At 41.9% G+C, this 288,358-nt stretch overlaps 1 protein-coding gene and 1 long non-coding RNA gene across 4 annotated transcripts; both read right to left on the bottom strand.

Annotated features, from left to right (window-relative positions):
- Positions 1 to 96,379: 96,379 nt before the first annotated feature.
- Positions 96,380 to 96,674, bottom strand: LOC114573946 (uncharacterized). Its single transcript, XR_003694998.1, has 2 exons — positions 96,621 to 96,674; positions 96,380 to 96,513 (listed from the first exon to the last, which is right to left on the bottom strand). It is a non-coding gene; the product is annotated as an uncharacterized LOC114573946 (long non-coding RNA).
- Positions 96,675 to 120,441: 23,767 nt separating this feature from the next.
- On the bottom strand, positions 120,442 to 227,224 carry pcdh7b (protocadherin 7b). Of its 3 annotated transcripts, none has more exons than XM_028564183.1 (4): positions 223,274 to 227,224; positions 174,588 to 174,807; positions 121,975 to 122,446; positions 120,442 to 121,400 (listed from the first exon to the last, which is right to left on the bottom strand). In XM_028564183.1, the coding sequence occupies exons 1-4, from the start codon at positions 226,346 to 226,348 to the stop codon at positions 121,307 to 121,309; spliced, it is 3,861 nt and encodes a 1,286-aa protein (XP_028419984.1). In that variant the 5' UTR covers positions 226,349 to 227,224; the 3' UTR covers positions 120,442 to 121,306. The 3 variants fall into 3 exon arrangements, with proteins under 3 accessions (XP_028419984.1, XP_028419986.1, XP_028419985.1); XM_028564184.1 differs by lacking the exon at positions 120,442 to 121,400 and adding an exon at positions 123,719 to 123,737 and having other exon boundaries at positions 122,367 to 122,446; XM_028564185.1 differs by lacking the exons at positions 120,442 to 121,400; positions 174,588 to 174,807 and having other exon boundaries at positions 122,325 to 122,446.
- Positions 227,225 to 288,358: the final 61,134 nt, after the last annotated feature.

The following is a 288,358-nucleotide window of genomic DNA, read 5'->3' as shown; positions in this document are numbered from 1 at the left end:
CCAGTGCGCCTGCCGATCTGCCATGTGCTTCCAAGGCAGGGACTGCCAGCGCCGCGCAGCGCCGCGCACCGGCACTAGTCATTTTCGCCCCCTCCACCTGCCAAGTGTGTCGGGACCACGGGAATAAATGAAACCTTGTGGATAAACAAACACGCCTGATGAGCACTTAAGGAACATTAGAGACCAGAGCTTCCTTGCTTGCTTCATTTGCATAGGTAGGGTTAGTGAAACCAGTGTTTACTCTGCAGTCATTCTACACTGTCAAACGGCTACTTCTACATGCTAAACCAAAACACACATATGCAAGCAAATACACAAAATTGTACACATTTTGCTCTCACACCCACAACTCCACCTTCCTTCCCTCTCTCTCTCGTGCCCTGGCTACTGGCTGCCATGGCTACCCATTCACATCCACCCACACGCGCACCACCCAACCGCTGCAGTTTATCCCATTTGTAACACATGGCTGACCATCGTACAGCTATGACCAAAGGGAATGCAATGGAGCCAGGCAGAGAGAAAGGGGTGTCGGGGGTTGCGGCGGCCGGATGGAGGGGCGGCTGGTGGACTGAAGCAGTGTTTGGCTCGGTCTGTTTGACTGTAATTGGTGTCCACTCTTCCAGAAGCCCTGCAGTGATGGCCGACAGGATGACTCTCTCCGCATTTTCCCTGCCATCCATAGTGTGTGTGTGTGTACATGAGTGAATGGAGGCACACATATTTAGGGGGCATACAAATGGTGACAGAGACACTGACAATGTCCATAGGGGCTGTGTGAGTGGGCAGCCAAGGGGTAAGTGTTATGATAAGTGAATGTAGCATTTCATTTGATCACATTATAACATTTATCTTGCACTTACATTATCTTATGCTTCGTTGTATCCCTTGCAACCTTTGTTTACAATATGAACAGGTGACGATTTATTTCAGGGTCAAGGTTGAAATGGCATTGAATTCCCCTAAAAAAAAGCCTACTTTTTAATAGAATTGAAAGAAACAAAGCTTTTGATCTTTGACTGTTGCACTTTAAGTTTGCTTACGTTAACCACACCATCATGTTGTGACCATGTTTTAACCTATTTTGAAGATTTTAAATACAGGAAAAAAAATCTGGTATTCTGGGACGGGAAAGCATGGTAAAAATGCATTGGTATAGATATAGACAGGAAATAATGTGAGCGAAGGTAAAGGGTATTACATGTAACAAATGCTCCAGTCAGAAGATTGCAGATACATGGTATGTCCAAGGCGTTGTTTATCTTGATGCTGTCTCAGTTAGCCTTTTTAATGTTGTTGCGCACACATGAATCACGCTAAAGGCAAATAAAATATCAAGTTATTTGTCTATGAAATCATCAGTTTCCTTAACTTTCTTTACCTTGATGTCAAATAACCCGAAACAACCATGTCTGTTGCTTATGTAGATCAATGTTTATTGAACAATAGCACTGATAATGTTACATTGCACTTGCAAACAAATACATTGCATTTTCATAACAAAGCCTTCCCCTGGTTCTAAATAAAAGACATGTATGACATGACCAGAAATAAATCAGTCCCGTATGCTTAGAAATTAGCAAGTTTTCTATAAATTTCGTTATGGTTTTATATCACAAATAGAGTGCCCTTGCTCAACAAGACAGCCTGGTAATATTTGCATATTATAATAAAACATGTGTGTCTCATTGACATCACCCATCTAGATGTTATAAGAACAAGTGATTGGTCACAGGCTTGCTTCACTTGTTTCACAGAACTGTAGTGTTATGGTTGAGGATAGTGTATATATGTTTCATTTTAAAATTAATTTTTAACTTATTAATTTTTCCAAACAACCAACAATCAACCCACATCATTTGGACTCGGCCTGTGCTACATCACCAAGCAGTACACAGTGTTTACCATCTCCAGATGGAGAGCATAATCTTCAATTCATAGACCTTTGATAATTAGATTTAAGAACAGCAGTCATCACTTTTTCTATAAGAAAACTGCTATTAAGTAAATTTACGCTTTAGTGTGCTTTTTTTTATCCTAGCGTCTCCTGCTCTTACTCACTCCCACTCATTATCTCTGTGTCTTCACAGAGATGTGTTATCCTTGTTTGACAACTCCCCTATGAGTGAGAGAAAGAGAGCGAGAGCTGGAATCAAAGACTGGAGACTAAGTGGAATGAATGCCAAGAGGGATGAGGTGAACCCTTTTGGCCTGACAAAGCTTAGAGGGCTCGGGAGGGATCTAATCATCACCTGTTACAAGCCTATAGTGACTTGAATGGCCGTATAAAAGAAATATTACAATTTGGACCCTTATAGTTATCATGAGGAAGAAAAAAGGTAATTTGTGCTCCAAAATCAATATTTTGTTTACACCAATTAACAGAACATACTGACTGAAGTATGTGTCTGAAAACAAAATGAACCCAAGCTGCTTATTCAGATTAGATTGTCCATGCCAATTGAAAGTATTTATTTTGCACTGCATTAGTTAGGATATACCTGATAGCAGCTAAAGCGGGATAGTGTAGAAACCATGAGCCTACAGTACATTACAATACAGTTGTAAAACACTTTACAACTGTATAAATAAAATGTAATATTGTAGTCTTTTTCAGTAAGAGGACGGCAAGACATTACCTGGTTTCGCTGACAATTTATAAGCTAACCGCACGCAGTCTATTGTGGGCCATAGCGTGCACCAAACAACAAACTATTGAATGTACTGCTAGCTATGAACTAGACTCTCACAATTAGACTTAGTCCCACTTAATATGTTTCCCAGTCCCAGCACATTAATTCAATATTAGTAAGCATCTCAATACCAAAACACAGTTGCTAGCCTGCAACTAGCACTAAATGTAAAGTAGCACTAAATGATGCTCTGGCAACTCTGGTCAATTAGGAAGGATTACACAGGTTCTTAGTGCCTACAAATTAAATCATTTAAGATTATGAATTACTTATTTTGTGTGTGAATTGCTGAAAACCTGCTGGGCTCTGTTGATATGCATAGTGCAAGTGTGATGGCATACAAGCACACGCACATACATGAATTCCATCAAAAACCGTATAATGATATTTTCAATTAATTACTGGTCTTGATCAAGCTTTCCCGCCTTTCTCCTCTGCCTTTTTGAGATTTTAACCCCCAGGCAAACTATTAGCATGGCAACTGAAAAGAAATTCCAATTATTTCTTACGTCTGAGGAAATGAAAATGGCAAATTAAACATAACAATCAATGTACCTTGTGATTAGTGTTCGCACATTTCTGTGTCACACATGACCACGCTGTACAGTGCAGATTTGAGGCCACCAGTCAGTTACCCACATTTAATGTTTTGTGAAAACCTCCTAGTCAAATACAACATTGTTTGAGGTGAAAGCTGAGATATAGCCTCAATATCTTCTTCAAAAACCTTTCTCTAGCATTAACTGTCTGTGATAATAAGGGTGATATAATTCTATGGGGTGCTATTATGTGATTAATCAGGCCTTTATAGACTCTACAGTAATGCAGGGGGCATTTCAGATGCCTTGATGCAACACAGGCTTTTGTTTCCTTCAGTCACTTGTTTATGGCCGAGTTTAAAGCATGACTGGTCATAAATAATACATCTATCACAGATGGATAACATCTCATATATCCAATGGGAAGATATCTTAATAGCAGGAAGTTATATAAATTGTGTTCAAGTGTTGTACCCAAGGGCAATTGCCCCAGTCTTTCTTGGAACTGTGGAATGAATGCTGTGAATGTCAATAAGGGTAATAACATGTAGGGATGCTGGGACTCAGGTTGACAGGGAACCATTTGATTGTCATTATAAAGCTTGCTTGGACTGGCACTATCTGTGAGAGAATACTTTATAAGGTTGCAGCACCTAGGAAGGGACGTTTCTTTAAAACATTTTAAGTGTGTTGTTTAAGTGAAAATGCTTAAATTCCCATTATCATGATGCTGTATCATTGAATGGCTACTACAGTAGCCTATGTCTAATATGAAAGGGTTTTGCTTGTTGATTAACCTGAAAATTATCGCCCAGCTCTGCAGCCTCGTTTAGCTTATTGTTTGGTTTTATGGCACCCTCATTTACTGTAAGGTTTAGTCTCACTGCTCTTATCAAACTTGTTTTAGCAGCAGGAAGCCATTTTTTCAGCAAACATTGTCTGATAAATACACTGTATGCTACCTGCCCAGCACCCAATGGAAGAGAGACAAAGTTAGCAACCTGCTGCTAAAGGAAGTCAAACACTTGTCAGTTGAAGAGCAAGCAATTTTTTTCATTAATTAGCAGAGAATAAACCAAAGAGTGAATACTGGACTTACATTTTCAGGTGGCCAAAAACACAACACCAATGGGATAATATGTTTTTTTTTGTGGGCTGGATGTTTAAGTAGCAACTGTTTGCTAGCATGTTAGCCATACCAACTTCTGTAAATTTGTTTTGTTCTTTATTTTTTCTGTCCTCTAGATGCAAAAAATCCATACGTGAACATGAATCCCCTGTTTCTCATGTGCAACTTTTGTTTTGGCTGTAAGAAACATGTCAGGGGAGAAGTAAGTGAGAGTAACGCATGTTATTTTTTCCTCTGCATATCCTCCATACCCTGAAGCCAAATGCCAGCCTGAGAGGTAATCTATAAACCATTCCCAAGATCTAAACAACACAGAATACCAATATCAATCTTCATAATATCACCTTTCTTTTCTTTTTTCAACACGCGTAGACATCTGGTGCATGCATGCAACTGGCCCTAGACCAAAACTGAGTCCAAACTTAGTGGAAATCTAGATTAGCTGGACCCAATAATGCTGACCAGGGATTAGCCAGGGAAACATCACTGAACAGCCAACAAATTAGATGTTCTCCCCCTGGGTCTTATTAAATCTTTAGAGAGGATACATTTAGTGCTTATGAGACTCAGCAGGTAATCCGTTGTGGGGCACAAAAGGTCCCGTTTGGATGGAACTGGCCAGATCTACCCACTGGTTTGGGGATCTCTGGAGCTTTGGCTTTCCTAAGAGGGGATTGAAAAGGAGACTCAGTGGCCGCAAAGCCTCTCCCCAGCTGGCCTTGCACGGCCTCTCTCTGGAGATTACTGGGCCAGTGAAAGTGTCTTAGCTTTGGATCAGTATTTTTTTTGGCTAAATGGAACCAAAGAAAATTATAGTTAATCAACAACGTATGTAGGAGAGTCCATAGTGCGCGACTCTGTGCTTGTTTGTATGGGAATGCACACGTGTGCTCAGTTGCATGCCTGCCCTCACTGACGTTAACTTCTCATGTCTCGTTTGTCTGTGTGTGTGTGACAGACGAGTAAGCAAGAGGCCGTGCCCTTGCCTAAAATAGAAGAAAAATAATCTCATTCCTGCCTCTATCTTTCTCTTGACGCTGTGTGCCCTGTGAGATTTGGGTCAGTTTAGATCTATTGACCCTACAGGCTCAGTCTCAGTAAGCCTGAGGGCTACTATGACAGATGTTGTCTAGTGGCAAACTGAAATGAACAGTGTTTTTTTGCCTGTCAAAAATAAAATAAAAGGATAGACAGAGAAGTTGAGAAGAAAGTGTGTCTGAAAATTGATCAGTTGAGTTATCGCTCTCCTTTGCTATGGTAAAATGCGAATGTACATCTGAAAATGCAGATACTGCACATAAAGTAATAGAGAGAATAAAGGGCTGGTCACACCAGGTTTTATAACAATATTTTTTGCGTTGAGTTTAACTTTGATGGACTTTGACCTGCAAATTTGCGCCACTGACCAAAATGGAGGAAAAATGTCACTGTGTTTCACTATTTTCTTTTATTAAACCTCCTGTGAGTATTTATTGTTCCACAAAAGAGCAATGGCAGTAGACAGGAGTCAATGATACATATACTGTACATATTTTGAATAAACTGTCTGAACTTATTGTTCTCTTGTTGGCTAACAACGAGTTGGCTAACTGACAATTAGCAAGCTTTTAAGCTTTGAGAGCTTTACTTTTCCTCTTCAGTAGTGTTGTTATTTGATACAATGGTGAACAAAATGTCAGTGGGAATAAACAGGCTAATAGAGAGAAAAAGGGAGTATCTCTAAGAGTTGCCAAGCTGCTAGACCAAATATTTTGCAAAGACAGACAGACTAATTTCATCATACCACGTTCTAAAGTGATCAGGGGTCTCATTTATAAACGTACGCCACTTCCCACGCAAAGGTTGTGATTTATAAAAAACAAACTTGAGGGGAGAATGTGCGGCCCTCTGCGCAAACTCTGACCCATGCATACACACATTTTGGAGACAAAATGGGAATTGGCGACACAGATGGTGATGTGGTGAACTGAAGTCAGACTGCAGAGAGTAAATGGGAATAAGATTACTCGTAATATTTTCTAGTATTGATTCTTTCTTCATTATTTCACTCCATATCATCCACATTACCATGAAGATGAAATCCAGCAGTATTATTTGTGCTTGTACTGAGTGATACTTGTTCCATAAACACCTCTAACTCAAATCTTGAATAAAAATGTGTTCTTAATATTTAATCGGCGCTGTCTCGCCGTTACATTGTCCGCTACAGAAGCGCAGGAGGAGGAGATGGCCCGACTGCATGGAATACAGGATAGCATCAAATACCCTAGCATTGGATAGCTGCAGAAAACAGTGTAAATAACTAAATATCTGTCTTTAAAACGTGCATATATCATCAAATGTCAAAGTCTGAAAATACAGCCGTTAAGCTCTCGCGCTATCGTTACACTTAATGTCCTCGTTATCAGTCTGAACTTTAATACTGTTTGTGACAAAACCTGCATGAAGAAAAGTGTGTTTGCCTATTACACTTTATTTCATCTTCAAATTGTATCTAGGGGGGACGGATACCACTAGTTGATGCTGTGTTGGCAAGGTGTTAACAATCACAAATTGTTGTAAACATATAAACACTGCGGTGACCCCCGTGCGTAATGCTGCATGATGGCACTGCTGGCCCTGCAATCTCTGATTTATAAAGGGAACATTACTTACAGGTGTGCATACACACGGTTTTATAAATCAGACTTTTTTTTGGCGTACGTCCAGCTGGGAGGAGGCCTCGGGGAAGACCCAGGACTAAGTGGAGGGATTATATCTCCAACCTGGCCTGGGAACGCCTCGGGATCCTCCAGTCGGAGCTGGTTGACGTTGCTCGGGAAAGGGCTTTTGGTGCTTGCTGGTCGCCATTTCTGGATTGAATTATGTAGGATGAAGGCGGCGGCAGAGGGATCTCACTCTTGCCCAGCATGGTCTGAGACTCAAATGCAGAGATGCCAAAGTCTGGAAACAAGGAGTCGGAGCTCGGAGTAGAGCCGCTGCTCCTTTGCGTCAAAAGGAGCCAGTTGAGGTGGTTCAGGCATCTGGTAAGGATGCCCCCTGGGAGCCTCCCTAGGGAGGTGTTCCAGGCACGTCCAGCTGGGAGGAGGCCTCGGGGAAGACCCAGGACTAGGTGGAGGGATTATATCTCCAACCTGGCCTGGGATAAGCGGACGAAGATGGATGGATGGATGGATATTTTGGGCTTTTGGGCGTACGTACACTTATAGTAAGGTTCCTACGCACAGTTTTATAAATGAGACACCTGGCCTTAAGAAATATCCCTAGCTGGAGAGTATAAAGCAATACCTTCTACATGCCAAAGGGCGGAAGGTTGCTATTTGCATTCTGTATGCTGGCAAAGTCTATTTTACCAACTAACTCAGAAAGGGAAAACAATTAATCAAATTGTAAGAGTAAAGCTGACATGTAACGCTGTTAGATAGGCAAAGGTAAAACACCTTCATTCAGTTTCAAAATGTTTAATAATTTGACATTTTCATCAAAAAAGTGTGGAAGATTTTAAGTCCAAATGCAAAACTAATTTCTTATTGGAACTATAATGCTACAGACCTTGACCACAACTTTGATGTGATGAACAGTATTATTGTGTTAATGCATAACGGTTGTGGGGAGCCTAAGACATGGATTCAGGAAAGTGTTGTTTCTTTCACATGTCTCTCTCAAAATGTCTAGGCAATACAATAATGCAGGTGCTGTCCATCTCTTGTGGTCACATTTGGCAATTTTTCTCTTGTGTGTGTATTTGTGTGTGTCAAGAGTAGAGTTGGGTACCGAAACGCCAATAGCGCGCCGGTTTCGACGTAAACGGTAGTAACGAGACCGAATAAGAAAGAAAATTTCGGTGCCTTATTTCAGTGCCTGATTTTTAATTTATTTTTTTCAGAAGTATCGCTGCACGGGACGCTAAGTTACCGTTAGCTAGTAGCTGGATTAAACACAATGGTTAAAATGCTGACAGCTCATGTTAAACGGTGTAAAGTGTGACCATATTTCCCTGTAGAGGATTCCAACACCGGGACGTAACAGTCTGACGGCAGCAACCTCAGTTATACGGAAAAACAACACAGACGGTGCGTTCACTTGAAACTCACCAGCCTTGTGGTGCATTTTAAGTAATTTTAAAATACCCTTTTCCCATCTGGTGCTTGTTTTTGTTGTTTACCAGCAATTTACTGGTGAAATAAGTAATTGTTATAAGTTATTGTTATTACATTATTAATCGATCATTTAATTTTGACTATATGGCCTTAGCAATAAACAAGCCGTTCTTTAATGTCGCCAACTGTCGTTTTGTGTTCCTTTTTTATGCTATATACATTTTAAATATATTATATATATTTCGATTCAGGCACCGGTCCAGGCACAGGTTAGGCAACGGCACTTTTTTAAAAGTATCGTTTTAGCACCGGTATCCAAACAATACCCAACCCTAGTCAAGAGTCAATGTCTTTGTGCGCCCCATGTACAGAGGCTCTGTCCTTGCTGCACCGACCGCGGGTCCGATTCCAACCTGCATGCTGCTGTTCTATCAAATAAAGGCCGAAAAATGCCCCACAAATAGTCTTTAATAATTATTATTTTTTTTATAAAAGAGTCAATGTCTTGCTGTAAATGCCCAACTCAGATTGAGACTCCTGCAGGCTGAAGTCCTGGGGTCCTTCGCCATGACCAATGTTCCAGGGAGATGTACAGCATTTATTTGTCTGGCAGTAATGAGGAGAGGGATGCTCGGGTTGTTGTGAGACGTGTCCTGATTCGCACCACTCTAACACACGCATAAAAACACAAACTACCAATGCCACCAACCCAAGCAAAGCTGCCATTCGTAAATCTCAGCAAGAGTAAATCTCAGAAAACTTCAAAAAAGGCTAGACATTAGAGAAAAGGTGCAGTCACTCTTGGCTGGGTGTGAGCTTGTGACAAACACAGGTGGGGATTGTTCCCAGACATTCAGATGTAAAAGTAGCTCATGTGTACTGCGAGCTATAGTTTATGCTTGTGTTTATCTTGTATTAAAAGTTTCAGTGTCATTGTGGTTTTGCCCTTCTCTCTAACACATTGATGCTTGCGAATCCTATTGTTATTGCTCGGTAGAGTTGTGTACGAGGACGCTGAATGAAGTGAGCGAATGCATGCCTGGTGGGTCTCTGCACTGTTAATTCAGTTATATGGCTTCTCTGCAAAAGCAATGGGACTTAATTAAATGTCTCACCTAGAGCAGTGGAGGATCATGTTGCCACTAAATCCGGTTTGAGGTAATGCCGCACTTTATTGTGACGATCAGTGCTTCCCCAGGGGTTCAATTACAGCTGAATCTAATTGAAGGGGAACCATGCAACAATGCTGCCCCCCCCCCACCTGTCCCTTTCCCTTTTTGTTCTTCATAATCAAAGTCTCCGGCATTTTAACTAAGTCGGATTACCTTGGGAAGTCTTACGAAACTCTTTTGTAGACCGGAGACGAACAGCTGGTGGCAGAGGTCCACAAACTCATTACCTGAGTTTAAAGCAGAATTGCCTTTACAAAAGAGTGTAATATCCCCCATTAATTGTCCTTGTATGTAGTCAATTAATTAAGTTAAGCTGTAATAGACTGAGTTCTTTTTTTGCTGAGTTGAATAAGTCTTGCACTAACACAGGGGCTTCATTTATGAAAAAAAAAGACACTGCCCAGTATTTATCAGTTATTTACTTAAGAATGTGCTGAAGAAAAATTGAGTGATTAAACCTGATGATATATTATGATTATATATTATGTTACACTAGACTAGAGTAAAAAAGGTGTGGTTGGTTTCTGTACTCAACACCTGTACAGCTACTTAATGTATTGGCTTTTTGGCTTATATACAGTACAGTACATTTACTCAAGTAAAAAGTACCTGAAACTGTACATAAGTACAGTTTCAGGTACACTTTACTTGAGTATTTCTATTTGATGCTACTTTATACTTTTATTCCATTTCAAAGGAAAATTGTATTGTACTTTTTACTTCACTACATTTATATGGCAGCTAACTTTGCTTTTTACATACAAAACCTGTGATAAGTTTATAACATATATGATGCATCATTATAGATCACCCTACCCCAACAGTAATGCCAGATTAACCCCATAGGGGGCGCAGGCTGTGGGCCCCATCCAACAAGTCCTCCAAACCATAAAATAATATAAGACCCATAGGAGCGTTTCAAGAATTAGTGCTTCTAGCGGTGGCAAGAAATATGACCTACAGGAGCATTTTCCGTCCTCTTAACTAAACCAGAGAAACTAAAGGTTGTGTTTTAAACAAGTTAGCGTTGTGAATCGGTCGCAGTTTGCTTACGTTTAGGCAAAAAAATGACTTAAGTTTAGAAAAAGATTTGGTTTAAAATCAGTACATTTGTTACGTTACTCCACTACCAAAAAGTGAAGTAGTTCCTTTTGTTCTGTATAGTTTAAACAAAATTGCCATTTAGTTTTTTTGTACTTTTTTAAAACAGGACATGACCCCAGGTCTCCTAGGTCAAAGTCCTGTGTCTGTTCCACCCGTCCACCCCCCTTACCTGCCTCCCCTATGTCATCTTTGGCGCTTGTCGCTTCATCACCTTACTTCCTGCTTTGCTCCAGTTGCAATTACTATGGCCACTAGAGGGCGTGTCACTATAAACGTAAATATGCATCTTAATTACTGCTTGAGCAAAAGACTTATGGTGGCGTTTTTCAGGGGAGGCCAGCCTCTTGTTATCAGACCTCCCAACCCCCCTGTACGCTTGGTTATAATTTAATTAAATACTGAATTATTTAGCCTTTTTGTCCAATGAGGGTTTGGGTACGGTTGCCCACATTGCTCAATTGGTAATCTTTGCAAACAGTATACAAAGTAAAGTTAAAATTCAGCTTGCATTTACCAAGCCACAACATTAAAATGCTGCACAGACAGTTATGAAACCCATTAATATAGTATATGAGAATATAACCCTTACACAAGCCATTCTGGATTATTACTTTTACTTTTCATGCTTTAAATGCATTTTTGCTGATAAGTAACATTTTAAATGTAGGACTTGGTATTGCTACATTAACTTAGGCAAAGCATCTGAATACCTTTCAGTAATAGACAGTCAAGATTTTCTTAGTTGCCTAGGGAAACACAACCTTTACTTGGCTCTTTAAGTGACTCCATCCACAGTTAATATACCAGCATATTGTACACAATATGTTAGTCTATTGTAAAATATAAGGCTAAAACTGTCTTTCCAAAAACGTCCCCCTCATTCCTGAACTTGTCAATAAATCTCCAACCCATTCTGTTGTTTCCCACGGGGAGAAGCTTATTTATATGTTCACTGCAAGGATTCCAGTCATTTCAGTTTCAATTCATCAAGCTTAATAGGTATACTTGAAGGGGCCGGGGATCCGACTGCATTAGTTCTGACCATTTCTTCTTCTAAGTTACCTAGCTTGCAGTAAAAGTGCGCAATATATTTTTCAGATAATTGCATCTATGTACCAAAAGAATACTTCAAGGTTATTAGAAACCGTAACGGAAACGTAACCGGGAAGAAATGGGACATTTGTTTGTCACCAGAGGGCTTTTTTGGTTCTATACACAGAAGGACACTCTAAATGGCTCAATTCTGGTTTTAGGTGAGCATTCGTTGCTATTTAATGACTATATTGTAAAAAGTCTAAACCATGACGAATTGGATTGGACTCTGGATTGGATTGTATGTGCACACTCATCCAAATAGAGAAATAATTAGCCATGTTTAAAAGGACTTATTCCAAGTGGGTATAGGGAGTTAAAGAAACAGAGTCCCCTGAGTTTTCTCCCTCTTTGTCTGTCTGTGCCTGCCTCGCTGTAGCGCTATAATCAAAATTGACAGATCCTGCTTTGCAAATCCCTCCACTCAAGCATGCATTCTCATCTTCACATTACCTCCATTGTCGACCATATCAAGTTAAATAAATAAACATTTAATACTGCGCTTGAATAGATAGGAGAGGGGAAACGTAATGAGACAAAGCATTGAGATCGTAACATCTCTCTCCCTGGAGGATGATATGAAATTGAACGCAATTAATAAAAGGCCTTAAATTAATTGGCGTCTTCAATGTTCGGCTCAGAGTTGAAACTGTGATGTGATTTAAAAGAAAACAAAAGGTGCAGAAGAAAAAGCAAACAGAGATCCTTCTCTTTTGATTGAGGGATGAGATGTAATCCTTTATTTTTGCAAGACAGAAGTTGGGATTTTTTGTGTTATTAATATGTTTTCAACTATCATTGGATTACTTTGATACTGAAAAAAAAAAAAATCAAAGTAGGAAAGGATCATTTTCAAGCCAGATCTGAAGTTACTGGTACCAAACACTCCACTTGTGGATGCTGCGTAGGTTCATCAAAAGCCCAGTCACATAGTTTCTGGTTATCTCCCCCCAGGCTCATCTACAAGACACAAGAGAATAAACTGTATGCAGAATAACAATAAAGAATTAATGGTGTTCAGAGGCTGGTCTTTCCTTGTCTCTCTCGACAGCTCACCTACCACTTGGATGGATGCTGGATGGCGGTTTCCAGGTCACGATTTGTGAGCAATTCACCAGGTTTAGCTGCAAGGTGAATAATGCCGTCTGTTCTTTCACAAATCATGTGTTAGCTTGTAATTTGCACGACAGACTCTGCAGAGCAAATCTGCACACAAAAATGAAATAATAAAAAGCAGAACATTCATTAACAAATCCTCTTCAGCCAAATCACGTAGTAACTCCAGTAACCTATTTTAACTAAGGAAGTCCATCTGTCTAACACAAGATGTGTTCAGTTTGGTTTGTACTCTATATGAACTTGTGGCATAGTGAGAGGTCCTTGTGTGGGTTGGGAAGGCAGACGCAAGGACACTCAGCAGATGGACCCCACTTCAGCGCAGCAACAGGGTGACTGGTGGGGGAAATAGGAGGTCCAGCAGGCTTGAGGACCCCACAAGTATATGGCATTGGCCGTCATCTCACATGCCCAACCCACGCGCACTCGCAATCCCTTGTCTTAGTGACAAAAGTGAGAAACTTCACACTAGATCTCAGCGGATGCGGGACAGGTGGTGAGGAGGATGGAGGGAGGTGAGAAGAGAAAGGAGGAAAAAAGAGGCAAGAAGTGAAGGAGATGCTTGCATGCAGAACCATCTTGGCAGTGATATAAAGTTGGCCGTGTGTAACTGTTCTCTGGCCTAACGACAGTTTGGCTGATCGACTCGCTGGCAAAAGCTCAACTCGCTCCCTAAAGGTGACAGCAGACGCTCAAGCCAGGTGGAGCAGTGACATTGGTGTCAGACAACCCACTTGGAATTCAAGTTAGGAGGGACATTCTGTATTTATTCTCTTGCTGGCTGACACACAGTTTCAACACCGCATTCTTCAGTTCTGGGTGACTGTTACCTGTTGGACTTGGTTTTGGTGGTTCAGCCTCAATTGATGAGAGAGTGCTTAATTGTTCCATGGTACCCAGGGGGTACAAGGTGAGATCCTATAGCTCAAATAATATACTTTTTTTTTTTTTTTTTTTTTTTTCAAAGTAACCGAGTGCATGGACATTTGTGAGCAAGTAAGCAGAGAGGTTTAAACTGTCAACTCAAAACAATGCATAATTGTATGAAATACCTTACATTATCAAAAGTAATGGGTAAACAGAGAAAGTAAAGTAATGAGTTGTATTTAACAGTTTAAATATTTAGCAAAAAAAGTAATGGTGAAATGGAACTACGGTAACTACAGACCTCCGTCACAGCTCGTCGTATCAGCAGCAGTAGGTAGATGTGTTTAGCCGCTACAGAGCTCGAAATAACTTGTAAAGTTTAGGAAAAAAGTTGTGGTTTGTATTAAAACACTCCCAAGAAACATGTATTTCCTGGGTGAAAATCTTTTGTTTTCCCCAGGAAGTGAACCTGGCTTGAAAGTCCTGTGTGTTAACACCTACCCTTCACCCTGACCACATCCATATGCAGCCAGCCGCCATCTTATACAGCAGCAGCACAAATAAAATGTGGAAATCATACGAATTACAGTGCTTATCTTTTTGTAGCTTTCTGAATGTATGGTTCATGAGAACAGGTTGAATCTGCTGCCGTGATTTGCTTTCCTTTCCCTCAATCAAACAACTTGTATTTGACACTCAATTTCTCATCTGGGAGACGACACAACAGTGTAATTCTCCTTACCTCCGGCCAGGTTCTCAAATCCAATAAACACAGTTCCCCATTACCTTTTGAAGATGGGATTCCCTATTTAGCACAGCCAGAAATTGGCTTTGTGTGGCGTGCTAAAACCTAACAATGGCAAACACAATGAAGGTGTAATTGACAAATTTCGAGGATGGTTGAAACCATGGGCATCAAAGGCCGAGCATCTACTGATCACACACCTTACAAACAACCACTTATCATCTTCCCACATTACTAGTGCATTTATCTGCTTGCTGAGTAATCCTTGCTGAGTTGTAGCCACTGTTTCTGACCTAACAGGTAGAGGAATAGAAACATTTTCAAGACAACTAACAAGAAAAATAATGTAGTTTGCTCCAGTAACAGGTGCCCCTCCTTCCTTCGCCTTTCCACCCACCATGAGCAACATTACCACCACCAGCCCAAGGTGAAACCCTGATAATTGGTCATATGGGATGGGGGCTGATATTGCTCTGGCAAAGCCACTTGGTGTGTCGCTGAACAGGCCAATGATGAAGCCTCTGCCATCTGCCCTGCTTTTCCACTCTTCAGCACATTTCGACAAAGATTATCATCACCTCTAATTTATGACATACTATTTTAGTGTCTGTGTGTAGTGTCAGTGTTAAAATTGCATGTGAACTAATCACTCACTGATTGCACTGCGCCTTTTAGTACCAAGAATTGCATCTATGATTTATAAATGATTGGAAATTAATGTTGTTTCGTTGATTTATAAAAGGGTAATTGTGAGTCTTTCTCTGCTGTGATTTTTTTTTTTATTTTTATTTTATTCCAGACTGCTTGTTTAGTGTTCCTCCCAGGTTTCTCCCTGTCATTCTTTGTTCTGTGAGTTATGGGGTTCAACAGGCTACCATATGGACAGTAAATGTGGTTTCTGTCACTGCAAAACTCTTTTACACTTTACTAGTGCTTTGCTTTCTTAATCATGAGTGCCATTATCATTATCGTTGATGTAGCATTTTGTTTTGGTCGTTAGACTCAGGGCTTTGCATGATTAAAAATAAAATATATGGCACGGTGCAATCTGCGGCGTCTGTTGTGCCTGCCGAACCAGCAGTTCTGCCTGCATTGTTATTGCTCTCATCAAACCCTACAAATGTATATTTCAGACATTATGCCTCCACTGCAAGATCGCAGTCACATGGCAGTTTTATCATCCGGTTGGTGAACCGCATATAAATATTTTATATCCCTTAAGTCAACAGTATTTGTTGCACCTTAGTAGAAAGTTGGATTTATAGCAACAATGACGTTGCTTGTGTTTTCATGTGCCCACCTATCGATCACATCCAAGATGCTCAGTTGATGATGTGCTGATATTTGCCCTGCTATGACACAAGAAGCAGCTGAACGCCCGGCTGCTGCATGGATACTGCACTGCAGTCATGTGTCACCTGTGCTCTATTCTGCCTTAGACAACATCCTCTTTGTTGGGGTATTTTCAGCCATTGCATCAAACCTTTCTTTTTTCCTTCGCTATCTCCCCTTCCCACAATTTATCTGAAGGGTTCTTTGTGGTGGGCTGTATGGACAGACTTTTTGCTCCATAAATCCAAGCAAAGAGTAAATTAAAATATCAACTCAAACAGAGCGACCAAAGTGACAGGATTTATGGCACAGAAAGTCCACTTGCGGATGAAGGAAATTGAACACTGAAAAAGGGCAGAGGAGAAAGCCACATATTCTCTTGGCAGAAGCCGCCTTATTGCATGAAAAAGCAGGTTATAATAGAAATAGCAGTGCCTTACTACCTTCAATCCACTGTCTTCACCGTTCCCACGCATTGAAATAGAAAGCTGTGAAATGTTGCGGCATTTCTTTACAGCATATTAGTTAATTGGTTGGGATAAGATGTCAGCACAGTGTGTGGCAAAATGATTGTCTCCCTAAGTAGTAATGCGTTTCACATTTCATGACAATTATTGACAATAAGAAAAGTTAAGCTGAATTCACATGGCGGCACTAATGAGATGTCATCGCCATCCCAGCCGCTGTGGAAACAACTGTGGGCATGATGGTGAGACAGAAACCTTAGCAAGCACTCTGATTTTTCTCACTCTTCACAAAACTGGTTAATGGCTCAAGTGCAGAACCCAAATGAAGCAAGGAAAACAAGGGACAACACTGATCGGCTGTATTCATAATGTCTGAACACTCAATGCTTTTCTTTAGCATGCAGCACACGCCCTTAATATTTCTGCATTTATCAGTGGAGACCACTCTACTCAGAAAGACAAGAGGATATGCAAACGACCCTTGACAGAAGGCATTTGATATGCTAAGGGATCCCCATAAATGGTATTAACTTGGCCAGGTGCTTTTCAGCATATGAATAAAAAGGGATTTGAGAGAACAACAATATTCAGTAACTGAGAGAAAAGGTGAAAGGAGCCGAGACTTGCATGGGAATTGTATAAGGCCTAATGCAACTAAGGAAAAGCCACAAAAATATCAGCACTTCATGTCTTAGGTATCTACATGTTGGAGTCAGGAGCTGCTCCACCACAGTCTGCATACAAATGTGAAATTGCATTTCCCCAGACTATAGAAACCAGAGCCAGCAAAGCATGTTCTCAACACACTAACAAGTTCCTATGAATGCCCTTTGGATCTTAATATTTATGCTCTGACCATGTGTTGGGGGAGTTAATGAAACAAATCTAAGACTGCCTGTTTCTTCTGTGTAACCTAATACACACCAAAAAGGTTTTCCTTGAGTTAAATTACATTGTAGCCCAGCTGAGAGCGCCATTTCGTCACCTTTTGTTCCTTCCAGAAATTGAGTGCCCTTTCTGATCTCAAACGTTACATGCCTTCGTGGCCCCACCACCCCACACCAGGTCCCTGTCAATAGAAAATTACCATCTAACACTTGCTGCTTTTGTCTGATTTAAGCGGAGGTTGGGAAGCCAGGGCGATTGATCCAAAGCATATATCAATAGCACAACCTCGAGATACTCAGCACTTTTCGGAAGGCTGCACTTCCGTTTTAATGTGTGGTCTTGAAAACTGAGAGGGAGCATTTGGATTCCGGCATTGGGGCGTTCGGATTCCCCCTCAGCTATTTAGCGATGCATGAAAACATGTATCAGTTTTACATCCATGTCTTAAGAGACAATGCACTTTGCTGTTTGTGCAATAGCTGGACATTTTGAGATCAATGGCTTCCCTCCTGCTGATCAAGGTGATTGGTGAAAGGGAGATGCGAGACCACACATTGACCATGTTATCCTTTGCAATTCAATCTATGAACATATGTTCATACCAATGGCCAAGCAACATTGATCAGAACATCCTTGGAGTTTAGGACTATGACCTATGAACACGTAAATAAGCATTGAAGATGTCGCAATGATGTGACACACAAGGTGACCGTGCCTTTAAAGCGGTGGCTTTGACACTGTGAAACGGGCTTCCTATTGTCATAAATTCTGTGGTCTCGGTTGCCGCTTTTAAAAAGCAGCTGGAGACTCACCTATTTGAACTGGCCTTTGTCTCATGTTTGTAAATTTTGTGTTTTTAAGTTTCATTTTACTGTTTTTTTTTCTATTATTTCTTCTTCGTTATTGCTAGTTCTTTTTACTGTTTTTTGGACTTATGTTTAGCAATTTTTGTGACTTGAATGAATGAATTAAATCTTTATTTCGAACGAATGAATGATTAAAACAAACGTTCTGTAAAAGGTGCTATATTAAATAAACCTATTTTTATCAGAATATATTCATATTCTATTGCCTTCCAAGGCATACACTGTTTCACATACTTTTTCTGTTTCACAAACAAACAATGCAACAAATACTGCAAACAAGTATCACATCAGACATTATGAAGAATAGCTGCATTTTAAATGATCACTTTTACATTCAGTGCTTAGTGTACACTAAGGCCTTCTTAGAACCCACACTCTGTGTGCGCGCTTCAAATGAGCTCAGTCTCCTATAGAAGTAAATGGATTGTTGTGCCTTGCTACAGATATAATCTTTATTTGCACTCCAACATAAAGCAGTATCCATAGATGCCTTAATGTTTATAAGAGGAAACTTGTTCAATCTGTACTTGAACTGAACTCGTTCTAAGGTTTCATCACAATAGAGGTTAAGGCTAGAGGATGATGATCGCTGAATAATTTAGACATGCCTTCTTTGGAAGAGGTATTATATGTGATCTCATTTCAGCGTCTATAGAACACTGAAAAATAAGTTGCCACACAGGCGCAAGCTACTTGTTTCTTACCGAGTGAACCCAATTTGAAGAATTTTTTTTAAATGTATGAATTGACACAAGTTTCCAGTGTGTTATCACTGATTTCCCATGTTGTGCTAATTATCCTCTGCTGCACACCTATTGTATCTGTAAGGGTAATGCAGTGTAGTTATCCATGAGCATTTTAAAGCTGAAGGGCCCCAGCTGTGGCCCCAGCACATTTTGCTTTGAACAGGGGAAAGAACAACCATCTGTATACCTCAGGCTAGGGGTCCACTTCATTGATCTGATGCACAATTGGGGGTCACGGATCACAGGATCCATGTTTTCTTGCAGACCTGCTGGTGCTGAAGATAGTATGGCTGGCCCATCCCTAGCAGTGGCATGTGGCACAGTATAGGCATGAGGGGTTGCCCCCCCCATGTGCTTTGGGAGCCTATGGCCTTATTAATTCCATCACCCACTGGGTGAATCTGCACCATTATAGCCAGGGATTTGGGCCCCTTTTAGATCTCATATCTTTATTTAGACATTCTAACTTAGAATCCAACCTTCACACTGCTGAGCAGTTACTCTTGTGTTAATAAATTAATACATTATTGTGTCTGTGTGTGTGTGTGTCATTTGATACATTTGTAAACTGATTGAAGTGGTGAACTACAGATCTGCAGTTAATGTGATGTGTTGGCTGAAGAAACTGGTGCTGTATTACAGAAAGTTCCAAACCCTAAAATCCAGTCTTGTCTGTTTGGTAACCATAGTTGTGTAATTTTGATTTAGAAACTCACAGATAGACCACAGCTAGACATAATGACAATGCCATTTTGCCCAAAAGATCTTCTGCCTGAAATAATGTGAACCAAATCCACCCTAAACACATTGATCTATACAAATCTAATTAAATAGTACTAAGTAAAAGTAAATTTTAGAAGAAGAAACATCAGTTAGACCTGTCTGTCAGATATTGCATGTTATAATAGAAATGGTGTCCAACAACAAAATCAATTGAAGAGGCAAATTTGCAATCCATTCATTGATTTTAATGAAGCATTTGTTAGCTTTATAAAGCCGGAGATGACTGCTGTAATGATGACAGAAATCCCTGATGGGATCTATAAATTACAAAAGACATAATCGTATTGCATTTTAGTAATTTGGCTCAGTCCACGAAAAATGAATATAAATTACCCCCAGTTTCCACTTCAACAACATTCTGTGACAGACACATCTGTGCATGCACACACACACACGCACGCACACACACATGCACACGCACACACACACTCTTACTTTCCTCAAGGGCATGAACAATAGCACACAGGAGAGAGGGGTGTGAGAAGTGGTGTGGCATATTGCTGGGACTAATTTACCAGCGGCTAGGGGAAGTGCTGAGTGGACACAGCTCGGCAGCTGATTCGGGGCTAGGGCTGGGCCCCTAGGCGACAGACAGACACCGCCAAGGAGCTGAGGCAGCGTAAAAGTCCACCTCACACAAACACTAAAACACACATTCACACATACTCTCTTTGGCTTTCACACTCTTGTCATTCACTTCCTTATCAAAGAAAGGCGGGTGTATGTCAAGGATATGCCACCCCCGGGTGCCAGCTGCAGCTCCTGTCAATACAACGTGTACTTTTCTTTTGTATTTGTTTTTTTTCTTCCTTTTTTGGCATCTGTCGTCTTGCTCCTTGTGCACGTCCATGCTGTTTCCCCCCTTAATGACAAGGGCATCCCATAGCGCCAGATGGACCTCCCACCTAGCCAACCTACATTCCCTTCACAAAAGTTGATCTTGTCACAGTTTTGAAAAACAAATGGCATTTTCCCCTAAGAACTTTGCACAAACGCATTCTGGTCATGCTGTGAGTTTTCCAGTGCAGGTAATCGGTGACAATTTTAAAACTCCCAAACTCTCACTCTACAAACTAAGCTTGATGTATATGACTTGTATTCTCATACCATTTCATAATTGATATGTAACCTAAAGAATATACCTTTTTACATTATAAGGATGCAGATGAAAATGGATGGATGGTTTACAAAGGATAGTCAATAATCTGCCCACTAACCTCTAAAGGGAGTAACCGCTAAATGAGGGTATATAACTTTTACATGACAGAGATTCAGCACCATGAACAGCAACAGTAGATAGTCAGCCAGGGCTCCAAGAAATCACAGAAATGACTTACTATACAAATTAGTACATTGTTTTTTTTGTTTGTTGTTGCTTTTTGAGCATCCAAACTCTGAAGTATATTGTACTCTCAAAAATTAAAACAAAAATGGCCAGACCTATCTGAGAAGTTCACTTCCCGGGGAAAACAAAAGACTTTCACCCAGGAAATGCCTGTTACTTGGGAGTGTTTTAATACAAACCATGACCTTTTTCCTAAACTTAACTAGTCGTCTTGGTGCCTAAAACTTAACTTTACGTCGCCACATAAAAAAAAACTTTTCTTGCCTAAAATTAACCATAATTTTCACCGACATGACCGGCAGCTCGCGATGCTCCATTCCCAGCTCAGTCACCTATTCTGGGGTAACTGAACCACCTACTTACTATGAAGGCCTGTGATATTTGTGTTATTTTATATAGACATGGTAACCGCCACTTAGCTGGAACTAATTGCCAATTTGTCAAATTTGGTTATTTCAACATGAAAAGATGTTATTGTTGTTTAACCCATGCCAACATGATTCAATTGAATGACTGAATGGATGGAAATGTTGCTAGTTTGTGTTAAATCAAGATAATAGTGTGAGGCCTTTGTTCAAATCACTTACCTCTGCTTTCATGTTTCTGCTCTCTGGTGCAAAATGGTAAAAGTAGTGATTAGTTGATGGGCGTTTAGACGTTCAGATGTTCTATGTGATGTGTAAAGTAACTTAAGGTAATACTTGATGTTCAAAGTGTGAGTGTACTGTAGATGTTTATGTATTTGTGTTTTTGTAGCTTTGATTTAAAGTTTTCAGACTTTTCAGGGTTGAGGTCAATGCTAGTTTGTGAATAAAGACATAAAGTAATGCCCCTAGCAAGACAGGCTACACTGACCATAACTCCCCCTGGCTCTGTTCCACCTCTCTGACTCCACACCTCTCGGAAAATCACAATGAAACCACCCCAGTTTTTACCTTACTCCTCCCACTGCACACAGTATTGCTTGGTGCATGGCAGGATAAATGGCAGAGGCTCAAGACTGTCATGTGGATATTTTAAAAGTAATTTTCCTTTACACACCATATTGAAACATAGCTTACTACATATTTACTTTACACCAACTTCAATATGTGTACTACAAGTATGTGGTAATTGGTTTAGAGAACAGAACAGCATGTGTAAAGTATATTTAGTTCTTTTATACTTGATAAAAACAGCAAAAAGACGGCTTCATAAGACTTCAACATGCACAGCATTCTTCTCTATGACTCACTGTCAACCCTGTAGACAAGTAGTTCAAAAAACAAAATTATGAAAATGAAATAATGACTACAAATACTTGGGACCCTATTTTAACAATCTAAGCACACGGTGTGAAGCGCATGGCGCAGGTGTGTTTAGGGCGTGTCCAAATCCACTTTTGCTAGTTTGAAAGCAGAAAAAAAGGATCCAGGCGCATGGTTCAAAAGGGTTGTACTTAGTGTCTTCATTAATTCATAGGTGTGTTTTGGGCGTAACATGCAATAAACCAATCAGTGTCATCTCCCATTCCCTTTAAAAGCCAGGCACGTTTGTACCTTGGCGCATTGCTATTATGATGGCGGATTTGCACCGTAATATTTTTATTTGTAATCTTTTGCACGTTTGTGTTCTGCTGCGCTTCCCTGTGTGTATGTGTAACAAGCATAGTGTGCACGCACTGTGCATAAGCCTAGGCACATTTTACTAATTTGCTGTTAAAATAACAATGAAATGCTGCGCTATTGACTTTAGACCAGGTTTTTGTTTGTCAATGGCACGATCACTTCCCGCTGCCTCAAGATAGCAATACGCCAAGAATTCACCTGAACACACCTCCCTGTAAGACCAGCATGCACATGGGCGCAAAGATGGGCGCAGGTGCATTTGCTATTTAAACGACGCGGGCACTGGATGGGAAATTGACAACTGCGTCAGTCTTAAACTAGCAAAGACACTTGCGTCAGGCTTTGCACTGCGCCAAGTGCAAGATGGAGCCCTTGGAGTGGAAGTCAGGGCCTAAATCCCAGACTTGCATCTAACATAAGCCAACTTGTTTCCAGATTTCATTTTGAAGCAGATGTGGTGACCCAACTCTTTATTTCGCTGTTTGTCACTCATCAAACAAAAGAAAAGGGGCAATAAGTTCTTTACTGATAGCAAATAATGAGAATTACCCCCAATTTCCACCGTAACTGCTGCGGAACGGCTACGGAGCGGCAGCATTAAAGTCAATGTGTGTATTTCCACTGACTGCAGAACGGCTGCGTTCCGACTCCGGCACAGCTCCGGCAATCCGCAGCCCTCCGGAGCAGATACGCAGAGCTTCTATTTTTGCCGGACACCGGAGAGCTCCGCAGCAATTCAGCACACGGCAGATAGTGTGGGACAGGAAGTCGAGCACAGAAACCAAATAAAACATCCGGTTAATTTTCAAAATAAAATACACTGTGCTCACGGCGGATCATATTTCCTTGCACTACACCTTGAAAACACAGCACAGAGTTGTTTCCCCTCTACTCCTCTGGATGGAAACAAACTGTTGTTGGTTTTGTGGTTCTATTAACGTGAATTTGCAAGAACTTGTGGATCCTCGTGACTACAGCTGTCAGTCATGGCACCGGACCTAGTGGGTATTGACGGACGGCGGAGCACGCAGCCAACACGCAGCGGAGCCGGTCCCCGGACGTTCTGCATTCAGTGGATATCCGGGGTTACGCTCTCAGCTGACATTGTTTGGATAATTTACACAAATTACTAAACTTTGCTTATTTCAACACTAATTTGTCCGAGTGCAACAATGACTCGGCAAAATGATTAAAATTCTGTATGAAGTGATTGTCAGGTAGTGATAGAAAACTATACATCTCTGGCATATTTCAAAGAATTACCATATCATAATTATAAGCGTAATAAAAGACCACAATGCACTGCTTAATACAGAGGTTTCTATGTTAATGTCATTAAGTGCCTGCATGATGATTTTACATGTAAACAGTGATGTAACCCTGCCATGGCATCACATCAGCGCGTCTGATTTCCTGTCTTTATCTTCGCAGCGTGTTGTCGTACTTCATGCTGAGCCTGTAATAGCCGCCGATCCTTGACCCTGAATGCCAAACAGTTCTTTAAACTGTGATGGCACATGTTGCTTTTTTGCATTTTAAGTCATGTATCCATTAATTGTTGAATATTCCTCCCCGCTGTGTGCCAGCGCTCGCTGAATTCGAGGAAGTAGATCCCTGCTGTCATTGTGATGATGAAGTGCAGTAAAAAAAACAACATAAAAGAGACTGTACTGGGAGATTAGAATAAATGCAGCTTTAATTAGTTTCCGTGAAACAGATAGTGTCAGGTCGGAGTTTACTGTACGGCTTCCCAGTAGGGGTCTCGGTATTTTACTTCAGTAAGGTGTGCAGTATAGATCCTAGCAGCATGAGGAAGGTTGAAAATGGGTGTCAAGGGCCTGCCGCAAGCTTTGCTGGTCCAGAGGCAGCCAGCACCCTCTTCCTTTCTGATCTTTGAGCTTCAACTTGTACGGACCAGCGGCAAATTGCTCTCCAGGGCAAGGAGATAAAAGACATGTAACCTTTTTCTCAGTCTCCTCGGATTCTGTCTGATCAACTAGGTTCGGGTAAGGAGATTGGCAGTAGCACTAAAGCACGAGAGCAATAGATCCCCCAGCCCACATAACACACAACACAGAATGTAGTATAAATGAATAATATATTCAAATATTCAGTTTTTTTCCAAATATAAAATGTTCAGCCTTACACTTGTTAAATTAAATGCAGTTCTTTCCATATAAATGAAATGCACAGTATGAAATAAAATTAGCTGACCTATGTAAGATTTAGGAAAAAATAAAAAATAAATGTGTTCTTTTCCTCCCTTAATGGGTTTAATAGTCTTTATTCTTCCCTGTTTTCCGTTGTCTGTCTCAGTTTATTGTCTCCCAGGATCCTCCCAGGAGGAGACCGTTTTTAGGTTCCTTTGTCAGTTTGGTTTTAGCGAAAAAAAAGTAAAATAAAAATAATCCGTAGATGAATCAAGAGCCTCCATGTGGCAATGGCGGTGATACAGGTGGCAGTTGAATCAAAAGCCTCCACATGGCAATGGCGGTGATACAGGCCGTAGTTGAATCAAGAGCCTCCATGTGGCAATGGCGGTGATACAGGTCGCAGTTGAATCAGAGAACTCGTCCCTCGAAAAAAAAACAGCCTGCATAATATGCAGCGTAATTGTACATTAACCATGCAGCTTCATTACACGGAATATAAACAAGTGAACTACAGGAAATATGAAACATATCAGTTTGGCATCTCAGCTACAGCTATGTAGCTGTGCTTGGCCTCATTACCAGGCCGCAGCTAAGCTAACAGCTCTGAAAATTGCTAACAGCTCTGAAAATTGCTAACCGTTCGTCACGGTAACACACAATAACAATCACAAAAACATGTCTCAGTAACATTTAACATGTATCGACTATTCTGACTGGCTTTTTTTTTACTCATATACACTGAACCAGAAGGATACTGCTAATGAAGCTAACGGTGCAGCTAACTCAACAGAATAGTTCAGAAAAGCTTGAGAAAACGCGCCGTCGGAGTCGCTCCCGTGATTAATTTCACTTCCACAAGTAAATATCCCTTCAGTCACTTTTTAACAACCCTTATATCACAATGTTCACAAAATATCATCTGTACGTCGCCGAACGAGGACACTTTGCTCCGCGGCTGCACAACGTTCTTTTTTCCTCAATTTTTTTCCTTCTCACGCACCGAGAGCTACAGGTGATGCATTCAGGTAAGCTCGGAAGTTCCACTACTAGACGGAAACAACATGCATTCAAAGGTTTCTGTAAATTACAGTACCATAAAACTAACCAGGGTTGCAGACACATATGCAGAGATTCTTTCTTTTTCTTGGTGGACCACGTAGCTGAACCAATACATGCCACTGTCCTCTTCTTCCATCTCCTACATAGGTCCCACTGTTGGGTACACAATTCCTGGGAATATATGTATATATATGGCTGGCTGCAGCTATTGATTCTTAGTAAGTAATTATTCCATCTCTCCAGCCCATGGGCCCACCACCTGTGGGAGGAACCGTTGGGGTCGGGTGCGATGCCACATGGGTGGCAGTGAAGGTCAGGGGCCTCGACGGACCAGACCCGGGCGGCAGGCGCTGGCTCTGGGGACGTGGGCGTCACCTCTCTGTGGGGGAAGGAGCCGGAACTGGTGCGGGAGGTGGGCGCTACCGGTTAGATCTGGTGGGGCTTACCTCTCACGCACAGTCTCGGTTCTGGAACCATACTCCTGGATAGGGGTTGGACTCTTTTCTTCTCGGAGTTGCCCAGGGTGTGAGGCGCCGGGCGGGTGTGGGGATACTCACAAGCCCCGGCTGAGCGCCCGCTGTGTTGGAGTTTACCCCGGTGGACGAGGGTCGCCTCCCCACGCCTGCGGGTTGTGGGGGAAAACTCTGACTGTTGTTTGTGCATATGCACCAAACAGGAGTTCGGAGTATTCGGCCTTCTTGGAGACCTTGACTGGAGTCCTGCATGGGGCTCCAGTGGGGGACTCCATTGTTCTGCTGGGGGACTTCAACGCACACGTGGGCAATGATGGAGACACCTGGAGGCGTGATTGGGAGGAACGGCCTCCTGATCTAAACCAGAGTGGTTGTTTGTTGTTGGACTTCTGTGCTAGTCATGGATTGTCTATAACGAACACCATGTTCGAACATAGGGATGCTCATAAGTGTACCTGGTACCAGAGCACCCTAGGCCGAAGGTCAATGATCGATTTCATAATCGTTTCATCTGATCTGAGGCCGTATGTTTTGGACACTCGGGTGAAGAGAGGGGCAGAGCTGTCAACCGATCACCATCTGGTGGTGAGTTGGGTCAGGGGTGGGGAAGACTCTGGACAGACCTGGTAAGCCCAAACGTGTAGTGCGGGTAAATTGGGAACGTCTGGAGGAGGCCCCTGTCCGACAGACTTTCAACTCACACCTCCGGCGGAGCTTTTTTCGTGCATCCCTGTGGAGGCTGGGGGCATTGAACCCGAGTGGACAATGTTCAAAGTTTCCATTGCTGAAGCTGCGGCGAGGAGCTGTGGTCTTAGGATCTTAGGTGCCTCAAGGGGCGGTAACCCACGAACACCGTGGTGGACACCAGTGGTCAGGGGAAGCCGTCCGACTGAAGAAGGAGTCCTTCCGGGATATGTTATCTCGGAGGACTCCGGAGGCAGTTGCAGGGTACCGAAGGGCCCGAAGGGCTGCAGCCTCTGCCGTGAAAGAGGCAAAGCAGCGGGTGTGGGAGAAGTTTGGAGAAGACATGGAGAAGGACTTTCGGTCGGCACCAAAGTGTTTCTGGAAAACTGTTCGCCACCTCAGGAGGGGGCGGGGAACCATCCAAGCTGTGTACAGTAAGGATGGGACACTGTTGACCTCCACTGAGGAGGTAATAGGGGTGGTGGAGGGAGCACTTTGAGGAACTCCTGAATCCGACTAATACGCCCTCTATGTTAGAGGCAGAGCTGGAGGATAACGGGGATTGTCGTCGATTTCCCAGGCGGAAGTCACTGATGTAGTCAAACAACTACACAGTGGCAAAGCCCCGGGATTGATGAGATCCGTCCAGAAATGCTCAAGGCTCTGGGTGTGGAGGGGCTGTCCTGGTTGACACGCCTCTTCAACATTGCGTGGAAGTCTGGGACGGTGCCAAAGGAGTGGCAGACTGGGGTGGTGGTTCCTCTTTTTAAAAAGGGGGACCAGAGGGTGTGTGCCAATTATAGGGGTATCACACTTCTCAGCCTCCCTGGTAAAGTCTACTCCAAGGTGCTGGAAAGGAGGGTTCGGCCGATAGTCGAACCTCGGGTTGAGGAGGAACAATGCGGATTCCGTCCTGGTCGTGGAACAACGGACCAGCTCTTCACTCGCAAGGATCCTGGAGGGAGCCTGGGAGTATGCCCAACCGGTCTACATGTGTTTTGTGGATTTGGAGAAGGCGTATGACCGGGTCCCCGGGAGATACTGTGGGAGGTGCTGCGGGAGTATGGGGTGAGGGGTCTCTACTCAGGGCCATCCAATCTCTGTATGACCAAAGTGAGAGCTGTGTCCGGGTTCTCGGTAGTAAGTCGGACTCGTTTCAGGTGAGGGTTGGCCTCCGCCAGGGCTGCGCTTTGTCACCAATCCTGTTTGTAATATTTATGGACAGGATATCGAGGCGTAGTGGGGGGTGGGGGGGGTTGCAGTTTGGTGGGCTGGGGATCTCATCGCTGCTCTTTGCAGATGATGTGGTCCTGATGGCATCATCGGCCCTGCGACCTTCAGCACTCACTGGATCGGTTCGCAACCGAGTGTGAAGCGGTTGGGATGAGGATCAGCACCTCTAAATCGGAGGCCATGGTTCTCAGCAGGAAACCGATGGAATGCCTTCTCCAGGTAGGGAATGAGTCCTTACCCCAAGTGAAGGAGTTCAAGTACCTTGGGGTTTTGTTCGCGAGTGAGGGGACAATGGGCGGGAGATTGGTCGGAGAATCGGCGCAGCGGGTGCGGTATTGCATTCAATCTATCGCACCGTTGTGACGAAAAGAGAGCTGAGCCAGAAGGCAAAGCTCTCGATCTACCGGTCAGTTTTCGTTCCTACCCTCACCTATGGTCATGAAGGCTGGGTCATGACCGAAAGAACGAGATCCAGGGTACAAGCGGCGAAATGGGTTTCCTCAGGAGGGTGGCTGGCGTCTCCCTTAGAGATAGGGTGAGAAGCTCAGTCATCCGTGAGGAGCTCGGAGTAGAGCCGCTGCTCCTTTGCGTCGAAAGGAGCCAGTTGAGGTGGTTCGGGCATCTGGTAAGGATGCCCCCTGGGCGCCTCCCTAGGGAGGTGTTCCAGGCACGTCCAGCTGGGAGGAGGCCTCGGGGAAGACCCAGGACTAGGTGGAGGGATTATATCTCCAACCTGGCCTGGGAACGCCTCGGGATCCCCCAGTCGGAGCTGGTTAATGTTGCTCGGGAAAGGGAAGTTTGGGGTCCCCTGCTGGAGCTGCTCCCCCCGCGACCCGACACCGGATAAGCGGACGAAGATGGATGGATATTCCATTGAATCGAGTAATCGGATAAGAAATACTTTTGCTTTATAATAAAAAGCAATAGTAAATATACAAAAGAGAGGTTTCCTTTTTAGAAAAAGCAACATTTGTATTGCTTAAATTGCATACTATAACAGGGACAGATGCTAATGTTTTTAAGCAATTGCCGCATGGGCGAAAAAGCCCCTTATTCTGTTGGCAAAAGTACAGTTTTGGTGGCCCAAATGTAAATCTTTTTCACCCCCTTACCCTTTACGCCTCTGGCTCTTTCTGTCGTTTTATCTAGCCTGTCTCTTCTCTTAGCCCATGCACTGTCAGTCTTATGTCCACAGAAGTGTCAGTCCGTTATGCGCTAGTAATAATCATACGTGCTGAAACTCAGTGAGTGATACAAAATTAGCTACATTGATTAAACGAAGCTTCAAGCCTAAGAATTTTGCATCGAGAATTTTTAGTAATCGAATTATTCAATTATCCTCATTACTTGAGGAATCGTTTCAGACCTAATATTTACTTAGACTATATATACACATATAAACGATGCAACACTAACTTCACACTTCTTTGTATGGCTTAATAGGACGTCTATAGTTTCACTGATCCTCTGGCATCCCTTTTCTTATTTTGTTATTGTTATATTACATTTTGGCAATTTCAAACAAGCAAAAGCATGATATCCAACACTGGGCATGACTACTGTTCGTTCCGGGACATTAAGAAGCAACAAACAAATCCAAGGATAAAATAAGTTCTGATTTGGGCAGGAGATCTCTCCACAGAGAAGGAAGATGTGGGATAATCTACTGTTAAAATCGAACATAAAAACTATTAATTATTCATTCTTCTTTTCCTTTGGCAAATTGAAACAAATGTACTGTTTATGGTTTTGTTTGTGACACATAAAGCTTGTTACTTTGTTCCTGTAAATCCTGAGGTATGCTCCCTGATTAGAATACATTCTCCTCCTCTATTTATGGTTATGTCATTTTGATTTTGCACAGAAGATCAGAATAGAAGCAGCAAGGCTGCTATGAATAAAGCCAAGTGGCCCGGCTGGGAACTTACACATGACCCTTTGGAAATAAAACTTATAAAAGATCACAAGATAATTTCACAACAGCCCAGACATTATTTTGATAAATGGACACTAAGTCTGTCTTTAGCTGGTCATACAAGACAGATTCACATCATTATCAGGCGCAATCATTGGTTAACAGTCCATAGACGCACACATTGATCAAACGGCACAAAGCAGCAGCTCCGCTTGTTAGTCACAAACTGTCACCCCGGGGATCTGCCTTTGGGAATCCACAGCCCTGAGGGCGAGACACTCAGCAACATTTGGCACAGCACATTTTTGCCCTGACACATACACACAATGTGGCAGTTTGCGTGAGCCACTGCTGTCTACAATCAAGATCAGTAGAGTTGTTTGCTTGCATCTAAAACTAATTGATTCACATTTACACAATGACCTACTGGCAAAGTGGCCTTGTCAGCTAGTTTCAGCTGTGTCCTCCCCCTGTGGTACTTTATTGTGGTGGAAGCATGGGAGGCATCTTGCCCAAAACCCTCAAACACAGCATCTTAACCTTTTTCCTCTGAGGAACAGGCTGCTGCTGAATGCACAAAAGTGGCTTGACATTAAGGAAACTGAAACTGCTGGCATCGGAGGGTGCTAGGTGACGTGGTATGAAGACCTTTCACAGAGGATTGCGTCAGCAGAAGTTCTTAAGTGTATAGCCCAGACCTTAGAGGTCGGGATAATTCCACTGCTCCGACACGGTCTTTTTTCACACTAGATAAAAAGGTTAGATACCAACTGTGAGAGTGCAGGTGGCTGCGAGCAGTACACAGCTGCATTAGTACTATACTGTATATAGCTGTTGGCAAATAAAACATACTGTAAATAACATTGGGTTAGGTTGTGATGAACGCATCACTTCAAAGTACCGTGGATGAGGATATCATAAAGGGAGGTCAAATGTTGAGCATGTGATTGTAAAGGATAGGAATCACTTATTCATTGTCACATTTGCTCAGTTAGACTTAAAATTATACTTTACCTTTTAAAATAGGGGTTATGTTTAGTCTAGGATGCACAACAGGTTGTTTAATTTCAAGGAGAAGCCACTGTTCTTACTGCTGAAGAAGGGAGATTACTCTAGCACACATTGTAAGAAACCTGTTCTCACTCCCAACTCGTGGAATACGGACGCGTGGTCAGTGGCTGTCAGCATCAGATACAACACAATAAACAGCATTAGTATTAAGAGCAACAACGGTAGCGAGTAGTATGAAAGGCCAAAATTCCACAGAGGGAGGCTGGTTGGGGTGGTGGATGAGTCAAATAACACAGGACTTTCACCTCAGAGACCAGGGTTTGTGTCCCGCTTGTCACTGAAACGTTAATTTTACAACCCCACCCACGATCTTTTCCTAAACCAGCTGTCCCGTTCTTGTCCCGCGTGTCGCGTAAACGTAGCTTTTATAAGCCCACCCACAATCTGTTTCTTAACCTAACTACATCAAAATGCATTTAGATAAAGGGCACCTGACCAAGAGTCCGTATTTTACGCGATGGGAGTGAGAATGGATTGGTGTAAGACATCAATAGCCAAATTCGGCTTTGTCAGTCATCAAGGAATTTTACGCTACAATGATTCATTTTGAAAACTGACTTGTACTTCTGATTTTTCTTTGTCAGTAGGATTTGTTTTTTTATATATAGTATATAGTCTTGTATAACTGCCCCTCTACTTTAAGTTTAAAGTTTACTATTGAGTTTCCTGAAATGTGCCTTTGCTGATGACAAATGTCAAATTATTAGTGACCGTGTGATCAGTGGTCAACAGCGCAATCACCTGCTGAAACAATTAATTCAACCATTGATACATTCACTATGGAACAAGATTCCCTTAATATGCCATAGATTGCACCTTCATTTAACATAGTTTAGGATGGTAGTCCTTGAGATCCCTTTATTTGTCCATTAATCTCAAAATGCAAAACCCAAAGCCTATAAAATTGAATCCACAATGATGCCTGACATTAAAACCAAATTGAAAGCTGTTTCATGTTTAATGTTTTCTGAATAAATGTTAGAATTTCAGTCATGACTGACACTTGATCAATACAGTTTCACACATTATCCAAAAGGGTGCCAAGGATAGAACTTTAGTTGATATTTAGAGAAAAAAAAATACACTAATTAACTACAAGAACCCAGACCTTTTCATGACATTTTCATTTATATAACATTTGTCCAACATATTTGTCTCTACATGTAAATAACATTTAAGAAAACATTTGCTTCCATGACATACCATTTCTTGCAGGTTGTGGACCATAAGGTGAAATGCATTGCAGGCGAAGACATTTTAAACCGCTCTTAACAACAACAAAATTGTGAAACATGTATTTGTACCTAAAAGTCACTTACCGATATTATGTTCCCCCCAGTCTCAAAGGAGGTGTCAGCACACAGCTTTAATTGTAGAAACGGCTAATGTGAATCGGGAAAAGAAACCCACAGAAAGTTTCCCTCTAATCTACTGAATAGATTGCTTTGAAATGTCTTTTTTTTTAAGAATTCATTGTCACTAAAGGACTTAAAAGTCAAAATACCCAGATAAATATTTTATGTTCTATTGGATTTTTTAGGTTAGCATATAGGTAAAATTATAAACTCTGTATTTAAACTCTTAAAACTCTTATTTAGGGATCTGAGTTCTTCTCTTCTTCCCTCTGGATAATTTGTGCATTTCCCATCCACTCACTAAGGGAGGTTAGTCTCAAGTGGTGCAACTGCAGTAGCTAATTTATGTGTGCAAAATAAATGCTAACAAATTAGTTTTAGTTTCAACCACAATGAGCTGGCAAAGCAATGTTGGGTTACAGATATGGAACTCCAGAAATGCTTAAAAAACAGTTTAGTAAACAGGTAGCTACCATATGCTATTGTTCTGAAATACAGCATAGAGTTCCCTCTTGGTGAGGTGAATTGTGTAATTATTCTGGGCTGTAATGACTCCAACAGTTGCATTCATAACTTAGTGCCAAGGGACAGTACAGCATCTGGACTTCCTTTTTAGTACCTCGGTCAGCTCCTCTTCGAATGCCGGTCAGCTATTTCGGTAGCCTTTCAAGCACTTTTTTACTAATTAGAAGCTAATCCACCATGTGCTTTAAAAACACAAAACCATTCTGTGAGGCTACTTGTTCTAATACATTAAAATCACACACACGTGTGCCAATACATGCAAAGGCACTCTCACACACACACACACACACACACACACACACACACACACACACACACACACACACACACCCCGTACATTGCTCACACAGGAGTGTGCTCAGTGGAACACTTTGAACCAGTACAGCATCATTAGCGTGCTAGGTTGCCAGAGGCTATGGGAAAGGGCTACCGCACACAGCTCAGGCTGCTCACAGTGTCTTCCGCAAAGCCCATGAGGTTCATTACAGAGACGCAAGCTCCAGCAGCCAGCACACTGTGAACCAGAGGAAAGTTATCATGGCAATGATTCAACTGTCTGTATCTTTCACTCAAAAAGGATTTCCTTGCCTTCCTTAGGCTCATTTAACAAATGGCAGGGGAGATTCTCAAGGCACTTTGTCATTATCTTAAAGGGAAAGGTACCATTGGAAATAAGCTAAATCGACACTCTAACCACTGAATTGGTATGTACCCTGAAGCAGAATGTGTTTGTTGGCACATACACACAGACACTGGCACAGAGGTGGATATTAGCACACATACAAACACCTACACTCCAAAACACACCCAGGCAGTTTGGTCCAAACATCCACAGTGTACTTTGGGTCCTCATCTATTAACGCTGACGGCTGGCTTTAACACACAGGTAAAATTACAGTGGAATATCATTATCTGAAGGCATCTGCTGACCTTGACGGCCATGAAGTACAGCTTCTCTCCTCTCCTCCTCTGAACAGGAGAACAGAGCAGTGAGAATAAACACGTTGCCTAATCCATGCTGAAGTCAGCGCTCTCGAGAGATGAAATGCAAAAGCAATGTGTCCTCCCCCAATCTGTTCTCCCTCTCATTCTCCTTTCCTATTTTCTCCCCTCTCTCGCCGCCCTCCCATCTCAAGAACGGTGTCACTTTCACTACTCTCACTGAAAAGTGCTGTCAGCGCTTGTCTCAAAGTGCTGAGAAATTTCAGAAAGTCTCTCGAAGTAACCATCGGCTTGTCAACTCTAAGTGGTACATATCCGGTACATAGCAGCCTTAGGAAGTCTAAAAGCTACCACTAATGGGGCTTCTGCAGAATGTGTACTGTCCGACATCCAAAAACTGTAATGTAAAATGAGACATACTTTATGGCTTAGAATTAGAATTCCTTAGTTAAATCTAGTGGTGAAGACTTTGTTTTTGCATTTTTACTTTGCAGTAGCTAACTCTGATGTAGCATTGACAATAATTAATTTTGTTTCTTTTTCAGTCACTAGCAATGCTGATTTCTTAGACGCATTTTTCTGGAAGTCAACAGTTATTCTTCATATTCTATTTCCAAAATAATTTTTAAATTGTTTTAAACAAGCCCACACAGTGTTAGCTAACAACCATTAGTGATTTAAACTCTTTTTAAAACTCTCAACAAGCACCCTCTGTACCCAACCTAACACCGTTGAGTTTGTGTTTCACTCTGAAAGTGGAAGCTAGCTGACATTGCTCATTCTTTCAAGACCTTTTCTTTTCGTTGATGGTATTTCAAAACCTTCTCAGCTTTTGCACACACACTGTTGTGTTCATCCCACATTAGACAGGTGGGAAAAACCAGACTGTCAAGACTTACAGCAGCAGGTACCTCAGCAATCTGTATGTTACAACTTTAATCGAAACTGGACACAACGTAACAGACGGATCTGCAGCGTGACGTAGGGAGTTTTCAAATTACAAATGCAACCTAGCAGCGGCTAACAACGTTAGCCCCCAGCTGGTTTACTGCCTGTGTAGCCATTGAAATTGAGATATAACTACAGGAAAAAACCTTTTGGTAATTACAATTTTGTCCAAATAAGTACAAAAGTCAAAACGAATGCTGAGGATACATTGACTTAATTATAATAATAATATAATTATAATTGATTAAAAATTAATTTCTTTTATTTAGATTGTAAAATACTTAACACTAACATTCCTAATACTAATGTGTTGTATTTTCTATTTGGGGATAAGTAATTGTACGTCTCAGGGGTCGCTTGAAAACCACACACCTGTAAAATGCATGTGTCACCCCGCCTTTGGAAGACTTCCTGTACACGCCAGCAACTGTCACACCATAATGAGTGAAGGATGACTGGCTGAACTCGCTGCTTTTATAAATCTGCTCCTGTTTTGGCTATGTTTCAATCTCCTAATTAATTCCCGTCTCTAAATGAAATTAAATGGGTTTTAGCACTCCTACACCATCTATATACTTTTCATTACCCCACAGTCTTTCATAATCATTAATTAGTTTGAGTGTTTTATGTATTTACTGTGATTTTGATGAAATGCCAGCGAGCAAATAAGTAGGGATAAAGGGGAGGGAGGAAAGGGGGAAGAGAAAAAAAAGTGTGTATTTGTCAATTATGTGCTAGCATGGTGTCTTGGGCAAGAGATGCCAAGCTTGTATATTATTTATCGAAGCTAACAGACGTAGTTCTAATGCAGTGAGGAGATGAGTAATCATGGCCCTGGGCATCTACAGTACAGTAGATCCCAGACATGCCAGGGTGCCATTCGTGCCACAGTAAATTTTCTTCTCTATTTTGATATTAATCATTGCTTGCATTACTAATGCATATTTCTCTTTTTTTTTTTTTTTTTTCTCCGGCCCACCACTATCAGTTCTGCCTCTCACTTTCTCTCCTTTTTCTTCTCTCAGTATGTCTGACTTTTTTACGCTTCACTCTTTCTTTGACACCTCAAATGTGTAGACAGACAGTCACAAGCCTGTCAAAACCAAATGTTACAACAGAGCGAGGATTAATGAAGTGAAAGAACATCAAACACCTGCTTCATTTTTTGCTTTTATTCATCTATAAATGTGCGACTATTTTTATCTTAGCAGAAATACTAATTAAAAACGAGATGGAAAGGTCGTAGCAGTACCTCAGGCAAATGTCAGAGTAAACAGCAGAAAGCCACATTCTCGCATGCTATCTTTTTCCCATTGCTTACTTACAGCACACACATACAATTATTTTTGCCTGCTAACCTGTTCCCACTCTCATAAATGACCTGCCGCCCACTCTTTCGTTCACATATACAATACACACATCTCTACACACACTCTAACCCTGCTACAATTCTCTCATGTGATAGTGTGTTCCACTCCCTGAGCACCTTTCCCTAAAATGGCCCACTGAATAATGTTCAGAGCCTCTTGAGCTTCTGTAATACCACTTCTTTAGCTCCCAGCCACATAAAGGGGAGATGACTATTTAAAGACCCGCCAGCTGTAGCAAGAGGAAGGTCTGAATGGCATATACCCCATGGACAGCCTCTTTCATTGGCTGTAGGTTCCCATCTCCATGTTCCCCAGACATCTGTCTCCTCCCAGCCGCCTTCCACGCTCTGATATTTCACCATTTCTAGACGCCACATTAGAGGAAGCACCGTTGTTCGCCCTGCTAGCAACACATGCCCTCATCTCTGGGAGATAGGAGAGGGAGGGAGGGAGGGAGGGAGAAAAGATGAGAGAGGAGTCAAATGATCCATAACATATTATTCTGTCATTTGAAAATGGCGTTATAAGGCGAGTCGCCTCACCAGCACCTAATGCTCTGCCTTCCCTGAGGGCCCTTAGGTGGCATTTTCTGCATATTGTGTTCTCCGATGATTCATTATTTAGTTAGAAAACAAAAACTATTAATTAATGGTTTTATACGTGACAAGCACACTAACAAAAGCATGTAAATCTTAAAAAAAAAAAAAATGGATTTGTGCTTTTTGATACGTACCAGTGAGTCATTGTTTGCACCCTCTAACAGCAGCTACTGTAGGTGTCTTACTCAAGGACACTGTCACGGATGGACACTCACTTGGTGCCGATCGATCGTGTGACCTTATGGTTAAGGAAAAAAGCTCTCTCGCCACCTGCCACCCGACAACTGCCTTGTACTTTTTTCCTCACACATTCATAAACGGCTGAGGAGGTGAACTTAAATGGCATCTAATACCTTTACGTGATCCTATTACTCCGCCACATAACATTGGCTTCCGCAAATGTGTGCGAGCTGTAGTTTCAGTGATCCCATTTGCACCAAGAATATGGTGAAATCTTCCAATGTAATCCTCTTAAAGGCATCCTCTTCATGTGGCAGAAATGCACAGTCTGATCTTTCACATTCAGCCAATCAATGCGTGTTTCCCCACCCATCTCTACAAAATAAAAGCCTGAGCTTTGAACGTATGAATCTTCCCATTGACAACACATACACGATAAAGTTCAAAGAAAAACTCCAATACGCTGATGGATTCCTTTGTTGTTCCTCTCCTGCTCTCAAGTAGATCTTTCCATCTCAACAGCCTGTATCCAATCATTGGTATGCGGCGGTTGAGTTTTTGCTAGGCTTCATCCGACACTGATCGATGGAAACGCTAAGAGTGCGAATGAGCCAGGATTTCTTGTCACTCTGCAAATTAGACCCTCCGTCAGCAACTTTGCCTGTTTCATCTCCGAGCTTATGTTTGGACAAGGCAAAAAAATAAATAATCTGTGGGGGTTGGTAAAACATACCATTTCAAGGCAGACAGGTTCCCCATTGAAGTTTTTCACCTACACATTTAGTATACCTAGACGGTGAAAGTAGACGAGTGGTGAGGCGTAGAAAATAGAGGAGACAGTGTTTACAGTTGCCTTGTGAAAAGGCTTGAATATGAATGTCAGCCAAGGTCATCAATTTATTTATCTATCCTGTTAGGCAGGTGGATGAGGAGTCAGGGTGGGTTTTTGCATGGTTAATTATTCTCAGTTGTCCCAGTTAATCCTTGAGCACTGAGGTACAGGCAGATGCAGCCACTGCCAAAAAAAACACATCTGTGCTGCAGAAGAGAAAAAAAAGACATGGAGGGAAAGAGAGGATATTCATTGCTGTGCACACAGTTTTCCTAGGTAGATAGATGTTTCTTGGCACTAGCAGGTGTAATTTAGAGGGGGTATATTACAGATTGCATATTACAGAGTCTTGGATTTGGATTGGTTTGTGGAAAGTAAGCAGAAGAACTTTAGAGATGCTACTTATTAAGATTTGAATGAGACATACGTGTTTCAAGGCAAAAAGAGCTTTGTTTGGAGCCTCACTTTTGAACTACTAAGTAGAGAATAGGCATAATACTTATAGCGTTCATGCTTTTTATTATATACATTTTTAAAGGGCTGATTTCTCAAGAGAAAACCACAAATGTGTGTAAACCATTTCTTATGAATTGTGCAATTAAGGCAGAAAAATCTGCTCTAATCTTGCCTCTCCTCCGCTGCAGCAATTTTTCTTCATTAGGGCGTGTTTCATTTTTGAAGTTTATGACTTATCATTACAAACAAATAATTTCAGTATAACCCACTAGGGATTGCACACATTTTAATCAGTGCTAACCTCAAGCCTTGACATGTAAAACTCATCTTGCTGCATTTATTTCTTCAGAGATGAATGCATATTCAATATTCATTTGCGTTATTGTCTTTACCCCCGCAACGAATGATAAACAGCACCGTTGGAAGGAAGTCGAGGAGCCGAGACGTATGCACACAATGGCTTATTCATAAATTAATACTGAATGTCATTTCTTTATGCACTGCGGTGCCAACAGTTGGGGCATTTGTGGTCAGAAACCAAGTTGTCTAATGTTTATAATCTGTGTACACACTTGTTTCGAAGAAGAGCTAGCCAAGTGCAGAAATAGCATGATTCGACAACACTAAAAATTATTGTGTGTGATGTGATAAAAACTACAAAGCAACAGAAAACTGTAATAAAACGCAATGAAGAAATAAAAATACCACAATGGAGACAATAATCAGAAAGCTTGTATTACCAGGCAATTTTGAAAAATGTATTTAATTAAATGCTAGTTTAAGCTCCTCAGGCAAGGTGTTCTAATCCAAGGAAAGCAAATGTTGTCCTGGTGGTCTTCTGTCCATATGGCCTGAAATTCATAATGTCTCTGCCTGAGAATGACAGGCACCCAAGACAATTTATTTGCCAGCTAACATTTAATTCACATAACCAATGCAGTGATAGCTGCAAAACAGATGTGTGGAGTAAACAAGACACTGTTGAAATGCTTTTAAAAATGTAATTATTTTCAGTTCTCAGAGATGGATATCTAAAAAACGTGGACAAATAAACTAAACTATCTGCACGGCTACATACATACAGTCTTTTTTTTGATTTGGGTGAAATGACCCTTTAACTCAACTCACTGCTGACATATACATTAAGAACACCAGTGGCTCTCATCAGCCCATCTGTGGCTACCAGAGCAGCAAATAGCAGGCACTCAAATTTTTTTCAATGTGTTAGTTCAGCTTTAATTGCAAGGATGCTGAGGGACAAAGGCATTCGAATATGCTGGAAAGTCGGTCACTAGTAGGCCCTCTCACCCCAGCTGTGTGAGCACATATTCACACAGGTGGAAAGTGTAGTCCCTCACGTACCTTTTGACGCCATGAGTTTTGCCCATCCGTGCCTGATGCCATCAGTGTACGCTAGAGAGAGCTGTGAGCATTTTGTCCTGCACTCTGTTTGCCACAACTCTCCCCGGGTGCAGCCTATTGACCCGTCCCTTTTGCTCTGTCACCTGGAGATGGGGTGGCCCTCTCATGTGACATCACTCTGCCCCAGCCACAGAAGTACCATGCCACTTACTGATAAGAGAGGACACAGGAACAGAGAACAATATTGTTCAGAAAGCATCAACTCAGGCGTAAAAATGCACAATACATAATAATATGTATAGAAAGAATACAAACAAACATACATACATAAAGAATACATACATATATAGAAATATGTAGAAAGAAGTACTAGCATCTTGCTAGCATGTTAGTGTGCAAGATACAGTCATTTACCCACTAATCCCAATTTTACCAGGCTTCTAGAACCAAATACTTTGCGAAGATGCTGAGGTTAATTTGGTGTGCCGTTTTCTGATCTGACCAGACCTTTATTCCATTTCCAGGGTGGTTTAAATACACTTACCCTCCTAAAGTGTGTTTTCTTGCTATGTCAACATGTTATACATTTGTTTGGAGTAATTTTAACAAACCAAAAAGTCTAAGAAATCTCTTTTTTTGTACATTTTACCGCATTAAAAAATATACATCATGTACAAATATGAATCGAGGACTTCATTTTTGACTCCTTTCTCCCACTGACTCCTCTCCTTCTTCCTTTCCTCTCCATTTCACTCCCATCCTTTCCTCTCTTATCTCCCTGCTCTCCTCTCCCGACTACAGTTGCACAGTGACCTGGCCTGTCATTGGTGTCAGCTGTAACTCTCAAAATTTTAAAAGCGCTCGCCGAGCTGCACACAGTGACAGGATGATTACCCTTTTCATCATAACTGTGAGGTCTTAACATGAGCTGATTCCTCCCCCCTGACAGAACTGCATGAAGCCGGAGAGAGTGAGAGACGGGGGGACAGAGCCAGAGAGAGAGAAGCAATCTGACTATAGGCATGCTAATGCCAGGATGCAGATAGACAGCACTGTATATATAAGTGAGAACAAATGTTTAAATATATTGACCTATGTTCTGGCTCATTATGCATCTTTTGTAATTTTCTCCATAGAAATGCCTGGGCCTTTACAACAACAGCTTTTTGAAGCACATTCAAAGTGTAACCGTGGTTTAAGTTTATCATTATATAATATATCAAGGTGGTGGTTAGAGCAATCCAATTACATTGAATCACTTTCATACAGAAGGTGTAAGCCAACAAAATATAAACATGAAAATTAGGTGTTAAATATTTAACACCTAAACTGTCAAAAAGACAAATAATTATGTATAATATGTTTTTGAGGTACTTTTAATTAGTTGGTGCTTAACTTGAACTACTGCCTGTCTAGGGATGGTGGTTTTTGTTTCATGGTGAGCTTTAATTTAACTTTTAGGTCATGATCAGAAGTTAAAACTAATCAGGAGACCGGTGTTTGTAACTGTTATCAGCTGCTTCTTTACACTTGAAGTCCTTATTATAGTGTGTTAGCTGAGGCTAATGGGAATTTCAATAAATATAATGATAACAAAGTGATAAAAGCGCATCCCCTGGGGACCATAAATGTTCTGGGAAATCCAAGTAATTGTTGCAATTTTAAAAAATAAACCAAAAATGTCAACTTCTTGGTGGTGCTAGAGAAACAGTCAGGGGGTCACCAAAGTAGGATTCATTATCTGGGTAATGGTAACAAATGTGTGTATCAAATTTCATGGCAATCTATATCCTAGTTTTACTGAACTAAAAATGTCAACCAGCTGTTGGCGCTGGAGAAAAAGAGCAGGAGACCATCATTAGGATACATTTTCTGAGAACCATAAATGTCTGGGCCAATCCGTTTGTCAAGATATAAAACGGAATAGGTTTGACTTGCTGTTAACACTGGAGGATCACCAAAGTCATTAGAATGTATCCACTAGGGGCCCTGAATATCTGTTGCAAATTTATTGGCAATCCAGCAGTGGTTGAGATATTTCTGTCTGGACACAAGTGGTGGACTGACCAACCGACCAAGGGATTGCCATTTATTTAACCACATTCTAAAAGAGACACCCTGGGTGGTATGAAAACTTGTGAAGACCTAGTGCTCTCACCAAGATTAACAAAGTGGAAGTAAAGATTTTCGCTGTTGACACTTCCTCTCAATGACAGAGTAAGCATCCTCTGCTCTGTTTGTCTTGCTTTGTGGATTGGGAGCATCATTAGCCGAGATTCCATCAGTGTCACTACATTTTGTCGGCTGCCATCTGCTTCACTCAGTTACAGTAGGGATTAATGGCCAGGGGTGAAACGCAAACCCAAACCCTCCCTTGCTACCCATCACTGCTGATCTACAGCCTCCCCCTAATCCTCACCCACCACCTCGCATCTCTTCGATCTGATAAGTCCTTGTTTATGCATGCAACTTTTAAGGAAAACACAATTTCCGGACTCAATTAGTTTGGACATATTGAGCTCAGGAAAGGAAAGAATTGAATTGTCTCTTGGAAGACAAGCTTGTAAAAACAGGAAAGAAGAGCTAAACTAATTTGCAATTCCGCTCACATTTTATCATTGCAGGAATAACCACAGATTTCTGCTGGCATCCTAAATAATTTGAAATGAATGGCTTTCAGCTCCAGAAAAAACACATTTCTGATCTGTAATGAATACACTTGAATGTACATTGTAATATCTGCTTGGTAAAGTCAGTGTAATAGATCTAGTGCATGTAGCAGCTGACACTGAACCCAATAGTGCGCTTTAGCCACACTGATAATTAAAAGAGGCATTGATCTCTTTTCCCATTGCATTGGACCCTCCCCTTCAAGATCCAGTTCCTATATCCTGCAAGATTCATTATCACCCACAATGCCACTGGGGTGCTATCATTCACAGCGTAAAGAGGGGAGAGAGCTTTAGAAACAAGTAGCGAGAACAGAGGAAATGGTGCTCTTTGTGCTCCTGCGTCAGCATACAGATGGATGGGCCATTAGTGGACATGGGAGCACGATTCAAACCTTGTTATTAACACAGGTGAGAGAGAGTGCATCTCTCGAATTCCGGATGAGGTCTAATTTTCCCAAGGAAACTAGCTCGCTAGTAAAATTCTGCACTTAATTTGCATTATGGCAAATTATTTACGGCATATTATCAAAAATTTGTGCAGTAATTGAAATTCTTCAGAATACATGGGACATGAAATTACCCTCACCTCATGTGGCTATCACTACTCATATATGACTGGAGCTATCGTATTTACAGATAATTCTTAATTTCCTTAAGCCGATGTTGTTGGAAAAGTCAATTAGCATGTGAAGCAGGGAAGAAACCTAAATGTCAGTTAGGTGGCTTGTAGTTGCATTCACCAGGTACAGAAGTCCGTGTTGGATACAGCCTCAATATCGTTTACAATAGTTATAAATTGATTGTGTTGGCTTGTTTTGCGGCACATTACTCAGCTGACAGAAACCTTGGCTTGCTGGTTTACAATTCATCAATCTACAACCCGTTCTCACTCCAAACTCGTAAAATACGGACGCTTGGGCAGTGGCTGTCAGTTTCAGATACGACACAAAAAGCACCCTTCAGGGTGTGTGTAGAACACACTGGGCAGAGCAGCAGAGCAGCAGCTACGCAGCGCGTGAGGATGACATAGTATTAAGAGCGACAACAGTAGTAATAGTAATGTGGTATTAAAGCCCAAAATTCCACGTAGGGAGTTTGGTTGGGGTGGCGGATGGGTCAATCAACACAGGACATTCTCCCCAGAGACCGGGGTTTGTTTCCCGCGTGTCAGGTTTCCTTAACCCAACTGTCCTGTTCTTCTTAACCTAAACACAACTGTCCCATTCTTGTCCCGTTCTTCTTTTCCTAAACCCAACTATCCCTTATGTTACAGAAACTTACCTTTTATGAGCCCACCCACGGTCAACCAAGTGACGACCAAGCACGTTTAGATAAAGCGTGTTTAGATATGACGCTAAAGGAGACTTTCAGCGTCAATGACAATGCCAAAGACACCTGACCAAGCATCCGTATTTTACACCATGGGAGTGAGAATGTGTTGCAATCCATCCATATTCGACTCAGTTATGCTGGCCATGGTTGCTGAAGATCATCCCAGGATCAAGTGGATGATAGGTGGGGTACACCGTGGACAGGTTACTAGTTTGTCACAGGGTTAACAAACTATTGTGGTCAATACAAAAACGGCGTTTATGAGAAAAAAAAATATATTTTAATGGAAATAGGGCAATTTGTTCTTCATCAGAGGTTTGCCAAACCCCTTTACAACTGATAACATGTATCAGAATTGGTTTGAGCTCAATCTACAAAGACACATCTCTACATCTCTTGCTATGACGGTCACAATTTCTGACTACTGACTATTGAGTACATGGACGCAGCCTGAAAGCATGTTGCATTGTTAAGACAACTGTAGCTGTCAGCTGTCATGTCATAACTGCAAAACATATCGCTTATTTCTGGTTTTCAATTGTTTAAAAGATGCTAAATATATTATAGTTATTCTAAATGTTACCTTGTTGGATATTGGAAATTAACACATTTTGAGGCACCTTTGACCCATCCTTGATTAACTCCAAGGTGCCACGGCAACCACCTTGAGAACAACTGGTCTTAAATTGAATTAACGTGATTGCATGCAAGTTATGTTAATTTGACTGGGATTGTTTCTCAAGATGTTGTTGTAGATTTGAGTGATGTGCTAAAATGTTGTGTACAGTTGGGTTTTTATTCATATTTACCTTATAATATTGTATAATCATTTAATTAATATGGCATGTATTACAATATTTAGGTCATGATAAATGTATATATTTGTGATCTGCTTCAAGTTTTTCTTTTTTGTGGTCCATAACATGACAGATATCAAAGGCAAATTCACAAAATGGCCTTGCCAACGGGTATGAGAGAAAACCAGGCTAAGGACATTTCTCCTTTTCATGTCTTTTTAACTCTAAACCCACTCACCTTTTTATTCATTTGTGGTCAGATCAATGGTGCACAGGGATACATTGGCACTTTGGCCTTGGGAAATTAATTGGGTGAATTTATAACAAAATAAGATTGAGAATATTGTAATTGTTAAACAATTTACAAATCTGATTCTATTTGCCAAATAAATTTGTGAAGACACATTTCTTCAAAGTAAATTAACCCAAAAGACACCGCAGAATCTCTGTTTCGTAACGTGAAGGTTTAGTTATTCATTAGCTCATTACCGTGTGGAAGGCTGCTTAACCCTGCATGCAACTTCAAGCTTGTTATGAGCAGAGTGAAGTGCGTGCATTAAAACCAAGTCGAGGTATGAAATGGGCTTTTGATAGTGTTCACTCTACTTCACAAAAAAATGACTTCAGCTATAAAAATGGGCCAATTTTGGAACATACACTTCATAATAGCATTTGTAACACTATGTCTACATAGAGAGAGGCAAACATGCAAAATGTGAATGAAAATGACTTGGATTAAAATGTTCATAACTATATATGTATTATTGTATAAGGCACTGCAACTGTAATCACAAGAAGCTGCATCTAGATTTATATAATGCCTAACACCATAGGCTCCTCCACTAAACAAAATAGCAGCACATACACAATGCAGTGGCAGTACAATAGAAATGGTAAAGTGTGTCAAACATAGAATCAATAAAGTGTAAATATAGGAACACATGCATGAATGCACAATGGCCAAATGCATCTATACATGCAATTACACACGAGCTGCAATTATGTTAATGCAATGGTAATCAGATGTTAAAGTGATGGTTCGGAGTAATTTCACCCTAGGGTCCTTTGCACCATGACCTCGAGCCAAACACACCCCCCAGAAGCTTTTTTCACCTGGGTCGAACATTGGGAGAGTTAGCATAGAGTAGCATTATCAGCTGAATAGCTTAGCGCAGGGGCTAATGGATCCAGTGATGTATCTCGTAAATGACCCCACTAATAATGCCCAAAATGATACCAAACTTCTACACTAGTACAAATAGTTTATTTACTCATAAGACGATGGATTGGAAAGTTTGTAAGTACACCAGAAGTGTATGTAAATAACACTTGCCTGTTGGCTTCTCGTCTCTGCTGCTGCTACCTAACGGGCAGTAAGCGTGCTTAGGGCCGTCTACAAATTATAACACCGAAAAGAGATGCAACAAAAATATTTATTAATTTAACTTTTTTTTAAAGTAAGTGCTGTACTATTACTAGCAGGAAACAAGTTATAATTGAGGTAAGTTTGGAGACATTACCTTATTTAATTATTATCTCATTACCTCATTAAATTAATAAATATTTTTGTTGCATCTCTTTTCAGTATTGTAATTTGTAGACTGCCCTAAGCACTCGTCTAACTGCCGGCAGCAGCAACAACAACAACAGCAGAGACCAGAAGCCAGCAGGCAAGTGTTATTTACATACACTCCTGGTCTACTTACAAACTTTCCAATCCATCGTTTTATGAGTGCATAACCTATTTGTACTAGTGTAGAAGTTTGGTATAATTTCGGGCATTATTAGTGGGGTCATTTACGAGATACATCACTGGATCCATTAGCCCCTGTGCTAAGCTATTCAGCTGATAACACTACTCTACGCTAACTCTCCTAATGTTCGACCCAGGTGAAAAAAGCTTCTGGGGCGTGTTTGGCTCGAGGTCATGGTGCAAAGGACCCTAGGGTGAAATTATTCCGAACCATCACTTTAATTAAAATCAATTCAGTGCCTTTTCCAGTTATTATTCAATATACTTTATTGGTCGTAAGGATTTTTAAATATGTCCTGTTAGGCTAAAAATAAAAAAATAGTTTTAAAATGGATGACTGATTATTAAAGCAGTTAATGCAAACATATGTAGTTATTATTACTTATCTGTTCTTCTTTACACAAACATTGCTATTTAACAGGTCTCCTTTAAGTGTACTGTCAGATTTTTATGTTTTAAGTAATTTCCGTCAAGATAAACTTTTCCCAGGTGAGTCTAAAAACATAACTTTTATTAAAAATCTATAATAAATTTTGTATTAATTGTATTATAGTTTTTCCAATAAGCATCATGTACCCTTTATATTTTGATACACTGGAAGTGTAAGTTTTGAGAATGTGCATATAGCATTTTAATAGATACATATTAATAATGTTACTACAGCTTGTTATTGAACATTTGATTATTTGTGCATGCTGGATAATGCAGAGCGAAACTATATGCATGGAGCATTGCCTGCAAACACTCTCCATCATATAACTTTGAAAAGGCAAAAGTGACCCTTCCACCATGAATTGTTGAGCACTCAGTGCTAGGGGTATACAGCTTCTTTCATGCTACAACAGCTAGTTTATTCTTAAAGTATATCTACCCAGTTTCAAGCCAAGTGCTTTAGCACATTTCAGCATGATGGGCATCAGCCACAATGGTTGAGCACACACACCAATTCAGGGCTGATGAGCACTGGCTCTCTGGAGACAGCTTGGTGAGAACAGCGAGGTGGAATATTCATGCCACTGAGCAAGGGCTTGGAATCACTTGAAATGCAGTGAGTGGTGTTGTCAAGTCATAATGGTAACAATTACCAAACTGAGGAGGCTCGCTTTTGAAATAAGGTCTGCTGCACCATCCAATTAACGCTAGGATGCTCTCACCAAATTCCCAGTGTTACCACGGCTGAAAGGTTATCCGCGCAGTTAGGCCCGATGCCCGTGCAATATCTAATGCTACTGCCACTTTCAGAGCCCAGTCGTTCGCTGACATGGAGAAGGATCTTGATGCAAGCCAGATGAAATGCGCGTTATGCAGAGAGAGCCGTTTCTGAATGGAGATTGAATTACCCAGGAGCCCTTATAGGGGGTTCATTACAGTCAGGGTATCCAAGATCTCCTGATTCATAGCTCTCTCGCTCTCTTTTCCCTGTGTGTTTGTGCGCCAGTGATGCCTGCATTAGCAGACTGATGCAGTAAACAGTCCTGAGTGTCATCAGGGTGAGCCATGCTGAATTCATTTATATTATTTTAGTTTAAAGGTATGATATGACTGAACCTTTTTTTTTAAAGCAGTATTTTACCCCTACACATCTCTGTTCTCTCTATTGTGTTTGGTAGACTGGTCCATGTATGATCTCATATATATACTGAATTTTGGCCATACAGCAATAGGATATCACATTGTCAATAATATAACATTGAGACTATTTAAATTGGGGTTGTACATTAAATATAAATGTATTTATAATGTATTGGTTTATTCATCCGTTGTGCTTCATTAGATTGGGGCAGAAAAAATAATGAAGTAAAGGTTTAAGGGATTGCTATTAAGTGTACTGTACACTATATATTAGAGAGAGAGAGAGAGAGAGAGAGAGAGAGAGATATAGATATACACATATGAAGTAGAAAATACTTACACTTGCAACTCACATATGTGCATTTCCGTGAGAAGCACTCATCAACTCTTTCCCCCCTGGAGAAAACGGGCATAGTGCTGGAGGACCCTCAGCTGTCACACACAGAATGTGACTTTTTAGTTATGGGATGCTTTCTCTCCCTGTCTACTGTTTTAGCTGCGCCTGTGAGTTTCAGAAACATTTATCCAAGATATTAATTGGCCATGCGCCAATATTATATTATTAAGTCTTCCCTTGCAGACATTTCCCCAGCATGAAGGCAGCCAATTTCACCATATGGCAAATAGGTAAGACGCTGATTTAGGCTATGGAAGGCACAGATAAAAAGTCTGAACTCTCAAAAGCTCAGTGCAGAGCGACCTGCACAGAGCAGAGCAATCAGGGACAGTAGTCGACTGAACACCACTACAAACTAGCCTTTTCCAACCATTCCTGCCATTAGCGCTAGCTCTATCAGTGCTATTTATAGGGGGCTAACCTTTTGATCCTGGGCCTCCATCCAAGCACTCTCTCTTTCTGTCACTGAGTGGCCTCCAGATCGCCACATCCCTTCCAGTCTGGAATTGGAAGTGATAATTATGCCGACTCTTCACTTCAGAATCCCCCATTGTTAACTCTTGGGGGCCACATATTACTACTAAATTCTAGCTTTGAAAGTGAATAACATTTCATCATATGTTTCATGGTTAGCTAGATCAGCAACAGCAGCCATGTAATAGAAACTGGTGCATCATTTTATGGTGCCAATAATAAAAAAAGAAAGCTTGCCACATCAATTTGATAATTGTTTTGCAATGGGACTGAAGGACTTTATAAATATTTTTTTGTTTTTATCATTTATTGTGGTGTTAATGGTAATGGTTATATGGAAAGAAATCCACAGAAAATGAAAGTTACTTAGCTTTGAGTATTGCACAGATCTTTAAAATCGAACATGGAAGTTAGCCAGAAACCATTTCTGATGTTCTGAGCAAAGTCCTGGTGATGCAGCAATTTTCCCTGGCTTGCTCTGAGTCCAGATGCTTTTGCCTCATACAGTAACAGCTGCACTCGTGGATGATCCATTTAACTAATAGACCAGTATTTAAATGCATCTGTTCAGAGGAAGCAGTTGTGTTCCAAACAAACACATTTTGAACCTATGACATTTGCACTGGAACAGTAAGCAGACAATGTAAAAAGTAGGATTATTGAACCACCAAGCTAAGGAAGATGCTTACTGATCTTTAATCATTTGCAAACCTAATGACAACACTTCACCATACCACAAAAACAGTAAAGTACAGTTGCAGTTGCCTGCATATGTTTTAAGGTCAATCAGGGCATTATGCAGTGCAGGAGTGTATGTTTCCATCCCCTGTGTGTGTAATAGGTTTTACCATAGACTGTATAATATTAATGGACAAAGCATCCGATTCGGCGAAGTACTGCAAATCCGGAAGTGCCTTAAACCTGCATTCTATCAGAATTCCAGCAGGGGGCATCACGTGCGGTTGCAAAAAAAGTTGGTTTCTGTAGAAGTCTATGAGAAAGTGACCCACTTCTCACTTGATTTATTACCTCAGTAAACATTTTCATAATGGGTTTATGGTCTCAATCGCTAGTTTTAAGTCTTCTGCAATACAGAATTATGTATTTTTTTAAATTATGGTCTCGTTGATTTTAAAATCGACGATAAAGCAGGGGGTGTTTTAGGGCGTGGCTATGATGTGATTGCCGCAGCGTTGCCAAGCTCCTCTCTCACTCCTCCCTCACTCCTCCCTCACTCCTCCCTCACTCCTCCCTCTCATCTAAAATCGTCACATCCGAAACCAGGATGGCTGCACCCGTAACTGCAAACTCAACGACTCAACCCAGGCAACATAGAAATTAGTGAAAATGACAGGTTGTGAAATATACACATTGTATACAATACAAGTGTTCACAATCTACAGTAACCTATGTGCTTATTTTCACACATACATATGTACAGGAATACAACATGTATTAAAGTGCCTAACAGGTTCATGCACATTCATGTCACACCTAATACACAAACAAGCACATTCTTATTTTCTTATTTTGAGCCAATATTTCCACATTGGCTCAATTGCATTTGCCATGACTAGATTTCCCTATTTTGCCCAAGTACTACTACTGTGTTGTGTTTATGCTATTTCTGGTATTTCCTACCCATCATCCACTTCATCACCTCTCCGCCATTTCTAAGTGCTGTGTTTTACCACTCTTATTACCATTTTGGGAGGGGGTGAGGAAAGGGAGAAAAAAAAAACAATAGCACAGTGAAAGGAAGTACAGCCAATACAACAAATCAGCGTTACTTGGTATGCATGGAACAGCCGATGCTATGGTGTTATAAATTGGCATGTGGCAGCAGGCCAGCAGTGCATTGCATTAGTCAGATGCCCTCTGTGTAATAAAATGCAGTAGAAGGAAAGAATGGAAAAAAAAAGTTGGCATTTTCTGCAGATTAAGATCTTAAAAAGGGAGCTGCTGAACAATATCTGGGCGGAAGCTCAGGCCAGCTGAGAAGATCGAAGCTGCGGCTGCAGGATTATGCTGGACTAAATGACATGACATTCACTATGACAAATGATTTCCTCCTGTTGTGTGCATAAAAAAGGAGGGATTATTTCAAACTGGAAAACCTGAATTTTTACAAATGAGAGAAAATGTAAAACTATAATCAGCCCTTTGTGTAATCCCTTACAGATGTGCAGAGAACAATATATATATTACTCAGAATGTAAAGTTTATTTTTCTGTAGACATTTTTTTCCTGTATATGTGTTTTAAACGTGGTGTTTCTATCATATTTGTAGAGTGGTGACACTGTTGATGCATAAAAGTAGCATATTGTGGGCGTAGCAAGGTGTGGTTGAGTGAAAGAGACAAATTAGTGATGTTGGATTTGATCAGAGCAGACACGTGTTGGCGAGAAATTAACAGTAAAGTTGTCAAGTGGTAATAAATGTTGAGTGAAAGTTTCAGTTTGTCCATTGAATAAATGCTGCAGGAACCCTGTGCAGAAAAGTTTTCCATAAAACCAACATTTGAGGTTGTGGGCATGCTCAAAATTGTCATGGGAAGCAACTTAGGTCTGGTCTCTTTTACAAAGTAACATGAAATACAGAATAACACTTAAGGTGAGTAATTCAGAACAACAAATTGTTGAAAATAGCATTATTTCATTGTTGAAACTATTCAATTAATGCAGTCCTCTATTATTTGTCTCAAAGTAGCTTAACCATTCACCTTGTACTTTCAGTACACTTTCAGGAACAAATATTACTGGGACCACTACAGAAAATTGCAGATGAACATTTAATATCCAGGAATTGACATTACAGACACTACTGCTTACTATCCCTGTAACAATTTGGCCACAATTTAGCACATTGACCATACTCGTTCCAGCCTTTGCTTTCACAAAGTGTTGTTGGTAATACATTTGGGCTCTGTCAGCTTATTTCTTTGCACTGGAGAAGATGTCTGATATATAATGAATTCACTTTGTCGGAGTGAATCTTGATTTACAGTCACAGTACTGTGTCCACTCCAAAAGAAACGCAGGGGCGATTCCAGGATGTTTTTTATTTTTTTAACTGGCGTGGCACAGGAAGGACCAATAGTCGGGGAGGGGGAGGGTGGGGGATTTAATCAGAATACAGCATAGACAATCTGCTTAGAAATATAGGAAATATTGGATAGGATAGAACAACACAATGCAATTTTGCTAAATAAAACACATCACATTCATTATTATTAAATAATTGTGTATCCAAATATAATACACATTTTCTATGGGCTCTTATATAGTCATAGAAACATTAATTGGTCATGTGACAAGGGCTGGGAAGATTTTTTTTCACAGAACTGTATAAAAATAAAGTGCAATACACTTACAATAAACTTGCCTTAAACTTCAACAAAGAAAACCTTGCTGTACACAGTTTTCCGATAACAGGGAACAGAAATAAAGTGCAATACACAATTTATTTTTTACAGCAACAATTGCTGTACGAGTTCAATATGTTTCTACTTCTAAACTGGCTTCAAAATTTCAAACTACACAGTTGCCATATAATGTGTGTTAAAAGTATGTATCCGTTTCCCAAATGGAAACGCAGCGATTGGCACAACAGGCAGCAAAGTGACAGACTCTGATCCAAAGGAAATCAAATTTGTCAGATTGACAGCACTTTAGCCCAATGGATTGGGGGGCGCCAGGGGGGAGCATATTTCAGTGGGGGTGGGTGGCACCCTGGGCCCCACCTCTAGACCCGCCCCTGAAGGAATGTGTCAATAGAACAAGCAGAAACGCTAACCATGCTAGTTAATTGGCATGCTGACACATTTTTCTCGCGAAATCAGAAGTCCATTCACTGATAGCATGACAAATACAAATAATGAGTTCTACCCTCCCCTGACCTGATGCTGCATAATTATGTAGATGGCAGCAGAGAAAATAGGAGACAGGAAAGGTGTGATGGTTCACAGGATGATTTTATGGAGATAAGAGCACATAAATTATTATAAAGAACCCAGTTGGGTGTTAAAGTTCAAAATAATATTGTATATGTTCTATCTCCTGGTAATAATAATCACCAGAGCAGCTGCAGGCTGTATATCAGCTAAATCACTGATTAGACATGTTCTGCCTAGTCTCTTTTAAGAGAAGGATGTTCATAAATATCTGACTATAGGAATGAATTAGCCCATTAAAAGTATCACATTCAGATTTAATACTGGTGAAATTTCCCTAAGTAGGCAGGGAACATGTGTGGAAAGCGATGTGTGTGGCAAGCAATTCTTGTCTGCTTAGTGTGCGCTCATTTAAGGTCCTCAGTTGAGTCATGAAAGCCAAGCTAAGTGGCCAGCGAGGTAGCATTAAATACTATATGAACTTTGACTTTTTAGCCCTTGTAACGTTAGGTGACGTTTAATTCAAGTATAATAAATATATATCACTGTATGGTTTATATGGAAAACCAAGGTGGGAGTATTTTTTATTTCACCCATGTTTAAATGTCTAAAGTGCTGTCTCTTACACTTGTAGTATCTTACCTTAAACAATATCTCCATCATTCAATTAAGTTGTGAGTTTCTAGTCTTATTCTTCTCTTGTTGACTGCGTTTGTGCCACAAGTGCATTATGCAATGGACTATATTAGCATGTGTTGTATACTGTAATTTAAAAATGCCTTTAAACATCGCATATATACATACTGTACATTATGCACACAGTTGTTGACAACAACATACTGCAAATGTAAGGAACACGCCAACTTTAGAACACAATAATATTTCAATCTCTGCAGAAATTGTCTTGGGAAGGTATGTATACTTCAGCATTTCATTAGTAAATCCATTGTGTGGCCACAAATGATTGCCTTTCTTCATATTTAAAGCATCGGCTGGCGGCATTCGATGTATACTGAAGGAGTTGATTAGAAACATCTGAGAAAAAAAGAGCTGCACTAACATAGTTGCTAAAGGCAATATTTCTCTGGCTGGTGTTAAATGGGATATTAAAGTAATATACACTTGATGTTTTTCATTATTTTGAAAATGATTTACTTTCTTTCATTTTTAATTATTTTTAATTTTTTTTTATGCATCTGGGAATTAAATGCATTTCTTGATCAGTGGCGTATGATGAAAGTAATCACTTCAGTGCTGGCAGTAAACATAACACAACTATGGGATGCATTGCAATCAACATAAACTAGCATTCTCATGAATGGCTGACATCAATATTATATACAATGCACAATGTGATCTGGCTCGACTTACATTAACAGACTAAAACCTTTGCTGCTGTTAAATTGCATTCTATGTTGTGTGTGACCATACAGTACTTTTCTCTGTGTCAGTTTGACCAATGTTTTGTTAGAGAGCTCAAACAACAATGTTTTGTGACAGTGGGGCAGTTATAGCCTTTTGCACCAACTGTTGGGTCTTTAAAAATAATACAAGAGAAAGTCATCATTATACATGTCATTAAATGCTTATACTTATTTTACCAACATTGTGCTATAGCCTCTTTGGCTCCTGGCTCCTAAACTGTAAATCTTCTTGTGGTATATTGTGAACTAGTGGTCAGCAGGAAACATGGTCTCATTGTACAGTATGTGCCATGGCAGTGGAAGATATATAGTTTAATTTGGACAGCGACAGTATAATAGTTATTTAACACTATAGCATTTCAACACGGTCTCACGGCAGTTCGTGAAATGGTCACGTTATTTTTAATCTATTGATTCGTGTTCACGGGGACGTTTTTTTCCGTGTTGGCCAGCACGAAATGGTCTATACGGAGATTAACGGGGAAAGCAAACGCCACACCCTGGGGGGAGGACACCTCATATGCAGGGACATGACAGTAACGGGATGGCGGAGGTTGGGTTAAGGAAAAAAACAACGGGGAAAGGACACCTCACACGCCGGGACACAGCTGCGGGGGAGGACGCCTCACACGCCAGGACCCGGCCGCGCGACAATAACGCAATGGTGGAGGTTGGGTTAAAGAAAAAAACAAAGGGGAAAGGACGCCTCACACGCCGGAAGACGGCCGCAGGGAACGCGCGACAATAACGGGACGGTTAACGGGGAAACCGTCCGGGGGATGCGATCCCCGGCCTCCGGGGTGAATGTCCGGAATTGTTTGACCCATCCACCACCCCAACCAACCTCCTTATGTGGATTTTTGGCATTTAATACTACTCGCTACCGTAGTCGTGCTGTGACCACAACATATGCTTCCCATTTAAATACATTAGTTGACATTTCCGTGCTGGCCACCACGAAAAAAATGACAATGTATTTTGTAGAAGAAGTCCATATAACACATCTATCCATCCATCCTCGTCCGCTTATCCAGTGTCGGGTCGCGGGGGGAGCAGCTCCAGCAGGGGACCCCAAACTTCCATTTCCCGAGCAACATTAACCAGCTCCGACTGGGGGATCCCGAGGCGTTCCCAGGCCAGGTTGGAGATATAATCCCTCCACCTAGTCCTGGGTCTTCCCCGAGGCCTCCTCCCAGCTGGACGTGCCTGGAACACCTCCCTAGGGGGAGGCGCCCAGGGGCATCCTTACCAGATGCCCGAACCACCTCAACTGGCTCCTTTCGACGCGCAAAGGAGCAGCGGCTCTACTCCGAGCTCCTCACGGATGACTGAGCTTCTCACCCTATCTCTAAGGGAGACACCAGCCACCCTCCTGAGGAAACCAATTTCAGCCGCTTGTACCCTGGATCTCGTTCTTTCGGTCATGACCCAGCCTTCATGACCATAGGTGAGGGTAGGAACGAAAACTGACCGGTAGATCGAGAGCTTTGCCTTCTGGCTAAGCTCTCTTTTTCGTCCACAACGGTTCGATAGATTGAATGCAATACCGCACCCGCTGCGCCCGATTCTCCGACCAATCTCCCGCTCCATTGTCCCTCACTCGCGAACACAACCCCAAGGTACTTGAACTCCTTCACTTGGGGTAAGGACTCATTCCCTACCTGGAGAAGGCATTCCATCGGTTTCCTGCTGAGAACCATGGCCTCCGATTTAGAGGTGCTGATCCTCATCCCAACCGCTTCACACTCGGTTGCGAACCGATCCAGTGAGTGCTGAAGGTCGCAGGCCGATGATGCCATCAGGACCACATCATCTGCAAAGAGCAGCGATGAGATCCCCAGCCCACCAAACTGCAACCCCTCCCCACCCCGACTACGCCTCGATATCCTGTCCATAAATACTACAAACAGGATTGGTGACAAAGTGCAGCCCTGGCGGAGGCCAACCCTCACCTGAAACGAGTCCGACTTACTACCGAGAACCCGGACACAGCTCTCGCTTTGGTTGTACAGAGATTGGATGGCCCTGAGAAAGACCCCCTCACCCCATACTCCCCGCAGCACCTCCCACAGTATCTCCCGGGGGACCCGGTCATACGCCTTCTCCAAATCCACAAAACACATGTAGACCGGTTGGGCATACTCCCAGGCTCCCTCCAGGATCCTTGCAAGAGTGAAGAGCTGGTCCGTTGTTCCACGACCAGGACGGAATCCGCATTGTTCCTCCTCAACCCGAGGTTCGACTATCGGCCGAACCCTCCTTTCCAGCACCTTGGAGTAGACTTTACCAGGGAGGCTGAGAAGTGTGATACCCCTATAATTGGCACACACCCTCTGGTCCCCCTTTTTAAAAAGGGGAACCACCACCCCAGTCTGCCACTCCTTTGGCACCGTCCCAGACTTCCACGCAATGTTGAAAAGGCGTGTCAACCAGGACAGCCCCTCCACACCCAGAGCCTTGAGCATTTCTGGACGGATCTTATCAATCCCCGGGGCTTTGCCACTGTGTAGTTGTTTGACTACATCAGTGACTTCCGCCTGGGAAATCGGCGACAATCCCCCATTATCCTCCAGCTCTGCCTCTAACATAGAGGGCGATTAGTCGGATTCAGGAGTTCCTCAAAGTGCTCCTTCCAACGCCCTATTACCTCCTCAGTTGAGGTCAACAGTGTCCCATCCTTACTGTACACAGCTTGGATGGTTCCCTTCCCCCTCCTGAGGTGGCGAACAGTTTTCCAGAAGCACTTTGGTGCCGACCGAAAGTCCTTCTCCATGTCTTCTCCAAACTTCTCCCACACCCGCTGCTTTGCCTCTTTCACGGCAGAGGTTGCAGCCCTTCGGCCCTTCGGTACCCTGCAACTGCCTCCGGAGTCCTCCGGGATAACATATCCCGGAAAGACTCCTTCTTCAGTCGGACGGCTTCCCTGACCACCGGTGTCCACCACGGTGTTCGTGGGTTACCGCCCCTTGAGGCACCTAAGACCCTAAGACCACAGCTCCTCGTCGCAGCTTCAGCAATGGAAACTTTGAACATTGTCCACTCGGGTTCAATGCCCCAGCCTCCACAGGGATGCACGAAAAGCTCCGCCCGGAGGTGTGAGTTGAAAGTCTGTTGGACAGGGGCCTCCTCCAGGCGTTCCCAATTTACCCGCACTACACGTTTGGGCTTACCAGGTCTGTCCAGAGTCTTCCCCCACCCTCTGACCCAACTCACCACCAGATGGTGATCGGTTGACAGCTCTGCCCCTCTCTTCACCCGAGTGTCCAAAACACACGGCCTCAGATTAGATGAAACGATTATGAAATCGATCATTGACCTTCGGCCCTAGGGTGCTCTGGTACCAGGTACACTTATGAGCATCCCTATGTTCGAACATGGTGTTCGTTATAGACAATCCATGACTAGCACAGAAGTCCAACAACAAACAACCACTCTGGTTTAGATCAGGGAGGCCGTTCCTCCCAATCACGCCTCTCCAGGTGTCTCCATCATTGCCCACGTGCGTTGAAGTCCCCCAGCAGAACAATGGAGTCCCCACTGGAGCCCCATGCAGGACTCCAGTCAAGGTCTCCAAGAAGGCCGAATACTCCGAACTCCTGTTTGGTGCATATGCACAAACAACAGTCAGAGTTTTCCCCCACAACCCGCAGGCGTGGGAGGCGACCCTCTCGTCCACCGGGGTAAACTCCAACACAGCGGCGCTCAGCCGGGGGCTTGTGAGTATCCCCACACCCGCCCGGCGCCTCACACCCTGGGCAACTCCGGAGAAGAAAAGAGTCCAACCCCTATCCAGGAGTATGGTTCCAGAACCAAGACTGTGCGTAGAGGTAAGCCCCACCAGATCTAACCGGTAGCGCTCCACCTCCTGCACCAGTTCCGGCTCCTTCCCCCACAGAGAGGTGACGTTCCACGTCCCCAGAGTCAGCGTCTGCCGCCCGGGTCTGGTCCGTCGAGGCCCCTGACCTTCACTGCCACCCATGTGGCATTGCACCCGACCCCAACGGTTCCTCCCACAGGTGGTGGGCCCATGGGATATATAACACATCTAGTGCTATTAAATTTCATGATACACACACACACACACAACCTGGATTTTAGTGTAGCAGTGCTTACATTTTAAAGATGCTCTAAAAATACGTTGAATTTATATCTCTCTTCACATTAGAATTTGAAATATACAGTTTAAAGTGCCAAAGATTAATGCACATAAAAGGGTCATTATGAAAATCTTATATATATATATATATATATATATATATATATATATATATATATATATATATTATTATATATAATTAAATGCATTCTTCATTTGTATGCTGTATTTTGTCCTGCTCTTAGCTGACGATTTAGTTTTGTACCACCTAATTAATATCACAAAGTTGATTAGAAATAGGGAAATCCATGTGTGAATGTGCAATGTGACATAGTAAATACAAATTATTATTAATTGGGTTCATTTTTCTGTGGAGCTCTTTAGTGGCAGTTGAATACACAACCCTCGCAGGCCACTTATTCTAAGTTGCTGCTGGATCAGCAACTCCAGAAAGCTTTCACTTTTGTCCAGCTTCACTTCTGTGATTGCACGGCTTCCTGATGTACCTATATATTGTGCAAGCTAAGCAGGCTCAACAAACTTTTGACTCTCCTGAGGAATCCGAGTGAATGCAACCTAATTCTGATACCTGTCACTTTGTATTTTGTATTTTCATCCCATTACCTGGAATGTCTCCATTTAATGAATGAGGAAACACAGTTCCAAACACAATCCTTCAGCTCTTGCCCTGGTGGGACTGCTGGCCTTGTTCCATGTCAGCATAGATTTGGGAACTTGGCAGAGGTTTCAGTGTCAGATGGGTAACTGTCCGGATTTGAAAATGTAATCCAATCTAAAAAAATAAATAAAAATGCAATAAATTATGGCCATGGGCATATTAAAAATTAAATGAAGTTGACTTGTAATTTTCCAAGAGGCATTTGATATGAGTTGTGAAATATGAGCCCAGCTCAGAATGCTGAAGCTTCATATTAGTTCATCAACTTTGGAATGTATTTTTGCACATAAAGAGGGCTTTGCCCCCCCGTCACTTACATTGAAAGCACATTTTGAAGCAACCATTTATAGCAAGTATTAATTGCTTCACCTGAAGTAGTCTCCTTTTAAGACAGACTTTAAAAATGCCTATCCTTTAACAAGTATTATAAACCATATTAGGGATAATTAAGAAACCTACAGCACACAAACCCCCTCAGCCTCAGACTGTAACAGTCTCAGAAAGTTTCAGAGATGCGTACACACACAAACACACACACACACACACACTTGCACATACACACAGGCTTGCACATACACACTCACTTGTTTACCGGATGAGCAATATTGAGGCGCATTAGATTGGTCGTGCAGTCTGCTCCACAGTTATGGATTAATGCTTCATCACCATTGCATCTCTTTTAGCGTTGATTATAATTCCCCAGAAGCCCTTAATTAAACTGTGTTCAGCAAAGGCCTTTTTTTTTTTTTTTTTTTTTTTTTTATTATTATTAGAATGAGAGTGAAGCGCTCAGGTTTTCTGACCAAGTCTCCCAGTGCAGTGGAGAGCACCAACAGGCCAAGTACCCATAAATCGCTCAGCCCACCAAACGATTTGCTCTAAGTGGAGTCTGCTCATGAGGCACATTTTCTTTTCGCTTTTTATTGAATACTCTCCCCTGCTTAATCACTGTGTGAGAGGTGTATATTCACAAGACTTTGATGGCTTTCTTTGGTATTTTGTTCAGGCCACAGCTATGTGTTTTAACCTCTTTTCAGGGGGAGATATGAGATGCCCCTCAGTGTGTATTCAGCAGATGTAATTTGGCTTTTAAAATATCGAGGAAGCTTGTTGTTTTAATTACACTACATTTCAGTGTCAACTGGGGTGTTTAAATGGCCATAAAGTAACAAGATAAATTATTGGTTAGTACAAATTATTTTATAAACATCTAAAATGCCATTAGTGTTACAACTACACATTTCTTTTTCAAATTAAATATATATATTTTTTTTAATTTTATTTAGAAACATATCTTGATTTATTTAAAGCTTTGGCTAAATTTGCAAATAAACAAACTGTAAAGATGTTGAGCTTTCGAATTTTCAGTCACACAGCACCTTTTTGAGGGTTGATATTTCACATAATCTGGTAGGTATCGATTCAGCAAATAATGTGAGCTGTGCTGATCCTCTCGTCTCTTACTCTGCTGACTGCTCTAACCACACTGACTGACTTTCTGGAAGAGTATGCACTTTTCACTTTCCAGTATGTATTTAAAATTACCTCACACATGTACAATTGCGACCGCTAATTTTGTGCCTTGGGTCCATGATGTGAAACATGCACTCGTTCTGTGAGTGATATCTGACCTAGCAAGCTGTTGCATGTCAAAGAGATTGGTTGGTTTTCGGGAATCACTGCAGAAGACACTGACGCCTAACAACGTGTCCTTGACTAATATATGTAATGCCCCAAAACGAAATTAGGTGCACTTTGCATTACAAATTTCCTACCTTTTAAACTTTGCTTTATATGCTTCTCTTCATGTCACCAGATTCATTTATCATATAATCAATAATATAGTGAGAGTAGAGTGAGGCAGGCCAGTACAGCCCGATCCGGTTGGGGAGAGTTCTAGCCCGACCAGGCACCTCTCCTTAACCTGCCTCTCTTAGTTATGCTGTTATAATTCTAGACTGCCGGGGAAGTTCCTTCCTTCCTATGACACACTGAGCTGCTCTCTCCTCTCTCTTTTCATTTGTTTCCTTTTGTGTGCGTCCTTGTCCCAGAAATGCTTGTTACTAACCTAGCTCTGGGGAGTTCACTCCCCGGAGTCCTTATGTTTCTTTTTCGCCCAGAATATTGCCTTGGATTAGGGTGCCACCAAGATCTGGGTCTTGGGTGCAGCTGTCACTGTGGACCTGCTAAACCCTGCTACGCTCTGCGATTCCCTGCAATGTCCGGCTGCGTCCTGCCGCATCCACTGCGTCCACCCATGCTCTGCTGTGCCACGCTACATCCCGTAACGCCTTGCTGTGCCCTAGCCTCGTGAGACAGTCGCAGATCAGTCTGGCATCTTGAGATAGAGAAAATTTGGAGCCGTTAGCCAAACGACCGGGCCAATCAACACTGGTTTTGAGGTGGGTTAAGTGGTGATAGACAGATGGTATATCCAATCAGCTAACCAGTATTTTCAGACAACGGTAGCCCTAATTCTGTTAGCCACTCGCTAATGCTTTTTTTCTCTTGGATCCTTCTATTGGAATATGGTCCAGGAACCTGAAATGGTGCCTCTTATTCCTGAATTCTCGTTACAAAAACGGCAAATATCCTTTATCGACATGTTGCTTGCTTGCAGGAGCTAACGAGCTATGCTTTGCCTGCAGCAGCAGGGGCGGGCTTGTGGTTGTATTTTCATACGCTTCGTGGATCTGATTGGTTGATTTGGCCCGTCTATCACCAACATAGGTGATAAACAGATGGTTCATCCAATCAGCTAACCAGTATTTTCGCCCCTTCCCAAAAGTTCTCCAACGGAAAGTTCCCAGATGGATATGCCGAGCAAATGCGAAGCAATCCATCTGGCGGAGTCAGGTTAGCTGTGCCCTGCTATGACATGAACTACTACGACTACCATTGTAGTCACTGTTCCATTATCTTTATTATGACTATTATTGCCACAGTTCATCACACCCCCAACCGGCACCGTCAGACACCGCCTACCAAGAGTTTGGGTCTGCCGAGGTTTCTCCCTAAAAGGGAGTTTTTCTTCGCCACTGTCGCAATAGCCACTGCTAATGCATGCTCTTGGGGGAATTACTGGAATTGTTGGGGCTTTGGAAATTATAGAGTGTGATCTAGACTTACTCTATCTGTAAAGTGTCTCGAGATAACTCTTGTTATGATTTGATACTATAAATAAAATTGAATTTAATTGAATTTATAATCCTACACACAGGGCTTCACCATAAACTAAGCTGTAGACTGAAAGTTTGATATGTGATAAAACAGAAGCCTCAGCTAAAGTGCAGCTAACTGAATATAGCTATTTATTCAACTCAAATCAGCTGAGTTTGTATTCATAGCTCTGCATTAATTGTTTTACTAGCCTGCTAACAGCACTGCATCAGCACCTCCTGGCCTTTTAGTATGTTACTAATAATGCTTTCAACATTTGATGCAAATGTGGAGAGCGAAGAGTGTCCCGGAAAAAAAGTGCCTAACCTTTCCATTAAGTTACTTAGGAAGTATAGAGTGATTGAAACGCATTAACCGCAGACATGCTGCAATAGATTGAAGCTGAGCCACTGATATCAGCACACTTTGATCCTCAGTGACGACTGCATGTACTCCTTTCTATTGCTTATTGATTTGAATTACCGTAGAGGGCTGCGTTTCCTCTCTAACTACACATGCACAGTTTTCCCTCGCATTTCCCAAAAGTAAAACTGATAAGAACAAGGCCACTCATGCATCTTTAAAAGCCCTTTTAAGTTGTGCCTTAAAAAAACAACGATGTGCATTGGTGCACACCCTGAGGGAGAGCATTCCAGAGGTTAGGGTCAGCCACACTGAAGGCCCTGTCACCCATAGTGCAGTGCCTGTAAAAGGGGGAGTGGGGAGTAGATCGGTATCAAAGGTACGAGCATGACATTGGCTCTCATTTTCAATTCAGCTGGGTGAGCCACTGTAACATTCACTACCTTGGTTTTACAGCTAAAATTTAAGTTTTGACCCAAAATACACGGACCCTTATGACGCATATCCACTGGCATTCAAAGTTAGTGTGTAAGTTATGGCCACATCCGTTTGGCTGCAGAGAAGCATGAAGTAAAAGGTAATTTTCTGCATTTGTGGAGTTATTCACATAACTCATGTGATACATACATTCCAGGAGTTATGCTCCACTCCTACTGGGACTTGGGTAACAAATCTCTAGCATAACAGAAAATACCATTGTGGATAGCAGGTCACAACATTGTTCTATAGTTGACATTCTGGTGTAGTCTTTTTATGAGTGTAGGATGCACTTCATCCTACACTGTACCTTGCGTAAACTATGAGGCATTGCACGTTTTGGTGTAAAAGGCACGTCACTTTGAATTGCTGGTATGTTGAACACAGAACCATCTGAGAAGCCATCATTTGAAACTGTTTGGGAAAGGGCAGGCGCTTTCACAAAATACCTGACAGGTGAGTGGATGAACCATCTGTCTATCACGTCCGCCATTGTTGTTTTGAACAAACAGTCGCGGCAGCATAATAATAATACGAATAGCTGCATTTTAACTGATCACTTTTACATTCAGAGCTTAATTTACACTAAGGCCTTCTTAGAACCTAAACTCTGATTTAACAGTTTGACAGACCAAGGAACAAAAGACTGGGTCTGTTCGCTATAGCCTCTGGGACTCTAAATCTTTTGTTTGATGGTAAAAGCTGAGATTCCTCAAATAAAATATGAGAGTGGTCTAATATAATACAACCAGCCAGAGACAACATTCTTTTAGTAGTCGCAGTTTAAAACTCAAGCATTTAACCCACAGTATTTGAGCACATACTGTACAGTCTAGTAAGTGTAGTTTTAAGCTAAACAGAGAAACCTCTGCAGCATACACCAATTCCATACTGATTGTACCAATTTTATAGATTGGCAAAATAATAACAGGATGTGTGTGTGTGTGTGTGTGCTTCAAATGACCTCAGTCTCCTATAGAAGTAAATGCATTGTTACAGATATAATCTTAATTTGCGATAAAGCAGTATCCACATAGATGCCTTAATATTTATAAGAAGAAACTTGTTCAATCTGTACTTCAACTGAATTCGTTCTAAGGTTTCATCACAATAGAGGTTAAGGCTAGAGGATGATGATCGCTGAGTAATTTAGACATGCCTTCTTTAGAAGAGGTATTATATGTGACCTCATTTCAGTGTCTATAGAACACTGAAAAATAAGTTGCCGCACAGGCGCAAGCTACTTGTTTCTTACCGAGTGAACACAATTTGAAGAATGTGAAGTTTTTAAATGTATGAAATGACACAAGTTTCCAGTGTGTTATCACTGATTTTCAGGCATGGATTGGCCATAGGGAGTACCGGGAGATTTATTTTTGATTGGCCCATAGAGAGAAGAGAAGTCACATGATTGGCCCACTTGTGTGTCTTTCATGTGTACTTGAGTTCCACAACTAACATTACTTAAGTTATTCAGACTTTGTTCTCTCTCACCCAGCGCTGTCTCTCTTAACAGCACTGCTCCCACCGAAAGGACTTGATGTGTGTGTAGCAGGCAATGGACCAAACCACTGAAGCAAGGAAGGGGGGGCTTAAGATGTTTCTACACTTAAAACCTTGTTGTATGCTGTCTGTGCTTGAAAAGCATTTTTTGCTCCATTTGTATTGCATTTGTATTTTAATTATATATTATTACATTATTTACAATACACAGTGTGTTTTGTAATGATGTGTTGGGGGGGGAAGCCTCAGATGCGGTAGGTCCTGACCCCCTGCGATTTCCGCCTATGGATCAAATTGCATGTTCTTGTAATGGTGCTGAACTCTGCTGCATTCTGTGTTAATTATACTAACCCACCAAGCCCATGATGCATACTGTACTGCTAAATCTATTCTGTAGTCATACCCTTAAATACTACTTCCTGCCAAATGAACATCACATCTCAGCTTTGGCATTTAGTTTGTAATGACTCTTCTCTATCCTTATTTGCCATAGATGTTCATCTAACCATCATCATGGTAATATTATTCATGATACACAAACACAATCACCAATAATTATAATATTTGCAGCTTCTGCTCCATGCTTGTTATTGTCTCATCACAGGACATTACTAAGGCACACCACAGAATCTGATATGATGGATCAATTTATTTCCAGTATTGTGCAGTCAACAGAACAAAATCAGACACAGGTGCAGTATCGGATGAAGAGTTATTATCATATACACATCAATGGAAAGTGTAATGAGAAATTTAAGCCCTGATCCAACAGCATGAATTGAGACTAGCTGCGTAAATGTTTAGGCAGCCCCAATGTAAATACAGAAACTGATTATGGGCATCATCCCCAGAAGCAAACAAACACGAGAGGCATGTTCATGTTAACACCTAGAAACAAAATCAGAATTCTATAAATTCGTATGGTGATTTTGCTTTATACTTTTTGTTCTGCTGTGATATCACCATCATGTGTTCAAGGGGACATCACAAGGGGGGAACATGCAGCTTACAAGAGGTGACAGCATTCAGGACATGGCACACAGGCCATAGTGTCAGGTTGCATCAATGATTGTGCCTGTGAAGCTGTTCTGTTATACAGACCGCTCAAAACAATACACCAAAGCCATTGTGATGAACATGTACATCTGTGCTGTCTGCTATAGAGAGTGACCAGGTACAATTGGGCTGAGAGGTCTAAAGCTTTGCAAATATAACAAACAATGTATTTGCCATTAAGTGAAATAAACTCAAAAGTTCCCTGATGGATTATAATGAGGTCACAAAAACAATATACCCTCGAGGTTCAGTGATTCACTTTTGAAGAGTAAACCAATCTCCAGTTGAATTAGTTTAGTGAGGTTAAGAAAAAAGTAGTGGTGTATTCCCATTTGTCCATATTGTACCAAAACAGCAAATAACCTGTCACTTACAATCAGAAGAACTTGTTAAATAGCCAGAGCTTGTATACTGAGGAATCCTCTAGCTTCCGAGTGACCAAAAGAGATGAAGAAATGTAATTTGAGATGGAAATCTTCCTCAGCTGGGGCAATCTAGAAGGTTAATCTTACTGAGAGTGCATGCAGTGGTACTGTGTATAGATAGAGAATGGAAGCAAGGAGGCAGACAGTTTGTATTGGAGAAAATATAATTATGTATAGGCATTACACTTTTGTATGTAAGCAAAGATGTTTAGTAATGAACTGTAATGTTGGTCTGTCAGTTGGTCAGTTGCTCCACAAATTTGGTCCAGATATCTAAACAATTATTGGATGGGTTGCCAGAAAAGAATGTGTTGCCCGGAGGATGAAAACTAAAAACTTAAAACCTAAAGCAGCTTAATTTCACAGAGAAAGAGAGAAAGGACCCAAAATGGAGGGACTGTGCTTTGTTGCTGCAGGAAAGAGTCAGCTGTTACACAAACTCCTGGTCAGTAAAGTGCTTGTGTTTAGTTTTTTTACCCTTATAGTGGTTTAAAACTTTCTTGTGGCAGCGATAGACAGTGGTGTTTCCTGTTTACTGTACGGGACTCTCACACCGCCTAAAAATGCCAAGTCTGATCGCTGGTTACATGATTGGCCACCGAGTTGCATTTCTCCAAAAGTTGAATCTGTCTCAACTTTTCACCGCAGGCCTGCTTTTTTTTTCAGCTCCCACCTGTGGTTGCTATCGTGGCAGCCTAAACGCACTACCCCCAGTCAAAATGAATGGGAAGAACTGCATTTTCGCCGCACCGTCTAATGGACTGACACAGTTACTGTGAATCCAAGCTTAAGGTATAGCAGCACCCTGTCTCACGAACACGCTCCCAATCAGTTCTTATGGCCCTATGACATATGCCCTGCCAGAAACATATAATCCAAAAATGACAAAATCTCAACAAACTTTATTGACAATATTTGCTCCCCTAGCACACACAAGCCACATATTTAATATACCAGTCCTGAAATGGACTTGTCAAAGCCTATTGTCAAAATAGATAGGATTCAGGGGACTAGGCCTGCTCCATTCTGTTTATTTTGTGTCTGAATGCATGTATACTTGTACTGTGTGTATGTGTGTGTTTGTGTGTGTGTGTGTGTGTGTGTGTGAGAGAGACCTCAGAAGTGAGTTCATGCGGGGGAGTCTTCAAACTAAATTCACCATGGCCCTGGTGGAGGTTAATGTTGGCCATCCCATCTGCTGTTTTCTAATCATCCCCTGTTATCTATGAAAAAGGAGAATGGAAGAATAAGGTCGTAGCTTGCAACAGCCATCTTTTTTCATTTACCCCTTTGCTCTCCTGGCCATTTCACCATCATTTGTGAAATCAGCTGTAGCAGCGGGAGGAGAGTTTGCACAAAATGTACTTCCTGGAGTGTCTATTTCATGCCGAGGGGAGAGGAGACGGCAGCGGCAGCTGAGGAGAATAAGTGAGAGAGGGAAAGGTAATGAATAGAACAGTTGGAAAGCTAGCTGGAGATGGCCCCTGAACATTTGTCACTCCAATAGGAGTTGTCTCTGTTGTGAGATTGGATTTTGGTTTATTATTGTTGTTTTGCAAAATGGGGGTGTCACTCTGCGCCTGAATGCCAGCAGAGCTGCATATAAGTGGCTGGGTGCAATGCTCTTGATGGGAAAAGAGGCCGGGTTCTCACCTCACACTGTATCCTCTGGGATTCCAACAATAATATGCGAGTCCTGCCCTTTTCTTGCCTCATGAGCACAGAATGAAAGCAATCTCATTGGGCCAATTCTGTGGGGGACCATGGTGAAGTCACACTACCTTATTGTTCCTATGGGAACAGAAATAGGCAAGCGGTGGCTGTTGACACATCAAGTCACAGCGCATCAATACATTGTGACTGGCCGATACACAACAATACACATAAAAAAACTGCAAAATATCATGCCAATAATAGGCCAGTTCTGTGTCAATTGTGCACATACTTTGCTCCTGAACTATTTGCTGACCTTGATTCTGTTCTTTTTTTTTTTATGTCATGTCACTTTCAATAATTTCTTAAAAATGTCCTCACACCAACTCTGCAGGAAAAAATAGTTCCTGTACTTAATTCTGATTGGCATTTTTTGTGTGAAAATGACTTAATAAGACTACTGCTTCTGTACATTATATCCCTCCAATGTATCTTTCTCCCTGCAGCACTTTTTTAATCACGCTCTCTATTTTGCCTTCTGTCTATTTTTCCCTCCACCCTCCGTTCTCTGACTTCCCCCGTTTCCTCTTGTCCTCTCTCTGGAGAAGCCCTTGGCTTGAAGCACTCTTGAGAAAATGAAGGGGGCAAATATACATGTGTGATGTTCAGAACTGGATAATGGTGCACTTGTTCAATGTAATTGGCCTGGAAAAGCACTGTAATTTGTGACTCGAGAACCCTGACTTGACTTGAGAAAAATGTAAATGTGCAGCCGAGGAGCCCCTTGGTTAATCAGTTCCCACAAAGAGAATACGTTAAGTTCATTAGTGTGACATTTGCATATTTGCCCTCATAAAGGAAGAGTTAATCCCAAATGAAATAGCATGTTTCTATCATAAAAATGGGCTCATTTCATATTTCCCCCTGTTGCCCCAAATAAAATGTTTGTGTGTGATCACAGTAAAACATAATGTCTCTCCATAAATAGTCATCTTTCTTTCATGTATTATGTTGTAATAAAATTGCATGTACCTTTTTATACACTATACAATAATAGGTCTACTAGATGATATTTCTTAGAATATTAAGGCCTTTAAACATTTCAAACTTGTTCTGAATTGTTGCTTGTTGAGCAAGGCCATGTCTACAACTTAAACAGCAACTATCACACAAAAAGAGAGAATTAGCTCAAGACCGAAGCATGAGTTATCAGCAATAATAATATTGCACAAAAAATAGCACAAAATGACAAAGAGTCTATATAGAGTGAACAAAAGGAGCATGTCCATGAGGATTAACGCTGAACAAAAAATGCTAATTTGCCAGCTGATAATGGCCATCTACTTGCTAGATTGGGGGCTTGAAGGCTATTGGCAAAGAGGCTTTGGACAAAGGGGTTAGAAATAATAGCGAAATAAAGAAAAACATAATTAATGAAGGTTACATTTTGCATGTATTGTTTTTAAGGCAATCAAGACAGACACCTATTTAACTAGTAGCTCTATAATGCTGCAGTCCTTCTTGGTTGGGTACAACTAATGGCTAAAATTAGCTAAATTTGGCTAGACATTACTGTGTAACTGACATTAGTGATTCAGCTTGCAGAGTTAAGGTGGAGTAAAACCACAAAATAAGCCACGTTGCCTAATGATTCATTAAAGTTTCTGATTTAAGAGACTTGAAAACTCATAATCTCACCTTAGTGTAATGACTCACTAAAATGATGGCGATCTCAAATGACTCATACAGTCAATCCATAAACCTGAAATAACATATTTTACGGCCACGTGGGGCAGCGGAAACAAACACAAAATTGAAAAGTTATTACCGTATAAAGTTGATGTGGTGAACTTATTAGCAGAACGTTTCCTTGACTCATCCAGCAGCAAATACAAAGTAACATGTTTTACTGTGTTTCTGTCCAGTTGAGGAGTATTCACTGTTCCGTTTTTTATTTCAGCTTTTTATCTCTATTGCTTCCTGGGAAAAATATCTGGCTCCTTAGCAGCTAAATGCTCCACTTTTTTTTTCACCAGCTGCTGTTTCCCATGTGGAGCCAGGTGGGTATCAAAAACTTTTCTTGACCCTTTTCACAGAAAACAGCTGGTTGCTGCACCTGTAAAACTACACTGATGAATCAAAACAATTTAGTTGCAGGTCATAAATCTAAAACAATGAGCTGTGGACTGTGGAGATCTATTTCACTTAAAAGTAGTCACATACTGTTAATTTTGAAATATTTACTATAACCGTATAACTATCCCATTACACCTATTAATTCATAAGATTTTTGTACTAGTAATTATTTAATAATGACAAAAAATTGCAGATACATCTATGGATTGAGACCTTTTAGAATCATCTTAAACTAAATTGTGTAGCTCCAGTGACAACACCATCCCATCATAGTTTTTCTTCCCTGTTTGAGGGCCAGTGTGAGGTTGGTCTCAATTTGGCTTGGCAGTGCTGGCGGTCTCCCAAAACATCTCTTTGGGCTCGTCAGCCCTGGATTCCTGGATGTTACCCACACTGCAGGAGGAAGTGATGCGATGGTGGAGGAAAAAGGGGTTGAGAGAGTTGAAAACAAAGCCATCAATGTGATTGGTTGTCTGGACAGAGGCCAAAGCTAGGACAGAAGGGGAGAGAGAGAGAGAGAGAGAGAGAGAGAAGATCAAAAAGAGGGAGGGGGAGATTGTCTTCAAGCCTTTTAAGTGCCCTCGGGAGGGGTCAAGAGGATGCCAAATCTGTGGGGCGTCTCTGTACTGGCTCCCAGCATGTGTGTGAGTATCCTTCTGTATACCTGTCTGTGCCGATCTGTCTATGTGTCCTATGTTTGTACCTACACTGTACATGTGTGTTTGGAGGAGTGCATAATTGCCCCCAAGGGTATGAATGCACATACCAATCTATGTCATGTGTGGAATGTGCCAGTGTATAGTACGTGTGTGTGTGTGTGTGTGTGTGAGAATTTTCATGTACTTACGTGTGATGTCCGCCACTTGATCTTGTCCGCCAGTGAGAGCAATTATTGCAGCAAATGGTTGATTGGCTCACACGTTTTAGTTGGAGATTCAATTATGCCATTAAGAGTATATGAAGAGCTCGCATCCAAATGGATGTGGAGAGGGCCAGAAAAGCCAGTCAGTAGATGGCCTTCAGTGCCCTAATTTGTATTTTTTTTTTTATTTTTTTTTAAAGTCCGTCCGAAACCTTGGTAGACCAATCAGCTTGCAAGCGCCCACTGAGATAGCGTGCTAAGGTATGTACAGTATGCGGTTACCAACACAAGTGGAAACATCATGGGTAGGGTCAGTTCTCTTTGACATCAATCAAATCCAAACAATTCATTTCATTTTCATTAGTGACAGTATGTGCACAAATTTATTTAAAATTAGGCATATTGACCTTTTAGGAGAACAAGTTTTCCAATAAAAATCCTCAAAATGAATAGTTTAATTTGGTGTCAATTGACAGCAAGCATGCTTCACCTTATAGTACTCATTCTCACACAGAGCTTACTTTTCATCTAATGGAGTTAGTGTTGCACAAGGATCCCTTCTTTTATACACAAAAAAAAAATAATAATAAAGGAAACCAAAAATTCGAGGCCAGCTCTCACCTTTGACATTTCTTTTGAGACAATTATGTAGTTGAGATGCGAGTATAGGATTTATCCTGTTAATAACATGTAAAGTTCCCGGGAGAGAAGAGCAGGAAAAACATGGCAAAATGTCGTGTTGTTTACATGAGGCCAATGATTGTGATGTTAAAATATGTTCATATTTTCCTCATGATGACTTCTCACAACTCTATTTCTATTTTATATTTATTAACACATAGGGGGCATACATATGGTAAATGCAACACCTACATTGCATCAGAATACATCCACAATGGAATAGCCTCTACAATAAAAATACCAATTCTATTGTGTGAACTTTTGAACCCTGGTTCTCTCCGTATGATGCTAAGTTGTTGTGTTTATCACATTCACCATTTTTACTAAGCATCTTACCATGCAATCATTGGCTAATTAGCACAACATTAAAACACAAATTACAGCTGAGGCTGATGGGAATGTCATTACTTTTACACATATTTGGTGTTGTACAAGGTTGGACAAATTTAAATTTTGACTGCTGAAATGTTAAGGAATCACCAAATTATTACAATCCATCCTGAGGGGGGCATGACTGTCTTAACCCAATTTTCATGTTAATCAATCCAATGGGCTAGTTGTTGAGACATTTCACTCTAAACCATACATTACAACCTGCACTTGAATTGCAGTCAGGGGGATCAACAAGGTCAACAGGCGTCATCCTCTGGGGAACTTAAATATCTGTACCCAATTTTATAGCAATCCACCCAATAGTTGTTGAGATATTTCATGGTGGACCAAAGTGGTGGACTGATCAAGACATCCCTAAAGCCGTGCTGCTAGCGAAGCTAAAAACAAAATGTATTATTCAAATAGCAAATATGTAGAACACGTACCCATCCAGTATAAGTCTTTTTATTGTGAACAAATAAGAGCACATGAACTACAACTATTGCTCAAAAAAGATGTTTCCTGATAAAAATATAAATACATATGTGATCAACAAAACAAAAAACAAATTTGGCCAAAATGTGAACAGCAAAACTAACCAAAATTACAGCAAACACTGCTTTTGTGCAATGCATGATGCATGTGCTTTCTGGCTTTTAATTCAGTACAAAATCTGGTCATTTCAGAAGAAATGTACCTTAAAAACTAAGTAAAACTAAACAGAAACAAACAACGATCTAAAAGGGAATTAGCATAAAACTGAAAGTACTTAAAATGAGTAACCATACACAGATAGACGGACAGTATATTTCTCTTTCGTAGTCTGTGTCCTCTCTACACAAGTTAACTTACTCGCATCATGATACTTGGCTCGCTGTAGCAACTAGTCCATATGTGCTGTTTCACCATAGAGCTCTGACATCTCCTGTCATAAGGTTTGTCACCATAAACCCCATCATGCTACTGTCCCTGCCTGATGTCATGCCAAACAAAAGTGGCGATTCACAGCCAAAATGGGTTTGTGCTCACACTATGCATGTCCTTTCAGCCATTTTCACCTTCTCTCGTAATTTTTTTTCCCACTCTCGCTCCTTCTGTTTGTGCTTCTGCCAGTCTCTCTCTCTTTCTACGTTCTAGCATTATTCCATATTAATCATGATTTCCTTTTCCTTGCTGTTTTCTCAGCTTTTTAAAACTTGATTTTCATGCATCCCGGATACTACCATGTGATTGACCACGGTGCACATTTGAAACTGAAAATGAAGTCAATGCCAATCCATTCTACTCTAATCAGAATTCATTACATTACATTAGGCAGAGGCACCGTTCAGCCATCCATTTGTCATTTTCTGAGAAATGACTACAATAGGCAAAAGAAGAGGGGAATAAAATCAGTATTCACACCAAATTAGTTTAGCTACAGTGAATAGTGGCTATTTCCATCAAGGGTATTGTAATAAAGAAATGGTTATGAAGCGGCAATGATTCAGAGGTGTTTCAAGAATGGTTGGAATAAGAGGAAAGAGCAAAAAGATTAAAAAAAAGAAAGAAATACACACAAACATTAGTGAGACAGATGTGGGCTGCCACGCGCGGCCTCCAACTGTTCATAATGAAGGGCATTCACCGTTCTGTTCCGGCTCTCCCACTGTCAACACAATTCTTTCACACTGGGCCTCCTTCCCTCCCCCTTGTGCCCTCCCGTCTATCCGTCCCTCGCTACATTTCTTTCTCAATCAAGTTTGGGGCAAAAGAGGACGGTGTGTAGAAGACATAGAGTGAGAAAGAGAGCTAAAAAGTAAATTGAGGGAGCAGATCTGCGGGACAGCTTGGAGACCAGCGTGGGGCCGTGCTTGTCACTTCTTCTTCCACCCGTCCCGTCTACTGGCAGGGGCTTATGTGCACAAGAGCCCTAACTGTACCTGGGCATCTGCGGAGCTCCACTGGGTGGGTGAAGGGAGGGTGGGAGCACCACAGGCCTCAGCACCTCTTTAACAGCCAGGCAATCTGCTCTGTGAGCCCCGTTCTGCCTGTTGGACTGTGGAGGACACACACACAACGCGCCCGCCCACCCACTGAGGAGCATGGTCAGAGCTGAGGCAAGATGGTAGATGAGGCACAACAAACACATGCGCTGATGCAGCCTATACTCACTGATGTACTTGTGATACGCAACAGGGGCTGTGTGGAGATATGGTGGAGTAGTTCAACTTATTAAAAATCTAGAAGTTGTAACTTGATTAAAAACCATTTCTGTGTTTACAGTAGGAGGAATATTAACATTGAATTGGGATTATAAAATGGAAATGGAACCACTAAGCTACCAGCTTAGTACTGTAGGTTGACTGCAGAGTATGCACCGCCGCGAAGTAACTCTTCACCTCCAGTCATTTCAATGAAGGGAGAACAGCAGAGGGGAAGCGGTTTCGATCATGGCGGTACGGGTACGAAGTGGTTTTTGACCACAAGAAGGTGTAATGATTTTGCTCTGCCGCACTGCTTTGTTCGCCGTACCAAACTTCTGGTGGTAACCACCTGTCTTTGGCCAGCCGCTTTCAAAAACGCTTTGCTTTTGTTCAATCTTGCAGGTATAGGCGATTGTCAGGGCGGTGTGAAAGCGGCTATAGCCGCTTTCCGACCGTAGGGATTTTTGCAGTTCCTAGAACATGACATTCCTAGAACCCTTTTTTTCTCATGTTCTGACTGGACCAATTTGGGGATTAAGTTCCTCTGGCCACAGTTCCTGTAACTCTTTCAGCTCCTCAGGGCAGGGTCTTTTCCCTTTTTTCCGCATAGTGGTGGTTATATGGCTGTGTTATAATAACAAATGGTCAGTTCCTATGGCCACTTGGACAGTGTGAATGCAAATGGAAAAACCGGTTTTGTGGGAGAGTAGTTAGTAGAACTGTTTAGAAGTGGACTGTTCCTATAACTACATTCCTGTAACTACTTGGTCGGAAAGAGGCTTATGTTCTGCCAAAGAGTAATGGTCAAACTAACATTTGAAATAATTAGCCAAAAGTAATAGTTAAACTGTTGAAATAGTTACTTCAAAAAACCTATGAAATAATTAGCCAAATAATGAAGTTGATACATAGCTAGATTTGAAAGTAATGAATATTTGGTTGAAACAGCTAGCTAAAAGTAATGGATAAACCTAATAGTTAGCTAAAAAATAATGGAAAAACAGTTGAAATAGCTAAAGGTCATGAATACACTTTTGAAATAGATAGCTAAAAGTAATGGATAAACTTAATAGGCAGCTAAAAGCAAAGGATAACAAATTTAAATAGCTAAAGTAATGGATAAACAACTAGCTAAAAGTAATGGGTAAACTGTTGAAATAGCTTGAAGTAATAGATGAACAGCTGAAAATAATTAATACACAGTTTAACTAGCTAAAAGTAATAATTAAAAGGTTGGAACATGCAGCTTCTGCCACTACAAGTGATTGTAGTAGGAATCCCAACTTGACCGAACCAACCTAAACACTGACAATTCAACTATACAGTATGAAAGAAACCAATATCCACTTGTATGTACTGTTATGTACTTAAAATCCACTTTAAAAGAAATGAACACATTTTGGAATATGGCGGGTGCTGTTGATGAAGTAGGCTTCTGTGAGCTCATCTGATCGGGATGTTGGGGTACTTCAGACAAAAATAGTTGAGAATCACTCTACACAATCATGCAGTCAAATGAATCATCATCTAAAACAAACATCCTGCAAATTAACAATTCAGTGCGGGAGTAACATGGATTACTTTTTTTGTCGCAACTGCTATTCAGGCCATAGCAATTTCTGTGAGAGTCAGAAACAAAACAGCCCAAAATGTGTAGCTAACTAGCAGTTGACATCCTCGTATGCGTTGAGGTCACTTCCTCCCACGCCTCCAGAATGCATTCTCCAGATAGGCACGAGGCCCCCCAACACCATCTACCCCCCGTCCCACTTCCCATTGCTCAGTGGAAGTGCTCAGGGCGTCTGAAGTAAGGAGTGAACAGCTGTTTGAATTAAATCTGCAAGACTAAGTCTAGACGGGGCCAAGTTTATTGAAGCGATGTCGACTGTCAGATTGATGGAAGACAAGGGGGAGATGACTCGGCTTGTTACAGGCAAAGCCAAACTTGATTCTCTCGCTGTAAGCTGCTGTAAATCGTGTCCGTTTGAAAGGGAGATTAGTTGTAATTCTAAAGACATAAGTACAGTGTTAGCTTAGAAGTGAAGCTGGCCAGAAACATGAACATAAGCATATCCCAAACACAAACTTGTTATTTTTTTTAAGGCAAAATCTTTATTTCATGAGCATTAAGAAAAAAACAATTCTGATATCCATTCAACATCCAACAATAAAAGCAAAGATACTTTTATTCACCCAGCTGTGTCAAATGGTCAAAAGCAGTCCAGAAAAAAATAAATAGTAATAATTTGTATCTTTTCCATACATAACAGATACATTTTCTATACATAAATATAATAGATATTGTTGAGATAATGAGATACTACACTTGTTGGCATTGATGTTTGGTTATTTTTTCACAAGTAATCAGTTGATTAGTAACAAACTAGATCACATGAATCATTAAAATGTAATCTGGTCAATCTAATTACAATATGTCTTTGAAGATCTCACTAATACATAGGCTATGTATTGTACAATGAACAGACGGGTCAATTCTCTGAATTTAAATCAGAATTTAGAAATATCGATGCAATTTTGTTTAGTTCATGAATTAACCAGGAACAAATTTGAGGACATTTTTATTTAATTAGTGTGAAAAGAACATGGCTCAGTAAGCTAATACTTTACAAAGACAGAAAACGGGATAAACTCATAGAACCTAGGTATTTTACTACAGTTGGTCAACGCACATTCACTCAATTTAATGCAGTCTATAAATAGAACCTCTTTCCAGAAAGATTTAGTCGTTTAGTTTTCCTACGACTCCCTCATAAGTTTGACGGACATTGTCATGTGAAATTACATAAATATATAACACACACAAACCATAGTTGCATCGCACATTTGCCGCAGTATACATTATGTCTTTGTGTGTGCGGCATCCTGTTACAGCTTGCATTTCAACTGCATTTGTGTAGTAGCATCTGCAGCAGTGTGCACAGTCAGTGTGTATGCGTGCATGAGTGTGTATGCGCAAGAGGTGTGCACACCGATCGTGTCTCACCGACTCTTTTGAAAGTGACTCTGACAGTTTGGATAACAGTGCTACCCTGCTTCCTCACTGCCCACACACATAAAGACACACAGACACATCACCACAGTCACATTGCTTTCAGTTGGCGGGCTTCTCAGACGCCAAGTGTTAGGGGCCAGCTTATAATTAACTTGCCTGCCAAGTGGTATTATATATCATCAAGGGCCTGATATTGGCCTAGAGGAAGTCCAAAAAAGTGCTATTGTTCACTGTCTAATAAGGTCAACACAGTGGCATGGTGAATTACAGTTATTTCTACCATTTAGACAACAAATGTCATTAGACGTCAACTCCTGCTTCTCACATGGAACATTCTGGGGCTGAAGGAGGAGGCAACCTGGTATTTGCTGAGCAGAGTCAGAGTGCATGTGTCACAGCAAAAAAATACTGTTCAATTATGATTTTCTCAAGGAAAAGACAGAAATACATGGAGATACGAGAGAGAAGGAGTACTAGTGACTTTCAAGCCAAACAATGTCAATTAATGTTGTTGTTTATCAGCTCGAGGCAGAGTATTCCTCTTTTTCAATTAACTCAGTGTGAGCACACTCCTGTGGTTTGATGAGAGCCTTATCCATCTAAGTGGACACACTTACTGTACACATGCACTGCACTGTCTCCCCTTGCTTATGTCTGTCTACCCCTCCAAAACCACACCGCATTCTGTAAACTATATAATAAGTCTTTATAATATGTTGTTTTGGCAGTTAGTATACAAGAGCTGAATGTAGTTTACAATTTTGTCCAAACAGGGAATTATACAAAAGCTGCACAATCAAACAGTGACTTTGGCAAACAAAATTGTGTAAAATGTGCATAAATTTGACCTTTTTCCAATGTGATCACATTACATACTGAAGATCTTGTTAGAATTAGTAGTTTACTTTTGAGAAGATCACGGCACTCACAGCAGTATGCTGTTTTGCGCCAATAACTTGATATATAGAGAACGAAAGGCTCTGTACACTTATGTCAAATGCAAGTATGCATTGATAAAGCCAAGCTTTCAGTCACAAGACGAATATGGTCACTATTATGTGTTTTTTCTGGCCCCGTGGTTCCACACCTGTCCACTAGGTGTCCTCAGAGTTGGCCAGCTCTGAACATCACCTGACTGTTTGTGTGACCTGTGTCCAACTACCCAATTGTTAAAGCAAAAGTTCAACTGCCAAGAAAGATAAAAAATTGTTGTTGATGCACTTCAGTTTTTCTATGAATTAAGCAAACAAGATAGAACAAATGAATAAGTGGGCTTTAGAGGTGCTCAAAGAGTTTTTGTTTTACCTTTAGATAGAGCTAGCTATGTTTCCATGTTTCCGATCTTTGTGCAAAGCTAAAGTAATGGGCTACTGGCTGTGGCCTTATATTTAAGACAGATATGACAGTACTAATGAAATTCTCATCAAACTTTCCACCAAAATGAGAATAACCATATTTTCCAACATATTGGACTATTCCTTTAAGATTGTCCCTTACATTTAGGCCTTCCGTTCCACCGTGCCTGCTGTCTGTAAACTGTTCTTGATTGCCAATCTTATTCTGTTTTCTTTACATGGTCTCAACTGCCCCTTTAGCGTGATTATGGAGTAAACAGCTTTTTAACTCTACCTGTCTTGCTCATTAAGTTTACTTTTCGGTTTGGGTCCTACCGAGACACTACAAAGCCATCTCCGGGGTCCACACATTACAGCTCAACACCAGCACTTACAGTAGCATGGGGGTTGGTTTAATTCAAATGTGTACACTGTGGGCAAAGCTGTGTCTGCATAGTTTCGGGGAATTTGTGCTGATGAAGTCAAAGACAAAAAAAAAAGATTTGTGTGATTGACATATACAGTAGTTGATGGATTGCATTGGACCTCATTTTGAGATCAGGTGTGTCATTTCCTCATAAATCGGAGGCAGGATGTTGCATTACAATAAATTGAAGAGATTCTAAGAGGCACTAAGCTGTGTAAAGTTGGTCAGAAGGAGGCTACAGTTGTCCTCACTGCCTCCCTTCTGTCTCTCTCCTCGTTCATTTGGATGGTGTAATAGGGTTGAGGCGATTGATTGATTCCCACCGACAGATGGCATGTACCCAAGACTGGCATTTCTGCCTCTATCCAATAATGCGGTGAGTTTTCCTGCTCTATCTAATTATATTACATTTTTTAGTGTGTTGCCCCTGTTATGGCTAAAGTTGTCTGTCTTTCAATAAAAGAAAAAAGTCAAATATGAGTGTGCTGCTGCCGAAAAGTGTGTGCATAGCAGAATGCATGCACACCAGCCTTCTCTATCAAGGTGGTACATGTATTCCATCTGGAGTCCTTAACTCTTTTTAATCTTGGGAGTTAAGACATTAAGGGTAATAGGAATCTAAATTCCTTCCAGCTAATATTACCGTTGCATACCATAATTACACACAATGGATTAAACAAATCATTTAAGTTGGGGTAGCTGTTCAAGTTGAATGCCACCTCAGAAGGTGTCACTCCCTTAAAGTCCACCATTGATTGAAATGTTATATTACCTCCAGTAGGTATATGGCCCCACTGTGACTTTACATACACCTTTGCTTGAATACACACCTTTGTGTGATGGATGCTCAAGGCACACTTAAGTTGTAAGGATATTTATATGGTGAAGAGGGAGACTTTAAGCCAATTGGAACAAAATGAGTTGAGTGGGTATTGCAGAGTCTAACCTTTCTCCTTCTCAATTAGAGTGTGAACACAAATTCCTCTGTCTCAGTCACTGTTTCTGTCTCTTATAGCTATACCCCCCCTAACATTACTCTATTCTAGAATTACAATAAACTAATTCCTGCCGGTTTCGCACAGACTATGAATAATGGGAGTGACAAAAAGGGTCGCTCAGCAGCAATAGTCGTACAGGCTCTAAGCACTGTTTTGTTAGGCTTGACTAGCTTTTGTAATTATGTTTTCCCCGCAACCTCCCCTGACCATGTATAGCCCAAAACGGCAGAATTCAAATTACTGAAGTATAAAATGCATTCCACTTTGCAAAATAATCACAACCAAGTATATTTAAATGGTAGGAGACTTTGTTTCATTTCATGCACAGACCATTTATGTAGGTAAAAATGGGTTATTTTTTAATCAACAAATTGACTGCATTGATTGCATTGCACAGCGGATCCTTTAAATCCATGTGACTTGCTGAATGTAAGTCAATGCGATGTCCTGTCAAAGAAAATGGTAAAGACTAATCACACTTGAAATGCACTTTTGTTAACTATGCTATATTATTCTCCAGTCATGGTATATTCTTATCCTTGACTTCAGGCATATTAATTTGCTTATTACAAATTCATACATTGTCCAATTACATAGGCTGTTCCTTTCATGCTATTGAAAGGAGATATGTCGCCTGACTTAGAAGTCTCTAAGCTAGCTGTGTAACATCTTCTTACTCTAGGCCTTTGTGCTTTGCACCAAGGCATAATTACCGTTAATGGTTATTTCACATGGTGGTATCTTCACAACAGAAATGTGAGAAAGATTTCACCAAATCCTGATAAACTTATCTAACAGGCCCTAATTACCTCAGCTTAATGAGTTACAATCAACAGATCTTGCCAGCAATCTCCTAGTGGCATCCTGGAACCCGTTTGGTTCAAAGGGTGGAGGTGGGGGAGCGCTGTTCCTTAATGAATCGCAGCATGGAGTCCCCAAAAAACAGAACACAGTGATTAGAAGCTTACACAAACAGAAAACGCTGCAAACAATGATTAGTATGTAATTGTAATCCTGTAAAGGAAAAGGGATCTCTGTCGTCCAATCCGTAATGGAAGGGGTTAATTAAGAACAAAGAAACACACAGAGAAAACATGGAGGGTTACGCAATGGTCATGAAAGTAAAAGAAATATTCAATATTCGTTAATACTCATTTTAGTTGCTGGAAATAATTCTCACCTAAATCACAACTGACTGTTTACAGACACGTTTCCCTGCCTGAATATCAATAGAGGATATGCTAAATGAAGAAAAAGTTAAAAAAAATAAGGATAGCCTTGAACAAATGATGTCATTCAGATTGTCTCCCTTCTCTCTGCTCCTATCTTCATTGTCAAAGTCCATTCTGGGGTCAACAGATTCTCTCTGCATGTGCTCAATCAGGGTTGGTCACTGCTGACTGGGTCGACGCTGGGTCTCTTGCCCTCTAACAGGGAGAGCCGCCCACTCCGCAGCCTCATTGGCCGAACTGTTTCATCCCCCCATTTCTATCAAACTGGAATGGCGGGGTTGAGTCGAAAGCAGTCCGAGCAGAACATCTAATGATGACAAGGGCTTCCTCCGAGGCTCATTAAGAATATCATCTGGAGGAGACTCCCTTAAAAGCACATAAAAGCCACTGTCTGGATGTACAAGCAGCTGAAGCATGTTCTCACCGGGATTACGGGCCAATTTACCAAGTGTGAACTAGAGCAGCTCATGCACAGGCCCTTGAATCCCTAACCCCTCTGCTTCACACAGTGGTTTCAAGAACTAAGAGCTGTAGACAGACAGCACTGATATAAGAGTAAAATGTTGGCGTCTCATGCAAATGGAACGCTTGAACAAAGCAGCGGAGTGTCGTGACTTTGGCCATCCTGTCAGCATAACAAGACTGTTGCCCCTGACCCCCAACACGCCCGCTAGCTTCCTCCATCCCTCGCTGTCTACCTCTCTCACTCCCCTTCTCCTTCTGCTCTTGTCGGCTGAGAGTCAAAGTTCTCCCTTAATCAGCACAATGCTCTCAGTGGCAGGTGTTAGTGAGCTTTTTTTTTTTTTTTTTTTTGCCATCTTGATCACCCCTCGGGGATCGCGCCGGCCTCCGATGCTGGGAGCACAGCAGGAGATGTCATCGGGAGGAGGGCCACCCACGGTGACGACAGAATCAGGCAAATTGCTCTCTCCACAGCGAGAGGGAAAGGTTAGGGCCACGGGATTAATCCAAGCTGCAAGTCAGCGCACAGAATTACAGTAGGAGGTTAGCCAGACGCATGTAGCTCACCGATAGCAGCTTGCATAAATATGACTCAGCACTAACAATGTGGCCCACAAACGGGAGGAGGATGTTTGTGTAAGAAAATTGATGTTTTAAGTACCCCCATTGTATTATGGGAATCTGTCCTCATTGGTGTAAAGTACATTTACAAGTACCAAACTTAAGCACAATTTTGAGGTACTTGTTTGTTACTTGGGTATTACTTATTTATGATACTCTATACTTCTATTCCACTACATTTATTTGACAGCTGTAGTATACCTTTCAGAATAACATTTTAAATAAAATGTTGTCAGACACTTAGAATATTAATCTGAGCCCGTCAGTGGCAAACGAGCACTTTTGTGAAGGTAAATACAAGCTAGACAATTGCCCTATTAACTTACATTGTAGCTTGTTTCTCCACTGCCGACTGCAGAGTTTTTTGTTTAATACTGGACCAATTTTAAAGGTTGTTGTTCCCATCAGTCACTTAGACAAAAAAAACATAGGAAAATAGGGTCCGGGTTGAAAAAAACGGTAATTACCCTTGAAGTAAACAATGCTGATGAGCTAGTATAGATCTACTGTATATCTAAATTTCAAATGAGGGGAATCTAACCTGAAGTATCATAATAACTCTACTATGGATTGAATAAATATTAAAATATCTTTAAAATGCTAAATTAAGCAGTCATTGGAGCGATCATCTTTTGAGTTATAACACATTGTGCAGATGCATCTTCACCTCACTTAATATACCCACATCTGCTTCCCTCCACTCACATTTTTCTGCTCATGTTGACGTATATGCTCGCACCTTGAAGTTTTGCTCCACGTTCTGCCTCAACCCAGCTTCAGATGGCACTGCTAATTGGATGACTGCTTCATACATATTGTATGTATGAAGCAGAAAAGCTTTAAGACTGTTTTCACCTGAGCAGTTTTGTTAATGACTATTGCCATAAATTAAAGTCAGAAAATTACATTACGCAGGTGATGTTAATACACCAAATATAGTCCCACTGTTTTAGCAGTTAATTTCACAGTACTGACCACCAGTGATTGCCAAATGGCAATGGCAAAAAGTTAGCTGTGACAGATCCCAGTACATTACTTTTCAGAATAATCTAACTTTTTTGGTTTTAATTAAATTGTTGCAACATTGTAGTTACATTCTTGGCTTTAACATCTGTCAAGTGCAAAATATGTAATGCTATTTGTATGCTTTTTATATACCTTAACTTTATAACCCAGACTGTATAGCATCTCTGCATATCTACATAAAAAATACTCAGCTGCTGACTCAGAGAAGCATTGTCAAAAGGGAAATGGCTCAATTTGCAGAGTACCGAGTACAGGTCGGCCTATCGGAGCTTGAAATGTAAGCCGCCCAGGATGGTGTCTCTAAGATTGTATGATGCTGCGGTGCAGGCTCTGCAGAACACCCTTGCGTAGTGCTGTTCTGCTTACAAGGTAAATTGTTGAGCATTTAAAAGTGTTATGAGGAGAAAGAAGCTGATTTTGGGGAGCTCCTGCAGCTTCTGCTGGAGAGGGCTCTGTCATATTCAACTATCAAAGTGTATGCGTCAGCAATCTCTGCTTGTCATGAGGGCTTTGGGAGAGATTGGTTTTTAACATCCTCTCCTGAAATATTTCCAACAAGGCGCGAGGCAGAAATGTGTGGTGATGCGTTCCTCCGCTCCTCCGTGTGAACGGAACCAGGTTCTGTCAAATGCCCTTTGACAGAGGAGTCGTTTAGGCCCGATGGGCAGATCCCTCTCAGGTTGTTGTCTATTAAGACAGCATTGCTGCTGTGCTTGAGTTTTTGTATGTGCTTTTGGTCCACTTGCGCTGCATGCTTCTCAGGAGGGACACTCACAACCAGACCTTAATACGTAGCAGCACTTCAGCTTGAGGCATTCAATCCTCCATCCCACAGAGGAGAGAAGGAAAAGACGATCCATGATATGTCTTCTGTGTGCTGACATGCTTTGACATGTCATTGCGAAACTCATGGCTACAGTATATACAGCAGCTTGCTTACGTGGAGAGGGTATTCTCTGCCACTCATCTGTGATAGCATGTGACGATTGTCTACGTTCGCATGGAGCGACCCTGCCTTTGTTGCTCAAGTGGAGTATAGAGCATGAAGGGGATTTGTGTAAAGGTGTCATGGTCGAAACCCTGATCAGTCTTTTTTTTTTTCTTCTCCTGCTATAAGAGAGATTATGTATGTAATGAATAGTTACTCATTTCAAACCGGAGTTAGCTAGGCAGAGTGGTGCTTTGAGCTAAATGCTAATGTCAGCTTTGCAAAATGCTTGCATTGACATCAGTCGTGTTTCCATTTACAAATTTGTATGCGTATTTTGAACTATTGCCTTAGAATAGATAAATAAAAACAGCAAAATTCAGAAAAAAACGTTTTTTACGCGGTGGTTCTTGCCTTTGTCGAAAAAGAGTTGACTCACTAAATGGGATATGGAAATGCCTTTGCAGAATAAGTTCTGACAAAGCTAACATTTAACTCACATGACTGATCAGCAGTCTTCCCAGATATTCCCGTAACGTGTCTTTGTCTACTGACAGCTTGAAAACGGGGCCAATACTCATGAACATGAAAGAACAATTAAAACTTAACTAAACTGAACCAAATTCCATAAGACCTCTCTCCATTTTTCTCTTGTAGATGGGTTAGATGGCCGAGGCGACTTGTTTTGTTCGCTACTGGTTAGCAACCTCTACTTCTTGCGTAATTTATTTGCTTCAAAACAGTTGATGGAAACGCACCTTATTCACATTTTTTCGGCAATATTTCAAATGTTTGCTTAAAATTCACTCGACGATTGATTGAATGACTTTACAAGATTTTTTAGGAATCCATCTACAGCTCAAAAACCCAATTTCCAAATTTGCCTCCAAGGGCTACCATCTGCACAGCCTACAACACCCTCCTTAGTTATTTTCAGTGGTAGTTATTATTAATATGTTGTATTTCAGTCTGGGCCAAAGTGGTGGACTGACTGACCAACCAACATCACCATAAGCCACACCACTAGCATTATTTATTAGACTTTTGGTTTGATGGTGTGAGCAGTTTAGAATTGGGGGGTGATGGACAAACTAAATATACTAAATATCAAAAACATCAAGGCACAAGACAGGAGCAGACCTATACTCTTTACTTACTTTTCTCTCATCTGTTGCCTTGTGGCTTCACAGATTTATTTGAGTGGGTTTAAAGAAAATGTGGGTCGTGTATTACTGGCCAAAACAAATCTGGAGCTCTATCTTGGGTCTTCCACTCTCTGCCCTCGCTCTTTCCCCTCATCTGCTCTCTCTTTCTAATTAGCTCCTACAGCGAGTGCAGACTGGACAGGGGCCTATAATGGAGCCAGATGTTCGAGGAGATTTTACCCCGCAGGGGAATGTTTTGTTTACTACAAGATGAAAACAGCTTTCTTGCCTTCACTTTCCTTTTGGGGTTGTTTATGTGCAAAACCACATTTCCCCTTCTGCTCTGGTTGAGTTTCAGATGCCAACAACCAGTTGATATTTCATTTTTAAGTTAGTTCATTGAAAACCTGTCACACTAAAGTGCCATTTTTTTTCCTTTTTTTACTTTGAAACATCAAAAAATGCATTGCCTTAATCTTTTAGATAAATAAAACAGTTCACAATCCATACCATTGAAATCTATGATGGTTGCATCGGCAGTAAAAAGCCATCCCTTACCTTCTCTGTTTTCCCCTCATCCAACATAGCGTGACAACCATTATCCAGCTCAACACTTATCACCACAAAATTGACATGTAACCCATTTATGGGATGATTTATTTAGCTTTGGTGTGACCTACCGGAGGATCAGTCTTAATCAGCAGAGAGAGAGCAAGGGAGAGAGAGCCCGGGTCTGCATGTCAGCCACTGCAGAAAAACAAATGAAGACACTTGGAATCAACTCCATCTGCATCTCAGACTGATTCTTGGAGCAGGATTAGTAGGTCGGGTCGATGCAGAGTGTCAGTGCCGGGTGTGTGATTGGACAGTAATACCCTCACACTTGTCAGCATCTTCAGATCCACTGAGGTTGTAATTGGGTAGTGCTCTCAAGACTCAAACAACTGATAAGGTTGATTACTCCAATAGCATAGGAGGGCAGTGGAGGGCTTTATAAGAATCCGGCATCGATGAGATGAAGTCCACAAGAGGATCTTAAGTTAATTGTGACACTGAAAAACTCAAAATCAGCATTATGACTATGAATCTAAGCCAACTAGGCACTTTGAATCAGTTAAGCAAGGACAAAAAAAGTGATCAAATGCAATGAGTCTACCTAAGAATAAACTAGATGAGCGAGTTTGGTAACAACACGCAGATCTTTTTTTTAATCATTTGAACAACAACATCTTGCATGTAGGCATTGTATTTAAATAAGAGGGAGAAAGTTGTTGAGCTTTTTGGATAAGTTTTTTTGTGTGAAAACATCTGTTCTCAAGAGGAAAAAAAAACTCTTTTAAACTCTTTCAGCACAAACCATATGCCTTTGCTTTCTTTAGAACCTCAACCACCTCATTCTGGTCTCTGGGAGAGAAATCACGTTAGCATGATGTCAAATCTGCCTTTTGTGACATGCCAATCCAATTAGCACGTTCTCGTTTAGCTCCCTCTTCCTGAATCGAGGCTTTTGCATCTTTCCTCTGGGACTATTCAAGCTAGGTGGCAAATGAAACAGATCCATAAAAACAGCAGGGAGCCGCGAGGGAGGCCATGTGGAACACAAGCACAGAGTGTCATGGGGTCTCCTGGGAAGGGGAACAAAAAGAAAGGATGATCCTTGTCAGATTGGATAGGTGGTGATGTAAAGGCCCAACAGTATTGGTTGTTGATAATTACCCTGATTGGTACTAAAATGGAGAAACCCCAAATAAACTATTCTTAAAAAAAATGCAGCTAAAGGGTGAATGTGTTTACCTTTCTATATATAAAAGAAATATAAAAGAAATCCAAGAAACAAGTGCAAGAAACAGGAAGTAAGATGGGTTCTAAACAACAGGTTAGCCAAATCATCTCAACCACTTAAAGTAAAAGCAAAAGTGAGGGCACCTATATTATCTATAATACTTGCTGGTGCACATTTTATTATGCACCCAACCACAGTTAACACGGCAGATCAAAATTAATCCAGGAAGTCAGTCTGTGAACTGATGAATGACTATAAATGACAGTTTGGGGTACAAGTTTACCGTTTGGGTTCTTTTTCTCTTCCAAATTGGTTTATTTAAAACCTGTTTGATCACCTGCAGTCTTGCATCATCTCCGCAATTTAAAATGTCAGCTATTAAAGGTGTACTCCATTGATTTTATATCACACTCCCATACAATTGGGAGACTTGAGAGAGACAATGGTCAAAAATGGGTATTTTCTAAATATATAAGTTGACCTTCATGTGTAAGATTTGGCAGAGTGCTGCTTTAACACAATCGTATTATTACAGATAGAAATGATGACCAAACTATAAAAATTGTAATAAACCAGAATTGTCCTTGAATTATTGTGAGCACCATATGAGCTACAGTGGGGGAAATAAGTATTTGACCCCTTGCTGATTTTGCAGGTTTGCCCACTTACAAAGAATGCAAAAATCTACAATTTTAATCATATGTACATTCTAACAGTGAAAGACAGAATCCCAAAGAAAATTCCAGAAAATCACATCATATGAATTTATTAAAATTGATAACCATCTGATGAGGAAAAACAAGTATTTGACCCCCTGGACAAACAGCATGTTAATATTTTGTAGAAAAGCCATTATTGGCCAGAACAGATGTCAAACGGTTTTTATAGTTGGTGACAAGGTCTGTGCACATTTCGGCAGGGATGTTGGCCCTCCTCCTCCTGCAGACAGCCTCCAAATCATTCAGGTTCGAGGTTGTCGCCTTGCAACTCAATTTTAAGCTCCCTCCAAAGATTTTCAATCGGATTCAGGTCTGGAGACTGGCTAGGCCACTCCAGAACCTTGATGTGCTTCTTCTTCAGCCACTCTTTTGTTGCTTTGGCGGTGTGCTTAGGGTCGTTGTCGTGCTGAAACACCCATCCTCGACCCATCTTCAGCTCTCTCACCGAGGGAAGGAGATGTCGGTCCAGAATTCCACGATACATGGCCCCGTCCATCCTCCCCTCAATACGATGGAGTTGTCCCGTCCCCTTGGCTGAAAAGCACCCCCAAAGCATGATGTTGCCACCACCATGCTTGACGGTGGGGATGGTGTTCTTTGGGTTGTACTCAGTGTTCTTTGCCCTCCAAACACGACGAGTTGAGTTGAGGCCAAAAGGTTCTATTTTGGTCTCATCTGACCACATCACCTTCTTCCAGGCCTCTTCTGAGTCGTCCAGGTGGTGAATGGCGAACTTCATGCGGGCCTGTACATGTTTCTTCTTGAGCAGGGGGACCTTGCGTGTGCTGCAGGATTTCAATCCATGACGGCGTAGTGTGTTACCAACCGTTTCTTTTGTAACTGTGGTCCCAGCTGCCTTCAGTTGATTCATCAGTTCCCCCTTGTGGTTTTGGAATGATTCTTCACCGTTCGCATGATCAGGGACACCCCACGAGGCAAGATCTTGTGTGGAGGCCCAGACCGAGGAGGTTGGCGTGGTGTGGTGCTTCTTCCATTTCCTGATAACTGCACCGACAGTTGATCTTTTCTCTCCAAGTTGCTTTCCGATTATCTTGTAGCCCATCCCAGCCTTGTGCAGATCAACAATCTTGTCCCTGATGTCCGTAGAAAGCTCTTTGGTCTTGCCCATGGTGGTGATGTTGGATGCTGGTTGTTTGGGTGTTGACAGGTGTCTTTTATACAGGTAACGAGGTGAGGCAGGTGTATTTGATGTAGATAATTGGTTCGGATTGGGGCTGTGTCTTAAAGAAAGACTAACTGGCTTGTAGGAGCCAGAATACTTGCTGTTTGTCCAGGGGGTCAAATACTTGTTTTTCCTCATCAGATGGTTATCAATTTTAATAAATTCATATGATGTGATTTTCTGGAATTTTCTTTGGGATTCTGTCTTTCACTGTTAGAATGTACATATGATTAAAATTGTAGATTTTTGCATTCTTTGTAAGTGGGCAAACCTGCAAAATCAGCAAGGGGTCAAATACTTATTTCCCCCACTGTAAATGTGTTGGAAATTAACTTCTTAAACCCCAGTTTAAGAAGTTAATTTCCAACACATTGTTAATCTTACAAGTGTGTGTGGTACAGGTTTGGTGCGGACCACTAATGAGTAGCTTCACCATGTCTGATTCTTGTTAAAGGCTCCTGGTCATTCGTGTTGAACTTTGACTTTTTTTTTTACGGCAAAGTTTCTGGAGTGTATATGGCTGGGAGGAAACCCAATAGACCTCAAATTATCCTCCTCCTTTTTCAGGCTCTTTTCATCATTTCAGCTCTCTTGCACACCATTCCTTTACTCTTGGACATTTTACCCACAGTTATATCTGTTCTCGCTTGCACATTATTTTCTTGCTTTCTTCTTCTCTCCTCGCTCCGGTCTCTGCTTCTGCCAATTTCATGCCAGGCCAGTCCTTGGAGAATCACCAAGGGCATTGGAAACAATCAGACGACTCTTCCCTCAACAAAAAAAAAAAACCTGAGTTCTTCATAATCAACCATTTACTTTACTCTCTGTCACAATTAAAAAGCGAGATGGAAATTATTTTTTAGACATGGCTCTCGTTTCCTATTTCATATTGCACAGTTCAAGATTATTTATCTAAATGCAGCACTGTGCGAGTGCGCATTCTGTTGCCCACAGCTATTTTCCACATGGGCAACCGTGAAGTCATATTGACACTAAACATATGGTCGGCCCTGTTTTGAGATACACTTGCAGACTCCCAACGTTTCACTTGTCTTAATAAATAATACCATGGTGGATTCCGGTGTCTGGAATCAGTGTTTTTTTTTCAACAGCAAAAACAGTGCCTTCATGCATAAATTAACGCTGTGCATTTCCATTTTTACATGGTGCTGGGGAACACAACGGTTTGTAATTTCATTTGCAATATTACGAGGGAGGAACTATAAAAGAGAACCGTCCCGCTTGTAATAAGTGGCCCATTTTATGTTGATTTCCATTCCAGTCCAGCCGAGTACATCCCAGCACAGTAAAAAGATTGAAGCATTTGAGCAAAATCAATGATATTTTACGGTACTAAACCGCCAATCCTTGGTAATATATCCCTTTGTTATTGAAATGCATCTCTTTTAGAGGACCCTGGCTTCATTTTAAGACTGGAGCTATTCCTGTGTGCGGTAAACGGAAGAAACCTAATGCTAAGTGACAGGATAGGAAATGAAAATAATGAGATCTCACAAATATAGTTTGGACGACAAACTGTCCACTGCTGCTTTTACTAAAGGAGGTATTTCTGTCCACAGGCCTAATTTCAATGACCTCCGAGTTGCAGGGCTAGCTAGAGAACGAGATCCAAGAGGATTTGTGTTTTTGTGCATGAAAGAAAAAAGTGTATGTGCTTTCTTGTTTATGTAATTGAAGGTCATATTGAGGAGCATGGTTGGAGTTGCGTTGTTACTCCCATGCCGAGCTGTAGCTCTCAAAAACAACCAAACAGGAAATTCTCTAAAAAGATGAGTCACAGTCCAGTTTTTTTACCATCAACATTGGACTGAGCAGAAAAACAAGACTAATGGTGCCAATGGTACCCATCAGAACTGCTTGTCGAAAAGCTTTGGAGACGCTTCTTTCCCTCGCATCTTTCCAATGGTGGATTTGAGGGGCTGTGTTGGACGAATTCTGTAACTTTCCGAAACCGACAATCCGACCCATCCACTTCACACTGTGCCCATGTGAGAAAGGACACTGGGTTAACTACCTTTTTTAAAATTTGTTATAAAACTATATCTTTCACTCACTTTCCATGTGTACAACCAAGGACAACACAAAGGGTCCTATTTTAACAATCTAAGCGCACGGCGTGAAGCGCCTGGTGTGTAAAATTCCACTTTTGCTAGTTTAACGGCGGACAAAAGGGTCCATGCGCTGATTCAAAAGGGTTGTACTTAGTGTCTTCATTAATTCATAGGTGTTTTGGGCATGCAATAAACCAATCAGAGTGTCATCTCCCATTCCCTTTACAAGCCAGGTGCGTTTGTACCTTGGCCCATTGCTATAATAATGGTGGATTTGCACCGTAATATTTATTATTACGTTTTTTAATCTTTTGCATGTTTGTGTGCTGCTGCGTGTGTGTAACAAACATAGTGTGCGTCCGCTGCACACAAGCCTAGGTGCATTTTACTAATGCACTGTAAAAATAACAATGAAATGCTGCGCCATTGACTTTAGACCAGGTTTTGAATCAGGCCAAGAATGCACCTGAACACACCTCCCTGTAAGACCAGCATGCCCATGGGGTGCACAGATGGGTGCAGGTGCATTTGGTATTTAAACGACGTGGGCGCTGGATGGGAAACTAGCAAAGACTCTTGCGTCTGGCTTTGCTGTGCGCCGGGTGCAAGATATAAGACATGTTTACCCGATGGTAGCTCCATATGAAAATTGAAGGGATCACTGAAGTCATTATGATTCATACTGATACAAACTGAGGGGGACATGAATGTTTCTACCAAATATCATGGAAATCTATCAAAATGAGACATTATTATTATTATTATTATGAGACAAACATTATAATCACAAATGTCAACCTCATGTTGGCATTGAATGAAAGGTCAGGGGATTACCAAAGTCAGATGGATTATTCATCTGGGAACCATGAATAACAGTACAGATTATAGATGAAAATGAAAGATCCGATTTCATAGAAAATAATAGCTAGTGTTGATGTGTCTGGGGATATGAGATCTGGTTGGAGGTAAATTATAAATTCATGCAAAAAAAGTTTTTTTGGAATCTACTACTACACTCCACAAACATGTTGACTGTCATTTTTATACAGGCATTGTTCTTTTTGCCCCCATTAACCAAACATCTGCCCTTCTTTATGACTTTCGGTGTTTAATGAACGTTCCTGAAAGTTTCTTTTCGCCAGCCCAGCTGATGAAATGTGATGATGTCAGTAGATTATGTTTTCCTTGATCTTGACGACTCATAACTCCGAAACCTTATTAAGGTTGATTAGCAGTTTGTTGAGCTTGTGCTTTTGTGTGCATTTCTGTCACGCATAAATCTTGACAAATGGCCTCTTGGCGCATACCACAATATGCATGATGTAGTACACACACATTTCACAGCTCTTCGGCCTCAGGGCTTGATGATTAGGTCACTGTGTCTGACTTTGGTAAATTTAAATGTCGACTGATAAGTAGAAAAGCCCAAACTTAACATATGAGTCAATGAAAAGAAAAAAACTCCTCCGCCATCCTTAATTTGCTATTAAAAGCTCGTGAAATCACATTATTTCTGTCACATCTGCTCATATTTATATACACCAAATTGCCTCTACTTTCGCAAAATCCAATCACCAAAACCAATTGGTCATAAATACCTCACTATCCCTATTCCCAAGTTACTACACTGGCAAACACAGTACAAAATTTGCTGCATGCAGCTGACATTTTCAGTTAAATCTCACCCCAGAAATGAATTGTCCAATGGGAGAGGTTTGATTAACAGACAGGTTTTGGAATTACAATTTGTTTTACTAGATACAAGGGATATACTGTAGCAGAACATATACCCAAAAAACAAACTGATAACATTTGACTATAGGCATAAAATAATTCATCTTTTGATGCATTTTTTAATCTGATAAATTATTTCACTTGACTCTCAATCTGCAAAACTTTGCCCTCTATAAGTAAACAACCCGAAGACTTTAGAATGGCATCGGCCTTGCTCACCATATGCTTGTCAAAAGTTTCCAGTCAGTTGTACCTGCCCCAGTAACTCCAATGCCAACCATAACTCCATCTTGAAATCTACTTCAGCTAATTAAGAGAGGAAGACAGTGGTACAGTAAAGGTCCGAGGGACAAGGAGCAAACATAAAGGTGCAGGTTAAGTGACAAGCCAGATGGTCTGAGTTTCGAACCAAAGTCACTTTAGCTAGTTGGACTCTTTTCACCTTCCTCTGCCTATAGTGTACTGGAGTTGCTGAATAGGCAAATACAGCAAATTGTAATGGTACACTTTTTGAGGTCAGTTTTGGTTGGAGAGCCTGTCAAAATTATGTTATTGGAATGACTTTTCCCTCTACTCTAAAGATTTAACAGTATCAGGGCATTGTGTTTTAATAAAGGTGGGGCTACATTTGCAGTGCTGGGGGGAAAACACATTCCTAAGTTAAAGTACCAGTACAACAGTGTTAAAAATATAATCCAACTTAAGTCAAAGTATCATCAGCAAAATGTGCATAAAGTATCAAAGTGTAAGTACTTACACCCAAATAACTCTGGGGTTCTTTAGGTGGCTACAACGGTATGCTACATAAATGTGTATATATTTCTCTAATATTTGCTTTCATGTGAAATATTGGATAATTTGACCTCTTTGGGCGTCATATGTGAAATGTCTATTTGATGGAACTGGGAATAAGTCACTGATGTCTGAATCGTAACAAGGGATCACAACTAGACACTGCTTTCTTGTAATAGGTCATATGCTGAAAAGGTTGGGAGCCGCTTGTTAAATCTTTAAAAGCACAATATTTCTCTTTGAACAGTGGTGAAGGAGCAGAAAATGGAAATACTTAAGTAAAGTACAAGTACCTCAAAATCATACTTGAGTACATGAATGAATCTACTGAGTAACTTTTCATCTCTGTACAATTGGTCCTTTTTTATATCAAGAAAAGTCTCATTATTGCAGTGCCTCATATGACAAGACCATGGATAAGTGTTTAGCAATATGCCACATTATTCTAAGCTATTTTCCAGCATGTCTGTTCAATTTGTTACCATTCATTTAATTTCCCAAGTTTTAGACACAACATTAAGGTGATAACCATTAACCCCCTGCAGGTTTAGCCAGCAGTGAAAATGCTGATTATTAATCATGATTGCGTCGAGCATCATAACACCGTCCTGTCTTCCAGGAATATTTTCTTTCAGATTTATTATCCTTGTTTTTCTCTTCTGATGTGTTTTGATTGACGGCTGAGAATGCAGTTATAAGAAGTCCCTGACAAAAGTGATCAAAGTCTTTGTGCTCACTATAATGGATTACGTAAACTAAACTCCATTAAGTTTTCTGGAAGTTTCATGTTTGTACAGTGTGTTATTGTTGAGAAACTAAATAGCTTGAAAACTGGAAAACAGGGGAAATAAACAGACACCCACAAGCGAGAATGCAGAGAAGGACAGTCTAGACAAGCTGTGAAAACCCATAATCACATTGGCAATGTGCTAAAGATGCAGTAAATGGGAGGGCAGTGTCTTTGAAGCAGAGTGAAAACTCACTTTGCATATCAGTATTGAACACTCTCGCCCTTTCGAACAAGCTAAGTGCATTTTATTGGCAAAGTTTGCTTTAGAGATGAAATCATTCCACCGTGTTCCTGTGCAGTGCAAGCACTTTCTGCCTGGTCAGAGTGATGCATTCAACAACGCACAAACACACTCTCATGCATATAGGCTAGAGCGCAGATGGATATTGATGACAGTGCAATACCAATTGGTGTAATTAATGCCCAGGTTATATTGGAAGGACATGGACAGCAATGTGGGCCATTTATCACCAGTGGGCTTGCTTATTCTCGCCCCATTGAGCCATTGGAGTAGGCTGGCTGAGCAGAATCTTAATTGGAGGCTCAGCCCTACACCCCTCCCACACACACACACAGACACACACACACACACACACACACACACACACACACACACACACACACACACACAAACACACACACACAACCCCATGACTGCAGACAGGGGGGCAAGACGGGAAACAGTCAAACAGTCAGCCAACCCTCTCTCCTTGTTTTTCCTTTCAATCATCACTTTGCCTCTGCACACTGAGCAACGAGGGACAAGAGGACGAATACATGTGCGGCAATAACAAAAGCACACATGCACACACATCTGCTGCCGGATATGTGTGTGAAAACGGAGGGAGTCCGTCACACACGCGGCAGGGCTCAGAGTAGATTACAGAGCTCCTGAGGAAATATTTCTTAGCCCTTAAACTGACAGTGCAAGAGGATTGACCACTGCCAAGCCCCAAAACAAACATTTACACTTCTCCTGCAATAGACGACATTATGTAAAGAGATGGAAATAAAAAATGACATTCTGGCAAATGGAAAATCGACAGAGAGCTCGCGGTCTGTATTTACTCCAATTGGTGTTGGAATGTCAGAGTAATTGTGGAGGATGTGCTATTTTAAAATGGGTTTCAAAAGGGAGAGCTCCAGCTTTAAATTCATACACACTTAAAAATGATGGGTTAAAAATAACCCAACTTGGGTTGTTTTATAACCCAACCGCTGGATCACTATTGCACCGGACCAACAGTAGATAATTTGACCCAGCAAGATGGGTTGGTCATTTTTAACCCAACAGATGAGTTAAATATTCTACCCAAATGCTGGGTCAAATTAATTACAATTCTGGGTTGATTCAACTACATATTTGTTATATAGTGTACCCAAATGCTGGGTCAAATTAATTATAATTCTGGGTTGATTCAACTACATATTTGTTATATAGTGTACCCAAATGCTGGGTCAAATTAATTACAATTCTGGGTTGATTCAACTACATATTTGTTATATAGTGTACCCGAATGCTGGGCAAAATTAACCCATATGCCAGATTAATTCTAACACATTACAGTACAATTTAAGAAAATAAAATTGCAATAAAACTGTTAAACTACAAACCTAGAACAGAATACATGCTAGATGTATGCATATATTATTTAATAAACACTTAAACAATACAAAAACAAAACAACATAATGGAATCTTTGAAAAAAATGTATTATATCAACAATATAGTGGAACTGGTGCAGTTCATATCACTCAGGTAGGAAAACATTCAGAGCAAAACAACAATAACGAATGAACTGGCTGAACATTCAACAGGTCTATAGTGAACAAATTCAAATTCCTATTAAAAAGCTGCTATTAAGAGCCATTAGCTCTACTTGCAAGCAAGTATTCTACTTTGAATACACTTTACCATTTTAGACTCCCCTCCTGGCATTTCACGTGACCAAGTTTCAAACCACTTTGATGCAGCATCCCCATGCAGGACAAGCCTGTGCAATCTATAAAATGGAAAACACATTTTTAAAACCAATTCAATGTGGCACACTAATAAAACATTATAAACAATGCATACTTATATGTAAGATCATATTTCCCTATACATGCCTTTGGTCATTAGGTGAGGGAACCCTTCGAGGATCTGATCAATGGTCCAATTGTTGTCCCTGATCCACTTGGCCCTGTGTTCGGCATGTAGGTCTCTATCTGGCTGAGGGGCTGAGAATTATTTCTCAACCATTCTTTAAGCTGTGACCCACGTTCGTCTGATATGGTACATTCTGTAAAAAAGAACAAGAAAGTTGTCATTCACTGAAATATGGATGTTTTGCTTCATCAAATCATTTTTCAGTTTAATAATTACCTGGTATGAGAGCCATTGCTAGAGCGCCATCATCTGGCGTTTGTAGTGGTGTCTGTGCCGTGCTCTGCGACCTGCTGGTTGATCTCAGCCGCTTCCTGACGTTCCGCAGCCTTTCCTCCAGGAATCCAGTGGCCGGCTCTATTCATCTATTGGAGTCACTTTGACATATTACATGGAAGCTATTGAAAAAAAGAGGAAATTATATTTCATAAGAATTCATGTCTGAAAAGGGCTTTAGTAGCAATGCAGACTTGATATGCTGTGGATGGGAAAACATATTTCTTACCTTTTAAATCTTTCGACAAGGTCTGGCACTCTGTCAAAGTGTTAATGACAAAGCATCCGTTGATCTGAAACAAACACAAAAAGAGCTTAAGCAAAGATACAATTGCTATTGTATTAACTATTCAGATATCACCATGTAAAAGCAATGCAGACTAACAGCAGAATGTAATCCAATGTGAAGATAACAGCCATTTTATTTAGCATCACAATCCTCCCTCTCTACCTATACAATTCATATGACAAATTGCCTGCATGTGAATTGTTTTTACCTTTTTTACAAGAATATTTGTGGCTGCTCAAAGCATAGCCTTCAGGGCACGAGTGTCAGTACAGCAGTGGTTCCCAAACTTTTTATTATATATTTCTTAACCCTTAACTCAAGTGGCCCTTGTCGTTTGCCAGGCCGCCATTTTAAATAAGCATTTGTTCTTATCTATTGTGGGTCACCACATTACTTAAATAAATGCACATAAATGCATTTAGTCAGACATATCAGGTTATCTCACTGTTTTTACATACTTTAATCAGTCATACACTGTTATGCCTTCACATTTCACATTAAAAGCTTCAGGAAAAACAAGCGTGTTCATTTATAGCCAGTTAAAATAATATAGCTAGCAAAGCAACTAACTGACAGCCTGTTGGCTAGTAAACTATCTAGCTAGCTAGCTAGGCTATCCATGCTTCCATGATAACGGCCTAATGGCTAACGTTAGCTAGCTACGTTGTTAGCCAAACTAACCAACTAGCCTCACAATATAAAGATAGTACTTTAATAGGTAACGCAACACAGACAATGTGAATTAGACATGTAGCTAGTGTACACAAACCTTTTATTATTTATTTGCCTCGTTGGATGACCAGATTGGTTCTCTGCTGTGACAAGCGCTCGGTGTGTGGACTCTGGTGATGATCTGATGACGTTTGAAGCACAAACAACCCAAGTGCTGGGTCAACCGATGTATGTTGGGTTGATGGATTTTGACTCAACGCATGAGTTGCACAAAATAACCCAACTTCCATATAAATAACCCATAATGGGTAAAACATTTCATAACCCAGCGGTTGGGTAGATGAAATAACCCAGCATTTTTTAGGGTATCCACTGCCAACATCACCTGGCTCATTCTCACAACATTTTGGGAAAATTCCCAGCGGGTTTTCTGGTTAACGTTGCTTCTTTTTTAAGTTTCAGAATGTAGAGGTTAAGGTGGAGGGGCACAGGACTCGTCAGAGGAGCGCCAAATTGAAAACATAAATGTTAGAGTAGCATGGTAGAGGAGCAGCACCTGGGGAATACCAACGAGCGCTTATTAGTTTTACTGTGTTAGGGGTAAAGCAGGGGAAAGGACCTGTGGGAAGAAGGAGGGAGAGAGTTGTCATGCACTGCAAACTTTTTTATTATACAAAGAGTGAGCGCCTGGAAAGTAGGGGTGGGAATCACCAGAGGCCTCACGTTACCATATCATCACGATACTTATGTCCCGATACCATAGTATTTTTAAAATATTGCAATATTCTGCGATATATTGCAACTTATTGCCTTTTTTACAAATTCTAATTTTTCCCAAGTTCAAGTTATGTCCCCAAAAGGAACCCTTGTCAACATCTGTTTTATCTAAAAAGATAAATTTCTCTGTTTGTTTATCTCACTTCAATTTCATTGCTGCAAAATGGGATTGTCAAGCAGACAAACTGACCCACACATATATAATAAAATATCGATACTTGACGTCTCTGTATCGATACAGCATTGCCACGGAAAATATCGCGATACTACGCTGTGCCGATTTTTTTCCCCCCACCCCTACTGGGAAATGGCAGGAAGCAAAACACAGTTGACAGGTGGGCGCAAAGGGACACGTAGAGACAGATAGTGTATGTGCACAAACGATCGCAATATGTTTCCAGAAAGTCCTTCTGTGCATTGATGTGTGCATCTTTGCAAACACAGAAGCGTGAGGATTTTAGCCAAATGCATTTGAAGCCAGAAAGACAAACAGAAAAACGAATGCACTTCTATACACCCTAGTCCCTCCTCTCCACATTGTTTTTTGCACATCACCACATCTTTCTGTGTCATTTTATCATTAGTTCATATATCTCTAATGACTAACTGTCTGCTGGGCCTGAGTGAAAAATGCAAACAAGACACCACCTCTCTTCTACAAACTACTTGTGTCAATACTGGGGAAGGGAGAGATATAATGGAATATGATAGACTGCCGACCTTTCTATGTGATCAGAGGTGTCAATGGGATGACAAATAAACTGTTAAGTCAGACAAGAATGCTGACGGTGAGCAATACAGAAGCCCCAGAGTTTCCACTCTTGCCTCAATCAGTCTTAAACCTACTGAAATAAGTAGTGGGTATACGTGAACATGCACAGAGTAGAGGAGAAGCAGCCGGGTCAGACTTTAGATTTGTACTTGAAGTGATAACTTTATAAATGTCCAATCAGCAGTTTGGTGTTTCCTGCAGACCTGTGGCCTTCAGCTAAAAAAAATTAACTTCTTTCATCACCATTTCTGCACTCCGTGTTTCATTAATAACTCACATTTGGATGAGTTCCACATTTTGGGTTATATATATAGTAAAGACTGAAAACAGGGGGAAACAGCTTGGCTACGTCCAAAGGTAAAAAAAATAACAAATTACCGCACTATATCTTCTTTGTTTGATGTTTACAAAATGTAACATGTTGTGGAGGTCATTGGCCTGGGCTGGCCAAGCAATATTATATTTCCAGCAAGACAAACATGTTTATTAGAGATCTTCAGAGGACATGGTAGGTAGATTATTTCTTTTGTACCTTTGGACTGATTCCGGCTATGTGTTTCCCCCTTGCTTCCAGTCTTTATGCTAAGCTAAGCTAATTGCCTGATGGCTCTAGCTTTATTTTTTCTAGTATTTATCCTCTCATCAAACTCTCGGCAAGAAAAGGAAAAGCACATTTTTCCAAAATGTCGAAATCCTAGAAAAAAAAAAAAACATCTTGAAAGGAAGACCTTATAGTTTATTTCCTGTCCATTAAAAAGAAAAGCAATGTTGATTCAGAGATTGTTTGCCATTATAACAATGAATGTAGCATGTACGCACATGAAAAGTATTGACTACACACATTGTACACAAAATATGAATGCTGTAAGCATACACTGCAGCCATGTGCAGGCAGTTCTGACGTGGAAAAGGAAAAAGTTCTGCTTCTCTTACAGCACAGCAGATGGGTAGAGGAGACCTCTCCAGTGTGTACTGTGTGTACAATACATTCCTCTAACTTTGTTAGTCCCCCTGCGTCTGTCCCCTCAACCCATCGGCTAAACACACTCCATTGTATTCCTCATGTTGACTCGCAAGAAACGCTGCCACCAGCGCCCCAGTCCTGTGCCATCATCTGGCTCTTCAGAAGGGAGTGGTGGCTCTGTGCATGTCTGCGTGGTGTTTGCATGTGTGTTTGGTGGGCTGCCATGCCTCCGTCTCCGTTGAACCGATTGGCATGGCAGCCGTGGGAGCAGACACTAATCTAATGTGCCAGGATGGAGGCATTGCACGGGCTGCTATCACTTCCACGGATAAACAAGTTACTGGTACAGAAGTAATGCTGCTGCAGTTAGTCAGCTGACTCAATAGATGACAGTGAGGGACTGGGAGTTTTATGCACGGAGGAGGCAGCGGGCTGACAGACGATGATGATTTCCAGAGGGTCACATGTTCAACGCCAAGTGAAGGCCACAGTTTTGTCTTGACCAAAGGATAGGACAGCATCAATGGGGATTACATCCATTTTGGGCGTTTCTGCAGCATGAACATTTACAACCATGTCTGCTAAAAATGATGTTCATATGTGACTAGACAATTTTACCACGCAAGTTCTGGAGGAAACATAACTGCTGCCAGAATTTTATTTTCAGTCCAAAGCATAAGACTTTCACACTGGAGAACAAGATTTGCATCCTGAGTCCTGCACATGGTTAGATTTAGACTACCAATATACGTATTGAAGTTAGAGAGAGATTATGGTTAAATATTGAGACTGGTGTGTGTTCTCATGGTAAAAGTTGGCTTTGACTATTTAAATATGCAACCAAGATCACAATCTCTCCCAAACCTTGATTAAGTGCTTTAAAGCGGCTATAATCAACATTTTAATGATGACAATGTACCAAATTACAATGTGATGATTTGAAAGCAGTCGCGTGTACTGATGAACCTGCACAGAATAATAAGCCAAGTCGGCTTTACCCAGCTTAACGGAAAGTTTCGGTTCATTGTTTAGCTTTCCCGCCCGCAACTTTCTGCTTTGTTTCACTCTCACTGCCCTTATAGTGTTGTTTTTGGCCACAGCAGGCTGCTGTTTTCAACGTAAAAGCTCTAAAAACCCACTCAACGCAACCTGCTCAGCACCAAACGGCAGAAAGACACAATTGGTGACTATTTGGCATACGTAGTGAAGCCTTCAGCAGCTAAAGACACAGAGCTAAAAGAGAGTGAATATTGGACTTGCACTCGCCAGGTGGCCAAAATATGACTCCAAAAATAAATGCTAATGTTGCTCCTAACTGCTGGATGTGTAAATAAGCAAACATGTTGTTGTTGCAAATTAGTAGTAAATCTAATCTCAAGGTTAGCATCACTGTTCTTCTCTGGCTGAGCCACCTGCACATTAATGACACAGGTTATATATCTTAATACACCTCCTCAAGACTTACTTGTTGCTTTTTTATAACATAAATTGTGATTATGCTGATTCAGTGTGTATAATGTACTGTAATATTTATCTTTTTGGGCTGAAGTGTCTCATGTAACCTGCAATTTTGACTGTGGACGTAAGGGCAAATGAGTTTTGCATCCCATGACAAACTAAATATTATTGTGGTTTTCATTAACTGTAAACAAATCTTTCTCTAACCTTAACCATACTGTAGGTTGTGTAGATATTGTAGAATGAAATAATAAAACACACAAAAAAAACTTGGCACTAAGCTGTAAAATGTAATTGAAAGTAAGCCGGGGTTTCGCAGTATAACAGTTGTATCTGGCAATAGGCTTGAGCAACACACATACACACACACACACACTTACACTGTTTTCCCCCTGCATAAGGGAAACACACTGTGCACTTGTATTGCCTGGTAATATGGCAGTCACACTTCGGATACTAGAAGGAACCTGGTGATTTTCTGAGTTGCAAAATCGACACATGAATTAAATATTTTCCACAGCACTTTGGTATCACCAGCCGCAGTTCTTAAAGTCAATGCAGTCTCACTCACCCCAATCATGCATACCACCCTCACCCCATCCCTCCCCTGATTCCTTTAGAAAGCACTATACGATGCTTGTTATTTATACAGGAAAGCTTTACTGATTCTTTTTTTTTTTTTTTCTCAGCACTGCTATGCTTTAAATTCAGCCAGTGTCATACACTCACTCAAACTCAAACACGGTCTTATACTCCTGGTTATCATGCAGCAGAGGGGGTTAAAAGGTCTTGCTCAAGGGCACACTGGCAGCAGTTGTCAATGGAGATCCCCCTGCTATATGAACAGGCATTTGAAATAGATGATGAAACCTGACAGCGTAAATCCTGAACATCCCAGCGGTGACACAGGTGGTTTATCACACGTTTGTATTATCACACATGCCCCCAATAGTACAGTGATAGAAAGATTAAATCAAAACGGAAATTGAAGCCTGCATAGGAAAACTGTGTGATTAATAAAGAGGATAGGAGCGGGCTGCTGACATTAGGGTGACATTGTGCACGTAAACATCTGTTTTGTTTTGTCAAGACAGGCTGCTCCCTGGGGTTCCTGCTGCTTAGCGTCGCCAAATCCATGTGGAATCATCGCGTGTGTATATTTGTATGTCTGTGTTGCATTACCATGCATGCAAGAATGAATTTGTATTCATGTCGTGTGTGTGTGCGTGCGTGCGTGTGTGTGTGCGTGCGCACATGCATGCGTGCGTGCTTATGTGCAAAGGGCTAATTAACTGTAGTTCCTGCACAACACACACATATTTTCTCCTTGAGGGAGGAAAGCAGCCGGCAGAGGTTTAAGCGAAGGGTCCAGACAATGGCCTCTCATGGGAACCCCCCCGCCCCTTCCCGCTCTCCTTATCCCATTGGGTGCAGCAAGAGAAGGAGAGGCAGGAAGTAAACAAGGTGGCCATAGGGACCACACGGTTCACACTTGGATTGTGTGTGAGAAAGACAGAGGATGCACAGGAAGTCATATCCAGGGAGAAGAAGATGCTTGTTAATCCAAATCAGACCTCTTACATCGGACCTTAAATTAACTGCTGCGTCATAAGAGTGAATCTGAGTGCACAATGCATAAAATGAGCATGCACAGCATTATATGCAAGTCCTGCAACCCCAATGCATCAATCAAAAACAATCAACCGAGCTGTGATCTTGACATACGAAAATCCTTTGATGTAGCACGTGCAAATACAGATAATATCCTCATGCTGTTCTTCTCATACACAGATTCTTCTAACCTAAATACTTCAACAAGCAGGCCACCCTTTTCATAGAGCCATCATATTTATGCAAATGACTAAATAAAACATGCATGTGTACATGCTTGACTGATTGCATTTATTCCCCCACACACAACTTTACAATGTCTTACCACAATCAGATATGTGGGCAAATGCAAATTGTGCATACATGGAACTCTATCTACTACAAAACATCAAAGACACAGTGTTGGCCTTGTCAGAATAATGCATGTGTAAACAGATAGTGTGTATATATATATGTACATCACAGGAGGATTTTCTTTGCTGGTGTGACTATATAGCAGGGATACACTGAGCAAAATAAGCAGCAAACAAGAGGCCACTCTCCCTTGAGAACTAGCCGACAGATTTCAGTTTTCTTCTCCCGACCCTCATTCTGTGAATTGTATTGGCCCACACGGATAGCCGAATCCATTGATCTTGGCAGAGGCTGAAATTAGCAAATTAATTAGTGCGGGGGGACAAGCAGACAGAGCGCTTGATGCAAAAGTCATCCACAAAAGTCCTATCCCATGCCTGTGGAGATTTCAGGTTGAGGCTTCGATTTGTACCTTATGTTAATATATCCTTCTGATGAATTATTCATGAGCAAGTGTCATGGGCAGTGTTACTGTGGTATGCAAATGAGATATGTAAATAGACAGCAGTATGTTGGACCAGCGCTTGGTTTAAGAGATCACTGAGGGATCAATAGTCGAATGGTTAAGCCTGACTGAATTAGTTAATGTATGTACACATGTTCATGTCAGACACTGTAGGTGTGAGCATGAATTCAGTGATGTGGCCTGGAGTGGAATGAAAAAATCCCTCGAGATCAAACGTGACTTCAGAGTAAACAATCATTGTGGACGAAGAGGATGCAGTGGCGATAGTTTGTAGTTGTAGAAAAAAAACGTTATCAAAAGAAAACGCGATGGTCAAAGAAGACAACGCGAGCATGGACTATACTTGCTACGTCATGATATGGAGGTGATTAGTTTTGTCGTTACGTATTACACAGATTAATTACCGTTGAAATAAACGTTCGTATATTCGTTTCCATGTACTCTGGTGGACTGCAGTTGTGGATGTAGTTATGCCCATCGACGTTATTTATTTTACACAGGCTGCGTGCTCGTTTGTCCCCGGGGACACCACACCCGAGGAGAAATCGGGCCAAAAAAATCCAACATGTTGGATATCCCCGATTTGAGATCGGAGCGGTCCCAACGTCCTTCCGAGCAGACGAGAGCAGTCTTAACACACCACACACGGCAGGAATATCTGATCAGATTATTTTACGATAATCGGAGCATCCTTAGGATTGTCGGGAGGGGTGAATCAGGGCTAAAATCGGCCTAATTATCCTGCCGTCTGAACCAGGCTTAACACTACACCCACACAGGTTTTTTCACTTTTGTTGCCTAATTAGATCTCAGGACCACGTGGGCGTGTACAAACTGGACTTGATTGACATCTCCCTGACTCCCATGGTGGCACCTGTAGGGGCGGGAGCCTGTTCTCAATAATATTGTTTCATAGATTTTTGGAACCTGGGAGAAAAAAATGTTCCTTTGAAAAAAATTGAGAATTTTAGTACAATACAATTTTAGTTGTATAAGAATGTCATTTTTAAGAGATAGATGTGAATGGAATGATCCTTAACAAAAAGAAGTGAACTGGGGGAGGCTGCAGCCCATGGTCGGTGCTATTAGAACTACTTTCTAGAGAAGAAATAGTCCCTATAAAAACTGTTGACCGTGCGTTCCATTTTTAATTGTCATTTTTGTCAATGGTGCAAGTAACATAAGCTAAATCCTATTCACCTCAAATGTAATCAGGCAGCAGCAGAGACTTTTAAAGATGTATCTACTACTATCTGAATGGCTAGAAACTTATTTTTTCATTTTGACAGAACTTGTCTTTTGTCCAGGCTGAAAAACGATGTTTTGCTGCTTACTCTGAAAATCACCTTAGTCTCGCATTGCCAGACCTTCCTCCACAGCGTTTCCGAGGAAGGTCTGGCTAGTCCACACAGCATTCCGGGATAGGAGAAAAACGTGCTCTGATTTATTGCCATTTCCTTAAACCAATCACAATCAACTTGGGCGGTGCTAAGCGCCGGACAGAGCCATGGCGCCGCTGCAAAATAGCCTTGGGAAGGAACTTGTTTTGGAGGAACGTGTACGTTCAAAAGTTGTTTTAGTCGTGCAACAGAAAATTCAGATTGGACAGATAGTCTAGCTAGCTGTCTGGATTTACCCTGCAGAGATCTGAGAAAAGGTTAACCATAGTCCTCATAAATCCACCGGAGTTTAAAATTACAACACAAAGAAAGCGGAAGGAAACGGGACATCCGAAAAGAGTGACATCCGGCCGAATTCTCGGCAGAACGAAAGCCATCCCGGAAGTGGAACATCGTGGATATAGACTAGTTTCACCTCAACCCAGACTCACTGATGGGTGATGTCACAGGGTCCTAGAGTACATATGTGCATCACTGCAACAAGTTGAGAAGTAAAACCACTGGAGGTCAACAAAGACAATTTCTACGGGGTGTTAAGTTACTCTTTAAGTTCACAAGTTACTTGGAGAAAGCCAGAGATATGAGGGGAAAAAAGGCCTTTACTATATAGGGATAAAAGTTTGTTGCAAAGGCAGTTTTTTCTTCTGCTATTTGGTACATCATTTATTTCGTAGCTGTTATGGAGCTTTCATACCAGACAATCTTACCCAGCACATTTAGTTTACCCATTTGTCATTTCATTGTAGATTCAAATTTATATTTCTGTTGATGAAGATTATGTAATAAAACTGAAAGCCTACTAAGCGGGCCTTGTGTTGAGATTGTTTTCTCAACTATGATTGATGTGTTTCTTTTAGCTTTGTCTATGTGTGACTGGAAGATATCTTGGTGTATTTTTGATGTATGGCACACAGCTAACTAAAAGGTCACATACTGTGTACAGTAGCTTTTGGGAATAGCACTCCTTTTGGTCTACTTGGTGATTTCTTTTAGTGTAACAGTAATGAGAAGTGCAGCAGAGTGGCAGAGCTAGCTGGGCACGGTGGGATGAAAATGGCTCGGGGTCTATCAAAGTGTCAGAATGGAATATAGCTGTGCTCTGGCCTTGAGCCACAGGGTGAGTCAGGGATTCAACCCCCCCCCCCACCCCCCCCCACACACACACACACACACACACAGTGACACACACCTCCACTGTAAGGTCAATACAATCACTGCTGAGTCAACCCCTATATTCATGATCTGGCAAGGAAGTGTGAGCAAGTGTGTCTTGGAGAGAGAAAGACGGAATGACAACAACCAACTTAAGAGAAAGGGTTAATTCTTGAGCTTGAGGGCTCTTACGACACACCAGGAGAGTGCACTCGTATGTGTGTGTTCAGGCCCTCACACACAGCTGCTCCGTACATTATACATTCATCCACATGGGAAATAATGAGATCACTGAGATCATTCTCGTAGAAAAGGAAATCCGTTGCATTTTCATGGCTGGTGCACTGTGCATGTTAACAGCATGAGGCGAGAAGAAAAACCAACTCTCCCTCTATGCGCCTCTCTCCCTCTTTTTTCTTTTCTCTCTCTCTCTCTCTCTCTCTCTCTCTCTCTCTCTCTCTCTCTCTCTCTCTCTCTCTCTCTCTCGCTTTCCTTCTGGCTTTGCTTAATGCAAAAAAAATCCGAGCATGTGTAGAAAATGCATGAGAATCCCACAGACAGGGAATAGTAGAAAAGAAGGAAGGCAAACAAAACAAAGATGAGAAAAAAATAAATAAAAGACCATATGTGAATTCTGTCTCAGCAGCTTGACAGCAGGGTCAGTGCTCAGTCTGGGGCACTTCTTACTGTCAATCTGTTGTTGAGGCTAAATGTACAGTAGTTAAATTAAGTTGTGGTCAAAGTGAAACATGTCCATTGGAGAAGAGGAGCTATTCTGCACAGAGGTGTGTGAATCCTAAACATACTGTAAATGCAGAGCTGCAGGTGTGGAAAAGGGCAAAGATGACATATGACTCCCGCTGCCAAAGTGTAAGCAGCGACCAGGCTACTTTTGCATGATATCACCCCATGATTCATATGTCAAAGATTATCCTCTTCACAATGTCTTCAATAAGTGAGAAATTCTATGCAGTTGCCTTTCCCCAAACTAATGAGCACCAGTTTTTGATCATTTCCAATGTTGTAAACAGGAGTATTATTAAAGTGCCCATATTATGAAAAAAATCACTTTTTCTGGGATGTGGGGTGTTATTTTGTGTCTCTGGTGCTTCCACACACATACAAACTTAAACAAAAAAAACAAAAAAACATCCATGCTGTTTTGAGTGAGATACCGGGTTCTGAATTGAAGACCAAATGTGGTTCTTCACATGACTGGAGAGACGGATATCTGCAGCAGACAAAAACAAAAAGGGTTTGTAACAACTGAGGATGTCTTTTATAGAAAAGGTCTGGTCTGCAAAAATGTCTTTTTTGTAAAAGGAGCACTTAGTTGGCACTTGCGTAATTCTAATTTTTTTCGCTGTCAATCATTTTAATGGCGTGATTGAAATGGTCTTCATAACAACTCTATTCAGGTTTAACCCTTCAGATTGAACACCCCACTTAATTCAGTAACCTTGGAATATTATTTAACAAAACTGACTTTTCAGAGTGACCAGCATCCCCAAAAGACTTTTTGTCACAAATTTTCTGCTTATATCTGAAAGTCACTTTGAGCATATTCATATTCACAGCATGCTGAGATTTTAATAAAGGGCTACAAATGCCTTGTTGAAGATGAAAGTGCTACACTTTTTGTAAAAAGAAATTGCAGTTAAGCATTTATAAAGGCGCAAATTCAATGTTTTTACAAGGTTTTCGTCTTTCAGTGTACATTGGGCTTTCCAATGATGAGTTTTTCTTTTCAACAACTTCCAGAAGTAAATAGATTTTGCAGTGAGAGTTTGCCTGCAATGAATAAATGCATTTGTCATTTGTCGAGGCTTACTTTTTAGGATGTAAGGTGTCAGGGGGCGAGGGGTGTCGGATAGTCAATCTAGCAGTCACCTTTTCTCAATCCCTTTCCCCCACACTCTGCTTCCATCTATTTGTCATTTATCTGCCTCCTCCAGCTCTGTCTTCTCTTTTCTTCTCACCCGTTCACTTTTTCTTACGTAAGTAGTTCTCATTAATCACAGCCCAGCTCCAACTACTAAGGCTTGTATGGATTTTTGTCAAATTGCTTCTGCCACATAACTCTAGCACATATAAATTTGTGTGCTTTCAACTCACAACTGATGTGTGATTAATGGGAGTACATTTGCCTGTTCCACTGCAGATTTTTTAGCCTCGCAACAAGTAGCACTCATACCTCATCTTTGGTGGGAGGTCACGTGAATGGCTCTGTCGTGGCTGCAGGTCATTGCAGGAAATCTATCCTGTGACAGCAGGGGTCACGGAGAGTCTTGTGGGTAATAACTAGTGACCTGCACACACTGGAAAGATATCACTCATGCCTCCTCTCTGCCAGTCCAGTCCCTGCCTTCTCAGTGTCCTTGTTTGCAGGTGAAAACAGTTTGTCATGCACACAACTGGAAGGATGAGAGAGAAAAAAAATATAGGATGGAGCTAAAAAACTGCTGCGATATGCTCATGTTGCAAGCTCTCTTATCCAGATTGCATGCGTGTTAGTGGAGGTTTTGTGCAAGCATCCTGTAGCTCAAACATTTAAACAAATATCAGGATGGTAACAAAATCCAGTGAATACATAATTGGTCGAAATTGAGTTATAACCCATATCTGTTGTATTATCTATGGCATACAAATATTGTGCCATAGAAATGTGTAAGTCAAAAAGAAATGTTTAATAATTTTGTATTTGCAGTAGCCTACAAGATGCACAAAACCAAGCCAAAACCAAGCTTTATTTTAGTGTATCTTATTTTATACTATGATAATACATCATCATCATCATCATCATCATCATCATGTATTTGTTGATATATTTTGAATTGTTAATCTGAATCTGTAAAGTAGCCTAACTAGTAACTTGTTATATAATAGTGATGCGGTAAAAGTAGAATATTTGCTTCTGAAATGTAGTGGAGTAGAAGTATAATGTACAGTACTTGAGTAAGCTAATGTCTTAGTTACTTTATACCACAGACTGGGACAAAAATTCAGACCTGGCACTGTAGCCACACCAGCCCACATCACCACACCCATGCAGCCCCACCCATGGACACGTGCATTCACTAAATTAAGATAATATAAGCAGTACCTTATATGTAACAGATTTTTAAACATTTAACGTAAGTAACTGGCAAACAATTCTTACTACTTTTTAAAGAGCACACGTTTATAACAAATTTACCCATACTGCCTGTTTATGCCGTTTGTATACATAGAGTCATTCTCTACAGTATGTTGTTCTTTGTTGTCACTTTCCTTTGTCCGTTCGATTGTCCGTGTTTCTCTCGGTTGACACTGTACATATTATCTGTCTGGTTCTCCATCTTTTCATCTGTTTTAACTCTCTAATTCTGCAATTTAAATATGGTTTTATGGCTGTGATTATACTTCAGGGATTTTCCCTGCTCAGAATTGGCCTTTGGGGAACACATAAAGTTTTGAGGGTAAAAGACTTAAATTCCTGCATTCTGATACATTTTCAAGCACCAATTTATGGTAAAAACGTCTATACTGTATTTATGGCAAGGAAATCACAAAATTCTGTTGGCAGGTAACAATTCAAAATGCAAAATATAATGGAATATTATTATATTCAGTAGTCCAGTAAAGGGGGTTTCAGATCTGGGACATGGGGTGGATATGACAAAACTTGACCCCAAGATCCAGTTGTAGCGTAAACAGGGCTTTATGGTTGGAAAATGTAGGATTGACTTACATAGGCTACTGCTTAATTGTACAATAACACAATCATGTTATAGATACAAAACGTTGGCAAGTGTAATGTTGTCTACATTTTATTGATCAAAAATCATCAGTGATGTTTAATATAGCCTACAGTGTAAAGGACCACCACAGTTCATGCATACATGGGAACCGCGGATTAATTGCAGAGTTTAACCTCCATAGTGTAAAACTAAACACGTGAATGGGGCACAGCAGAACGACGCTGCTTGTTCAGGGTTTTCATGTGCATTCCTAAAGGCCTACGCTTCGAATCTGGCGTTAAAACCAACTGTACCATAACACGTTTTTAACCGGTAATGAATACTGATGCCGTCCGACGGCCGCGCGGACACACAGCAGTCGGAGCTCCGGCGAAGCTCTGCGCCCGTCAGCAGCGGCTTCTCGCTGCGCAGCCTGGGTCTTCCCCGAGGCCTCCTCCCAGCTGGACGTGCCTGGAACACCTCCCTAGGGAGGCGCCCAGGGGGCATCCTTACCAGATGCCCGAACCACCTCAACTGGCTCCTTTCGACGCAAAGGAGCAGCGGCTCTACTCCGAGCTCCTCACGGATGACTGAGCTTCTCACCCTATCTCTAAGGGAGACGCCAGCCACCCTCCTGAGGAAACCCATTTCGGCCGCTTGTACCCTGGATCTCGTTCTTTCGGTCATGACCCAGCCTTCATGACCATAGGTGAGGGTAGGAACGAAAACTGACCGGTAGATCGAGAGCTTTGCCTTCTGGCTCAGCTCTCTTTTCGTCACAACGGTGCGATAGATTGAATGCAATACTGCACCCGCTGCGCCGATTCTCCGACCAATCTCCCGCTCCATTGTCCCCTCACTCACGAACACAACCCCAAGGTACTTGAACTCCTTCACTTGGGGTAAGGACTCATTCCCTACCTGGAGAAGGCATTCCATCGGTTTCCTGCTGAGAACCATGGCCTCAGATTTAGAGGTGCTGATCCTCATCCCAACCGCTTCACACTCGGTTGCGAACCGATCCAGTGAGTGCTGAAGGTCGCAGGCCGATGATGCCATCAGGACCACATCATCTGCAAAGAGCAGCGATGAGATCCCCAGCCCACCAAACTGCAACCCCTCCCCACCCCGACTACGCCTCGATATCCTGTCCATAAATATTACAAACAGGATTGGTGACAAAGCGCAGCCCTGGCGGAGGCCAACCCTCACCTGAAACGAGTCCGACTTACTACCGAGAACCCGGACACAGCTCTCACTTTGGTCATACAGAGATTGGATGGCTCTGAGTAGAGACCCCCTCACCCCATACTCCCGCAGCACCTCCCACAGTATCTCCCGGGGAACCCGGTCATACGCCTTCTCCAAATCTACAAAACACATGTAGACCGGTTGGGCATACTCCCAGGCTCCCTCCAGGATCCTTGCAAGAGTGAAGAGCTGGTCCGTTGTTCCACGACCAGGACGGAATCCGCATTGTTCCTCCTCAACCCGAGGTTCGACTATCGGCCGAACCCTCCTTTCCAGCACCTTGGAGTAGACTTTACCAGGGAGGCTGAGAAGTGTGATACCCCTATAATTGGCACACACCCTCTGGTCCCCCTTTTTAAAAAGGGGAACCACCACCCCAGTCTGCCACTCCTTTGGCACCGTCCCAGACTTCCACGCAATGTTGAAAAGGCGTGTCAACCAGGACAGCCCCTCCACACCCAGAGCCTTGAGCATTTCTGGACGGATCTCATCAATCCCCGGGCTTTGCCACTGTGTAGTTGTTTGACTACATCAGTGACTTCCGCCTGGGAAATCGACGACAATCCCCATTATCCTCCAGCTCTGCCTCTAAGATAGAGGGCGATTAGTCGGATTCAGGAGTTCCTCAAAGTGCTCCTTCCACCGCCCTATTACCTCCTCAGTTGAGGTCAACAGTGTCCCATCCTTACTGTACACAGCTTGGATGGTTCCCCCTTCCCCTCCTGAGGTGGCGAACAGTTTTCCGGAAGCACTTTGGTGCTGACCGAAAAGTCCTTCTCCATGTCTTCTCCAAACTTCTCCTACACCCGCTGCTTTGCCTCTTTCACGGCAGAGGCTGCAGCCCTTCGGGCCCTTCGGTACCCTGCAACTGCCTCCGGAGTCCTCCGGGATAACATATCCCGGAAAGACTCCTTCTTCAGTCGGACGGGCTCCCTGACCACCGGTGTCCACCACGGTGTTCGTGGGTTACCGCCCCTTGAGGCACCTAAGACCCTAAGACCACAGCTCCTCGCCGCAGCTTCAGCAATGGAAACTTTGAACATTGTCCACTCTGGTTCAATGCCCCCAGCCTCCACAGGGATGCACGAAAAGCTCCGCCGGAGGTGTGAGTTGAAAGTCTGTTGGACAGGGGCCTCCTCCAGACGTTCCCAATTTACCCGCACTACATGTTTGGGCTTACCAGGTCTGTCCAGAGTCTTCCCCCACCCTATGACCCAACTCACCACCAGATGGTGATCGGTTGACAGCTCTGCCCCTCTCTTCACCCGAGTGTCCAAAACATACGGCCTCAGATCAGATGAAACGATTATAAAATCGATCATTGACCTTCGGCCTAGGGTGCTCTGGTACCAGGTACACTTATGAGCATCCCTATGTTCGAACATGGTGTTTGTTATAGACAATCCATGACTAGCACAGAAGTCCAACAACAAACAACCACTCTGGTTTAGATCAGGGAGGCCGTTCCTCCCAATCACGCCTCTCCAGGTGTCTCCATCATTGCCCACGTGTGCGTTGAAGTCCCCCAGCAGAACAATGGAGTCCCCCACTGGAGCCCCATGCAGGACTCCAGTCAAGGTCTCCAAGAAGGCCGAATACTCCGAACTCCTGTTTGGTGCATATGCACAAACAACAGTCAGAGTTTCCCCCACAACCCGCAGGCGCGAGGGAGGCGACCCTCTCGTCCACCGGGTAAACTCCAACACAGCGGCGCTCAGCCGGGGGTTTGTGAGTATCCCCACACCCGCCCGGCGCCTCACACCCTGGGCAACTCCGGAGAAGAAAAGAGTCCAACCCCTATCCAGGAGTATGGTTCCAGAACCAAGACTGTGCGTAGAGGTAAGCCCCACCAGATCTAACCGGTAGCGCTCCACCTCCCGCACCAGTTCCGGCTCCTTCCCCCACAGAGAGGTGACGTTCCACGTCCCCAGAGCCAGCGTCTGCCGCCCGGGTCTGGTCCGTCGAGGCCCCTGACCTTCACTGCCACCCATGTGGCATTGCACCCGACCCCAACGGTTCCTCCCACAGGTGGTGGGCCCATGGGATGGATGTTTATTATTATTATTATTATTATTATTATTATTATTATTATTATAACCATAGTGAAATCGTACAAGCGATAAAAATCCGTCCTATGCGACTGTTAATCTCACAGTCGAATCTTCGCAGAGGTGTTATGAAATGAGATTTACATTCTGGTACAATACGATTATGAACCTGAAAATGACCATAATATGAGCACTTTAATGTTTTATGTTTCATTTTGAAATGAAACTACATTATTACCCAGTTTGGTTAGCATACTGAGATTAATGCTGCATTTACATAGAACTACCTGCAATAAATACCTAAAATAAGTTAATATACAGCATATTATGATATAGGCTAAATATCAACAAATAGGCCTAATGCTGTTAATAAAACAATCTGAAAAGAAAGTGCGTGAATAAATCCAACCTTCCCATGACAGATTTAAGTTGCACTTTTAAATAGATAAAAAAAAATAGTAAAAGATGATACAAAGTAAGATGCAAGTTGTGTGCCATTGCCCAGTCTGTGTCCTAATCGGTTGTATGTTTTCACACAAAAGGAGCTTTACACACAACCTTATCACAGCTGAATATTTCATTACTGTAGTCAGCCCCCCACCAGATTCGACAATCAGTCGACAATAGGCAAGACTTGACAAATCTGATTTGACTATGTAAATTCATAGTCTGAGACACCCCTAGTACTCATACAGATAGAAACACAAACAAAAAAATATTCCTATAAGCTATGGACTGTAAATGATGATCAAACTAATTAAACTAATGTTCTTAAACTAGTTAACTAGGAAATCTGAGAGAACCCATTCCATGAAGATAATCCCAATTATTTTTGGGGTAAAATAATCAGACATTACAACCGTTTACCTTTTAAACATCTTTTTCTTAACGTCACTGCTTCTTTTGTTACTGCTCAGCCTTTGTAGGGCAGAATTGTTCAGGCAATAAAAAATAGTCTACCATATTCCAAATTAATACAAAGCAACTGCAACAAATTCACCCAAGTTAATGAATTTCCTTCAGAAAACACTGACTTTAGCAGACCAAGTGTGATCACGGGGTGAGGCTGTGACTGCATTTTCTATGTGTGTCCATCTCTGCTGTGAAAACAATGAAATTACCCGTAACGACATCATCCTCGAGGGTGTGATGGCCAGGCAAAAGAAACGCTGATAGAATTTATGTGTACACAATTAAATCAAAGTTATTGCAGGAGTTTCCTTATGAACTTGTTTATTTGTTCCATCCACAACACATAAAAAAGTTAGCCCTCAATCCCTCAGTAACATAAATATGAAATAAAAATCAATTTAGCAAAGCCCTAACTGCTATTCCTCGGATGCCATTTCCCACGGTTGCGCTGGAAAAATAAAATCTAAAGACAATAAAAAAACTCATAAATTGTGGTTATCAAATAGCTTCCTCTAAGGTTTATGGTCAAATTCCCCTTGCTGATGTGATTCTGAGTCGTTATTTTGCACCAGTGAGCATAAAACGGGAATGGAATTTAAATTAAATTGAATTGAATACCTCATGTTTGATGTTGGAGAAGTGATCAATGATTTCATTAATTAGCTTCACATATTTGAGCTTGGGGAATAGTATCTTTGAAATCTCTCTCCTGCCCTGTAGCACACAGAGGCTGCCCCCCTTCCTCTCCTCCCACACTATCTACCATCATAGGCTGGGTGAACAGGCAACACATTCTCACTCTCCCATCGCGTTAAGTACGGACGCTTGGTCATGTGCCTTTGGTGTTTGTTATTCACGCTAAAAGTCTCCTTTGGCGTCGGGACTCTTGACGTCACTTTTGACACGCTGGGTTGGGACGTACTGACACGGTACAAGAATGGGACAGTTAAGTTTAGGAAAAGATCGTGGGTGGGGTTATAAGATGTACGTTTCTGTGAAACGCGGGACAAGACGGGGATATTAACTCTCCTGGGTAAAAGACCTGTGTTGTTTGACCCATCCGCCACCCCAACCAACCTCCTTACGCGGCATTTTGGTCTTTCATACTACTCACTATCGTTGTCGCTCTTTATACTACGTCATCTTACAGCGCCGTAGTTGCGCTGCTGCTCTGTCTTCCATACATTTTTTTCATTTCATTTTTTATTTTTTAAACAGGAAAAGATTAAAACAATCGGGCCTGACTCAGTATAAAACTGATTTTTAGCAGGTTCCTGCTCTGCAGAACATAAACACCACATACACAACAGAAACTCCTAGACAGAACAGTAACAAACACACAGACCAGGAGAATGAACAACAGGGCAAAGCCATAAAGCTGACTCAATGGTCGCAGGTATACCTCTCACAAATAGAGAGCAAATGTTAATTTAAATAATCTTATTGACGTTAAAATTCTGATGTGCTGTGGAATGTCATTCCAGGCTTTAGTGAGCACATAGAAAAAAGATCTCTGTCCATAACAGTTTCTAAAAGCCGGTAAAGGCAAAAGTCTATTTGTAGCATCTAGATCTCGTAATGCGCTTGGACCTTGAACTGGGTTTTGGGACCAACGTAGACAGAGCAGCTGCAGTGTGACCATTTAAAATTTGGTGCGTTTGACATACGCTGAAAGGTGCTTTTTAGGTCGTATCGGACACTCAGAGCCACTGACCAAGCGTCCGTATTTTACGAGTTGGGAGTGAGAACAGGTTGGAACAGGACACCACTGCAGAATGCACCTTTGATTCAGGTGAATGCCCGATTATTATCGAGACTTCACCTACGCTTCTTTTAGGGCTCATATTCTCAACCTGTGTGAGGAGGTCAGTGCATGGCATGGTCAGACTTGTTTTTATGAGGGGGAGCCTGCTTGCAACTTTGCATGGAGACGGTGGATAACCGGTCAATGTCAGCTATGATTGCTCCTGATAGCTGCCACAGGGTGTTAGTTGCTGCCTGTGAAAAAGTATCTGGTGTGTATGAACTAGCACTTTGTTGCGATACAATCAGCTCACGCTCACACCTACACAACCACTTTAACCTGATGGTAACCTGACCTGATAAGACCTGTTTTACAAATACTACCAACAAATTCATATTTTTTTTTTTGTAAATGAAGGCCAACAATGGATGTACCATTTAAGAAAGAATAATTCTTACATAAACTGTATTATTGACTGACGCCTACTTTCCAGATATCAACGCACCCAGTAATTTCCGCACAACGGCTCTCTTTCTTATTTATGGTATTCATAGTATTCCGTCACTGTTTTATTCATAAAAAAAAATCTCTATGAATTGGTATGCATTGCCTAAACATTAGTTAAATTCAAATTCATTCTAATTTGTCTTAATTTGCCCCTCTCCCAACAGAAAAATGAATACTACCCGCTAATTATTTCATGCCAGGCAATTCAAAATGCTTCAGAGAGGACAAGAAAATGTGTGAGACCATTTGCATATCAACAAGATTCAAACCCAGTATTTCTCGGAAGTGGCGTCTTTTGAATACAAACATGGAGAAAAGAAATGGTCACACTTTAGAATTGAAATCAGATTGAAATCATACATAAACAAAACTTCCCAGCGTCGTGGAAAAAAATAAGTTTTTCTCCAGTCGTGTTCTTACTGTACATCCACCAATATTCCTGGGACAGTTGAGAGGAAAACTTTCTCTAAATTATTGAACTTTGGAAATGTAATTTGACAGTGCATTGTAGTTTCCTATTAAGACACCATTAGTGCTTTGAGGGTGCTGGAGAGGCTAAGGCATGCTGTTTATCAGAGCGTGGGGAATGGATCTTTAATCACCTAGACTGTAATCGCCTCATACATCACCCAGACATACAGGCATGATAGCACATTCGAAAACATATTAGTATATGCACATATGTCAACAAGTGCATACCGTATGTATACTTTCACATACAACTGACATGGAAGGAGAAAAGGCCAGCGTGTTATTCCACATTAATGTCATGCACAGACTTAATTTGGTTTGGTCACCAGTTTATACTATAAAAATTATCTTTTGTTTGTTCATAACAACACATGGATGATTCAATCCTCAAAAAACATTTTGTAATGAAACCTTTTTACATTCACTCTCACCACAAGGTCCATTTGTTTGTTGTTTTGAGCTTTCGTTTTAAGTCAACGTGTACAGGAAGTCTCCTGAAGTTCACAGTTCATTAAAGCTGCACTAATCAATATTGTTTACATCATCATTGGATCCAATCACCATGTATTATGTGATACTGTTGCTCATATTACAAAACTACAGAACATTAGCACCTAATTCTTGGGAAAAATCTCTGATAAACTGAATGTATGCCACCCGCCTAGCAAACGGCAGACAAAGTCAGCGGCTAGCTTGTGAAAAATGTAGATGCTAAAATCTATGTTTTTCACTAGAGTTGGTTGATACCAAAACGGAGCTAAAATTGATTTGGGGCTTACACTCATTAGGTGGGCAGTAGTCTATATCCACAACGTTCCACTTCCAGGATTGTTTAGGTGCCGGATGTCTTTCATTTCGGCCGGATGTTTGTCACCTTCCGCTTTCTTTGTGTTGGAATTTTAAACTCCGGTTGATTTATGATAATAAGTAATAATAAAAAGTGCATTATTGTATTATGGGTTAACCAATTAAATGCTATCGTAAAGGAAAAGATTTTTTTTTTTTTTAAACCAAATGGCAAACAATGAAACCAAATATACATGTTTTACCATGTTATATTTTTATTTCTGCAGAGACAAAAATGACAAGCAATTTATTTACACAAACCTGTACAAAAGCAAATTAAAGTATGTAAAATATCTCATAAATAGAAGTGGACTTGCGTTCAATACACTTTGCCATGTTCAGCTAAGCTGCGTGCATAGTGACTCATATTAAACGATGATACATTTGTTCCTCAATTTCTATATCAACATCCAAGTCGCAGGACAAATAGTAATGGTTAATATTACAAATCTCATTACACACTGTGAAGGCTATAGGAAAAAAGGAGAGCACAGACTGAACACACACCTCTGGGTGGCAAGATACAAACATTTTGATGGCAGCTACTTCATGTTTTCTGTCAAAAAATCTGTAGCAGTTACCTAAGTGAATATCAGAAAAAAAACAGTGTTCAGAAATGAACAAGTGTACACTTTTTTCAGGGTAGTTGCCGATGTATATGTTTTATTTCATGTCCTCTCTTTATGTTTGAGGTTCACACTACAAGTCTTTGTTTCCATCTGATCTAGAAATCCAAAGCATCACTGTGCAGTATCATAACAAACATCCTATCACACTTATTTGTAGGACAGGGTTTCATCACCTACTGATATCTGATATGCATATACTCTAAATCGGCATTTGAGTGTTGTGTTGCTCGGCACATGCTGAGGTGTGTGTTCTGTCAGCTACTCCCTCCTGCAGCTCCCCCCGCCATCCCCCACCACTTCCACTCCTCCTAGTAAACCGTCACATTAGCATTTTTATCTCTAGGCTCCCTCAACTCTGAGCAGTCAAAATGTCTCCAAGCACCTTTTTTTTTCTTTTTTCCCCACCTCTACTGTATCTTTCTATGCTTCTATATTCAGTCCTAGAGCTTGTTTCATGCACAAAGAAGGTTACTTGACCTCTGATGTCATACATGTACATGAGTGGAACACGACAAAAAAATCCATTATATCATTATAATTACTACCAACAAGCAACTTTTGAATGTACCTGTACTCATTCGGTAATGCACTATGCTAGGAATGGATATTTCAACAAGATAATTAAACCCGGCGAACAATAGCCATTCGGGTATTAGACCTACAGGCTCACTGACATTTGACCAGTTGTCCTCGAGAAGCCTTTGACATCATGGGATTTCATCTAAGATATGCAAACGTGTTTCAGTCCATTCTTAAATGCCACCCCATCTACTTTAGTAAGCATGTCAACGTTATTGTTGCTGCACCATTCCAAACCAACATTTAATCATACCAGTTGGTATAAAAAGGCACAATTGCATATTTGCATTCACTCTAGTATTTCTTTTTTTTTATGTTTTCTTTGTTTTTTTCAGAAGCACTCTAAATATACAAAGTGGCACCAGATAAAGAAAAAAAGTAAAACGTAGTACATTGTCCATGTTTTTGACTGTTCAACAAATAAATGTATGGTATTACAAAGTAAAATACAAGATGAAGATACAAAATTGCAAATCTCATGGTATAAAGTTGACATAAATGAAACATATGAAATATTTGGGTTTGTGTGGTGATATAAGAGACATTGATGAAATTTGATCAATTATGACAAATAAAAATGAAAAAAAGATCAACGGTATGGTCTTAACTGACGTACTAAGTTGTACTACATGTTTCTTTAGGTATAACAAAAGCAAGCAACAAGGTGAATTTCAATGTTTACAGGGAAAACTTTTTTTTGTACATTTTGTTTTACATTTTTTTTCCTTTTCCTTCTCAGTAAGTGAAGTAAGTTCCCATTAAACGTGCAGTAAAAAGTAAATATTTATGTATACAGTTGATAAGTATAGGAGCACTTTCTTTCGAACAACAAGTAGTACTTACAGACTATAGATTGCCAGAATGCAGAAAAAAGCAACTCCGGTCAAACCAAAGGGGTTTTGCTAACATACAAAAAAGTTCCATTGCATCTGATATTCTTTTGCTTGAGATTTTGCGCCTCTGTAGTTGCGAAAACGAAACATCACTGTGACAGGGAGGCACAACATCTCAACATTGTCATGTGTGTGAGTGGTCATTAAGCGTCAGCTCTGAGGATGTGTTTGATGTTTAGTTGAGATGTCACATTCTTCTCTCATTCCTTCATGTGATGCCTACTTTAAGCAAGGTTCTCCACAAAAAAAAAGCTATTTTGTGTGTAATGGGGGAAAGCGAAGCTTTGGTTTCACTTTGACACCGTTTTTCTCAGCCTGTAAATCCAAAACCATCCTGGTATCTGCACGTACATACTTTTTCTTTTGATTGTTCTCCATTGAGCTGATTCTTACATTCGTGCTTAAAGAAGCCATCACCATGTGCTTATGGAAAGCAAACATCTACTAGTGCTAAAAACAGGACTTTTGGACAGCCATGTGTGGGTTAATGTCACCTCGAAGGCTTGAAAAGTGAAAAAGAAGTTGATGCTTGTTGGTCACGTGTATATTATATTTATTGCTCAGTCTATCACACAACAAGAAAGAAATAACAGCAAAAAGCTGTCCTTGCAGCTGTTTTAGGATCAGTTTGGCCATGTTTATGCCCTCCTAAGCCTATTATCGGTGTACATCTAAAGTATACACTAAATATAGCCTAAACACACACACACTATATACTGCATATCGGGCCCATACACACATACGATTTCAGTTGCACCCCCATAATTTTAATCTCGGCATGCCACACACTGTGCTTACCCAGGATTTACAGTCCGGCAGCGCCACTGGACTCAGTTATATGGATCTGCTTTTCTGCTTCTGTGTGTCTGCATATGTGATTTGCCAAAAACAGGGCAAGAATTACAACTTGATACAAATGGTAGCATCCCACTGTGGTGATGCGAATATGCACGACCATGTACATGCATGCTTTTCAAGCCAATGCGGCGATAGGTCATGGCTCTAAGATTTTGCATCTCTTAAGAGGGTTTCGGTCTCAACCTCGCCAATCAAAGACAAAGAACGAGAGACTGAAGAAAGGTAGTAAGACAAAATGGAATGAGAGCAGTTAGCGTTGTTGCTGTTGTCCAATGTTTATGTACAATGAGTGACCTTTCACTTGTGAAGAGCGTACACACTGGTAGGTTAGAATAAGTCATCATATGTGTGTCACACCAGTGGTGTTGTAGTCTTAAACAAGGTGTTGTTGCAAATTCCATTGGCTCCCATGTCTGTCCAACAAATGTCCATTTCAAGAGAGGACAGACACAAGTGTTGTTTTCTGGGCTGAGTATTTAAAGCTTCCCGTCCTTATAAGATTTGAAAACGGTTACATCTTGGTCTGCTATTGAGTAACTTTTATCACAAACAGCTCAATATGACAGAGACCATTATGTCCAAAGTCCCATACGTATATATTGTTGCAGCCACTGAACACCACAGCCAGAGCAGTGTTCTGAAATAAAAAAAAGAGGCATTACCAGACACACTTTGAAGTCCACATGTACAGTTTTGTTTCTAGAAAGAAAAAAAACACAAACAGAAAAAGAAATTGTCTCTTTTGTACAGTGTCATCTTCAAAAATGGGGCCTACTTGTGTGTGTGTGTGGGGTGTGTGTAGGAGGGGGGGGGGGGGATTGTAATGCATGCATGTACTGAATATGTAAAATGCGTTGATTATTGTACAGAGTGACTGTCAAGCAGCAGATCATGTCCCAAGAGCCCGACTCGCCAGTAGAACAGCCTCATCCAAAGTCCCATAGATGCCCCTCAACAGTTCCTACTTCTCCTCCTTTCTTCCAGGTCATGGCCGGAAATTAGCGCTTTAAAAATAGTTTTTTTCATATATCCACTCAGATTTTTCATTAAGGAGCTGTCGTAAAAGTCTTTGGAGAAAGTGTAGTCCTACCTTGCAGAAGAAGGGTGGCTAAAAAGCTTCTAGAGCTGTAACGGTGGTGGGAAAGCAACTACGCTTAGTGTTGTACTTCACTGCCATATGTCGTGGCACAGCGGGTGCGTCTAACACTCACAGGTACACCTCCCGTCGAGTCAGAGTACCACAGGACGTGGGCTTGTACTCCCCAGTAGGTGCCAGAGGGATCTCCTCGGTGGGGTGGCCCAGCGCCTCCTCCCCATTTCCTGGCGAGCCGAAGGAAGGCGAGCCGAAGGCCTCGTAGGAGGAGGAGGAGGAAGCCATCTTCTTGTTGAGCAGGTTGCGATTGCGGTCGCCCATCATATGAGCGGCGGCGGGGTCTCCGTTGGCCATGGCGGCCATGGCGAGGATCTCTTGGCTGCCGGGCTCCCCGGCGCTGCTGCTGCCGCTGCTGCCGTTGCCGCTCATGAAAGTGGAAAGCTTTGGTTGTTGGGGGGTGGTGGTTGACTTGGATGGCCGTCGCTCAGGCGACGTGCGCACAGGCATCCAGCAGGAGTCCGAGTGGCCGTACTCGTCGCATTCCCGTGTGCACTTGCCAGTCATGGCTACATCAGGCAAGGGCCGGGAGTCTAGAGGAAGCAGAAGGAGAGAAACAAAAGTAAATGATGCGGTTTGTTTCACAAAAGTGGGGTATTTATTGATAAACTAACACTAAATACATTTCCTAGCACTTGGTGTTTGGTGTGGTATGTGTCACATGATTTGGCTATCATGAATTCCTTCCTTAGATGCGAGAATTTGTATTTTCTCCCTAATGAGGTCAACAGCGCATCTAAATGTTTATGGTGAAGGTAAAAATAAAATAAAAAATAAATTAATTGTCACCTATAGTCAAAGCCAATGCAAGTTCTGAATTTTATCACTCGTGAAGAGAATTGAGTACGGATAAAATTGCATTTGTTTTCATGCAGAACCCATACCACATGACAGAAACGAAAAACAACAATGAAAAGAAGACTGCACTGACTACCACAACAGCCTCAAACTAAAAAACAGTGGCGTGAATCAGAGTTTAAATAATGTCATGCTTCAAAACGTGTTTGTGCTGAGAGGGGAAGGGAGGAGTGGGAGGCCAGTGATGGAGAGAGGAGGGAAGGAGGTCAGTTTGTGTTTTTCAGTTTGCCCTGATCTACAATGTAAGATTAGTAAGTACAATTAGGCCTGCTGCGTGTGTGTGTGTGTGTGCACACGTGCGTGTGTGTGTGTGTGTGTGTGTTTGTAATGTATGTGTGGGTGAGTATGTTTATGAGATGGGAGCACCAACAACAGCCTTTCATCTGGTGATTGACAGAAGGCAATCACATTCTGATCTAAGTAGCTTAATAGCTTTGTGTGGCTAAAGCACCCTGATATCCTCTTAAATTCCACTAATAGGGGTCTTAACCAATTACCTAACTGGGAGCTGGCCTCAGATTAAGTACGTCTACTGTATTATTGTGGAAAGCAAATTATGTGCTTACAATGCTACAACAGGTTTGACAGATACCCTACTGTCAATGACTACTGTCAGACAGTGCAATACGTGAAATACAGTTATACCCAAAAACAACAAACCAAAGCTGAGTAGCTCAATATAAGACAAAAACTGTAAGGAGGGAAGAAAGGAAGGAAGGAAGGAAGGAAGGAGTCTACTCCACAGCCCTGACCAAATGCTTAGACCTTACACAGAGTTAATAAGTGCCAATGTTATAAAGATGCATTGTTAGATGTAATTTATTTCATGACCTGATGCAAAGTATGGAAAACCAAAATCAAGCAAAAGCGAGGGTGAATGCAAACCAAGCCAAGCATGCCTTTGCCCATGTTAAAAGAAAATCAAAAGAGTTTGGACCATGGCTTACTTTTAATGCTCGTTTTCTCCTGTAAAAGAACAAAATAGAACAGAAATCACTCTTTATGTTTTGCACTTATGCAATAAAATATATATTGTATGAGAAACCTTGAGCAACATTGAAAACTGTAACTAAAAGAAAACAGCACCAAAATAGTGATATGCAGATCAATCACATGGCTTAGGACACAATGTAGCCAAGACAAACAGCAAAGAAAAGAGGAGATAGGGATAACAGAATGTAGTCCTACTGGTTGGAGTGTTTAATCAACAAATGTATCACTTTCAATATGAATGCCTTTCAGCAAAACATTCAATATTACTTTGAGAGTGCCATTCCTGTGCTGCCAGAAATCCTATTCCTACTAAAAGCCTATTAGAATCCATTTTCATGTCACAAATTACCTTTTGTAACGATTGCCAGTCAATATATAGTCAAAGCCTCAGGGAGCGACTGCCAGTTGATAGAAAAATCAAATAACTTTTTGTCATTAGTGCACCCAAACAACTGAGTAGTTCTGTTTAATGAAATGTTAAAAAGCTAAATAAATGAGAGGAAAAGCAGGAAAATAGAGGGATGCAATGGCAATCACAAATAGTTAACATGCCTGCTGAAAATGTAGTGAAAATGATAAAAGTGGCGATGGATAATGTCTCCCTCTCCCTCCTTTCCTTCGTCTCAGCTTGACAAACACAGCCATCAAAGAGACAAGCGGATACCAGGTAATGATTGTCTTGCTCATTTACACCTACGATTGAGCCATCAGGCTACCCACAATGCGCGGCGGCTCTCACAGGGCCTGTGGTGCCCTGCTCCTGAAAGCCCATCCAATTGCCTCCTCACCCCAGGTGCATTCAGACACACTGGTGAAAAAAAAAATCAGCAGGGAAGATTTATTGCTTCCTCCGGCTCTTGTTGGTAAGCAGCCACCTTTCGGCATCACGTCTCTGCCACCGCCGTGCACGGTGAGCTGCTGTGGTAGTTAGCCGGCACTCTGTGTGTTGAGTGCGCTGAAAGGAGGCTGATTATTTCCTAGCCATGGTCCATTGACTCTGCAGGCTTGCTAAAAATATAGACGTTTCCCACTGAGCTAATGAACTGGGCTGCTATGTCAAAGAAAAAATGCTGTATTTTTTTCTGTCTTCACAAGTGTCACCTCCCTCTGAGGTTGGGCTAGAGCTGGGCGATTTGTTTCCCTAAAAAAAATCAGCAATTTTTTTTACGAAAAATTTTTACGAACTCGATTTACGATTTGCCCCCCCCCTTCCATTTATATATATAATAACTGCGTAAATATATTTTAAAAATATATATTTATTGTATTTAATTAAAGTGCATCAACATAAACAAAATTGCAAAGGCAAACCCTTTCTCTAAGTGAAAAGTCAGTGTGCAACAAAGATTGTTAAACATCCAAATTATTTATACTGTATTTGGATAAAAAAAAATCTAAAAATCGATTTTTTGAAAATATGAATCGATTTGACCTACCAACTCGATTTTTAAATCAAATCGATTTTTTTTCCCAGCCCTAGGTTGGACCATCAATTTGAGTACTATATAGGTCCCATATTGTAAAAAGTGAGATTTTCAAGTCTTTTTTTATGATAAAGCAGGTCGAGGTGCTATATAAATAGTGCAAAATCAGCCATTAAATCGCTATACAAAATAGCCGTAAATTAATTCTAATGTCCACGCAACATCCATCTGATTATTATTTATTTAACAAGAATAGAAAGAAAAGTCACTATTTACATTTCCTTATAAACCCTTGCTGGCTTATTTGATTCAAACTTTATGTTAAATCCAACAATGTCAGTTGGCAGAATCAAAGCAAATGCATTACAATACGGCTGATAATAAAAGCTATTGTAATTGTTTCAAGTATTTCGATGGAGAAGACTCGCAACGTTGCTTCCAAACATATCTATAGGCCCTTTTAAGACCCAATTCAGAAATCAGGACGTGGAAAATATCTTCAAAGAAAAGCCCTTAGAGCACACCAGCACTGTAGCAGGCTTTTGTTACATATTCACAAACGTCCTGCGAGCCCACACTATCAACCATAACATAACACAATACAAGTGGGTCACTCGGCTGTGTTAAAAAGCCTCCCTGAAACACTGAGAGACGAACAAAGAGGCCCTCCATACCAGGTTACGTACCCGTGGGGGGCTCGGGCCTCGTTTAGGGATCCAGAGCCAGAGAACGGTGCCACAGGCAGGGCTATCTCTATCGCTGGAAGAGAAGAGCTTTCAGCCAATGCTCATAATGGCCCACAACGCAAGCCATTAGCCGTTTTTTTTACATTTAAAGAGGCTTCCGGGAGAGCGAGGGAGAGGTGGCGAGGGTGGATCAGGGAGTGATTGACACATGAGTGAGAGGGGCAATGGGCACAACGGAGAGAGCTGCAGCTTTCCCTGCGATGTAATTCCATATGGACAAAAGTCGTACGCTGCTGAAGTGATGATTACCCAGCGAGAGTGAGACTGCACTGTAGAGTAGTGCTCGGAGATATTTGTGCCTCATACTGTGTCTATACTGAAGACTTGCTTCGTTTGTGCAAGAAAGCAGGCTGGAACTGGGCCAGTGGCAGCACTGGTTGAGCTGCGGCTTTTCTTGGCTGGCTTTAGTCAGCCACCCTATCAGCTGACTAGCTTACACTGTGGGATATTTCAAAGAACTTGCACTGCCGGGGTACAGTAGCAATTTGATGCGGTGTCTTTAGCGCTCGCTAAGATGTTGCAGTGGTAGAAAAATATGGAGGGTTAGACTGTCATCGCTTCTGGCCATATGCACAATAATGTCTGTTGCGTGGGTATTTCTGGGCAATTACAGTTTAGTGTGTTTGTTTGTGTCATAGTACTGTACACTGAGTTTTCACTGCATGTCAACAAGTCCACTTGCCAGTCCGCATTCATCTACATCACCGGCGCTGTTTCTTCTGAGATGCGTCTTCCCCCGCGCCATCACCACTTCCTCTCTTTTCTCTCCCTATATTTCGCTATGAATCGCTGCTACACACTGAAGCTCCGCGACCTTTCGAACTCTTTTTTTCCGGCCGGCAGATTCAACCCAAACAGCTGGGACATTGGAAGGAGGGGAGAAGATGATGCAGATGAAGAAAAAAAGAGACTGAGAGGGAAGAGGAGACAAAACTGAGGTGATGTGCCTGCGTGCATTTTTGTGTCTACGCTGTGTCTTTGACAGACATTGCAGTTGGCTGGACAGCAGATAGGGGTCAGAGCAGAAAGGGAGGAGGAGGGCATGTGGGGGAGGACAAAGACAGGAATGATGTAAAGAGGGAGGGATAGAAAGAGAATAAAGGAGGGCGGGACAAGGAGGGAGAGTGTGTGTGCCGAGTATAGCAGGGTCAGGGCCTAGGAGAAGGGAAACAGCAGATTGAGTGGAGAAGACAGCATGGCTGCCTCTGGGCCGTCACAGGCCAAACACACTGCCAAAGAGAGCAGTGGAGAGGAGAGGAGAGTAGGGGAGACAGGAGGAGAGGAGAAAGAATTGAGGACATTAGCAAAGACAGGAGGGGAAGGAAGGAGAGGGCAGGAGAGGAGCATGGGGGGGTTAGAAGGAGTGATGATGAAGGGAACTTTGATAACAGAAGATGCTCTGTGCTGTAAATAAACCCTGGTAGCGTGCTCTCACACATGCTTAACATATCAATCCGACCACCTTGATTTAGCCTGTTTAAGGTTTCAAATTATCTCTCCAACAATGAAGTCCTGTGTACCGGTAGATGCCAAGCACCGCTCACCACTCCATTAACTCAATCTCATATACTTCCATCACATTCCCTGCATTAAGAAAACTAAAAGAAACACTTTAACCTTCTAAATGTCATTTACACACATCCACATGGTTCCAATTCAAAGCCAAAGTGAACATCTTCTCGATTAAGACGGGGAAAAAGAGAGTTTTCAGGGCTTTGGCACAGAGGCACGAGAGGGCGCCTGTGTGGGAACAGTGAGTCTGGCTTGGAAATGGGCTTGTGATTGCCTCACACCCATCATCAAAGGCCTCCCTGTACGGACAGATCTATTTCACACGGCGGAGCAATCAGCGCGGAGATGACAGCGTACATCGCCGGGTGTCATCCAGATTACTCTGTGCGGGCTGAGGGAGGGAAAATGAAATATTTATCCTGAAAATCCAGCTGTTGAAAATAAGCAGGCCTTAATGACAAAACAGGAGGAAAAAAATGAGAGACACGATAGAGATAGGAATGAAACTTAAACCAAACACAACACCAAAGAAAGCTCTCTGCAGTTGCTCCGCAGTCGTCTTTCTTGTTTCTCCCTTTCTACTCATTCTCGCCTCTAATAGGGCCCCATTTAATTAGGTGAAAACTTGGCGACTAATTATGGTGTTAGAGCGAGTCTCACTGTGTTTGGCTGTCTCGCTTTGCACGGCCCCCGTGGCGTCGCCTCGCAGATGAGAGGTCCTCATCATCAAAGACAGACAGGCAGATAGACACTCTACGCTGCTGAATACACACACACACACCAAACTTAAGATGGCTGTGGGGAAGGAAAGGAAGGAAATGGAGAAAAAGAAGAAAGAGGCCTACGAGGAGAAAATAAGGTTGAGGGAGGAAATGTAAGAACATCGAGAAAAAGAATAGGTGCTAAATTATTAACGCTGTGACGGCGAATTCAGACAGAACAATATCCACAGGAAAAAAAAGCGATATTTGTCTTTCTCGTGCTGAGATGTTTGTCAGACAATTAAGGAGGGATGGAGGAGAGAAAGATGTGCAGTGGTGCAGTGGAAAATGAGAACAAAAGGGGGGAGTCCTGGGGAGCAATGACCTTTTGAAAACGCAAGTCACGGCGTGCACCCCGAGCAACGACGTTAATTGATTGCATTAATGTCAGCAGTGGAGATTTCTTCAGTGGCATAGTGATAAAACCCCAACACCAAACATATAACCCCTATTAGTTCAGTTAAGATCTTGTAAGCGGGCGGCCAATTTGATTGAAGGAGCAGAAAATGACAAATTTTCCGTCCATTTTAATTACTCTATACTATTTATCCTTAATGTTTCCGTACCAATAACACTGTGTTCATGAGCCCACATTTGCCCCCTTTTTCAACATTTCTTCATGTAACCACTTTTTGCTTAGCAGTGCTGCTTATAGGCCAGCTGGAGGAATGTTGTTAAAAGTGGCAGCAGGTGATCTATTCTCTGCCTTCTGAGCTTCTTGAAGTATGTACAACTAAGGGAATAATCTGGAAGCCCCTGCCATGCCTCGAGAGGTGCAGAACGGACACAAAGGAAAGCGGAGTGAGCGAGTGAGCGAGTGAGGGAAAGATACAGAGCCCTGATCGAGGTTTTGTAATGAGCTGTCACCTCCTTTTGCCTCGCTTTTCCAGATGCCCAACCTCTGAGTGGAACCAAGACTCAGCATAAAAAAAACCACATGAGGCCATCCAGTACTTATAGGAGACCTTTTCTAGGCTATATGTAGCTAGATGATGACATCACTTCCTTTTCATTCTTCCTTTTTTAACTGCTGTGTCTACCCTAGCTAGCATTACGATAACACTGCAGGTAGGCATTGTGGGTATGATATGGCTGTTTCTTCTTCTTCCAGCAGGGTCAATACTCTTTCTGGAATAATGAATGTACTGCGGCCTGCTCCTGATGTAATTAATTGAGGAGAGATTAACTAGCATAATTTCATTCTGGTGACGATCTCTCAGCCAATTATCAAATGCGGCTTGCACTCTCCCTCCCCTCTGCACACATCCTCTCTCTCCGGGTCTCAACCTCTCTCTGCCCATTTGAGCAGTCAGCACTCAAGCCAAAGAGCCCATAAACAAAGTGTCCCCGCATGTCATGCTCCCTCGTTCATCTTGCATGCATATGGGCGCTCGCACGCATGTACAGGGCAAAGCTTTTCGTCCAGCAGGTGGTTGCCATGTCCACTGGAAGCATATTTTCTCTATCTCAGTTACACATGCATGAATGCAGACATCAGAGGCCTTGTCCTGAGATCACTGCTGACCCCTAACCTTATCTATAAGTGGAACAAAAACAGGATGATGCGGAGAGGAGAAAAGCAGAGTGACTCATCCACTCTGCTAATAAGAGTGATGGTGCTGGCTTCCTGCCTGACACACAAAACTACTGAAGCAACTCAAAAATACCTCCAAGATATGCTCTGAAATCCACACACATCTTTATAAACAAGGGTATTTTCGCATCAGGCTTTACTACAACTCATATATTTGTATATGTGATGAATTGATGCTATAAAAAACAACCATCCAATTACAGCATAAAATAACAAACCGTGTCACCCTTCCTTTCTATGTGCTGTTTTCTTTAGCATGGCACTCTGAGTTTATACAGAATACTGTGGAAGACCCGTTAGGATTAGCATTAGCCCCTCTGCTATGGTGCATGCATGCAACACTGCAAGCAACCGATAAAACAATATGACATTCTCAGCTCGTTTTCACACCACGCAGACACTGTGCGGGTTGTAGCAAACCTTATAGTTGTGTGTGTGTGTGTGTGTGTGTGTGTGTGTGTGTGCTCAGCTTTCCCATGCACAGACAAGAAGACAAGCACACAGTATTATTTGATAAGAAAAACACAGCAAAGGGATGAAGGAGTGGTGGGTGTGTAGAAAATGGTAGGGCTTACTGAGCTACTGTGAGTGAGGGGTTAAATCAGTTAACATTTTTTGTTTTTTTATTGTTTATTATTCCAATAAATTATTTCTCACACATACACACCATCTCTCCCTCCTCTCTCTCTCTCTCTCTCTCTCTCTCTCTCTCTCTCTCTCTCTCTCTCTCCAGTCTTTCGAAAAAGAAGTGCCATTGCTTCCCCTCCACTGTTACTCTTATCGCACACTCACAGGCACACTCACACAATAGCCTGTTTTACACCATTAAATGGTTATTTGTCAAAATACAATTTCGATTAAATCCTCCCCTAAAATAAAAAAGAGGAAAAAAACGTCTGTGATTTGTGCTTTTTACCGATTGTACTAATAAGACAAACCATCTAAATATTGCTTAGTCATACTGTAGGTCTAGAGAGGTAAGAATTGTCTGAGGGGTACAGTTTTGAAGATGCTCATGGGTAGTTTAAAGAATATGATGGTGGGATTTTTCTCTTATATGGTTCAAATGAATGGTGACTGCACAGAACATTCTTCATGTTCTGCCCTAAGCAGCATATGAAATATGAGGCTTTACCAAGAAGTATAATACCACTTGGCAAAGACACTCATAACACTAGCAGCTAATTTGCATCAGAATATCATTATGTGTCTCAAAATTAGCTTGGCCTAAATATCACAAATAATGTTGTATTCATGCGTTTCATAACTTTCATTTCAAAGATAAAAAGTGCCACCAACTCTTTATTTCTGTATTTGCAATAAAGGAAAATATGACAAAATAAGAGTCTGTCCTTCCATAGAAAATGTTCTCTCTCAGCACCTGAAGCCTAAAAACAAAGGTTCCACTTGTGATAAGTAGTTAGCAGTGGCAGGATAGCTAGTTAGCTTGTGAGTCAGCCAAATAACACCCACTACCTAACATGCTTGTGATCCTGAGTGTAGCAATTAGCTCTCAGCAGCTAGCGCATTCTCGGCCAGAGCAAGCAGGGCATGGTGAGTCATGACCTTAATGGAAAGCTAAGCTAGTGGTGGAAATGTGGTGGGGGGTGGGGGGTAATTATGCTGACCTCAAGGGACAGGCTCCCTGTTTTTCGGCATGTAGGCTCATAAACAGGTACAGTGAGTTCCACTCGAGGGCAGAAAAGGAAAATTGTCCCGGGCCTTGTTTTTTCCATCGGGATTCTTTTTCTGTGTTTCAGCAGGTTCACAAAACATGATGGATTCTTGTGTTCTACCTCAAGGCTATCAGGGAAACTGAGCTGATCAGTCTGTTTACTCTACAAATTTCTTTCATTCATGTTTGATTTTGGAGGGGGGGAGTTGTGAAAAATAAACAAAAACAACAAATAAACAACTAATTTAAAACATCCTTTACAATATGGCACCAAAATTGAACAGATAGAAGGGCACACTGCGTGCACAATGCCATGCCCTATCTCGCAATGTGAGCCAAAGTGAAAACTAATTTGTCAGTATTTCATGAAAATCGGGCTAGGAGCTCTGTAATCCTGCTGACAAACGAACCAAACCAAACCGAAAACATAACCTCTTTGGCAGAGGTAATAATGTTGTTTGATTCAAGATGGCGCACGTGTTGCAGTGGCCAAACAACCCTAAATAATAGCTGCCTTTATCCCTTTTATCCGTAGCCTTGGTCGTCTTTTCCATCTGCAGTGATGAGTTTTAACTCACAAGCTCAATTATAAAGATACTGGGAACTGACAACACTCTTAGACCCAGCTTTACAGTGTTATGACCAAGGTAACCAAACAAGCGATCAGACGCATTTTAGAGATTTCCCCCCTCAGAGCACCCAGTGGGAAGGCTAAAAACAAACTGCATCAAATGGCTCTGCACAGTGCAGCCCCCGATGAAAGTGCTGAAAGGATGTGCCAGTCAGCAAATAGGTTCTCCGGCACCTCTTTAATGTTTCTTTGAGTCTGACCAGGGGGGCTCTGCTGTGTAAAAAAACCTCCCACAGTGTTTTGAGTGTTCAAAAATGGAAGCAAGGGCTTCTATGACAGCATGAAGGCCTCATTCTACATGGCGGACATCTGGTGAGGGAGTCTTGATCACCTCAATTTGCATACTAGTCATATGTACAAAAACATACCGCATGATGCCAAGATTTCATCAAGTATTGGGCTTGTTCCTGCTGGGAGTGGCTTGGGAGCTCGGCGAGAATTGTCATCTTAGATTTTTTTTGGAGTGCCTTAAACACTATCCAGCCACTGTTGCTCCGGCAGAAGCTCAGAGCGATACAGCCCGATAACGCCAAGGTGTCCTGGATTATAGACTATCTCACAGATAGGCCACAGTTTGTTCTCTCCCAGAGCAGTATATTGGATTTGCTGCTGCAGAGAGGCACTGTGCTGTCACCTTCCTTATTTATTCTCTATCTTTGACTTGAGACTCAACTGTGGGTCATGCCACCTCCAGATTTTCCTCTGATGATTCCTCCATTATGGGGTGCATCCGTGAGAGAGAGAGAAAAGGAGGGGGAAATGAGTTTGGTGGAGTACCTACAGGCCCCTCTTCTGTACATTTATTGTACAGTCTCAATCATGTGTTTTGAGGTTCGTGATTGCTTTGAACATAGTAATATTTGTAGATATTTTTCTGTCACCTCTCTGTTTGTAAATGCATGTGTCAGCGCAAGGCCATGCGAGCTGCGTGTGCACTAGCCGTGTCCTCTCCCCATCCCTAAGAGGTTTTGCATGTTGTGTCACATTATGCAGTGTAAAGAAGCAAGAAGCCCATCTGAACATTTTCACCATCCTCTCCTCCTTGCCTTGCTTCACCAGCTAACACCACAACTTAAACATTCAGCAGTGCACGATTCTGTTGCCAGCAAACAAACGCCACAGGGAGACAACAAGGCTCTTTTCAGTCATCACTCAACAGTCATTTCCTATCCTTGAAGCTCCAAAGATAGATTTGAATGCAAGTGGACACTTGAAAGCAGGTTTCACATTAACATTCGCATGTATCACACGGATGAACAAGAAAGTTAGATGATTGGAAGTGAAACCGGCCCTGGATTTGAGTCACTAACCATGGCCCTCTTTCAACCCACAACACACACTTCTTAACTTCTTAGGCCAGTTTAGCAATATAGAACTACAGTGCCATGGCTGGAGCCATACACAGTGTATTATTTAAAGCACCAGGGGCCCAATTTGTCACTCTGGCGGGCTCATCAGAGACGAACATCCTTTATGAAATGCACTTTTCACGCTGCCTGTCAGAGGGATCAAAGCAGCTGCAGCCTTGCCTGTTTCTCCCGCTTCAGCTTTGCTGCTCCAATTCCCACTGACAAAATGAGTCAATTTAAACCAAATGGATCCCCTATCAAAATAACGAGAGTGAGTGAGGGAGATAGACAGAGAGAAAGAGATTCATATCGTGGGTGGATGAGGTTTGGACAGGTGGGCAGTAACTAGGGAATATGGACACTCAGCCACTCTTTTCTTGACTGAAAATAGTTGGATATAGGACATAAATGCCATCACTGTATCAGAGTTAAAGTCAGTTTTCCGCTAAATGGAGTGGATGGTCAGACTTAGAGTGTAAGAATTCATTGTATGGAAGAAATAGTTTTGTTTCTATGAGAGACACATTACATATGTGGTCAGAGGGGCCCTGCCATTAACCATTTCACTCATATAAATGCACTATTTCTGGTCCAATCTTGACATTGTGTCCATTTTGACAGAACAATCAGTTTTTGTTAAACAGACCTTAAAGGCACATTTCAGTAAAACAGGACTCTTTATTGAATCTAGTGGAAGCTGTAGGAAATTACAACAACATTGGAAAATTTGTATTTCCCCATTTTTGAGCAAATTCTTAAGGAATTTAGAACTTGAAAGCTCATATTTCAATACTTCAGGGACGAGACAAAGTTTTATGTCTGAACATTTCTAGTGTATCTACTCTGTCTCCACAGAGCACACACTGACTCAGATGAGGTGGTATTACAATATTGAAGCTATAGAGGTAACCCCAGCTTTATACACATGTTGGCAAATGTAATGTTGCGAGCGGATGATCAACAGCAAGCATTAGCTGTTAGCTTGTTAGCGAGGCCAACATTACCTACTTTATAGTTTTTTTATTTACGCTCGGGGTAAAAGATGGTTGATGATTCAAAGGGCATTTGGTCATGGTCTGGATGTAGAGATCAGCTCCAGTTCATACACAGAGCCGGTTTGAAAAGCTTTAATTATCTGCAGCCAAAAGTTTTCACGCAGCACTAACCTGGCATTGATCAGCAGTACTTGAGATCCCCTGCTGATATTTGATGCAAATATTACTGATGGCACCTTAAAGAGACACTTGGAGATGGTAAATGAATACTTGAAGAGTTCAAAAGCCCCATGTTTGCCTCATCATTCTGTTTCATTCTGTCTCATATGATACTCAAATTAATTTGACATTAGATTGCATGCAGTACGTAACATAACTTCACCATGCATTTTCTCCTTTGCCTTTGAAGCACTGCTTCACAAGATTATTCACCCAGCTTGACAGGCCTATTTTACCCCACTTCTACCCTCTCTACCCACCCCCTTTTTAGCAAAGATCTCGACCAATTGATTTTTCCTCTTTCCTCCGTCTGCCTCTCCTCCCCCCCTCCTTGATTCTGATGCTTCTGGGTTGTGGGAAATGTTTACATTGATCGACGGCAGAGCTGATGGGTCTTTCATGAGTGTCAGAACTCAAAGAGTTTTTGTCCCACCAATGTCTCCAAATATCAATCACCAGTGGGAGAAGTGTGGGCCGGACTGCAGATTAGGCCAATAAAGCCACAAAGGCCAGACTCATTTTCCAACCTGAGAGTAGAGAACCGAAAAATATACACCAGAGCACAATATAGTCTGACCAGTGATGGAGTGTCTGTGTATTCTGTGATGCGTCCTTTGAGCTGTCGGTGCCCGAAAACAGTGTTTTAAGAGACAAACTTTTCGGCGAATGATTGAAATACCTGAAGCAGACCCAGGCACGAACTAAGTTCGACCTAGAGGTGCAAAATTGTTTATGTGCTGTGCATGACGCCGTTCTGGGGGGCTAGCGGGAGCGCTTAGATGGTAATTCCTGCATCTGCGTGGTCTCCATTAAAAATGCAGCACCGACAGGATATTTTCTGCATCAAATTTTTATGACATCAAGCTGTCTCGACAGCCCCGTCTTACCGACACTCACACGTAACAATGATGAAGTTCTTGAAGCCTATGTCTCCCTTCCTCTCTGAATGCAGTATGGCTTATGCGTGAGGGATGCAGACAGGGTCGATGGTTCATAAACAGTGGTATCCCTCAAGGGCCTTTGTTACTGTCTGCTGTCTGCGTGCCATCTCCCAGATGCACTGACTCACATACGTGGACGCACACCAACATCACTGTTTACTAGCTCTCCTGCCTGTACGTACACAAAACCACATTCAAACATGAATTATGCCCCAGTGAGGCAGATTCAATATTTTCTCTAAATTTTGATAGGAAAAGAATCTTGAAGCTGCCCCGGTATCTAGTGACAGGTTCAAAATGACACGACATATTACAACAATATGGGTGCTACATGTAAATTGAGCGACACATACGCACATTTAAATAGCCAGAAGCCCACACATGCAGCACTGTACAGTCCATTGACATAATACACAGTACATTTGGCAGCCAAACTAGTAAACACATTATGTCTTATCCTCATGAATATCACGACCCGATCTGACTCAACTGCTCTTTTCATATTTTCATATTCATATTCTGCTGTCACATCCAAGATAAAAGCACATCATTCCAACAAAATAAAACTCTGCGAATCCCCCGTTCCACCAATTGCTGCATGCAAGGTCATATGTAAATAGGCTTCCCTTGCAGCAAGGGAGACAGAGGCATCACCATGCGTGTCAGCATCATAAAAAATGGCAAAAGCAGTGTTTGATAAATACGCCGGGTACCCAGTCACATGCATTCCCTTGACCTAAGCAACTAGTCAATGAGGAAATGGAGAGCTCTGGAAGTTTTGGCTCAGTACAGAGGCAATGAAGTACACTCAACACGTGGTCACTTCACCCTCATTATCGCTATCACAGTACTTCTATGTTCTTTTCTCATGTGTGGAGAGCAGAAACAGAGTTGAAGCTCATTTTGGCCCTATTAAAACCCTTATCGTGGGAAAAGCTTTCAAGAAAGAAGTTGTAGTTAGTTGTTGTAAAATAATATTAAACTAATAGTACTAGATTTATCACTTTCTATGCACAGAGCTAGCACAGCTAAATATCCTTTTGATGACGCCCAACTTAATCCCAGCAAAGCTGACAGAGTATTTGCTTTCTATCCAGTTCACTGGTTGAAAGATTAGCATTATCTATGTCCTTTGATTAAAAGAATTCAGCAAGAATAGGACAGAGACTAGACTATAGCATATACAGTGAGTGACTCATATGAGGGTCTGCTGCTAGGGAAGGGCATGCTGTGTTAATACCTGATGAGCATCAGTTGAAAAAAAAAAGTAATAACATTTATTTACTTCCTTTGTTTCCTCTTGAGAGACCAATGGGAGGGGGCTCGTTGAGCTACAGCGGAGTGTGCAACCAAATTAAGAGCGAGAGAGAAACATAATCAGCGAGTTGTAGAGAGAGTATGCAAGATGCAAGTGTGTATGAGAGAGAGAGAGAGAGAGAGTGGTAATATGCTTGGGAATTTAATAAGGCTCAGCGCTCCTCAATAATATCACCCGCTTCACGGAGTCCTCTGGGAAACATGAAATGTGCCGATAAAGGATGATGCCTCCCTCTGACAAACGGGGTGTGCTAAAAGCGCTGGAGAAAAAAAAAGAAGAAGAAGAAAAAAAAACAGCCACGCGCCGCCGCCATAGCTAGCGCAAGTGCTAATGTGCCCCAGGCTACACTTTAAAGAATTATTCACTTTCTTCTCCTTATGCTGCGATTCTCCAAAACCTCCCCTCTCTAAGGTCACACGCGCTGCACACTTATTTAGACTGAATAATGTCAGCTTTATTCACAGAATTGTTAGTGGACATGGGCGGTGCATTTAAGAAGACTTCCTGTTTGTGTGTGTGTGTGTGTGTGTGTGTGTGTGTGTGTGTGTGTGTGTGTGAGCATTCAAGCCTGTACGGCCATGTTGAATATACAGGAATATACTGCAGTAAGATTTGTCATGGCACCACAGCTTTGCCTCTATGAATGATACAGTTGACCAAAGATTGTGATTGCTCAAACTGTACTTTAAATAAATACACTATATGCCAGTATAGTATGTGGACAGCCAAATATTATACTCATATGTGACTGTTGGATAGCTTATTCCAAAACATTGATTGATTGGCATTGATATGCTACTATAACCACATCAGCAAAATGTTGGGAACTTGCTGCAGGGATTTTCTCCTTGTGAGCCACAGTGACGTCGGCCACGAGTGTTGGCCGATGCTGACGATGTTCCAATTCATCACAAAAGGGGTCTTTATGGAAGGCAGGGTCATTGTCCTGTTGAGACATGGAAGGTCTTCCCCCTGAAAGCACACTGTTGTCTCAAATAGCATCATATATTATGACATTATTATTTTCCATATCAATTAACTCAGTGCCCCAGGTGTATTAGTGCTCAAGCATAGCGCCATTTATTATTAACTGTTACTGAGCTGCTGTTGGACTGCATTGGATTTTTCTTTTCCTGAGAACTGTTATGCCGACTACCTCCATTTTCGAACTGGGGCGTCTGCATACTTTTGGCCACACACCAGTTCGTAACATATACACAATACAGACAAATGAGTACTATCAGTTTCATTTGATTACATATTTGTAATACTTTCCCTGAGTTTATCTGGAGTTGCTTTTAAGTGCAACCCTACTCATGTCAAACCCAATGTGTTCATGTTGACACCAACACAAAGGAGAAATGCACCCCCATGACCTGCCATGTCCTCTCAAACAAACCGAGAAAGACAGCCCCTCGCTCTGTTGAGTCCTATGACATTTACATACCACACTGCCTGGTAGTGTAGGAATCACCCTTAGGCTGTACCAGGCCTTGAATTTCGGACGGGCACTTTTTCAGCCGCTCCCCCCCCTCCTTCTCTTGTCGCTACCTCACCAGGACCTGCTCACGCTTGACAAAAAGAACCCCAAACATGTACCTTGCTCCACTGCCGCCAAAACGGGCTGCTGCCTTTTAGACGGGGGACACAAAGCGTGAAAGGGAAAAAAAAAATGGCCCATTTCTTTCCCTCCCTCCTCTCTTTCCTATCTGAGCAGACATTGATGTTCACATGCTTTCTTTCATGGCAACTCTGTCTATCAAGGCTCACCTGCTCTTTTGTCTTCACTAATCCGTTCTCTCGCACACAATTTTTACCCATTTTTTTTCCCTTCAATACTTCCTCACTGAAGTCACTCTATCCCCACCTCCCCTCTCTCTCTCTCCTCCCTCACCCTCACCACACGCCCCCCATTTCTCTCATTATCTGCCTCTGTCTCTCCTGATCGGCAAACGACTCCCTATTGGCAAATTCATGAGATTGATCATTTTTACACGGGTGGGTGGATTTACTAAAAGGGGCCCTCTCCTCTCTTCCTTGATACACGGCTCCTACACAGTACGCTATGTGGCACCCACACCCTTACCGGTAAGACTGTGAAACCCTATCACTTAACATGCACTGGGCTCAACTCCCAGGAGGAGAGAGAGAGAGGCTATGGGAGGGAAGGAGAAGAAAGCGGAGTAACGTCTGAGCGGAATACTAATAAAGTGCAGCACTCGAGAAAAAGGAGTCGGAAAAAGACAGTGGTGCTGCAAAATTACCACTTAATTTGATTCAATACGGTGGCATCTCTGTTTTCTATTCGCCTTGTCTTTGCGTGCACAAACGTGTGCGTCAATTTATGTGAATATGTGTACGACTGTGTGCAAAGTGTGCCCACGGGCATGCAAAGATACAGAGTTATAGAACTCTCCACTTAAGATATTCATATGCCTAAGGGGACTTTGGGCACTCCATTCTTTCTCTCTTTTTTCTTTAATGTCTGCGTGCGTGTGAGTGTGTGTTCGCGCCAGTATATAAGTATATGTGTGAGTGTGGTCGGCTCCTTTGAGCAGATCGAGCGAGAGAGAGAGAGAAAGAGGTTGCATTAGCATGATTAAAAGGACAGTAACAAATGACTGCTGTCTCAGAATCCATGTGACTATCACAACAGGATATAGGCCAAGTATATCAAGGCACACACTCCCTCGTGATTTGATATTCCTTCTAAAAGAGAGACAGAGTGGCGGGAAAATAAGCAATGAGGGTTGAAAGGAAGACACAATATGCGACATCGTACTTGTGCCAACTTTGAGAATTTCCTCGATCATATGTGTTGGGTATAGTATTTTAAAAGGCTGGGTGTGTGTGTTCAGATGCATCAAATATTAATGGACACATGGTCACTGGTGTAACCTCATTATCACAATTTCTTTGGGGGAAAGAATACAGAATAAAGAGTTTCTTTCATTGCTACAACTGCTGAGTTGCAGGCAAAGGAGGCCTCTAAAAATAGCCTCAAGGTTTCTTGTGCCGTAAAACCCATTTCTATGCTCTCACACTGGGTAGAGGAAGTGGAAGAGCATATTTTTATACTGGTCCTGCTCATTGTTATTCCACCACTATGCGGACTATTTCTCTTCATTACAGCTTTTAATCATTCAGCTGAGAATGACTTGCCTGGTGCTAGGAAGTTCATTGGCTCGGCTTTCAATAATAACCATTCTGAATGGATAAAGTCATTAATTCCTGCCTATCACTTGGCTAATGCTCACCCATGGCTCTGCAATAAACCTTTGCTAGCCGAGTGTACTCTTTTCCAATTCCACTCAGAATAAGGAAGCTATAACCTTGTTCATGTTTGCACAGTGGAAAGAACATGTTTCTATCTTTGCCCATGGCAGCATTCAGCTGGCATTCATTAATATTAGAGGCAGAGGAAGGGAGAGAGTGAGAGAAAAAGATTCTGCGGTACATTAGTGGCCAGATTTATTGACGTCTTTGCGCCGTGAATGTGGCAGGTGCTCTTAGGCTACTTGTGAACAGCGGAGCTCCCCTCAACTCCTGCCTCTTGAGATAAGTTTGGGACACACACACACACACACACACACACACACACACACACACACACTGCATTCTGTCAAGGTTGCTGAGACGTTGCAGGAACTTTTATGAATGTTCTCTGTCTTGTCAGGGCACAGTGTGCAGCCTCTCACTGACAGCAGGCACAAAATGATGGAGAGTCTGTGCATGGTGTTGCCAACGGCTGAAAATCACCTGCTGGACCCGTGGCCAGACCTTGAAAACAGACTTAGACCACTTTTGAGGTCTCTAAGTCATATTTTAAATCCTTCAAACAACTGCTCATCTATGAATAGCCGCTGTGGTGCAAAGCTTTCAACACGAGGCCACATCATTCCAGTTAAGGGTGTGGTATAGACAAAGAAACTGCCACCTGAGTTGCCTGCACAATAAGACCTTTCAAAGTTTCTTCTCATGATGAGTGAAGCTCATTTTATCAGTTATAAATCAGTGCATCTCTCTTGTCTCATCATGGCATGCATTTTCTAATGTCTTGTCAAGGCAGTTGGTGGTGTGACAAATCAACACAAGCTGTTTTTTTATCTATCAGGGAGCCTTTCTTTGGCTCTCATTGAACACTACTTCTGTGTACCTTACTATCTATGCCTGCTGTAACATTTACAATGTCTAGTTCAACTCTAATGGCCCATAAACGTACTATATTTTTGCCTTTTAACCCAGCCACACAAGACAAAACACTCTCCCAGCATGCATCTCATTTATTTGTTGCTTTATGAGACACTTTAGCTTTTATATGGTGTCAGCAGATGAATCTGCCACATCAGTCCTGTTCAAATTACAAGAGCGGACAAGAATGTATAAGATTGCTACCAGCAGATGAATGCAGTATACATGCTCTATAATGGCCTTGGGGTTTCTTAACATGAAAGCGCCGCAAGAATCATTTCTTGGCCCTACCCCAAGCCACAGTCATAACCTTTTCACCCCGGCTCATATGTCTCTCCCAGGCCTGCGGAAAACAGCAAGCTCCATCACTCAATGGATGGGAACTGATGTATGGAGCAACGCTTCGGTTCAATACCATTTAATTGTATTAGACCTAAAGTATGAGATTAGTCTTCAAATCTGTCCAGAAGAAACAGGGACGGTATGTGAGCGCCGGAGATAGCATATTAAATTGATGTGAATCCGACACGGTATAAAGGGGGGGGGGGGGGGGGGGACTCTGGTCTCAGGAGATAATGACTTGCTTGGTTTGTTTCTGAGGGTCAGCCTGGCCATTTCAGGGCTAGGGAGGTGTACTCATTGACAAGTCAAAACTATTTATGCCGCCCGTCATCACTAAATATTCCATGCAACTTGATTTTCATCCCTCGTACCTTGCTCAAAGCAGACCAAGCTCTGAGACATGTTGTCTGGTGCCATGCTTTTGAAATAAATTAGAAAAGGGAAGGGGAGAATAAATCACATTTTCATTGGATTTTTGTAGTGAGGGAGCCTCGGCAAGAATCAAAGGAATGTGTTTAGGCTATGAAACGCTATCTATTCTTGGATTGTGTTTGTGCTTTATTTTTGGGAGTTACTGTGGTGCTGCATATCATGAATAAATATGCTACAGTGGGCTTTTTGTCATATGAAAGGCCCTGGTGTCCATGGTGAAAAAGAAAGGAGGACAGAAACACAGTACGTACAGTACAAGCTCATTTATCTCTCTTTTCTTCTGTGCATTATATAGAGCATATTGTGTCATCCTTAAAATTGCCAGAAACAACGCTTTTTTTTCCACGTGTGGGAGTGCAACACATACAAAATGTGCCAACCAATCTCCAACACACATATGTACAGATTTTGTAATTCAAACACAGAAGCATTCCAGGTACTAAATCTCCAGCAATCGATTGGAGCTGTGGATATCACAGCAAAGGCAAAGTATAGGCAAATATTTAATCCACAAGAAACATATCAGTATGGATTAGGCCATCTTCCTTGAAAGTAAGTGCATATTTACTGACACAAACAAGCAATGGGAGCTTGCTACTGAGATACGCATTGCTCTGTGACAGCATATGAATGTGCGGCTGTTACATTTGTGGCAAAAATTAAACAATACTGTTGCATATAAGGCTGCTCGGATAAATATCACCAGATTTAGAGGGTATACTTTTGGTTAGATAGTCACTGTTTGGTTAATGCATTTCTTGACTAGTTAAATACATTTTGGAGTTTTAATATCAAGACAGATTAAAGCTTTGCCATCTGTGCACTGAACAGATGCTGGTAAAATGGCATTTATCTTCATATTTTTTTTTTTTTTTTTTTTTTTTTACCCTCATACGTTCTCCTTGCTGTTTAAAGGCATTTTGATAGAATAGCACCCGCCACTGGTAAACAGGAAAAACAAATGGAGCTCTGAGCTCATGGATGTAGATGGGTATTGTTTTTTATTGATATCCATTGGCGGAGGAGCTGGTGACAAGGAGTCTCCCTTCATCAGGGCAGGTTATCGATTAGCTGAGGAGGAGCAGCAGGGGGTGCACGAGTGGGTCAAGCGTGAGAAGCGAAGAAGAAAAAAAGTTGGAATGTGGCCCGTCGGAAAGCCAAAATGCAGCCGCGATCCCCGACACCGGTAATTAACGTGTGGAATGCAGTCAATTTCTCTTTGGATGGAAAAGGGCTGCTGCAAAGTCAACATTTTTTGCTTGTATAAGGGAATGGTCTCACATCCATAAGCACTTAAAGAATGAATGTATCCTGCAGAAGGTGTCAGTCTAGCACAGCTGAATTATCAGGTGGGCGGTCGCACTTGCTGTTCTGGTGCAAGTCAGCATTTCTGGAAAAAAAAACACTGCTTTTAATGAAGGTATCGCACTACCTTGCTAGCTCATTACCATTGCTAATAATACCTTTAACCCCCCTAACTGAAAGATATATTGAGCAGGGACCCCCTACTACATGTACATATTTTGTAGAAAATGAAGTGTTGCATATTAAACTGGGTCTACAATTACATGTAGGGTGGCCTAAAGCCTTTATACATACCTTTTTTTTTTTGCATTGAATATTGAGCTTTTAAAATAATAACAAATAATTGTTGGCATGATTTTATAAATTATGTTTTAATGTTAAAACATACATGTGGCACAGTGAATCCTTAGGATTAACTATCTGTTGATTGCTATCTTAGTGACTAACTTATAGGCCGGTAAGTCTAATTTTTGAAAAAACTTCATTATAATAATAATTTGGAGGACCCCCTGCATTGTCTCTGAGGGCCCCCTAAGGGTCCTGGACCCCTTTGTTGACGATCCCTGCCCTAAATAATAATACATCTCCATACCTTTATCCCTTTAAATAACCATCCCTACGTTGTAGAAGTCTGCACTTAGAGGACACAGCACACTCAGAGGTAGGTGAGACAGATGACATTTTGAACCCCCGCAAGGACTGAATCATTACAAGCACCTCCCCACTGGAGGTGTGGTGGGATCAGCAATATTTCACACTGACAGAAGGACAGGGCAGCAGGCGTCCACACACAAGCCCGACTCTTCTTCTCCCCTTTTTTTATTTATTTCCTTGTCTCTTTATTCACCTCCCCCCTCCCCCCCCCCCCATATATTTGGCAGAGTTGCCAGATTGGATCAAAAGCACATCCAATGTACCCTTCTACTCTATCGCAAACTTAAAGAGGTACGCTTGCACACAAAAAAAAAGCAGAGATTCTGATTAGAAATCTCAAACTCCAGAGAACATTCTCCTTTATGTTTCTAATCAGCATCTGCATGTAAATGTGTCTTTGGCTCCAGCTGGAGTGATAGGACTAGAATCAGTATGTGTCTGCTTAACACCAAAGTGTTTAAAATGCCCGCCGAGTGCCTTCCTCCCTCTCTATTCCTCTTTCTTTCCTCTGACTTTGTTGCTGATGTATATGCAAAAGATGCAGCATTAGGACTCCGGTTAAGCTAAATGAACCCATTTGCTGTCTCTATCCCAGCAACCATTAGATAATACCTTTATGCATAACAGTTTGCTTGTGCCTCTCTTACATCTTATGAAGAACAAGAGCTCATTTGATCGGAATACTCTGTTCTTAATGCATTTTCGTTCCTTGTGCTATTTATTTCTATTTGGGCCAGAGCCTTTCTTCTCCTTTAGGACCCATGAATAGTGCATCATTCTTGGCTGTGAGCACTTTAACAAAAAAACAACAACACAAAGAGCCTTGGATATCTAAGTTTGACTCCGGGGCAAGTCTCTTTCCTTGCCCCCATCCGCCCTCCACCCATGTACCCCTGACTCTCACCTCTTTTTTAGTTTTTTTGCACCACAGAAATGAAACGAGCTGGAAATAACAGCTCTGTCTTTGGCAGTGCATCTGAACATCGTAATTCTCCAAACAATCGAGGCATATTAGCTTTCGAAGCTACTGACATGGAAAGATGTTTGCTGACAGATACCACACTAAATCACTTAGGAGGCGTCCTCCTTTTTGTCTCCTATCTTGCCGAGAGGACACCTCTGCTTGGGTGGCCTACGTTGCCCTTTGGGATTAAGATCACCAATTGTCTCTCAAGTGTAGCGTTCATTTGCTGATTAGATATATCGCTTTCTATGCGTCATAAAGCTGAAGTTTATCCAATGTTTTACAGACAATTTGAGGATTTGTTCCCCAGTGATTTAATCATGGCATAAAAACTGGAAACAACTGGTTCTTTGGGAATAAGTTGCCAAATAAATAAATAAAGTCTTAGATTTCTGTCAATTTAAAAATGTGCCAACATTCTTATCCTTCCAAGCTACTAGGAATTAAATCACCATAACCTCTCTAGAAATGGTTCCACCATCAGCAACCATGAGTTGTGACTACTACCATTTGCTGGGATCAATTAGGCTGATTGGCTTAGGCTCTGTCTTGGCCAGCTCAGGGGGTTGGCAGTTGCAGACAAGTTGTCCAATTAAGTGAGCACAAGTACTTGCCAATAATGGCTGAATAATGGGCCTTAAGGGGAGTGTGATTCATCTCCAATGTTAAGCACGAGGGAGGCAGCCACTGAGTGTGTAAAAACCATAGATTTCTCTTTTCAGATTACAATCAATATCGCCCCCATGGCTTTGACAATGGCCTTAATGACGGATTAGACTGTAAAGATGATGGTATCCTGGGTTGATGCCAATAGTTATATTCAGGCCGACTCCCCCAGTGTGCTATGTACAAATGTCAACATTGATTCTTTGGGTTAAGTATTCACAAATTATTTGTATTTGCTTGCCCAGATGCTTGGGATTTAATGCATTGTGGCATTTAAACATTGTTGATTTGTCAATTGCTACATTTGCCAGCTATACTCACCTGTAAATTGTAATGTTCTGTTTTTGATTTTGGTCTGATTTACATGTGTGGAACCAGCACTGCTCCCTGTCACTCAAATGGGAAAAGAGTGTTCCCATTACATCACGCTGGATGGGTAAACAGCATAAAAGGCTGCCAGTGACAAACAAACTGCCTTGGCATTATACATGTATTTGCAGTCCAAACTTGCTCAAAGTTACTTTCTATGAAGTCACTGTTTTAGCATTTTCTCCGATTTCCTTATCTGAGTCGAGAATAATAGTCAGGAAGTAGTTGAAAGGCTTTTATTTCTTCTGACATCACATCCAGCTCCGATCTCCCTCCCCTCTCTTTCACTCTCTGTATCTCTTTTGTCGACGTGTCTAGCACTGGCAGGTTTCTTAATGTCACATGTAAGCAGCTGTAATTTAATGCGTCGGGTGTGGCGTCTGACAGTCGCGTGTTTAATCTCTCCCTGTCGAATGCTTGTTAGTGCCACCACCTGATCATAGGCCCGGAGTGGGAGATGCCACAGCACGCACAAAAGGACCATTTTGAAATGAGAGAGATGAGCTGGAGAATGGCTGCCATCTTTGGTGCATTATTTTTATCTCTCTTGATTCCGTTTCTTGTATTCAACATATTGTGCGACTATTCAAGATGTAGCCATGTCATAATGAGAAGAAGAGGAAAGAAGGTGCCTTTACAGTGTTACTTGTGCATTAATTTCAGTTGCTCCCCTCTAACACAGCCCTCACTTTTGTACATTGGCATTGCTCCGCACTTGGTTACCTTTTTTCTATTCCTCTGCTCTCTCCTTTGCTATCGCAATCTCGGCTTTGAGTCCCTCTGTGTGCATTGGCTGAAGGGTGGAACATGTAACAGGCTTGGATGTTCTCCTTTCTAACGTTCTCTTTTCTTTCTTTCTATCCTCTCTGTCTCTCTCTCTGTCTCTCTCTCTCCAACTTCCTTTCCTCTCCCAGGTGGCTGTCTCCGGCCAACCGTGCACACTGTACATCGGGGTCAGCAGCAAAACGGACGACATTAACAGGGGAATGCACACTCGCACAAGCACGACCGTTCCCCCACGCACACATTCCCTCGTTGATACACAAGCTGTCAATCATGATGGCCAGGGAAATGTGTGCTTCAGTACAGCAACAAGCCGGAAATAATACAAATCCTCCTTGCAGCTGCAGGCACCCCTTCTTCCCGCTATCTCCTCGTCCCTCCCTCCATCACTCTCCGTCCTCTCTACTTTTTACCTCCACCAGACCACTCTGTCCTTGTTCATTCTCCTTTTGGAACATGTTCCATAATCCCTCTTTCACAAGAGGGTACTTGTTTCTTTATGTACCCACTATATTGGTTGCCAGCAGATAATTGTTTACAAGACACATTGCCGTTTTAGTTAAGATTTAAAACTCAGACACAGAGGGAGAGAGGGTTGAGCCCGTGACATGCGCAGGCTGAATCTCATTAGATATATTTGAACATCGTGAGATTCCGCTGACCACAATGCCATGCAGTTACCAGCGGGGCATTATGGGAGAAAAAGCAATTTGCTGCGGCAAGACTCAATGGCCTCATGAATCAAGTCAATATGGACAAGGCGAGAGCAGTTAAGAGACCAGTACATGCCGCCTGGAGATTCCACTTAAAGCTGTTCTGTTACTAAAAAAGAATGTCACACCGCGTACTATCTCAACCCACGGGTTAATGTCCTTTTGTGCCGTCTCATTGTCATCTGCAATAGTTTTAACGTTTAGTTTCGGTGCGTTGCTGTGAAACTTTATTGAAGTTCCTGCACAGGTCAAAGAGCTTGTAAACAGAAAGAGGATCTGTAGCTCCTAACAATTATTATCCTTTTTAAGAGACACAGCAAGATAATGCACTGGCTTGTTTGCTTCCAAACAACAACCTGTAGGCTTCTGGCTGCCAGTAAGAGCTAAATAAAAACACCTGTCATACCCCACTGTCAACCCCTTCCTGCTAGGTAGCTGCGCCACTTAAGCTGCTAATGATAATGACGGCAATCAAAACATTGGCACTAATGCTGTTAATAGCAATGATAGCACTAATGAGGACACTACCTGGGTGGCTGTTTGCTTAAGCTGTTTTCCTGGCTTGCCCTCTGGGGCCCTTCGAAATAGGGCATGATATCCTGTTGCACTGGTCCCACAGTGGTCTCCTGGATGTCCTGAAAGGCTCTCATCTGCACTGGCTAACTGCTAATACACACCGCTAATTACAAACAGGGGAAATGAGGTAACCACAAGAGAGCCTCGTGGTGCTCGGAGATGCACCCTGACTCCCTCCTCCTGTTGCAACCCCTCGCCCCACTTCCTCCCCGGAGGCTCACGGTTTGCAAGTTTCTTAACAGTTAGTTTTCAGTCCTCTGGCTGTTGTGAGGTTTAGTTGAAAATGCACAAGGGTGAGCAGGTTGGAAGAAAACAGGGATGTTGTTATTCTCTCTAGCTCTCAGCCTCCCTGTGCGGCAATTAACACCTGAAATATTAGTCTGCTAAATGGCTGCAATAATGTTAAATGTGGCAGCAGAGAGGCTAAAGCAGGAAAGGAGACAGAATAGAGCTTTTAAGCTTGTCTATTTTGATAATAAGCTATTTATACACTGTATGTTCTGTCTCCTAAAAAACGTGTGAGGGAGGAAAGGGGGTGGGGGATTACAATGTTGTGGGACCACCTTTGTCATGCCAAATCCCATTCTTAATCTGCCAGTATTGATTGGCCATCACAAGCAGCCATTTACAAAACAGAGGATTGTGGGGGAATTGGGGATTGAAAGGGATGGTGGGGGGGGGGGGGCGATGCAGCACAAGGCACTCCCAAATGGCTGACACTGGATAAAACCAAAGCTGGCTCCACTGAGCCTGCGCAGAAAAACGAGGATAATGCTCTCCCTCTCATCTACTGTTTCCACTCGCCACAAGCACAAGGGAGAGAATAATCGCCAGAGCAAGACTGAGCTAAAAAATAAAAAGAAAAGAGGTAAAAGGGTAGAAATGAGCCCTCCTGCCTCCATTTTGGCTCGGATATCTGGCAGTTGCCCTTTAAGAGTGAGAGTCTGCAGGGTCCAATTGGAGACGGGAGCTAAATCCCCTGTTTGGTCATTAAAAGCGGTTTCTAGAATGGCATCCATCTGCTGCTCCCTCATTACTGCTGTGAGTGATGGTGGTAATGGTCCTGGTACTGGCGAATTGTCATTGTGACCCTTGACTCAGGAAGTGGACACAAGCCGGTTAATGATGCCACTGCTTGGACAGAAGTGAAGCTCTGGGTGTCCAACTTGGACTCGATGCAGGTTGGTGCGCGCAGTCTCGTCATTAAGCTCAAATGACTTGTCCTTTTGGTGATGCGAGGCTCACCTCGCCGCTGTGTTTGTGCTCCAGGTCGATTGTGCAACCACCTGCATTAACACGGAGGGGTTGCTAATGCTCAGCCGAGGATTGTTTATCACCGCCGAACATCAATCAATCCCGTCTGCCAGCTCCGCCCCCGCCACCGGTCATGATTCTTTTCTTCACCGTCTTTGACAGATGGAAAACTCAAATCTGTGAAATGAGTAATAAAGCGTTGCTAAAGAGCTAAGCTGTGACTCAGCAAACAGCACATTCACTGGAGATAAAAGCCTTTTTTCACGGCAGCCATTTTGATTTCACATCCACGACTTAAAGTTAAGGCTGGTGTTATTTTCTCCTCCATAAAGTGAATGTCTCTCCACTGCTCAGAATTCTTTCAGCTTTCGTCTAAACTATAGCTCCTCCTGCTTTCTGCTCTCCATCTGTAGCTGCAGTGTTCACTCCCATTAATTGCCTGCTTACAGAGGCTCTACATTAGCCAACAGAAGTAGAGCGAGAGTGAGAGTCACCCGCGTTCTTTGGGCTTGTGAAGAATGTCTTACGGCCTCACATGCACACACACACACACACGCACGCACAAACACACACACAACCAAAAAGGTCCTTATTGTTTGCTTCAGACAAACGCACACAAACGGCGCTGCTAACAAACAACTTTATATGCATGCGGCTATGAATCTGAATATGCAAATAGATACAGTAAAATCGAAAACAACACTCAGACGTGTACAATATTACTCATCACTCCCAAGGTGTGAGGTAGTATAGTGTTTACCAGGAAGAGAGATGAACTATACAGTACACTAAGGACTAATGAGCTCTCTGCAGCCCAATCCCCGAAGCATATCACACACGAATACATTCTCACACACACACACACACACACACACACACACAACTCTCTCACTTGCAAGCCCCCCTCTCCATTTCTGTGGCTTCCCCTTCTCCAATCCCTTTCGTCATTATTGCTATTGCTCCTCACTTCTCCTCCTCCTCTTCTCATCCCTTCTTTTCTTTTCTGCTCCTTAGTTCCCTTGTTCCTCTCTCTCCCTGAGGCATATCCCAGGGAGCCTGACTGATCCAGCGGCTGTTTGTTTGGAGTGCAGTTGATAGGGCACATTGGGTACCTTGGGGCACAAAGAGCACATGTGGAGGGAGGAAGTCACAGGTCAAATCGCTGTGTATTTGCACCGTTAGGTGGTGATTTTTTACTCAAGGTTTGGGTGTAACGAGTGCAGCTAGAACCTAACTGATCCTTAGTTTTTGCCACATTCTGTCCTGGAGCTATACAAAAAACTTTGGCCCCACAGTCAAAGTGACCTACCTCTGCAAGAAAAATACAACTTTTATCAATGTACTGGCAGGTAGAATGTGGGAAGTGATTTAAATACTGTAGCAAAAAGCAATATTGTTTAAATCCTCTATCATGATATTTGTAATCTTATATTGTGATAGTCATATCAATTGTCATGTAGTACATTTTCTAGGAAAATCTTTTTTAATTGGGTAAAATAACTGTTTTTGGCTAATCCAGTTATTGAAATACCTGACAAATAAAGGTAGTTCATCACATTGATGAAATATATTTGATGGTTAACAAATTCATATCATATCATATCACTATATATCATCATAAAGCCAAACTCTAATATAGTGCATATTATGAGCTCATTTAGAAGTATGGTCAATAAGTTTCAAGATGCCTGGATTTCATGTTTTCATCTTGAATTATGGGCTAGATGAATGAAATAAGTGTGGGCAAAAACATGTAACTAACAGGAAAGCATCAACCGAGACGCTCCATTTAAAAGCTTTTATAGAAACTCAAAAGCAGCAGAACATTGATTGACAAAAAGCAAAACTCTGTTGGACACTGCGATTTGTCACGTTGCTGAGGAAACCTACAACCATACACACACATGCACACTTGTTCCACATGACAGGTACACAATAAAAGGGGCACTCTAATCCCATAAAAGGTGTCTTTGTGGTATATGAAGCTGCTGCACTGCAGTCTACTCCACTTTGCTGGTAATTATCGGCGTCTGCCTGGAAGACAGAGACGGTAATGCTTCATTACAAAGTACAGGAACGACTGAGGACACTGAGGAGAAGAGAACAGGCCAGGAGGAAAGTAGGCGATGAAGGGGTGTCATTACTGGCCCATTTGTCTTAAAACGCAGGGACGGGAAGGAGTTTGAGAAAGAGAAGGTGCACAAGATGACTGCATGTATGAGAGAGAGACCCTTCAGAAACTAATCCAGTTCAGTCTCATGGGGCTGCTGCCTCTCAGTGAGGACCAAGTGGCGAGCGCAAAATGAGCCAAACCCTGTGTAAATGTAGTAGACTCTCCAATTCAATTTCATTATTCCACCGTTAATACTTGCCCAATTTGGGGGCTATAGCATGCCTTGATTAAAACGGACACTATTTAATAACCTCGGCCAACTCGAAAAGGAACGCACCTTGAAGATGGAATAATTAAAGCAGTGGTGAGATAAGATTCATATCGCCCCTCTCTAACTCACTCCACACAAATTGGATGTGCTGGTAGAGTGGAGTGAGCCAGTGAGGGGAGAGAGCAACAATGGTAGGGGGTGGGTGGGGGTGGTTGAGTAAATGAGTGAGTGGCGGAAGGATATGATGGACAAGTAGCCGGGTTGGGAGACAAGTGAGAGGATACGTGAGGGAGAGGCATATGGTAAAAAGATGCTTAGTGGAAACGAAGAGCAGGCACTATTCATTTGACCAATCTGAGGCCTCAACCTCGCAAAAGTGCCTCCCGTGTTGTGAAGGGTAAATGTGCTGGAGAATGTGGGTGGGTTAAGCAGGGTTGCCTTTGCATGTGTCCAATGGTGCCCCCCCTAGGGAAAGGCTATTTAAAGTAAGGGACGGACAGCAGAGTCTCCCTCTTTACTCTCACCAAGAAATGAGGAGAGAGAAGTGGGGCAGGACATATTCAGTGTTCTCCACGCAAGCACACACAAATTCATACCGAATGTGTACAAGCAGCAGCTCTTGCTTGGTTTTTAAGGGCCTCTTTGCGTTGAGAGGGGAACTAACTGGACATGTTCTTACCTCAGCTTAATCACACCCCAGTGGACCTGAGGTCACGAGCCAAAACACTAACAAATGTGGGAGTTTTTTTTTTTTTAACAAGAATTCAGACATGTCTAGCTTCTGACCCAGCCACCACATTATTTATTTTTCCTGATATTAAGAGCATGTCTGCGTGGGGGCAAAGGGTTTTTTGTGCATGAGCGAGAAAGGTTGCGCCGCATGTGTGTGTGTTTGTGTGTCACTGTAACAGCTACTAACCTGCATACCCTTATGGCCTCACCTAGCGAGAGTGCCATGGCTCGTTAAGCTGGCAAGGATGATAGGGCCTGACATGTATTTACCGTAGCCACGCAAACAGACACAGACACACACAAATGGCCCACTTTGGCCAGCAGCCTCGCCTCGGGCCATTTTATGACTCTTTGACTCTTTTCCTTCCATTACACCCACCCACCGTGACCCCTTTCATGTTTCTTTTTTATCCCTTAGTGCCTCCATCCTGGTCTGAAATGATTAGTGTCATACCTGGCTATAAGGGTAGTGTACTGTTCAGTGCCCTACAATAGTACCTATAGAAATACACTGTAATCTGACCCTGCAAGACGGCTAAATAGGAATAAAAAAAAAGGGTTGTTGAAAAATATCAAATGATTTACAAGATGTGGCAAGTTCACGTAGAGCATATGAACACGCACTGCTAATGTGTCAGCATATCTTTTCCGACGTACCCAGACCTACTTCACAGCACTCCATTGCATCATTAGTTGATACGTGAGGCTCATTTTCGCCAATATGTCTGTGCGTCAAGGGCTTACATTCAACACTTCACTCGAGCCAACATGTACTTTAAACACTTGCAGAGTCCTTGCAGATCTAGCTGCTCAGTACAGTCGTGACAAGGCTAGCTCTTCCACAGAATACCAGGGTCTCTGAAGGCAGCAAACTAGTTTACTTTCTTGTGTTTCATGATGACTTTATAAAAGAGTGCATGTTCTTAAATGTGCAACATTTTAGTTAAGAGACTAGAATCAGAATCCAAGTAATCCTTCATCAGATTCATGTTCTTCTTGTTTGTATGCAGCATAATGTCCAGACACAAAAAACACCCACATCAGAACTAAAGACCTATTTAAAATTCATGCTTGGAATTTAGCCTGCTTAAGCGGTTTAAAAGGGCTTTCAAAGCTCTCTCAGAAAGTGATCTAAATGAATGAAGCGAGGAGAGAGACTAATGCCGAAAGATGGCCAGAGAGAGAGCGAGGGAAAATCACAGCATGCCACCCTGGGCTCAAACAAATCAGCGCTGTCTAGGTCAGCACATTTGAAGTTAAAGTCAGTCTTAAATGGGCCTTGAGACACCCTCAAATAAAGCCGACAGACAGCGCTGACCTTTACACACCACTGTCGGCTGCGAAGAGAGAGAGGGAGAATGAGGAAGAGATGGAACTCCTTCTAATTGAAACTTTTCAACTCTTTTTCGGAGTTGAGCTAAACTCTAGGGAAGGGAAATAACAAGAGGAGTAGGTTCTGTTTTTATTAGTTCTTTTTCAGCAGAACCACCCAACCCCACCAAACACTGTGTTTATGTTCAAATCTAGGTTGCGGGAGTGGGAGAGAGGGTGTTATTTTGGAGCTCACGTTTTCTTTTTTCCCGCACTGCGCAATTAAACTGAACGACACGAGAGGCTCGTCTAAATCGTTTGAATCAACTCAGCTTTGCGCTGGCGTAATAGAGCGCGAGAGGGCCAAGGTCGAAGGCCCGATATGTCATATATCTCCTCGTGTTGCATAATTTAATGACCCCGAGCGTTGGCTTGGTAATTCTTTTATTTCAAGGAGTCGGAAATTCAACTGAGACATGGAGCAGCAGGAGAGAGGAATCCGGAAGGGAAAGAACGTTTTATTGTTGCTGAACGTTATTGATCTGCAAAACCAGATGCTTTTAATTGGATAGCAAAGGGATGGTATGGCTTGCATTTTGCCAGAAACTTTTTTCCTTTTCTGTGAGAGAGTGAGGCAGTGCTGGTCCCTATAAATCTCACCCATGGTGCATGAGTTATTTGTTTATGCGTGACATGTCTTGGCTGGGAAATGTGTGTCAAGTGAGCAGGTGGGGCGGTCATCAATGAAGACAATTAAACACTCTGGAGGCACTCAGCCAAATCTTCCCTCTGTCCCTTGTATCTCTGTACCCTTCCTTCCTCCCTCCCTCCCCTCCCCTCCCTCTTCCTCTCTGTGACTCTGACAGATGATAATTCAGTGGGAGTAAGGGGTCACGGCCTGACAGAGAAGGGCATCATCAGCTGTGATAACCATCGCTGGACACAGACAGTCAACAACAAGTTGGCAGCTGCAAACAAACAACAGACGTGAAAGAGAACTTTTCAAAGGCACACACAGGCCTGTGGCTTTTAGTTGCAACCTCACACACTACTCTTTGAATGTGCGTGCGCACGAATTAATGCTGAATCGGCGGTTAAGATGAAGGGTGGTGCAGGTACACTTTGTGCTGTGGCGGCTGCACACTGCTTACTCATCCTAACTTGACTCCCCGGTGTACACCGAGACCCGGAGACACACAAATACGCAGCAAGACACAGAAACGTTTCACCGCTCAGCCCCTGTCGAGGTCAAAAGGGCTCTCAGTTTCTCTGGCATCATCTCAAATGCTCGCTAATTACACCGAGTTGATGGGTATTATTGTACCCTCTCTAATTGCTGGAATATTCTAGAAGGACAAGAAATACTTCTGTCACTCGCACATCCTCAAAGGAGGGATTATAGTCCCAAACTGGAGTGAGGAGAAAAAAAATAAATCACTGTCACAAATGGGGATCGACTGTCAGCCCAGCTAATTATCCCCGTTGAAAAGAGCAAGCTTCATTTCCCGGACTTACGTCGAGGGGAATCATTTGTGGCGACCTCATCCCCGACTTTATGAAAAGAAACATTACACTCATAATATTACCAACCCCACCGCCCTCTCCCCCCATTCTTTGCAACTCTCTTCAGCTTGGCTTTCATTTTGACGGCTAATTCCGGTGTTTTCATTTCAAAAGGCATGAGCTTAATTCTAATGCATATTAGCGTATTACAAGGGGGTATCCGCGGCGGCAGCCCGCACACATCCCACCGACACGTGGGATGAAACATGTAAGCTCTCGGTCACAACCACAGTCGAATGCAAAAACAGTCTGCTGAGTGATCGCTCCGACACACTTTCCACATATTAGCGCTTCTTTAATGCACTCACAATGTTAGCCTTGTGCCTTGAACTGCTCTGTAAGAGGTGCAGCTTGGCTACCTCAATCTCAGTTCAGAGCGAACACAGTGCAGCAGGGTCAAAGCCGGGATGCTCAAATGATCGATGCTAACGTGATTAGCGACACGCTAGCGTTCAACCAGAGGCTACGCTGACGCTCGTGAAGGCGCTAGTATGGGGCTCTCTTTCCCATCACAGAGGCGCATGTGATCCCTGGAGCAGACATGTGTGCAGGTTAACTTGGAGCTGCCCTTGGACCATAATCCATTTACTACTGTAAACATGAAGGAGGGGGAAGGCATTTACTGTCAGAGAGCACTTGCCACAGCCAGTATATCTTCTCCCTGTCAGCAATGCACACACTGCTGGCCTCCATGAGATCACTACAGCTACCTTCTAATCAACTTACTCTTTTATAGGCAAGCTTTTCATTTATTGCATATTGTCACCTACTATACCCACATTATTTCAAAGGTGCATGTCAGTTTAAACAAATGATTCATCTGGATTTTATGTCTCAATGTTACTTTTTGTAATAGGCCTTAGATCACAGCAGTTAGGGAGATCTTCTCTCAGCTGTGACAGCTAAGAAAATGCTTCCAGTCATTGAAATGGGTAAGAAAAATGAGGGGCATACATAAGTTCGTCATAATGAGTTCCTTTTAAGTAAAAAAAAAAAAGAACAACAAAAAATGTGAATGAGTTTTTGCTGTTATTGTTTCTTTAATCTTCTTTTTTTAATCCCATTCTTTTAAATAAGCAAAAGAGAGTGAGAATGAGAATAATGACTCTTATACAATATATGTAACTACAAAGAGCACTGAGGTCTGATAACAAAATGCAAAACAGCCCTAACAGCAGTTCGGTGTTAATCCACTGGCCTTACGCGAGGTGAATGAGGGCACAGTGTGGCAGCCAAGGTTAGAGACTTGTTTAAGAAAGGCTGACATTTACGCACTAAGGTTCCTAAGCCTTTAGACTCACAGCATTCACTCAAAGGCTTTGTGCCCTGCTGCTCATGTCACGGTGTATGGGTCATAGTTAAGCCATCGTGATGTACAGGATGTGTGTGTAAAAGGGTTTAGATGTGACACCGAGAGACAGAAACAAAGAGTGTGTTTCCTACCTCTCTCACACACTCCCTTTCCCATTATGCAAACACGTCTTCTCACACTCTACTTTGCTCCCAGACCTTAACTTCTATTATTAGAGAAGGGCTCTCCAGCTACCGGTACTCCTTTTGATTTTGATTTACGCCGGCTTCTGTAATGCAGGTGCAGCATTACATTATTATTGCCTGCAGAATGCACCACCCTCCATCTCGCAGGGAAACGCAATTAACTAGCTCACAAACATTTAGACCAGAACAAGTATGTGTGTTTTGCAGGAGAAAACACATCATTAATGACTTTTTTTCTGCAGTGGTTTGTCCATTCAGCCAGACTGAGACAACTTTAGGTCAAGAACCGTATAGCACAGATGTCTGCCCTCCAACAGCCAAGGTTTTTTGTGACGTCTAGATCAATATTTCTTCTAGTAGCCTACTAGCACGGGAGGGCAATGGCTGCTGAGCAACATAAGCAGTGAAGCACACAACCCTCTGCATTCTACCTATTTCTCCAAAATAGAAAAGAAGAAAGTCAAGGATGGAGAGAGACATGGGGTTTTATACACAATGGTAATTTTTAACTCTGGAAGTAAGAAAACTCTAAACTATTTGCAGCTTGTTTTTCTGTTGCATGTTTCTCCTAGAGCAATGTGATGCTGGATGGAATTTCATCACCAGTAGGAGCTTGATAAACAGAATAATAATGAGCGTTGGCTCTTCAATTAGTGATTATAGCAGAGGGACAAAACCAAGACATTATGTTATTGATTAAATGCATATTTCTTTGTACTGGTGTATATAATTTATCCTGCTGTTACATACCGGTGACTCACGTACATCATCCATGTGGCCACACACACACACACACACACATATATGCAAATTTCAACCAAACACATTTGCAATAATAACCCAAATCTTTCCAACACTGCAGAACATCTCATGGCAACGCAACACTGTCACCTTTACCTTTACCTTTACCAGACATCATCAGAGTTATTAGTCTATTATTAGCTGCAGTAGTGGCTGCAGCAGTAGACCCCCCCCCACACACACACACACACACACACACACACACACACACACACACTCCCTCCTTGCCGCCACAGCGCTGTCATCATGACTGGCTTCTAATTGCATACATGTTTGACAAGCTGTGAACGGTCACCGAGTGGTGAGAATCACATTTTCAACTAAATAAGCCCCAAAATGCAAGAAATAACATTTTTTGGGTGGTGGCAGGATGATTATTCTGTAAATCAGATTGAGGCTTTTGCATAAACAGATGATTACAACGAGACGTCTGAGCAGCAAGTAAGGGAGTGGGGGGAACAGGGGGGATAGAGCTGAGACAACAAGGGGGGGAGTTTGTGGAACAAAGAAGGACCCTCTCTTATCTGTCTCTCTGCGCCTCAAACAGTTGGCACCTACTTTTTGTTTTTCATTTCTGCTCCTATTGGGTAAAAAGAGGAAAATATTGTATGCAAACACACACACTCAGAGGCACTCACACGCATATATACACACACAGTGGGAAACTGGAGAAGAGCGAATGTGAGGCAGCTGTGAAAACATTGCTTCTCAGTATCAGAAGAGACTTGAGAGGAAATATGGTGCAATTTTTTACAGCTCTCTGCCTGTCAGGGTGAGTAAAGGGAGCCCTGTCCAGTGGACCTTTACAGTCTACACACTCATGAACACGCACACATCACGCTCCAAAATCCAAACCCTGGTGTCACTGGGTGGGCTGTGAACATTTGCCTTTTGCGTGATTTGAAGCAACTTGTTGTAGATTATTCCTGCTGCCTATTTTTTTTCATGGGGAACACATTTGTCTGTGGCCTCATTTTCACCACAACATAAACAAGTGATTTCATGCTAGCAACAGTGGGAAAGCTTTTCTTATTTTGGCCTATATTTCGGCACCAGACGTACTACGATTAATTTACAGATTGGTCCGTTGAATCTAATGTTAACGTGCAGGGTATTTTCTGGTCCTGCTCTTTGAATTAGTTTCACGATATATATATATATATATATATATATATATATATATATATATATATATATATATATATACACGCATGCTGGAGCTGCTCCCCGCGACCCGACACGGATAAGCGGACGAGGATGGATGGATGGATGGATGGATATATATATATATATATATATATATATATATATATATATATATATTTTTTTTTTTTTTTTTTTTTTTTTGCACATTTTAGCAATTTCTTTAGTATTTTATCTCTGGCAGCTCAAGAGAGTAAGGCTTAATTTAGAGTGTGTATGAAAATGTGTCAGACGTTGCATTTCATTAGGGGAAGTGCTCTCGGGATTTTAACTGTGCATTCTTTGTTTCTCATTATTTTTTCGCCCTATTCACATCATCAGCACTTCAGATTAAACTGACACAATCTCCTGCCTGAGTGTGAGGGTGCACACACATGCACGCACACACACACACACACACACACACACAATTAATCACAAGGAAATGGAAGAGTCTGCTTGGGTTGCATAACACCTTGAACAGAACACAATTCTCGTCAACGCACTCCCACATTCACGCTCTTCGTCTCTCGCTCCTTCCTCTCTCCCATCATCACCTCTGCCAGAGGATAAACTCTTTGGCTTGCAGGCTTTCTATCAAAGCCCCAAACCACAAAAAGGAGCTCACTCTCTTTATTCTTGCAGTCTCTCTGAAAAAAAATCTGTTTATACACTGTACACACTCTCACCCCTCTGCAGTCTGCTCTTGCATTCGCCTCCTTTGCTCCTTCTCTGACGCTTTGGAGACAAATTGCTTTGTCTTTGCGCAGAGTTCATCCAAAGAACATGAGTGTTGACAGCTATGGTCTTTTTAAGAGGAGAGGGGGATTACTGCATGCATGTATTGAGGTGGATTAAGACTTTGGCGCTATTGAAAGGTCCTGACAGGAGAATTTTTGGAATTGGTCAGCGAGTCTTAAGCCCAGATAATGCCTTTAAGACCAAAATGAAATCACCGAAAGCAGGGGTAGTAATAATAATAATAACAATAAGTAGGGAGAGAGAAAAGAGCAAACAATCAAAACATGTCTGGAAAATGCAATTTTCACTCTGAAACCATCTGTTCTTGCTGTTTATAATCTGCAGTTGCTTTTGATTAAGATTAAAACTCGCTCAAACCCTGAGGGCTGTTAAAAAGAAGTGCAGCCTCTTTTTTTTAATAAAGATGAGTGATTTGAATGGTGATTTGGGGAGTTCCGGAATAAGGTGAGGAGTGTGTGTGTTTATATGCGTGTATATATGCATATATGTGTGTGTGTGTGTGTGTGTGTGTGTGTGTGTGTGTGTGTGTGTGTGTGTGTGTGTGTGTGTGTGTGTGTGTGTCCTTCCTTGCTGTGTCTGCAATCGCTCAGGGATTAAGATGATTTATGTTGCCCTGGCTTAACTTTAGATTCACAACGTGTTTGGTGATGGAACCATCACTTATCGCTGTCTCTCTCTTTTTCACTGTCCGTAAAAATCGGACGCGTCTCGATTCTACTAAGGTTGTCTAAAAGTTTAGATTATTATTCAAATTCTTACCATGTCTGCTGTTTAGTTACAGTATCCGTAGGTTTATTAATGCTTCACCCATTTAGCATTGCACTCCTATTACACAGACTCACGATGGATGCGATCAATATCAATGCAGCAGAAACAAGAGTTTTTTCTTTTTTACTCCACACATTCTTCTTTTTTGTCCAAACCTGGCGCCTACATTACCCACAATGCAACTCCACAACGAACAGTTTGGTGTTATGCTCGTGGCGACTAATACCGCCAAAAGCTACTAGCCTCAAGCAGAGATGAGAAGCGTGCTACAGAAGTCGAAAGTACAAAGATTATTTTCATGTAAAAACTGCGTGTGTGTGTTTGTGTGTGTGTGTGTGTGTGGCAGTTCTGATTTGAGACAACTACCCAAAGAGTACTTTGAGAACGAGTTCATCATAACAGCTATAACTGGATAATGACTGTAACTTGTTTCCCTGCGCAGTATGTGAACCCAATCTGTCACTTCCAGAAGATTTTCAAATCCAAGCCGCACATTGTTTGTGGGAGGCGGGCTAAACAGCGCTTCTCTGCATCCTACAGCCCCATGTGTACGAGCAGCGAAGAATAGAGTAGCCTAGTGCAACCAAAGAAACACTCCAGTGTTAATGTGAAAACAGTCCAAACAGCATGCCTTAGCTTTCACTTACACCTACAGCACAAAGAATTATTTCTTGTTTATGTATAGAAGCCTCTTCCCAGTAGCATCCCTCCAACAATTACACAAATCCATTCACTTGCAGTGAGTTGCAGGCGATACAATGTTTGCCGAGGCTGATTTCAGGGCATTCTTTTAAAGAGATAGTGAGTGATTTTTACATCAATCTGGTCCCTCGCATATGTATTTATGTGTGTGTCTCATGATTGTGTGCATGCATGTGTGTGCGTTGTGTTCACCGGCATTGTGAGCGGACTTGCGGGCACATCATCTGGATTAGGATGCTTTTGTCATCATGTCTGTGTCTTCTTGCTACCTTTTTTTCTACCTTTTTTTTCTCTCTCTCTGTCTCCTTATGCCTAGTAAAAGTTGAAGAGTTGCTCAATGCTGAGACAACATGTAACAACAAAAAAAAAGTCACAAAATCAAAGAACAAAAAAATAGGATGAGGAAGTTGGATGTTTTTTGAAGCAGAAGTTTCAACTTTCCTCCAAAAAATTCGTTAATTCTCCTTGTTCATTTGTGAGTGTTTCCTCCACTTAAATCTAATTATGTGTGCCCTGTGGAGACATCCCAGTGACTAGTCCCACAACCTCTGTTAAAGTGGTTGCCTGAGGGTTACTTTGAGCTACAGACAAGATAAATGCTATTGTTTTAGCCTTCTAGGTAGCCATTAGTCTGAAGGCGGGACTGCAAACAAAAGGGCAGGAAACAGACAAAGAGTCACACACTTTGCAACAATTGCACAGAAACAGGTGTGCCCCTATTGCATTTGTTCAAAGGGTTAATCTTTTGTAAACTCCCCCCCCCGGGGAAAGAAAAACAACTCACCTGGCTTTCCCTCATCAAATCCCCACCGCATTTACCTCCATTGTTTGGTTTTGGGTGTCGCGTTACTTTGCTCTGATTGTGTCCGCTGATATGTTTTGGCTCTCGGGCGCTTTTCTATTGTGGTTTAAATGGAAGCTTTTGGTGTTCGTCATCCCTCACAGGAAGTCATTCTTAGGGCCGCAGTCATCAGAGCTCTGCATAGCTGAGCTGAAGCTTTGTGAGGTGATTGCTGCATTTTGTCGGCTTGAAAAGACAGCTGCCACGGTGAATGGCGCACAAAGGAGAGGATAATTCATTTCTGCCCCTTGTTTTGTGACCTTGAGGTAAAAAAAAAAAGAAAATCCTGAGGTGGGGGATAGGGGGGGATCTCTATGTTTTGACGCACGCTTCCTCGCTTTCGCGACCAGGTGCACCGAAATTACAAATTACAAACAACATAGAGAGAGGCGCCTATGAAGGAAAGAGACTCAGGTGAAATTTGTCAATTCACGGGCTCAAGTTGACGCTGCACTTTCGATTACCGGGTGCCAATGCATATTCATCCTAGCGTGAGGTGTAAATGGGGCGTGGCGCCCCAAAATAATTCCCGAGCTGTCAGCGGGTTGTTTAATTTCACGATGCACCGCTGCAATGCATTCAACTTCAAATCCTTGCATTCCAAGATACGAGAAAGGGGGATAGAGAGGAGGAAAGAAAGAGAATGAGGGAAACAACTAAAAAAGAGAGTTGTTAGGGGAAAAAAAAGCATCAAAATACATTGTGTTTTTTCTTTGTGTGGCTTTATGCAGGTGCTGCATGTATCGGAATCAACTGTTCACATTGTGAGCTATGAGAGATGGCACAATAGCGAACATGCTAAAGCTTTTAAATGGGTCAACAATGCATGAGAAATCAGCTTTGCACTCGCAAGGGAGAACCAGGGAGAGCGCAAATATTAGCAGCACACACTTACGTACATACACAATTTCCTTCTTCTCACACACACACCACGCCAATTTCACGGCTGTGTGAATGGCTCAGCGAATGTTTTTCTTAAGTAGGGTGAGCTCTAGGCCTTCATAAAACATGTATGGTGCTAATGCTGACCATTATGTGAATTTCTTGCCTCGCAGTTTACAGGGAAACCGGTTCGATGGACTAAATGGACAAGCCTTTGTTAAAAGTCTCTCGCAAAAGGCACTAAGTCACTTTCAACGCTCGGATGAAAACCTTACCGTCTGTTCTCTTGAGACCGCTGAGAGAACCACAGAAGGATTGTTCAACGTAAGAAAAATAATGAGTATCCTTTTTTTCACCCCACCCTGACATAGAAAAAAATATATATATACAAACATCTACTTCAGGAGGGGATTTTTATTTTCCCCACTAACGCATATATGACCCTGAATAATTGTGTCCGTGACCACTGTGCCTTGAAAAACCCCTGCCAAAAGGAAATAAGAAGAGACAAAATAATGAAATTCCACAGCTAGAGAAACTCAGGAGGATATTGTCCCCGTAGGATCGTGGGCACATGTGCACACAGCTGTATAAGGAGGTTTTTGTGTGTCTGTATGTCTTTCTGTTTGGATAGGTAGTGTGAAGAGATGTTATGAAACCCATCCCCTGGTGTCAAAGTTGGCAGCGTGTGCCACTTGGAGACCTCCAACACGGCTCTGCCACAGGGAGGCCACCTTCTATAAACCGTGTTAGCTTTTCATTTCAACCCTTTCCCTCCCTCTCTTCATCTTCTCTCTTCCCACCCTTCCTCCATATGAGTCACATTAACTGTGTCCTCAAAGAGAGAGAAGGCTATAGAGGGAGGGAGAAAAAAAGCGGGAGGATAACCCCCTTCTTCCATTGTTACATGCCTTCATCTATTTTTATGAGGCGAAGGAGCGGAGGGGCAAGAAAGAGGGAGTAAAAATAAGTTCTGGTGGGCCGCGGTAGTCTCGTTGCACCGCTGAGAGTATGATGCATCTCCGCTTGGATCCATACACATGTGAAAGGCATGTGCGCGCACACACACACACACACACACACACACACACACACACAGCTATACAGTACATGCATTCTTAAATACACACACATTTTCTTCAGCACTCAGTATTGATCCACACCACTTTCTGTAACGCACTTTATCAAGACAGCACTTTACTCTACCCCCCCTCCAACCCATAGCATTTGTAAGCAGTTAATAATGATTTATAACATTTATAACATTTATCAGCACCTCTAAATCGGAGGCCATGGTTCTCAGCAGGAAACCGATGGAATGCCTTCTCCAGGTAGGGAATGAGTCCTTACCCCAAGTGAAGGAGTTCAAGTACCTTGGGGTTTTGTTCGCGAGTGAGGGGACAATGGAGCGGGAGATTGGTCGGAGAATCGGCGCAGCGGGTGCGGTATTGCATTCAATCTATCGCACCGTTGTGACGAAAAGAGAGCTGAGCCAGAAGGCAAAGCTCTCGATCTATCACAGTTCCTACCCTCACCTATGGTCATGAAGGCTGGGTCATGACCGAAAGAACGAGATCCAGGGTACAAGCGGCGAAATGGGTTTCCTCAGGAGGGTGGCTGGCGTCTCCCTTAGAGATAGGGTGAGAAGCTCAGTCATCCGTGAGGAGCTTCGGAGTAGAGCCGCTGCTCCTTTGCGTCGAAAGGAGCCAGTTGAGGTGGTTCGGGCATCTGGTAAGGATGCCCCTGGGCGCCTCCCTAGGGAGGTGTTCCAGGCACGTCCAGCTGGGAGGAGGCCTCGGGGAAGACCCAGGACTAGGTGGAGGGATTATATCTCCAACCTGGCCTGGGAACGCCTCGGGATCCCCCAGTCGGAGCTGGTTAATGTTGTCGGGGAAAGGGAAGTTTGGGGTCCCCTGCTGGAGCTGCTCCCCATTCCCAATGATAAGCGGACGAAGATGGATGGATGGATGGATGGATGGATGGATAACATTTATAACATAAAATAGGACAATTCTTTATTAATACATTAATCAACAACTAGGCCTGTATTTCCTATATAAAGCATACTATATATATATGTGTATATATATATATATATATATATATATATATATATATATATATATATATATATATATTTATATATATATTTATTATTATTATTATTATTTTTTCCCAGAGCTTTCAGGTCTCTAAATGAGTTATAACTGTTGACTTATACATTAATAAACACTTAAGATGTCCATATAGCTCTTTACAACAACATTACTATACAATACGTATTATTATTATTATTATTATTATTATTATTGTAATAATTATTATTATTATTGATATTAAAGCCACTAGAGTGATAAGACGACACTAACTTTGACCTGTTTCACAGTTGCTGGAATGTCGCGCAGTGTGTCTTAAGATACCCAATATAGCTCCAGCAACACACAAAGACCATCTCCTCACACTGAAACACACACACACACACACACACACACACACACACACACACACACACACACACACTGATTATCATTAGCTTTCCACATAATGCTTGCCGCAACCGAGCATTTGGTTGCCTGTGTTTTGACAGTTTTACAGCCTTTAGCTGTGTCTCTGAGTCATCAAACCAACCCGATTAAAGACGAACATGATGTCAAATTCCTAAATAATACGACCTAATTGGTATCAATTAGTGGTAGCAACCGACGCTGCTGGCATAGTGAGGAGTTTCCTGACAAAATCCCTTCCCAGAAGGAATGCCAGTTTATAGCAATGCCTGCTGGAGATGTGGCACAGCAAGCTGTTCTGTAAATGGGCACACGTGGGTAAACGCGAACGGAGTGGGAGAAGAAAGCCACAAAAACAAAAGTTTTTAGATATTTTGTATTATTGTTCAGTAGTTGAAACCCGTGTATGGGGACAAAGTCGTGGGCCGTACAAAAGGATAGGGTGAACTCGGAATTGGAGTTGTCAAAGGTTAAGCTGCCGGTTGGGCCAGATGCCACATATACATAATATGTATGATAAACAGATAAAGGCCTAGAACATGCACGCGTCAGCTCTTGCAAAAACACAGCCGGGAAAATGTACACAATTTGGAATTCCTACCTTAAAGGTCAAAAAGAGTGTCACTGCTCACATTCAACCTGGAGCGCACACAGTGAGAAACACAAGGATATCGGCAAACCTTCACTGAAATGAATTCACATGTACGCATTTTGGCTGAAAGCAGGTTACATCTGTTTCCAGTTGGTTCAGTTGGGTTTGGCAAAACATGTTCACCTTTTGTATTTTCACGGAAAATTCATATAAATGTGACGTGTTTCATAATCGGCGCATGCATTCCTTGTGTGCAAATTTAAATTGCCGGCAAGTTTTTCAGATGCATGGAAAGAATGTGTTGAGCAGGAGAAAAGAGTTATTATACATGAATTTGTGTATGTGTCCTAACTGTTAGATATGAGGAGGGGGTAGTGAGAGACGAAGTACAGTGTATGTTTAGCAACTGCATGAATGAATGCATGAGCAGCCTCAGCTTGGTGTCGGCCTACAGAATGTGTGAACACCTGAATGTGTTTGTCTGTTTGTTTGCGCCTTTTCAACAAATTCCCCGAAGTGAGAAAAAAAAAACAAACATCTTAATTATCTCAGTGTTCCTCTCAGATATGCTCCTGCTGTGAAGTTGGCATGCTGCAACATATGCACATACATATGTACTGTATAGTTGTATTGTGCAGTGGTCTTCTTTGGATGCTCAGCTCATGTTCAAGAATCATGAATTGTACAAATAAATAAATAAACACTTGCAGGCAGCGAGTAATATTATTGACGTCCCTTGCAGCAAGCCCACTCCCATGCTATAGACCTCACACTGGGGAAGACATGGTGCCCACTGTGTCCCAGTGCTGCACGCCTGATGTTCCTTTCTGCACAACCTGTTCACCTCATCCTCTCTACAATCATGCTCAGAATCCTAACCGCTTATTTTGACAAAAGAGAGGGAAGTTAGAAAGAGAATGAATACCAGGAGGAGGAGGGAAATATCCAGGGAGGAGGTTGAGGGGGCGGGGGGAACAAGCAGAAGACACGAGTGCCTTGGAGTTGTTTAATTGTCTTCATTGAAGACCGCCCCACCAAACGCTACACCTGACATATAGACTAGCCAAGAAGTGATGATATCGTGAGACCAAAATAAAAAGCGAGGTGCATTCCAAATTAACAGCTGTCGGAGAAAGTGTTTTATTCTGAACATAACAAATGCTCGTGCCATTTGGAGAAAAGCCAAATTGCTAGTCGCCGCCTCGTTGCTCCTAAAAAGGCACAAAATGCACATGGCGGCGTGTATGGCTGTAGGCCCTCATTGAAAGTAAAGTCATGTCGCTGCAGTGCCATGAAACAGCATTCTGATCTCCTTCTCTTTCTTCTGCAAGTTCTGGCTATATATAACTCTGCATCCAGATTGCAGAAGACGAGGCAAAAGTACAGCCGTCTTTGATGTAAAAATCAACGCATGTATACCTTCTGAAAACAACATGGCCGCCTCACTTGAGTGGGCCATTTAGTGCACGTGCGTGACAATAACAATTTAAAACACCATTTGCTGCCATTTTTGTGCGTAAAAATGGTTCATATTCTGTACGTGCACAGTCACTATAAAGTGGCTGCACTTTTTCTCTCTCTCAAACCAAATGGCTGTGTGATGCGGCTCTTTGTATCGACGTTTGTAAGCCAGCTGAATGGCTTTTTTAATCTCTGTTAGGAGTGGGTGTCAGCCTAGTTACACAAAACACCACAGCAACAATTCCATTATTGTGTGTGTGTGTGTGGACACACCACATCCATCCATCCATCAGTCCTCGTTTATTTTTACTTATATTGCAGTGAGTGTACTATCAGCAGCATAACGTCCATTTTGAACAATTCTACTCCTATTTGTTTTTAAAGATTGTTTCAAGTTTTAACAAAATTCCTCTTTAACTTCTCTCCTACCCTCCTCCTAGATTATTAGTTAAATTGCTGTAAAGGGTCGGTTCATCCAAATTTGAATGTCTGCCTTCACAACACTCCTCCAAATATAATGGAGGTGAATATAATTTCCAAAGTTACACCAAATCAATTGTTTATTGCTTTATTGTAGCTGCATGGTTCCAAACTCTTTTTTAGAGGTCTAGAGGTTCAGAGGTCGAATTAGTAATTCCCAAGAGGAAATCTAAAAAGAAACAATGTGTATGATTATGAATATGATTTCTTTAACGGCTGTTCTACCCTGTTAATTATCTTGCAACCGCTCAGACTTATGTTGTAACCCCTTGGGAGGGTTCTACAGTTTAGGACTCTACCTGGACATAATCAACAGAACAAACACTTTTCTTAAAAAAAGTAGCTACATTTGGGAAATGGCCACAGTGAGGTCTGTGAATTATCCACAGTAACCTGGACATAGTTTCTGGAATTTTTTTTAAATGTATATTTTTCAGTGCTGTAGTGGCTATCTCCAAACCTGGGCATATCAAACTTTGCATGGCTAAATGAAAAATGTATTTTGCAATTAGGGTGAACTGATCCTTTAACAGGGAAACATAGAGACATTTTCTGCACAGATTCCCCAGGTCTCTCTGCATCCTGTTAAAAGAAGGTATTTCTTCAAGTTTAATTCTGTCAGCGTGTTGTGTTCCTGGAGTTAAGACTGCACTGGGTGGGCTTCACAGTCCATGTGAGCCCATGTGGAGAGACAGAGAGGAAGACAGGACTGTGGATGTGACACTGGGGTATGATTTGAATACCTGCCTGCTCTGGCTGAGCAGTGATCAATCATCTCTCTGTCAAGCGCCACTCCCTGCTGGCAACTTCTCCACGCATGTAACCCCATCGCTCACTTTTTTCCTCCTGTTTCTCATTCTCTATCTCTCTTGTTTTTTTTATTTTGTTAATTTTCTCTCCATCTCCTGGTCTTTTGCCAACCTCCCATCGTTCGATCCAATCCTAGGCTTATGTGCAATGTGTTACTCATTTACTCTGCCTCGCCACGCTTTCCCTCAGTGCTTTCTCTCACATCATCTCACCAGGTCCTCTTGTTCTTTCTATCTCCCTTGTTGTCGGCTTGCCTGAGGATATCACGAAAAGAAATAAAGGGTGTGGGGGTAAAGGACAGATGGAAAGGAATGAGGGACACACTGCTGAGGACTTTGCATGGCACCCAATACAAACTCTGCTGCATGCATACCCTTACCCATATCTTTTATACACTTTTTATTGTCTTCCGCTGGGTGATTTTTTTTGCTACATCGCTCTCCACCAGGTGGTGATGGGCGCACAGCACACACGCAAACACACACAGAAACACACACCTTCTCCTATCCCTCCACCAAGTTGGGGGAAATCAGACCTAAGACCAGCGCTGCTGCCGCTCCGCTCTTGAAATATGAATGGTTTTAATTAAACAAACTTGCTTTGCCATCTGGCCCTACAATTGGGCTTGCCTAATGAACAGTTACACAAAAACACACACACACACACACACACACACATTATTAACCAGGCTAAGCAGCATTCCAACGGGCATAGCCTCGGAAATAGAGAGAAACAACGACAGTGAAGTGATCTAGTGAGGTGCTTCGCAGAGCTGGGAAATGATACAGCCCCTCGTTGTGCTGAATGAGGAGTGAGTGTGAGTGGCTAAAGCTTGTGTTTGTATGTGACTGAGCATGTGTGTGTTCATTTCTCTGTGTAAAATTGTGCATTTCAGTCAGTCTGTCTGTCTTGTGTACGTTAGCAAAGGCTCAGACAGTGTCTGTAGTCTACCTCGCTTGCCTCAACTGCTGTGATGTGCCACTGGTCTGTCTTACTCTATCGGGCCAGTTAGCCAACACTAAATGATGATGTTTGTAATCCAGCGGTGGTACCCCAAGATTTCTCAGCGGGAGAGACGAGAGAGAGAGAGAGAGAGAGAGAGAGAGAGAGAGAGAGACTGACTTACTTGTGTGTGTGTGTGTGTGTGTGTGTGTGTGTGTGTGTGTGTGTGTGTTGGAGGGTGGTTGTCTGGCAGCCAAAGCCCAGAAACGTGGGAGGCATGCTAACGTTAGCAGCCAGTAGGACGTGCTATTACTCTCTTACAGGCCACAATAAATTTGCATCATTCATCTGTCTTAGCAGCCAGTGTAAATGAAATCAGGCATCAGCCTCTGTGAGATGCACTCAGTGATGTAGTGGTAAGGAAAAAGTCGAGTAGACTAATATATATCTTCTTTTTTGTTGGTGTTCATCATAAGGCACGGATAAACACGACAATATAAAAACAAATAGTTTTTTTTAAGAAGTTTTTCCCCCCTTTAAAACTCGTCTGCTTCTTTCTCTATCCTCTACATTACACACGCTAATGTCTAGATAGGATACTTTGCTTACCTGTGTATGGCATTAGCAGCAGAGCACACGCAGTTGTATTAACTCACGGTTGAATTCGAGGAGGTAAAGCGAAAGTGAAAATTATGCATTAGCATTTTTTATTCTATATCAGAAGCTGCTACATAATGATTCAAGCTGTGGATGAAATAGGATAAATCCTTTCCAGTGTGGACACACGTGCACTAAATGGCCCACTCAAGTGAGGCGGCCATGTTGTTTTCAGAAGGTATACATGCGTTAATTTTTACATCAAAGACGGCTGTACTTTTGCATCGTCTTCTGCAATCTGGATGCCGAGTTATATATAGCCAGAACTTGCAGGAGAAAGAGAAGGAGATCAGAATGCTGTTTCATGGCACTGCAGCGACATGACTTTACTTTCAATGAGGGCCTACAGTCATACACGCCGCCATGTGCATTTTGTGCCTTTTTAGGAGCAACGAGGCGGCGACTAGCAATTTGGCTTTTCTCCAAATGGCACGAGCATTTGTTATGTTCAGAATAAAACACTTTCTCCAACAGCTGTTAATTTGGAATGCACCTCGCTTTTTTTTTTTTTTTTGTCTCCATACCTTTTTTTCTTCTTCTTTTCTTTCCCAACATCTCTCACGGCATCATCACTTCTTGGCTAGTCTATGTGCCACAGGCACAGCCCTCTGCATAGCTGCACTGACATACTGAACAATGATATTACATCTTCAGTGCCGCGGGTTGTTCACATTTGCGCGGAGGTTTCATATGAAAACGCTTTCCACACCTCACTCATGATGAAAGGCCAGTGTGGAAGCATGTTATTTTGAGGTGTACTTGAACTTACACGGTCAAAAAATTGAAAAATCCACTTCGCTCCCCCACCCCTGGCGATGTGAAGATCAATAATAAAGCACGAGTCTTTGACCCACCGATAACGCTGTACATCTGGAAGAGCTCTTTGACATCCATAACGTCCTAATCGGGTGTTTGACTCCAAACACTCAGCGTTTATGAATATCTGATGAGCACCGGGGTAAGCTTATGAATAAGTGAGGGGCCCAGCTGTGCATCAAAAAGATCAAGACTTCGTGAAACGTTGCAAATGCCATAGCGAAGCACTATATGATACTAGATGCAGCTCCAGATTTTTGGTAAAATTAATGTTTTTCTTGCTGTAAAGACTACAAATTGAATTATTTGTGTGCTGTTCAACGTTACAAAGTCAGAAACATCACGATACAGCTGAATTCTCACAGGTTCCAGACATGCAGCTTGTCTTTCACTCTGCCGAAGCAACGTCTGTGAAGAGGAAACTACAGAGGAGTTTTGTGTGATAGTTTGTGCAGAGTGGATTGGGTCAAGAATGTTCATATTCCCGCGATGACCCCGGCACTCCCTGTTTTAAGACCGTCTTGGATGGAGAGGCTGTTTTTTTTTCTTCTTATTTGACACTCCCCATGGAAAGAAGTCAACCAATAGAAAATAATAAAGTTTGAATCCTGACCTTGATGAAAGAGATGAGGAAAAGAAAACACGGTCCCTCGGCACATCTGTGCATGGTGGAAAGAAAGAAATGATGGAGAGCGGGAGGCACAAGAGTGAAAAACAAATTGTGTGTGTGATTGTGTGTGTGTTGTCTTCCAAGTGTGTTTGTCCGGGTCCATGTTAGTACGGATGCCTGCACATGTGTGTGTGTGTGTTTGAATGTGTTGGTGTGCGTGCATTCATGTGTGTGAGGCAGACAAGCAGCTGCAGAGGAGGATGATTGTTCCTGCACATTGTGAGAACATCGATCGACAACAAGCAAGTTAGAAGCTGGAAAAGGCACGGAATCAAACAGGGACACGAGCCTTTGTTCGTGTTACACCCTGACACAAAGCAATGGCAATCAAAAATGATGAATCACTAACACTGTGAATGGAAAACAAAAATCCTCAAACTGACACTCTGACCCCAAAGTCTTGAATTGACACCAATCGCTTTCATCTACACACACACACACACACACACACACTTCCCTCTTTGCTTGCTTCCTTCTGTTCGTCTACAGGACACAATAAAAACCACGAATCACTGTCGCATTACGCACATAAATGCCTGCAATTACCTGTCGCTAATGATGCCCATGCCAACACTGAGCACCACTGCAAGCCATCTGCTAACTTTTGTTCTCCCTCTTTCCTCATAACTCCCCTCATTTTATAAAAAGGAGCTGGGGCTTCATATAAAGCAGTGCTGATGGTGTCTGTGTGTGCTTTGGCTACAACACAAGGGGGAGTGCTAATGACTGTAGTTAGCATCGCTCTAGAGGCTGAAGCACTTTGCCAATATTTGCCCTAACCTTTGATGATTGCATTTACTTTACACTTAGGCATTTTGCTGATGCCCTTATCCTTGGTGACCTAGCATAAGTGAGAAAGCAGGGGCTCAGAGTCTTCCCCAAGGACACCTTACCAGGAACAAATAGCTGTTTTTGATTGAACGACAGGACCTAGACCAATTACAGTGTCTCAGATCACCCTGCTCCTGCCTACCTAACTCCAGGTTATTATTATAAACTGTAATTGTATGAATGAGTGCTGCAATATATTCAGAGGCTGCTTTGAAAACAATATGTTGAACAAAACAGCCCAATATTCGCGTGCACTCACTCGTACAGCTGCCTTTCCATCTACACGTGCAAGCACACACACACACACACACACACACACACACACACACACACACACACACACACACACACACACACACACCCCAGTTCAGCTGATCTCACAAAGATAGCGAGTAGCAGCAGAGCTTGTTGTTTCTCTTGGATGCAGACTGATTCATGAATTGACCTTGACTCTGTTCCTCCAACAAATCGCCTCTAAAACTCCAGTGTGTTTTGCAACAGTACCCTCTGAAACCGTGGAAAAAGGAGAATTGACAACATATGCGGACTGAGCTGAAACCCGAATTGATGGGAATTGCATCACCACGTATATTGGGGTTAGTGTGCTAATTGTAAAATATTTCACATCGGACAACATTGTATGATACATGGCCTTTTCTGTGGTATTCAATATTCAATTTTGTTTCACTACTTATGTTTTTGTTCTTAAGGTGGATTTGATTGACAGGCTGATCATACTTTTCATCTCACTGTGTGCTCTGCCATCGGCTGTCCCTGTCCTACTACTTTAAACCGAGACCAAATTGAAATTAGTCTTTTAATTGGGTCTAGTTTGGCCATTAAATCGGGGCCTGTTGTCTAAAAAAATAAAAAAGACATTTTAAGTATCCACAAGGTAGCCCTATGAGCTAATATATTTAAGTGGTTCAAATCCCTTTTAATCTGCATTAAGGCCAACATTTGAGAAAGCTCACTGTGGACACCTGTGTAACTGCCTGTTTGATGAGCACATCTGTCCGCTTTGCCTGACTTTCTATCTGGGGTCATTGCAAACCCACAACTAGACATTTTACCCTCTCCCTAAAGGATGTCCGGGCCTCACCTTGTGGCTACAGTGTAATATTATACTGACTCCATTGTTCTGAGATAAGTCAAGACATCATCTCCAAAAACAGCTCCATCTAAAAAGACAGGATTTGAATCTTTGAGCCATTTGAATATCCTTATCCTAAGCTGCAGTGGGGAAGCCTCTGCACTTAGGCTTAACACTCTCAAGACAGCTCCTCCTTGTTAAGCATCGCCTCAGATTCCTAGACTATGAGTGGGACCATTACCCCCATCTCTCACTGCACTCCGCGATACGCACACTCACACATATTTTGGTCTTGGTAGGAAACTAGCTGCTGTGAGAAGGTTCTGCAAGTGCTGTACCCAGGGACTGCCTTTACTATGCGCTGTTTTTCCACTGCTCCCACTCACTTTCTCTAGGCTGCAGTGTTTTTACATTATAACTGACAGAACAGCTCTATCTCTAAATTGTAGAAAAGTAAACTCCTTCATACGGGCCTCAAGCCAAAGACACATTACAAATAAGTACAGCAGCTATCTGTATATAGCTTCTAAACAATTCAAGTTGCGTATTACCCCCCATTGTTAATCCTCCTTTACTTCATCTTAAAGAACACACACAGATCTTGTACAAAATCTATCCTCAGCCTAGTTGAAAAGTAGATGACGAAGGAAATTAAACTGGAATTGTAAAGAAATGAGAGAGGACTAAAGGGAGAAAAATGGCCCGAAAGGTGTTGATCTTAAAGAATATGTCTGTTACATATATTCCCTCATGTAGCCCCTTTGATCAAATAAGCCTGCTGTGTCTGAAACAGAATCACAGGTTTTATAATAAATCCCACACCTCGTATTCACATGATGTACGTTTGTGGAAGGGCTTATACAAGTTGCAACAGCTTCTACATCACAACCTTAACCCCACATTACACCTGGTATACTACAAAACTAACCAAAAATCTTAACGCCAAAAAAACATCTAAAGAAATGTCTAACAAATGTTCAAAAAGCACAGACCCTCCTCATGTTTTTGTATGTTTCTGAGACTGTCTACCGTCGGGCGTGCCGCTGTGGTGAATGCTCTAGGCAGTATGTGCGTGTGTGTTTCCTGTATCTTAACGCTTTCTTAATCTTCTTTAGTGTTTGCCCCTACCATTTTCCATGTGCTCTGCCTCACCGACACTGCCATCCGGCGTTGTCCTCTCGTAGCTGTCCTCGGGGAGGGGAAGGGCGCCCAGCCGGGGACCCGATGAACTCTTGCTGCTGGGCGTCTCCGACTCGTCCAGGCCGCTGTCGTAGCAGCTCTGCAGCGATCCCTGCTGGTGAGGGTCCTGGGGCTGGCTCACCACCGAGAAGGTCACTCGGCGAAACGGCTACAAGAGAAACCAAACGGCCGGGGGTCACTATAAAAGGGACTGTTTTGCTTTTCTTTCTTTTTTTTGGTATTGTTTGACGACAGCTAGGGAGTTGGATCCTCCTGGATTTTGGAAAGGGACTCTGGGTCAGGATGGTAGAGAAATTAGGAAAAAGGGGGCAAGGGTAAGGAGACTATGCTTTCATTGGATGAGTCAGCAGGAGTCGTAGAAGTGTGCTAACTAGATTTTTAAGGACACAACTAACAGGGCTAACCAAGCTAGCTGTGATGTAACTTTCCTGACCCCAAAAAGAAGACACAGAATGTAATCCGCTCTATCACAATACAATAACCAACAAAGACCTTTTTATCAGCACCAATAAGGTCATGCTTTTCTCTCACTCTGAAAACTCACAATAGGAAGACGTTGTAACAAGGACATGGAGGAGGCTATACAATGGGAGTCTTTCACAAGCTCGCTTGGAGCTCAGGGGACCAAGAAGACATGCCAACCTGCTAAACCTGTCAAATGTGTCAAATACAGCTAAGAAGGAAAGAATGCACCGGCCTCATTCACTTGTTTATTTGCCCACTAAAAAAAGAGGACAAGGTGAGCAAGAGTCCAGCTCTGCATGAAGTCCGATTAGACTCCGCAGAGCGAAAGCACAAAGACAAGTGCACACAAACTCGCACAAAGGGACACCTACCCGATTGCATACACACTACAGCTTTCCCTAGATGAGCTGCGGGTTAACGTGGTCAATATGTGTAGCCTGCTCTGAGACATTATTGAACAGTGTCCTGAGTTACGCAGTAACCGAGCGTGTCATTAAAGTGGAGGCCTCTTGCTCACTGTCTCAGTCTGTTTTCCTTCCTCCCCTCCACATCTCTCAACCCCTGAGTATTGTAAAGAGGTAATGGCAGAGGAGGGGGGTGGGGGGGGGGGAGAATGAGCATGAGGCGAGGAATGAAAGATCAGACTTGGTCATTACCAGAATAAATGGCATAACAAATGGCTAATGCCGTTCATTAATTAGACACAAACACAGTCAGAGCCTTGCCTCTGTTGCTTCTCCTCCAACACCTTGCTGGACCTCATGACTTGTCCTCCTGCTCGTCTGCCTCCCCCCCCCCCCTCCCCCTCCTCCCTCCATCCACCATTTTGAGAATGTTAAACAGAACAGAGGCACATTCCTCAAACATTATCTCTTTTTCCCTCCATCTCCTACCATTCGTTCCCAAATTGTCTCCCCTGATGAAGTGAAATCTGTTATCAGCCTCTGTGATCGGTAACTGCGTCTTTAATCTGTGCATCTATCCGTTCCCCATTGAACACCGTCATTTGATCTGAGAGGCAGATGCCAAAACATCATGTCAAGCTCTTGTTGTGCCCCACGGATATTTGCTATGCGTGGGACATTCTCAGCAAGTGTTGACAGGTCACATCGAAAGGTGAATTTTTGTTATTTTGTCATCCTGAGACACTTAACTGTAAGCACCTCTTAGTCTCTGCCAGGCACATGCCGTGAAAGATTCTCTTTTTGATAATGAAATTACCCATAAGCCACTGGGAATAAAAAAATGTCCTTTTGCTGTGTATGCCTGTGTGGAAATTGTGAATTTATTTATATATTTCTGCCGGTTCTTTTTCTCTGGCTGGCTGGCTAGCACAGCAATCTTGGCAATAAATCATGTTTCCATGTAATTACAAACAACACTCAACACATGAATTGGTATAAATATTCATGCAAAATTCACTTGGATAGTCAAACATTTGTTGCATAATTAAAACCGGGGGCCCAGAAGGAGAACTGCTCTCTCTAAGTGTAATAACACTTGAAGAGATGCTAAGAAATATAGATAAACCATGTTTTTATTTTAATTTTTTTTTAGTCCATTACCACAAAACACTTGTTTGGTGTGAGGTGTGTGCTAACAAATCCCACAGCTTGCCTGTGGTGGGGGGAAAAACTACTTTGTCTGGATCAGATTTAGTGGAGTGCCATACTCCTTGGGAAACACTGTTTTCTAATGATACAAATTAAATGACTGTTGCCTAATGAATTGCTGGCGAGACCATCGCAAAGAAAAGAAACACTCGAGCAGGCGCGCACCGAGGGAAAATTGAGTTTGGGAGAGAGAAAAGAAGCTGACGGGAAGAAGGAAAAAAAGTTAAATGAACAAATAGATTTTATTCACCTGAATTTCCCCTTATTTTCACTGGAGGGAGAGCGAGATAGAAGAGAGAGAAGAAAAAAAAAAGCTGATTTGTTTGCAAACCAGAAATGGAGTTCACACAGAGATCGCCGGAGGCTTTGGATTACAATCTACAGCAACCACCGTCTGCACAGCGACCTTCGCTCCATTCATTCTGTGCCTTTTAAATAAATGAATAAACTAAAAAGCGATTCTTTCTTAGTCATTTTTCTCATATACTTGTGTGTGTGTGTATATGTCTAGGTGTGTGTCTCAGAAGTCGCCGGGGAAGAAAAATGAATTGTCCAACATGCCATGTGAAATCACATATTGTTGTCACAACCAATGCCTTTTTCTCTCTCTTTCAAGTATTCATAGGGAACAAATTTGGGGCTTGTCACATGGCCAAACCACAGGGAAAAATTAACTAAATTAACTGCCATGCACACACAATCAGGGTTGACGGCTGGGTTCTTTTCTGCCCCGAAGATACTTGTAACTAGCTAATGCATGAGCGAGGGAGATTCTACAATGTGAGAAATAAAAGCAGGCTGTGAGTGTTACAGTGAAAGCTTTCCCCTCACTGTCTGTCCATGCTGTCATATGGCACAGAGCTGACCACTTCTCACCAGATACCGGTCATTTTCAGATCCGGGGAGTTTGTTAAGCCTGACTGAGTACATGCCCTTTGATGCCGGTCCCTCTACCTCCTACCCTGCTCCCATGGTCCACTCAGCTGCCAATCAATCTAGCAGTGCACAGACACAAACCCACTGAAATGGCATGACCCCAGTCCCATCTAATTTTAAAGGAGAGCCACAATTTTTCTAAAAAAAAAAAAAAGCAGAAGGAAAAAACAGACTTAAGAGCAAATTCAGTTTAGTGACCATCTATTGTGTGATGGATCATTGTAAAGTCTGGGATTCAGAGATCCTTAAAAAAATATCACAAAGCAAAACCTCATCAAATGGTTCCACTTTAACAAATATAGCATTGCATAAAGTACAAGTCCTGCCAGAGAGTGGCCATGCTTTCAATGTATGGCTTTCATTACAAGTTAGCACTAGTTTGCTTTATCTTCACCAGATGCCGGGACCCCTTTTCAGAGGGCCTCTTTGGGGTTGTGCCTGTGATTGAAAGCCAGCTGTGACAGCCACGGGTGATTGAGCAAATCCGTCATCCCAAAAAGTGAACAATGCAAACAAGCCACAGGTTTACATGGAGCTCTGGCCGAACCTTTGCCCGGCCTATTTCCTGGACGCTGAAGGGAAAACACATGGGCTGCCTGACTCAAGCAAAGTTGGAGCCAGTAAAAACAGGACCGTGCCACTCGTGTCAATAATGTGTGACCTCTTGGATTTGATTTTCATTTCCTCCCCCCACTCCAAATTAGACGGTGAGCCGCTGTCAGCAGCACTATGTTTGAGCCTTACTTCTTTTATCTCCCAGGAAACCTTGAATGGGTAAAACATTGTTTTGAGGTAGAACGCTCTACTTTGCGTGTCACCTCAGTGTTATTAAAATCAATGGTTCTAGTCAAGGCACATTATTTAAGGCGATACAGTAGCCTTAATGTCAAGCGTTTTCGAAAGAAATTCTCATTATCAAATCTCCAATCTTTCAATGCCACTCATTAATGATCATGATGCAGTACATGTACAGATCACACAGTGGTGACTGTTTATTCTCTACTGCCACTCCTCATCCACTGAGGGAGCCTTTTGAACCCGATCTCTCTGGATCTCTGAATTTATAATTAAGCCCACCTTCAACAGAGCCTCCGGACGGTATGAAGGATAATGGGACCATGTAGGTAGGTCTGCTTGGAAAACAGTGTGTGTAATTTCAGCTGTAAATACGTTTTGGCGGATGGCAGTGACCCACTACCGTGAACCACAGGAAGTAATTGTGGCTGGGCAGGACTTGGGGCAAGGGGAGCAAGCATAAACTGCAGGGCTAGTGTCTTATTGCAGTCAACCAAAAGAAGATGGAGGGATACAGAGAGGAGAGTATGAGTAAGTGAGATGGAGAAACGGATAAAGAGGCCAGTCAAACAGGGGTGAGGGGGGAAGACTTGGACAGAGTGAGAGAAGTGAGTGACATATGAGTAAGGCCATGATTGCCAAAAGTGCCAGTCGGTAATTAAGAAACCGTGTTTCATTTTTAATGGGCAACCAGACAGCGACCTGTGATACGCCACCTGAGACACACAGAAAGTGCCAAATAGTCACGGTACACCAAATAACATACTTGCTGGGATCTTAAATTGCCTTAACCCAATCGCGGCCGCAGCTCAAATGCAGGTGAAGCTTGCTGTAATTCCAGTACTGGTGAATTAAAAAGATCCATGAGATACACTAATGCTGAAAGCGATAAATGAGACAAATGCCCTCAAGGTGAATGTCTGACTGGAAATCAATTGGAATCTGATCAGGGTGGATTCAGGTTCTGTTTGGGTGCTGCTCAGTTGCACTTAATTACTATGCTAAACTAAGCTAAAGAAAGAACGCCGCTGCCTGACTTCGGTAGTCAAAAACAACAGGCCGACTGTGGATGGTCTTTCAGGTGTGTTAGTGACGAGGGGGTCATTTTCAAAAAGGGTTTTTGTCAAGGCCGAGTAAGTTGAGGGAATTCCGGCGGAGTCGTTTGCTGCAGCTTTGTTAGCGCAACCGCCTGCAGAGTCTCAGGTATCATGATCTAGCTTCACTGATAGCTTTGGCCCTGTCAAGCTCCAGTGCTCCTCTTAACTTCCTCACGTTCCCCCGTCTTCTTCAAGCTTCACTCCTCCGCACACATTCCTCCCAGGTCTCTCAGGATGAAGAGGAGAAACCGGGGTAACATTTCCAAAGAACACCCAAGACTCCGGGAGAAAAGAAAAGAAAAAGCAATGCCAAGATAAAAGAGGCTCTTGCGAGTTCAGTTTTTGATTTTTCCAACATTATCTTCTGAGTCAACAAAGACGCAAAGAGCGTTTTTTTTTCTTCTTCTTGTTCTAGTCTGCTGAGTTTGAAAAAAAAGTTGTTTTTTCACATCCTGTCAGACAGCCGCTCTCACAAGGGCATCAAGCTGCCTGTTCCTCATCTTAACTGTGCCCACAAATAATGGATTGGAATATAATAATGAGAGATCGGATTGTTAAATTTGAATGCATGTCAGGGAGCTGTAAGGTCATACAATCCACATGGGTCCAAAGCTTGATAATAAAAACATGTTAAACCCCTTTAAAAATACTTTTATTACAGGAGTGCAGACATTATGGGTAACGCAGCACACAGCCTCATTAAGAGTTGATGATGCTATTAGCACTCTTTTGTCGATCTTTCAAAGCCTGAGTATTTTTTTACCCTTCTGTTTTACCATGTGGTAGTTTTATGATCTGACCGCGCAAACCAATCAATCGAATGTCCTTCAGCGCATGTCTTCTGGCGTTCTCTTGAGTCTTTAATGACCCTTTATTGCACTCTTTGGCAGAAGAAATAGCTGTATAAATGTATGTGCTCCAGTAAGAAAAGACTATTCAATAAATCCCTGCCTCCAAAAAAAACAAAAAAAAAACAGTGGGAAACCCAAAACATGAACTCCCTGATGCTTCTGACTATTGTATGGTTGGGGATGTGCCATGAAAAGTTGTTGCTAGGCATAAAAAGTCCTCAAAAAAAAAACTCTGGAGGGATAGAGTCTTAGTCACAGAGCTTGTGCTTTGGGAACTACTTTGGATTGAGAAAAAGGAAGTGGGAATTGAAGTGTAAAACAAAGATGCAAAAGTTGGAGAGAGTCTAAGAAAGGAAGAAAGAAAAGGGAAAGGATAGGAAACATATGATAAGGAAATGAGAAAGTTGGTGATCCTTCCAATCTCAAACTTAATTTTCTTCCTTCATCCACATCACCCTTAAGTCATTTCTTTGCCAAGTGTGTTTGGAATGCCTTTGGAAGACTGCCACAGCTACCACTTTCCTATTAGCATGCTCCCCATGTGCGCAGCCGGAGAGACAGACCCGCAGGAAGAAAAAAAAAATGGGGAAAAAAAAAATCACACATGGTTACTTTCTTAAACTCTGGGCTAAACTTTTAATTGCTCTTCAAGTGGCAGATTAGGCCATTGGTGTAACAGAGATACTATTCAGGGGGGATGCGTTTGAACATCTTCAGAAGCTTAGCCCAACCCCTGACCTGCTCTAAATGGCAAAAGAGAAGTGTTTTTTTTCTTTTCTTTTTTTTTTAATGGTTGATGGGGTGGGGGTGGAGATTTGTTGGGGGGGGCGTTGAGTGGCAGTGGATTAGCTTCAAGCTGACAAATAACACACCCTTTGTGGGATTCTGTTGCTTTTCTGCTGGGCTGCAGAAACACCATCACAGGGAGCCTGGTGTCATGTAGCTGATAGCACGGGGCTAAGAAGGACGTAAAAAATGAGACATAAAGGCTTCATAATTCATAAAGGGAGGCTTGTCATTGTCAGCCAAATAACTAATGTATTTTGCGTTTATGCTGTGGTACATTTTTGCGTCTGTCAGTCGCGAATTATGTTACATCCTCTCATTATGAATGGATGGGGGCCTTCTCCTGTGTCGCCACGTTAGAGCCACTGCTGCTGACACAAGCTGGGAATGAGTTTCAACCAAATCCTGACGCTGGTGTTGCTTACATAGAGTCTGCCTGCAAAATCTTGAGATCGCGTTTCGTACTTTATTTTTTTGGAATTCAGCCCGTTGTTTGTACACCGACATCTGCGCGTGCACGTGCGCTAGTGAAATCGCTCCCTGCGCACTCAAGCGCGCAAGTGCCTCTTGTCTCTCTGAGTCAAAGTGTATGTGTGTGTCATGTCTTTGGCATTGTCATGTCATTTCACATGTCAGCCTGTCATCATCTTAGGTTCCCAGTTCTGGCATGGCGTGAGGGGTGGGGGGTGGGGGGGGGATCCAGGTGTTGTGTAAGGGGGGCTGTGGGGATCCATCACAGCAGTGGCAGGGCTGTATCTGACCAACGACCTACTACTGTCAGTTTGTGACGAGCCTGGGGCTGGCGCTAACGTTAGCTTCTTGTGACACAGGTCTGGGTGTCAGCAAAAAGCATGACATGGCATCAACGAAGCCAAAAGCGGCCAAATGCCAGAGCTGAGCACTCGCTGCCACGGATATGAGAAACAACAGCTCACTTGTTTTTGCTACCTGCCCCGCGCAAGCACAGATGGGAGATTTAGCAGCCTTCAAATGCTATATCGAAGGAAATGAATGTCAACGCAGAGTGAGAGAGAGAGAGAGAAAAAAAAGGGCAGTGATAGGATCAACGGAGATGGACAGATTTGTGGAGAGAAGGATAAAGAAAGAAAAGGACTGAGATAAGGGAGAGAGAAAGATAAATGATGCTTTATTTACCATCCTGAGTCACTGATGACAGATAACCTGCATTTATGGGATCAGGGCTGCCATCCAAACAGGCAAAGGAGAGAGGAGAGAGATAGATTGGAGGAGGTTAGAGAGCATATCTAGCTTTTCCGCTAATGAGGCGTTCTATTTGGGTATGCTCGTGCAGGCATGTATCATTCAAGTTGGATAAGTAGCGTGTGTCCTTGCGTGTGTGTTTTTAGCGCCAGTTCGTGCCTCTGTGTGTGTGTGTGTGTGTGTGTGTGTGTGTAAGTGTGTGTGTCCTCATGTCATCTTTAGAATCACCCGCACTCTCCTCTTTTCATCAGGATAGCACCACGAGGTGGCGCGTCTTTGCGTTGATGCAATGAATCCCAACTGTATGTCCTGATCATTTCACTTCCACACACTTCCCTTACAGATCCTGTCTACCACCTGTTCCCTACAAGCGAAGCATACAACAATTACAATCCAAACAATTATGAAAACAATTTATTACAAATGAGTAATTAAACCCCTAATGTCAGGATAAATAAACTGACGGTGAGAAGGGAGAGGATGAAGGAGGATGGAAAAGAGCCTAAGGCAAGTGAGGGAAGGAATGAATACAGAGCAGCGGGAGAAGAAAAGGAATTGAAAGAGAAGTGTGCAGTCGCTAACGTGCTACACTCTGCTGGTGCAACATGCGGATTATGAAAAATGGAGTGGCTTTACACACTTATGCGCACGTTTAACAGACCTGGAAACTTGGCACTGAAGATGTTCCTCCCCTCCACATTTCTTCCTGTCATGTTCCCTATCCCTCCATCCTCGTTCATCATCTCAACTCGGGCCCATTATCTCCCAGTTTCCCTCTCTCCCCTATCTCCAGTCTCTGTCACTCTCGCCCGCTCCCTCCCTACCTTGCTATCTTTGTTGAGATCACGCAAGGTCAAACCTCCCTGACGTTTGATGGATGAAAATGGAATTAAGATGAAAGCACACTTTCAGATAATGAAGATCTGCGGCGGGAGATTAGGAAGCTGAGCAGGCTGCTGAGGTGCCGACCAAATTAATATTGAAATTTATGTGTGTTTGGCTCAGACCCAGACAATCCCCATGTGTTATTTTCACCGGGGGGCCAAAGTGGAAAACATAACAAATGTTAATAGCATTTGAGGAGGGGAAGGGGGGGGCAATGGAAAGAATGTAGTTTTTCTTTAGCCGATAAGGTTAATTTTGTCTGACACACATGACGCACAATGCAATCCATTCAGGAGCAGATGAGGGATTGTGTTGGGGAGCATTAAACATGCACACCTGTGGGGCTTTGTGTGTGCCGCTGAAAGATTAAATGTCTCAAATTAGTTGTTTGAAAGTAGATGAGTGTGCACGCTCCTTTGACCATGTTTGCATACTGACATGGCGTACGATGTACACAAAGTGACACATGCAGGCGAATACATTTTACAATCCAATTTTTACCATCTCAGCAGTTTTAAAGAGCTGGATCAGTGTGTGTGTGTGTGTGTGTTACAGAAGATAGGCGAAAGTGATAAGGCCCCGTGCCTCAGAAAGCATTACATACAGACAGTCTATCAAGGCCCTGTATCAATGTCTGATGACGGCGATATGAACACTAATCCGCATGTAGGATAGTCCTCTCCTCCAAGGCACTTCTTTAAGTGCACTTAGCCAACAATGTCGCTCCTCTCCAATCCTTTCCATATTCTTGCTTTCTCTTTGACACTATCCCCAGCGAACGGGGGGGGGAAAGCAGAGAATATCCGCAGTGTGCTCTTAAGGTCTCATTTTCGTCTCCAGCCCTATTAGCTCTCATTGCTCAGTTGTTGACTGGGTAGTCATTTTGGGGCAGCTAATGGGAAATTTGATAATGGCGTCAGATTGTTTTGGTCCCCACTGTCACAAGATTTCCGGCACTCTAGTTGCGGTGGCACTTTGTTAAGGGAGAAACACAAGAGTGTTTTGAAAAAACACAATTAACAGTGCGGCTTGTTTGTTCCCTCTGGTATTTCTGCCCAATAAGTCAAAAATAAATTCAGATAACCGTTGGAGGAGTACAAAAAAAGCTCATGTGTTCTTGTCCTCTCTAAGCTGCAAGCTGTTCCCCCTTATTAAATGAAGGGAGAGAAAAAACGTGGTCAGGTTACATAGGAGATTGCCAACAATGAAGCTCTTTGTTAAGACATTAAGTAAACAGGCAGAATACAGAAAACCTTTTTTTCACCTTAATCAAAGGTTGCAGATAGGTCAAACAGGCATGATTACTGGACACCTGTGCCTGCTCTTCAGTGAGCTCCGTACCAGTGCACAAATGCCCCTTTGCCATCAATCCCCACCTAAAAGTGTGTGTGTGTGTGTGTGTGTGTGTGTGTGTGTGTGTGTGTGTGTGTGTGTGCTTGTGTTAACCTATCACCTTACCGGCAGCTGGTAACCTAGGAATAAAAGAATCGTCAGAGAGATGACCAGCGGAGGCAGAAGATGAAGGGGGGACAGTGGGTGGTATAGTTGCGGCGGTGCGCGGGGTTAGCAGATGGAACGGATCCTGTGTCTCACTGAAGTAAGCCCCCCTCCCGCCCTTCCTTCCTCATGGTGCAGGTGAAAGCACCTAACTGTATGCATGACTTTGCCCCTCCTCCTCCTCCTCTCTGTACTTATAATCAAGAAAAGGACAGGAATGAGAGGACAGGGAGCTTTGAGGGGGAACAGAGAAAAGAAAGGCTGCTATTGAAGTAACCTAAGCTAGCGGAGAAAGATAGCCGCCGTGTGGACACATCAGACGGCGCTCACTCAACCACACACACACACACACACACACACAGTGGCAGTAACCTGTTCTGCTCACTGACTCCATGAAGGAGCTGGTGGTGGTGGGTGTGTGTGTGTGGGGGGGATTATTGGTTTAAAGTGACATCACTGGTGACAGATCTTAGTGCATCACATGCAGCATCATCAAGGATCCATGATGCCGGATCAATACGGAGGCATGAAAGTCGGGTTAGCGATATGTGATTGTGATTGCTATGAATAGGCTTTCTTGTGTCCTTGTGGATTCTCAGGGAGAACAGAAGAGGGATGTGTTCTCCGCCTCCGGATTCACGTTTTTTCCTCTCTTTCACTTTCTCTATCTGCCTGCCACTGTTACCTAGCCATAACAGAACCTCTTGAAAAGAACAAAAACCCGCCAACAAAACTCAAGGTACAGAATTGAGGCTGTCGCATCAAAAGACAAAACATCAGTTTAATTTGAGCTCGTATTACATTGCCATTTTCTCTCCCTTTGATCGAAGAACAATGCCCAGGATTTGCCTCAGACCGGTCAGTCTCCAAACCCATACCTAATTTCTGCCCAACAGGTTTTCTCCCCATTCACCGCTTCATGAAGCAAAAGCAAAGTGCGAGCAGCTTAGCACAGCACCCTGCAGTTCTAATGATGGCCCTCATCAGGCTGGCTAATTTAACCCCCTTTGTAAATTGAGAGGTAGAGGTCATGGGGGGTCTGCAATTCATCTAAAACTGAAGCAGCTCCAGCTTAAAACAATAATCAGACCTCTAAAAAAAAGAAGAAGAAAACAACCACTTGGCCCACATTTCTATGCTAACAAGAAAATTGGATGTGTTTTATTTATCTGCAGCGCATACCACATTATTATGAATTTGGGGCATTGGAAGAGTAGTTATTTAGAAGGCTAGAGTTTCTGTTATCCCCCATGTATTTACTTTGCCTATGCTCTCTACCCCAACTCTCCCTCCGCCCCATCACTGTGCCTCTGACTGGTCCTCTTCTTTCGGCCAAAACGAAAAACAGGTCAGGCGTACATGTCAACTCAATAAGCTAAGTATAATACACCAAAAACTTGAGGCCATCGTTGTTAGTATGCAACACAACGCAACTATGTGGCAAAAATGTGTAAATCTGTCTTCAGAATTTTTTTCAGGTGCTAGAAATCTGCCTTTCTAGAAATTCTATCTGCTGACATGCACTCCCAAGGGAGCGGGTTTGAAAAGAGTTGGGTGTGAGGTGGCTGTCCCTTTTTCCCAAGATGCATCTGCCGAGTCTTTTTGGTACTTCAGTGGTTTTATAATCGCGCTGTTACATGTGAAGACAGTTGCAGCAGCTCACACACACGTGTATACATCAAATGGCTCTATTTCTTGCTTCAGTACATGGTCCTACATAACAATGATGATGGTGTTTTTGCAGAAGTTGTCAAGCGGAGTCATTTTTTGGTGGTTTTTTTTTTTTCTTCCCATAACCGACATGTGCTAGGTACCAGCCCATCCAGATGTGATCATCACCATTAGTGTGTTTGTTTTTTCAGCACCGACAACTTTTCATTTGTCATCCATCTGTCAAGAATATTACGCACCAAGTCATCCATCACACTCAACCCACTCCCTAATTCTCAAGTGTCTCGCTCTGCTTATCTCCATACTTCGGAGCTGAGGCATAATACTAACAAGGTTGAGAAAGACGAATGGCTTGTTGGGTCGTAAATCCGCAGATAAGGTGAACGGTGTGCTTCACATTACCGCTTTTGGTCATGTTATACCTCGGAGGAAGTTTTTTTCACGCGCACATGCCTAAGCACACTCATGAATAAAGGTCCCTGTCAGCCTTCCCTCTCTTCACTAATGAGTTCCATTTCATTCCCACATTCCTTCACAGCGACCCTATCAACCTCAGTCCTGTTGAGTTTCAATGCCACCAATCCCTCTGATTCTGTCAGTGTCTCTCTCTCTCTCTCTCTATACAGTGCTTTCCAGTGCAGGTCGAGCCCTGCAGTCTGGTTAATATTTCATCAAATGGGGAATTTCACATCTGTAGGTCACATTCTGGGCCTTGGCAATTAGAAACTCAAACAGTGACCTGGCTTGCTTCTTCTTTAATTCTCCTTCTTTTTCTCAACAGCCTTCTGCGCACCCTTATTTCAAAGGGAATTAACAAGTTGAAATTAATTTGAGCCCTCGCTGAAGTCCTTATAGCGCAATCGCTGTGAGTGGCCGAGAGCAGGCGTGGGGGGGGGATTGGGGCGAGGAGAAGGGTCGAGATGGGAGGGAGGAATTGGTGGTGGTGGTTGATGTGAGAGATAGCGAGTCGGAGAGGCAGAGATAGCGAAGACACCACCGGAATCCGCATGAATAAAATAGCATTCCAGGTTTTAAAGTGTTGCGCAGCTAAATGAGAAGCGGCCGCAGTCATTTGCTGGGTACAGATTCTCTTTGGTCTTGGACAAATCCCTCGTTTAGGAAACTAAGGACATGATATCGCCATGGTTGCATGAAGACACAATGAACTGGAAACCACGGCTAATTATAGTAACATTTGCACCAGTTTGTGTGACTTGGAGAATTCAGTATTTAATTTTGCAAAACATAAATGTGTTCGTTTTAATAGTGAATGTGCGCTTGTGTGCCTTCATCTTTTTGTTTGTCTGTAATTACATGTGTGCTCACTAAAGGACATCTGTGTAGGCGCATTAAGTGTGGGTCTTAAGTGCACGCTGGAATCTGTGGGTTTACCCTAGATACAGTATTCGAACTGGATTAACAATGCCTCATGCATTGCAAGATGTTCGTTTAACACAGTCTCTACCTCGCAGCAGCTTAACAATAGGATGCCCGGTCTTTGCATCTACACATCTATGACAACACTGGAACAAGACAAACGTAGGACGCGATAAGAGATGTGATCAATGAGCCATTTACTGTTTTGTCCATGAGGAAGTCAACACAGCTGCTCTGGAATGGATTTAAAAAGATCACTGGGCCTTTATCTGCTTACAATACTGAGTAGAGTTTACATAAACACAGAGAAGGGCTCGTCATGCTTTTATAGAACACTAAATGATACCAATGTTCATTCAAGGCCTGTTTAAGGCTTCTGTCGGGGTGCGTCTGTGTTGCTGATCTGGGACTAGTGATTATTAGTAATGACCACTCAGAGCAATGACCTGCAATGCACTCGAATACGTGGCCTTGTGACCTTCCTGTTTGCCTGCCTGCTTAGAGCTAATATGTATTGATCTGTTGTTGAGGAAAGGGAGTGTGTGGAGGGAGTGAGAAAAAGATATGGACAGAATTAATGCTAAAATTCGACCGAAAAAAATCACTCTGGCAACTACAGGTCCCTGCTGGGCTAATTTAAGCAAGCAAACAAGAGAGGCAGTCCAGTAATCTGGCAAAATAAAAACCAAAGCTCCCCGCTGCAGCAAGCCAGCCAACCAAGGCCATCACGCAGAGAAATGGCTAAAATCCACTGAATCTCAGTCTCAGAGTTACAGTCTCAACAAAACCTTGCAATGCAAGCCAGCGAGCGCTCGCTCGTATTAAAACGAGGGAACACACCGTGCACCGTTTCTGTAAAGGTGCAGCCGACACGAGATGAAACTTTTAATATGAACGCGTGTGATCTGGTGCGCGCCAGACGAGACACACCCATCCCACACGCAGCCCAGATCTGTCCATCAGCCATGTGTTTAGCCAACCTGAAGAAGAAAAAAAAACTGCCCCAATCAACACAGAAGCCGAGGCACATTAGCAGCCAAGTCCCCACAAGGCAGAGGAGGAGATGAGGCTGAATGCTTATTAGTGGCTGTGAAATCTTAGCCTCAAAGCTTCTCTTGCGTTTACAGGCTTCAGTCAGAAAGCACCATTCTTTTTCGTTTTAGATTTTATTTATTTTTTTCGGTTTTTTTCAGCACAAGGAGTGAAAGCACGGAAGGTTGATGGCAGAGAAGCTACTATTATGTCCAAAACGTGATGTTGTAAGCACACGGATATGTCCCGCTAACTCTGACTGCTACTGTAAGCATAAGAAAATAAGTTGTTTAATATAGTATGTTCCCAGAGATTAGGAGGCTTCTCTTTATCCCACGCAAAATTACTAGTGCACTGGCGGGAACACTGATTGGCGATGTAGACTTTGGCTATCGACTGAGAACATTTGCTGCACATTTAAATTCACAGTTAAAGTCAGCGAATAGAAATTGTACAAGTTCAACCCCCACGAGGTGGTAACACTGTCTCAATTGTATCCTTTGTTATCGGACAGCTCAGAAGCAAGCAAACACGAGGAATGAAATTAACACGTTAATAAAGGTGTACAACCGCGCACGGCCCCGTACACAAAAGTACAACTCCAGCACACATCTGCGCGCTCGCAGCCGACAGGACGTGGCGTTTAAATGGATGTGACATTAAAACAGGCAGCCCCGTTCTGAGCGCCGCTGGTTTCATAAACACACTCCCTCCGTCTCCCTCGCTCTCCGCATCAATGTTGGAATAACGATGTCTTAACATATTTGTCAAACAGATGCAGACTTTACACTTGCTGGAGGAAGATGCAATATGCAGAGCTGTATGTGATTCTGCTTCCAGTAACGATGCACAGCAGCTGTCAGTCAGAGCTTGACCGAATTTCGAAGCACACACCCACTCTCGGGTCCACTCAATAGTTGTCATGAGTCACCGCTACAAGCAATTAATGTGATGATAGAAAACAAATGCACAAATGAGGAGAAATAAGATGGCAGTGTTAAATCCTATAAGATCAAACTGAGGCCTCTCAGATGTACACATAAGGATCACGTTCTCCCAGCAAACTGGGCAGCATAATTGAGATGGCAGCAGGCTAATGGAAAAAAACAAAACATATTTTTAGACTTGTTTCACAGTCTCGAGCATATGTGCTTAGGACTGCTTTGGATTCCGCAAGAAGCAGAGAGGCACGTACCTCAGCTAGCATGTTTTAGCACTTCTTCACGCCTCTCTGTGTGTAACAACAACAATCAACCCGAGGATTGACCATCAATCGCGCACCGTCCCTGTTCAATCTGCACGTTGTTTCATCTCAGCTAGGCAAAGCCAAAGAATAAACAACTCTATCACAGAAGGATTTTACATACAAGAGAAAGGCAAAGAGATACAAAGCAAACAAATAAATGTGCCAGCCCGTATGAAGAATTCTGGGCTGTGTAATTAGGCAACATTCATAATACATGACCGGAGGGAGAGAGGGGAGGAAGGGAGGGGAAGAGGGAACGAGAGAGAAGAAAGGTAGAGCATTTGAGTGCGCAGGCAGGAGTGGTAATGCTTGATCCGCTGTCATTGATCAGATGTGTGTACGTGTGCGCGAGTGTGTTCATGTCTGTTTGCTTCCATCATGTGGCTATTGGTGCGTCTCTGCACCTGTGTGTTTGTTTGTGTGCATGGTGTGATGGAGGCAGAGGGCCTGTGGCAGGTAGAAAATGGCCCGGGCCTTTTCATTTGACACCGCTGCGCCTTCAAACAAACTACCTAGGGCCCCTGCGTACACCCATAATCCATTCAAGGTAGCAAGCAATTTTCATTATTGACTGGTGAGAAACGCAGGCAGAGAAAGAGAGACAGAGACAGAGAGAGAGAGAGAGAGAGAGAGAGAGGGGAGGGAGTAAGCGAGACGAGATGCAAAACAAAAAGAGAATAGAATGGCTGAGCGGGGGAAAGATTGAAAGTAGTAAAGAAGTGAGAAGTGGAAGAGATAGCAGGGTGTTGGCAAGAAAAAATAAATAAAAAGAAAAGTTGAGAAAGAGGGAGATGGGAGGAGAGCTCCAAAGAGATAGATGTTTGATTGTGAGTGATGCATCTGGAGAGGGAGGGAGGGTGGAGGTGAGATGGAGAGGGGAGCGATGCAGCCATAGAAGGTGCTAATGTATGGGTTCAAATATATAGCAAGTTCATGTTAACCAATGCTGGAGGCGGCGTGTGACAACCTGTCACCTTTATATATGAACACACATTTGCGCACACACACACACACACACTGTTGAAAAGCAGAGGTTTCGGTGATCACCAGTAAAGTGAGAGGGGGTGGAGCGCATTCGACAGTATTCTAATCCGGACCTTGTGAAGAGGGCCAGGGCTGGGCGACAGACATGGTCAAGACTGTGAGCTGACGGATGGCAGAAGCAAATTGTCTACACACACAAACACACGCTCTTCTGTCTCTTTCTCGATCTTCTTTTTCTCACAATACAGATTGCGAGAACATTTGTCGTTTCTTCCGCAGTTTTACAGTATCCTGCTTTAAAGATCTGTCGAGAATATTGACAGGGCATTTCGGGGACAGACTCATTGAAATGCAGCTCAGCAAACCGCCGGAGAAGAAGCCGAGAGAGACGCAGCGAGATAGATGGAGAAAGGGAGGGTGCTGAGCGTTGTTAATGCTTGAAAGAAATCCCTCTGCGCGTTATATGAAATCCCACAGATTTGTACTGTTTAACCCCCCTCCAACCACCGATGCAACCTTTTAAAGCACCTCTCGATAACACGTTGCAAAATATGTTTTATGATGTGGGGTTTGTGCTGTACATTATTCACCGCAGGCCTTTGTGGGCCGAAGCAGCAGTCAACAGGCAGAATCCTCTGCTTTTATTCATAGAGGGAAGTTGTAACAAAAAGGGAGAAGGAGGTAGGAAATGAGAGAAATGATTGATATTCTGTCTCCGTCTTGTTCCAGTCAAGTGAGAAAATTCCTCTCACTGTGTTTTTCCATCTCTCTCTGTCTCTCTAACAACCTGAGCCAGCAGCCAGGAAATGAGCCGGTTGTGTTTTGTTGGAAGTTTTTTATTTCTTTTTTTATATGAATTCTAAATAACAAATGACAGTTGGTTTGTCACACTCTCTGCGGTATTTGCAGTGTGTGTGTGCTGTATGAGCGTGCTGTGTGTGACCTGTGAGAGCGCGGATGCGTCTGACTGAGGGATCATAGCGGGGGGAGCGTTTGTCCCATACCTCGCTGAGAAGGTTAAGATCACTCCCCATGGTGCATTGCTATAGCATCCATCAAACCTCAACAAATAAGTAATAACGGCACCGATCACTGCCAAATGTCTCCCTTGTTTCGCATTCATGGCTGCACTTCCTGCTTCCAAATCCCTTATGCTAACATCCCAGTGCTCTTTTGCCTTATCTTCTCCTCCCCATCCTTTCAGCCTCAGTCCTTTTCTACAGTCACATCATCTCTCTCTCTCTCTCTCTCTCTCTCTCTCTCTCTCTCTCTCCCTCTCCCTGACACACACACACACACACACACACACACACACATCACACTTAAAGGGAGTGTGTCTAAGATTATGAGTCTCTCTCGTTTCTTATTTTTTTCTTCTTTACGACCGGGGCCAGGGCCAGAAGTTGCCTCTGTCAGCACAATAAGGCCCTATAATGGATGGTAATCATTCAGCGACCGTGGCGGCTACGGCTAGCCTGAAAAAAAAAAAGAGTAAAGTGAGTGAGTGAGAGAAAGAGAGGGAGGGAGGGTAGCCTGGCTCCTTCGCTGCTAATCTCAGCTAATGGCTTCTGCAGAGCCAGGAGAGAGCTATACGCACTAATAACGCAGCGGGGGAAGTATCGGAGGGATTGGGTGTGTGGGGTGGCGGGGTTGGTGGTGATGAGGGTGGGGGGGTCAACTGGGTGTTCAGAAAGTGTGTGGGGGGGCATTGGGTGTAAAGAGAGAGAGATAGACATAGTGAGATGGGGGGGGATAAAAGAGAAGGGAAAAGGAAAGCAAAGTCAGCTTAAGTGTGAGGTTTAATAGCATCATTATTATGGGGAGGCACCCACTATGGGATTTAGAGACACACACACACACACACTCACACTCATATGCCAAGTCAATTTAAAGACGTGTGCTTTGTGCATATGGCTATGGCTGTTCTGGTATTTTCTTACAAACATGAATATTTTAAACTGTTCTTTGTTATCAAATGAATAGTTTGATATTTTGGCAAACACCTTCATAACTGTTCCGTACAGAGAATTAGATAAAAAGATCAATACCACTCTTGTATTTGTCAGGTAAATACAGATGTTAGCTTGTTAGCTTAGCATAAAAAGTGGGGGTTACAGAGATAAACAGCTAGCCTAGCTCAGGAAGTTACTGCTCCCGGCTACAAAAATATTCAAATACGTAACCCTTTGTTGTTTTTGAGTTTTGTACAGGTTAAACAAACAAGATAGGCCTACAATTTGTTAATTAGTTAGCTTTAGGTTGTAGTAGCAGTTTTTTGTTAGCTTCGGACTCTTTTCTTCTGCTTCCACTCTTTAGGGCTCCAGGCTAAGCTAAGCTAACTGGCTGTAGCCTAATCTTTAACAGAACCGATTTAAGTGGTATTGATTTTCTAATCTAATTCTCGACAAGAAAGTATACGAGTATTTCCCAAAATGCCATAGTATTCCTTTAAATAAACATAACAATATAATTACACTTTGAATACTGTTGAAGGAGAATGGCTGAAATAAAAATGCAAAGTTAACAGCTTAGCAACAATCTTCTTTGTGAAGATTGAATACAAATACAGGACTTTCAACGTGGAGACCAGGGTTTGTCCCACGTGTCACTGAAACGTTCATGTTAGAACCCCACCCACAATCTTTTTTAAACCCAACTGTCGCGTTCTTGTCCTGCGTGTTACGTAAATGTACCTTTTATAAGCCCACCCACAATCTTTTCCTAAACCTAACTGCGTCAAAAGTGACGACAATAGTCCCGACCCAGCGCGTTTAGATCTGACACTAAAGGAGACTTTTAGCGTCAATGACAACACCTAAGGCTCTTGATCAAACGTCCGTATTTTACATGATGGGAAAATGTGTTGGTTTGGAACATTTTAGGATCCACAGTCAGTGGATTGGATGTAGCTCCATAAATGCTTTAAACATGTACAGGCTGTGACCTTTTGTACCAATCAAACACAGCATCTGACATTTTGTATTTCTCAAAAGAAAAGTCCAGACCTAAACCCTGTGACAGAAAAAGAAATTCTACACAAAAAAAGATTTGAAATCAAATATAGGACTGTAAACAACCATGATTTGACAATGCTGTACATTGGCTAGTGTTGCAATGAGCACCATGCTTTGAGGGATTGAACGTTTGTCTAAAAGGATTAGCTCAGGGGATAAGCGGAATGTTTCCCGTATCTTTTTAGCCTAACTGAGCGGAGAGACAGCAAAATAGTACTTGTTTGTGCCTGGCTCATTTTCCATTTCCAAATATATATTTATCCTTTTATTCTGTTTTCATCATCCGCAAGGTTATGCAAGCATGAGCATAGACAGGGCTGCGAGGTCGAACGTATGAAAGGCTGATACCAAATTACTGTCCGGAGCTCATGCACATGCACAAGGGCTGAAGGCTGGGGATTGTAGGAGAGACCAGCGGGCGTTTTTCCCTCATTACAATGCCAACAGTCACAGATGGCCGTGGCCAGAGCAGGGGATCAAATCCGTTGGACAGCACCCAATGGTTGAGCCATGAGCCTTCCCATGGTCACAGACAACAGTAATTGGGAGAAAGAAGCTCGAGAGAATTAGCAAGAGCAAAATGTGTAGGGAGCCCAATGTCTGTTGTGACAAATGACGAAAAAGTATAGGATAGTTGAATAAAATTTATTTTGAAAGATAGCTCTCTGCGTTGTCATTGTCGTCTCAAATCACAGACGAGCTGTGGGATTCACTTAGAAAAGACTGGAACATTTATCCATATTACCATGATCAGGTATCTCAAATAATTCTCGCAGAGGGATTCACAACAGATGATGCGGTGAGGATTTTATACAATTTGCTTTGCTAGACTGGCCTCCTTTTAAAAGAAAAGCTGCCTCTGAGTCTTTCAGCAAAAATATGTCATATTTTAGCATCCAGCTTGGGGACAAAGCAGTTGTCGTCTGTTCTGTGTCAGCCACACAGAAGAATAGAGAAGGATGAAGAGAAGAAAAAATAATTTTGTATGTTTGTGTGTGTGGGAGAGATGGAGGGTGACTTTAAAAAAATGATACAGAGAAGAAAAAAGTAGGTGAAAAGAATGAGATGGAAAGTAGATGAAGAGGGGGCATGAAAGTAGAGGAACACGAAGGAGCTTACGGAGCTTACAGACTGATGTGTGCTTCATAAATGTGTGCGAGTGTGTGGTGACACTAAAATATCTCAACAACTAGTATTTAATGGATTGCCGAGAAATGTTAAACATTAATGGTTCCCACAGGATGAATCCTACTGACTTTGGTGATCCCTTGACTTTTCTTCTAGAGCCACCATCAGGTCCAAATTTAAATTTGTTAAATATACTAAACTAATAACCTACTTTCAGCCTCAACTGTACTTTGTCTTCAGGGCTAATTGGCAAGACTTAGTGTTAACATGCTAATAGGCTAAACTAAGATGGTGAAACTGGTAAACACTATACCTGCTAAACATCAGCATGTTAGCATTGTCCCTGTGAGCATGTTAGCATGCTGGTTGCTAGCACCGCTGTATACTCTGTGTTTTTTCCCTATGTTGCAGTGCTAATCGATTGCATCCAGTGTGTCTTCCCTTTAGAAACATAACAGATGGAACATGCTATTTGTCCGAAAGGCATCTCCCATTCCTTCTTCTTTCATCATCTTTTCCTACCTATCTCTGTCACTTTACCTCCATTTCTTCTTTGTCACCCACCTTCTTCTTCATTCATCCCTACTTTGTACATATCTCTCCCCCTTTATGCCTTCTCTCTCTCTCTCTCTCTCTCTCTCTTCCTACCACTCGCTTCTGCAACTCTGTGAAGACTGATGTATGCCTGTTTAAGAGACGGGAAAAGAACATTAATCAACAAAGAGTAGCCTGTGTGTGTGACTGCACGCATAAACAAAGCTAATACTATCAGAGGCATTCGACATCTGTGTCTGAGTGTGTGTGTGAGTGTGTGTGTGGCGGTGTGTCTGGGTATAAACACACCTCCTTGAACCTGCTTCCACCTGCCGCGACTGACTGGAGGCAGTGTTTTGAATGCTCCCTGCTTCTTTCTTGTTGTTGACATTCAAAAGTGTAGTAGGTTTTGTTGCTAGTGAAGTGCCAGATGTGGAATCCACCTGGCATTATAAAGAAATGTGTTGACAAAAGATTGCATTTCTGAAATACAGGTACAGTTGAGAGCGCATGTGTGAACACTCATGTGTATGTGTGTCGGACTAATACCCACAAAGGAGCCATGAATCACGTTTACACCCTTGGCGTGAGACCTTTCATCCATCATCGCGGTGTGTTTGTGTGCGCGGATTGCTGCTCTCCTAATTTGACAAGAGAATGAGCGAATGTTATCATTTTCCTGCCCTTGACCCGTTCCTGCACCGGTAGACAGAAACACCAGATTGAGAAAAGATTGAACGCGGGGACGGGACAGAAAACTAAATAAACAGGAGAAAGAAAATAGAAAGAGCGAGAACGATGTTGCTTCAGGAATCAAAAGTACAAGACAACTACATGGGAAGAATATTATAAATACTTTTGTTTCATTGCCTACCGAGGCTTTTTCTATCCACAATGGAAAATCTAATTTTCAATAACACAGCATGTTGCAAATATTAGATCTTCTCCGAACCCAGGATGTTGCCATACTCATCACAAAGTGTCATCAAAAGAGAGTTATCCTGAGCGGATGGATTAGCTTCAGTCTTCCTCGTGCAGACTTTGACCTTTAGGTAGTAAATCGCAGATGGTTATCTGGAGACGAGCAGAAATAGAATGACAACCGAGGGGGGGGATTTGATCCCTGGGCTAAAACTTTGTCTGTCAAAGAAGTTTGAACCCTGAAAAGTTTGTTCAAATGTGTCTGTGTCAAGGTTTTTTTTTTTTTTATCTCCTTTCCTGTCAGTTTTTGACATTATCAGGTGTTCTAATAGGATTCTGGCTGATACACACAGATGTGCATGCACTTCACACGGCGTTTGATCTGGCTCGCGCGGCGGTGACATCCCGCTGCCAGTAACGAGGTCCGCTCTCGAGGAAGGAGAACCCGAGGTCAAAGATGCAACTACAATTCCACATGCTTTCATTTAGCGCTCAGCTCAACCACCCCACCTGTCTTTGAGCCCAGATTAAAGACCTTCAAAAAATAGACGGAGAGAAAGAAAAATGCGGGGTGAAAGAGAAAGAAAGAGGGGGAGGAAAAAAAGTTCAATGACAACAAAAAACACCCTCAGCTGTCAAAACTCAATGTCATTGTATCTCAAAAGGGAATTGGTAATTGGCCGGGGCAGAAGGGGACTGGAGACGAGAAGGGACCCGGGGCGAAGGTTCTTTGGCTGTGTAACGCCGTTGAGGTATGCTGCCCTCGTCTTCGTAGCCCCAGGCAGAGAGAGGCCAGAAGAGCTGCTTCTCAACAGCACAGCTCTAAAACGGTATAGAAGTCAAAAGGATATACAGTAAAACTCTACGGCACTTCCTATTGTTGTTGGGTGTATAAAAACCCACCCGCACCCACTGCGACGAGGGAAAAAGATGTTGCTGTGAGTCATAAAGACTTACCACTTGCTGCTCAATGGTTAACCAAGTCACTTGCTGGGAACCGGGGGGCGGGGGGTAGTGTGTCTTATGAACAGAGACAGAAATATTCCAACATGATTCTGTGGCCAAAAGCAAAATGTGCCAGGAGAAAAGAGGCACTTACTCTTCGCAACACAATGGTGCTTTTTCTTTTTTTCCTTCTTCATTTGCAAGGACACCTGTTTGGGGACATGCATCTAAACCTCAGCAGGAGGCCCTTGTGCAAGAGAAAAATGATCCTACAAAAGGCGTTAACCGGAACTCTACAAAACTCTTCAAGAAAGCCCCATCGCCTCTCGGAGTAACAATGACAGGGCGATGGCCTCTATTTATCCCTGCTCATTCAGCTTGTTCTTTAATTCCCTTGTTACGTGTAGTGCGCCGTGTAGGAATGCTTTGAGTTAAGAGTTCAAGAGAGGCCAAGGCGAGCCGATCAAAGGGCGGACTGAGGGTAAGCGCCACTTTAAAGCCCAGTTGTATGGAACCAAGTCGGACAATGTCTAAGCAAAGAGGAGACTTAACTGGGCTTACAACACCCTCTAGGAAGACTACTGACAATTAAAAGTTCAACTAGAAGCTGAGTTGCATTCCACTTGAAAAGTAAAACATTTACATGTATGTATCTCAATTTACAGTTTTTCTTGATTGCTTTGACGCAGCAGTCAACTCAAACTCCACATTTTTCAAAACAGTTAACACACAGGCCGAAACAGTGGCACTCATGGTCAAAATGACACATTTTGTTTGCAAAAGGCTCTGACCGTGCCAAAACATTTAAAATATGCAACAAAAGCAAACTTTGCCATCAAACAACACAACTTGCAAACAAGTGTATGACCTCTTCCAATCGACCATTAGACAGTGGACAACAAAATACAAAATACAGCACTCAGTTCAAATCAGTACACCATTGCTTGTCATGTTTTGCTAGCTTGCATGTATGGTCAATACACCATGCTGTCCTTTTGTTCTGTATGGATAGTTTTCAACTTCAAGTCTTTTACTAGTGTCTATGTATAGTTAAGTAATGATTATTCTATTTTTGATATATTGTGTCTCATGTTGTACTTGAATAGATATAGAATTTGTACTGATGCTATCTTGCACTATGATACCATTGCACCTTTCTGCATTTTTTTGACACCGCTCCTTTAAACATGCTACAACCAAACTTTACTGTAAGGACACACTATTGATATCTTTCTTTGTATTTATGTAGTATGTGTGCTTGTTTGTCATATGTCTGTGTGCCTATGTGGATGTATGTTGTGTATAAGCTATTGGACAACTTAATTTCCTTCGGGATAAATAAAGTATCTTTATCTATCTATCTCTATTGTGGCCTATTACTGTACGTCGCTTTCATGCCAGCACCATTTGTTGTCAAATTTGCCTTCTTGCAAATAATTGGATCCAGAATCAGAATTGCTTTGATGCAAATTTTATTGATTCCATTGATTCTTATTTTCAAACTGTGGCTGAAAACTGAAATACTGTAAATATTACACAAGAATAAGAAATAAGAAATTAAGAAAATAAAAATAAAATCTATTACAGTAAAGTATAAACATCTATTACTATAAGAAATAGCCACTATTGGTACTCAGTCTCTTCTGTCTTGATGATGAGGCCACATGGTCTAACCCTGCAGACTGACTGCTCATTGAGGATTTGTGTGAAGGAGTGTCAAACAGGTGCTTCAGTGATTTCATACTGATGTAGGTAGTTTCTAATAGTTAGGAACAGATGGTTTCCATTTGGTTACCATAGCTAAAACAATGGAGTTTGGACTGCTTGAATGACATCCGTGTTAACTGTTCTGCAAAAGGGTGAGGAAAATGTGTCAATCCAATGAGAAAGGGTTAACACATTTGCAAGAGGTGTCTTCTGCTCTGCTGAGACAGTGATGATGAAAACCGAGTGAATCCCAGTTTCTTTAAGCAGGTCAAAGCAATCAAGAAAAACTGTAGATCAGAATCCAAATCAATCTGGAGTTATGTAGCGACACTCGCTAGACCCCCCCCCCTGAGCAGTGAAGGAGTTTCCCATTCATTCCCATCATCCGCATTGCTTTGACATTCCAGTCCAAACAAAGCTCAGCGACAGGGCCCCTGATTAACTATTAAAATCTTTGTGTACAAAAGAGTGTTGACATGAAAGCCTGTTGTCGTCTAGCCAAGGCCAGCTCACACTCAACCAAAACAAAGCAGCTCGTCGAATAAAACACTCACGATTAATATTTTAGCATTAAATGCAGGCAAGTCAAAAAAGCCACATAGCGACAGTGTCTTCGCTCTCCGAACGCCAGATCGTTTAGCTTACGCCAGTCACTCGTCTGACCTCCCACCTAATACTTCATTGCTAGATTTACTTTCTTTGGCCATTTGGATATAGAACTAAATCCTACATGGTTTATCCAGATGGTTGCCACCCCAGTATGTGACAGTCCAAAAATGCAATAAAAGGCAAAAAGAGAATTCATCCAGATATCTTTGCAGCACTCTGCCTTTAATATTTCAAGGTCGGGAGCATAATACTTGCATGCTCTGGGACAGAGATATTCACTTCAAAGGAAGGGTGTGTTTAGCCTAGAAAATATAGCAATTCAGTAAAATTGATTTTTCATAGTCTTAGTATCTGATTCTATGTGCACATGCCAAGGCTTGGCTATGAACCCAAATTTAACTGGAAGAGGAGGAAGGTGAGCACATGACGGTACAGCCGTCAAGGAACTGCAAAGGTAGATTTTTCTCTTTATTTAGGGTACAGCAGCAGTGTGTGTGTGTGTGTGTGTATGTGTGTGTTTGTGTGTGTGTCAATATAAAGACACCAACACATAAGCTCAGCTGCCGCTTTTCAGCGATGATGTTGAAATGATGCGGTCTGTGTGTGTTCCCTTTCTCTCAGGCCCTGCATCCACTGCCTCATCTTTTGTGCCTTTGACACGCTTGTACGTTCTGGGTTCTTTTTTTCCACGGTGCTATGTCATGATCAATTTACCGCTCGGCACATGATGGCCCCTAGCGCCTCAGAGGATTTTAAGGACTTTGTGTGCAATCCTAGCCTGACTCTCCCACATACAAAACGGGCATTTGTATTCTCATCCTGCTTTGGCCGCTGAGCGAGATTGTGTCCCAGCTTTTGCCTCTCTGATTCTAGGCTATTGTTTGGAAGAGAAATCGCACCGAATCTCGCCGAGCAGACACCAACTGGCAGCTCCCTATTTTGAGGCAAATCTCGCTCATTTTCGCTATTTTATTCCCATATTGTTTCAAACTGTGTGAGGTCGGGGGGGTCAATCTGGCAATCTTACTGGCTGTATGTGTGTTTGTGTGTATGCACGTGTGTGTGTGTGTGTGTGTGTGTGCACACAGAGAGAAAGAGAAAAGCACTGAAGCATTTTGAAAACATCAGGCTCAATCAGTGCTCATTTGTTCAGGGACCCTGAGAAACTCAGCTCATTGCCTCACACAGTGACAAAGTGGGAAGGAACCATTGACAAGTGTTGTCCTGTGCAGCTACAGTATGTTTGTGCACCTGCCTGCTTTATAATGTGCTTCTACCAGCGCCGAACACAAACACGGCTTGGCACACATTAAAATATAAAGCGGCAATGTTCCAGACTTTATTTATACGCATCATTCAAGCTCAAACAGCAGCCAAAAAGATGGTCTTTAACTTTATGTGACAAAATCGGAACTACTGTAGGTGTTATTTTGCTTCTTAAAAAAAAAAAAAAGCTAAATGAATGGGGTAAAAATCCAGCAAAGCAAGAACATGTCTTCGAGGACATTTGCAATTCAACGACTGTCAGTGTTAATGCATGTTACGCCTTCCAGTCAAAATATATTATCATTCTGTGTTGGTATGCAGGTTGGTGCTGCTGCCACTGGCAAGGCTATGGCTGCCTGTGTGTGTGTAGATGTGTGTAGGTGTGTGTGCAGGTGGGTGCACATTATTAAGCTGGCCGGGACTGAATGTATTCACGTAACCTGGATCGTGTATGCTCATTCACTTTCTCTCTTTCTATCCGCGCCTTTCCTTCCTCCATCACACCATCCTCCCATTCCCCTTCGATCCTTTCTTCTTCTCTGATCCCGCAGCCACCTGGCGAGCGTCCCACGACGGGGACCTTTACAGCAGACCTTCCTTCACTCCTTCCTTCTAATTGAATAATGCAATGTAGTATAAAATCCCACTCATTAAAGGGGCCTTCTATGGATTAAAATGCTGAGGCAAACACATTTTCCGCATGCGGAGGTGAGTTAATGTATTCGGTTACCTCCAGTAATGAGTAGTGAAAATACGAGTTGACCGTTGGGCTTCAATTTATGTGTTTGCTAGAGACGAGTGCGGGTGGCACCCTTCGGCCTAATGGTGCATGGTTTTAGGGCATTGCTGATTGATGTAGTTTCATGTGTATTTGTATATGTTTCTGCATGTCAGTATATCTTCTAAATACTGCATGCATAGCTGTTCATCCCGTGACCTTTCAAATACACCTCAGAGCAGAATCTATATTCATGTTTAAAGGAATATCAATCTGATCGATAAATCGTACTGTGTTTGTCATGGCAGCCTCGTGGACATCAATAGTCCAGCTCTTCTTTTATTTGTGCTTTAAAGAATCAACACTAGCAGTCATACAGTGCACTTACAGCTCAGTATGTGCCGGTAGTATAACTGTATTGCAAAAATGTTCTACAAAGAATTAAATATGAACATATTTTAGCTCTCTAATTGGTTCAGATATAAAGAAAAACGCTGAAATGCATACTTCTGTTTAATCAGTTGCTTACTTATTTTTGATCTACGTTAGGCTGTGGTGCAGGATCTAGATCCCTTCCAGTCAGCTGTCATTAGTGTTAAAATTACATCTAAATTTAAATTCACATTACTTCACCACTGGTTCTTCCCCACAGTCCCACTGCAGAAGAAAACAAACATCTCTAAGAGTGGAGTTAGGTAGAAAACAGGCAGAATTTTTTCAAATACGCCGCACTTTCGTCGCATAAATTGCCGATTTCTGAGCAAAATATGCGGGGCTTGCATGATTTCATAATCCCCGCATTTTTGTTGCAAAAAAGTCCCATATATCTCAGCAGAAAGTTGAAAAATGTTGCGTTTACTTCACACAAGAACAGCCATTTTCCCCTGTTGCCATGGGAACGTTATGAAGTGACGTAATTATGCGACGTGAACATCATTGAAAAGCAGCGTGTTGGGGAATCACTTTTTTTTCTCTTTTTCATCAAACCGCAGTTTTTGCAAGTTCCTACAATATCATCGCATAAAATTGCCTAAATATATGTAGCATATTCCATCGCATGTTTTAAGAAAACGTGCCGCATAATCAAGGATTTTTGCCCGCAACAATCACAAAAAAACTCCACATTTTTCTGGAAGGACTGAATTATAGATACCTGGTGGCAGCAATACTGGCAGGCCTGAGCAGGGGCGGGTCTAGAGAGGGGGCCCGGGGTGGCACCCGCCCTATGATTGACCCCTCCTGGTTCCCCACCCCCTCCCAATCCATTGAGCTAGAGTGCTGTCACTTGATTTCCATTGGATCAGAGTCTGTCACTTTGCTGCCAGTTCTGCCAATCGCTGCCTTTCCATTTGGGAAAGGGATACATACTTTAAACACACGTTGTATGGCAACTGTGTACTTTGTTGAGATTTTGAGGCCAGTTTAGAAGTAGAAACATCTTGAACTCGCTGTAGAGCACTTGTTGCTGTAAGAAATTAATTGTGTATTGCACTTTATTTCTGTTCTGTTTCCTATTATCTGAAAACTTTGTACAGCAAGGTTTTCTTTGAAGTTTGAGCCAAGCTTATTGTGCGTGTGTTGTACATTATTTTTATACGGTTCTGTGGGGGTGGGGCCTTGACCAACTGCCATGCTTTGCTTGTTTGCAAGCCATGATGTCTCTCTCAAATTCTCTGGGCAGGCAAAGCAGAGAAAGGGGAGGTAACCTTTCCCCTTATGACGTCATATAGGGAAGATTCCAGATCGGCCCATCTGAGCTTTCATTTTCTCAAAGGCAGAGCAGGATACCCAGGGCTCGGTTTACACCTATCACCATCTCTAGCCACTGCAGGACCATATGCAGGCTGTGTGAATGCATATTAATGTTAAAATACCTCATAAAGTGAAATTTTCATGCCATGGGACCTTTAAGAGCCCACATAAAAATGTGTATCCTATTTGGATATACAATTTGTTGAAAATAAATACAAGTGAAATGAATAATGAATGTGATTTTCTATGCTGACTATGTGCCCCTGGATCTGAGGCCAGATACAAGGCAGTGGCAGCTGCTTCCATCCGCTGGGACCCACCTCATGACAGAGACAAAGACTGAAGCTCGATCCTTCTCTTTCAGCCTGGTTTAGCACATTGTGACTGGGCACACACCAGCTCCCTCTCCCACCCCTCCGAAATCTACCAACAAGCTTAACATCATTCATTTACCAAACCTACCATGGGCAGACAGAGAGCAAAGAGCAATGAACAGGGTGTCAACCATGTGGATTCCATTGATAACGTTTGTTAACCAAACCTCTCTTTCCTTTCTTTTTGAGACTGTAAACCCCGTGGTATAATTTCAAATTAACCAACCTCATCCTAGTATGAATATGAGATTTCTTTGGCTAATATTGATATGCAGAATTTTCTCATTATCCCAGGCAAATGAAACCGCTACAACCAACACCCGGGCAAACGTGTCTCATGCGAGTCGCGGAGGGAAGGAAAAAAAAAAGAAAGAAAAGGAAGAAAAAGTTAATGTTTAATTTGTGAAAACAACACCCTTGACTAATGAATTTTCGAAGTTTGTTTCCACGCTTACAGCTCCTTGTTTGGCTTTGTTTTAATAGAGCATGCTGATTTGGAAAAAAAAATGAAGGGCAGCGAGAGCAGGAGTGGAGACAGGGGAAATAGGTGTTTGTGCAGAAAACACCTTATTTGGACCTTTTTTTCTGAGCTGATCCGGCCGTGCTCTGCCAAAATGCGATGTTGGAGCTAAGTGTAAGACAAGAAACAGCTTACATGAGCAGTGCATTGCCAGAGGCATTTTAATGATCCAGGGGGCCTAGAAACGTGAGCAACAGACCGGGCTCCTCTGAACCTCAGACATGAACTGAATTATTACTGTATACAGGAGCCAACATCTCCTTGTGGCATCGCATAAATCTAGAGAAGAAAAAGACAGGTAGCAGTGTTGCGGTGGCCTCAAAGATGTGAGGATATGAGCTGAAAAAGAAGACAGGATATCGTCTGTTGTGGAGGAGTACAGCATGAGTTCATAGAAGCTATTTCCAGTTTCTTTGGAGCATTGTTCGGTAAAGTCCTTCTTGTCGACAGCAGCAGTAAATGCAAGGCCACCATGACTTGAAATGTAGTAATTTGAACAAAAATGATAATAAAGTCTTAGTTTAGGATTTCATAGAAAAGTGTTTACTATGAAAATGACTTCAGAAATGCATTATAATAAACATTTTGTAGGAGTAGATAGTAATTCCTTTTGGAAGATGAATCTCTTTATATCATGCTACTATGTTCATTTGCCTAAAATAAGCAGCACCAACATTTATAAGTGACTTATACTTTATTTTCTTCTTTTTTTAGGCAACCTTAACAAAGTGTAAGGAAATGTCTGGAATTAAAAAACACTGTGGTATGAGCAACCTGCCTGTTCCGTCTCTTCGGCTTTTAACTCCTCGCTGATTCGAGTTACTAGAAATGCTGCATAGCTCTGAAGTGGAATAACTTTGCCGAGTGCTGTGACTTTGTTGCGCTCATGAAAGGAGCGCTCTTAGGATTGCATGCGACAGCTACAGACAGCGAGGCTTACCAAACAGATGCACACACCTACTTTGCAGAGGGGGGAGAAAGGGAAAGACTATCTGAACAGCTACATGTACATACCTTCAGACCATATGAAGAAGCCACTGTCAAATTCCATTTCTGAAAGCATGTCAACGACAAGGTCCACCCACACACAAACAGGATGGACGAATCCTCTCAAACACAAAAACAACATAGCACCATTAGCAGCAGTGAATGCTGTCTTTTCAACTCATAAACAATTCCTTTTTATGAAGAAAAAAAAAAGCTTTGCATATTTAACTCGACACCCAACTGTTTCCGACCTGTGTGCCCTTTCGCTGGAGAATTCAGTTGATCATTGTGTTGTTAAACCAAATTAGCACTACAACAGTTGCAAAAATCACTGAGGAAAGAAAGAAATATTTGAGTCATCCTCTTCCGATTCAGTTAAGCTAGGTATGCAGAGGCGTGCGTTCTGGGAGTGGAGCCTGAGAGAGGGGAGAGGGAAGGGGGGGGGGGGGGGCAACCTGGCAGTAACCTTGGCCTAGTTAGGGCACCGTCGCCCTCGTCAGCACCTTCTGCCAACATGAAAGCATCCTTGTTTATTCCCATCGCACTTAACCAGCAGACTGTTCCCAAATTGCATGCTAATGCGTCTTCTAGTGGGGTTTGAAAATCACTGCAAACTCCCAGCAACGCTCTTAACTTTGACATCATTCATTACTTCAAAGACCTATTGCATTTTACTCTGATATCAGTGTTTGTTTAATAAAATAAAAGAGATTCATTTCCATCCACGCACGCACACACACACACACACACAAATCCCTAGAGGGTGAGAGAAGTGTGTTTGTTCCAAATTATCACAATAAATGCAATTACACTGGGTATTTACTGTTTTTTTCATGTATTTCTTTTTCCTTTTGTACTTCTATTTAACAAGCGCATTGGCAGTCTGTAATTAGTGATCACTGAGAGGAATCAAAAAAACAAGACAAACTTGTTTTTGTTGAGCTCCTTTCTTCTCTCTCTGTCTTCCCTTTCTCCCCCGAGGGGAAGACGCCTCACACGCAATTTGGATTCAGAGCCGAATGCCAAATCCAAACTCATTTCACTTCAGACCACGTTAACGCTTGCCGACTTCTTCGCTCGAATATTTACAACCTGTGATATTTGCTGTTAATAAAAAATGTCCGTGGGACACTCAAGCCTGCAGCTTGATGTCTTAGTACTTCTTTTTTTTTTTCATCGGGAAATTAGCAAAGACCCGGGCGGCTTTCCTTAAGTGTTATAAAAAGGCCTTTGTCTCTGTGCTTTGATACATAGCGCTCTTTACAGAGGTGATACCAACAGAGGGCTGGAGTCTTGGAAGATGCCTAGAAAAAACAAGCTTTGCTTCAGGCCATACAACTATATTTTCCCATTTTATTTTTTACTATATGTATATGAATAATTAATAGAGGCAAATGAAACAACAGGGGACGAAATAGTTACGAAACTTGAAAAATGTTGCACCTTTCCTGGTAAAGAAAAACTCTGTCAAAATGGTACAAACCTTTCTCTTTTCCTTTGTCCATCACCGTGTCGAATATACACACCCTGTTGCTAGTGCTTTTTGTTACTATGTATCTTTGCTGTCTTTAGCTTCTTCTCTCTTTTTTTTCACTTTTCGCCTTGTAAGAGTTGAGCTACACTGCTGTAACTGACAGATGGCCCCTCCGGGACATGTTTCTGGCCTGAGTTATTGTTTATTAAATCCAGATCCTCTCTGTAACATAAAGAAAACAACGCTACGGGAAAGCTTTTTTGGACCGTTGGTACTGTAAAACGTCAGGAATGTTTCACTACAAACAAATTAAGGGAAAGAAAAAGATACGGTGAGGGCTTTTGAGTTTTTGACCACGAAGAAGAGAGACCTAAAGCAGCCGTAAAACATCCCCTGGACACAAGAAAACAGCAAGAGCAACGGCGCAGAACTCGTGCTTTGACACATCTGGCGAACAGCAGGGCCTCGTAGGAAGAAGAACTTGGGGTTACGTCAATCTCAGATTCTCAAGCTGAATGCTGAGGAATATTTGCAACCAAAATGAACATTTGGACTAGCCAGACCCTCCTCTAGCAGCGCTGTGGAGGAAGGTCTGGCAAAGCGAGACTAGTCCCATCAGACCAGAGATCCGTCATGAAGCAGGCGATGCTGACAGGACCAGCCAGCTAGACAGGGTGGAACAGGAGGGAGGGGAGGGAGGGGAGCAGAGGGGAGGCGCCGCAGAGCCAGGTTCTCTTTATAAACACTACTATTAGAGATGGGAACTGGCGCTTGTTTGAATAACTTTCAAATACGAAGGCCTGGTGTTTATCCACCATTGATCCCCACCTCGTCCATTACACCTCAATGGGGGACCAAATCCGTTGTCAGTGACTACCATTACAGGAAATCTATACCTAATACCCTTCTAATTATGAATACTCATTTTAAAACTTCAATAACAGAGGAGCTGCAGCGTGGGCAGCTATCATTATTCCTTCAGGGGTAGGCGAGGAGTGATTCACTGTGTTTCACTCTGTTGTTGTATATTATTTTCATCCTCCATCGTTAAAAAAAAGAAACCCTGGGATGCAAACAATATATCAGAGTTGTAATATGTGAGCCTACATATATGCATGACTTGTAATTCTGTAAATTGTAAATTTCAGCCTCATTGATATGCTTATAAAGAAACCAGCACATCTTCCAGTAGCAGCAGGAGGTCCTGGGCTGTGACTGCAGCAGTGCAGAGCAAAACAACATCGCCAAGGGAGCAGGAGCTTTTAAATTGAAATGTACATTATAGATGTATAGATAGGCAGACTTATAGAGTCTTATAGCGAGCCCGGGAGCCATTCCGGGCTGTGATGAAACAATGACCCAGGAGCTGCCAAATTTAGACACAAGCTGGGTCTCCCAGGAAGCATCTCCATTTGGGCTGGAATGGCAAGTGTGACCCCCATCTCTCTGCTCCTCACCTCCTACTAATTGAATCAGGCTGCTGCCCAGGATAATTCTGTGTGTGTGTGTGTGTGTGTGTGTGTGTGTGTGTGTGTGTGTGTGTGTGTGTGTGTGTGTGTGTGTGTGTGTGTGTGTGTGTGTGTGTGTGTGAGAGAGAGAGAGAGAGTAAGATAGAGTGTGGAAATGTATTTGCAAGGAGTCTGTTAAACCAGATTTAAAAATCGTTAAAATGTATCTTTTTCTGGGCTGACCCTCGCATCAGATAACCATACAATATATTTAACACGTGAACGGAATGGGAATATTGTGTGCACTCACAACCCACCGGACCTTATGCCTGTTCCTACCAAGACCCAGAGGGCAAATATATATATATATATATAAACATATAAAAACATTACTATAAAGTCATGAGAATCTCTTTTAGAAAATCCCTCATGGACATTCCCTGGGAAATTATGCATTATTAATTTGTCTATTCACCACCCCCAAACCCACTCCTGATACAAGGCTTTTTTACTATATTCAGATGCATGGATTCAATTAAGAAAGAGCGGGAAAAGAAATTAAATATGTATGATTGGAAATTGCCGCAAGTTCCAGATTCCCTTTTTTCCTCTCCTTTTATACCGCAATCCGTTGAATATACAAAAACAATGTTTAAGCACTGTTCAGAGCCTTTCCGGGCATTCATTAAAGTTTTTCTTTCCCGGTGTGAAAGACCAATACGTTCTGTTGGAGACTCGGCATCATCAAGGCCAGACATGGACAAAAAGAGGGGGAATGCTCGAGGGGAAACACTGTTGTTAGGCTTTCCTGTCTAATTTCTAACGCTCGCGCACCAGCTACGACACCAGCACTCTCATCAGTGTGAAAGATTTAAACAGGGCTTTGAGGAGCTTATGCCTTATAATTAGTCAGTAGACTGCTTTAAGAATGTTGAGGTAAACAGGGTTTAATTAGGAAGGGTAGAGCAATCTGGGACAGATTTTGTGCAGGAGGGATCACACTGTGACTGCTTTGGGTTTGTGTTTTAAAAAAAGTAAAACATTTTGCGTAAAAAAATAATAATATTCGCGCTTTTCCAGAAAGACAAAAAATAACTAATTGTTTCAAACAACTTCCTGTACACACACACACAAACACACACACAGACACACACACACAGACACACACAAACACACACACACACACACACACACACACACACAAACACACACACACACACACACACACACACACACACACACACACACACATACATGACGTGTCTGGAGCAAAGATGGTTTCTGTCATTTAAGGTAGTTCTGATCACTCTGTTTGTTCAAGTGTTCATTTTTTTTTGATAACTTAGTTATTTATTACTTATTTGATGCTATAAAAACGGGATGAAACGTCATGAATGACAGCTGTGATTGACTCGCAATTGGTCGGGCGGGTGTATGGGCAGGACTTCGATACCGTGGCTCGACCGCCTGATCAGTACTGCTCGGACTCTGGCTCCAAAATTACAAGTTTGCGGCGCCCGTATCGGGATATTTTGTGTGTGCTTTACTCTTGTACAGTGGGAGAAAGATGAGACCCGTTGTTCATCATTTTCTTTTCTTTTTTTTATTACAGTCTATGGTCTGGAGTTGCAAGCATGATCTTGTACTGTGTTGAAAACAGCTGCACCCATGGAAAGAGAATGGAGAGAGGACAAAAGCAAAACAAGTCCAAGACTTGTTGTATAGGGAACATGTGGCAATGTGTGCACAGTAAACAGCTTTTGTCCTCAGCCCTGCAGGGTGGGTCCCTGACAGTTCTCCTTCAGGGATAAAAGAAAGCAGGGGCAGGTATCCCGAGAATGTCTTCCTGACTTCCCCGCTAAGTGGCAGCTACACTACTTAAAACCTGCTGATGGGATCGCAGGGCTCCGCCTAGGCTTAAGTCGCCACTAAAACCACATGAAACTCACCTCTGATGGGCAGTGGCTGAACAAGGATCAACAGCTAACAATGTGGCAGTCCATGCACTGTTTTGGGAAAGTCACAAAAGCAAACACACCTAAGGCGGGTTTTATGGATTCTAAGCCTCAAATAACCATGTCCGCTAAGCTGGAAGGAACAGAGGAGGGGGAGGATAGCAGTGTGAGAATGAGAGAGAGAGAGAAAGAGAGGAGAGATGGAGGAGGTTATGTTTGTGAGAGAATGAAGTGTTAAAACAGAGATGATGAGAAGTGCAGAGAGAGAAAAAGCGAGCTTTGAGGGGCAGATGTGGATGACAGCAAGCAGAGGGAGAGAGAGAGAGGGAGAGAAATAAAAAAATCACATATTCTTGACAGAAGCAACATGGCAGGATCACACAGCTATTTTTCATTCACACTCCTCTGCATTCGCACATGATTCCAAAGGTACCCAAGCCCCAAGGAAGCCTTCCAGCAAATACTGTTTGCCAATTTTTCAAACCTGTCACTCCCTTTCGGTGTATCAGCTTGTGCTGCACAAAGGGGCCTCCTCCTGGTGCCGTCGCTGTTGTTGTTGTCACTGTGCTGATGTGAGGTAAACACGTGGGGCAGGGTCGTCCATTACCCTCCACCACCGCCACCCCACAATGCATCATTCTCACATCACACTGTAACATTACTGTGCAAGGGACAGTTTTTTTTCCCTCTTGCACCCGCGTTTTGACAACACACACTATCCGCGTAGCATATTTCACTTGGTGTTGAAAAATCGCCTGGAAAATATGACTTGTGTAAATAAGCGGCGATGACCTGAGCAATGTGGGGATTGCACACAACGTCTTGTCAGTTCAGCGGTAGCAGTTTGAAGTGGTTCCTTGGTAATCCGCATCATTTTTTACCTCTGTCTTCTTCAGTCGCAACCGTTTTACACCTCCTGGCTGTTAATAAAAAACAGCTGAGCCTCAGTCAGACACTGTCTAGCCTACAGTGAGCTGCATGCTAAAGCTGTGAAAAACCCACCAGGCCACTGCAGGCGGGCAGGTGAAATGTAGTCAGTAGCGAGTGTTAGTGCGGTTGTGTGCGGGTGACGCCGGAGGACACGTCTGCCACATGCGAAGACACACATGACGCCTTTGTTCTCCCTCGCTTTATCGCACACACAGAGGTGCACACCACTCACTGCCCACAGTGTTCATTATGAGCTTTGACAGAAAGTCTACAGAGACGCTGAGGCTAGTAATCAAACAGGAGCCACAGTGTGTTCCTAGAGACAGCCTGGCCCTGCTTTAAGGTGAGGGATACTGTATTTAAAGCTTCTGCTGAGGCCAAGCCTTATAAAGTCCATATATGCAAGGTTAATATTGATCGAAATTTGCATTTGTTGAAAAATGTATATCCCTGAGGGGGATGCTAAAAACCCTACCTATTCATTCCAGATGAGGGTGTTAGCTGATGGTTGTGTGAATACAAGGGTTAAAAAAGGTCAGTGTTTATCGTTAAGCTGTGTAAATACACAGAGCAGACATGCTGAAACGCCGCCGGCAGTCCCCGGGGGCAATTATGCTGCGATTTACAATCAAACACATTCCTGTCGTCACATAGGCGAAGTGCCACTTCATTAGGACACATGCGTGCCAAGAGTTATTACACAGATGAGACGCACAACGGCTAGATTTGCCCACAAACGCACCTTTCGGAGCTCATTCTTGTCATTCTAGCTACTGGTTGTAAGCTGAGCACTGATGAGTTACTGCATACCTCTAAAAACAATACAGCGCCTTCCAATCTACACACACTTGGCCATTTGGTTTATTCCTTATGCATTCGAATACAGCATTTATTCAACATTTCTCCTTTTTGATCCTTGACACCAGCTCCTTCAATCTGTCTGAATGAATTCATTGCTATTCAGCCGTCATGCTCCTAAGATATGGGTTGAAATATAGAGGACTTGTTTCATCTGTCTTTAAGATTCATGGCTATGTGATACTCTGCAATGTGTAAAAACACTAGATTCCCTACGTGGCGCATCACATCAATAATATAATTGACCTTGCGAAGCATGTCTTTTCTCAAAAGAGTTAAATGTACGACTCAGATCTTTTTAAATGCTTTTTATATAGCCACTTCAAGCTCATTCTTTCTCTCCTGGCTCAAAAAGAGGAGATATTGTTTTTGAAATTCACAGTGCTCAGCACATTTCTCAGGCCGGAATAGATGCAGGAAATGGGTAACCAACGACCAGATTTGATGGTGTTGAAATACTTGAGTTAAAGAGCAGAGTATAGCTACTGATGTTCCTCTCACTGTCTAATTTGATCTCATGAATCAAGAACTCAAAGTGGGGAGGGCAGTAAATTACGGGTTCCTAAGGAGCTGTGACACAGGAGAGACATGAGCCCATCGTAGTGAAGCAACTTCTGCCAATTTAGTGTTCAGGGACCTTCAAGTTTGAAGCTCTCCCTGCTTGCCCAGGTGGCTTTATCAAAAGAATTTAGTGGACCATGACGTTCCCACGCCTCTTCCAACTCCGGGCCAACGCTGTTAGAATACAGTGACTTTTTTTGCGAGGATGTTGCCCATGAGCTACGCTTTTGGCAGGGATGCGTCTGAATTACCGGGTACAAGCAAAGATGAGAGCTGTTAAAACCTTTTTAAAAGAACTGCAGGCATATGGCCATGGGAGAGGGTGGGGGCGAGTGCGGCGAAAGTATATTGCCATAGTAACAATGGATAGCCCACCAAGGATTCCTGAGCAAACACAGGCATACGGTTTAAACAGTGACTGAGGACCCTCAGCCAGTGTGCCTCCTTGTTTAAACAAAATCATGCTGGCAAAGATAACGCTGGCATTTAAAACATAAATTACAAGGTCTCCAATTGTCATGTCATGTCCCCAATTCACTGAGAGAAGAGGCTGCCTCGGCGAAAGAAAAGCTTATTCAAAGAGATTCAAAAGAGCAGACACACATGCACACACACCCTGACGTAAATCTTTCAAATGTGCAGGGGAAGGGAAGCTAGGCGAGAGCGGTTTGCATGTTAAGCACATTTGCGTCGACATCAAACGATCGTCCCGCAATTGGCTTCACGGGGGGAAGTAATCTGCGCTACTCAAACATTTGCTGCAGCACCCGCAGAATTCTGATGGTGATTAAACAGAAAGTAGCAGTCTTTCCCCTCTAAGTCCGGCTGGGGATCTCCACGGCACACTCGTAAATGTCACCCATGTCGGCACTTACAGTCGCTGCTTGTCAAAGTCGCTAGCTCCCCTCACGTCACCAGTTCATAAGAGCTCTTCACTGTGTGATAGGCTTCCTTTATGCACTTATATTCCCAGCAGTTTGCCTCCCTCCGCTGAAGTCTGTTATTAATATATCATCATGGACAGATTAAATGTGATGAATCTGACGTTAAGTGAAGCTTATTAAGCAGAGGCTGGGTTTGAAATAAAGTTGAGGTAAAATATGAAAAACCGGCTTCGTGTTCGAGCGCCTTTGTTTACTATTATTCTAATCATTTTACCGCCCCCAGACATGTCAATTTGATTGATGTCCTTACCTTTCTCCCCAATCCCAGACCTCATCAACCTGTAAAAAGAAAAATAATACACTGCATCAAACAACATTCCCATTTCCCACATGCCTTTGTGGACTAGCTCCCCCTCAAGGCACTTCTCACATCTGAATCCTCTCTGTAATTTACAATTGGCTATTGTATGTCCTAAGTGTTGCATTGGACCAACTCAGAGTAAATGAACCATGTCAAAGACCACTCTTTCAGTTTTGATTACATCCCCTTGTTTCACTCCCTTATAATTGAAGCAAACTGACCAAAAGCCATAGCTCAGAACGTGCTATTATTCAAGCACCTGAGTTCACACACTCATTCAAAAACCAACATGGTCGTTCTTTGCCAGTGCTCAGTTTGATTGACTACTTGTGATTGTTACTCAGAACATTTTTGCTGGAGAAGAGAGAAAGAGAAATAAGGCGAAGGATTGAGATACTGCGGAAGATAAGGAGTAAGAGGTGAAACCAAAGCTAGATAACAAACAGGCTATAGGGCAAGGTACCGCAAATCAATACCTGAAACCATATTAAATGTCTGGAGCTCCTCAATCCACAGTAGAATTTGTCTGACTAAAGTCAGCATTACAGTCATCTAGACTTTATTTTGCTGTTTCCAACAGGGCAGGCCTATGGGAATATACACACCACATGAGGAACTGTGTCAGAGTATATACAGTTTCTCCTGGCAGAAATATGTGGCGCTCTGCTATAGAACAAAACCTTTCATCTTAAGAAGTTTCTATTTAGTCTTAAAGCTCCCATACAGTAAAAAGTGAGATTTCCAAGTCTTTTTTTTAATTATAAAGCATGTTGAGGTGCTATATGAATACTGTGAAAGTATCAAAAATGCACACAGCTTGAATTCAGAAACGGTGCTTTTAAACGAGTTGTCAGGACTTAGGTATGGTTGTGATGTCACAACTGCACTAGGTAGAAAGGGCCGCTGCATTCCGTTACAGTCATTTCCCGGCTGCAATGACAGTGCAGAGACTCCAAGAACGCAGATGCGTAAAACCCGAAAACGCTGACCACATTGAACTATGCTTTTTCTGTTAGGTGGACTTTATGAGACGGCTGGTAAAACAGAGCGTTTCAGACAGACGGTGAATGCAGGTATATCCAGACAGACAGTATGAGAAAAATATTGATTTGGAACATTAAAGCATGTAAAAATCTCCTAGTAAAAACCCAATATCCAAGTATGAATCTGAAAATGACTAAACTATAGGACCTTTAAAACCATATTTTCCTTTGAAGGAGTAAAATATGCCTCTGTATAGCCACTTGTTTGTAATGCAGGTTACATATGTATGACAATAATAAGCGTCAGATTTTCACATTTACAGAACTGGAAGCAACAGATGTTTAGCATTTCTGCTTGATAAATGACTTAAACGATTAGTTTTCTGTGCAAATAGTTGATTTTGTTTCAGGTCTAAATATTACCAAGATATAGTCATACAAGCATCGAAAAAGGTGGATTCGTCTCAGCTTACTATATAAGATGCACAAAAACCTTAAAAATGTTTTATGAAAATAAAATAACATATAGAAGGTACTGCCAACTGTTATAATCTGCCTCACAACGATCACAAACTATACCAAGGCTGTCACCTTATTATTCACATTTCACTGTACAATCAATTCAATGTTTCTACATTGCTGCGAGCTAAAAGAGAAAGGACACCGAGAAAGAGGCAAATTAAAAAATTAGCAGTAAAAAAAAAAAAAGCTCGCTGGTCTTCATATTTCATTTGATTTGATAGAAGCTACCTAGCGAGGCCACTCGTAACTCCAGCTGCCCCGTGACCTTCATTCTTCGGCAGACTCTTCCAGCCTCTGACAAGAGTTATTGCGCCTGGCTAATAGCCTGCTCTCTGCCAGGTTAGCCTCATCGATAAAGGGGCTTCTCCTGCTAATGAATATTTCAGCTTTTTTTGCACACATCTACATAGCTTAATACAGGTGGGTTGAAATACACGTTATAAGTCACAGCAGCAGTGTTAAACAAATAGCTTGACTGGGGCAAAGGAGCTCCTGGTGCCTTGCTCGAGGGCAGTCGCGGTTCCAGAGAGTCACATCATCTGCCCAGACTACTCAAGCTTGTCGTGGTTTTTTTTAGATAAAGTATTGCTCTCGCCTTCAGGCTTTATCTGCCTCTGTACGCATGTGTGTAGAGAGTAATAACCAGACACACACACACAAATATAATGAACTGCATTCCTTGGGTAAACACAGCAGCACACACACATACACACAGGATATTGAAACCCTCTCAGGCATGTCGCCATGCATGTGCCTGGCGTTCAGGATGATGGAGAGGCTGAACTGTGGAGGCCTCTGCAGCCCTCACAGGCTACACACACACACACACACACACACACACACACACACACACACACACATTCATACTGTACACCCACATGCTTTATCACACCCTTACGCATGCACACACGCATCCACACAGTGAGTGTACCCGCTGAGTACACATGCACAAACTTTCACATGGGTCCCCCCAGGCTTTGATGGATGGTCGGTGAGTGCTCTACCTCCTGTTTCATACACACATAATCTCATTTGGGGGGCCACAGGGTGGGAGCCGCACCAAAACAGGGCTAATAGAAGCAGTCAAGCTGTCCTATTTCTCCCCTTCCCAAGTCTAGTCATATCCATTATACTTCGCTGCTTAGCAAATATGTATGACTCTAGCCTGTTAATAAAAAGCTAAATCCTTAGTACAAAAGCTTTCGGATGCATTATTTAACCCAGACAATTCTTAATGTGTCTTACGCAGTCAGGAGATCTCAGCACATCTTAATATTTTAACACTTTCCCAATACAAAAGAGGAAGGTTAAATGGGGGAAGTATATGGGAAGAGAGGCAGAACCGGTGGTTGTCTGTCAGAGCCTTAAAAGAAATCAATGTGAACCTGAACCCAGGGTGAAGGTTGTAGCTATTAAATACGCTTTGATTACACCGTTGAACTTGTTAACTTTTCCCGTCAACACATCTTCTTACTAAGTCCAGTCCAATCTCTCCTCTGCCCATCTGGGAGACAAGATGTCACTTAAAGTGTCTTCCTCACCTGTGAGCTCTTGGAGGAGCTTTACAGTTGGCTATCAGAGCAAAAGGTGGCACTTAGGGGTAAATCATGGACCAACGTGTCTGGCTTTCATGGTTCTTATTCTCATTTTCGCGAAGGCCGCGTGTGACAACACGGCTGGATACTGGATGGGGTTTAAATCGCCGCCTCCTGACGGGGGGCCACGGACCCTGCTGGCAGTTCCCTTGACACTCTGGACCCATGTGAGCAACACTGACAGGGAGTGATTCATCAGATTCATCACTGTGTTCCTTCCACAGTGAGGGATGGGCGAGAGGGAGGCACGCACGCCAAGACGTGAACAGAAACTTTGCTCGTGACAGAATTTGAGAAAAAGGCCAAATTCTAAGAGCCTTTTGCTACCTGTCTGAATCAACGTCAAGAGAACAAATGGCCAGTGACCTTTTCAGCAAAAACAACAACAACAACAGAAATCACATCATTACGGCTTGGATTCCGCCAGACATTTTTTGCAATTTTGATGAGGTACAGTGTCACAGTAAACAAAACACTAATGTTTTGCCTATTAGCCTCACAAACAACAAGGCTCACGTCTGATCCATGTTGAGATCCAGAGAACTATTCCCCAGGGCAGTACAGCAGTAGAGCTAAGCCATGTTCTCATTTAGTCGCGTCTAGCTTCTGCAGTCGATACAAGAGGACAGCTATAGAGAAAACAACAAGGCTAGCATAGCATATCATAGACCTTGGGAGCCTTGTAAAAAGTAAATTTACTTTACAAACTCCTCCTAACAATTGCCGTGAAAAACAAGTCTGCAATATGGCGGGTGTGCGATGATTGATAGTGGCACAGGAAAGGCAAATCTGCAAAAATGAATCGGCTTTATCCTGGTGAGCCCTATCTAATGAGATCGCTGCCGAGTATGAAATGAAATTCCATTTTCGATGACATCAAATTGAAAGAAGCGGCGAGAAGAAGGTGGCATCCCCGACACTGCCACTTACAATCAGCAGCGTGGAGAGCAATCAAGGTGGCATGCGGCTTAAATTCCTTGTCTGTTTCTTCCCTCACACCCTCCCTTTTCTCTGTATTTTAGCATCTTATCATGACAAATGTTGGCGAAAGAGTTGGAGCTTCTTCAATCATGAGTACTAATTCTCATGTGAAGACAACTGAGCTCACTGGCTCTGCTATTGTATGCAGAGAAGAGAGTAGGAGACAAAGAAATAGAAATGAAGCGACCCTTCTTATGGTTTCCCCTATAGAAACCGGAAACCTCAGTATTTACATATTATGCAGAGTAATATAGCATGAACCAGCTAAAGCATTCTTTTTCTATATTCCTCTCTCAGTCCCCACCATTTGAGCCGGTGTATCAGGTAGGTCTAATCCTTAGATTAGTAATTGCCTGAGAGCGAATGCATTCAAATCACCAAACCAAATTATACCAGAAAATGCTGCCCGCTGCAATTTCATGAGTATTACCGTGCACTCTTACTCCTTCCATTTCCCTATCAGAACATAAACAACAAAAGCCCGAGAAGCCTAAGATTGAATTAAGCTGTAATAGATCCAAAACAATTTCGATAAAATTAGCCACAGTCTGTGGTACGCAGCACCACACTAAAGGGCAAGCGCTAATAATAATGTGGCAATAAACAAACCAGCTCATTGCACATAATCTCATTTCTTACTTAATGCAAGATTTCCAGATTGTGTTTTTCCCACCTTTGACACTTTAGCCTGAAATTGTGTGTAGTTGCTATAAAACTGTTTTCACATGTTGATCCGGTAATGTGATAATCAGCAGATTGCTTACAGTACATGAATTTGCTCCTGACTGTCCAAAGTCAGATTTAATGATAATGAAGAACAGTTTCTACTTTCTTTGCTCTCACCCAAAAGAACTAAACTGACTTGTATCAGCGAGGACGGGGGATGACCCATGAAGCTCCTTTGGAAACACTGTTACCCTAAATAAATATTCGATTTTTTTATAAAAAACTCGATTTACGATTCGATTCGATTTTTCCCCCCCTTCCATTTAAAACAAAATAACTGCCTCCTTGGGTAAACACAGCAGCACACACACAGTGTTGCAGTGTTGCAGTGTGCAACAAAGATTGTTAAACATCCAAATTATTTATACTGTATTTGGATTAAAGAAAATCAAAAAAATCGATTTTTTGAAAATATGAATCGATTTGACCTACCAACTCGATTTTTAAATCAAATAGATTTTTTTCCCAGCCCTATTATCAAGTTATCAATTGAGCTCAATGAGTGGCTGACTACAAAAGATAAAATCATGCGAGAGCCATCAGTGGATTTAAGTGGAAAGAAAAATAAACAAAGGTTTGGACAATGGTGGTATGATTGCTTAATCCTGTGCACAGGTGTTCATATAAAACTGAAGACACCTGAAATTGTGCCTCACTGGGGCTTTGTGAGTTTTAATTAGGTCAGCTGTGGCTTTCCGTAGGTGTTTAGGCAGCTACATTTTATAAGTTAAAACAAATTAGGCCTGAGGCAAAGTACTGTATTTCCATATTGGTTTCCTGATCTGCCTGGAGCCTGAAGGGCAATCACATCCTATGTTTTGGCTACAAACACCATCCAGGTGACCTCCATTTGAATGCCGATATTGTTGGCCTTCTGTGAGTGTGGCGCGGTGAGGAATTGCCCTATGCAAATCAGATGCTTCTGGGCTGTATTCGGCCGGAGAGGTTGCGGCTACAATAAGGCACAGGAGGGACAGCTGGCCAGAGCACGGGTGGTGAACACTGGAGGCTGGGTTAAGGACAATGTCCAGTTATGCTTGCTGCATCCGTCCCGAGGCAGGATGACCTGGTATAAGAGTGTGGACCGAGATTTTGCCTGCCCTGAGGTGCTACGCCACGAGAGCACAGAATACAAGCTGCTGCGGCTCACTACTGATTAAAAGTGATCCACCTGGGCACCAGTGGCGCTTTGAAGTGCAATGATAAAACAAAAGCTGATGGCTTGTGCTAATTCGATGGCTAAGTAATTTCATTCCTCACTACATTACAGTTGGACAGCATTATTTTCTGGCACTGGATAGAACAGAAGCTACTGCCAGAAGTAATAAAGTTAAGTGTTCTGTTAAGTGAACGCACTGCTCATCAACCTTTAGATTCTAGGATTGGACACAGGTGTGTAAGAAGCCACGTCTAATGTAGCCACATATTGAAAAACAGGAAAACGTGTGAATAACATGAGCTAGAATCAACGGAGTTACAGGACAAGATGAAATGTCAAGTCTGTTGACCCTCCTGTTGGAGTCCTCACCAGATGTTGGGTGACACGCTGGCTTTTCCCTCGCAGTTAGATCAGCTTAATGACTGATGGGCTTAAAAAAAAAACTGGCTCGCCTCACTGATTAACTCCCTCAGTTGCTTGGTTACCTGTGCAGTTATTGTGAGATCAGGTAGGCGAGGAGAGAGAAAGACGGAACCCGATACCTCAGAGATTACAGTCAATGGTCAGCACTATTCTCTCTCCCTCTCTCCCTCCCTCCCCCTCCTCCTCCTCTTTCTCTCTATCTTTCCACCCGACCCCCTGAGTCCCTTGTGAAACAGTAGGGGCCATTCTCTATACCCCAAACAGGGCCATATTTCTTGTGCCTGTCTCTATCTCTTCCCACAGACGGACAAAAAGAGAGGGAGTGGTAAAAGACAGGGGTTTGTGGGCGAGGGAGTGTATATACGCACTCACACAATAAAAAACAGCCCTTATCACTTATTAATATTAACCATACTAAACAGGTTTAATCTCGCTTGTGGCCAAATGCGTTACAATTTAAATATAACCTTTGTAATATGAATACATCTCAAGATAGTAAAACAAAATATGATAAAAAATAAATAATAAAAATAGGCAGCATCATTTTCTACCATTAATCCAGACATGGCACAAATTGTTCCCTTTACTGAGGAACACAAGTGTCCTCGAGTGTTTTATGTCTTTAAGCTGTAGTGGCACTTGAATATTTCTAGACGCAGCGTCTCTAAAATCGAGAGCATGACCGCTTCGCTACTTAATCTAATACAAAGGTGGCTGCTTAATGCCATAATTGGAGCACATGAACGCACACCTTCTCTTCAATTAGCTCTCTTTTGCAGCCATTAAATTACACCCGATTCACCCCCAACAGAATGTCTCTACAGAGGGTATTTACTGAGCCCATGGGATATAAAAGGCCATTTGAATACCTGCTAGCTATTGTATATTAAATACCTAACAGGCTACACTACACAACAAACATGGATGATATTGCCCAGTAGAGCAGTAAACACTATATTCACAATTACAATTTAAATATCCAAACTAAAGGCTCAAAAATCACTACAAAGTACTCTTTGTGCATTATGGTTTTTCCCATGACACTGTCTTCTAACAAACACGCTGTCCATAAAAGTTACCACAGCTTTAATGTAGAGAGTAAATAAATAATTATATAAGTGGAGCATAGTGACACACAATACATGCTGCAGCCGCAGCAGCAAATAGAGTGCCCTTTTAATTATGCAGGAGACATCCAAAAGCAACAGCACTCCTCACACTCTGGGAAGCAGCTCAGCGAATACACCGTATTAGAAGCTGTTAGAGACCGAGCAGGGGAGGAGAAGGGGTAGAAGTAAAAGGGGAGTGAAATGATTTCAGAGTAATAGCAGGAAGGAGGGGAGAGGGTTATAGATAGATGAGAGTGGAGATTTAAAAAGAAACCACTGCAAGAAAAAAGGCAAGGCAGAGAACACCATTGTAAAGAGTATGGTGTAGCAGAGGCTGAAAAAATGGAATACAGAGAGGAAACAGGCAGCACGGGTGGATGCAAGGCATGCAAGGATGTACTGCACGGGGCCAAAGGAGAGAATTAGGAGCAACTGTTGGCATTGCATATAAAAATGTGAACGACATATATATAGAGGAAAAGAAAGTGCGGAAACAGAAAAAGATATTGGGGGAAAGAGTAACAATCCAGCTGAGAGAAAACAGCACTCCAGAATCCTAAAGGAGTAGTGCTGACACCAGGTAAAAGAAAGATCAATAATTCATTAGACTGCCATAGAAAACACATAAAAGAATAGTGTTCTTTTTTTTCTGAACAAGCAAATCAACTGACTTCATTATGTATTAACTTCGTTTCCTGCTGCTGTTGCACATCACAGCGGAAAAAAACAGCCCAAAAATATAAAGACTGAATTAATGAAAGCCCACATTTGAATATCAGATCATGCCACCTTCACATTTTTTCTCCCAGCACTGCAAATGGAAGAAAAGAGTTACTGGGAGGAAAAAGGAAACAAGAAGGAAGGTAAGACTAGCTGGAGGGTGGAAGAGAGTGGAAGAAAAGAAGGTAGAAGATGGCAGACATTTATATACGAGGAAACAGATGAAGGGAGTAAAAGAAGCCGAGGCACAATATGGGAGGTGATATAAAAAACGTCCAGTTTCACTGCTAGGTCAATAAATTGATGCAGACTCCAAAGTGTAGAAGAATGTTAATATGACCTCCTGGCCAGATGTTCCTACTCAAGCCAAGACCGTAAAACTGACTCACAAACCTAAAAAAAAAACATGTTTGTGCCGCATTCACCCTACATCTACCTTTCTCTCTTATCCTCTTTTGTTCTTTTTCTCCCTCTTTCACAAGAAGACAAGGCAGCCTTGTCACAGACACAGCGGCAGGGCAGGGCTCGACATGGCTAAAAGGGAGTGTAGCCGGCCTCTGGCACGCTCCCCTCTGGGATAAAATAACTGCAAACCAAACCCTTATGTGAGCTGTCTACAACACTCCGACACATAGTTGCTAAGGTTAGTAGGTGTGACACCGCAGGCGGAAAAGGCAGCCTCAACACATGCCGTGATGAAAGGGAAAAAGTTGGACATGTTTGGTCGAGTGGTAACGATACCCCCATCGTTAGCTAATCTAAACCTTTCTCTTCCCTTTCAATATTACATGTGAATGGCACTCCAAACCAAAACAGATCAATACCGCTAACTTGACACACATTAGCACCATAAAGGCAACAAGACTACTGAGACTAGCCCTGTCAGAAAGCATTATGGTAGAGAGAACACTAAGAGGAAGAAACAGAAGACATTTAAGACTGGTGGAGGGAAGAAGGAACAAAAAAAAAACAACATGGAGATGTGTCTTCTTACCTGTTTGTTGTACTTGTTGATAGTTTGACTGCTGTATTCAGAGCAGTGGTCAGATCCAAGGGAAATGTTATCTCCGGTGCCAACAAAGGTGTTGGCAGGGGGCAGGTCCTGAACTGCCTGGTGCTTTTTTCCAGCTGTCGGAGACTGCGGGTGAAGCTGGACGGTAGGGAGCGGTGAACTGGACTTGTAGTGCCGGGCCAGATCTGGGCTCCCTGGTCCTCCGTTGACCGATCGGTAGCGTCCCATGCCAGGACTGTCCGACAGCTTCTCGTTGACGCCATCGTAGCGCTGCCCGTTGGGTTTGGAGGCCTCTACGGTGACAATACTGCTATAGAGTGGCTGTTTGGACTTCTGTTTCTTCTTATCTTTTTTGGGCTTCTTGGACTTATCATGCTGCTGTGGCGTGAAGAAGTCTTCGTGATCCTTCTTGCCAGCCTCGTAGCCGTTCTTATTCTTGGGACGGCAGTAACGGGCCATGACGACGACTAGAATTATGAGGATAACCGTCATGATGCCGGAAACTACTCCAATGACAATGCTTAGCCGCTGTTTGCTTAGATCATAGTTGGGGTCACCGGCAATGTTGGTGTTCAGAGATGTGCTCAGGCTCTTAGCCACCTGGGTGTCCACAACTGTGGAATTGGAAAGTGTCTCGTTGACATACACATGAACTAGTGTTGTGGTGCTCTGTGAAGGCTGACCCTTGTCGTTTACCTGGACCACTAGTCTGTGGAGGCCATAGTGCTTCTGCTCCAACTTCCCCACCAGTGAAATGACCCCAGTGCCCCCATCAATCTCAAACAGCTTGAAGGGGTTTCCCCCAATGATGCTGTAGTTCAAGTCGGCGTTGATGCCAGTGTCGGCGTCAGTGGCTATGACAGTTCTGACTACTGTTCTGATGTTACTGGAGGGAGGAAGAAGGGTGTAGGAGCTGTTTATTGGGAAAGTGACTGTTGGTGCATTGTCATTATCATCCATTATTAAGAGGGAAACTGTGGCGGTGGCGGATCTGGGTGGATCACCACCGTCCACAGCCTTGACACGGAATGTGTATGTGGTTTTTTGCTCTCGGTCAAACGACAGAGTGGAGAAAATAGTCCCTGTGTCATTCTCAATAGAAAAGATGTCCTCCTCTTCCTCAATGAAAAGACTCATCTCTGCATTCTGGCCTTTATCTGCATCAATGACTGTGACCATGCCGACTGGGCTGTTTGGCTCAAGGTTCTCTTTAATATAGAAAGTGAACACATCCTGCATGAACTTTGGATCATTGTCGTTTTTGTCTGCCACAAGTACAACCACTGTTGCTGAGCCCTGTAGAGTGTTTATGCCTTTATCTTTGGCTATCACTTTGAATTCGTAGCGCTCCGTTTGCTCTCTATCCAGAATGGTGTTTACTCGGATGTCTCCACTGTCTGCGTCGATAGAGAAAATCCCATTTACTGATGAGTCTAGGGAATAGGCTATTTCAGCATTCTTCCCACTATCTGCGTCAATGGCTGCCACTGTTGTCACCCGTTCGCCAGGGGCATTGCTTTCTGGAAACGACACCTCTACTACATTCTGGCTGAAGATAGGAGGGTTGTCGTTAGTGTCACCCACTTTGACGATAAGAGAGTTATTACTTGCCAGACTGGGGCTTCCAGAGTCCACAGCCACTATGACCACATTGTATTCCTGTGTGGCCTCATAGTCCAGCGTCGCGGACGTGTGGAGGAAATATTTCTTTTTATTCTGCTCACCCTCCATCTCGCTGGCTGGTTTGAGCTGAAAGGGAACATCCCCTACCACTGTGCAGGTCACAATGCCGTTTTCCCCCTGGTCACGGTCTGACACCTGAACTAAGGCAATGGGTGTGTCCACCACCACATCCTCAGCCACGTTGGCTATGCCATCTTTTAAGAAAATGCGTCCAATTTTCCTTATCTCTATAGCAGGAACGTTGTCATTCTCATCCTTGATGTTCAACACCACAGTGGCCTTGTCCATTTTCGGTGGCTGGCCCCGGTCACGGGCCATTACTGTGAACCTAAGTTGGCTCACTTCTTCACGGTCGATGCGGTGCAACACACTCAGCCACCCTGTGCTTTCATCCAACCTCAGCAGCCTCCTTACTGACTCTGTGGCTGCCCCAAACACATACTCTATTTGACCATTAACCCCCACGTCTGCATCAGCCGCTTTGAGCTGCAGTATGGGGGCACCAGGGGAGCTGTTTTCTGGTAGGTCAGCTTCATACACACTCTTCTCAAATCGAGGGCTGTTGTCATTCACATCAGTGATCATCACCCTAAGAATGGCCTGGGAGGAGCGTGGGGGATCACCTCCGTCCCTAACACGCAGTGTTAGCTCATAGGAGTCTCTCTGTTCCCTATCAAGGGCCCCTTTAATGATGAGTTGAGGCTGCTTCTCTCCATCAGTAGTGTCAGCAACTTGCAGTTCAAAGACGCTGCTCCTGCTTGCGCCTTCCTCAAATCTCCTCTTCCCCGAGAATGAATCCCCGGAAGAGCCCAAGCGCCTTGAGTTTTCCCCATTGTCCTGGATAAGCTCATATCGCTCTATTCCATTTCTGCCAAAATCTCTGTCTGTGGCTGTGGGCAGCAGATAAAGCGTTCCAATGGGTCTGTTTTCCTCCACAGACAGTGTCAGGACAGGGGAAGGGAAAGAGGGGGTGTTATCATTTATATCTAATATGATTACTTTTCCCTCAAAGAGGTCAACCCAGCTTTGAGCTGGTCCAATCACTGACACCTCAAAATCTATAAAACACTCATTTTCATCAAATATCATTTGGCACTGCTGTAATTTTTCACGGTCTATGCGCCTCTCATTGGTGGTGAGCTCACCTGTTATGTTGTCTATTTTTAAAAAATCAGAGCCTGACTCTAGCGTGAATGTCACCTCGCCGGACCCGGCAACAATGCCCAGGTCGCCGGCTACGTTCCCTACTCTGACATCGGCGGGTCCCTCCTCAGCCAAACGGTACCGGAGCACTTGCTTGGCAGCGGGCTGATGCACAAGCTGCAGGATGAGCATGCAATAGTACAAATAGTCCACTGCGCCAGTAGTCCTCATTGTTCTCCCCTGAAAAATGTCCACTTAGATTTGAAAATGTCGACACAAAAAAAGAATGTTATCACTACCGGAGACTCTGAGACTATGGGAAAAAAAATATCGTTTTCATAAAGAGCAAAGCCCTCTGCTGTGGGATGCGTGAGACTTCATCCTCCGGACGACTTCCTACATCGCTCCTGCTGCAGTGCAAAGCAGCAAGTGTACGGGCTCTCGTCTGTTCTCTGCTTTCCCTCCTCCAGCACTGAATGTTAGTCGCTCTTTCCTTGTTATAGTAATTTTTTTTTTAAACGCAATGATATTGAAAAGTCCTCAGAGAGGCTCCGTGCGCTCCCACAAATATTTGAATTGCATGCGCGTAAAAGCCAAAATGTTATAGTCCGAACATCATCGGATCAACAGAAAGTGAATTCAGTCCATATACCGCCGTTTTACTCACAGTTTGTGATTAGAATCTCCTGTTTTTTTGGGTGAGGCTGCAATATTCCTCTCTCCGGCGATATGTCCATATGTGAGAGGATCGTGTAAATGCCCGCGCAGTTTCCAAACTCATCAGGCAGCGTGTGTTGACTGCGCGGAGCCCGACAACTCTCCGATCTTGAGGATGTGAATATGAAACAAATTACCTGTCCGGCTGCCTACTCTGCTCTCTTCCTCCAAGTCTCTTGCAGCCAGCAGGCAGAATAGTTCTTCCCTTTTGCGACTCCACAATGCCAAAGGTTGCATTAAGAAGAACAATCAAAACAATTAAAAATGTATATCCGACGCAGTTTATTTCGGAAACGTTGGTTGAATTCCTCAGTGTGTCCGGCACATTCAGCCTGTTCCCTCACCTGCAGAAGCGCCGCATGTGTTGGCAGCCCCTATCTGCAGCACTGTGAGAGGTATTCACAAATGATATTGCAGTCCCTCTCACTTCTCCTCTCTCTCTTTCTTTCTTTCTCTCTCCCTCCCTCCACCCCCTCCTGTTTCTTCTCCTCCAGCAGCGCGCACGTAAACAGGGTCGGACTTCGTCTTGATCGCCGGGTCCAGACGCCAGCAGACAATATTTGACGAAAGGGGGACAGAGGAGGGAGATGCCTTAATATTGGTCGTTTTTGTCGGTGTTTTCTCGAGACGAGGCTCGGCACTTTGTGAGCACAGTTCGAATGCTTCGTATGTATGCTCATGTGGGTGATATTTCGAGATATCCGATAAAAAAACAAATTTTAATTGTTTTTTTTTGTTAATTGTCATTGATTGTAATGTATTTTACATTATAATAAGCACTGTATCATGACTTTATTTCATTGTGTAGTGTGGTACGGGGATGTTGGCTTTGCCGCAAGAGATCCCTTGTCAAGAAAACGCAAATTCAAATCAGAACTTTTACGCACTGTTTGGTAGACACAAGTTCTGTTTAAAATATGATATGAAATAGTTCCAAATCTCTGTCCAGCAGCGGACGACACGACACAGCCGCTGCAGGACAGGCGAGACGGGACGGGGCTGTCTGTGTGCGCAGTGCTGTGGTTTCCCTGTGGTTACTTAATATGAATGCGTGTGGTCGCCAGTGGCTGTGCTCTCCGGCGCTGCGGGCTCAGTGCCTTTCGACTGCGTGCTGTTCACTCCACTCAGCATCCAGGCATCTGATACAGTGGCTATGAATTCATTTTCCTTAAAGAGGAATAACGAGAGAAATCCCTCCAGAGTGGCCCTTCAGACAGTCCGAACAAGGGTTTCTTATTCGGCCACTGCGCAAACCCAACTCCCTGTGTAAGATTAGGGTGCGCGGTGTGTGTCCTACCACAGCTGCCATCCAAGTAGTACTTGTGATGCAGTGTTGAACAAACATTCATGTCGTGCTGGCGGTCACTTCGGCCACAATTGTGCTTAAATTCTCCCAGGGGTGCACTGTGTAATGGAGGAAAATGAGCGCATGTTTGGTGCTTGCGTGGATTTATATCTCCTACAGCACATATTCGCATTGCACTGCTTTGTTAAGTGCGGGGGGAAAAGGAAGAAACTTGTGCTCTTAATCTGCGTGCGGATCTCCTCCTTTAACTTGGAATTGAGGATGCTCTCCTGTTTTAATATAGGGGCAGTTCGGCGCTGTGTCTGATATTATACAGGGAAACAGTGAAGGGCAGAGTGGGACAGAGGGAGGGAGAGGAGGGAGGGAAAGAGGCAGCCAGTCTCAGCAGCTGCATCTTTCTCAGACGGCTGTCTGAATTCCAGCTGTGGCTTTATCCTTGCTTACTAGCGCCCTCTATCGTCGCATTACAATCAACCCCCCTCGAAAGACTGGAGTGGAAGTACAGCAGATAGAGGGTAAATCCACTCATGTTTACTCTGTATTATATATTTTAATCCGTTAGTTGAAGTTTCGCTCAAAAGAATTTCTGTCTAGTACAAATTCCATACAGCATAATGGTTTACTATAGGTATGCTACATGTCTTTAAATATGACTCAGAAGAAGAAGACATTTATGATTTATTCTTAATTAGTTTAAGGCCAAGTATGTTTTTAAATATGACTCAGAAGCTGTAGGCCTATGTAGTAAGGCAGTTTTGATGATTACAGATTAAAATATTTTCTTCATAGGGAAGTTGGCTTTACATTCTGTCAGAGTGATGAATGTGTTTTGTTGGCATGTACTTTAGCCAACAGTGTTACCTATACTATGATTCATGGGGAATACAGTTAAATACACACTAAAAACAACTGAATTAAAAAATGATGCATGTCATTTTACCCATGCCGATGGATTGTCAGTGGTATTTTTATATAATTGTTAGGTTGTACCCAAACTTTAATATTGTTATTCAGACCCAGTTAGATTAAAAGTTCATGTTTAACCTTAGAACAGTCACAAATGTATTGTAAATTGTCCAAAACAATGTGCATATGACATTAAAACTATAAAACAATAACCAATAGTGGCATGCAAATTTAAAAAACTACTAGAGTAGATTATAACAGTTTTCAACCAGTAGTTTGGGTAAATTTGGTCAGTTTTGACTTAATGATTTTTAGTGTGTATATGTCATAAAATAATTGAAACACAGTCACATTGATGGCCTACTCTTATTGGACATTTAAATCAACCTCAATGGCAATTAAAAACAAATCAAAACATCCAAAGACTCACATTATAATATAATGCTTCTTTCTCTACTGTCTCATATGCAACAGTTGCTATGAATCCACTGCATCAAACGAGACTTTGTGGTAGAGGCCTTTTTGAATCACCACATACAATGTGGAACTGAGCTTGTAGGTGATTCTGAGATGTTGTTTACTATCGGAACCATGGAGATCAAGGCTACAAAATCATCATTGAAAATCATTTTCATAGCTGTGTGTAGCATCGACCTTGCTCTTGAGTGGATGACTGATCGAAAATGACGTTACCCTATATTTACCTGGTAGAGAACATACTGTATTTCCCAACTGAGATGCATACTTCGACTATGTGGTACCATTTGATCACTCACAGGGAGTACACAGTTTTTTTTCTCAAAAGCTTCATAGTTGAGAATATAAATCTGATTACGGTAGTTTAAAGTACCCTGTTGAGTTTTCTTGTAAACAACAAAAGTTGCGTGCAGGCTACCGTCACCAACTGCCATTTAAAGGAAATAGTGTGAAACTGGCGCAGAGAATGTCTATTGCATTGCCCACGTGTTCACACAATAAAACATTGGCCTGTTCACAAAAACAGTGTTCTGTAGCGCTAGTAGTGGTCAAAACTCCACAGGATACCTTTAATAAAGTGTGTACAAGTGTTTGATCCTACTCACCTGTCGACATGACATCATGGTGCGCAAAAATCTTACCGAAATAGATCAAATGCTTCACATTTGTATCTACCATCTTAAAACACTTTCACAAAGGTTGGTCATATTACTGTAAAAAGAGTGACTAAGTCTTGAATATAGTGAAACGCTGTTGATACATGCTTAATTGTAAGGATCAACTCGGAGGTGAGCAATCAACGCCCTCTAGATTTATCATTATGACTGTGTGAAATCTCGATGCTGGAGGAGCTGGTGGTTGGAAGTTAGCATCAGAAGCTGGAAGCTGCACACTGCAGGTGTGGCTAAGTGGATTGATAAAGGGGATGGTGATTAGTGATTGGCTTTAGGTGAGGGGAATATTAGCTTTAGGCTAACTTGATTGGATTGTTTTAACCAGGACATAGGACAACCACTGTAGAGTAGGGGTGGGGGAAAAATAATCGATACAGCATAGTATCGCAATATTTTCCATGGCAATACTGTATGCCAAGTATCGATCTGTTATTATATATGTGTTGGTCAGTTTGTCTGCTTGACAATCCCATTTTGCAGCAATAAAATTGAAGTGAGATGAACAAAAGAGCGAAAAGTGAGAAAAGAGAGCGTAAGTGTTTTCCTCTTCGTCTTTGACTGATGCTGCTCTTGAAATTTGAATGCAGGTGATTTGGCCACTATGGAGCTCTTTTACATGTCTCCTGGTTCTTTGAAAACTCACACTGAAACGGTGTGATTGCAAAGTCCTCCTTTGTGACAGAAAAAGCCTGCTAATTGGCATTCATCTGTGATGGGGTTACCACAATGTTAGCAATTTTCCAGTAAGCCATCAGGTATTTTGTGAAGACTTTGAAATGCTGCATATTTATTTTCACATTGAAAACAGAGATTTGGCATATTATACAGAAACACTTTAGAAATTATAGCAAAAAATTTTATGATCAACATACGTTTCTATTGGTATACCAGGACATTATGTTGACTTCCATAGAGATCTCATCTGAAAATTAAGGAGGGAAAGATTTTCCAAAGAAGTTGGAGTGTATAGCAAAGCGAGAGTCCATTTTGTTTGTCGTGTTTACAGCTTTGAAAGTGTGAAAGTTAGTTTTGAGAAATGTGAGAAAAACACAGTATAACTGTTATATCAGGTCCACGATCCACGGGATGCCGTGACTCTGAAAAAGGTTCATTTTTGTGCCATCCTTCATCTACTTCTTATTTTCAGCTCATCACAAAAGTTGGGAAGAAAGCTTTGCATGCCAACAATTGGACTACAGATCCTCGATGCATACAGCTCCTTAATTAGCTTTCATTTGTCAACTACTTGATTGCCATATATAGCTAGAATTCTACAATCTTCAATCCCTAAACATTTACAAATAAATCTAGCAAATTTTTCTCTCTATTGGGAGAGCGGCTTGAACTGTTAATAACACAGTAAATAGACTCTGTCGCTTTGAAGTGGGTGCTTGACAGATCACATTGCTGTGTGTTTTTTCGCTGGTGCTGAGCCACCAGGTGTTTGGGACTTGGGGGCGAATGTACTCAATTAATTATGACATTGCACTGTGCAGCATGAGCAAGGCTACATTTCAAAATAATCACGTTTGTGTATTTTTAGAACATTCATTTCCATTAAAACCAAACCAGGGGTTTTGTTAGGGTTATTGGACTGTAATTTACACTTCATTCTTGTAGCTATTTGCAAAGTGAAGATAATTTAGCTTTTCCTGTCTTCAGTGTGCATTTTTGAGTATGAAATGGTGGCAGGAAAGATGTGGTTAAAAAGCTTTGGACAACGCCTATGGGTGAAATGCAGTCTCCCCTATCAGCGCTGTGTTAGTACAGAAACCACACACACTCTTATCAACATTCTGCCAACACCCCCTGATGTTAGAGCAATGGGTCTACGCCTTAACATAGAATCTATGTGTGTCCTTATCTTCCTTCCTGCATTCCTGTGTGTATCCGTACACATCTTTGCATGTGTGGGTGCAAGCATTGATTCACACTTCCGATGCATATGTGTGGGTTTTCCCTTGCTGTGTGGATTTGTCAGTCACTGTCCCATGTTGAGCCTGCATGGAGCCCGTCGCTATGTATTCTCTGACTGCACACCCTCAGGAGAGATATACAACCATCCGTCAACAATGTGTAAAAAGTCAGCCAATGATGGCCAGCCAGCCAGCCAGCCAGACCACTCTTAGGCGACTCTTTGTAGTGCTGCACTTGCGGTAATAAGTCACGGCATCCTCCACTTTGAACAGCTAGAGAAAGAAATCAACAACAGAGTGACTCAACAGCATAGAGAAGAAGCGTCCAGTGCTGTGGTGGTGTAGCTCGGCAAGTCTTTTTTTCTCTCCAACTCCCCCTGGCGAGTTGCTATTTTGAGACTCCCAACGCCTTGTTCTGTCTTCTCCCCCCTGGGCTTCACAAGAACTGTTGAACAGATCACAATAAGTATACAATAGAATTGGTTCACAAAGTTTTAATACCGCCCAGATCATTCAGGTAGTCACAGGGGGTAAAATGGAAAGCACCATGCTTTGAATATGAAAAGGAAGTAGTGTGTCTTGTTCAGTAAAAGAAGTGAAAGTCAAATTCCAGTGGGATTATTGCTGAGTTTCATGAGTCATATTTACCTTGATTTGAAACCATGAGTGATACAGTTGGGTGGTTTGCACTATTAATTAGCATATCCATGGGTGTACTCTGAATCTGGAGGGTGTCTTTAGCTAGAAATGTGTCACAATCTGCATCCAAAGGGCTTTACAGTGTTCATCCACCTGAACACATACACACCTATTGCAGTGGGGCGAACACGTAAGTCACTTGCCTAACCATTGGGGGGGGGTTTAGTGTCTTACTCAAAGACACATCGACATGTGGACAAATAGGGATTGAACCAGCAGCCCTGTAATTGGGTAATAAAATAAATATATACTCTATATGAACAACAACTGGAAATCAAACGGTATACATTTCATATTATTACTTTATATAGGATTATAACAATTTACAGCCATTTTGCCTGAATTATTTAATAATCAATAAAATGACATGCAAAAAATAGAAATGTAATTTTCTTTCTTCTTATTTTTAATTTTTTCATAGTTTAATTTCATAAAATTTCTCATTTTATTACATTTTCTAATGAATTCATTCTTGTGATTGAGAGGTTTCAAATGAACTTAGCACTTACAAGTAATACCGACCCCATATCGCTCCCATCAGTACAAGGGGCATATACATTGTAGGCATTACACACACACACACACACACACACACACACGCACACACAGTCAGTCACCCAGTCACAACTTAATCACTGACACCAGTGACACAAGGGACACCCTGCTTTTCAAAAGGCCCTCAAACTTCAAAAGGGGACCTCTCAAAGCAGCCATTCAGAGGCTCCTGTTTTCAATGGGATGAGGGCCGTTGTGTCTGCTATGAATGGATTGATTCGGAGCAAGTGTGGTCCGAGGCAACATGTATTGTGATAATTCCAGTGTCAACACTCTGTACTCCTCCCCTCCACCCACTGATCCTCAATGAGCTCGGCTCTTGTCGTGGTGAAAGAGCCTTGGAAATCTGTCACTTAAAAGGGAAATTTGGCACAATAACCCTGCTAATTCCTCACCCCACTACCCATCCTCTAAAAAAAAAAAAAAAAAAAAAAAAAAGAATCCAGCCGGAGCATGCAACACTACAGTAGAGGCATTATTAGGATCTGTTGAGGGAATAATAAGGATGAATTACCCTTCCCTTTCCTGTGACCTGAAAATCGCATAGCATACTAAATCTTGCCCCGTGTCAATGGCTGCCTGTTGTTTGCATGCATTATATAAGTGAAAATAGAGGCTCTGTTTTGTGACACTCATTTTGTGTGGAGAGTACCAGATTGTCCCCGTCTCTCGCGCCCTTCCTCAACTTTAGCAGACGTGAGGAAAACATTATGTGTGAAGGGTGTAGTCATTTCCAATGCATAGTTACTGCTTGACTTCTGTGTGTGTGTGTGTGTGTGTGTGTGTGTGTGTGTGTGTGTGTGTGTGTGTGTGTGTGTGTGTTTGTTTGCCTGTCTGGTCCGCTGGTGTGTTTATCTGTTTATGAACAGCGTTGGAGTGTTTGTGTGCACTGTCCCACTGTTTCGGCAGAAAATAAGAAGACACCTGCTCGGCGATTCGGAGCTGGCTGTCAAAAACAGGAAAGAAAGTGTGGTGGTTGAAGAAGAAAACTGCAAAAAACCCAGGCAGACCCGAGATGTATCTATTCTGGCTCCCCTTTCCCCTCAAGCTGCCGGTAGGAGACTTCAAAATGGCTCCACTCCCCGCCACAGAGTGGGCTTTGCCCTGTCAAAACGTCTTTCAATGGAAAATACAGACTGAAAAGTTTCCTCCTTTCTCTCTCTCTCTCTCCCTCATTGTTTTTCTCTCTTGCGCCCTCCTTCTCTCTTCCTCCCCCCATTCTATCCATCCTTCATCGCACACAGAAAAGGGAATCTCATTCTCTCCAGTGAAGCTCTCACTGAACGCTGCCTTTGCTCTGAGAAAAATACTTTCCTCCTCTCTCTCTCTCTCTCTCTCTCTCTCTCTCTCTCACACTGGAGCCCCGCCAGAGCTCTCTGTCTCGGTGAGGTATCTGCCAGTCACTCAGAAGTCCATTCTTCACTTAAACATGATGTCTATCTCCTGGGTCCTGTCTGTAGAACAGTGCAGGTCTTGGTACATTTTTGTCAGAAGCGATTATGATTTGTGTTGCCGACACAATCTCAAACACCAACGTGAATAAAATTCATCAGACTGAGTCAAGTAACAGGGGACATTTGAATGTTTTTTTTTTTTTGATGGACAAAAGTAAGTGGACACCCAAGCTGTATGCAATTGTACTACATGAAAAATAATGAAATAACAGCCTCCAGTTTCCGGGAAAGGCTTTCCATAAGATTTTTAGTAACAAGTAAGTAACACCAGGGTCATAATCACTGCTATTGATACTCATTGTTATTATCACAACTGGCTACTCTACATGTAGGGGAGAACCATGTCTCATTAATTTATGAGGTGAATTCATCATTAACAGGCTACTCTGAAATGACCACTGAGTGACATACATCTTAAAATACAAGACATTTTGTAACTATATTTAACAAATATGATGTGTATAGGTGAATTATCTGACTTAATGGGGTGTTGTTATGTGTCCAGAATGTAATCTACAGCCAGACGGATCCATTATTATTTTTTTTATTTCAGTAGTGATGCTCAAAACTCAAAAGACTTATTGACATGACTTGGGCATTCCTTCCAAAGCTGTTTGATAGGGTTGAGGTAAGAGCTCTTTGCAGACCAGTCCACACAAATGTCAACAACAACAACAACAACAACAACAACAACAACAACAACAACAACAACAATAATAACACATTTCTTACCTTGCTTTGTCCTCCAGGGCATTGTCATGTTGAAACAGGAAATAGGCTTTCCCAAACTGTTGGAAACACTATTGTCTAAAACAGTGGTTCACATGAGCTGTGAGCACTAATACAGATTGTTCCATTTAAATATATTTTACAGACCTAAATATGTAAAACTACTCAGTAATTTCCCAGAGATAAGCAAAGAAAAATGTCCCCCTCAAAAAATACAAGTTTATGGAGCAGAAAGAATGTTTTTATTATTTACTAATGTGTTAATCATCTTGTGACCCCTTAGATTTGTCTTATGGTTGTCTGGGATGGATGGATGTATGGGTGGATGTACAATACTTAATACTGTCAACAATACTAAACAATAACTTAAATAAAAAGTGGGAGATTCTTTTTTACTGTACATACAATATATACATATGCTGTAGCATTAAGACTTCCTATAATTAGAAGTAAAACAATCATCCCCACAAGTGGCCATATAATACACCATGGGAATAGAGAATGCTGATGGTCAGTGTAACATTATGACAAACATGAATAGAAAAATGTTTCACTGCACTGCCATTAATAATGTCATTACATGTGCAGCACATCCATCACTTAAGAAGCCAATCATCATTCATTTCATGGTATGGACACTTGAGAAATCTATCTGCTGGAATTTGGTCCCCAAGGCATCTTACATTTATGGTTAATCTAATAATTCTCCTATGACCATGTCTAAAAACCCCATTCTGCCTGCGCTTTTCCCCATTATTTCAGGTGGCTTCATCACCTGTGGCCAGAAGGAACCACCTAATGGCCATTTTTATTTGATAATTGGTTATCTTGACATTTCAAACTGGCTCCATAATTTGTTCGTCTCTATTGTGAGTGGGTCGTTAATTAGAGTGTGTCTGTGCTTAGCTCATCATTTCCGGAAAGGATTTGAGGTCATTGTCGAATTACACGGTTGGCATTCTTTGGACACGTTCATTAAAAATGGCAGATTCGCCTAACCAGCCTAACATGAAAACTTTAGAAAATCTGATCATCCTAACCCTGAGGACTAACCACAGAAAGAAAATGAATGTCAAAAGGCAGAGTTTATTTGAATATCTGCAAACGTGCATCTTGTGAGATATAGTCTTCAGGATGGAGGCTGATATGTGCCATGACAGCGTTGAGAAAAAGGCAGATTCAAGGGAGACGAAGCAAATGTCCTTCTGTCAGTCTTCAGATGAGTGATGCCTCAGACTAAGCCTTCAATCTCTCCACAATGCTCATCTCAGACATAATTCATTCTGCATCCTCAGAAATGGAAAATATTGATTTTCAATGAATAGCACCCCAAACCAGCAAGCAGCCTATTGCCGGGAAAATGAAAAAATAGTATGCCATATCCCCTTCAAAGAAGCACCTCTCATGCATCTGCTCCAGGTGTGATAAAACAGACGTGTCCGAGTCAACATCCAAACTAGTTATTGTTATTACAACTAATTAGGAAATAAGTCTTTGCAGTGTTTCCTCTAGGTTGATTTTGTAGTGGCGGCCCGCCATGGCAAAATTTCTGCCGCCACGTATCGCAAATAGGGCAGACGCATGGTTGCCTTTTAAATCATCCTGCCAACATAATAAACCGCGTTGGCTGCCGCTCACATTGCAATTTAACACCTATTCAGAGGTTATTGGGCCCGTCCAGTTTAACTCCACATACTGTTGCGTTGATGTAGTTTATTGTCAAAACGTTCGCTTTCTTCCGAGTCGACTATTAAACGAACAGCTCTACCAAAAATGTCACCGCGGTGGGTCCGTTCTAATTGGACAACGTTCAACTTGTCAGTTCTGTCAGCTCATCGTCCAGATATCAAACATCTGGAAACATTAAAACGGTAAGTGAATCAGTGTAATATAAGCAGTGTTGGGAGTAACGCGTTACAAAAGTAACGCAATTACAGTAATGTATTCCTTTTTGCTGTAACGCAGTAATATAACGCATTACTAATTAAATTTCGGTAATATTATACCCGTTACAATCTCAGTAACGCAAGTTACAACGCATTTTAACGCAACATTTTTTAAGAATTTTCCAACACCGCGAAACGTTTGTTCACAGGAAAAAAAAGCCCTGAGTATTATTTTATAACATCTGTGTCCCAACAGGTGACGGTACGTCAGCGCGGACAGCAGTGTGTCCGAGCCGCTGACAGATTTAAACATGTCGGGAATTAATGTTTAGGCTTGCTACACGTAAATATGATTGCATTTTATCAGCCATAGAGAGTAACTCTGCCTGTAGTGGAATGGCTTCGAATGACGACCAAAAACGCTTGTCTTTTACTGTGACCATTTACTGTTCAATATGTTGCAGTTTTACACACAAGAAAGTGAGCAACTTAGCTTGACGGAGATGTTTGCATCTAGGGTCTCACGTTCGTCTCAACACAAGCTAGCAAGAGTACACAACAGACAACTTCCGTGTAGGCTACTTCAAAATAAAAGCACTTCCTGTGACGGTTCGCAGTAAAATTAAATTACTGTTAAATAAGGTTGTGTATGCAAATATTATGAATAATCTATGGTGTATTAAAGTGGATAAAGAGGAGACTTTATTGATCCAGTGATGAAATTCACAAGCTTGCTGCCAAGTCAAACTTCTGCTGGTATTTTGGCGAAAATACCAGTAGTGTATAAGTAGTGTAACGCATTACAATTCAGAGACAGTAATATTGTAATATAACTAATTACTCTCAAATGACAGTAACTAGTAATCTATAATATATTACATTTTGGAAGTAATTTGCCCAACACTGAATATAAGTAAGGGTTAATGCCTGACGAGGTGTCCATTGTCAGGTATTGTTGTTCAGATAGACCTGCTCCCACTGCTAAAAAAAAACACTGCCTTGTTGCATTCAAGGCTCAAACTGGCAGATAATAATTGCTGCCGTGTTCATATTCGCTGTTATTGTTGGTATGTTTCGCCGAAGACACAGCTGTTTACAACAACATGGCAGGATATGGTTGGAAATTAAATTCTGGAAAGGTTGAATATTTCTTTTTCAGTTATACTCAGAGAGTGTTCTTAGTCAACAACCTGTTTGTGTCATTCGTGCTGGCTCAAACATGAAAAATAGCAAAAACCTGCTTTCAAATTCAACCTCAGCTGATTATAGTGTAGTGATAATGGTACATATAATATGATTTCTATAGCCTAGATTATTTATTATAAAGGCTGCTGTCTGGACTGCCCTCCTTTTAAAACCCCTGTATGGTACAGTAAAGCTCACATTGGCATATATTCAGCTCTGCGGGTAGTAATCCATTATGTGGCTGTATCAATGACAGTAATTTGCCAGGATTAATGTGATCATCAGTTTTGATCGATAGATTATGTTAGATTAATGTTTCAGTTGGAAGCTGCACCAAAGATTATCAACTGTGCTTTTCCCAGACTCATATTCATCTCAAACCTTCACACCTAGCACCTGTTTATACAAAACACAGCATTCAGTACTTGGTCAACATCAGAAAGAGGCCCCCACTGTGTGATACGAGGTCGCCGTCTTTAAAAAATAGCAACATGAATCTTTTTAGGGATAACAGGCTCCGGCTTTACTGATGCGATTAGAATTAAAAGTATAATGCTTTAAATCCCCTCCACGATCTCTTTTGTTTCAAAACACGCAGAGATGACAGAAGGATTAAAGAACGTTGTTAATTTTGTTGTAGATGTGTGTGCAGGGCTACTATAATACCGTTTAGTATTAATACATGCATAAGAGAAAATATTCAACAGATGATAAAAAAAGACAAATCTGCTCTCTTCAATGTTTGGCAGAGAGAATTTAAAAAGTCTGATCCTGTGTGCATGTATGAAAATGAGGAATGCTGAGGAATGCAGTTTCGATTCATTGAGCAGGATTTTTATCAATTAGCATACAGTTTGAAAACATTTTATGTAAGAAGTAATTATTTTGTAAAACAAAAAAGTCTGTTACTGTGGCCAACATTTTTATTCTTGCAGGTGGTTGGCCTTCGCTTGAATCTCTCCTGTGCCACTTGTCCAGCTGTTCTCCAATGGAAACCTTGTAATGGACAGTGTGGGGGAGTGTAGGGACTGTTAGGCCACATCCCAGCGGTGTCGACACTTTTCTGTCTCCACAGATCACTCTCTAAAAGTTTGCCACCCACACTGAAGCATCAAATCTATAGGAAAAATGGTTTTATTTTAATACCAAATGGCCAACAGCAAAATGGTGAGTTTCAAAGTTAACTCTTGAGCTTGGTCACAGCATTGGACAAAAAACAATCTCACCTCAAGGTCCGTTAGCTGGAGCTTTCAGTAAAATCACACAAGTCAAAGGTGCTTTTTAACAACTCCAAATTCTCCTTACCCACATCTCACTTTATCTTGTGTTTAACACATGGCTTTCCTGCACATCCTAGCAAGTCTCTCTCCCCAGGGCACAGTCCAGACTGATAATAACCCTCCATCTAACTAAGACAGCAAACAAGCCAACCCTCAAATGTCAAAATAAGGGAGTGTCGCTGGGATTAGTTAATGGATTAATCAATTAATTTTAATCCTTTACACCACTCTAATTGTTTTCATTACTGAAAAAGTTAATCACATTTCTGTCACTCTCACTCTTACTGCCCAACACTGTTTCCCGTTACCAGATGGTAAGGAGAGTGGTGGTAGATCATTTACTCCCCTTGGTTTTCAGTAAAGAGTAAAGCTCTTGTTCTTTCGCCTCTTATTTTGTCTTTCAGTAGAACATACAGTAACTTCCTGTTTCGGTTAAACAGACAAGTGCACAACTAGAGCATATTGATTTCACAACAAGTACTCCAAACCATAAGACAATATAGGTCATTTATTCCTCTCCTGTAATACATAATAATAATAATAATACGCTCATAGGAGCGTTTCTTAAATCAGCGCCCCTAGTGATGGTAGAACGTAGCGGTCACGGTTTTATACATGTCATAAACGTTGTGAAGCAATCGCAGTTTAGGTCCATCTTCTTATTCTATAATATATGTGTCACTCATGCAATCATCTGAAAAGTTTAAAGTTGTGTCAGTGGAAACACCTTTATTGTGTCATCACCAGTATTAGGTATATATGTTTTTTTTTTTTAACATTGCTGGCAAAAAAGGTGAGCAAAGGTACGCCAGCCATGTTTGTGATTGGTTTATTCCCAACACACATTTCAGTTTGAGTGGTCAAAAATAGGCCAAGATGGTGAAAACACGTCTTTTAACATTTGTCTGCATTACAGAGGACAAGGCCTTTGTCAAGCTGTTTGCACATTAGGAATTTACTGCTGGAGGAACACCAGGCAATGCCCTTTTAAATGACTTCCCACTGTGTGTTTGTGTGTGATCTTTCTCCCTCCTTGGGCCAGGCAGTGTCCCACTTTATCCCCGCTCAAATCACTCAACTTGTCCCTGGTTACCCCCCTGGCCCTCACACTGTCTCTTATCTGTCCCCTCTCCCCTGGCCTTTGATACACCCCTATAGCCTCCACCAGTTCCCCAGGAGTGCAATCTGCTGTCCACTGGTATTGATCAGGCACAAAAGGTTTTGATTAGCACACTTGGCTGGATAACGGGGGCTTCACTGTATGATTGTACTCCGCCATTCCACTGTCTTGTTTCTCCATTGGCTGGGGAGTACTTCACTTCATTGGAGTCAGTGATTGGATGCGCCCTGGACCCCCACCTCCTCTTTCACCCTCTGTGGTAAAAGATCTGAGAGGCTGATGCTTTTTTCACTTGACTGAGTGTTTTTGTGTTGGTTTTGTCACATGTAGGCAAGTTAAATGCAGGCAGCAACGTGCGACCGAGAAGTGGAATAGTTCTAAAGTCTAACCGCAGAGGTATACACAGATGAAGGAACTGATAGTTTGAACATTTGGCCCAAAAAGAAATGAAGCTGATACCGCCACGTTCAATAAATAATTTAACAGGCGATTCAGTGAAGAAAAGCCCTCAAACAAAAGAACGAGCATGAGGGGAGATGTGAGGTCGATATGGATGTTTAATCAAGAGGGACGTCTGAGCTTTTTCTCATTTGCGGGAGAAAGAAGGAGACAAGGGCAAGCTGTTGGATGGTCAGGCATTCTGACATTGCAGTCTAAGAGTCAGCCACCCATTGGCCTATTCACTGGTCAGCCAATTAGTTCTTGGCTGTTAAGGTTTAATACCTACAGTTAAGGCTACTATTGTGTGCCAACTAATGCTATTTCAGGCTTTCACTCACTTTGGAAGCTTTCATTAAACCCAGAAGAATGCCAGGGCTATTCACACAGAGGCTTGAGTTAACAGCTCTGCATTTTTATATTTCCTTAACATTCATACCCCCTCCTGCTCACATATCCCCATCTCCATATTCAAAGACACAATCCTTCAAATAAAGTCACTTGTGTAAGAGCAAAGAAAGTCAAATTTCACGTTTGACTCTTAGTTTGACTTTTCAGATGTCTGGGCTGTAGTCATTCTTGCCTTTACAGGGTCAGGATGCTCTCACCATTTTAAAGTTTTTACAAACTACTGCTTCTTTGCGAAGCCGCTCCCTCGGGATCTTCATGTGATTCACTGACTTTCTTCCCCCAAAAGTCAGACGGGAGTTGAGATTGTGATTTCGGTTTCATTTGAGAGGTTTCCACAAACATTCCACGGTCATCTGACTTGATGTTTCCGCTCTTTGTTCTGGACTGAGTCATTGTAAACAGTGCCCCTATTGAGAGGGAAACTTATCAAACAAACAGGCAAGGGACGGGCACTGGCACATTCCTTCAGTCCTGTTCATTAGTTGCACGCTTGCTGTGATGCATGCTGAGGTGGATGTTGGCTGGGCTTGGCCGACCACTCGAGCACTGAGCGCGCCAACAGATGTAGCGTAGCCTTTCCAAACAGAGGGGATCTGACTTGCTCAAACTTGGCCAGGAGTCTGGGGAGTTGTTGATGGAGTCGGAGGAAGAGAGGAGGACGAGGAAAGAGAGAGAGGGGGGGTATGCAGAGAGAGAAGGGGAGTGGAAGGCTGGAAGATAAAGAGAGACAAACAGAGAGGGGTGGGGGTGTGAGGCGAGAGAAGAGTTGTTCCCCAGAGGGATCACTCTTGGTGTCTCACTCCACTGGTCCTTCTAATGTGTGACGCTCAGGAGATTGACAGACTGTGTAAAACTCAGCCCACAGGAGAAAACAACAACAACACAAGTCAGACACATGAAACCGGCAACTCGGCCGGGCTGTGGTGAGAAGAGACCGCGGTGGGGGAGTTGGATGGACAGCAACACTGGTTGATGTAACCTTTACACATTCCGGGAAGGTTAGCTGAGCACATGAGCTCATTTTTCATCCTCCGCCGCTATCCCGCTTCACACTCACACAGTAACATGAGTTTGAATCTAGCAGTTTCCCTGTACGGCCTCAATTAAGCAGACGTGCGGTTCCAACCTGCTTTAAGTAAGTGTTCCAGTAAAGAAATGCATTTTTAATAAAGTAACAGAAAACTGCTATCCACCTCCTTTCCCATATGCCATCTATTTATTTATATATATTTTTTTGCAAGACAGAAGACAAAAAATTAACAGACCGACAAAAATCAAATACACAGCAAAAATGTAACAAAACAAACAAAAACAGTGCCTACAGAACAAATTTTCTTGTGTGTGCATTAATGTGTTCACACAGTCAGGTCTGTGTGTGCGTGCGTGTGTGTGTGTGTGTGTGCGTGCATGTGTACATGGGTTCGTGCATGCGTGTGTGTGTCTACATGATCAATCTGGGACAAAGTAGGATGGATGGGTGGGGGTGAGGGTCTCCTATATACCATCTAACCATAGTATGTGAAGGGACAGTTCACCCCTAAATTATAAAAAATACTTTTTATTTAATTTTTTAAATTTTTTGGGGAATTGTTATGCCTTTTTACATAAGTGATTTTGACGGTATGAGATGACTGGAAATGACAGGAGAGAATTGGGGAATGACATGCAACAAAGGTCCCCAATCTGACTCAAACCACAGATGTAATAATATTACTAATAATATCATTATTATGTCTGTGGTTATTAAGGTGCAGTAGGGCCCTAACCCCTACTGTCTTGCCCACTGCCCAGGAGAGATTGAAGCTTTACCGGATGTGTTTTCAAACGGTGGTTTTTAAAATGGGAAGCATCCGGGACTGTCTGCCACACAGTGGATGAGACGGTCTCAAATGGCGATACCCGAGAATAGCGGCGGTGAATTGAATTTGGTTTGTGGTGCTCATCTTTCCCGAAACCATCCACAGACAAACCATCATCTTTTACAGGGACTACTTTCTTGTGAAAAAAAAATAGTCCCTATGAATACTGTTAATGTTTATGACATTGATATGATTATCCAGCATAACTAGGTATGGTCTCATGTTGTCTCAAGTGTCATTTTTCAATACTTTGATCATCACGAATGGAATGTCATCCCCTTCCACTATCTGCATGACTAGATACCTCGAAATGGTAAATGAAGGAATATATTTGCCTGTAATTTGGTTGAACTGAACATCTGAGATATCATTTATTGATTCAATTTCATTTTACGTTGTCGAATCATAACAGAATTTATCTCAGGACACTTTCTTTTGGCCCTCATGATTAGGTTTACTGAGCTAAATTCTCAAATAACATAGTTATTCTAGAAAAAAAGCGTGTTCACACCCACATACACAAAGCAGTACCCTCTTATGTCTTATTATCTTGTCCACAAAAACGGAGAAGACAGAGAGAGAGTGGGATAAGCCCATTTTATGGGCCTATATGTTTTCCTGTATCTCCCCACTGGCACACCTCACATGATATACCTCCATATCTTCAATGTGATGCTCCCACCTTAAAATTGAAAAATGCTATAGGCCTCCACAATCCAACATTCCCACATCCTCTCCATCATGCACTTGACACATGAACATATAATTGACTGCAAAAAGGGGAGCGTTTCATTCACATGTATCTCTCAGCTTGACCTTCAGCGATGATGGAGAGAAAACAGCCGAATGAAGATGAATGGCAGGCGCGGTCAGCGCTGTGACCCAGTGCTCCTCTGCCTGACTACTGTAGCAGGTTTCATACGGCCATGGGCTAATCCTTATTTAGGAACCATCATCACCATCATCATCGCATACTTTCTCAGAGCTATTAATCAAGGTTGTGAGGGGAGCATTTATCACACACAAGCGAACGAGTGTACACATTACTGTGTTGTGTACTAATCATTAGCATACAAGACATGCATTTTCAAATGCACAGCTGGATACACAAGCAGAATAACAATTGGTAATAACTGGATATTTATGCATTTTTACAAATGTATTCTCTGTTTGGTTGTTTTTTTTCTTTGTGTTACTGCCAAGCAATTTGCTTTGCACATGGGTGAGTTCAACTTAACAAAAATAACATACTCAAATGACTTTATTTTGCAAAAGAAGATATTTTCTCCTTGATTTGAAATTCAAATGTTTATATAACTCACAGAATTATGATAACCAGTGTAAATGTGTAATATATATACAGATGCATATGCTTTATAGTCTTCCGTTTTATATTCCGATACATGCTGGTTCTTGGGCCAAATAATATCTGTCTGCTGTAAATTTGCAGAGGACAGCCAATTGCCTTGACTGGTGCTGAAAAGTGACATATTGATGGGGACAAAGCCAATTCTAAAAACGTAAAAAAAAAAAAAAAAAAAAAGGTTAGTTGATGTAAAACTTAAAAAATATAAAAACTGTTGATTTAGTTTTATGATTGCATTGGCTCATGGTGTTGGTAGGCTATAATGTCATTCATTCATTCATATCCAAGAAAATACATCCCTTTTTGGTGCAGTTGAGATGCACATACATATCAGGCTTAGGGTAGGCTCCTATAAAGCTGCTGGCAGTGTGTGTGTGTGTGTGTGTGTGTGTGTGTGTGTGTGTGTGTGTGTGTGTGTGTGTGTGTGTGTGTGTGTGTGTGTGTGTGTGTGTGTGTGTGTGTGTGTGTGTGTGTGTGTGTGTGTGTGTGTGTGTGTGTGTGTGTGTGTGTGTGTGTGTGTGCGCGTATATATATCTGTGCTAGCCGACACCATGATAGCTGCCATATGGAAGCCATAACTTCATTAGCACGTAAACAGTCTGTAGGCTTACTTGGGTGGCACACAGAAGGCACACACACACACACACACACACAAACTGATAGAGCTGCAGGTGCACTATCAAACTGGTAGCCCATTAACAATGGCAGTAAAAGTTTGAGTTCAGCTGAAAACGTGATCAGAGACCAAATTAGTCTTTTTTTTCAAAAAATTCAAACCAGATGCCATTAGCCAGACACAATAATAGAAAGGGTCAGTTCACCCAAATTACAAAATACATATTTTTCCTGATTAGTAGTTTTCTTTTAATCTGCTGAGGTTTTGAATTTTTTCATATTTCTGCCTCAGTCCCAATACAATGGAGGTGAATGGAATTCAATTTATTAACAAGATTTGATTGAATCACTCAGAAGTAGGCGTGGTTTAGTAAATACGGCTTGGATAAATCTATGTAATCACCCCGACTTCAAGGTCAGTCATTTCAAATAGTTTTATGTTCTACAGGCAAAGATGACTAACCTTGAAATTGCAGTTGTTGAGTAAATATGTGCCATAGTTGTTTTGACATGAAAATGCAAAGAAAAGATTTTTCTGACACACATTTATTATGTATTAAGCGATAAATTAATAATCAACACAAGGGCCCTGGATTAGAACTTTTTACTTTTTATTTCACTGTGTATTTAAATTTTTCAAAATGAATTTTGAAAATCAAACCGGTGTTTTGAGGTTACTCATCCAACGACCTTACTCCAACATATTACTTTTAGGACTACAAGAACCATATGTCCACTAAAAAAAAGATAGCTATGTGGACTATCTTAAGTATCCGGGACAATGTTCCTGAAAAGGTTACTGCTGAGTTTTTCAAAATGCCGTTTTTTAACGTTGAGGAGTCCAAATGAAGTTCAATTAACCTCAATTGTGTAGGGAGCAAGCGGACGTTTTAGGAGGTAGACATCTAAAAATGCAGGCACATACAACATAAACTGGGTTGATGGCCAAATAAAAAATTTGTGATTTGGGTGAACCAACCATTTCATTTTTGTCAGGAAATGTAGCTTTCATGGCGGTAACTCTGAATACATTAGGCTCTTAGCTGCATTTACATGCATGCTACGTGTCAGTTATATATGCAACAAAACAGAATGATCTCTATTGTTGGTCACCATCTGTCAACATGTTTCTAAATCTATACAGCCTCTTTCTTTCACACACACACACACACACACACACACACACACACACACACACACACACACACACAGTCTGCTGCCATTTAATGTCTCATCACCACTGACAGTCATCTCATATGTGACACCCCAGCTTGTGTTCACGTACTATAAGTGTGACACATCTGCAATCAGGAATCGGCAGTTTGTTCTGTCCTGTGTGTGTGTGTGTGTGTGTGTGTGTGTGTGTGTGTGTGTGTGTGTGTGTGTGTGTGTGTGTGTGTGTGTGTGTGTGTGTGGTGTCGGCACGGTGACCATTCATGACACCCACCCACAGAAAGTGACACATTCGCGCAATCGACCGTGTGTCACACATAACTTGACTTTTCGGTGTCATGCGACATGTACTGACGAGTGCTGTTGTCAAGCCGAACGGCAAACAAAGCATGCATTGTTTCTTCATCGCTTATGTTCATCAGAGAGAGAGAGAGAGAGAGCACTACAAAAGGGCTGAAATTGAGTGTGTTTCTATCTGTATTAGCTTGTTGTATTTGTTGATCCATGATAGCACTGCATCATCGCTAAATGGGTGCTCGTCTGAGGAGTTAAGCCTGCCTGAATACTGGAGAGCAGGCCAATTATATAGCCTGGATTAAACGGCAAATCCCAGCTATAATGAGAACCAATCACAATGGCTGTGGAGTATCCTAGCAACCAGCAGCGCTCGAATGGTTGTTTGGGCATAGTACAAAATATAGTTGTTGTTGTTGTTGTTGTTATTGTGATGGGTGGAAAATAAATACATAAATAGAGAAAAGGCGGGCAAGTATAAATATGTGCTAGGAGACAAATAGAAGGCCAGAAAGGAAGATGACTACAGAGAAGGCAATAAAAAGCAATAACAATACTGTGAAGTGGGTGAACTGACAGGCATGTGAAAAGGGATAGTGAAGAGACATGAAGGAAAGATACACTGTGCGAGTCAGAGAGAGAGAGAGAGAGAGAGAGAAAAAATAGCAAGACGGACAGAAAAAAGAGAGACAGTGGAGAAAACATTGAGGGCTCTAGAAGGAATTAGGCAGCTTAGGGGGCATTATGTCAGTGCACATAGGATTTAGAGTATAAATCTGGATTATGGCCTTTTGCTTTGATAGAAAATGCCATCGTATAGGCAGTGGAGCTGTGTTTTGTTCTTCAGGCGGATATCAAAGAGGGCACCCTACTGCTTTTTGGAATGCACGGTCAGAAGGTGGGCACTCAATCCCTTTCACTGAGGAATTCAGATGGGATTTGTAACGTCGACCAGTCCGTTTCTTACTGTGTGGGGCCAAATGGACCACAGTACAACAATGACAGACGAAGCGAAAGGAGACGGGCAGGTATACAAAAATAAATGGACACACACCTGCACAGGGCAAGGTAGCTTGCTTTGGAATGCATTCCATTGTTCTATTTAATTTCACTTCATTTTAGATTACTTTGCCAAATTTGCGGTGTAAGTGCAGATAAGAAAAAGTGAATTATAAACTTGAGGAAATTTATTTCAGGCTTGCATTCAAATTCTTCTGTCTTGTGTCACATTTTAAAAAAATAAAAATAAAAAAATAAAAAACTCTTATCAAAATATCTTGCTTTCTACTCATGAAGTAATCCTAGAAGTAAACACCCTTAGGTGTGCATTTACTCTGTTTTATATTTCTATTATGTAACAATGCAGCAGACGTACACACCACATACTGTACAGGAAGATGTGGGATCTGTCATGCACAAACACACATGCACAAATATATCCTCACACACTGTTTGATCTAAAAAAAAAAAAAAAAAATGAAGAATTGCCACCATCCACTTTCCTTCCTGCACGTTTATCGTCAGCCGCATGAAGGATACCGTGTGATTGGCCCAAAATTCTACACAGTCCTCCTCCTACACAGTAATGTACTGTTTTGCAGCTCTCTTTCAGGTGCCTCAGTAAATAGGGCCATTGTGTGGAGTGCATTACCCAAAGGTTTTACTCCCATCTCAGTGGTTTGTGGCTAGTCTCATATTGGCCTCACTTTTCAATGTTGCAGTCAAAAGCATTAGGGGTTAGGGCTAGGAGATGGCTTTATATGTTGAAATAGGACGTTTCAGAACACTGTGGGAGAAGAGTCACATTTTATTCTTCTCCCTTTTAATTGTAAAATGGCTCAACAGCTTCTTGCAAAATGATTAATAACACAAAACTGAAATAAAGTATGTGACCAAAAACTAATTAAAGTGCCATACTGCTACCAAGCTTTTGCATGTCTTAGCCCATTACCTACTGTACTAATTATGCATGCTATGTTTTTGCCAACAATTTTTCAACACATACCACGCTATTAGACTGATTTCATACCCACCAGGCAACTATTGGTTTCCATTTATTTCAGTACAGTGTGAAAATCACCTTGCAGAGATTTTCTTCAGATGGTATTGTAAATATAGCCTAGTGTTGTTGTTGCCCTGGTGGTTGTATCAAACAAATAAAGATGTTTTAGAAAAAGATAACGTAGGCCTAAATTTTTTTGTTTCTTGTCATAAAACGATTCCTATTTGGTCGCTGGGTGCCAAAATGACCTTTAGACACAAAAAGGGAACATTAAAGGTACCCTGTGGAATTTGTGATTACTAGTAGCGATATGAAAGAATGTTTTTGTGAGAGAAGCAACAACACACACTTTCCTAATATTCCACTAATCAACTGTTTGTGGCAGTAATGCAGCAAAAAACATCAATTAAACATGCCAATAAAAGGCAGTAAAGGAGAAGACTTGTGAGCTAGCAAACTGGCTACCTAATAACTTTAAGTCCAATATTCACTCTCTTTTAGCTCTGGTTTGGTCTCTACCAACTCAAGCAAAATATCTGGCTCTTTAGTTGCTAAATTTTCAGTTATGTTCACCAACTAGGTGCTGGGCAGGAGGCATACAGTGAGTTTCATGAGCTTTTTCACTGAAAATTAAATCATGACAACGTTGAGAGTAGGGCTGAAACAATTCCTCGAATAACTTGAATAATTCAATTGCAAAAAATCCTCGATGCAAAATGACTTGCCTCGAAGCTTCGTTAAATCAATGTTACCAACGTTGTATCGCTGACGGACGGTGTTTCCGCACGGATCATTATTACTGTCGCACAGACGCGGCTCAGTCTGCTGCTGGCGACACATGCCAGAGCGTAACTAGCAAGGGGCTAAGAGAAGAGACAGGCTGGAGAAAACGACAGAAAGTGTCCAAAGTTGGGAATCAATTCGTACGTAATTAAAACTAAAACTCTGTAAAGTGTGTCTACTGCAAAATCAAACTAGCTTACCACGATAATAGCACGACGTCAGTGCTTCAGCATCTCAACAGAAAACATGGAGTCTAACTTAATCCTCCATTCCACGAAGCGGACCCGACAAAAGGAAATCACAGTCGTATGGACAAAGAAACTACACCAAACACAACAACTACCAAAAACAAAGACAAGAAAATACGTAGTGGTGACCACAGTTTGATCTAAAGAGCTGACGGGTTGACTATCCCTTTGGAAAAACAGCTGAATGTTGCGTATATCTCTCTCTATCTCTCTCTCTCACTCTGTCTCTCTCTCTCTCTCTCTACGGAGAAACAGCTGATCAACAATCTAATAGCATAAGTTTAACAGAGCTGTGTGCCATTATAATCAAATATATAAATGAAAATAGGTATAACTAATATTAACATATAGGCCTAATGTATATACAGATCAGTAAGGTTGAAACTTGTAGTTCTGAAAGTTAAGTTGCATAACTTAATGTAATGTTTGTGTATGTTTAATGTATGCCTTAGTTTGAGGTTGAAAAAAACATTCTTTAAAAACAATGTAATATGGCACTAAATGCACTTACTATATTTAGTTTTTTGAGATGATATTGTAAGCAATGTAGGCAATACAAATGTTGCTTTTTTCCAAAAATATTGCTTTTTTCCCTAGTTTGGGTTGTTTAAAAACGCAAAAAAAAATTATCCGATTAATCGATCGATAAAGTGCTAGATTAATCGATTACAAAAATAATCGATAGCTGCAGCCTTAGTTGAGAGTCAACCAAAATGTAAGTAAATTTGCGGTCCTGAAAACCAAACCAGTGAGCTAAACATCGCAACAACGTAGAGCTGAGGAGAGCTCCGAGTCGGGTGATAAGACTCTTTATTTATTTTTTATTTTACCTTTATTTAACCAAGAAGAGACGCATTGAGATTAAAAATCTCTTTTTCAAGAGTGTCCTGGCCAAGACAGACAGCAGTACAACCACACATACAGTACATGCAAACACAAAGTACACTAAAACGCTAAAAACAAAAAACAATTACAAATGACCCCTTTCAAATACTAGTCAGTCTTGTAATTCATTGGTAATATGAAAATTTTGATCATAGCTGCTTTAAATGTTTGGTTTTGTTTAGCTAAAACTGTGAAAATGGCCAATGTGACCTCTTCCAATGATTGTTTTGTCCAACCAAACATTCCAAAACCCAAATGTTCTTATTATTTTACATAATTGCAGAAAAGTAAATCCTCCCATTTGAAAAGCTGGACCAGAAATGTTTTCCTTGATAATGGTTTAAATGATTGCTTATTCAAAAAGAACAGGTGACTCTTTCAGCTCTACTGATGTGGTTTGGTGATTACATTCCATTATATGTTTCAAGTGTACTTACAGTATAAATACTGTACTGTATAAACTTTTCCCTCATCTCAGTTCTGTTATGTTTTTCCAAGGCATGTGAACTTCATGATCTGACGCAGCGAGACATAACCTTGTTCTCCTTTTAATATCTAATCTCAGTTTGCCACTTTTGTATTTTTATTTTAGTTCTTTGCACGCAGAAAAAAGTAGGAGCAAGGAAGTCAAAACTGTCTGAACTCCCCAAACGAAATGAAAGTTATAAGGGTGATGTTACCCTGAACAAGTCGCCCCATCATGGCATGACTCACATTTACACAATACCCTGAAGGCATAAGAGCTCTGATGTCTCCCTCTCTGTGTTTCTGTCTCTGCCTCACTCTGTCTTTCTCAGCACTGCAACTTGATGTCAAATAGAGTCAGTGCCCACACCACAGGCCTGAGGGAACGGAGAGACAAGTCTGCCTTTCTGCAGTCTCTTCTCTTCATCTTTCCCCTTGACTTTTTTCCCATTTTCCAATACACCAGATGGGGGGAAATCCACATTTTGAATAGTTATTTTAAAAATGTATTTAACTTTCCCATGTGAAACCTGCAAAAAGGTAAATGTATTGATTAAAAGGTTTCTAGAAAGAGACATTTAATTGAATCATTTTTTCTCTCAGTGATTGGCATTTACACCAAATATTTTATGCTGTTCATTGCTGCGAAACTCACAACAGCATGGTACGCACTCAGCATCGTTGGCACTTGTTTCTTTAATTATTACCGCAGCCCATTACTGTGCATGAAATGTGCATTTCAATCCACGTTGGCAACACTATTTTGGGATATGATGAACAGAGATTGTTAAATCAATATGAATGATTTTCACAGGCTGTCATTGGCTTTTTTTCTCCAGGAATCTGACAATGAAAGAGAACACATTGTGTGTGTGTGTGTGTGTGTGTGTGTGTGTGTGTGTGTGTGTGTGTGTGTGTGTGTGTGTGTGTGTGTGGAGGGATTTGTTAAGAGACATTAAAGAATGGGAGTGGGAGGGGAAGAAAGAAAAAATAGACGATGGGACAATTAGGAACAGCAAGTGTTAGAAGCAGTCAAGACACAGATTGAGAGTAGCCAAGGAGTGAGAAAGAAGAGTCTCTTGTGATTTATACGGTTATTATCTCTTGCACTTGTGGGTGTGAATGGAAGCTGTCATGCATGCACCCTGGCAGGTCTCCTCTCCTTGTGTTTGGGGAACGGGGCAAGTCCCCAGGGCCCAAAGTTTGGCATTAGCATTCCATTCGGTAATGGGCCCCCATTTGCCGCTTGTCACCATAAGATAGGTGGATTCGTCCTCGCCAGAGTCCCTCCAGCTGAGCGGTGCCCCGTGTCCCTGTTGTGCTCAATGACCCCTCTCATTCCGACTGTCGATTTCCTCTCCCTCTTTCTTGGCCGCTCGCCTTCCCTTTTATTTCGTCTCTTCTCTTCAGGCAGGAAAGGCACAAGAAAAACTACAGCCACGTCTTCCACTGAAAAGGTTCATTTGGTTATTCTTTGCCATGAAATAGACATTTATTTTCCAAATGAACGAAAGCTGAACAGTGCCATGCAGTCGGTGAACTCTGGTCATCGGCGCTCTAATCCCACACGGCCCAATGAGAGAGTTTTTTTTCTCGTATTCGTGCGGTTATATTAGGGTTCATGATAGAACAGATGCCGGTGTGTGTGCAGGCTAATGAGGTAGCAGAGTAAGGTTCAGAGTTCACCCGTACTCTCCACCGTGGAGACCTGAGTTTGTTTGGAGCCGTGCCCTCAGCTCCGTATCGCCCTGAGCAGAAGAGACACAAGATCACTAAGGTCTTGACCATTCTACAGCAGAGAATATTAATTGGAAATTGGTGAGGGAAAACATTTTTTTGCTGTGAAAGATTTAAGAGGTAAGATGGGGTAGCTAATGGGGTGCAAATGCTCAGGAATTACAGGCATACATACATCACATATACAGTGTCCAACACAAAATATTTGCTTGGAGTTTTCTTTCCTTGTCTCCAACCAAAGAAGGGAATTATTTTCTCCTCCGTCTTAACATATTGTGTGTTAAGAGCACATTTCATATCCTAAAATCCAATAAATGTCGAAGATCAATGATTCATCAATTTTGCATGGCTGATCATTAGTGTGTGCTCCATAATGGCCCGCCAGCTGTTCTGTGAAAGCCAAATCCCTCATAGACAGAATCAGTGTATTCGCTGACATGTCGCCCTCATTTTGTTCAAATTAGAGTCTCTCTGTTCAAATATGTACAGTGATGACACACACCATATGTCTCAAACATGTTTTTTGTAATCTGTTTGCTTATGCACACATCCTCGTTTGCGCCTTACACGCGACCGCAACTGGGTCACACCGAGAAAGGAGACGGGGAAAATCAAAGTTGCCTCGTGATGGCACATATTACAGATAAAGATTAGCTGCTGATTGATGTACTGGCTGCTCTGTGAAGGTGAGGCGAGCTACCCTCACTGTTGCCTCGCTGCCTGGGATCCGTCGGAGCATAATGCCAGACGACAGCCAGCCTGGTGTTTGTAGCGCAAGCCAAGAGGGATTATGGGTAGTGGGCTTTAATATCTGATTTTAATTAGCAGTTTAACACAGTGATCACGCCTCATTAGGGGATGTGCTGAGGATGTGCGTGAGTATGCTGGAAAGAACCAAGAAAGTGCGGAGAAGAGAATATAGACCCTTGCAGGGGAGAAGACTCAATATGCATAAACTGTCTGTATCATGTTGTATCATGTGATTATAGCAGATTATGTTGCCTTGCTGACAGCAGTTTCATCACAGAGCTTCCACCAATTAATCAGAAAACATATAGACTTCATGGTACAAGCAAAAATAGTATGATGTACATTATAAACCTAACACCGTATGTTGTAGAGCTCCACCATCCTCGGCTGGTTGCCAGCATTCATATGTTTGTGTGGAATTCCTCTCAGCCTTTCCATTGCATACCACTTAGGGATTTAGAGTGAGTGTATCAAATCTGTGAATCACCCCTAGGAACCCAATGCCCTCTTGCTCTTGTCATCCAGGAATTAGTCTGGCTCCTCCAATTGTGTCCATTTCCTGGTGTTGATGGCGCAGTGAGGCGGTGGGACACTCAGTCGGGCAGCGAGCAGGCTTGGCGCTGTACCAGAATGCTGCATGGCTGGGTGAAAACAGGACCCTCAGTCTCAGTAATGGTATAATGGGACAGGAGGGGTTTTGAAAAGCTCCAGTGGTCAGCTGGTAACACACCACTGCTCTTTTTCTCTCTCCCCGGTGCTCCTTTTCTTCATCTGCGTCCCGCTCGTTGACTCACTCCAAGCCTCCTCTCTCCCCTCTCCCTATCGCTGTCCCTGCTGTGCCAGCAGCTGCCTATATATGGTGAGATGCATTCAATCCACTTTCAATCCCCTGGGTTTAGTTCAGGGGCCATGCTCATTTTGTCGGAGGCAGTTTCAACCACCTCTCTAACCCCTTGTATTGCTCTCTGCCTTTCTTTCCTCACATTCTACCAGTTTTGTATGGGGAGCAAAATAATGCACTTTATAAATCCCTGGAGATATCCTGCAGAATAACAAACAGCCCTCAGCCGCAAGACATTCATCATTTGCATGAAAGTAAAACTGTTAAACTGCAATAATGCTAAAATCTCCCTTAGTTCCTTTGTTTTTCTCGATTTGATCATTTAGAGTTTAATACCTAAATTCAAACAAGATGTTCCTGAAAATCCCTTGTAATGCTACTTAAACAATGCAAACAATTGGAAAGATCTTGTTCTGCACTGTGTGAAGGAGAAATACCAACATTAAAGTGTACTAGATAGGGAAAGTAAAAGTGTTAATACTCTAAAGAGCCCATTAAGCCAGGGGATACATGGGAATTAGGGCCAAGATTAGTACGGCAAGTAGAGCAAATAGTGGGTCTGCATCGGAACTCGAAAGTAATGACTGTCGACCAGAGGATAAGATCCATTGCACCAGATGTTGCTCATCTCTCATAACATGTTTGTGTCACTCAGACTCTCTCCCTAATGCTTTCATTTGATAGCCACATATCCGTTGTTCTCCCTTTTGAAAGGCCCTCTGGTGTCTTCCAGATATAGACCAGCTCCATCACAATGATCATCTGGACGATGTGATGGATATGTGTCTACTTTGGTCTCACACAGAAATCGGAGAGTCTTTAATGAAAAGATCCATTATGTTTCTGCACTGTCATTCCTTTTTTACGTGAATGAAAATCCGTTAAAATGGATTAGAGAATGCACGCATAGGTATTTTCCCTCTTGATGCTACATTTTATAGCATCGGAAATAAGGACGGCCCTCATTCCCAAATCCTATTTCACTTGTTTCCTAATATTATACGACTCTGTCCTCAAAGACAGGGTGACACATAGTTCATTTGGGAATAAGGTTCCTCAAACCAAAACATCATTGTTTAGTCCAACCAACTCCCACTGTTGGCCTGCAGAGCTTAAGTCAAGAGGTGCTGAGAATCTCGCTGTCTTTTCTGTGCCTCATTGAGCTTGCCTTTTAACACCACCATAATTAGTTTTTACCAAGCCTCCAGCCCTGGGTGTCTGGTTTTGTGTCTCTCAAAGAATCGAACCTGTCTGGCAAACAGAAACAAACTGCCCTGCACGACTCCCCTCGTTTGTACGCCTCCCTACCAGATTGCTTATTGAACAGCGGGCGTGACAGCTTAAGGGCTGGAGGGGGCAGAGAGGAGGCTAGCAGATTCACACCAAACACAATGTTTCAGGACACCTCTAATTTTTTCATCATTTAAGTTGTCCTGTAATTAATCTGCCTGTACATTTAATTAAAAAGAAAAGTTGAGGGTGTAATTGAAAGCTATGCCTTCCTCGTGAGTGAACCCGGAGAACAATGTGAGTGGTAATGCATCGTGGCAGCGGGGATACATCACGTTAGTTAATCTGAAGTTGACCTCAAAGCAACTTGGGGAAAGAGAGACAACGGACTCTTTACTGCGCCAGACCTCCTACAAACAACACAGACAGACTTGCTTTTAATTCTGGAAATGAATCTGTCACGGATATTCACCAAAATGAGTTTAAGGGAAGAATTAATGGGGCAGTTTGGATTCATCCAAATAATAGGTAATAGCTGTTATACTAATAATAATCTGCTGCTTTACTGAGCCTATATTCCTCTACACAAACACAGAAAAATCCACATAGATACATCTCACCAATTTATTATAGGCCTAAAGGCTCTTTTTGTTTGCATCCAACAACACAGGTTAAAGATGACTCATCACTACAGCAGATCATGCTCTGTCCAGGATCATAACAGGGCAAATGCACACTGCTACAGCAAAACACACACTCCTCTAGTTGCATTACTCCGCGCCCTCAGACAAAAATGAATAATGGAAGAAAGACCAAACCACGCACAGTCAGCTCAATTGCTAATGGCACATCACGCTTGATTTTGGCATGCAGCCATTCAGCCAAACAACATCTGTGACATGTGTGTGCAAGGAAGGGGAAACAAAGCAATTTCAGAAGTCATTTGAGCTGAGTCAGTGATGGTCCAGTGACAATGTTTTGTGCTTGTTGTTAGGGAAAAAACAGTGAGGCGAGTAAATGAGAGTGAAAGAACGACAAGTGGCAGGCAACACAAATACTGTAACACTGAGTTGATTTTACTGCGTAGGTGAGCCAAGACTTTGTTGAAGTTGTTATGTCACGAACCAAGGCATATACTGTGTACCTGTCATGGTAGAGATTTCACTACTTGTTCTATTTTTGCATGTGATTGAGTGGTATGTAAGTTCAAACAATATCTGGAAATTCTGTGGTAATTTATACAGATGATTACACATTTACTGCTGTCATATTTCTTTAAAACTCCCTAAATGAAGGCGCTCCCTTTATCTCAGTAATTACAGAGCTACATTTATACAGACCTATATTTAAATGCACATTTGTATTTAATAATCTAATTTGAAATCAGTTATAAAAAGTACATCAATTATTTCAAATTTTCATCTGAAGTTAAGTTTTGTTTTAGAATGAATTCCTCCATAGCTCCTGCTTTCATTCCATTTACATGTTTAGGCTACTGTATGATAATGGTTGATTGACCGGAGCAATTTTTCTCAATCTTAATATGACAAGTGGATCTGTATAATTTCCCCATGATAACATTTATTTTGTTGGTCTCTCAATTTGCTTGACTTTGGCTTAACTAATATCTTCATAACTGGAGACAATGAGTCAAATTAAATGGTAAATGGGCTACATCAGTTACCCTACAAAGACGTGTTCCCCAAGGGTCAGTCCTGGGACTAATTTTATTTCTGTATCCACTAATGATCTTCCATCAATCTACTGAATTGTACTCATTTGTGTGCAAATAACACCATTACAGTACTTATACAACATAATCACATATACTAACCATATTCCAACACCCAGTTTTACAGCTGTTTGCAGTTTGAGCTATCTAGAACTCTGACCGACCACTCACGTCTCTGATTTGTTCAGTGATTCATATAGGTTTGATTTATTTAGCCCACAGAGATGGTTTTTAAACCAGTTGGAGAGACAATTGCCATAATAAAAGCTTTTTAGTTGAAATTAGGAATAGCTAGGCAATGGCTAGCTACATAGCTGGCTAGCTACATATCAACATCCATGAAAAATAGCAACAGAAAATTGGCACAAAAAAGCGTGAATTGAATGAGACTGAAAGAACTACTCTTAAATTGGCATATTTCCTCAACTACCACAAAAACATTACGTTTACTGCCTCTACTGACGGCAGCTTTTGTTTTGACTAAACATGACGTTGACAGGATGGATACGTCACTTGTTACTGACGTTTAGGCAGGCAATTGTTTGTTAACACGTTACCCATAAGCATTGCTGCTGAAATGGTTTTAGATTCGCTTTGTTCCCTATAGTGGACAAAAATAACTAAATGTAGCTTCAAGGCATCCCCGCAACAGGCAAGAATTAACCGCTGCGCCCCGAAACCCAGCTCAGATGATGAGCTCATTCCAAGCTGCGCTGGAAGTGAGAGCTTTATGAATTAGCACACAGAAGAATCAAACAAAACAATCTTAAGCATTCTAATGGCCCTGCAATTACTGCTACTCCCACATTCATACAAGCAGTCCCAGCACAAGCCATGAGTCATTAGGATCAATTTTAAAGGCTGAGGACTTTCACAGAGGGGGGATAAGGAATGAGAGGTTAGGGGAGGGTTTGTTTACCTGCACTTTACTTGCTTATAGGCTGTTAGGATTGACTAAGAATTAGGATAGTTCCAAAAATGCTGTTTCTTGCACATAAAAACAAAGTCCAGTGAGACAAACTCATTTCTCATTTTATTGTTATTTGCCTATGCCTGATTTGGCTGGGACCTCGGAACTGAATATGTGACTCTGTAAGGCATGCACTAAGTAATCTAATTGCTCAACTAATAACTTTGCTCATAGTTTGTCATCCTTAGTTTCCCTGCCTCTTGTTGAGGTCTCTATTATCTGTTTGTTTAGCTGTTATGAAAGATTCCTGACGTGCCTATACACGTGTGTTTGCATGTAGCTCTTAGTTCACACTGTTTAGTGTTCTTCCTCCCATCTGCCCTGACGCCATTCTTTTCTACAGAGAAATATTGTGTCTTTATTTACCATTGTTTAATCAAGATGCTGGATGGGTTGAGTTTAATTAACCCAAGTTGGCAATAAATGTAAATGCCAAATGTCTGCCAGTGCTACCACATAAAGCTTTTATGAGGTGGAGCCCTTTTCTCTGAAGGGTATAAAGCAACACGGCGCTGACCCGGTGATTCTGGAATGGCCCAAGGTTGGTAATGAATATTGTTACGAGATAGAGGAAGCAATTTTACATGCAAGTTATATGATTCTTAGTTACATTTCACAAATGAGATCTTACAACACAGTTCTAATGTTTACAGACAACACTGCTGTTGTCCAAATGTTGCCTTTGGCTCAATTTACACAGTTACAAACAGATAGTGGTCTAACATTTTATTTAAGATTTTTTTTCACTTCCAGACAAAGACAGGCTAGCTGTTTGCCCCTGCTTCTAGTCTCTATGCTAACCTAAGATAACCAGCTGTTGTGGCCATATATTTAACAGACATACATGCGAGTGGTATCGATCTTCTCATCTAACCCTCGGCAAGAAATGTCAAAATGTCAAACTGTTGCTTTAACCATTCAATTGGATTGAACAGGTTACAACACTGTGCTCCTATTAGTGGTAAAATAATGTTGTTTTCATATAAACTGTAATTCAATCTTGTTTATCTAAATTACATGAGATATTTTTTATGAGAATTAGCCTCTCACTCAATCGCCCTTCTCCATGAACAGATTTAAATGATAGCACAAACTTATGCCCAATGTGGTAGATGGTCAAAAACACCTTAGACAAAAAGTAATTTATGTTTTTGTAAGTGCATGTTTGGCTAATCAGATTCTGAAAACATAATGCTTCAATGATAAGACCATTGTTGGCATACTCTATCAAACAAAAGCTGACTGGACTGTCTACTTACAGTATTCCCAGCCTGCTATCGGTGAAAAGTGTTTCACGGTGTAATCAACTAAAAGAGACACGTCTGGACTGCAAGACCGATGTTTATCACTTCTGGTAGAATGTGGCCGTAACACTGCCAGGGTTCATTACCCTTTACCATTAAATGCATGGACTAATACTGCAATGCATTGTGGGTACAAATATAGCATTAGCAATGTGCCTCATTCTTTTCCAAGGCTGTCTGGCTTTAATATGTTTTATTAACTTTTATTTTATTATTTATTTATTTTTCCTATAGATATTTAGACAATAGTAGTGCCAATAGTAGTGCTCAAGTAAGAATGGATGTAGCAGCTTTTCATGTATTTCCTTCACCTAATTGCATAAAGTTCCCTAATCATTTTTGGACTAATTATTTTTATCCTGCATCCCCTGGCTCCTACAGTACAAAGGGGTGGGGGAAGTAATAAAAAGGAGAGGAATAAGGTCCAAACTTGACTATTTATGTCCTTGTGTCTCTCTCAGTTTCCATCTCTCTCTTTGGGTGGTGACATCAGTGCGAGAATTCACAAGAATTATTCTCGTTTCTAATAATGGGAAATGGGATATGATTAAATAGCCTGCTCAATCCTGTTTGACGAGTATTCGGCAGCTCACATTTCCAACTTGTTCCGTGGCATTTGGGATTATTGTCAAGTTATGTGGCTGCTAGAAATTTGATTCACGGTTGACTTGGTAACATTTCAACAGAGCCTTTCTCTCAGTCACTCACTCATTCACTTACTCACTCATTTACTCACTCAGCCATCCACATCCCAATGCACGCAGTGGCACAGTATGAAAGGATTATGATGGGTTGAGAAAAATTTTGGGTTCCCGCTGCTCTCATCATGCAAGCCCTCACGCTCATCATGCAAGGCCTCACACATCCTGACCCCCTGTGTGGAGTCCAGGCCTCGCAGTGCCCTGCGCCTCCAGCCAGACAACACTGAGTGAGGCTGACCATCACAGTGTGAGACGCTGGCCCTCCCTTGGTACAGTAGAGTACAGCACAAGGTTGGGAAAGAAAAGCCCAAAATAACTAATTCGAAAAAGGAATGAAGGATATAAATAAAAAAATTTCTGCACAGACCGTTCTCACCCAGAAAACAACCATATAGGTTTCAGATTGTGCAAGCAGCTCATAGCGACCCATATTTATGTTTCATTTTAGTAGTTTTACATAACTCATTTCAAGCCAATCCCTGATGATTTGCTAACCCTAAATAAGTATTTTTGCTGCCTAAACTTAACTAGTTCTGTTTCACAACATTGACATGTTTAAAAGAAATAGAATGGTCATGTTGTTTTGGGAGTCATTGGCAAGCGACCTATTCTGTCGTTTATGTATGAGGATGTGATAATTCTGCTGCATGAAAGACAGGGGAAGGGGGAATAACTCATTAACATATGAGCTGTTAATTTTTGTAATTGAATATCATTTCTACTTTGGAAAACAAATACTTGAAACATGCTGTGAGGGGGTTCAAGATGGTCAGCAAAACAGGACCAATGAATTAGTAGAAAGGGGTCATACATTCCATCCACTCAGGGGACATTGTGTTTTACTCATTATGTTAATGGACACGTCTAAAGCATATTGGGTATGAATATTTGAAAACCGACGTTATACTCAAATATTTTAAAGCACTTTTCTATAGTACATCTATAATTCATGTAATCATCACTTGAAGTACCATTCACTTTTGTTGTATTTACTTTAACTGCTTAAGTATTCAACCTAAAGTCCATTAAAGCAAATTTGTATTCTTGTTGTCAAAATAAAAGCATCAAAATCATACAAACTGTGCTAATAGGTGAAAAGTTTGGTTAAGCTATCATGCTGTTTCATATTTTTTCACTTCATCCTCTCAGCTGCCTCTCTTAAAGCAGCTTAACGACTCTCGGGGGCCATTTTCACACCCACACTTGCTGCTGTACCTAAATTCAGTTTGGGGAGTTTCAGGCAGTTAACTTACCTGAGGCTATTACAGCTATTTTTACTTGCCAAGTGCTTGCCACTGCGAGACAGTCTCATCTCCAGTTTTCCTTTTCTTGCTGGTGCTGCTATTTGATCAGGGCTTTGTCCGTCAGATTTTATTGGTTTATACTGATGCAGTGGGAATGAATGAGAAACAGGCCTGTGAAAAGGTCAGAAGTCAAATGAGAAATATGAATATATCTCTCCTTCTCCTTTGCTAGAATGATATTATGTGATATTTGGAATGTTTTTTTAATAATTCATGGATGACTGGTGACAGTCAGTGGATGGGCCACATAACGGCGTACTGTCAAAATGTTAAATTCCTCAAGCAAAACAACCATTTGAAAAACCTACATGTCTTATTTATATGGAATTATTAAAAAACGTGGCATCAAAGATAACACTTTATTCATTCCAAGGCTATCTTTTCTATCATGCCATGTCAGGGCACAGTAAGGCAGCCTTTTTTCTCTGACAGCATTCTCCACACCAATAACAAAATTGATCCATCTGCATCCTGCAGCACTTTCAGAGTAAATGCACACTTTATTCTTTTTTTTCCACTCAGGGAAATTAAACCGAGGAAGGCTGTGCTAGATACTTGCTCCCACACATCTCAGAGCATCTCTTTAAAGAAAAACTCTGATCTGAGGCAACCTGTTGGGTACAGAAGCAGTTCATGAATCTGGATTGAAACATGATGGGATGTATTTAAAAACAGCAGGGCAACTAGAGGGGATGTGTGTTAGTTTATGGAATCAAGAGATTTGTTATTGTTGTCATTCGCAGTTCTCTTTCTCCCCATCTGTCTGCCTCTTTTTTTCTACCATTTATTTCCCCTCCTTACCCTTAGATTAGATAATCATCTTGGACACCACTATCAAGACCTCCTAGACTTCTCTTTCTAAACGCATAACTGGATCTGTGCCTCTTTTTTCCAAATGAGACAAGACCACTTTGACTGGCACGGGGGTCAATCTGCGGGGGATCTGATTGTGCAGTAATTGAATTTGAGGGGTCTGATCAAACACTCGGCTCTTCTCCTCCACAGCTACCATAACCTCCTGAGGAAGAAGTGAGAGGAATGCGGAGGCGAACTCCGGTGTGAGCATGAAAGATTAAATCTTTTTTGGATTTCAGGTTTGGATTTACTGTACACATTTGGGTTGTATTTTGCTTTCACAGGGAGAAGATTATGTTAGATGCAATAGATAGTATGCATAATGGAAAAAAAAGTCCTTAACTTCATGTCGAAGCTTCTGGGTAGATGGGAAATCAGGATTCTTAATGGTGTTGCCGGGGCGAAGCATGTCAATTCAATTTCTCTCCCTTCATTAAAGCAAAAACCTATTACCAGACATGCCCACTAATCGTATCCATTTAAAGTCCAGGATGTGACGTTACCGTTCACTTCGTGGCCACAGACAGGTTCAGGGAGGAACCAGGATCATCTTGGCCACAGGGTGGGCAAAGTCTCTTCATAACCCTGTGCTCTTTATAAACCCACTAAATTGGAATGCAAGTCAGCGCTGTAGCCTACCTCTGCCGTCCTTGTTTTAGGATGCATCAGTGAGTAACTCGATGTTTATCAAATGGAGTTTGTTTCAAGGTGTGTGAGCAGTCAGGTTTTCTAATTAAACATCCCTCCATTAGAAAATAAAATGTTTGCATTACTGATTGGTATCAGCAGGCCTTTGAGTATCAGAATGTGGAGTTAATTCGGTTGGAGCTGAAACAAATTCATTGGCTTTGTGGTTTAAAAATGAAGAAAAAACTGCTTCTACTTTCATATTGAATGGCTTATGTATGGTACCATTGTCTTGTGCCTCTCAAAAACCTCTCCTCCTGCATTAATGGACACGTGCAAGTTTAAAAGCATTTCAATCAATGAGACTGAGTCCTCTAATGGGGCCTCCTTTCAGGAAGGGGAGCTGGAATATACGTTTTCATTACAAGGACCAGATTGCTGCGTTCACTCAACGCACTCAGCCCTGTATTGAAATGAGAGGTGTGCTGCGTGATTACCGGAGAGAGCAAAAAGCTTCTGAGAGATAGAAGATAGTGAAGATGAATACACAGGCTTTTTCTCCACGTTCATCTTCACTTCTTTGATTCACCTTTTAATAGTGAAAGGAAATAAGTCATAGAGGAAGTTGATGATGCTGAAGGCGTCCATACCTGATAATGTGCCTATGATGTCAATGTAGACAATGTTTACATTACATAAATGATGATGAGTAGATTCTGAAATGCAGGCCGCAGTAATGCACTCAAGTTGTAAATTCCAAGCTGGTAAAACAACTTACCAGTCGCACCAGTGGCACAGCGAAATGAATATGTCTTCATGAAATGGTGACATATTGGATACTAGAAAACTAGTTTCAGTGAACTGCTGTAGCTGGCGTGCTATACTCTAACATAGCTAATCAGAAAACATGTTAGGCTAATCATCGCTCCCTGATTATCTTTGCATTTTCTCTGTACTCTACCCAGCATTTTATGCTCAGGATCGTTCATTATTGTATTCAATGAAGAGTTTTGTTGAAGAGGAGAAAAGTTCTTTGAGCTAACAACCTTGGTAACTGCTTGTTAATTGTCATTTCGAAAGATAGGAGCTTGCTAACAGGCAGGGACGGACTGAGGCTATAAAACAGCCCTGGACTTTCTCCCAAATAGGCCCATCATCCGGCCATTTGCCCCTAGCCGTGCGCGACAGACGCTAGCCAGGATCTCCTGATACTATGCCATGATACTGTAGCCTATCAGACAAGGTATTCACAGCAAGTAACATCTCAAAACCAATGATGATAACTGGGGTTGTGTTTATTAACGAAGCCTCTTCAAATAAAAACAAAAAATGTACAATGTCATTACATCTGCATTGACAATAAAGTACAAATAATGACATATCACTGGCTACAGAAACCCCAAATTACACAAACTTGTAATTATAAAACAGTACAGAGTATTACTGACAACACTTTCAGAGATGAAGTAGGCTACTTGCTGTGCCTGGACATGGGGATTAGATATTATACGCCTATACCAAAACTACACTGAGTGTTAGTTACTATATACTATAACTATTCAAATATAAATGTATATAATATGTGTTGCTTTGTGTTAAAGAATTACCATTGAATAACATATTTAATATTTTATCAATGTCATATTACATTCATATTACACTATGGATTCATATTAAGGCTGTGAAATGAGGAAAATGACTAGGCCCTATCAATGTTGTCTGTGAAGCTTTCACAAACAACCACCTGGTATTTGCCAGTTCCACAATAGTAAATGCAAATATAAAAGAAAGGGAAAACTGCACTCTGATGGAAGACATCAGAAAGTGCAGGGTCTTTTCGTTAAACTTTTGGTTAAATTTGGTGAATTATTTAGCCCACTTTCCTGTTTGTTAGGACATTAAGAGTGGTACCAATGCATGCCTTATGTTTTCCCATTTAATTCAATACCATAGTCTTCATTCTAGCAGCAAAAGTGAGCTCACAACGAAATGAAATCGCGGTCAATCCGCGATTCCTTTCTAATGCTTTTAATGTTTCAAATGAACCTAAAAGAAATTATTAAACACGTTAAGTTTGACAGCACTAAAGGGATAAAGGCAGCCTATTATAATGTTTCCTGCTCCTGGCACTTACCAGTACCTTCTGCTGAAGTGAAATTAACTCACGTCTAATGATGTAGGCCTACTCTTCTTATTCAGTTTAATTTTTACATGTAGCATATAAGTGATTGTATTTGCGCCCCCTGCTGTTGGCTGTTAATATCGCTTTATTAGACTTTTTTCTTTTTGTGCCGACGGCCGTCGGTCGGACGGCTGTTCTGGACTTTTCCCGAACATACAGATGTCAGTCCGTCCCTGCTAACAGGTGCTTGCTAGCTGTCAGTTAGCTAGCTAGCTTGCTTGCTTGCCACGAAAGGAACAATAACTTCACACTTGGTGCAATTTACTGCTGTCGGATTCTGTCCACAAACCATTTTTCTTTTGTTAAGCAGTTTAAACTCCAACAGAGGAGGTTAGCTTTAACAGCTAACAGTTAACAGCTGAGTTATGATAGCATCCTCCATTTTGGACTCAGCCTTTCCTACGTCTTCTGTTGGTCGTTGGTGCATATTTCCGGTTCAAAGTTCACACAGATTTGCTAGAAGAAAACCCTAATAATGACGTTTCCCTTGGACTGAATTGATTTGGCTGATATTTTTTGCCATTTTAAATCATGGGCGTAAATCTCATCTAACAGTTGGGGGGGGACAATAAACATAAACTTTCTGAAGAGGAAATTTTGAAGGGGACACAAATAATACAGCCACAATTATACTTGTAGAGGATATGTGTACACAGAGGAAAGCCTTAATACTATCATTAGTGTAGAATGGAGACTCTATCATTACACTTATTTTCAGTGTTTCTCTTGATTCAATGAAAAAGCTGACTAAATTGACCAAAATATTCTTCTTTAAAACCATTAATTTATTTTTAAGTTTACAATCAAGCCACAAAAATACCTTAAAACATAATGATTTATTTTGAAAAAGTGTCCCCATATAAAAGAAATACTATGCTTTTGTACACTTGTTAAATTAGCTGATCATAATGTAAATTAGTAAGCCACTTCTAAAGCTCCTCTGCTAACCCTGACAGCCACACACCTCCAAAGATATTAACTCAGCTCAACACACTTACCTGAGACTCTACACCTGACTGTCCTTGGTCTTCCTGTTCCTCAATTCTTTCTGTCTCTTTTGCCTGTGACATAGTGGCGTTAGTATTTCCATAAGTACTCATTCTTATAAAGATGTTACCAAATTGTCTTGATATGAGGACTATATATCATATAGAGAGCCGAAGTCCCGCACTTCTACTTCCGCTCCGTGGGACCTTAATTCGGAAAAAAGTCAACTCAAGAAGAGAGTCAATGGAGAGATAATAATTATTTTTTGATCCCGTTTAAATAACAAATTTGATGTTTGTCAATTTAAAACATTATTTTTCAACCAAAGAAAGTCCCCGTTTATTGTTAAACTGTTGAAGTATAAGACTGTTAAAATACGTAATTAGAAAGACTACACACTTCAATGTCTCATGGATGACGACTCGCTGAAGCTACGATGTCTGTGTGTATCGTACCGGGGATGTAACGTTACTCAAATGAGCAGAGGATCTCGCTTGTTCTTTTGCTTATCTGCTGAAAACACTTCACTGGATCAAACACATAAGGTAAGATAACGTTACATGTGTTGTGGAACAGAGCTAAGCTAGCTAGCTAGCGAGCAAGCCGAGCATCAAACTAGGTGATGTGAATTGTGTGAGACGAGAGATGTAGTTCACTGAGCGGTTTCACACAAGACTAAGTGGTACTACGACAAACCTACGGCTAACTGAGACTTTCTTCGGTTGAAAAATCATCTTTTAAATTGACGAACATCATATTTGTAATCCATGGCTCAATTCAAACGGGATCAAAAAATAATTTGCCTCTACCCGTTCACTACTGTTCATATTTTTTCCGAGTTAAGGTCCCATGAGGTCCACCAGAAGGGGCGTGACTTCGGCTCTCTATTATAATTATAAAATGATCTTGTCCACCACATAAATATTAAGTTTCGTATGGGACAGAGGATATAACTGCAGCAAACCTACTGATCTGCCACTTAACATCATATTGAGCAAAGCACAACTGTAGATCTTCAATATTAACTCTAATATCAGTTCACACACATAACGTTAGGCTTATCGCCGTGTTAACGTTAGTTGTAGTGGGTGCATTTCCATCCAACAAGTTATTAAACAAGCTAGGTAACGTTACATTATATTACACTATAGCAAACTTTTTTGTCATGACAAATTTATTACTCAGCATAATTTCTATTTGAGAAAAGAACAACTTCATCTGATGTTAATGTGAATAAAATAGCCTTGAACAGCCTACTTACTACATTCCACAACTAACGTTACTGTAGCGAATCTTTACTACCAGTATGTTCTCTCATTAGGCTCGTTCAAGATGAGCCAGATCTGCGCAGAATCGATCACCGGCGATCGCCGCCCAATGCATGCCGGTTAGATTCTTGTCCGACTTGATCCCATAGACAGTATATAATGGACCAATAGACCCCGTTGCTCTGGACGGAGACCAGTGAAGGCTATTAGAAGCACTTTTCCGGTGATGGCCAGCTTTACTGCGCAGCCTCCAACTGAGAGAATGTGACGTGAGCAACGTGTCTGAAAGTTGTAAGTCTTCTGGTAGCTGTGCCAAGAGAAATCTCAATCATTCCCAATCTTACAGATACGGAGACTGTAGGTGTATGTAAGGAGATAACATGGGCACAGGCTAATTATTGATCACTAACATGCTAGTTAACATTAGTAATTAAACCTAAACATCTCACGTAAGTCCAAACTGCCTGCGAGCTTCTCCTGTACTATACGGTAATTCCTCTACTATGCGACAGTAAGTCACTTGGTTATGACACAATCGTTAGCTTATTTTTACAAAAACGTCTGCTACGGAGCCATAACGTGAGGTACAAGGTAATGGAGCCTTTTATACATTGTCGTGTTTCTTTGGAACTAAACAACGGACAAATAGAGTCTTTAAATGCTTGAGATGTAAAGTTATTCGCAGTCAAGTGACGTAAAAAAAAAATGGCGGTCAGCGGAATGCTAACAGGAGGTGATGGCCAGTTAGCAACAAAATGGCGCCATGATGGCTCGAGTTCTGAAGCGAAGCTTACCCCCTTGCTTGATCCCGACTTGCTCTGACGTCATGCACACGTGGGCAACGATAATCTCACGAGACCAAGGCGGCCGCAGTTCTGAGACGCAGGTAGCGCAGTTTCTTTTCACCAACTGCAAGAGCCAGGCGGACGCAGGCGGACCCAGGGCATGCTGGGAAACGCCGGCCTCTCAGCTGATCGAACAGCGGATTGGTTCAGAATCGACTTAACATGATGACGTTTTATATAAACTTTATTGATTTTTAATCAGAGGGATTTTAACTGCTATTTTTCTGATTTAAAGGCTTATTCTGTACAGAACACCTGTTGTGAGGCCGATAGTTACGTTAAGAAGTCAGAGAGACTAAATCTGTTCAGGTTATGGATCATCTACAGTCTGTTGGTAATTAAAATCAGCAACAGATCGCATGTAGAGAATTTTGACAGCTACTCTGTCATAATAAAATCAACTGGAGACTGTGTAGGAGCTGATATATGGGTCTGATAACATTTTATTAAGTCGGAATCGGACCACAGTGTTTGTGTCACTTCCTGTTCAGCCTGAAGGCTGCTGGAATCAGCTGGAAAACTGTCCGACTTGAGAGCGGACTTTTGACACCGCCCCCCGCTGCTGCCGCCTACTCTCGTCTACTTTACAGGCGAGGCCCAGTTCATCTCGAACGAGCCTATCCTCTCCCGTGGTCCGCCGGACTTTGTGTGTGGGTAAAACAGGCAGTGGACCAAACCACTGTGAGGCAAGGGAGGGGGGACAAAAATGTTTCTAAACTTAAAAAAGCATTTTTGGGGGTTTGTATTGTTTTGCTACTTACACAGATATTTTAAATATACATCATTATGTTATTTACAATAAATGGTTTTTAATGATATTTCTAGGGGGGGGACACCCCCCCCCCCCCCGCCTATGTTTTAAATGCTACTGTGACCAGGCCTTAAGACCTGTTTGTTTTACAGAAGAAAAAAAAACATGAGTAGCCTACATCATGAAAGCACATGGGGAATGACATTTAAACATTACAACTGTTATGCTTATTGTCAAAACCCACTATTTTGCAGTGCCTTTACATTCGGCATGTAAGAGAAGCAACACAAGCTAAAAGCATTGCTCCGTAGGGAATCTCAAGCAGGGTTGGCAGCCATTAGAGTCTTTGACGAGAATAGAACAGGTGTTGTTTAATTACTGGGGTTTAAGGTGGTGTGAGCAGAGTGTTAACATAATATAAATAATTCTTGATAACAGTAAAATGTTGAAGAGTGATGGCTGGATTCTTGCTGTCCCTCTTGTCTCATATTGCAAATGTGAGATGTCAATGTGTGCACTCTCATCCGCAGCTTTCTCTCTGTAATTTATTTCCAGTTTCTAGAAAGTTGCTTGCAAAGTGATGTGTTAATGGCTGACACCTTTTCTCCCTTTTTATTTTAACTTTGTAATATCAAAATATCTCCATTATGTATAATTAGGCCTACAATCGGATGAAGTTTTAATTTCCCAACTTCCAGCAAATATAATTAATCTAACTAGTTTGTGACACATTTAATAAACTGGATATGGCCTTTGGTAATGAATTGCACTTGAGCAAAAAATTAATTACTCTTCCCTATTGTGGCGTGCAAATACGGAAATAATTTGATTAGGTCTGGGGACCCGTTGCCAAGCCTATTGTTGCACAGGTCTGCAGGTTTGGTAAGTGTCCTTTATATAATGCAAATTTAGCAAATTTAAATTTTGGAATTAATAAAATAAATGCGCCTCATATAACATGGTATCCTTGATGTGTCAAACAGTGTTTCAAGCCCTTTTCTTCCACACATGTATTATTTAGCCAAAAGCCAAATTAAATATTACATTCCAAAACAATTACCACATTTTCAGTCACATATAGTGCTAAAGGACTTTCTGAGGGCTGCATGCAACTGGTTAACACCCCACATTTGTGAATAGTTAACAGTTAGTTAATCTCAGTTTTGTCTTCCCCACAGTTTTCATATCTCCTACCAGCCGGCTGTATTTTAAGCAGCTATTTCAAGCGGTGCTTTGATAATTGCAAAGGTGAGGAATTTGTATAGTTTGCATCTGACCTGGCAGAGATGTACAACCATGTTCAAAATGCCCCCATGCATACCTTACATCTCATTGCCATCTGAAGCTTGCACTTCTGATCCGTTCCGTGATAAGGATGCTGTCTTGTGATGTTTGAATGTTTGAGTATGGCTTCATTGTTAATGATGGTGAATGGCAGTGATAAAAGCCAACCCATAAACCAAAGCAACCAGTTTTTACTGCTTTTACAGTTACTAAATGACATGACTGTGGTAACCTTTTTGTTCATTGGAATATGATAATGTAATTTACAACCTTACAAATAGTATCAATTGTAGAATCTTATAAGAATAGCAACCTCTACAATTAGCATAGATAATTATATAGTCTGTGCATATGAAAATAGCACTGTAGGTGCACACCACATAACTGCAGAACACAGAATTTGAACCTGGACAAAACACCTGTCTCCATCTAATACAGTGGTTCCCAACCCGTTTTGCCTAATTTACCCCACAGCCCTTTCAGATGAACTCAAGTACCCTTTTGATGACACCACCTATCATGGTTCAAATGTATCATTTGAGCTGCTTGACTGCATGCTATTTAATTCTATTGATTACATAGAGGTGAATATTTGTAGAATAAGTTTGTCATACAACTCTGTCATTGTTTAGGTTGGTTTGCTCAAGTTTGCATTTGCGGTACACTTGGACTGGACCATTTATCAATTACGTTTAGCCGGCTAATTCAACAAGTTATGCAATACCATTTAACCATCTATCAATTACTTTTAGCTAACCATTTATCCAGTCATTTTAACCATTTATCCAATACCTTAATCTAATTCTGTCAACCATGTATCCACAATTTTAGTGAACTATCTTAACATTTAGCCTATCCATTACTTAGCTTACTCAACTGTATGTCTAATACTAGCTATGTCAAAACGTATCTGTCACTTTTAAGTATTTCAAACTTTTATCTATTACATCAACATATTTCCATTGCTATTCATACAGTAACTTATGTATTACTAGTTGAATTGTTTGAGCAATACGTTATGCTTGATTCAATTAAACAATTTATTCCTTACTTTAAGCGGTTTAGCTTTCTCTATGTGTTTGTTAACTACTTTTCACACTCATTCATCATTGTAGTCCTTGGAGAATCACGAACTTCCAACTAGTTTGAAATTATACTTCCCATTTTATTTAATCCTGTTCTGTATAATCAAGAATCACAGGCCCTCAACAGTTTTTAATTACTATATTAAAAGCTTTCCAAGGCACTAAACCATAATGAATTTAATCTCCACAATGTGATATTCACATGCACACATTAGCATATTTTACGTTAATGTGCAAAGTGTAGATATGCCAACTGGGAGGTCCGTCATTAGTCATCTAGTATAGGATATTTGATATGTAGACGACTACCTTACTGAGTTTCTCTGCAGGCATTGTAGCCAGTGTGACCCTCCACAAACTTTTATTCACTAACTTGATAGAAATGGGGATGGGGGCATGGATGAACTAAAAGTGCTTTACAGTTTATAAAAGTAATTATAATGGCTTGTGGACACTTTAAGAAGATGCTGGACATTTTGATGTATTCTTTAATAATATATTTAATCTACCTCTGCAGTAATATGCTTGCATTATACAGTGCATAAGCTGAACAGAAAATGTTGTTTTTACTCTGCTTCTATAATTTCATGACACATACTTTGCATAGCCATTTCCCATTATGTGGCTTTTATTCTGACTTTGAAACATGATTTCTTTAATGCGCCCTTTTTTTTAAAATGTCATTTCTTTCCTTGAACACCATAAGTTCTATGTTCTTTATTTACTTCCACAAAAAAGTGCTTCCAAACATGGGCTTGGTGATGAGATAAGAAAAGGAAGAGTTTTATAAAGACATATTGTTTTGAAAGCAAAATTGAGACAACACAAGCACAAATACAGAACAATCAGTTCCAGCAGAAACTATATTGTTGTTGCTGCGTGCTTTGATTTGAAGTTACCCGTATTGAATTTGCCACTATTCATTAAAGTTAGCACCTAAAAGGATGCTATTTTCTTCCTACTTCCACATTTAAAAAAAAAATTAATTAATAACTGTCAAGAAGAAGAAATTCACAAAAGAATAGATTACAGCTTCAGAGAATAACAGCTATCGGCCAGTGGATTTATTTCTTATGCTACTGAACATTTTTCATGACTCCCCGCTCACAGTCATCATTGGGGAGTTTGTGGTGACAGCAAAAGTCATGCATTTTTGATCTGTCATCTATTTTACTGAACATACAGTTCTGTCACGTACTGTACATTTAGTTGTTGTTTCATCTACTCGACAGCACGGAATTAATCTCACAGAAATCTTATTCTATTGGCTAATAAATATAGGACATTAGTAAAAGTGTGTTTGTGTGTGTGTGTGAGGGGGAGAGAGTGTGATTCGGATGTTTAAAGTCCACGTGTGAGTGTGTGTTGTTACATACAGTATGTTTTTTGTGTGTGTGTGCCACAGGAAAACCTCCCAAAGTTTCACACAGAGCCCAGTGGGGGTTGTATTATGCCTCACCAGCTCACTAGCACCCCCTACTGCTACGCCTCTGCAGCCTGGTGACAGGCCGATTTCACAGCTCTTCAGGCCTATGTGGATGCATGTTTCGTGCATGCGTGCGTGCGTGTAGTCCAGGTGGATAGATGGGAGCCTGAGAGCCTGCGGTGGTGCAGACATGGTTGCTGAGCTGCTTGTCCCATGTAAACAGTTTTCAATTCAAGCCCGTAAGCACCACCTGCCCACCATATTTTCAACCCTTTTTGCATACCATTATCTGAATCAGTGGCATTGTGTGAAAACATGGAATGGTGCAATGTGTGCATGTTCAAGAGTGCACGTCGTAGTTGCTGACAAATACACTATTGCCTATCATTTGGTGCATTTAAGCACATTGATCGAGTTGTTGAAGTAAATATTGTCCCGAGCTGTAAGTTGTGTTGTGTGTGTGCGTGTGTGTGTGTGTGTGTGTGTGTGTGTGTGTGAGGGAGGGAGGGCCGGTGCACTGCCCAGGGGGCCCTTCCTGGAGTGCTACTCCAACTCAGACAGCGGGATGATTAATGGAATGTAAATGTTGATGGATTATTGAACAGGGAAATGATAAAGTTGGCCCATGCTCGCATAAAAACCAGGCCGGGCTCTTGAAGTCGATCAGCATGTGTGTATGTGCAAGCGTGCGAAAGTGCATGAGGTTGTTTATAGGGGTAAACCTAATAGGCTGAGGTTTATAAGCCACGACCCTTTAACCTGCTTTTAAATAGCTAAACAGGCAAACAAAAGCAAAGCTGGTAAAAGGCAAATACAGAGCGAAATCAATGGGATTCTTGAGTGAGTCATCAATACTCTGAGAAATCAAAATTACGCTGCTATGATGTAGTTAAATCCCCAATTAGATAATCACATTAAATTACAATGTTTTCTTATTTCTTTCTCCTCTGTTTTAGTAGTAATTCAATTGTAGACTTGTATCAAGTGTCAAAATTGGAGTGAGTGAAAAAAACCTCTGCTCTTTGTCTTATTCAATAGCTCCACATTAAGTCAGCTCAAGTAATTAATTTCCAGCAGAAGGAAGGCACTCATGGACTCAGTACTAAATGAGGAAAAATGATACGCTAGATAATGCCCTATGAATAGCTAGATGCCCCAGCTAATAAGTGTAAGTGTATTTTTCTGGGGATGAATAAACTCAGTCAGGATGAAAACATATCTCATATCAAACAATTTACGTTGTGGATATTTAATTCCTCCTTTTGATGCCTTGTGTGTCAGGTTTGGGTATCTGTGTATATCTGTGTGCCACATTAACACACTGTACATCACGCTGGTGGATTTATTAACTTTAATCTAAAGTCATGGGAGAAAATAAAGCAGGATAAAGGCATCGAGGGAGAGACATTGGCAGTTTATATTTAAATATGACTAGATCATAACTCAAAGTCGATCGTTTCAAAGCTAAATGGAATGCTTTTTATATCAAAAAAAAAAAAAAAAAAAGTTGAAATATGCTACAAAACAAAGAAATAAACAGGGCAAGATTCTATAACTTGTCTCCTTGACTTTGAATGTCACACCGCTGTATCGCAACATCTTATCTCCTCTTGGATGCTTAAAGTTCAGCTCAGCGGATTTGAATCAACAGACAAACCTCAGGGGAAGAAAGAGGATTAGTCGATTGTTGCCCTTGCTACACTTGAGCTGAATACAAGAAGCCCTGGTTACGCTGGGCAGCCCTGTGCTGTTTTTACTAGACCTCCCCTATAGGAACACACACACCCCATACCAAATGAAGCTCCTCTAAAGGCCACTTGCATAACTCTTCAGTGGTGAATGACCTTTTATTTTTTACTGGTACGAAACCGAGCCGCAGCCAAAGACTGAACAGTGTAATAAGTTTCATGGATTATAGTTATTTATAGTGAACCGCGATTCTGCCTTGTTTTGGCAATATGATGCACTTTTGACACTTTCAAATATTTTTTGTTCTCCTTTTATAGCATTTAAAAAAAAAGTTTTAATGTTTGGTTTTGGTTGGACACAGACAGTGGTGCAAGACGTATTTACTTAAAGCTCCATTGTGTAATTTTTTTAGTTGATTCTTAGCAAAAAAACCTTTGTTCTTTCACAAATATGTGCTCATTCATGTGTAATTACTTCCACCAACTAATCAAAGTATTTTCGTAAGCGTAGAATCTGCCATTCAGAATCATTCAGAATACATTCGAGTGACTCGCTCGAATGGCGGCCGCCATGTAGCGCCTCCATCTCTAAAATACATTAGCCAAAGAGGGACACACCTCCGCCTTTCGCGCTTTTACACTCGGTGGCACTGTGACGAATGCCAGGGAGGGGGAGAAGATTAGTTGCGACTGCCGGCAGATTTCAAAGCCAGTTGATGATGGAGTATCACACCTGTTCTCGAGGAAAACGCGTTCAGAATGGGAGGGGCTAGAAAGTAATATTCAGTTGGTTGTCATATACAATTTCACCGCTAGATGGGAGAAATCCTTACACAATGTAGCTTTAAGTAAAGCTAGAAAAAAAAACGCCATTACAATGAAAAGTGTTATTAGCGAAATGTAATGAAAATATCAAAAGTAAAATATTAAATGCAAATAAATGGCCCCTGTGGGTGTTATACTAGGATATATTTTATCATGTGATTATTATTACCGATGCATTAATGTGTAAGTAGCATTACACTGTAGTAGTTGGTCGAGGTACAGCTAATTCCATACTGCTGGGTAGTTTCATCTATGCATCATATTTTATTAGCTTGTCATAAAATGTGCATGTGAAATGTTCATTTGTTAAAAAGCTAGAAAACTATAGCCGTAAAAAAATAAAAGAGTGAAAATGCTTCTCTCTAAACTGAACTGTTGAGTAGAGGTATACAACTAGCCTGTGAATCAGATGAATCTGCATGCTCATGTTTCATTGGCTCTGGCAGATGGGTCTGGTCTCCCCCACGTTCAGACAGATTTCCAGCCGTGCTGAACCTGGACGGGCCAATCACAACGGTTTATCTCACATTTAAGACAATAACTGACAGAGGTGCGTCATGCTTAGCAAAGGTAGTCACTGAATGAAATTGCCATACTGCGTCCAGCACACCACGCTCACGAAATGTAGATAAAACTGTCAAACTAGGCGGTTCTGATCAAATATGAATCAAGATTCTGTTACTATAATTACTACAATTTCTAGCCAATAAAGTTTCAGAAACAGTGTACAATTTAGCAGTAATTTAGAGAAAGTTAGTGGCCCAACAGCCATCTTTAAAACCAGCCCAGTCTCACGGCAGTTCGTAAAATGTTCACATAATTTAATCTATTGATTCATGTACACGGGCAGGTTTATGTCCCTTTTTTCACGATGGTCAGCATGATTTTTAAACTAATGTATTTCAATGGGAAGCATCTTTCATGATCACAGCACGATTCATTAAGAGCAACTACTGTAGCAAGTAGTATGAAAGGCCAATGAGTCAAACAACACAGGACTTTCACCCAGGAGACCGGGGATAATGTCCCGCATGTCACGTTTCCTAAACCCAACCGTCGCTTTCTTCTTTTCCTAAACCCAACCGTCCTGTTGTTGTCCCGTGTCCCGTTATTGTTTTCCTACACCCAACCGTCCCATTGTTGTCCCGCGTGTCATGGAAATGTAAGCCCACCCACGACCTTTTCCTTAACTTAAGGGGCCGTGTTCATTTCATTCAAATTCAGGTTGTAAAAACGTGCTGACCATCACAAAAAAAAACGAGATAAACGTGTCCATGTACATGAATCAATAGATTAAATTACGTGAACATTGCCGTGAGACAGAGTTGTTAAAACATGTGTTGCAACGTCGTTCCGTTGCTCTGATTGGTTGTAGGTCATGTTTTGTTGCTCTGATTGGTTGAATGTTTATTCGATTGCGAGGCATACGCTTGGAAATTGAAAATGAACTGAGAGGTCCCAGGCTAATACACATTTGCGAATCACTCTGGTGATGCCAGGCTAGGATAAAACAGCATGAAAAGAAATACTCAAATAAAGGACTTTGAATCTTTAGTAAATCCACTAATTTACATTCCACCATTAGGCACAGAGAAATGTACAGAGTACAGAACATCAGCTATAACACATCCATGAAACCATTGTCCAAGCACAAATAAAGAAGACACAAACACACAAAATAACGTCATTTTTCCACTGATAAAATATGTTGCTCAGCATGCAGTGCCACCCTCAAAACCCATTCCCTGCCAGCCCATGGCAGATGCTGCAGTCTCAGCCTGCCTGCCTGCTTGCATGTTGACAGGCTCTGGCTCTCCAGCTAACAAGCCAGTTGTGGAAAGTGCAGTTATGGCGTGAAGGCCTCCCCAGTGCTGTGCCATTACCCAGCTCCCGGCAGAGTTGAGGGAGATCATCATTTTCACATAACAAACCGTAGATTATTATTTTGCAGACAGTTTCCTCAAGTGGAAAATTAGCTTCCGCCAACCGGGCGTCTTTCTGCCCATATTCGCTGGCAACAATTTACCACGCAAAGAAAAACACCGTAAATGAAACTAATCGCAGGAAAAGCGATCCAGCCGTGGGATGGGCTGCTTATAGCTGTGCTTCTGAGAGGAGGGGGAAGTCTGCAAAGAGGGGCAACAAATGGCTGTTCATGGTAAAATTTATCAGTTTATCTTTTTTTTTTTGTCCAATTCGTTTGGATGCACAAATGATGGCATTCATTGCATGAATGTCTTTTGTTATGCTTGGATTAGCAGCTGGTGTTGTATATTTAGAATGTGCACAATCTGTGTTCACTAAATGCACCAAATACAGTAGCAGTACATGGGCTCACTATCACTGTCAACATGAAAACCACAAGTATCCTCATGAGGTAATGTGCAGCCTTGAATGTATTCTTTGTGGCCGTGTCAAAGTGCTCAATCATTTCCTTAAACTTTTAATAGACATGCAAAATTAACCTTGAGCTCCCATTGAGATGAGTATGAGTGATCGATTGATTAGCCTTGGTCATTCATTAGACAAATCATTTCTTTTGACTAAATGATGGATGGCGTGAGTGATGTGGCAGAGGTGTGTGGGACGTTGGAACAAAACATGACAGGTCAGGCAGATAGCTGATACTTGAATGTCAAGAGACCAAGACTAGTGGGGCTGTAAAAGGCATATGACTTAAAACCATAGACAGTATATAATGGACCAATAGACCCCGTTGCTCTGGACGGAGACCAGTGAAGGCTATTAGAAGCACTTTTCCGGTGATGGCCAGCTTTACTGCGCAGCCTCCAACTGAGAGAGACAGCGTAAATGTGACGTGAGCAACGTGTCTGAAAGTTGTAAGTCTTCTGGTAGCTGTGCCAACAGAAATCTCAATCATTCCCAATCTTACAGAGAAGGAGAGTGTAGGTATATGTAAGGAGATAACATGGGCACAGGCTAATTATTGCTAACTAAAATGCTAGTTAACATTAGTAATTAATCCTAAACAGCTCATGTAAGTCGAAACTGCCTGCAAGCTTATCCTGTACTATACGGTAATTCCTCTACTATGTGACACAATCGTTAGCCTATTTTTACAAAAACGTCTGTTACGGAGTCATAACGTGAGGTACAAGGTAATGGAGCCTTTTATACATTGTCGTGTTTCTTTAGAACTAAACAATGGACAAATAGAGTCTTTAAACGCTTCAGATGTAAAGTTATTCGCTGTCAAGTGGCGCCAAAATGAATGCTAGTCAGTGGAATGCTAATGATAGGTGATGGCCAGGTAGCAACAAAATGGCAACATAAGATGTTCGAGTTCTGAAGCAAAGCTTACCCCCTTGCTTAAAACGGGACTATCTGATCAATGATGTTGATCAGATAGTATCCTACCCCAAAGAAAATTGTATTTGCTTCATTACTCATCAGAGAATGGAATAAAGAAATACTAATCATGTGCTGGCGATCAAAATAATGTGGCTTATAGCATTGCCTAGTGAATAAAACCACAGAAAGGTGTTTATTTTGAGATTATTGTGTGCATTAGAAGTACTTTATGTCATTAGAGGAAAAGAAAAACCTCAGGTAAAGTCAGTATAACAGCATATTGGTGAGGGCGTGGCCTATGGCTCTCATTTTCCATTTTTATTCTTTTTATTTTATTTTTAAAGTTGTAGCAGTTTTGTCACATACTTCTGTGCACCAATCAGAATTAGTTTAGACATGTGTGTGCTAGCAGCAGGACAGACAGGAGCAAACACAGTTTTAGAAGAGAATACAGCTAAAAAGTTAACAAAATTACATTAGAAGAGAGTGTTGGTATATTTGCCCTAAAGTATGAAAAGTAAACCGCAGGAACACTTTTCATTTTCTCAGGAAAACAACTGAAAGAAATGCTCAGTGCCTTTATTGGTGGCCAAACCACCGCCAACACTAGCCACGAGTTAACACTAGCTTATGGCTATCCATGCTAGCTATTGAGTTGGTTACGGCCTGCCAGTCTCCTACGGTGAGCAATTACACCTATGCCGCACCCCACATCAATCATTTTACCCTCCTCTTTTCCTCGGGTCAAATTTGACCCATTTTCAAAGATGTGGGTTTCTTTCAACCTAGTCTCACTTTGCCAGACCATCCACACGCTGCAGAGCAAAGGAGGGTCTGGCTAGTCCACACAGCACGGGCAGCGCTAAACTCCGCACAGATTGGACAGATAGTCTAACTAGCTGTCTCAATTTATCCTGCAGAGATCTGAGGAGCAGTCAACAATAGTCCTCATAAATCCATTAAAATTCCAACAAAAAGAAAGTGAAAGGAAATGGACATCGGTGAAAATACATGCATCTGGCATTGAAAAAGGTGTCAAAAACATTTCCAAAAAAAGCGGAAAAAGTGACAAAAGTGTCTTGAGGTTTTAATTTAAATAGTTTTTTTTTGATTCATTACTATTGGGCACAGTGATGTACGTGTCTTTTTTATCCCTTCTTATTCCCCCCATCACGCATTGTGTCACCCCACAGATTATGCTGGAAGTGAGGGTCTCGTAAGACATCAGAGGCATGCATACTTTTGAATAATAACTGACAACATTGACGTCTCTGTACAGAAGGAGCAGATTTTTGCATTGTACTTAGCCTGGAATCTATAGTGTTTGGCTCCATATCCTACTTTATTGTACTACTCCACTCAATGTATGATTTTTCTTTTCATTACTCACAATGAGTATATGATTACCTGACCTCTGTACAATCCATAGATCTGTTTTTCGTCCTTTGTGCAGTCCACAACAAATTCAATTGTACATGGTGATTGCTTTCATTGATTCTCACATTCCCTCTGTCCCACAAGTCCAACACGTATTCCGCATCACTTTCTTCCCCTTCACACAACTTACTGCTCTCCAGTACCGTGACCCTTTTGCGAGGAACAAGAGGGAACCCACGTGGCAGGTCGGAATTCGACCGATTTAAGATATTCACACTAATGTATTGTTTGCGTTAAATCTCTGGAAGAGACTCACCCTAATTAATTGAATAATAGTGATACATGGGTAGAGCCAGAGGCTACAGATGGAGGGAATTAGGCCTCATGGAGAAGAATGGAAAATCGCAGGAACATGGATGGAAGAGGAGATGAGAGGTGGGGGGCAACCTCATGGGGATTGTGGCTTAAGGCAACCTCTTTTCTAGGCAACATCTCCAGTGCATGTAATTAGACAGGGTGGGGTGGGGGTCCTGGCAGCATTATCCATTTAATATATGATATGTCTCGTTGATGTATGTAAGAGAGGGGGGAGTGCTGAAACAGGAGCTATAGCACCACTAAATTAAGATTTATTTAAGCATGCAGATAGAATAAAATTCAAAGGATGGACTGAGCTAGAACCACGGGACCTGAAAAATGTGGAATGTATTAATGTTGTGGTATGTGAGCATAACTCCATCTTTTATGATGATAGACACTGGCTGTTAGGAAGTGACATGCCTGTACTCTTTTTACCTCGGTGTGGTTGACAACAAAAGGCTCAGAGAGGGTGGAGGGGGCGATGGAATGACTCTGGCGTGGCCGAGCAGTTTGATAAATGATTGGTTTGTCTTGGTGAGATTATTTCATTCTTCTTGCAAATTGGATAGCATGCAGATATTAGGATGAATGCTGTTGGGCCTCAAGCATAACGATGATGCCCGATGATGTATGTTTGCAAGGTGCGCTCGAACAGAGCGGGAGCCAGAGAGGAAGAAGGGCAAAGGAAATGAGGGTGCAGTTGAAAGCGGGAGATACTGTACCTACCTATTGATGTGAAGCAGAGAGAGCGCACGGGAATATAGGATTCTACACCGTCGCAATGAAAAAAAAAAGATGTGGAAACATTCACGCCTCTGATAACAGTGTGAGCTATGCACACACTCGCACACAGCCTCTACGCTCTCCATGCAGCGTTCCAGTTGGTATTCAGTTCATGAGGAAGAGCAGGAGGGAAGAAGCCTCAATCCTCTCTCTCTCTTCCCGCTCCCTCATTCTCTCCGGCTCTCCGTCGTTGTGCCGATGATAGATGGAAATCTCAGACTGCTGTAAATTGAACATTGCGTCCAGCAGACCATTCATAACGCCGTCCCTTCCCCGCTGCTATCGTCAACATCATACGGAGTAATCTGCCGCTGACAGGCTGGGCTTTAATGGAATAGTTTGAAACGCTCAAGTGTTGACAATGGTGCACAGGACGGGGGTTAAACCACTGCTGGAGCACTGATGAAAACTATGTTGCACAAGTTTGAATGGATCTGCCACAATTGTCCACATTTGAACATGTGCAGTTGATTTATGTCGTGGAAAGGGTTGCTTCTGCACATATACAAATGAAAAATAATGAAGTCCATTATGTGTATTGACCCTGATGGCTTTTATTTTAGCTGCTTTCTTGTGCTGAACTAAAAGCCGAATATCCCCACAAAGGATAAAGCAAAAAAACTCTCCCATCTCAGCAGTCGCCTGCCTCTCTCTCTCTCTCTCTCTCTCTCTCTCTCTCTCTCTCCTCTCTTCTCTTCTTTATCTTTCTCTGGGTGATGTCTTCAGTTCAAAGCGCCCACTGCACACGGACGGCGACTTAATCTGCAGAGCATGCTACAAAGGCGACCTTGAGGGGAGGTTTGATTGAGGTTTTCAAAACCCGGGTGAAAAAGAGGATTGATAGAATCAAGCAAGTGAGATTACTTCACATTCTGTACCACACCCACCCAGCTGACCTGGGGATAGTGTTGCAAATGAAGCGCCGGCGCAAGTTTGAGAGGGGGAGAGAGCGAATGAAGATGATGAGAGAGGGGAAAGAATGAAGTAGAGAGTGAAGGTTGCGAGAGGAAGAGGAGATGTTGAGGACAGGAGAGATGGGAGACAGCATCGTAGAGAAAAGAAAGGGAAGATGCGTGCTTCCATACTCTTTAACTTCTGTTGGAGCCGCATGATCAAACTGAAGAATCACGCACGCAGCGAATATTGATGCCAGAGTTTGACTCTTTGTTCTGAACAAGTTTTTGATTAGTTCCACTAATCCTTCAGCTTCAGTTGTAGTCGTGCACTAAATAATCATTCCTGCAGTGAATGGCAAATATTGTCGAGAAGGATGTTTAAGTTTGTAGCAACCTTGTGTATTTGTTTGCTCATAGTTTCTTCCTCAAGAGGGCAAAATTGCTGGTGCCTATTGATTCCTCTCGTCTGGCTTTGGTGCTATGCTAAGTGGAACACAGCTTATTTGATACATACTCCTTGTGTTGTTGCGTAAATGCTTCTTTGTGTGTATTTCCTCTTTTCATCTCCACCCGCTCTTTAAAAGAGAAAGAAAAGGGGAGTTGAGACGCTCTCTCTGCACTACAGTCTCGGCTGCATTCATCAGTTACGAGAACCTCGCAATTATTCCCCCTCTTCAGTCAGAAAAGTCAACCTGCCAGTACCGGCACGCAGATGAATGACTGTTGTCTCCTCTGCCGGATTATTAGCCAGGAGATGTTTGTACACCGACGTCTCTGTCCCCCCCTCCCCCTTCCCCCCTCCCCCTTCCCCTACTCACTATGTTCCTCTTTGTGTTTCTCGTAAGGAAAACAAAATGCTGTCAGTAAGGAAAGGAAAAGGCAGAGTGCAAAGCTTGATGAGAGGCTTGATGATGACAAGCGTGAAGGATCTGATATAGTTGCCCCCTAGAAAGCTTTATTGCTAGCTGCTGATAAGACAAAGGGAAAAATAGTTTGCTACTTTTCACCCTGAGGTTGAGAAAGTAGAAAAAGCCACCGAGCACAAGAACCGAAATGTCGTTTATAACGATCAGGCAAATGTGGAGTTTTATTAGAAGAATTCAACTGACACAACCGCACGTTTATAATGACTAAAGCATTTCCCGCTGCAATATATCATTCAGTAGCGTTATACGGAATTCTCTAGCCACAGTGATCTGTCAATACCATCTTACTGTCCATAAATGAATGGTTAGGTGTGTGCTTCACCTCGTCCAATTCCCATTAGCAGTCTTTTACTGTGTGTCCATGTTCTCTAGACCGTTAAGCGGTCAGCCAGGAGAAGTCCAGGCCGGGGGCCCCATTAATTTTGGTTACCGTCTTGTCTTATGGGCCTCACAATGTCCGTGACCGGCAATAAAGGCCAGAGACCTATTATTTAAGAACGGAAAGGTGAAAAGGGAAGCGGAGCAAATGAGAACGGGGCTTATATGGACACAGTCTCACATCACAGAGCTGCTGTCATCAAGGATGTATTAAAGAGAGAGGATGCAGAGAGAGGAAAGGGGAAAAGTGGATATAGTTCCAATGAATTAAGTTAAAGAATAGGCAATGGGGAAGGTAGCGTCTGGGACAATAATGTGAAGAAAACAAGGATGAAATAAAAAACCCTAATCTGTCTCCTTCATGGCTCTTCAACAGATGCAAAACAGTGGCTGAAATGTGACACTTTGTTGACTACTCGGGGCAACATTGTCATGAGGAATTTACATGTATTGTATACAAATCCACGAGCAACTTCTATATCTTGAAGGCGGCGCGGCAACCTTGAAGATGATTTCAAGATGTTGTGCCCGATGTGCTTCACCCTATCCGTCATGCTCCAATCTCCGCTCATGTTCTCCACCCGGCTGCAAGGCACTGTATCTCTTCATTCCTTTTATCCGCTACTCAGGAGATGAATCACAGCAACAATCATTCCACATGCGCTCAAATGACACCGAAACACAAAACTGACAGACACACTGACTTGAACATAGATTCTTCTTTTCCCTCTTCTTCTCCTCCTCCTCCTCCTCCTCCTCCTCCTCCTCCTCCTCTTCCTCCTCATTCCTTGCAAACGTGCAGCAATTCCAAATCCGATTGTCACATCAGTTTCCGCTGGTCAAGGAAAAAAGAGGGAAGAAAAGCAATGAAAATGATGATTTCTTCTCTCCTCAAGTCGGGGGCCTGTCGTATGCAATCTACTTTGACATTCCACCTCATCAGCTTCTCTATTTAACAATTTTGTAGAGGACATAAAAAAAGCCTGCAGACTGGTGAGAATATGGTGGCAGGTGCCTATTCAAACACTGAATATTAATGGCGGTGAGAGCGAGGCCTAGGTGCGCACACAATCATTATCCTCTGCACTTAAAAGCACATAGCCATTAATTGTCACCCAATTTTCATATTTTGCCAATCTGTTTATGCCACCCTGCTCATTTCTCCCACTAAATGCTTGTGACACATCGCCCACAGCCATGAGAAAAAAAAAGGGGGAATGTAAAGATATGCAGATATGCATGCGGGGGGACCTTGTCTGCAAGGATCACAAAGGCAGCGGCAGAGTAAATGGAAATGCACAAAGGGAAGACATGACTCATCTGACAGCTGCAGATACGGAATGTCTCACTTTATAATCCGAGGATCATATTTGATTGCGTCTCCAGTGTCTTGAGGGACTTTAAATAGACATGTTCGGCACTGGGTCAGCAATCAGAGAACGAGTTTGGCCATGAGATCTGGCATCGTGACTACGAGGTTGTCAGAGAGAAACATGTCAGGCTCAGGAGACGGAGAGATGCAAAACCATTGCCTCTATGTCAAACATATCACATGAGCTGAAATGATTGCAGAAGTGAGCAACTTGCCAGTGATTTTGGTCGGCAGGACAAAATGCTTTTCTTGTACTTGGCATAATATGTACTGATTTGAGTCAAGTTTCTTGTGTCATTCTACTGTCCAATGTTTTTAAATGTCACAATGTCTCCGGGTCGGCCTTTTAAAATCTCTTCTATTACTATCTTTTTCTCCACTGTACTGTCGAGAAGAGCAGGCATCCCCAAAAAAATCTACTTTTCAGTGACATGACACAGGAAATGGATGAAATGAAAATGTGTTGCCTACATATAACTCTTTTGAACAATAATACTCGATTACGTCTGTAAATTAAAATAGAGTCTCCATCATCTAAAATATTTGTAAAATGAGAATGGTGTGTTTAGGTGGTGCTTCACCGCTGATGGAATCTAATGCAGGGGGGTGGATACATCATTCAAAAGTAGGCTTTTGCCTAATTTTAAGCGAGAGTTTGTTGGTATCCCGGTTCATTAGGATGAATGAGCATTGCGCGGTTGAACCTTGGGTGAGAGGCCTCTCATTAGTGATTGAGATCGAGGTGCTGCTGAGGCGGTGGGGGCGTCAACCAGAACCGGGCGGATGATACAGTGTGTACAACATCGGAGACAAAGGCTGGTAGATGAGATCTGAGCCAAATGATACTGAATAAACGCAGGGAATATTCTCAGCTTGTGTTTTTGGTGATGATATAGGCTGAATCTAGTTAAAGGGTTTTATTTTCAGGAAATTGTTTGTTGCGATGATTTGTTTCATCTTGGGTATAGGTAAAAAAAGACAGATTTCCCCCACAGTTATATACTGTACATTGCTTTGTTCACACCTGTGATGTGTCAAATTACACAGAACAGATCTCTGCACTGTCACAGCCCAATATTCACCTTGTTCCTAATGAGCACTTGTAGACATTGTTGCTGTCATTTTTTGGAATGCAAATTACCTGCTTTCAGGCGCAGAGGTGCACAATTCCGCTCTAACTGTCATTTTGAAAGGCAGGACAGAGTGTACATTCTCTAGCTCAGGTTTAGTCATTTGAGTTCACTGCAATTTATTTGTGTTCAACTGTGAGACTTTTGCTGATAACAAATACTAGTTTACAGCCTTCATCAGCTTAATGCAAACCCCCATTTTTAGTAAGTCTGTTCCCTAACCCTATAGGATTCAACATGAAGCATACATGAAAAAGTGAAAAAGGTCAAATGAAAAGCTGTTTAGTCTAATTCACAGTATTTTTTAATGTTTATTTGTCAGGGAAAATGCAGCGCACATTATTACATACATAATTAAAACAGTCAAAGCCATAACAATATGTGTAGATGTGTTGCATAAAAGGTTTCTAGCCAATAGGCCAATTTGCAACCCCAGTCCCTTGTCAGGCCTTCTAAAAATATAATCCAAATATATATATTTTTTAACAGAACTACATAGTGTGAGTTACACAATCACGCAGCAGATACATTGTATACTAATATATTACATCATTTCACAGATTCATGACCACATTGCACAAGCAGCGCACTGTATGCATTTTATTTTACATAAAAAACATCAAAAAACAACAATGTTGTCAAAGATAGTTTAACAATTTTTATCCAAATAAATAAATCTGACTCATTCTGACACAGGTGTTCTGTTAGGAGACCTGGAAACAATACTTCACATTTAACAGCTCAAGAAACATACTTAATATTGTTTTTTTATAGCTTGATATTTAATGAATATTCCTAATTTTAAGAGAGTTACTTTTTTGAAGTTATGTTGTTTCAGAAAATTACACATAACTTTTGTTTGGCTTAATACAATTGCTTATCATAATGCTCAACTTGCTGTATGTGTAATTTGTGTTACTTATATGCAGCACTAACACTCTTCAATCCCAACTAATTTGGATTTCTGCTATCAGAATTTTGCTCATTAGGGAGTAACCTCTCCAACGTTGAATTAACCCCAATTATAACTAACGTCACAAACAACATAAACATATATTTGTTTATGCATAGCCCATTTAATATTTATAAAATATGGAATGTTACTTTATTTGGGGTAAATACATAGTTTTAAATTTAAATACTGTATATAAATATAAGTGTACCCTAATTTTAAAGCAATACCATATGGGTATTTAGATTAATGTCTAGACTCTAAAAATATACTTTCCTACTGTTAAACTAACATTATAGAACATAACAATTTGTTCTGTCTTGACACACACACACACACACACACACACACACACACACACACACACACACACACACACACACACACACACACACACACACACACACACACAGTCACAGGGAAAAGGGAAAGATATAATACAGCTGGATTTACTGAATCTATAGCACTCTTGCTGCTTATGTGTCAAATTGTGTCACAGTGTGTGCCACTGCCACCATGCACGGGTACCTAAGTGAATTAATATCATCTGTCACGACTACCTACATTCTCCCTTGGTCCCACCTACCCAAGGAAGTGCAGCAGCTCCCCAGGCAAACACATTCCCTCCTTTCCACTCTTCAACTTCATCTGTCACGGATACTGTAGCTTCACCCTCCTCCCTTCTGCTGTATGCCACCACCTGATGCACACACACACACACACACACACACACACACACACACACACACACACACACATACACACATATGTACACACAGACAGGCACAGATGCACACAATGGCTGTCTAAATGGCAAACTCTCGCCTATTTAATCTTTCACAGTTCTTAGCACATGCACACATTCACACCTTTCTGACTATCTGAGTGACAAGCATGGAAATATCAAACCATATTCCTCA

The sequence above is a fragment of the Perca flavescens genome, chromosome 19 (genome assembly GCF_004354835.1).
Source record: "Perca flavescens isolate YP-PL-M2 chromosome 19, PFLA_1.0, whole genome shotgun sequence".
NCBI lineage: Eukaryota > Metazoa > Chordata > Actinopteri > Perciformes > Percidae > Perca > Perca flavescens.
Note: the sequence above shows the minus strand (reverse complement) of the source record. Positions and strands in the feature narration are given on the sequence as shown.

Bases quoted from the DNA above. Each gene is read 5' to 3' on its own strand.
- pcdh7b (XM_028564183.1), bottom strand. From the start codon at position 226,348: ATGAGGACTACTGGCGCAGTGGACTATTTGTACTATTGCATGCTCATC. The intron at 174,808-223,273 runs GTAAGAAGACAC...TTTCTCTTGTAG, and splicing joins TCAACAAGTACAACAAACAG to CCGTTTCGCCGAGTGACCTT. The intron at 122,447-174,587 runs GTAGGGGCAAAC...TGCTTCCTCTAG, and splicing joins GGCAGAGCACATGGAAAATG to ACTCCCGGCCCTTGCCTGAT.